At 40.8% G+C, this 288,358-nt stretch overlaps 3 protein-coding genes and 5 non-coding genes across 13 annotated transcripts; 5 read left to right on the top strand and 3 right to left on the bottom strand.

Annotated features, from left to right (window-relative positions):
* The first annotated feature begins 38,574 nt into the window (after positions 1 to 38,574).
* On the top strand, positions 38,575 to 58,900 carry STRAP (serine/threonine kinase receptor associated protein). 2 transcript variants are annotated; one of them, XM_015094916.3, is made up of 10 exons: positions 38,575 to 38,995; positions 39,732 to 39,867; positions 47,653 to 47,734; positions 48,549 to 48,621; positions 50,787 to 50,883; positions 51,447 to 51,584; positions 55,192 to 55,328; positions 57,062 to 57,211; positions 57,575 to 57,637; positions 58,328 to 58,900. In XM_015094916.3, exons 1-10 carry the CDS (start codon positions 38,884 to 38,886, stop codon positions 58,387 to 58,389), a joined length of 1,050 nt encoding a protein of 349 aa, XP_014950402.1. In that variant the 5' UTR covers positions 38,575 to 38,883; the 3' UTR covers positions 58,390 to 58,900. The 2 variants fall into 2 exon arrangements, with proteins under 2 accessions (XP_014950402.1, XP_014950403.1); XM_015094917.3 differs by having other exon boundaries at positions 57,572 to 57,637.
* Positions 50,305 to 50,488, top strand: LOC114114234 (small nucleolar RNA SNORA23). The gene has a single exon (XR_003589064.1). It is a non-coding gene; the product is annotated as a small nucleolar RNA SNORA23 (small nucleolar RNA).
* TRNAC-ACA (transfer RNA cysteine (anticodon ACA)) lies at positions 55,448 to 55,519 on the top strand. Its single transcript has one exon. It is a non-coding gene; the product is annotated as a tRNA-Cys (tRNA).
* Positions 58,901 to 59,444: 544 nt separating the features above from the next.
* On the bottom strand, positions 59,445 to 59,516 carry TRNAW-CCA (transfer RNA tryptophan (anticodon CCA)). Its single transcript has one exon. It is a non-coding gene; the product is annotated as a tRNA-Trp (tRNA).
* An 11,432-nt stretch (positions 59,517 to 70,948) lies between these two features.
* On the top strand, positions 70,949 to 198,489 carry DERA (deoxyribose-phosphate aldolase). Of its 5 annotated transcripts, XM_060413361.1 has the most exons (10): positions 70,949 to 71,083; positions 103,466 to 103,516; positions 111,207 to 111,304; positions 112,789 to 112,936; positions 114,812 to 114,907; positions 118,742 to 118,876; positions 136,567 to 136,695; positions 181,744 to 181,856; positions 186,782 to 186,931; positions 189,789 to 198,489. In XM_060413361.1, exons 1-10 carry the CDS (start codon positions 70,954 to 70,956, stop codon positions 189,843 to 189,845), a joined length of 1,107 nt encoding a protein of 368 aa, XP_060269344.1. In that variant the 5' UTR covers positions 70,949 to 70,953; the 3' UTR covers positions 189,846 to 198,489. The 5 variants fall into 5 exon arrangements, with proteins under 5 accessions (XP_060269344.1, XP_004006869.4, XP_060269346.1 ...); XM_004006820.6 differs by lacking the exon at positions 103,466 to 103,516; XM_060413362.1 differs by lacking the exons at positions 70,949 to 71,083; positions 103,466 to 103,516 and adding an exon at positions 75,458 to 75,735.
* On the bottom strand, positions 100,443 to 100,546 carry LOC114114155 (U6 spliceosomal RNA). The gene has a single exon (XR_003588994.2). It is a non-coding gene; the product is annotated as a U6 spliceosomal RNA (small nuclear RNA).
* On the top strand, positions 135,175 to 135,247 carry TRNAW-CCA (transfer RNA tryptophan (anticodon CCA)). The gene has a single exon. It is a non-coding gene; the product is annotated as a tRNA-Trp (tRNA).
* Positions 164,632 to 165,852, bottom strand: LOC101115056 (TATA box-binding protein-associated factor RNA polymerase I subunit D). The gene has a single exon (XM_027967838.2). It carries the CDS (start codon positions 165,670 to 165,672, stop codon positions 164,851 to 164,853), a length of 822 nt encoding a protein of 273 aa, XP_027823639.1. The 5' UTR covers positions 165,673 to 165,852; the 3' UTR covers positions 164,632 to 164,850.
* Positions 198,490 to 288,358: the final 89,869 nt, after the last annotated feature.

The raw sequence follows: 288,358 nt of genomic DNA, 5'->3' as shown, positions 1-288,358 counted from the left end.
CAGCCCTCATGTTCTAGCTACATTTAAAGTGAATTTGGGAGGCTCCATTCCCCTTTGCTGTCTGACCTAGAAATAGACACTTCAAAAGACAATTAGTCTGTTTTCTGGCACAAGGCATAAGGCTGGGTTCCCCACCCCCATGCCTACTTTTCCTGCTGTGCTTCTTTGAGATCACATTACTTATAGCCTTGAGTGTTGAAAAGGGAAGATCAGACCCATTTATTTAATGTCACGATCAATATTGATCCCAGGCCTATCTACTGGAATAGACTCTTGGTAGGCAGTGCTTACTGTGGCTCTTAGGAGTTCAGGGAGAATTTATGAGCTCAATTCTTTTTTCAGTTAGAAAGGATGCACATTCAAGATGCACTAAAATAGCAGAAAAGAAGTGTAGTGCCCTACTTTATGAGCACAAGATGAGCTTGTATTTACTAGACAAAGAATTTATAGCTGGGAGAAGTAGATTTCAGCTTATGAGAATTTCTAACTGTCTACTTATACCAATAGCTCATTGTACAAAATTGGTTTCTGAGAGACTCTGAAAAATGATAAGGTCATAAACAATTGGGTAATAACATTCAATTACTAGCTTTCTCAACAAATACTATTGCCTGATGATTTAGTGCAATTGTAATTTACAAATAGCCACTTAAAATACATTCTTCCATTACATACAATGAAATATAACTTTTTAGATAGGTTATTACAATAGAAAGTAGCTGTCTATAAACCATGGTTGCTATTGAAAGATTTGTTGTAGGAATCTAAAGAAAATGGGGACTGGAAAGTACTTTTTCAACTCGCATAATTGTAAGACAAGATGAAGCATTTTATACTTTATGACATCTTTTAATTAGATGAGAAATTAATACCCTGTTTTGTTGTCTCTGGTTTTCATTTGCAATTACATGTAAGGCTAGTCACAAGTTTTTGAAGTTCTAAAGTATTGAAAGAGTCATAGTAGGGCTTTCTGTTTAAAACAAATGAGACAAAAAACTGGACAATTGAACCCTATCTTAACATCCTACAGTGTGACAAGGAGTATGTCCCTTCACATTATGGCATTTTTATGTTGCAAATAGATCTTTTAACCCCCATTACCCTAAGGTCTACTGTCACAAACTAAGAGTGATGATTATCTCATAAAGATTAGATAGAGTCAATGCTTACAACCCTCTCCCTAACGTAAATCCCTATTCTGCTCTCTCATTGTCTTGCAAAGAGGTTAGGGTCAGTTCTAATGGTAAACTAGTGTTCAAAATATTTCCCATCCCTGATAGTTAGGGACTTAGGAAAGGTCATGTATACACTGCTATATTGAAAATCGATAACCAACAAAGATCTATTGTACAGCACATGGAACTGCTTGGCGTTATGTGCCAGCCTAGATGGGAGTGGGGTTTAGGGGAGAATGGATACATATATGTGTATGGCTGAGTCCCTTCACTGTTCACCTGAAACTAACACAGCATTGTTAATCAGCTATACCCCAATACAAAATGCTTTGGGTGTTTAAAAAGAAAATTTCCATTGTGTATATGTACCACAGCTTTCTTATCCATTCATCTGCTGATGGACATCTAGGTTGTTTCCATGTCCTGGCTATTATAAACAGTGCTGCGATGAACATTGGGGTACATGTGTCTCTTTCAATTCTGGTTTCCTCGGTGTGTATGCCCAGCTGTGGGATTTCTGGGTCATAAGGCAGTTCTATTTGCAATTTTTTAAGGAATCTCCACACTGTTCTCCATAGTGGCTGTACTAGAGTGAAGTAAGCCAGAAAGAAAAACACCAATACAGTATACTAACACATATATATGGAATTTAGAAAGATGGCAATGATGACCCTGTATGCAAGACAGCAAAAGAGATACAGATGTGTAGAGTGGACTTTTGGACTCAGAGGGAGAGGGAGAGGGTGGGATGATTTGGGAGAATGGCATTGAAACATGTATACTATCATGTAAGAAATGAATCATCAGTCTATGTCCGATGCAGGATACAGGATGCTTGGGGCTGGTGCACGGGGATGACCCAGAGAGATGTTATGGGGAGGGATGTGGGAGGGGGGTTCATGTTTGGGAACGCATGTACACCCATGGTGGATTCATGTCAATGTATGGCAAAACCAATACAGTATTGTAAAGAGAAATAAAGTAAAAATAAAAATTAAAAAAAAATTGTTTCCATCCCTGAATGGGTGTTTCATTAATTTTTGCCTTTCCAAATTCTACTCATAACCCAAAGCTTCTTTAGCAAGCCCTCTCTAACCCATCCTACCTCCTTTGAGATCTGATATCACTTATACTCATATACTCATCTATCTAATTTTAATGCAATCCTATGCCATCTTACAGTATGTCTGTCTAATATGTATGAGCTTTGTTTCCCTGGCAACACTGTAAGCCACAGAACAGAAACCGAGGTGTATCTCATTTTGGTTCCTGTATAGAGGTTGGTGTAGAGCTGAGCACAGAACTGGTGCTACTCAATTTAATTCAGTAAGTTTGATTCATGTTCCCTTGAACATACAGACTGTGTAAATTCCCAGGATGTAAGGTTCTATGATCAGTGATCACCCCCGCATACATCTCTTGACTCAATGCTACAAACTATATAGATAGACAGATAGATGATAGAGAGATAGATATCCACATAATTTTTATAACCACCAACACTCACCAGATTTAATCCCCCCTTTAACCATAGTTTACCACTCAACCTCATTTAAGAACAAGACACACATAATTAAAATATGTTAAAGGAAATTTATCTTAAAATTCAATTCCTTCAAGAGACTTATTAATAGTTTGGGAATAAAAAGTGTTTAAGAAAGCATAATCAGCATCATAATACTGTGACTACAGAATGAATGTGGACCACTTCACCAAATGCATGAAAAGAAGTAAAACTGAAAAGACTGGATAAGGATCAACCAAAGTCCTTATATCAAGAAAAATACTGGGGCTTCCCTGGTGGCTCAGTGGTAAACAATCCACCTACTAATGCGGGAGACATGGGTTCAATGTCTGGGTCGGGAAGATCTACATGCCATGGTACAACTAAGCCATGCACCACAAATATTCAGCCTGAGCTCTAGAGACCAGGAGCTGCAACTACTGAAGCCTGCATGCCCTAGAGCCCATGCCCTGCAACAAGAGAAGCCGCTGCAGTAAGAAGATCTTGCACTGCAAATAGAGAAGCCCCTACTCCCCGAAACTAGCGAAAAGCCCAAGCACCAACGAAGACCCAACACAGCCAAAAATAAATAAATACATAAATATTTTAAAATGTGTGAAGTTACATAATGTTTCAAAAAATTTTTTTTAATTTTTATTTTTACTTCATTTTACTTTACAATACTTTATTGGTTTTGCCATACATTGACATGAATCAAAAAAGAAAAATATATGGGTTTCAGTATAGATTTAGATAAATTCATGAATGAAAGATTCAGCATAAATCATCCAATGGGAGAAAAGGAATATAAAATAATGTCCACTGCTTACTGAGCACTTACTGTATATCAGGCTCCACTGTAAATGATGTCACCTTAATCTTCATAAAAGACCCTTGGGTGCAGGAGTACTCTCATGCTCATTTAGTAGAGGAGGAAACTGAGGCATGGAGAGGTAAAGTTGCACAGTTAATCCACGACGGAACTGGGATTCAAACCCAGAAAGTTAATATGAGATATGGAGTTTGAAATAGAATACCCATTTAACCCTGGCTGGATATCTGGTGGCAGCTACTGTACATTTAACAAGGTCCTGTTCTTTAAAAACTTGGAGACCTCTTTGATCTGAACTTCTTCCACAACTGCTCTGAGCACAGACTTTTTGTGGCAGACACAGCATAAGGTGACCCTCGGTGAATCACACACCCTTGTATAACGTCTTCCCTCCGACTGCAGCATGGAAACTTTAACTTGCTCTAAGTAGAAGAACATGGATACGACAGCCTGGATGGGAGGGCGGTTTGAGGAAGAATGGATACATGTATATGCATGGCTGAGTCCCTTTGCTGTCCACCTGAAACTATTACAACATTGTCAATTGGCTATAACCCAATACAAAATTTAAAAAAAATTTAATAAAGAACTCCAAGAAGCAGAAAATAAAGAAAGAATACAGCAAAGAAAATAGGATAACACTTTTATAGTTAGATTACATCATATAAGATTCTGTGTTAGCAGACTGGACAATGATACTCTTACTGGTCTTCAAGAAGCAAACAGCCATGTCATAAGCTGCCTATTGAGATACATGGTTCTATGGCAGGGCATTGTTGGGGTACCACTAGGACAGCCAACAGCCAACAAAACTCCAAAGTCCTCAACCACAGAGCTGGTAAAGAATCTGCCTGCAATGCAAGAAACCTGGGTTTGATCCCTGGCTTGGGAAGATCGCCTGGAGAAGGGAAAGGCAACCCACTCCAGTATTCTGGCTTGGAGAATTCCATGGACTATATAGTCCACGGGGTCGCAAAGAGTCGGACTCAACTGAGTGACTTTCACTTCAGTTCACTTCAACCACACAGTTACAAGCACATGAATTCTGCCAACAAGCTGAATCATCTTGGAAGCACATTCTCCCCCAGGCAAGCCTTCAGATGAGAAAGCAGCCTAGCTGATATTTTGATTACAGAATTGTGCAACTGAGGAGCAAGATTCTATGATTGTCCTCTATACCCCTACCCCCTAGGGTGCACATATCTTCCCCTAGTCAATCTAACATGAATCTAGGTGCTATCGTGAAGGGATTTTGCAGATGCAGTTATGATCTGAAATCAGATGACCTTAAAGTAGGGAAGTTATCCAAGTCTGGCCTAAACTAAGTGATCCAGTAAGAGGGACTAGACATTTGAAGAGTGAGGCACATTCAACACAATGGAGATTCTCCATTGGCTTTGAGGATGGAGGGGGGCATGGAGCAAAGAATGTAGGAGGTCTCTATGAGCTAAGAGAAGCTCCCCACTAACAGCCAGCAAAGAAAGGCAAGCCTTATTCACAGAACTAAATACCTGGAAAAATAATCCTGATGTCCAGGTGAGAACAGAGCAAGGCTGATACCTTGATTTTAGCTACTAGAGACTCTGAACATTCAGGTGCACTGTGCCCATACTGCCCAGATTCCTACACAGCAATGAACTAGTAAATGGGTGGAGTTTGTGGTGACTTGCTTGATTTGTTACACAGTAACACATAACAGATACATGTGTCATATTTAGAGTTGACATAAATTGAATTCATAAATGAATTTCATTAAATGAAATTGAGTCATTTCAATTAAACAGCCAGTTCCCTGGTGGCTCAGACAGTAAAGAATCCACCTGCAATGCGGGAGACATGGGTTTGATCTCTGGGTGTGGCAGATCCCCTGGAGAAGGGAACGGCTACCCATTCCAGTGGAAAGAGGAACCTGACAGGCTATAGTCCATGGGGTTGCAAAGAGCTGGACACACAACTGAATGACTCTCATTTTCACAATGCCTGGAATATAGAAAATGGTAAGCATCTGTGGGGACTTTTTCTCCTAATGAGCTCTGAAATAGAGAATTTTTTCTATCACTGTCAAAGTGACCAGTACTATTATTACTGAAAAGTGGGAGGTCTGGCTGCTCACTGCCCAAAAGCCAATAAACAGGCCAGGTTGGTGAAAAGGAAAGTTTGCTTTATTTCAGATGCCAGCAGCTGTGAGACAGGGCAGACATGTCCAAAAGCCAACTCCCTGCTCCCTTCTTCCCTCAATAGGCAGAGCTGGGGGAGCGAGGCTACATGTAGAAGCTGCACAGTCATCTTCGAACTGGTCAGTGGTCTGACCAGTGTCACTCTGGTTGTTTTAGGTACAGTTAATATTTAGTTCTAGGGTCCATTGTTTCCCATTTCTTTGAGGTCAGTTCTCACAATTGCGGCAGCTTATGTCGTGGGTACAGTCTGATCATCACGTAGTTAACTTCTTCCACCTAATGTTTTAGTATCTATACGAGCTCACAGGATCTGGCTCAGAATATTATCTATAGCCCTTGAGAAGGAACTAAAGGACCTTGACTATGCTTAATTAGTACATAATTATTATTTCATCTCCTTTGACTGCTTTCCTTTGTATCCACACATTCTCATTTCTTGGATTAAACTTATTCTTTGACTAATGTTTTCCACCACAGACAAAAGGCAGGCAGAGGACATGGGGGGGAAGGACCATAGGGTCCTGTTCTGTTTCACTGTTTGTAAGGAAAAACATTCACCATTCAGAACAAATGAAAAATACTGTGTAATCGTCCGTGGAAACACAGTGCAGCCAAACTCTCCTTTGGACATCTATGATTATCCAGGAATCAGAACAAAGAGAACAAAAGTCACTAAACTTTACCTGTTGGGGCTTCCCTGGTGGCTCAATGGTTAAAAAAAAAAAAAAAAAATCCTGCCAAGGTAGGAGACACAGATTCAATCCCTGAGTCAGAAAGATGCCCTGGAGAAAGAAATGGCAACCCACTCCAGTATTCTTGTCTGGGAAATTCCACAGACAGAGGAGCCTGGTGGGCTATAGTCCGTGGGATCACAAAAGAGCCAGACAAAACTTAGTGACTGAATGAGAACAATAACAACAACCTTTACCTGCACATCTCAGGACCGGAACACAAAGAATTCCAGTTATTATCCTGGTTCTTAAAAGTAGAACTTCAATATTTCCTGTTTCAAATTATTCCACAACTTATTATCTCTCCGACTTTCCAGCTTTCCACCATAAAGTCCTAGGATACTGAGATCATGGGGAAAGTTTCAATAAATTGTCTCCTGTCTCCCGACTGAATCATAAAACTTGGCAACTGTGAATTTGTTTGTCATCGATATGAGATGATCTCTGTGTTGAGAATTCAAGTGCTTAAATTCTGGCCTATGTGTCATAGGTAATTTGAGTATTGGTTCCAAGGTCTTGGGATACGTTCCAACATAAGTGTGTGTTGTCTGAAATTTAGAAATTCTCCTGCAGTTGAAAGCTTCTCACTTTCTGCTTTAGGAGAAGTTACCAAATCAGTTCTATCTGAGCTTATGTGGCCCAGAGGTGGTTTCATATCACTGGTAAAAATCAGTGATTCTCACTTACATGTTTATTTAGACCCCCACAAAGATAAATTTATCCTTTAAAAAATAAAGTAAATTTCTTGAGACAGTGAGCTGTTTTATGTTGGTTGTGAATTTATTATACTTATTTTTTTTCTTTTGTTTCTGAAGCATGTGGAATCTTGTTCCCTGATCAGGAATCGAACCCAAGTTCTCCGCACTGGTAGTGTGGAGTACTAGCCACTGGACCACCAGGGAAGCCCCCACATTTGCTTCTGAATGGAAAAAAGTTCAAAATTCAGCTAAAATGTTTTCTTTTCTTTCTTTCTTTCTACTTTAAATTTTACCTAAATTTCCTATCCAAACCTCTAGTCCTGCCTTAGAAAGACCTCTTTGTTATTTCTTACAGTAAAGATAATGTACTGCTTTAGAGAGGTAGAGAGTTACTATTTTTTTTAAAGGGGCATGGCATCTTTTGCCCATGAAAGTATTATTATCACAGATTCTGACTGGCACTTGGGAATTTACAAGTTCAATTTGGTAAAGCTTTATACTGAAGCTCACCAAATAGACTGGTTCACAATTTGATACAAAAAATACTGGAAAGGTGCTACCCTTTGAGGATTCTGGAATGCCGGAGATGTTCTTACTACATGCTGAAAAATAATCTCCTGTTAGGATGACTTAGTGGTCTATCAGGTATTTTTTAAAATGTTACACGTGTGTCTGTGTTAATCGCTCAGTTATGTCCAACTCTTTGCGACCCCATGGACTGTAGCCCACCAGACTCCTCTGTTCATGGGATTCTCCAGGTAGGGATACTGGAGTGGGTTGCCATTCCCTTCTCCAGGGGATCTTCCCAACCCGGGGATCGAACCTGGGTCTCCTGCACTGCAGGCAGATTCTTCACCACTATGCCACCTGGGCAGCCCTCTAAGTGTTATATTTGGGGTAAAAAAGATGAGATGAGCTCTGTAAGATCAGTAAATCACATGAAACACCAGGCCAAGAAGGCTTTACTTATGGGGAAAAATATAGAGGATTTTGGAAGCACTCTTCTACACAGAATATTAAGAGATCCTGAAAGCTGGAAAAAAACTATTGGAAGGAAAGAATGACAGCCTGAGATATGGAAAGATAAAGCACAGTTAAGTATAGTAGAATAAACAGCTCTCTCTCAGCTCTCCAGCTCTCTCTTGAATCGCATTTCTTCAATTTATGTATAACCCTCATTGTTTCCATATATCTCAGGTCCCAAAGTGGAATTCGTTTTCTTCCCTAAAACACTGCTCAGTAGATGGCACCACCACCAAATACCTAAGACTCTTCCTGGACTCCCTCTCCTGGCCTGTGTACAGCTAAATGAGCAAGTCCCTCTGCTTGAAGCTTTCAGATATGACTCTTGCATTTGCTTTGTTCCCCAACTTCGGCTTTAGAACCAGCCCTAGCCGTGGCATGTCTGAGATGTTGCAACAGCCTCCTCCTAGCTGGTCTTCCCTGTCCCCATGGCCACATGTCTATCCCTCCCCCACACTCCCAGCTAACTCTCATGGCCTGCTGGAATGATCTTTCTAAAAGTCTCATCTTTCCATTTCCTTGAATGATTTCCCAGTGGTCTAAAGAATACAGTCCAAACTCTCCAATGTGATGTAGGAAGTGTTTGTGATTCGGCTTCTGCTAGTTCAGCTGAATTTCTGATGGTTCCTCCCTATACAGAACATACTATCCCCACAAGGATATTCTCCCCAGGTGCTCTTCTCAGCCCGTGATTCCCCTTTTTCCTTTATCTGTCTGATTGGCCTCTACTTTTCCTTCTATTTCAGCTGATGGCCCATTCAGTTAATCTCATTTCTTTCTTTCATCCATGAGCAAATGACTGTGAAGATATAAAGCTGGAGCAACACACAGCCAACCCTCAAGAATCCTACTCCAGTGGGATTCAGTAGAGACCCAGTAGCAGGTTGACAGGGCCACATGCACTGAGAAATGCCAGGCGCTGTGCTGTGGGGGTTCAGAAGAGGGGAAAAAACAACAAAGTCTGTGCATTTGCATCCTCTTGCCATCTTTCTTAGGAAGAATTTAAAAACCACAGACCGCAGGCTGATCCAATATAGTGTTTCAGTTATTCCCCAAACATTTCGTATTTAAATTTATTCCTCAAAAAAGCCATAGCTGAATGCAACAAGGGTTTTGCAATAATATCATGTACAAGTGAATGTGTTTATTTCCTTTTCTTTAAAACTGTTCTTTGCAAGGTACTAATATTCAACAAACACTTCAAGTATAAACATGATACTGAAGTTCGATCAGCTGTGTTTTGCTTTATCTTTCGTTCTTGTTCATAATGATTTCTTCCTAAATGTACTTCAGCTATCTGTATAATAATTCAGCCACATTTACTTTATTGTGGCTTGGTTTTAATTATGGTACTTGTTGAAATTCTGTAGTGGCATTCGCTTTGCTGTATTATGTGATTTCCAATTACAAGTAAAATTGCTGGGTGGCTGCCTGCTATCTGCCAGTATGCCATGACACCAAAATATTTCTTTTGAAATTTGCATTTTCCATTTTTCAGGGCTAAGAGTTCTACATACCCAGAATTGATGCCTTCCTGCTAGATCATAGTATTTGTATTTGCATGAACCAGATAATACATTTCTCCTCACAAAATCAATTTTGATATGTTTGATAATGTATACTTATTCCCACATCCTATAACAAAAATTCCATTGTAAACTGGAGGCATAGTTCATTTACCAGGAAATGTCAGCAAACAGAGCACTTCCAGTTAAGGGATTTGGAGAAAGATCTGCAAAGGAAGTAACAATTGAGCTGGGTTGTGATGGATGGTTTTGAAGCAAGACGGGACTGAGAAAGTAAAACCAAGTCTAGGAGGAAAATTCATGGAGATGGGAAAGTTCAGAGTATAATTGTGGTTCTTCTGTAACTCAGAAAGACTACAACCATTGTGTACACAATGAATCTTAGAAGGAAAAATTGAAAAACTAGATCATGGAGCCAGATCATGAAGGCCCTGAATGAGAGGCTGCATGCCAAGTCGCTTCAGTCATGTCTGACTCTCCACGACCCCATGGACTGCCAGGCTCCTCTGTCCATGGGATTCTCCAAGCAAGAATACTGGGGTGGGTTGTCATTTTCTGCTCCAGGGGATGTTCCTAAGCCAGGGATCAAACCTGGGTCTCTTAGATCTACCTGCATTGGCAGCGGGGTTCTTTACCACTAGCACCACCAGAAGAGGTGACGGGTATAGAAGTTCAATTGATAAGAAATTGGGAGACATTGAAGGGGCTTTGTTTTGATTGAACTTTAATTGAACTATAACATGCTGTAAGTTTGAGGTATACAATGTATTGGCTTGATAATTCACATATTGCAATATGATTACCACTGTCATGTTAGTTAAAACTGTTATCATATCAAAATACTAATTTTCTGTGTGTGCTGAAAATAGTAAAAGATTTAGCCTCTTGGCAACTCTGAAATTTATAATATTGTTGACTGTAACCATTATTTTGTGAGTTAGCTCTCCAGGATTTATTTACCTACTTCTTTTAGGTTTTTACACTTTAACATCTCCCTAGGGACTTCCCTGGAAGTCCAGTGGTTAAGATTTTGCCTTCCAATATAGGAGATATGAGTTTTATCCCTGTCAGAGAGCTGAGATCCCACATGCCTTGCGACCAAAAAACCAAAACATAAAACAGAAGAGATGTTGTAACAAATTCAATAAAGACTTTAAAAATGGTCTACATTTAAAAAAAAAATCTTAACAAACAAAAACATATCCCTATCCCTGGATCCTGGTAACCATCATTCTACTCTCTGTTTTTACAAGTGCAATTTTTTTCCTGTGCCACATATCAGAGAGATCATACAGGTTTCTCTGTCTGACTTACTTCACTTATTATAGTGTACACAAGGTCCATCCATGTGGTTTCACTTGGTAGATTTCCTTCTTTTTCGTGACTGGTCAATATTCCACTGGGCATATGGATCACATCTTCTTTATCCATTTTATCTGTTGATAGACAGGTTGCTTCCATATCTTGGCTCTTGAAATAATGGTGCAGTCAACATGAGTGTGCAGCTATCTCTGAAAAGTTTTTATTTTCAGAATAGAAATAGTGCAATGGCTGCCCTTCAAAGAGACTGACCTGGCAGCAGCACTTTAAAGGGATTAGAGAGGAGAGCTGGGAGGTGGGGGACACCCGTAGAGAGGCCAGCCGTGCACATAATGTACCATAAATGTGATGAAGGTCTAAACCTGAGAACTAACACTGGGGGCCTACAGAGGAATAAAAAGAGAAAGGAAAATGGTATAGGCACTGGATCGACAGAATTCATTAGTTATTTGGATCTGGAAGGCAAACCAAAGAAGAGGTAAGATGTGCTTTGGTACTTGGGAGAATGGTGGTATGAATTAGGACAGAATCAAGCGTTCATTTTGAAATGCACTGAAGCACTGAACTTGAGGCATCAGCAGGCCGTTCACATGGAGCTTTCCAGGAGGCACTTCACAATTTAGGAGCAGAAACCAGGAAAGAGACTGGGTTTGGAGAGGCTGACTTAGTGGTTGTGGCAGTCACCAAAGTGAGAAATGTGCCTGACAAACGCCGTACTTCAGAGAAAGGAATTAACTGAAGGTCTCAGCTCTTAGACTGGACATTCACCTTAGTTTTTGAGCTGAGGACATGCATCTCACAGATGGCTTCCAGTGGCAATACTAAGGCAGACCAGCCGGAGAAGAAAAAGCATTCCCTGCAAATTGGTGCAGCTGCTATGGAACACAGTAGGGAGGTTCCTTAAAAACCTAAGAATAGGGTTTCCAGATGACCCAGCAATCCCACTGTTGGGCATATATCTGGAAAAGATGAAAACTCTAATTTGAAAAGATACATGTACTCCAATGTTCAGAGCAGCACTATTTACAATAGCCAAGACAAGGAAGCAACCTAAATGTCCATCAACAGATGACTGGATAAAGAAGATGTGGTACAGATACACGGAATATTACTGTCATAAAGAGAATGAAATATTGCCAACTGCAGCAACATGGATGGACTTAGTATCATACTGACTGAAGTAAGCCAGACACACAAATATTACATGATATCACTTACATGTGGAATCTAAAAAATAATACAAGTGAACTTATTTACAAAACAGAAACAGACTCATAGACTTAGAAAACAAACCTATGGTTACTAAAGGGCAAAGAGGAGCAGAGGGATAAATTAAGAGTACAGGATTAAGATACACACCACCATTCATAAAATAAACAACAAGGAGCTACTTTTAGCACAGGGAACTATATTCAATATCTTGTAATAACCCATAATGGAAAAGAATTGGAAAAATATGTATATATGTAAAACTGAATCACTTTGCTGTGCTCCATAGCAAACACAATATTATAAATGAACTATACTTCAGTTTAAAAAAATAATGAGAGAAAGGAAGGCAAAGAAACATACTGTCAGCCAAATTGGCTCAAGTGGAAGCGAAAGTCACTCAGTCGTGTCCGACTCTTTGTGACCCCATGGACTATATACAGTCCATGGAATTCTCCAGGCCAGAATACTGGAGTGGGTAGCTGTTCCCTTTTCCAGGGGATCCTCCCAAGCCAGGGATTGAACCTAGATCTCTTGCATTGAGGGCGGATTTTTACCAGCTGAACCACAAGGCAAGGCCAAGAATACTGGCGTGGGTAGCCTATCTCTTCTCCAGCAGATCTTCCTGACCTAGGAATTGAAACAGGGTCTCCTGCATTGCAGGCAGATTCTTTGGCTCAAGGACACGCTGATAGCCACTGAACCTTCCACTGATTGTTCGGCAATCTACAAGGTACCACCCAACCATCCTTCTTTACAGTCCTCTCCCCCTCACTTAGGAGCAGACTTGCATCAAGGTCTGACCTGTCTCCCAAGCATATCTGAACTCTCCCCAATGTTTTTTAGCACAAGCATTTCATATAAGCCATAAAATCTTTCCCCATTTAATGCTGTCTTGGCATCTGCTTCTCAGAGCATCTAGATTAACTTAGAGAAATAGATGATATATACTCCAAAAGCCATGTTGTACAACTGGCACTGATGATTAAAATAGTGATCTTAGGACTTCCCTCGTGGTCTCGTGGTTAAGACTCCATCTTTCCAACGCAGGAAGCCTGGGTTCAATCCCTGGTTGAGGAAGTTCCACATGCACAGTGTGGCAAAATAAATGATCTTAAATTTTCTAAGATCTTGAATCATTAAAGCAATATTAAAGTGAATTTAATTCATAAATTATAAAATTATATATATTAGATAATACCTTTAAATGAGGATGTTATGCATTTATATTTAAAATATTACTTTAAATGGAAAGGGGGAGTCATTATAAGAAGTTTATATTAACCTCAAATAAATATTCCAGAGTTACAAGTCTTTGAGTTAGAGTCACAGATGAGTGATCTTTGAAGCACTGCAAAACCCCAGGTAATTAATATCTTTTATTTCCCAACTACTCAGAAAGATGGAGATCCATTTATGTTGTCCTCTGACACCTTTTTGCTGCTTTTTAAAACTTTTGAACAACATTACTGCTTTTAACATTTAAAAAAATCTGATACGTATTTTACAAATATGATGGATAAATACTAAATACAAACATTCAAAACATCTGACTAACCAGCCACTCTAGTGTATTACAGTAAGTTCAGCAAACACTGAAAGCCTTTTTGATTGTAGGAAGGACATAATCTATAGTTTCTCTTATGCCACTATTTCCAAAAAAAATCTATGCTCATTAAGAAGGTATGACTTAGAATCGATCAAAACAAGTGATTTAATCAATATAATAATTAGGCTAGGAACTGGATCATTCAAGCAACTATGGTTTTCAGTTTATTGAGTATTCTAAAGGCCAGTGTAAATAGAGAATTGTTGCTTTGGTTACTAGAATGGTAGTGTATCTCTTTAGATGTCATAATTTAACTGTGAAGAAAATGTTGTATGAATAAGCCTTTACTCCAAGGACTTGTGTTTCTTCACATCCTTAGGAATTGCTCTGTGGTTTAGAAACCAAGCATATTGTTAATTCTATCTCTATTGAATGCCTTTTGACTCAGGAGACTAACAAACAATGTTGGCAGGAACATCAGTCAATCTTCTGAAAGGTAGCCAATGAATTTGGAGTTCTTTTGGCCAGACAAGTCATGGGATCACAGCCCAGTCCTGAGCTAAGTTTAAGGACAATAAGATTAGTTCTGATATCTAGAAAAATAATGGAACATATGGGAAAATGCTAGACTTAGAAAAAACTAACATTCTCCGATTTTTCTTTACAGTTAAAATTAATGGAAAGTTAGCATTGGCTAGAAAGGTTGTAGAAACGTATACATGCACAATTAAAGGGCTGGATGATTACTTGGGAAGTGTGGATCATGTAAAATTTTGCTATGAAAAAAGACCAAATACAAGTCTTTCTTGACTGTGCATGAGTTTGCATCCAAATAAAACCACAAATTGAAAATACAGTAAGTCAAAAATGCATTTAATGTATCAAAACTACGAACATTGTAGCTTAGCCTAGACTACCTCAAATGTGCCCAGAACACTTACATTAGTCTACAGTTAGGCAAAATCATCTATCACGAAGCCCATTTTATAACAGAGTATCAAATGCCTCATGTAACTTATTGCACATGCATGCTTAGTCACTGTGTGTGTGTGTGTGTGTGTGTGTGTGTGTGTGTGTGTGTGTTGGACTGTAGCCCGCCAGGCTTCTCTGTCCATGGGATTCTCCAGTCAAGAATACTGGAGTGGGGTGCTGGTTCCTCCTCCAGGAATCATATACCCCAATACAAATTAAAAGTTTTTAAAAAGAGAGAGATAGTATGAAATTGCTCTTATGTATTAAAATATCAAGTCATTATATACCACATCATATATTGATAGTATAATAATATATTATTATACATAATATGAGATATATTAATATGTACTGTATATTACATATTATGTATTATACAATATATAATCATTACATTTATAAGATAATAGCACATATTATACATATAAACTCAAAAGGTTTGGAAAAATTACAGATGCCTTCTGTTCAAAATTTGATACCATCTTATCTTTAACTCAGCAACACTAACTAGACTATAACAGAATCCAACTTTTAGGATCATCCATCATCTATCACAGGCAGACAAATCAACATGTGACATTTCTACATCTCCAGGGTCAAAAAGTATTACTGTTTAATAAATGACAAGAGAAAGAGGTAAATATGTGCCAGTGTAATTTTCTTATTTCCTTCCAAATACAAATGATTCATATATAAATTGCCATCTTGTTTTCCCAAGAAAGCATAGCCCAGGTCTAAAGCTCACACATCAGGTTTCCAGTAAGAGTCCCAATTCCAATCCACCAGCATCTTACTCAGGTTATGGATCTTTCACAGATTTTATGGCTTTGCAGACTTACTGTTTGTAGCTTGATGGTCTGCAGAAAGAATTTTAAAAGTGATTAACTTCTCTTTTTGGTCTACATATATGTATTTACTTTGAACACCAATATCAGGTGAAATAAGTAAAATTAAAAATAATAAATTAAATATATAAAAATAAATTAAATTTTATTTATTAAATAAAAATAAATTAAAAAATAAAATTAGAAAACAGTAAACCAAGATATTCATGGTGCACTTATCCTAATAACTTGTGCATTCTTCAGTTTAGGTAGCTATCAACTTTCCCTCATTATCTGAAATGTTTTTATCATGTTCAGGTATTTTGGGAATGATACTATGACTCAGAATTATGTGGTAAGAAATGTTCAGATGATACACAAAATGAAATAAATAAGTTAGAGAAAAACATAGCTAACCAACTGATTATCATTTAGGTGGATAGTATCTATATAAGAAAAAGTTCTATACTTAGATGAACCAGATTGAAACCCCATTTCATGTATTTATTGTAAAATGAGGCTGACTAATAGAATCTACCTTTTAGGGTTAATGCGATTAAGTATGAGAATTCTTGTAAATCCCATTAGCATCAGGGCTGACACATAGACAAGACTTGATGACTATGAGCCACTTTGTTATTAGCAATCTCAGCTGTCACCTCATCTTTGAAGGTCATCTCCTAAATCTTCCAAATACTTTAATGACAATTAGCCCTCTCCTTCTGTACTACTTTGCAATTTTGTTTACATCTCTCTTATAGCACTTCTACTATGAATTATGATAATTAATACATACTATGCCTGCCTTCCTCATTAGATATTAGGTTACAAATGGCAAAGACCACTTCTTCTTCATCTTTATATTTTAATCTCAGTACCCTTTCTCCAAGACCTAATACCAGATTTATATATACTCTGGACTTAAAAGATTTTTTTTTTAATTAAAAAATTTTTTTCTTATCTTTTTTTACTTACATTTTTTTATTGTTTACAAACCCTTGGGTCGAAGGCTGACTTTCAATAGATGGCAGCCGGGGAGCTGCTCTGCTACGTTGGAAACCCTGACCAAGAAGCACGTCGTCTACAAATGGTTTAGCACCATCTTCCCCACGAACATGCCTTGCATGATGGGTGAGGGGCCAGCCGCGTTCTCGGCACCACACCATCAGTCCTGGCGCAGCAGGGCGCTAAAGAGTTGTTTTGGTTTTTTTTGATGTGGACTATTTTTTAAAAGTCTTCATTGAATTTGCTACAATGTCATTTCTGTTTTATGTTTTTTGGTTTTTTGGCTGTGAGGTATGAGGGATCTTAGCTTCTGATGGATTGAACCTGAACACCCCGCACTGGAAGGCAAATCTAAACCCCTGGACCTCCAGGGAAGTCCCTACACGCTGGACTTCAAGTGACTTATTATATGACAGATTCTTCATCACCTTTGGGTCTCACTTCAAATGTCAACCTCTCTGTACACGGATTCCAAGAGTGCCTCCCCAGCCCTACCCACCCCCCACTAAAGTAACTCTGTTACATCACCTTGTTTATTTCTTTCACAGTCCTTATCATCTGGGAAAAGAATGTAATTCACATTCGTACTTGTGTGTTGTGCGGCTCTCCTGACTGAATGTAAGCGCCATGATTGGGAGCCCTTGTTTACCAACATGTCTTTAGCCCCAGGACAGTTCAGTGTCAATTTAGGTTCTCAGAAAATACTTCTTCAGTGAACCGTCCTATGGCCCAGGTATGATAGTGGCAGTTGAAGTGATGTGTTCTCAGTGTCCCTGGTTTAAAGAGCTCGTAAAGGTGGTGACGACCTTTGAATGTTTAACAAAGTGAGGTTCAGGAATGATTGTGATAAGATGGCAGTCCCTGCCTCACTTCCTCTGCCTTTGCCATTCCAGTTCCCTCTGTCTGCTCACAGGGAGCCCCACCTACAGGCTTAAGCCCCAAAGGATTCCCAAACCAGTCATGGTGCGAGGAAGGAAAGTCTGAAACAGCTGTGAGAGCCACAACTAAAGAGCTAGTGAGGGGCTTCCCTGGGCGCTCAGTGGTGAAGAATCTGCCTGCCAATGAAGCAGGTTCTATCTGGTCCAGGAAGAGCCTCGATGGGATGGTCTGCCAAATAATAACTCCCCAGGCAAGCACTGTCTCTTAGGATAAGTAATGGAAGACCTTGGCTCACTAGAAAACAGGGACTTTGAGCCATTTAAATGATGCGAATTCAAAGTTTTGAATTGCTTTCACTATATGCAGTAGATGAAGATGGCCTTCCACTTGGCTCATTCCTAGATTGGTGTTAGGGTCTCGTGAGTGACCTGGGGCCTTGAGAACTAATCCAAAAGGTCTGGTAGGATCTTTGGTAGAAATAGGGTTGGAGCCTGTTCGTCATTACAGAGCAAGGGCTTTTTCTTCTTTTTCAGACTGAAAACTACAGGAGTCTTCACCAATTCCATGGAGTGTTGCATATATTATGGCTTGGAAAGAAAATAAATCCTTTGTGGCAGAAATTTGTGAACTTGGCTTTAAAGATATTGCATGAGCTATTCCATAGTACACAATTATCAACTCAGCTTCTCATTTACTAAAAAATAGTATCACTTGGACCAGAAACTTGACTCTGGAGCTTCCAGGTTGGTGACCACGTGGAGATGCTGGAAGAGTGACACGCCTGCCCAGAGAGGGCAGAGAAGCTCTGCATCCCTTCCCACATACCTTGCCCTGTGCATCTCTTTTATCTGGCTATTCTTGAGTTATATCCTTTTATAATAAACCAGGAGTAATCTAAAATACAAGACACATAGAGATAACATTACATGAAGACAGAGGCAGGGACTGGCTTGATGCATATATAGCCAAGGGACACCAAGAATTGCTGGCAACACCAGAAACTAAGGAAAAAAACAAAAAGCAAGCAAGCAATAGAGAAAGAAACTCTTTCCTAGAAACTTGAGAGAGATCATGGACCCGCCAAGACCTTGATTTTGGTTGTCTGGCCTCCAGAACTGTGAGAGAATAAATTTCTGTTGTTCTAAGCTACCCAGTTTGTGGTACTTTGTTTTGGTAGCCTATTTACAGATTAACCAAATGGTAACAAATTTTCCTTCTGAGCAAAGCATTTACTGCATAGGGAAATACGCCCCCAAACAATTTGATTTCCAGAGGGTTTATTGTAGTGGCTAGGTTGTTGTTTACTGAAGAGGGATGGAAAGGCTTTCCAGTTGTGATGGATTCCTGTGACAGATTAAAGAAGGGTGAGTGTTCTTCTGTGAAAATTATAGAAATAAGCAGGAAAAGAGGAGAGTTCAATGTTCATTATATAATGCTGGGTGTAAAGTAAGAAGAGAATTGATTTATTTGCTTTCCAGAGATAATTTGATGAGTCAGGATTTAAAGTTATATTGTTTTTTCTGACAAAAGCTAGATCCCTGTGTGCTCAATTGTATTCCATTGGAATTACAAAGTTTTGCTGTAAGATGAAGATTTAGCAGGGCCAGTGACTGATAAAACCATAGGAAAGTAGGTTTTAGAAAAATGAAAACCAGCCTCCAGAAAGTTGCTGGAATAACAGTGGTCAAAGAATAAGGGAAGCTGGATTTTACACAGCAGAACAGGCACATGTAACACATGTGAATATGTCTCTTTCTGTGGCTGTGCAGCTTGCAGGATCTTAGTTCCCCATCAGGGACTGAACCTGTGCCCCCTGCAGTGGAAATCTGGAGTCCTGACCACTGGACCACCAGGGAATTCCTAATATGTCTTCTTTGAATTGTATTTTATTTTATTTTTGACTGCACTGGGTCTTTGGTGGTGGTGTGGACCTCCTCCAGTTGCGGTGCTCAGGTTTCTCACTGCGGTGGCTTCTCTTAAAGTGGAGCACGGGCTCTAGAGCTTGGGCTCAGAAGCTGTGGTGCACGAGCCTAGTTGCTACATGGCATATGGGATCATCCCTGACCAGGGATCGAACCCATATCCCCTGCACTGGCAGGCGGATTCTCAAACACTGGACCCCAGGGAAGTCCCTAATATGGCTTTATTATAAAACAAAACTTGACTCTCACAGACTCCATCAAATCCATCAGCATATTTTCTCAGCATCTCCTTCAAAACACGTCTAGACCCTGACCATCCTTTCTCACCCTCGCTGCTCCCAATCTAGTACAAGTTTCCATCCTCTGTCCTGGGGGTTATTGCAATATTCCTGCAAATTTGTGGCCTCCCATTACCTCAGATCTTCTTATCCTTTCACTCAGAACTCTCTGGTTGGCTACTCATTTCCCTCTAAGTAATAGCAAAAGTCTTACCAATGCTCATGAAGACCCACATGACCACCCCCATGCCCCTGCTGCTGGAGATGGAAATGGCAACCCACTCCAGTATTCTTCCCTGGAGAATCCCATGGACGGAGGAGCCTGGCGGGCTACAGTCCCGCAACTGTAGGGGTCACAATGAGTCAAACACGACTGAGCAACTTCACTCATCACCATATGCCACATCATACATGTTATTTGATTAGTTTGCCCTCCACTCTGAAGACTCTGCATCTGCAGATTTGACCAGACTTGGATCAAAAATATTTGCAAAATAAAATTCAGTAAAGTTTCAAAAAGTGAAACATATTTGCATTGCAACAGCAACTATTTACATAGCATTTACACTGTATTGGTAACTATTTATATAGCATTTACATTGTATTAGGTATTATAACCTAAAGATGATTTAGGAAATATGGGAAATATGCTTAGATTACCACACTAGTTTATATAAAGGACTTGAGGATCGGCAGATTTTGTAGTTGTGGTGGGTCTTGGAACTAATCCCCTGCTCAGACCAAGGGACCACATATTTACCTACTCACTGCCAGTGCATTGAAAGTAAAATATTTGTATATTTTATTTACTGCTCTACCCCTAATCTCTAAGACAGTCCCTAGAGTACAGTGGCACTAAACAGATATTTTTTGATACATTTCAGTCTGCATTTTTCTGAAGGCTTCATTAGACTCTAAGTAAAGGCTATTTTTTAAAAAAAATTGTAATATAATTGCTTTACATGCAACTATATTGCTTTAAAATGTGTTATTTTCTTTTGTACAACAAGGCAAATCAACTGTAAGTACACGTGTATCCTCTCCCTTGAGCCTCCCTCCCACCTCATCCTCATCCCACCCTTCTAGGTCATCAGAGAGCACCAGGCTGAGCTCCTTGTGCTACACGGCAGCCTCCTAATAGCTGTCTGTTTTATACATGGTAGTGTATATGGGAGAAGGCAATGGCACCCCACTTCAGTACTCTTGCCTGGAAAATCCCATGGACCAAGGAGCCCGGTGGGCTGCAGTCCATGGGGTCGCGAAGAGTTGGACACGACTGAGCGACTTCACTTTCACTTTTCATTTTCATGCATTGGAGAAGGAAATGGCAACCCACTCCAGTGTTCTTGCTTGGAGAATCCCAGGGACGGTGGAGTCTGTGGGGTCGCACAGAGTCAGACACGACTGAGGCGACTTAGCAGCAGCAGCAGCAGCAGTGTATATATGTCAGTCTCAATTTCCCAGTTCATCCCACCCTCCCCTTACCCATGTCCGCATGTCTGCTCTCATTCCTGCCCTGCAAATAGGCTCATCTGTACCGTTTTGCTAGATTTCACATATGTGTTAATATACGATATTTGTTTTCCTCTTTCTGACTTACTTTGCTCTGTATGCTATCTCCATGCTCCACATATGTTCTTTGAATGAATCAATATAAAACATTTTGAAAGAAATTTAAAGCTCCATTTATTAAGAAATTCACTTTGCACTTACATCAAATAGCAATTAATAGGCACAGATGGTGTTATTTTTAGATTTGTTTGTTTGACTAAAAGAGGAAAGTAATTGAAAGAAACCAATATTCGCCTTGAATATTGACTTCTCTTCTTTTTTTTCTCAACTTCTTATTTTAAAATTCAAATTATGTTCTGAAATGTCCTAAAGGATTGAAGCAGGCATTTTCTGTTCCATGGATACTGAATCCATATTTCTTAGGTTAATGCAAAACTGAGGCTCCCTGTTCGCTTATTTTAATTTTCTTTTTTTTTCTCCATTTCTATATGCAGAGGATAAAGGGAAACATTCATCTGCACAGAATGGCATGGCACGCAGAAGTGATGAGGGCTGCACTCCAAGAGGATTAAGCACACAAAGAAGATAATTAACTTGCTGAGGCCCTACAGAAAATTGTGGAATGGTAAGAACGGCATTCAGAGTTTCTGCTATCCTAAGAAAGATTGATTCAAATAGCTACAGTACATGCCTCAGAGTTCATTTGTAAGCCCCAAGTGTTCATAGAAATGAAGAAGAATATTTAACCTTAAACATCAGGCAAAGAAAATAAAATGTTGATAATTTACAAATTTACAATTTGCTTTTATATATAGGCTGACATCCAGTTCAAGACCAAAACAGACTATATTTTTGTTACTGCTTTAAAATCATTCGGCATAGCAATAAAATGCTACATAATAAAATTTCACTAGGGAAAGTGATGAAAGTGCAGAGATCCTAGACTTCTCTAAATACAAACCCATATATACATATATATGTAGGTGGTTAGAACAGACACTGATAAGATACTTTCTTGGGTGGGAAAATTACGAGCAATTTTAATTTTCCTTATTTGAGCGTTTGTTGTTTAGTCACTAAGTCGTGTCCAACACTATTGTGACTGCATGGACTGTAGCCCACCAGGCTCCTCTGTCTATGGGATTTCCAAGGCAAGAATACTGGAGTGGGTTGCCATTTCCTTTTCCAGGGGATCTTTCCGACCCAGGGATCAAAGCCACATCTTCTGCGCTGGCAGTGGGTTCTTTACCACTGAGCCATGAGGGAAGCCCAACTGAGGTCTTAGAGTCTTTCAAAAATTTTATGAAGAACGTGTATTTTTTCATCAGAAAAAAATTATGAAAATTATAATATGCCTATGTATTATTTCTAATATATATAATGGTCAGCCCTTAAATTTAGACATAAGAAATGCACTTCACGTGTTTGAAAGCAAAGCGCCCCATTGATTGGGCAGAAAAACATCTCCAAGTTTACCAAATTTGATGATTCCCTGACTGCTATTTATCGTAACTTGACAATGTAATGCCAGGCACGTAAGTCATCATCTAAGAAAAGAAAATCAGACAGCAGAACCATTTTTGATGAGCAGTTGGACTTTGGAAAGGAAGGCCTAGGGAAAGAAAAACTGGAGAGAATTTGAGATTCCTTTGATGCCTGTAATATCTTACATGCAAGCAGCAGCGAGAAATGGGCACTAGTTAATTTTTTAAATTTAAATTTTATTTTTAATTGGAGGATCATTACAATATTGTGATAGTTTCTGCCATACATCGACATGAATCAGCCACAGGTATATGTATGTCTCCTGCCTCTTGATCCTCCCTTTCTCCACCCTCCCCATCTCACCCCTCTAGGTTGTCACAGAGCACCGGATTTGGGTTCCCTGTGTCATACAGCAAATTCCCACTGGTTATCTATGTTAAACACAGTTATGTATAAGTTTAAATGCTATTGCTTCCAATTATCCCAACTCTCTTTCCCCCACTGTGTCCAAAAGTCTGGCCTTATGTCTCCATCTCCTTTGTTTTCCTATAATAGTTTATGATTTAAATCTTTCCTAAGAACTTGTGGTTGTTGTGCTTTAGTCATTCATGTCCGACTAGAGCCCGCCAGGCTCCTCTGTCCATGGAATTCTCCAGGCAAGAATACTTGAGTGGGTTGCCATTTCCTTCACTAGGGATATTCTCAACCCAGGGATCGAACCCACATCTCTTGCATCTCCTGTATTGGCAGGCAGCTTTCTTTACCCGAGACACCAGGGAAGATGGCCTAAGGAACTACTATCCTCTAAAATCTTGGGAATATTCATTAATATTACTCAATACATTATTTCAGACAAGATTTAAAATCATTTGACACAGATTTCTACCTTCAGGACATTTCACACTGGAATAGGCATTCTCCTTCCACACTCTTGCTTTGGGAAGCTTCATTCAGTTTGCCCCAGCTCAGGTCTCTTCCAAGGCAGAAAGAAGGTGGCAGTCTCTTCGCCTTGAATAATATCAGCTAGACTAAGTCATTCCTCTGGGGATCATCTGCAAGCCTAAAGGTATAAATCAACAATAAAAACAAAAGGATTCCAAGGATAAAGAGAATTTCCACCACCTTTTAAGTAGAGATGGGGATGACTGCAGTGGAAATGGTTGGGACAATACCAATAAGTGGGAGATGTTCTTAAGGAAATTGACTTAAATCTTAGATGATTTACAACCACAAATCTCTTAGTTTACATTGAAATATAAGTATAAACAATATAATATGTGAGTTTTAAAACAAAAATATATATGTAAGCCACACAGTCCCTTCAAAGGGTCTTCAGCATTATAAATGGGAAATTATATGGGAAGAGATTGCCATCTAGTGGATAAAGGAAAAATATACTATTGTGTAGGAGGTGGGCAGGGTTAAAACTCTTTATGCAAATATTAGCATTTCTCATGACTTTATTAATCAAACACTTCTTTATTAATTTAAGAATCATGTATGTTTAGATATTTGGATATATATAGTGTTTTAAAACATATAAATGATTTTACCAATAAATTTTTATGTTTTTCAATTTAAAATTGTAATATATGCCATTGCAGAAAATTTGAGCTACAGAAAAGTATAGAGAAGAAATCTATAATTCTGCTGCCTAGAGATAACACAGTTACCATTTTAATGAATTTCTTTCAACCCGTTTTCTATGCATTCATAACTTTTCATATAATTGACATCTCAGAGAGTAACGTTTGAAGAGTGCTTTAAAACACTAAAGTTACATTATGTGTTTTTAACCATGTGATTTAAACTTGCTATTGTCTGAGTGAGCTTCCTTTCCTGGAGGAAATAAAATATGCATTCCATGGAAAAGTAAGAGAATATCCTATGTTCAGGAAATTGCAGTGGCTTAATACTGTTGGAAAATGAAGTTAGAAGTCAAAGCTCAGTGAGAGTGTTAAGGAGAAGATGAACAGGAGATGGAACAGTATTGGAAACCAGGCTCAGGAGAACCATGGGTATGCCAGATGGATACATTGTCTGCTGATAGGGGTAACTATTGAGGAATTTGGGGTAACAGTGATATAATTGGATTTGGATGGCACACAATTATAAATAATAATAATAATATGATACTAATACAGAAGGCAGACTAAAATAATGGTTCTCCACACTGGCTGAAGTTTAGAACTACCTAGGCACCCCACTCCAGTACTCTTGCCTCGAAAATCCCATGGACAGAGGAGCCTGGTAGGCTACAGTCCATGGCGTCGCTAAGAGTTAGACATGACTGAGCGACTTCACTTTCACTTTTCACTTTCATGCATTGGAGAAGGAAATGGCAACCCACTCCAGTGTTTTTGCCTGGAGAATCCCAGGGACGGAGGAGCCTGATGGGCTGCCGTCTATGGGGTTGCACAGAGTCAGACACGACTGACGCTACTTAGCAGCAGCAGCAGGAGGAAGCTTTAAAAATATGGATCACCAGCTCCAGTCCAAACCAATTAAATCAAGATCCTCAAGAATGAGATCTTTTAAGTAGTTTCCCAGATGGTATTATTATACACCTTGGGGTGAGAATCACTAAACTAAAGAGAGATGAAACTAGAGACAGAAAACCACTAAGAAGGGGGTTGCATTTGATCATGTGAAAAATTATATGTGCCTCAACTAGGACTAGTGACAGTATGAGCACGGAGAAGTCGTGTAAGTGGCAGAATCGGCACAAGTTGGTAATTAATTGAACACAAAGTATGAGAAACAAAAAAAAATCAAAGATTATCCTCAATACTTCTCAATACTCTATAATGGCTATACTCAGTAATGGCTATATAGGAAAAATAAATTTATAAAAAGTGGAAAAGATTATTCTCGAATGGTGTCTTGGTAGATGTCGTGAGGAAATACAGCAAATTGGGCATGTGTTTGGGAATCAGAACATGTGTAAGAAGCTACAGTTTTCCTTTAGATTCATCACCGAGGACACAAACAAACTAGACACATTTTCTGTTTGCCCTGTTGTGAATCTTTGGGCCAGAAAACGTCTCTCAGCTCCACATCACCCTCTGATTCTCTCCTTTGGTGACCTTTGGTGTTAGTTGGATCTGACTCCTTGTGACCCTATGGGCTATAGCCTGCTAGGCTCCTCTGTCCATGAGATTCTCCAGGCAAGAATACTACAGTGGGTTGCCATGCCCTCCTCCAGGGGATCTTCCCAACCCAGGGATCGAACCTGCATCTCCTACGTTAAAGGAGGATTCTTTACATCTGAACCATCAGAGATGCCCAGGGGACCTTGGGACCCAGACTACAAACCACATCTTTGCTCTTCCAAACCAGGCTCTTCCAGCAGGGGGCGCGAGAGGAACACCATGACTCTGGAGAAGAGGGATTTACTCCTCCCTGTTCGCCCTCTGGTGGCTTCCTGATTGGCAGGGGTGCCACGGAATATCACAGTAGGCCAGACCTTTTCACCCCTGTAGCCAGCAGGCCTTTTTGTAGCAGCCACTGAATCCAATTCGCAATTTTTTCAACACGCAGAGAAAGAGCCTCATCCCTCTGCTCGGTTCCTACTCCAGACATCAGTGGCCAGCTGTCTGATGTCCCCTCCTCAGAGGCCCGGATTTCAACATCCCAGGGCCCCTTCTCTACGTTTGTACGATTTTCTCTGTTCCCTTTGCTCTTTCAGGCCTAGGGATGGTATCTGCTTCCTGGAAGTTGCGATTTCCATGATTTCTTCAAGTTCTATTTTTAATCATTTAGTGATTAATATCTTTCTATCTGGCTTCCCTGGTGGCTCAGAGAAGCCGCCTGCCAATCTAGGAGACACGAGTTCAGTCCCCAGTTGGAGAAGATCCTCTGGAGAAGGCAATGGCACCCCACTCCAGTACTCTTGCCTCGAAAATCCCATGGACAGAGGAGCCTGGTAGGCTGCAGTCCATGGGGTCACTAACAGTTAGACACAACTGAGCAACTTCACTTTCATGCATTGGAGAAGGAAATGGCAACCCACTCCAGTGTTCTTGCCTAGAGAATCCCAGGGACGGAGGAGCCTGGTGGGCTGCCATCTATGGGGTCACACAGAGTCAGACATGACTGAAGTGACTTAGCAGCAGCAGCAGCAGCAGGCTATGGTCCACGGGGTTGCAAAAATCAGACACAAACTGAAGCAACTTAGCACATCTTTAAATCTGTATGTCTACTCCTTATGTTTTTTCCACTCAGATAATGTGTGGTTTCTGTCTCCTGGCTTGACCCTATAGGGCCAGTTGGGATGAAAAAGTGCATCCTCCGCCCTCATTTGCTTGATCCTCTTTCCACATTTCCAGATAAAATAAATATTGAGCCATTTCAGTGGCTGTTTTTTATAGAAGAGTTAAATAAGCATTTAACTTATAAAGTACATGGTATAAGAAGCTAGAAGTTATAACTTTATCTAATTCTTTCTCTTGTACCCATGAAATGAAAAATGTGTGTTTGTGTGTGTGTTAGTCATTCATTCGTGTCCAACTCTTTGCAACCCCATGGACTGTAGCCCGCCAGGCTTCTCTGTCCATGGAATTCTCTAGGCAAGAATACTAGAGTGGGTTGCCATTCCCTTCTCCAGGCGATCTTCCCCACTCAGGGACTGAACCCAGGCCTCCTGCATTACAGGCAGATTCTTTACTGTCTGAGCCAGCAGGGAAGCTGTGGCTTCCGTGAAATGAAAGTATCTCCTGCCATATCAATAAACAAGAAATGTCACAACCATCAACAATTTCTGGCCTCCAAATGTGAATGACTGCTCCCTAAACTGTGAGCCAACAGATGTTGCTACCCCACCATCCAAGGTGACTGCTGAGGATCTGAGGTGAGTGGAAATGCAACAAGCAGCCATCTACACTCCTTAAGGTGAACAAGGAAACAGGATTTGGCCCCAGATGGGATTAGTCCATGGGGTCGCATAGAGTCGGACACGACTGAGCGACTTCACTTTCCCTTTCATGCACTGGAGAAGGAAATGGCAACCCACTCCAGTGTTCTTGCCTGGAGAATCCCAGGGACGGGGGAGCCTGGTGGGCTGCCGTCTATGCGGTTGCACAGAGTCGGACACGACTGAAAGGACTTAGCAGCAGCAGCAGCAGCAGCAGCAGCTGAGGTGCATATGAAAGGAATGAATTCAGTGAGCCTAGAGGCTTGCATCTTCCCATACATAAAATGCTAAATTCTTTAACTTGATATCTGATCTGACTGATAACTTGCCTGATCTGTTGTTGCAAACATGTAGACAGCCTGACTCTCCTTCCCGCCTCCTTGGAGCAGTTTTCTCAGAGCTACTGAGATGCTACCCCCTCCCCGGGCCCAGAGGAGTCCTAAACACTCCCACCAAATAAAATAACTCTCTACTTTCAGGTTGTGACTGTATTTTTTAGTTGACATATCACACAAGTGAGGGGAAGACAGAGAGCCCTCAGCATTTAAGCCTTCAGGTGGTTGTCCTTCGTTTCTGGATTCTGTCTCCCCAAACTCTAACCCTCTTCCTGCAGACCTTTCTCTGGCTTGCACCACTGAGGGTTTCGACCTATCTTCTCAGGGAAATTCAACTTCCCCCTAGTTGAGAAAAGTGAAGTTGCTCAGTCATGTCCAACTCTGCGACCCCATGGACTTGTAGCCCCTCAGGCCCCTCTGTCCATGGAATTTTACAGGAAAGAATACCTTCTCCAGGGATCTTCCCGACCCAGGGATTGAACTCAGGTCTCCCACATTGCAGGCAGACTCTTTACTGTCTGAGCATCAGGGAATCCCCTAGTTGAGAAAGGGGCCACATTATTGTGTGTGGTTAAACTACACAGGTTTTGTTCACAAGGTGATGAGGTTTTCCTTGGCCTGAGGTTTCCCAAAGGAACAGAAGAGTTTGCCAGGGGCCCTGCAGGGGTTCTAGGGGGTAAAAGGGGTGAATGCTCTGATTCCAGACTGGTCTCTTTATCAATGGGTGCAGCTGCCATTTTCCACCCGATTTACAAAAGAACGAAGGCAGCTCACTTCCATGAGTAGTTTTCTTCCCAAGAAAACACAATCTAGCATCCTGATGTGACTTTAGAGTCTACTCTTTCGTGAAAAAATAACCTTTGATTTTCTGGCTATGGATCTTCTGGCTTTTTTCCTAGGTATGCCCATATTACTAGAACCATCATTCTAGTTTGGAATTGCTTTGTCTGAATAGTAAAGGGAAAATGGTGCCAGCTTTGAAACTGTTTACCACACTGGGACGTGAATCCAGGTGGCTGGGACTCAAACCCAGCCAAAATCCACAGTACCTGGTTTCAGGGCCTAATGAAGTTCAGGTTCTTGATGTCTCATTGCAGAAAGAATTCACTGAGGGACAAAGTGATAGGTAAGAAGTGAATTTATTCAGATTCAGAGAGACACACACTCCACAGACAGAGCACAGGCCATTGCAGAGGGCAAGGATGGCTGCAAAATGTGGCATGGTTAGTTTTTATAGGCTGGATAATTTCATATGCTAATGAGTGGGAGGACTATTCCAACTATTTTGGGGAAGGGTCAGAGATTTCCAGGATTTGGGCCATCGCCCACTCTTTGGTCTTTTAAAAGTGCCTTGGAACTGTCCTGGCACCTCTGGGTGTGTCATTTCACTTGCTGATTGCGGATCAAGGTCTAGTCTTATCTGCCATCTTAGTCCCGTTTGATTCTAACTGGCCTATGTTATGTCCTTGGGCTGTGTCATTCTTTCAAAAGTTGTGCCCTGCCCCTTTCCTTCCTGTCACAGTTCCAAATGGATTCTTCTGAACAATGTAATATCTCGATGGACGTGAGTCTGAGTGAACTCCGGGAGATGGTGATGAACAGGGAGGCGTGGCGTGCTGCGATTCATGGGGTCGCAAAGAGTAGAACACGACTGAGCGACTGAACTAACTGATACAAAATATGGGATGTTGTTCAGCAATAAAAAAAATGAAATCCTGCTATCAGCAATAACATAAGTGGACCCTGAGGGTGTTATGCTAAGTGAAACTAATAAGACAGATAAAGATGCCATATGATTTCTCTTAAATGTGGAATATAAATTTTTAAAGAAGCTCATAGATATTGAGCACAGATTGAAAGTTGCCAGAGGCAGGGGTGGCGGGGGCGGAGGGGTGGGGGGAATGAAATGTGTTAGGAGGTCAAAAGACACAAAATTTCACTTAAAAACTAAATAAGTGGATGCAATGTACAGCAAGGCAACTAGAGTTCATAATACTGTATTGCATATTTTAAAGTTGCTAAGCTGAAAATGTCTCACCACAAGAAAAAAAAATTGTAACTATGTATGGTAAGTGATGTTCACTAGACTTATTATTTTGATTGTTTACAATATATACAAACAGCAAGTCATTAGGTTGTACACCTGGAACTAATTTAATGTTATATGTCAAGCATACCTTAATACCTTATTAAAAAAAATTAACAGCCTAAAATGCCACAGGTTTGTTATCTCGCAGTTTCTGTGTTGCCATCTAGCATGGTTTAACTGGGGCTTCTGTTTAGCATATTATAAGACCCAAATAAAGGTGATGGTCAGCTGTGTCATCTGGAAGCTCAATTAGGGGGATATTCACCTTCAAGCTTTGCTGAAATTATTCTTTTCTGGCTGATCTGCAGTGCAGCTTTGCATTGATTAGATTTCTGTCCACATGGACTATTTTGCTCCTTATTTCTATTCTAAGCATTGTGCCATTGACACAGTGTTTATTATGACATCAAAATATCTGTGATAGCTAAGGCTTCCCTGGTGGTCCAGTGGCTAAGAATCCACCTTGCAATGCAGGGGATCCCACTGGTTCGATTCCTGGTTTAGGAAGATTCCACATGCCTTGGGGCAACTAAGCCCCTGAACTACAGCTACTGAGTCTGTGCTCTGGAGCCCTCAGGCTGCTGCAACTACCAAAGCCTGCGTGCCACAGAGTCTGTGCAACAACGGAAGCCACTACAGAAAGAAGCCCACGCATGCCAAGTCACTTTAGTTGTGTCTGACTCTTTGTGACCCTATGGACTGTAGCCCGCCAGGCTTCTCTGACCGTAGGATTCTCCAGGTAAGGATACTGGAGTGGGTTGACATTTCCTCCTCTAGGGGATCTTCCCAACCCAGGGATCGAACCTGCGTCTCTTTTGTCTCCTGCATTGGCAGGCGGGTTCTTACCACTAGCACCACCTGGGAAGCCCAATAAGAAGCCCAGTGCACCACAACAAGAGGAAGTCCCAGCGCAGCAACAAAGACCCAGCACAGCCAAAAATAAATACATATTAAAAAGTAATCTGTGATATCTAGTTAGAGAAGTCTTTTTTCCTTGTTTTTTCTTCTTCTGGGGTGTGTCAGGGAGTTTTGGTCTTTTGCCATTCTATATAACTATTAACATAAGCACGTTAAGCTTTAATTTGAACAACTGAGGCAACTGCGTTTGAAATTGCACTGAATCTGTCTATCACTTTGGTGATGTATTCATTTGCTAGAGCTTCTATAACAGAATACCACAGACTGGGTGGCTTAAACAACAGGAATTTATTTCTCACTGTTCTGGAAGCTAGAAGTGTACAATCAAGGTGTTGCTGCTTGGAAATTCCCTGGTGGGGTGCAGGGATTAGGACTCTGGGCTTCCACTGCAGGGGGCATGGGTTCCAGGAACTCTGATCTTGCAAGCTGTGTGGCCCCCAAATAAACAACAAAAAAAAGGTGTTGCAGGTTTGGTTTCCTCTGTGACTGCTCTCCTCTGCTTGCAGATGGCTGCTTTCTCCCTGTGTCCTCCTGTAGTCACCCCATGGTCTGTGTTGTCGTGTCCTCTTCTAGTAAGTCACCAGTTATATTGCACTAGATCCCACCCGTATGATCTCATTTTGCCTTTATTATCTCTTCAAAGGTCCTGTCTCCAAATACACTCACATTCTGAGCTACTGGTGGCTAGTGATCGAACATCTGATTTTGGGGGCAGTACATTTAGCCCCCAACAGGGGAGCACTGATGTTTTCCCAATATTGAATCTTCCCATCCATGAACAATACAGCCAACTCTCTATTTTTGTATTTTTAATGTCTTTTAAAAAATTTATCATGCTCCCCAAAAGCCCTGAAAAGTAATTGAATATTCTCACTTTACTTCACCAGACCTCTCTTTTTTCCTTCTGTGCTTTGGTTTGTGTCTTAGACGGTTGACATTTTTGGAGTTCATCAGAGGGCTCCCTTGCCTTCTGGCCTCTGTAAAGTTTTTGCCCATGGGAAGTATGGGTAGGAGATCTGAGTACATACACATCCCTGCCTTCTTGCCTACTTCATTGCTGATGGTTGGCTGCAGCTGTATTCCTCTCTGGAGCCTTGCAGCTCTTTTTTTTTTTTTTTTTTTTAAATATTTATTTATTTGGCTGTACCTGTTTTAGTTGCAGCACACAGGATCTACTAGTTACAGCATTTCAACTCTTAGTTGTGGCATGTGTAGTTACTCACCAGGGATCAAACCTAGGCCCTTGGACTGGGAGCATGGAGTCTTAGCCGCTGGGCCACCAGGAAAGTCCAGCCTTGCAGCTCTTGACTGTCACCTTCTCCTGTAGCCAGAGTGCTATGAAATTAGGTTCAGGTAACTGCTCCTTTTCAGTTGCCCATTCAGACCTATAATTAGTACCCCATTTTCTCTTTTGAGTTTCTCCACCACTCTGTTGCTTGCTTTTGATCCTGACCACTTAATAAATGATCTATTCATTAAACTCTCCTCTGGGAGTTAAATTTTCCTGCTGGGAAAAATACTTTGTCAGATTTATTCTCAAGTACTTTTTATCTCTTGATGCTATTTTATTATTTTATAGCATAGTTTAAAATTACATTTCCTGTTTGTTGTATAGAAATAGGAATGCAATTGCTTTCGCTGTATATTTTCTTTAAACCTGGCAAACTTGCTAAACTCTAATTCAAATGATTTATACTGTCTTTAAAAATACCTAAATATAAAAAAGTACAGATTTTTCTTTATATATAATCTGCAAAATAATCTTTAAATAATCCCAGATTTGTAATTTTCTTTGCAACATCTATGCCTTTTAGGTTATAGAAACATCTAGTTCAATGCTGTATTGGAGTGATAGTCGTACTCATTCTTATCTCATACCTAACCTAATAGGAAACACTGTAAGTTTTTCATTATGTGTGATATTTCTTTCAGATATTCTATCAGGTTTAGAAGGTTCCCTTCTAGTTCTGGTATATAACAGCTTTTATGAATGAATGCACATTAAATTTTATCTAAAGTTTTCTGCACAATATAATGAAATATCGATATCATTTTTTTCGGTCTTTTACTGTGGTTTGTTTTTGTTGTTTAGTCTCTCAGTCATGTCTGACCCTTTGCAAATCCATGGACTGCAGCACGCCAGGTTCCCTGTCCTTCACCGTCTCCCGGAGTTTGCTCGATTCATGTTCATCGAGTCAGTGATGCCATCCAACCATCTCATCCTCTGTCATTCCCTCTCCTCCTGCCTTTGATCTTTCCCAGGACCAGGGGCTTTTCCAACGTGTCAGTCCTTTCCATCAGGTGGCCACAGTATTGGTGCTTCAGCTTCAGCATTGGTCCTTCCAGTGAATATTCAAGGTTGATTTCCTTCAGGATTGACTGGTTTGTTCTCCTTGCAGTCCAAAGGACTCTCAAGAGTCTTCTCCAACAGCACAGTTCGAAGGCATCAGTTCTTCAGCACTCATCCTTTTTTATTGTCCAACTCTCACATCCATATATGACTACTGGAAAAACCATAGCTTCGACTATACAGACCTTTGTTGGCCAAGAAATGTCTCTGCTTTTTAATATGCTGTGTATGTTTGCCATTGCTTTTCTTCCAGTAAGCAAGCATCTTTCAATTTCATGGCTGCAGTCATCGTCTACAGTGATTTTGAAGACCAGGAAAATAAAATCTGTCGCTATTTCTGTTGTTTCCCCATTTATTTGCCATGAAGTGACAGGACCAGATGCCATGATCTTCATTTTCTGAATGTGAGTTTTAAGCCAGGTTTTTTCCCTTGTTCAGGGGATATTCCCGACCCAGGGATAGAACCCAGGTCTCCTGCATTTCAGGCAGATTCTTTACCATCTAAACCACCAGGGAAGTCTTTAATGTGTTCAGTTCACTTCAGTCGCTCAGTCGTGTCCAACTCTTTGTGACCCCACACAACACCATGAACTGCAGCACGTCAGGCCTCCCTGTCCATCACCAACTCCTGAAGTCCACCCAAACCCATGTCGATTGAGTCAGTGAGGCCATCCAACCATCTCACCCTCTGTTGTCCCCTTCTCCTCCTGCCCTCAATCTTTCCCAGCATCAGCGTCTTTTCAAATGAGTCAGCTCTTCACATCAAAGTATTGGAGTTTCAGCTTCAACATCAGTCCTTCCAATGAACATTCGGGACTGATTTTCTTTAGGATGGACTGGTTGGATCTCCTTGCAGTCCAAGGGACTCTCAAGAGTCTTCTCCAACACCACAGTTCAAAAGCATCAATTCTTCTGCAGTCAGCTTTCTTTATATTGATCTCTCACATCCATACATGACCACAGGAAAAACCATAGCCTTGACTAGGTGGACCTTTGTTGACAAAGTAATGTCTCTGCTTTTTAGTATGCTGTCTAGGTTGGTCATAACTTTCCTTCCAAGGAGTAAAGTGTCTTTTAATTTCATGGCTGCAATAACCATCTGCAGTGATTTTGGAGCCCAGAAAAATAGTCAGCCACTGTTTCTCCATCTATTTGCCATGAAGTGATGGGACTGGCTGCCATGATCTTAGTTTTCTGAATGTTGAGCTTTAAGCCAACTTTTTCACTCTCCTCTTTCACTTTCATCAAGAGGCTCTTTAGTTCTTTTTCACTTTCTGCCACAAGGGTGGTGCCATCTGTATATCTGAGGTTATTGATATTTCTCCTGGCAATCTTGATTCCAGCTTGTGCTTCATCCAGCCCAGTGTTTCTCATGATGTACTCTGCATGTAAGTTAAATAAGCAGAGTGACAATATACAGCCTTGATGTACTCCTTTTCCTATTTGGAAGCAGTCTGTTGTTCCATGTCCAGTTCTAATTTTTGCTTCCTGACCTGCATACAGGTTTCTCAAGAGGCAGGTCAGGTGGTCTGGTATTCCCATCTCTTTCAGAATTTTCCACAGTTTACTGTGATCCACACAGTCAAAGGCTTTGGCATAGTCAATAAAGCAGAAATAGATATTTTCCTGGAACTCTTTTGCTTTTTCGATTATTTGGTGGATGTGGTTAATTATAATAATTGCAGTAGTCTGTCATCTAATATTAAACTGATTTTTAAATCCATGGAACTGATCACAATACAATATACTCTTAGAACTCAGAATACAAATGAGGAGGAATTATACCTTTTGTTTTAGATAAAAGGCAGTTTTCAGTTGTAGGCTTACCTTCACACAATGAGCTACAGATGGACATATATTAACATTTTACTGGACTAGTTTTTCTAACTGGAGTTGTGTTTTATATTTATCTCTATCAGTAATACAGAAATTTAATAAATAATCATTTTTCCAGCATTCACTAAATGCCATTCACTCTAATTGGAAAGGAAACCTGAAAAAGAGGTGATATATGTACTTGCTGCTGTTTAGTTGCTAAGCTAAGTCCGACTTTTTGTGACCCCCATAGACTGTAACCTGCCAGGCTCCTCTGTCCATAGGATTTCCCAGGCAAGAATACTGCAGCGAGTTGCCATTTCCTTCTCTAGGGGATCTTCCCAACCCAGAGACTGAACCCTAGTCTACTGCCTGGCAGGTGGGCTCTTTACCACTGAGCCACCTGGGATGCCCCCAATATGTGTATAAGTATAGCTGACTTGGGGCTTCCTAGATGGTTCAAGCAGAGAAGGCAATGGCACCCCACTCCAGTACTCTTGCCTGGAAAATCCCATGGACAAAGGAGCCTGGAAGGCTGCAGTCCATGGGGTTGCTGAGGGTCGGACACGACTGAGCAACTTCACTTCTACTTTTCACTTTCATGCATTGGAGAAGGAAATGGCAACCCACTCCAGTGTTCTTGCCTGGAGAATCCTAGGGACGGGGGAGCCTGGGGGGCTGCCGTCTGTGGGGTCGCACAGAGTCGGACACGACTGAAGTGACTTAGCAGTAGCAGCAGCAGATGGTTCAAGTGGTAAAGAATCTGCATGCCAATGCAGAAGATGCAAGAGATACAGGTTTGATCCCTGGGGCAGGAAGATTCCCTGGAATAGGAAGTGGCAAGCACTCCAGTATTCTAGAGCAGGAAGTTGCAGTATTCTTGCCTGGGCAATTCCATGGACAAGGAACCTGGTGGGCTACAGTCCACGGGATGGCAAAGAGTCAGACAGGACTGAGGATGGCTCATTCACTTTGCTGTACAGCAAAAACTAACACAACATTGTAAAGCAAATATACAGCAAAAACAATTTTAAACATAAAATAAATGCTATTCACTTTCCGGGCACTACAGTATAAAGATGACAAAGCCATTAAGGAGCTCATAATTTAAACGTGAAAGGAGTGTGTGTACCTGTGTGTTCGACCACAGGGTGAGTTGGCACAGAGAGAAGGAAAGATAACTGAAAACATACACAGTAAGTGCTGTCGTATCGATGAATGAACAAAAGGCTGAAGAAATAGAAAAGGGAAGCATTTCAAGTCTCCATTCAAGTTATCAGCGTGACTCCTGCATGAAGATACATATTTACCAAAAAAAGATGATGCAGAAGGAACCATTCAGACATTTGGGCTGATTAAATATATGTTGATATGTGCCAAGACATCATGGCCTTGAGAATAAATCAGTGAAGTGGCCACAAAAATCTCTGGTGTTTCGGTTGACATTCTAACCAATTTCAAAGGAAAGAAACAACTTGCACAGGGAAGGACATTTCCTGCTCATAACAGACTTTGTATGAGCAATCCTTTAAGTTACCCTTGTCACACCATGCAGGGATAAAAGTGCGCAGCCTGCAGAAGAAAACACCAGTGCTTCTATTATACTTAGTTTATAGATTCTAGCATTTCTAGTTTTGCCTATGAACTAACATGTATGTAACTTTCATGGGAATACCAGACCACCTGACCTGCCTCTTGAGAAATCTATATGCAGGGCAGGAAGCAACAGTTAGAACTGGACATGGAACAACAGACTGCTTCCAAATAGGAAAAGGAGTATGTCAAGGCTGTATATTGTCACTCTGCTTATTTAACTTACATGCAGAGTACATCATGAGAAACGATGGGCTGGAAGAAGCACAAGCTGGAATCAAGATTGCCGGGAGAAATATCAATAACCTCAGATACACAGATGACACCACCCTTATGGCAGAAAGTGAAAAAGAACTAAAGAGCCTCTTGCTGAAAGTGAAAGAGGAGAGTGAAAAAGTTGGCTTAAAGCTCAACATTCAGAAAACTAAGATCATGGCACCTGGTCCCATGACTTCATGGCAAATAGATGGGGAAACAGTGGAAACAGTGGCAGATTTTATTTTTCTGGGCTCCAAAATCACTGCAGATGGTTATTGCAGCCATGAAATTAAAAGACACTTTACTCCTTGGAAGGAAAGTTATGACTAACCTAGACAGCATACTAAAAAGCAGAGACATTACTTTGTCAACAAAGGTCCACCTAGTCAAGGCTATGGTTTTTCCTGTGGTCATGTATGGATGTGAGAGATCGACTATAAAGAAAGCTGAGCGCTGAAGAATTGATGCTTTTGAACTGTGGTGTTGGAGAAGACTCTTGAGAGTTCCTTGAACTTCAAGGAGATCCAACCAGTCCATCATAAAGGAGATCGGTCCTAAGTGTTCATTGGAAGGACTGATGTTGAAGCTGAAACTCCAACACTTTGGCCACCTGATGTGAAGAACTGACTCATTAAAAAAGCCCTGATGATGGGAAAGATTGAAGGCAGGAGGAAAAGGGAACGACAGAGGATGAGATGGTTGGATGGCATCACCGAGTCAATGGACATGAGTTTGTGTAAACTCCGGGAGTTGGTGATGGACAGGGAGGCCTGGTGTGCTGCAGTCCATGGGGCTGGAAAGAGTTGCACACGACTGAGCAACTGAACTGAACTTACAAATTATTATCCGTATACTGGGAATGGGAACTCAAGCTTTACTGGTGTATTTCATCAAAGAATTTGAGGATCACTGTTCTAGAGTCCTTCGAAGGCCTCAAAAGAAAAAGTAATTGGAAATTAATTGTATTCAAAGTCACAGGACTTCCCTGGTGGCTCAGACGGTAAAGCGTCTGTCTACAATGTGGGAGACCCGGGCTCGATCCCTGGGTTGGGAAGATCCCCTGGCGAAGGAAATGACATAGGAGCCTGGTAGGCTACAGTCCATGGGGTCGAACGAGAGTCGAACACGACTGAGCGACTTCACTTTCACTTAAAGTCACAGAGCCCGTTCAAAATACTAGCAATGGAGAAATGTTACGTGGCTGGGGAACGTACTTAAGGGCCCTGGAGACAATCCCGGAGGAGGTTTCTTATATAACTGTTAGGAATGAAAAAAAGTTCCTACTGTTTGCAGGTTTGGGTCATCGCCGGAAACAACTAGAGGTAGATGTTCACACACCCAGCACAGTTCAACCGCCTGAACGGCTTGGTGCACAACCCACAGAGGCCGCCAGGTTCAAGTGAGCAGTACCCGCTTTCGCACCTGGCAACTCTGCCCAGAAACTCCATGGCCACTGCCGTTCTGGAGTGAGAGCTCAGAGATCCGCGCCCCCACTTTGAACCAGAGCCAAAAGCTCCGCCAGAAGCCGTGCGTACAGGCGGGGGCCAGCGTCAGGCGTCCACCGTACGTGCTCTCGCGCCGGCGCGCTGCCGTCTTCGCGCCTGTATGCAGCTTCTGCGGGGCGAATCCGCCTTCCCGCTACTTCGTCACTTCCGGCGGACGCTCAGCGTCTTTCGTGTCGTCACTTCCTGTCGGTACCGGTGTGGACGGTACGGGTCGTGGCCGCCCGTTCTCCGCTTCTCCCCTTCCCCTACTCTCCTCCCTCCTTCCCTTTCCCTCCCTCGGCGGCGGTCGGTCTCCCGTCGCGGACTCCCTGACCCGTCCCTAACCCCTTCCTGACCTTGGGGCCACCGGATTGGCCTTTTTCTGTGCCTTGGCCCAGCGTCAGTATCGGGGCGGGGGCCTTGAAGAGCCGGAGGCGCTGCCACAGAGGAGAGAAAAGACTAGACGACCCCTCGGCTCTGCAGCGCGATCTCTCGGCTCGCCGCCGCCATGGCGATGAGGCAGACGCCGCTCACCTGCTCCGGCCACACGCGGCCTGTGGTGGATCTGGCCTTCAGTGGCATCACGCCTTATGGCTATTTTCTAATCAGCGCTTGCAAAGGTGAGCGGGGCCGCTAGTCGGGCCCCTGATGACTGAGGTCGGGCGGAAAGCGAACGAGGTTGGCATCCCCATTGCGGAACGAACTGCGGCTCTCGCAGCGTTTGAGGTTAGGGCCCCACGGCGGGCTGATGGGGAGAGGAGTAGTTGTTAGGACTTCCGCAGCTGACGCCGAGAGGCTTTGCTAAGTAATGCCCCTAAAGAAGGCTTCTCGTTTTACCTTTATTGCTATTTTTGGAAAAGCTGAACTGTGCGCGTGCCTAAACGTCCCGGCCAACAAACAGTGTAAATATCTCTCAAGGATTTGGCAGAATGCAGCAACTAGGCCAGGCCTTACTTTACGAAGACTTAGCGTTCCTGTTATCTTATTGAATAGTCTCTTCTCGTATGGAATTTTTCACTTCCGTTTTCCACCTTTCAAGTGGAAGCTGTGTGTGTGGGTGTGTGATCGAAGCTGAGATTTGTGTTAAGAAGTTTGTCCAAAATAAGACTCAAATCTAGATTGTTTTGACGCAGGTCAATCTTCACCTAGTTACAGATGCTTCCCAGAGAGAATGTGCAGCTGGGTTTCTCATTGAATTTATTTCTGAACAATCCTTAGTGACCCCAGTGAGTGAGAATAGTTCAGACAACAAAAACAGTTTCCACTTTGTTTTTCAATATGATCGTTTTATGTTTGAGTCTTAGATTTTAAGTCCTCCGAACTTCTAAGTCGCATGTCTTCTTCAATATTTTTTAGATGGTAAGCCTATGCTTCGCCAGGGAGATACAGGAGACTGGATTGGAACATTTTTGGGTCATAAGGGTGCCGTTTGGGGCGCAACATTGAATAAAGATGCCACCAAGGCAGCGACAGCCGCTGCAGATTTCACAGCGTAAGTGCAGCCAGAAATGGCCACCTTCGGAGTTCTCTGTGGATTGTGCTCTGAAATGATCAAAACGTTGTTAAAGGTTACTCGTGAAATTCTTACTGCCTACCATATGGAACACCCCGTGTTTGATCGCACCAGAATTCCAGCCTGATCCTACTTGCTTCTTTCTCTTAAATGGTTCTCAGACTGTTCACAGAGACTCAAATGACTTCATTTTGTGTAGGGGTGAAATCTAAATTGTTGATTTTCCCCTTGCATCTAGATTATCGTCATCTTTGTTGACTGCACTAGCAGAATGTCTGCTGATGCCGTTATTTCTTATGCCACTGCCATCTTAGTTCAGGTCCCTACCACTAGTCGTTTCTCATCTGTTCATCCTCCCTGGTGCTATCAGTTTTCCTGAACACAAATATCAGGTCACTTCTCTAGCTAATGCTTTTCCTGTCTTAACTCTGGTTTGTCAGAGATCCATGACCTTGGGCATACATTATTAGAAGCTTTTAAAATACTCATATAAGTATGGGTCTGGGTGGGGGTGGGGGGGCTGTAAAGTCCCCAACAACAGTTTATTTCCTTGCTAGAAGTTCTTCTAGGTGATTCTGATGTGCAGCCTTTAATCATCGGCCTAAAGGTTAAATTTCAGTTGTTGCCTCTTTACACTTTGGCCCATCCTAGTTCACCATCATCATCTGCCCTGCACACCCCGTGCCCCACAGTCTGGTTATACTCATTGTTGACAGAAGGGACCTTACTTACTCTGATTTTTGGCTTTGCATATATTATTAAGCTGACTTGCCAATGACCCACTTTCCTGTCTGCTCATGTGTGTCATGTCCTACATAACCTTGGTACCTCTACTTCCTAATGTTTATGACTTAGCAGACACTTAAATGTTTAAAGGAAGGCAATGTCAAGGGTTATTGTACATGTGTAGACTGTTAGAGTTGAGAGTCTTGAGAGTGAAAGAGGTTTTTAAAAATTGGTTTTTTTAAACAGAATTTTACACTAAAGAGCAATTGTGAATGTGTTTGTTGTGCCTTTGTATTAAGCAAATTAAACATACTAGGTTTATTATGAAAAATAAAGGCAGATTGATTGAGGTGGTGCATACATGACTGTATTTGTTGAAACTTGTAGAGCTCTGTGCCGTGGAGTGAGTTTTACAATACATAATTTTTTTTTAATAGAATTTTTAAATAAACAGAGGGAGATACAATCCCATGCTGATGTGGGATTAAATTTGAGATGATAGATCAGTAAGAAAAATTAAAATGTCAGTTTGAACTTTTTTCTTTGCCTTCAAAGAATAGATGTTGTTATGTTTATGCATAACCATTGTAAGGGTTTGTGCTCTGCCCTATTGTGAGTCTATGCAATTCTGATAAAATAAGGAACTGCTTGGTTTTATGTAAATCCTTTAATGTCAAATGTTGGTTTAGAGGTCGGCATGCATGCTTATAATGTGACAGACTCCTTTGTTAATTATGGGATGTGAAAAATAGGAAGTAAAAGTGCTTCTCATACAAGGAAGATTTGTGGAGGACTGGAAGGTGAGGGTGGAGAAGGCAGTGGCAACCCACTCCAGTACTCTTGCCTGGAAAATCCCATGGACGAAGGAGCCTGGTAGGCTGCAGTCCATGGGGTCACTAAGAGTTGGGCGCGACTGAATGACTTCACTTTCACTTTTCACTTCATGCATTGGAGAAGGAAATCGCAAACTACTCCACTGTTCTTGCCTGGAAAATCCCATGGACGAAGGAGCCTGGTAGGCTGCAGTCCATGGGGTCACTAAGAGTTGGGCGCGACTGAATGACTTCACTTTCACTTTTCACTTCATGCATTGGAGAAGGAAATCGCAAACTACTCCAATGTTCTTGCCTGGAGAATCCCAGGGACAGGGGAGCCTGGTGGGCTGCCGTCTGTGGGGTCGCACAGAGTCGGACACGACTGAAGTGACTTAGCAGCAGCAGCAGGAAGGTGAGGGTGTCCCTTCCCTCTTTTTACTCACACTGTTGGCTGTGTTAAAACTTCTGCCTCTTATAGTACTTATTGACTTACTTGTTGCTTCTTGAGGCCATGGGCCATGGCTTATATTTTTTTGTATACCTGGCTTGTTCAGCACTTTGTCAAACAAATAACTTAAGGAAGTTTCTGAAACAGAAGGACTAAGAATGGATGAATTACAGATCTTGGTTTTGTTTCTGGGACATGTGTCTCCTATGAGTTCAACCTATTTTTTTCCCCTTCGATTTCTCCAAAGTTTATTTTTTGCTGAGTCCATTAGGAACATTGTCACTGGGAGAGAATGTCATTGGTTTCATAACAGAGATAGAAAACTGGAATTAACAACTCTGCGACCCCAGGGACTGTAGCCTGCCAGGTTCTCCTGTCCATGGAATTCTCCAGACAAGAATACTGGAGTGGGTTGCCATTTCCTTCTCCAGGAGATTTCAGATATTTGTTAGGTGGATTTTTAAAATGTCATTATTGAAACTAGGTCCTCGGTTTGCTAAGTTAATAGTTAATAAAGTGATATTTTAAATTTGATTAGGTAAAATGTAACAAAATCTTAGACACTACAGACATTAGCATTAAAATAGATGATCTTTTAAATTGCATTTCTGGAGAGATTCGTTTCTGTTAATCTCAGTTATGTGTTATCTGGCTCAAACATGAGTGCTAATGACATGAGCAAAATGCTCTGTCTTGCCTGATGGACAGTCTTGCTCTGATCTGAGGCTTGTACAGAAGCTTGTTAGGAATGATACCCATCTCTGTAAAATCTATGAAGACCTGATGTACATTTGCAAATTGTAATGCCAGCCCTTAGGAAAAGAAACGAAGTGCATTAGATAGAAATTACTGCTCATGTGATAATTACTCTGAAATGGAGAGAGAAAAAGGTGTGAAAAATATGGCACTTTAAATATTTAACAGAGCTCTGAAAAGAGTAGTCAGGATTTTATCTTGCTGCTAGAAGCACAGTTATCTTTGTTTTTAGGTCACTAACAGCATTAATAACCCAAGTCATACATTTGAGGACGTTTCTCTGTATAGGTATTCAGTGTTGTTTTGGGGCTTTCTTAACATTTCAGGTCTTAGTGTCTGTGTTTACACGGGGTTATTAAAAACATGAATGCTGGGGCCAGATTGTGTTTGAACCCTGGCTCCATCCTTTAGTAGCTCTGTGATCTTGTGAACTTTATTTAACCTCTCTTTTTCGCAGTTTCATCATCTGTAAAAGTGAGAATAGCAATAGTGCCTACCTCTCGTCATGAATGGACTTCCCTTGTGGCTCAGCTGGTAAAGAATCTGCTCGCAATGTGGGAAACCTGGGTTCAGTCCCTGGATTGGGAAGATCCCCTGGGGAAGGGAAAGACTACTCACTCAAGTGTTCTGGCCTGGAGAATTTCATGGACTGTGTAGTCCATGGGATCGCAAAGAGTCAGACACAACTGAGCAACTTTCATTCGTCGTGAATATTAAATGAGTTGATATGTTTATATTTAGAATATTACCTGAAGTCTAGTAGCTATGTAAATGTTAACATGTGTAAGATAACACTGATAGCTACCACCCCAATAGACCAAAGTCATGTGTTCTTTTGGAACATCTGTGGCTAAAGCCAGGAAACCTTTGGGTTTCATGCAAGGAAGTTCTAGTAGATCTAAAGAGCAAGAAGGAATACTTTTGGTTTTTTTCCCTCTCGGTTCAAGCTTTCAGATGCCATGATGTAGTGGGAAAGATGTAAGCATTTGCATTAAGCAGGCCTGAATTCAGGCTTCCCTAGTGACTTAGTGGAACCTGCCTGCCAGTGCAGGAGACGTAGATTCCATCCCAGGGTCAGGAAGATCCCCTGGAGAAGGAAATGGCTACCCACTCCAGTATTCTTACCTGGGAAATCCCATGGACAGAGGATCCTGGTAGGTTACAGTCCATGGGGTTGCAAAAGAGTCAGACACAACTTCGCAACTAAATAACAAGGCCTGAGTTCATGTGCTAGCCGTACTTTGTATTTTCCATTTGATCATGAGATGTTTCTTAAACCTCTTGTTTCATATTTGTCAAATGAATGTAAGCCAAGCGTGGTTTGGGGGCAAATCAGAGAGATTTTTTTCACTTACATGCCTGAATCTAGCCTTGTGTTGCATAGCAGGTGCTTGGTTAGTGGGAACTGAGACTTAACCCTCATTTGCTGTATGTCTGTCTGTGAAGTGTGGGGATGTGTGCATCCTTTCTTCTCATTTAATGACCTGTATGGGCTCTGCCGTTACGGATCTTGACCCAATAAAGAAGAGCTCCTTAGTGTAATTTTAGGTGTCATGTTTATCTAAAGGAGAATTTTGTCCGTTTTTCTTATAGACAAAGTATATTCAGCAGGGCTGGTCCGTGAGTCAGTTTGGAATGTTGTCTTGAAGTAATTTGGGCAGGCAAGTCAGCTGAAACTATCCCTGAAACACCATTCTCTTTATATCTTTTAATTCGTCTTTTAATTCATAGAGCTAATGTTACCACCACATCTCCTGATCCTCTTCTTTTTTTTTTCCTCTTGTAAAAAGCCAATAGGAAGAGCTAAATTTTCTCTGAGTAAGGTTCTCAATAAATCAAAGGTGCTTGTGTCTCCTTTTTGATGGCTTGGCCATCATGTTAAGACAGGCAGTCATTTTCCCGAAATAGCTTAATTTTTTGTTAAGGCCTTAAAGAAATATGTTAAGCAGCCCCTCTTTTGAGACTGGTAACTCCCTTCTCAGAATATGAAAAGTATTGAACAGATAGCATTGATCATATGCAAAAAACTGAGGACATAAGAGGTATCACTAGTTTAGGGAGATGGCAGGTACATCTTAAGTTGTACAGAAATGAATGCTACAGGATTAGCTGTTGAGAGGGTATTGTTAGTGATGTTTCATTAACCATCTTCCTTAATGGACCCTTCCTGCCATTTCTCTCAGGGAGCTCTATGGAGGATGTCCTTTCCCCTGCTTTGATTTGATCCCTGTAGCCAGCTAGTTATAACGTTTCTTTCCTGGAGTTTAGGTTATTCCAGATTCCTTTTAGGATTCTAAGCTGTTTTTAGGACTCTTATTGGGAATAATGGAAATGTGCCAAAGTTAGTACAGGTGACTAGAACATGTTCTATTGGAGAGGGTGGCACTCGATTTTACTAGTGTATCTAAGTGGGAGGAAAGCGAGTGTAGATATATTGGCCCTCTGGATGGTGCTAGTGCAGTCGCTCCAGTTCTTGCCTCTGCAACAACGAATGGACATGATCTAAGCAGAATAATTAGATTTTGGGGAGTTTGGGGAAGATGATTGAATATCCTTGAAATTAGTATCTCTAAGGACATCACCCAGAGTTTCTTTGAGACTCGAGAGTATGTGAATAGGATAGAGATTTCAAATATATTTGATATTTTCTTCACTTTTGATGTGCTTAGTCGCTCAGTCATGTCCAACTCTTTGCGACCCCATGGACTATAGCCTGCCAGATTCCTCTGTCCCTGGGGATTCTCCAGGCAAGAATATTGGAGTGGGTTGCCAGAACCTTCTCCAGGAGATCTTCCCGACCCAGGGATTGAACCTAGGTCTCCTGCGTTGCAGATGGATTCTTTACCGTCTGAGCCACCTCGGAAGCCCTATGATACCTTCTATTATTATAGCAGTCTAATCTGTGTGAACTCTTCACCGATTTCCCTGTGATTAAGCGTAAACATGTGGACAAAACTAAAAGTAAAGTAAAATTAAACAGTATAAGCTGAGTTCTGTGGAAGAACAGGAAGGAATGGTTGACAGAAGTGAGAAAAATAGAAAGTTTAGTGAAAAAATAGCATTAGTGGTAAACCCTGAGGATGAGTAGAACTGTGATAGCTGAGAATGTAAAGTTTGTTGTTGTAGCTCAGTCGCTAAGTCGTGTCCAACTCTTGTTGCAATCCCTTTGTCCATGGGATTTCCCAGGCAAGAATACTGGAGTGGCCTTTCTGACCCAGGGATTGAGCCCTCGTCTCCTGCATTGGCAAGCGGCTTCATTACCACTGAACCACCAGGGAAGCCTAAGATTATAAAAATACAGACTAAGTAAAACGCTATGAGCAAAGACAGAGGAGCCATGGCTTGTGTGAGGGATTGTTTATAATCTGATGTGACTAGATTCAGAGAAATAATGCAAAATGAGGTTGGGAAAGTAGGGTTGGACCAGAGAGTTGAATTGGAAATGGGAGAGGGTGGAATAGGTTTCCTGTGCAAAGAGAAATTAGTCTTTGAGAGTTTAGTAGCAATGCCACTCACAGTTGACATTGTCTCTCTGAGCATACTGTTACACTTCTCTACAATGTTTCCATTTTTCCCCTGGTGTGTTTCTCCATGCTCTTTAAGGCTACTGGTTTTGATGCTTAGATTTTCTGGACTTCCTGACATAAATGGTGGTGTGGTTTTTGTTTGTGTCTCTATAGCCGTGTGTGTTTGTATTTTATTTTATCTATTTATTTTTTAAATTTATTTGACTGCGTTGGTCTGGGTCCTAGTTGAGGCACTCCGGACCTTCATTATGTCATGCAGTGTCTTTCATTGTGGCTCTCTGACTTAGTTGCTCCCCGCCTTTTGGGATCTTAATTCCCTGACCAGGGGTGGAGTTCATGTCACCTGCATTGCCAGGCAGATTCTTAACCATTGGGCCACCAGGAAAGTCCCTTAATTATATTTCTTAAACATATTATTGTATATATACATATATGTATATATATATATTCCCCCCCGCCCCCCCCCGCCTCAGCTAAAGCTAACACTACTGAAGCAAGAACTTTGGGGTCTTTTTTTTTTTTTTCCTCCCTTTTGTCTCCCTTTTGAGTCTTGAGTAACATACTTGATACGTTTATTCTGTGTTTAATGAGTGAAGAAAAAAATACTCCTTGCTTTCTCTGTTTTTCTTTTGTTTTCTCTGTTTTATTGTTCACTTTATTCCTAAAAATAAATGTCAATTACATTAGAATGGAATTATTAGAATAATTATTATGGAGCATAGCTTGTTCCTCATAACAATTTCTTTTTCCCATGTGGAAGGTTTTGTTTATTTTTCATTCACCTCTTCTGATCTAAATGAGTTTTTTCTTCTTTATTGTTCAAGCTTTTTTATTTGGGAGAACTTCTTAACAGTATTTCTTTGAACTATTATTTAATCATTATCCCCCAGCATACACATACGTACATATGTGTGTATAGACACACAATCACACATATACTTTGGGTTGGGATGGGTTTGTTGGAAAACCTATAATTGAGAGATTTGAAAACTTATAATTAAAATCCTCAACATTAGCATTATGTAATCAAAGGCTGATACTTTGTGTGGAGGTTAATTGGACTAGGATTTGAAAATTAAGTCAACTTTGAGGTAGAGATGGGAGAGTATTTTTTTCTCTACTGTCTTGATTTAAAATTTTATGTAATCTCTTTTTCCTGTAAAAAATTTTAAAGTATTTATTGTTTTTCATCTCTTGTTTCTTGTGTATATGAGAATATAGATGAAAAAAATTGGAAAGGTGAAACTGAATTTATTAAAATGTTTGCAGTCGTGTTATAAGAATATTATGGCTACAGGCTAAAAGGAAAGTAAGGATTTATGGTTCATGGATCTTATTTACTTAAATTTGATCTTTTCCATTGTCAAAATTATATTGCTGTATCATTTTTACCTTATAATACATTTATATAACATCTCAAATAACTTGTTTGGTAACTAATTATCAAAATTACCATATGTTTGTCTTTTACTTTTTTATGTTTTACTTTTAGCAAAGTATGGGATGCTGTCTCAGGAGATGAACTGATGACCCTGGCTCATAAACACATTGTGAAGACGGTGGATTTTACGCAGGTATTAGAAAGTGGAATTTGTTTTAGGGAGTTAAATTGCTGTTATTATAGAATATGTCTGTGGTTTTAAATCTGATTGGCTTGTATTTAGTTCCTGTTTGGTTTTGTGGGGGAGTATTTTGTATATGCTGATTACATTTGATTTGACTTTAGATTAAACTATATACCTTTACAGTTGACTCTTGAATAAAACAGTTTGAACTGTAGGGTCCACTTAACATGAATTTTCTTCAGTGGTAAATACTGCAGTGTTACACAGTCCACAGTTGGTTGAATCTTTGGACGTGGAGGAACTGAGTGTTGGGGGGGAACCACATATATAGAGGACTGACTGTAACTGATAACGTGGATCTTCCACTGTGTGGAGGGTGGTGCCTTAATCCCTGAGTTGTTTAAGTCAACTGTATTTTTTCTTGGTTGATCCTATGAGATTTTTAAGAACCCTGGAACTCTTGTATCAACAGTAGCAACAAACATCTAAAAAACCCAAGTAATGTTTCCCAGTGACTTAGAAGGGAGAGGATAAATTTGAGATTGTCACAGTCATACTGCTCAGTAGGCAGCGGGATCAGAGCCAACTGAGAGAAGCCATGTGGTTGGTGGTGTGACATTTGAACTGGGAAGCTTACAGGATTTGGCAATTATGAGAAAGATAAATGCTCTATAGTATTTTCTCAGGAATAATTGATCTGTGTGCATCTCTTTGTGATATCTGTGAGCTTTATTTGCATTTTATGTAGTATTGAAGAAGCTGCAAAGAGGTATAACTATTAAAGTAGTTAATCTAATACCTGTCTACTTGTATGTGTTTTCAGGATAGTAATTACTTGTTAACCGGGGGACAGGATAAACTGTTACGCATATATGACTTGAACAAACCTGAAGCAGGTAATTTTAATTCATATGTATTTGTGGTTTTGTTTTCTTTTAATTTAAATAACTTTTCCTGATTAAAGGAATTCATGTTCAGTACTCAAATTAGGAAAATGTAGTCACAAAGAAAAATTTTAATCCACCACCCAGTCCGTCCCCCACCCCCATCATGTGGCATCTTTTATTCCCTGACCAGGGATCAAACCCACACCCCCTGTATTGGAAGCTTGACCACTGGACCACCAGGAAAGTCTCATCATCCAGTATTATTAATTAATGACTTTCTTTCTCGGTTCATGTTTTTCCAGTCTTTCTTCTTTTTTATTGCAGATTTTTTTAAATAGATTTTTTTTACACTATTAAAAAGAAAAGTTTATCCTGATAAATGTTTATTATGACACTAAGTCTTAAAAGGTACATAACAGTGTTAACTACCTTTTGGTTAGAAGGAGTGGTTATTATCTGTAGAAGGTGAGAAGGGTAAGAATTTTCAATGTAAATATACATACTTAGATTTTTGAACCACATGGGTATATCAGCTATTCAGATGAATGTTTAAAATCTGTGGTAATTTTTTCATGTCTTTGAATACTCTGTTCATTCTTTCTATTGACTGTATGACTTTTCCATTCTATGGATAGGCAAACTAACCAATCTCCTATTATGGCCTACTTGGGCTATTTACAAATTTTCAAGATTAAAAGCAGTGTTATGCTAAACATCCTTATAGTTGCAGATATTTCACAATTGTTTCTGTAGCATATCTACATAGAAATAGAATTGTTGGGACAAAAAGGAGATATATTTGGAAGCCATTAATAGATACTACCAAAGAGGCCACCAGTGAAGTATAAAAATGTACCTATATAGCCAGCCTGTTCTAGCAAACACTGATAACTGGCTTTATCTTTGCCAGATTAATAGAAAAATTCTTATTAATGTGAACTTGAAAAATAATTCATGAGGTGAAAATAGTCAAATACCATTTAAATTTACTTTTGTGGACTAATAAGCACCTGTTCATTCTATTACTGGGTTTAAAATTTATTCTCATTTGTCATTTGCTTTTACATTTTGTTAGTAAGTTTTGTGTTATACACATTTTTAATAATTGGATGGTGAAATCTGTCATTTCCTCTATAAATTCTCTCAGTGCACAGAAGTTGTAAGAGATACATTTTCTTCCCTAGTCCAGATCTTCACCTCCATTTTGCAGTATTTCAGTGCTTTCCTAGTCACATGCTGCATATTTTAAAAGCTACCAAAATATGAGAAAAAGTTTTATTTATTATATATTAATTGGGTTCTTAAATTTTGTGTTGTGGGCACAGTTTATTCGTAAGTCAGTAAGCTTTAGAAGCTTATAACAAAGTGAAAGCTACATTGGAAGTTAAGCAGTTATCCTCGAGATGCCTCTTCTAAAGGTATTTCTAAGGTGAGGAAACAAACTGCGTTTATGTTTATTCTCCTTTGGTACCTGGGAATTAATAACTTTATGCTGAAACATAGCAGACTACTCTGACCTCACCAAATCAGTGTACCTTCTGATTCAGCAAGATAGTTGAAGGCTCAGGCAGATGGCTTTTGTCTTTTCCCTTTCTCAAAGCTGCCTTTTGAAAGTGACTCTTCCACTGTCTTGCATTAGTAAGAAGAGCGTTTCCCCGTCAGATGCCAGATTAGAAACTTCAGGGGACGGCTGCGATAATGTGTGCATGGTTATCGTCTGTGTCTGATAGCAGGGTCTGTCTGTGTTTTGCATTGAGTTCTTGCTATCCACACAAACATCATGTAGCCGAAGAGTAAGCGGGGATCATAGTACTGGTCTAGTGTGGTCTCTTTGGACCTGTCCACCACTGGCCAGCCTCCAAATTCCCACACACAAAACTTTGGGGATAGAGATTGTTGCTTCAGGGAGTTTAATGTAAGATACCTGTAGTAACTTTTTCTTTTAAGTGATGGTGCAGGGCGGGGTGAGCAACTTTAAATGTTCGATTGTTAAACTCTGAGGTATAAGTAACTATTGTTAATCCCAGTTTACCAGTGAAGAAATGTAGCCTTCAAAAGGTTAAGTGGTTTGCCCAAAGTTAAAGTTGTATTGAATGGTATTGCCTGCAACATCTGCTTTTACCCAGACATAGCAGGTGTATTAACAATTGTCTTTTAAATTGTCTTATCTGAAGAACCTAAGGAAATCAGCGGTCACACCTCTGGTATTAAAAAGGCTTTGTGGTGCAGTGAGGATAAACAGATCCTTTCAGCAGATGATAAAACTGTTCGGTGAGTAATTTTTCTTTAATAATTTTAAGTTTGAAAACATGTTTGACCTTGGAGCTTATAGTTAAGTTTTCTGTAACTATCATGTAGGAAGAATTGTGTCTGAACATTACAACTGTGGCTGCATCTGGGTCACATATTTTTGGAGCTGTCTGTTATAAACATAGAGTGGGATTCACAAGACTTAATTAAAACTATTGACATCTTTATAAGCAGGTGCTCTTAACCTGGGTGAGTGGACTGGCTGGCCATAGGGTATTAGAGTGTAAGAACCATTATTTAGAGCAGTGCTGAAATTGATTAGATTAGGAGATGATCTTAATAGCATAATTATTTGGGAAATATATTTAAAGTATTCGTTTGACTTTACGAACAAGCTACCAAATAATTTGATGTTTTGTGCGAAAGCCACATTTCTCAGTATCATCTATAATTTGTGAGTTGGAGTGGAGGTTGTTTTACTGCAGTTGTGGTTATTTTTTCATTGGTTAATCTGCGGGTGTAATTTAAGCTGTAAATATTTTTCTTACATGAGTAAATACTACCTTCTTCTCTTTTTTATGCAGCCTTTGGGATCATGCTACTATGACGGAAGTGAAATCTCTAAATTTTAATATGTCCGTTAGCAGTATGGAATACATTCCTGAGGGAGAGATTTTGGTAATAACTTATGGACGATCTATTGCTTTCCATAGTGCAGTAAGGTATGTCTGAGAAGTATCTTCATTATCTTTTCTGATAACAAAGGGGCAGTTCAGTGTACTTAACATTTGCAAGGCATGTACTAAGGTATTTAATTATTTTAAAGGCAAATCTTGGCCTATATGATATAATATGGAAGAAGATTGTTTCCATACCTAATAATAGTGAGTTTTTTGAAAATTTGGTAGACTTTAATCAGAAGAATTAATCAGATTAATTTCCAGGTGTTTGGGACATTTATTGGTAAAATTTAACAATTTTTAATGTATATTTTTCTTTGAAGATCCCTAGACTGATGCTGTAATTTATATTGTTCATTACTCTAAAACCTCTGTGATCTTGATTCTGCCATTTCACTTTAAAATTTCAGAAAAATTAGTGATTTTTCTTTCTGTTTCCAAGTAGGGCATAGATTTAATGAGTTCTTTAAAAGCAGACTTAATTTTATGATTATAAATATATTAAATGCTTATGTTGGAAATTTAGAAAATAAAACTTTAAAAAACTTGGGTATAATCCTATAGCCATAGAACCAGAAAGTTGCTGGTAGCTGTGTCTTTTGCTAGTCTTTTTTTCTTTGAGGGCTGTGTGTGTGTTTGTATGTGTTTTTTTCTTTAGTTACAAGGATCCGTATAATTTTCATTTTTTTATTCTAAGATATTCTTAGCCATTAAAATTCTTTGGAAACATTTTTACTAGGTGTATAATTATAGAGTCTGAGTGAGTGAGAGAGTCACTCAGTCGTGTCTGACTCTTTGCAACCCCATGGACTATATAGTCCATGGAATTCTCCAGGCCAGAATACTGGAGTGGGTAGCTGTTCCCTTCTCCAGGGGATCTTCCCAGCCCAGGAATCAAACCCGGGTCTCCCACGTTGCAGTCGGATTCTTTACCATCTGAACCACCAGGGAGGCATTATAGAGTCTACCATGTCACACATGAGTTCCCCTGTTTTAACTCTGAAGTGAGATTTATGATCACATCTCTTGCATGTTTCTTCGCAAGAGAATCCTGTCGGTAGAGTTGTCAGTGCAGAGGTCAGGAGTGTCATGGCTGGCGCAGTCTGCAGCCTGCGTGCAGCTTTGTCACCTTCCCCTGCCTGCCCATCCCGGCCCTGGACAGGTGCCTTCCACATGCTGCACTGCTCTCGGGTGGGTAAAATCACAGAGAAACAGGAGGGGATAACAACAGAACATGGTGTTTGAATAGGGATCAACAATTTTTCACCGGAATCTTCAGGAGATGTTTAGTCTGCCTGAAGTTGAAACAAGGTTGAACAGACAAGATGAGCAGGTGCTTTGGAAAGTGTGAAAACTACTAGTGAGCTCTGTTCTCCTCTCTCAGGAGAAGTAAGTGAAATTAGTGAAGCTCTTGCAGAAAAGCCAGGACTTGTCAACAGATCTTGTTAATGAAGATGATGGCCACACTGAGTAGCTCTTCAGAATTAAATGAACTGATGGTTGAAGAAGCATGTGAGAAATACAGAAAATCTATTGAGAAGTAAAAATGGAACCCCTGAATAAACTAGTTTAAGCAAACAAAACAGAGGGTAGGCATGTGTTTAAAGTTCTTAGTGTACATACCACATATTTGATTTCAATAAAGAATGTACCACATTATATTCTGACCAGCAGTCCTGACCTTTTCTCTGTAAAGGGCCACTTGCAGAGCTGAGCTTCATTGAATGGCTGAAGAAATGAGAAGACAATCAAGATGGAGATGAGCAGTTAAGAATGCTAGAGAGTTCACACACACACACACACACACACACACACACACACACACACACACACAGTGAATTGATAATGGACTATTATTGCCCCAAACCATTAAATTGTGCAGCTGAGTTCATTGGTTGCTTCTGGACTTGGGCAGCGTGCAGCCCTGCTGTAGAACCTTGCCTGAAATGGTAGTGGTGGAGGTTTGCTGGCCTATTAAATATTCTGCCATTTAAGCCAGAAAGTTGCTATTCAGTGGTCCTGCGTAAGTCATGACTAACTTTCATTTTCATGCTTTGTAGTGTGTGATGATGGGAGTAGGATGGCAGCATTTCCGAGCTGAAATGCTCTAATGTTTTGTGTTGGAAGCCTTTCAGGATTTTTAGGGTTAGCTTGGAAAAGGGTTAGCCGATGCCCAAACTCATTGATGTTCAAGGGAAGTTGCTGTTATGCATGGATTTTTATTACGTGGCTATAGTCTCAGATTTAGTTATTATCTTATAGCCTGATAGTTAAAAACTGAGCCATTTTGAGCAGTTTCATATTTCACAGCATTAAAGCTTTTTCCTTTGCAGAAAGTTGAAAGTTCTCAGCAGCTGAAAATAATGTACAAATAATCCTTTATATTAGTTAATTGCTTGCTGTAAAAACTTCTTCTGTTTACCAAGTAATGCATGTTTGTCCTGGAAAAATTAAACAATGCAGAATTAAATTTTTTTTTTGTTTTCAAAGTAAGAATCCTAGTACATTAGCCATACGGTTTTCGTTAACCAACCTAGTCATTTCCAGGAAGGCATTCACCGCACAAAATGGATATCCCTCTATCGAATGGGCTGTATATTTTGCGTATGAATTTCGCTTGGGCATAGTAGCCTTCTGTGTTTTTTTTTCCCCCCCTAATATTATTTAGATATGTTTTTGTTTGGTGTTTTTCCTCTTTTAAAAATTATAGTTGACTTATAAGATTTAATTTCTGCTTTACAGCAAACTGATTCAGTCATACATATACATTCTTTTTTATAGTCTTTTCCATTAAAGATTTATCACAGGATATTGAGTATATTTCCCTCTGCTCTACAGTAGGGCCTAGTTCACCCATTCTCTATATAATAATTTGCATCTGCTAACTCCAGACTCCCACTCTATCCCTACCGCATCCCCCACCCCCCTTGGCAACCACGAGTCCATTCTGTCTGTGGGTCTGTTTTGTAGATAAGATCATGTGTCATCTTTTAGGTTCCACATATGTGATATCTTAACGGCATTTGTCTTTCTCTTTCTGACTTACTTCACTTAGCATAATAATCTCTAGTTCCACCTATGTTGCTGCAAGTGACATTATTCATTTTTATGGTTGAGTATATTATGTACCACATCTTCATTATCCATCCACCTGTCGGTGACCATTTACTTTCCAAGTCTTGGCTGTTGTAAACAGTGATGCTATGAACATAGGGAAGCCTGTATCTTTTTGAATTATAGTTTTGTGTGGATACATACCCAGGAGTGGGATTGCTGGATCATAATGGCAACTGTATTTTTAGCTTTTTGAGGAACCTCCATACTGTTTTCCATAATGGCTGTACCAACCTACATTCCCACCAGCAGTGTATAAGGGTTCCCTTATTTCCACACCTAGAGGGGTTTGTTTGTTTTTTAGCAGCACTTTGTTGTTCAGTCACTGCGTCGTGTCTGACTCTTTTCGACCCTATGGACTGTAGCCTGCCACGCTCCTCTGACCTCCTCACATATGTCAGTATGTTTGAATAAATGGATATGGTATTATTCCTTAAGTTTTAGAATTTAGGAACATTTTAAATGTAACATTATTTCCTCATATTATTTATGAAATATTTCAAACTTATAAATATTGTTTAATTTTTTTTTCTAGTTTGGACCCAATTAAATCCTTTGAAGCTCCTGCAACCATCAATTCTGCATCTCTTCATCCTGAGAAAGAATTTCTTGTTGCAGGTGGTGAAGATTTTAAACTTTATAAGTATGATTATAATAGTGGAGAAGAATTAGGTAAGTTGTCTTTTTTTTTTTCTCTTAAGATTATATAGGTACCTTGATCAAAGGTTAGGTTTCAGTGATTAACACCTCAGTTAGCCAATTTTTTTAGCTCCTACTTGGTTTCTAGTTCTTCCCTTGTGGTTCAGTCGGTAAAGCGTCTGCCTACAATGCAGGAGACCCGGGTTCGATCCCTGGGTTGGGAAGATCCTCTGGAGAAGGAAATGTCAACCCACTCCAGTACTCTTGCCTGGAAAATCCCACGGATGGAGGAGCATGGTAAAGAGGGGTCGCAAAGAGTCGGACACGACTGAGTGACTTCACTTCACTTCACTTCACTTCGCTCACTTGGTTTCTAGCTATCCTGCTTTACAGTCCAATGAATTTAAGCTTGTTAGAATTGTACACAGAGAATAAAACACAGTTTTGTTTTGTTTCTTTGGGAAAACTGATGGATTGTGTTGGGTAAATGGAACCTCAGTGAATACACTAAATAGAATCTATTTTAATTGTTCAGTGTTCATAATTTATTGGTTGAATATTAAGTGACTTAAATAGAGATTCTTTCCTGTTTTTATTTAATGTCACTTTTCAAGTTTTAGAATGTTTGGCCACATGTTTTATTCTCTGAAGAAGAGAAATTATTTGCTGGGTATCTGAGGTTGCAATTGGTGAATATAGGACCTTGGACGCAGACATTCTTATTTCAAAATCTCAAATTCTTTCTACTCTTATGATAATTTTTTATATTCATGATATCACAGTTGTGATATTCCCTGAGAGAAGCTTGTGCATGAATGTCTTTGAGTTGAGAGGACATGGAGACAGAATAAGAACATTGGTCTAATAAACAGTTTCAAAAACTGGTAAGGTGATGAGGTGTTAGAAAGTAAGTGAGAAAAGCTCGGAAATAAGGATATGCCTTAAACAGAACAACACCACTACTAATGTGTACATTTTCTCATTAAACTCTATATAGGATCGGTATTGATCCTTTATCTTCATACTCTGATCGAATGACGAGTGGACTACAGCTCGTCTGCTAGGAGAGTATGAGAGGCAGAGTGTGTAAAAGAGCTCCATCTGGTGGTTCTCTGTAGTCATAGTAAGAATTGCTTCCTTGGTAAATAGTGAGTTTAGGATTTGAAAATGGGGATTGAATTGGTAGACTTTAGACTTGCTTTCTGTAGACTTGAAGGTGGGGTGTCATTTACCTCCCTTTCTTTTTCTTTTTCTTTTTTTTTTTTTTTTTTTGGTTTATTTTAAGAGATTTCTAGATGTCTTTTTAAAATTTGTTTTTGGCTGTGCTGTGTGCAGCCTTTTCATCTAGTTGTGACAAACAGGGGCTCTTCTCTGGTTGCGGTGCTTGGGCTTCTCATACTGATCTCTCTCCTTGCAGAATACAATCTCAGTAGTTGTGGATTGTGGGCCCTAGGGCTTTGGCTTAGTAATTGAGACATGCAGCTTAGTTGCCCCGCTGCATGTGGAATCTTCCCAGACCAGGCATCAAACTCATATCCTCTGCTTTTCGCGGGCAGGATTCTTAAGCACTGGACCATCACGGAAGTCTCCTTTATCTTTATTGGAACATGAAGTCTTGTTTTTTTGTTTTGTTTTGTTTATGATGAGAACGACTTTAGTTTTAATTCTTTGACTTTGCCCTCAGGAATTTCACATCTTCTCTAGTGTATCAATACTTAATGTCCTGTTTAAGTATTAAATTATCTAATACGCCTTCTCTTTCTCAGAATCCTACAAAGGACACTTTGGTCCTATTCACTGTGTGAGGTTTAGTCCTGATGGAGAACTCTATGCCAGTGGTTCTGAAGATGGAACATTGAGACTATGGCAAACTGTGGTAGGAAAAACATATGGCCTTTGGAAATGTGTGCTTCCTGGTAAGAATTTTTATTCATAATTTTGTATCATTTTTCATTATTGATTCTGTCTCTGTTTCTATCTTCTTTAGAATAAGGTTTAAGCAAAGAGTAGCCTGATGAATAAATCATCCATTAATCTCTGAATACTACTACTTATTGATCCTTACTAGTAAAGTAGACATGTTTTTAATAAAAATGCTGTTATTGATCCCAGGTAGTTACAGTTTGGATCTAAAAGTCTGAATCTGAAAGATATACTATTTTAGAATTACAGTTATTAAAAAAAGGTGTTTTGGTGTACTCTTCTTGTTGTTAAAATACTAGAACTTGCTCATGATGTTGTAATTCATGTAATCATCATTGCTTTTCTTTTCATAGAAGAAGATAGTGGTGAGCTGGCAAAGCCCAAGATCAATTTTCCAGAGACAGCGGAAGAGGAGCTAGGTAAATACTAACAGTTAACTTCTGTAGGGTCCTGGAGGAAGTATTAGTTAACTCATTGGCAAAATCTATTCAATGTAAGCATATACTTAAATAATTGAAAGTTTAAATATATGTATATTTATATATACATATAAATACATAAAAGATAAATCATTTTAAATACCTACTGCATGGTACTAGCCACGGAGATGTAGCATGGAGATGACTGATATGGTTACTCTTAAAGAACTTAGAGTTTGACTTAGGATGCTAAAATAAACTGTTGCAGTTGTAATTTTTACTTAACACTTGTTAAGCACCAAGTGCTCTTGCCCAAATATAGAATTATAAATTGTAATGTGCTCTGATCAAATATAATATTGATTTAAATTCAAATCAATAAAAGGGAGCCAGATCTTCAAAAATTTGACTTTAATTCAGTGTCTACTAGACAGTTGAAGTCACTGAAAATGTAGCCCCAAAGAGAGCCCGCCTAGAGCGGAAGAGCTCGCTGGGAAGTGGTCAGGTCTTTCCTTATTGCTTCTTAGTGGCCTGGGCTCCTCACTCGTGGCGTGTGTACTGTTCTCTTCTGCTTCCCCTCACCAGCACGCTTGAAAAACTTTTGATTCATTCCTTAATCTCACAGAAATATAGAGTGACTTCTTTCCTTCCTTAAGTCGACTAATGTGACTTCCTGTTTTTGAATTGTAGAAGAAATTGCTTCAGAGAATTCAGATTCCATCTATAGTTCAACTCCCGAAGTGAAGGCCTGAGCATCAGGCAAATGCCACAGACAGTACATAACTTACGGACTAAAACAAGCAGAGAAAAGCGTCAGCCTCCAGAGTTACTCTCTGCTTACAGCGACATGAGCAGTAAATAATGAGGAATATGAATTAGCTCCAGTGCTGGAACTAACCTACTTGGTGATACCTATGAGTGAGAACACAAGAGTATCAGCTAAAGGCAGGTGGGGTTATGCTCTTATAATGTGATGGTCTGTTGTCTTTTTAATGAGTATGTGTAAGCCAACATCCAATTTCTCTTATTACAATTAGATTTCTTGTAGCTGTTTATGTTATTATGAAGAGGGAAAGTATATTGGCCTATTTTTCTGACTTTTCCCTTAAAAGCAGAAAGCTGGGTTTGTTTGTTTTTTTTTTGCTTTAGTTATAAAGAAGAGGGAATACATGATAAAGTAACAGTTTGATTTCTCTTTTATTGTACACTGCTTCTGAACATCTAATTGTTTTTAGTTGTCTCAATAAAATGGCTCTAAAACAATGCTGTGTGTGTTTATTGGGGAAATTGATAGATTTGAGTAGTTGGGATGTTTTGGCTGTGCCAGGTCTTGGCTGTGGCACTTGGGATCATTTTTTCAGTTGCAAATGCAGGCTCCTAGTTGCAGCATGTGGGATCTAGTTTCCTGACCAGGGATTGAACCCGGGCCCCCTGCACTGGGAGTGTGGAGTCTTAGCCACTGGACCCCTGGGGAAGTCCCCATAGATTGTAGTTTTATAAATGGAAATGGCCAGAAAGTTTTTCTATATCATGTCAAGAGACCACCCAGGTAAAGAATCTGTAGTGGACAGAAATTGTTTCCTGATTTTGAAATTTAGTTACTTGCACTGGATTTTTGAAGTCTTCATGTGCTTTGGTAGAGTTTTATATACCTTTCTCCCTCCTAAGGTGAAGGTGAAGGTGAAGTCGCTCAGTCGTGTCCAACTCTTTGCGACCCCATGGACTGTAGCTTACCAGGCTCCTCCATCCATGGGATTCTCCAGGCAAGAATACTGGAGTGGGTTGCCATTTCCTTCTCCAGGAGATCTTCCCTACCCAGGGATCGAACCCAGGTCTCCAGCATTGGAGGCAGACGCTTTAACCTCTGAGCCACCAGGGAATCTCCCTCCTAGACAGAAATGCTTGAACTGCCTTTAAAGAAAACTTTCAGAAAAAAGAAAAAATGACTTATTTAAATGATAGTTACTTGTTATAAGAAAAAAAAAGTTCAGAATTAGCAGCAAGATAGCAGAAAAATCACACAAAATCCCACTAACCCCTAAAATCTGTTAAAATTGATCATTGCACATTAGTATACCTTTGTGTGTATATACACAGGTAGAAGAGATTTTATAAGAAGGGGGGAATAATTGTAGTCTTGCACTGTTTGTTTCACTACCATTTTAGGTTCAGGTGATAGTCCAAAAGCCGTTTTACCAGCCTTCTAATAAAATGGATCAACTGAGTTTAGATTTGTGATACATTTTATTTTTTAATGGTATGGGCGGACTACTGAACTTATTTGGAAATACTTAAGACAAATGAAGAATATCTGCCAAATTGCTTTTCTCTCCTTGTTTATCTTGTGAATGATCCTTGATAACTTTCCTTAAAAAAAATAACCAACCCCAAAATAAGTCTTTGAGGATTTCTGGTAACTGGAAGAAAGCACAGTAGGCTGTGACTGCCTTAGAGGTCCGAGAGAGGTGTATTGCGGAAAGTCAACTGATGGTCCACACAGGGTTGCCTGGGTGGAGGAGATGGGGGGAGGGTGTATTTTCTTGTCAGCTTGCCACATGCCTGGTCCTTTGCAACAGCAGTATTCTAAGTGTACCACAGATTCTAATCATACTGTAAATAAAGCTGAGCTTTATATGCACCAGATTGGAATTTTGAAATTGCCTGGTAATTTGTGAAGTTCATGACCAAAGAGAATTTCTTCTACTTAGGTTTCCTAAAGGTCTAAAGACCCTACATAGATGTGTACTTATACCATCCCCGGGTGGCAGACAGCTTGAAATCTCTAAAAGTATAAGCATGGAAGCAGCCTAAGGTGTCCATCGACAGATGAATAGATCAAGAAAAAGTAGCTGTGCATACATGCAATGGAATACTACTCAGCCATAAGAAGGAATGCATTTGATTCAGTGCTAGTGAAGTGGGTGACTCTAGAGCCTGTTATATACAGAGTGAAGTAAGAAAAACATCGTATATTAATGCATATATATGGAAACTAGAAAAATGGTACTGATGAACCTATTTGCAGGGCAAGAACAGAGACCAGACAGAACAAATTTGCGGACGCTATAGGGGAAGGAGAGGGTGGGATGAACTGACTGAGTAGTGTGGAAACGTATATTACCATATGTAAAGTAGATAGCTAGCAGGAAGTTACTGTATAGTTCAGGGAGCTCAGCTCTCATGTCCGTGCTCTGATGACCTAGAGGGGTGGAATGGGAAGGTGGGAGGGAGGGGATATATGTATACTTGTGACTGACTAATGTTGTACGGCAGAAACCAACACAACATTGTAAAGCCAATATCCTCCAGTTAAAAGTTTTAAGTTGAATTTCGAGCCCGGGAACTCTGTCATACCATAGCTTATACTTATCTAATTACAGTGTTCATGTTGGTCAGATCTCTGGTTGATTGTATTGTATTAACTGCCAAGTTCGTAGGTTATTAGATTCTGATCATCCAGCTGAGTCATTTTAGGTTTTGGCTTTTGCCAGATTAGTAGAGTTGATCATTAGCTACTTTTGTTTTAACAACAGAGGATATGTTTTTAGGGACTTGACTAGTTTAGCTCTGAGAGGTAACCTTGTTTTTCTTGGTGGCCTTGCACATGCTAAGTATACAAACCACTTGACAAGCTGTAGGAACAGCCAGTGTTTGGTATCCGTTGTGTCTTAATTTTCTGCTGCTGCTGTAACAAACATCACAGGTTTTTGGCTTGAATCAACACAAACTCACCTGACAGTTGAGGCTGTCAGAAGGTTGAAATGAGTCTCACTGAGCTGGTGTTGTCAGGTGTTGGCAGAACTGCATTCCTTCTGGTAGAAGAGAATCTTTGCTTACTTTTTCCAGCTTCCAGAGGCCCCCGGCATTGCTTGGTTCATGGTCCCTTCCTCCATTGTCAAAGCCAACAATGCAGCATCTTCAAATCTCTGCGTCTCCTGCAACCCTCTTTCATGTCAAAGACATTGGTGATTACATTGGGCTCATTTCAGTTCAAGATTCTTAATCCCGGCTGCAAAGTCCCTTTTGGCATGTAAGAAACATTAGAAAGTTCCAGAGGTTAGGTTATGGACATCTTTAGTGGGCCATTACTCTGCTTACTGCACCAAATGGTAGAAGCCTGTAGTAGAATTTATTTTAGCAAAAAGTTCAAGTTTGCATATTAAAATTGTATCTGTCAAAGCCTCCAGTGTCCTGTGTGTTTCTGACTCAGTGGTTACTTTCTGTTTTGATCTTAATGAGAGCTTTGCTGCTGCTGTTTAGTCGCTATGGTCCTATTTAGTCATGTCAGACTCTTTGTTGACCCCATGGGCTGTAGCCTTCCAGGCTCCTCTGTCCATGGAATTTCCCAGGCAAGAATACTGGAATGGGTTGCCACTTCCTTCTCCAGGGGATTTTTCCGACTCAGGGATTGAACCCGCATCTCCTGCATTGGCAGGCAGATTCTTTACCACTGAGCCACCTGGGAAGCCCCCATAACTAAACCTTTAGCAACATTCAGTTGTCTTACTTCCTTGTTTTTGAAGGTTTTTTTTTTTTTTTTTAGGATTTTGTGAAACTTCTATCACACTTCTGATTTTCCTTACATCTTTTTGACTGCTTCTATATCTGCCAGCTCCTCCTTTTATGCTTAACCTCAGGTTTGGTCTGTACTTTCTAGCTCTGGTCTCTGAAGAGAAGATGTAGTATTCAGTATCTTCCGAAATCTTTCAAATTCCTATATCCCGCCTATGGTCTAGAGTGCCAGAATTTAATATCACAGTTGCTGCTCCATCGTAACCATTAGTAAGCATCTCAGGTTTACCTGTGGAAAACAAATAATTTCTCAACCACACCTATTTCCCCTCAACTTGTTACCCATTCCACTCATGGGCACTGCCTGATACTTCTTCAAGCTGAAAGACATAAAGTCCTTGAGTCTGTTAGTTCTTGTATAAGTCCTGTGGGCTCTTCTGAGTCTGTACTTGGCCTTATCTCCACCGCTACCACCCTAGGCCAGGCTATTCTATGTGGACTGTTCTAGCGCCTAACTGTCCCCCCCCCCTTTTTTTTTTAACTGTTCCTCTTTTATCCCTACTCCCTCACCTCGCCCTCATCCTATCTGTCCTCTACACAGGAAAGCTAATTACTTGAGGATTTGAAGAGGCTGAGTGACTGTCTTGTTTAAATACATAGTATCTTCCTATTATACCATATTTTTACTATTTTCTGACTGCTCCCATCTGTGATTTCACTTTTTCCCTTGCTTGTACTTGCTTTAGCCATAGTGGCTTCATTTCTCAACACCCCCCCCCCTCCTTTTTTTTCAAGATTTTTGTTTTTGATGTTGGATCATTTTTAAAGTCTTTATCGGATATGTTACAATATTGCTTCTGCTTTATGTTTTGATTTTTTGACCACAAGGCATGTGGAAGCTTAGCTCCCCAATCACGAATTAGACCTGCACCCCCTGCAGGTGGAATATTAACTACTGGACCACCAGGAAAGTTCCTCACAAGGCCTTTGACTTGGCTTGCTTGCTATTTCTGCTACTCAGGCCACTCATTTAAATATTTGCATGGCTGGCCCTTGTGATTCAGGTGTCAAGTCCTAATCACTTGCGATTTTGTCCTATTTAATCTTCCTGCTATCTGAAATACGCTTGTCTATTTTTTTGTCTTCACCAATACTGCTTTGCTTAGAAAGGTGGCTGGTATATTGGAAGTGCTCTCATAGAAGTCGAAATAAGTCCCTAAACAAGCATCAAATCACACCAAGGCAGGGAGACAATTTTTCACCTGTCCTCCATGGAGCAGATCTTTCTATCCACCGAAAGTCGGATATGGCAGACACCTACCCAAAGCACATGCTTCTCCAGTGAATTCACGTATAGCTTCAGCTGACCTAAGATTCAGTCACCTACAAGGATTTCAGCTCGTGTGATAAGAGTCTCTCCATCTCCACTCTGATTCCCATTCCATTCTTCCTCTGCAGCTTCCTCTCCACATCCTAATCTCATTATAGCTCAAATCCTGCCTAATTTTTAATAATTTACCCTATGCATCATTGCTTCTCAGTTTTAGTGTCATTTAGAGGTTTTTTCCTAAGAAACCAGGACTGAGTACAGTCAATTCTCAAGAATATTTCATGGCAGTCAATAAAGTTAAACACATTCTTCTTCTTCTTTTTTTTTTTTTTTGCCACACAGTATGTGTTATCTTAGTTCTCTGACCAGGGCGGGAACCTGAGCCTGTTGCACTGGAAACTCAGAGTCTTACCCACTGGATTGCCAGGGTAGTCCCAACACATTCATTTTAATGGCTATGAAATAATTTACAGATTACACTTTTTAATAGTTCAAATTCAGTGGAATTATTAACTTAGCTGCCTGTTCCTCTTTGAGACCAAGGTGGAGACAAATGGATGTAACTTTTCAGGACAGAGCAACAATAAAATGGAGACTTGAAAATGCAGACCAAGGGAAAATACTTCTTTAGTAGGAACCTTATGTTCTACACCTGAATATTTTCAGACAGTGGTTCTGTTGGATTACTATATGTTACTGCACCCTAGGGGGGATTCCTGAAGGAAAAGAATTACTGGAAAACAAACATTCTCAGATAGGCCCAGCTTTGCTGAGCTATAAGAATGCACATTGCCAGTGTGACATAGTATCACCTAGACAAGTGTGAGTTTAAAATCAATAGAGTTCCTGAAGAAACAAATGAGACATCTTACAAATTTACTTGAGTAAACAAGGCCAAAGTATGCATCTAAATGATAGCTAATGGACAGTAACAGTACTTTATAGGCTGAACCACTTTATGTAATTAATGAGAGAATGGAACTTGGTCAAGTGGAAAATAAGTGGTTTAAGTTTACAGATGTGTGTGGAAATAGTATTTATTAAATGCCTTATGTTAAATTTTCCACTTAGTTTTAAAATGTTACTGTTTAATTTCTCCAATAAACCCATGAGATAGGTAATATCTCCAATATGCATATGGGAAACTTCATTTCAGAGGTTAAATGACTTGTCTAATGAGTTTGGCTTCAGAGAAATAGTAGGAACAGTAAGTATGTGCCTGTGAGTTATACTGCCTGGGTTTGAATCATCTAGCACTTACAGACTAATCTCTTTGAGCCTCAGTTTCTTTATAAAAGGAGATGACAGTTTTCACACATAGATTTGCCTAGGGGGGGAAGAGATCAAATAATTGATGGAGAGGGCTTAACTTGTAGGAAGCACTTAATATAACCTAGTGGGTACATGCTCAGTTTCTCAGTGGTGTCTGACTCTTTGTGACCCCGTGGACTGTAGCCCTAGACAGGCTACAGAGGACAGGCTCCTCTGTCCATGGCATTTCCCAGCCAAGAATACTGGGGTGAGTTGCCATTTCCTCCTCCAGGGGATTTTCCTGACCCAAGGATCAAACCTATCTCTCCTGCATTGGTAGCAGGATTCTTTACCACTGTGCCACCTGGGAAGCCCCAATATTATATATTTATTCTATCAGCGATCCCTCCCAGCTTTGGGATTTGTTGGAAAAATAGATGAAAAAGATGGGGAGTGGGTGTCAATGACAAGATAACATGGTCTGCTGCTAATTTTGCCAAGTGAGTCTGTTAAAACATCACCTACCACCACTATCATCATGAAAGAAAGGACGTTTCGAAATGCTAGTTGGTAGTGAAGGGCAGAGTCTCAGAATAAAGGGCTGTTCCTTAAACTGAATAAATTTAGCTTCATAAAAAAGACAATATAATCCTTTTTTTATTTTCCCCATGCCATACTGCTTGTGGGATCTTAGTTCTCTGACCAAAGATTGAATCTTGGCCCTCAGCAGTGACAGTACGGAGTCCTAACCACTGGACCACCCAGGAATTTCTTCTTATTTCACTATGAAGTAGAAATTAGAAGCTCTAGAAGTCGCTCTACAGCTCTGAAAATTTCAATTCTAATATTAATACTCTTTCCCAACCTTCCCTGTTTCTATGGTTTCCCCCATCTGATTTAGAAATACTATTGACAATCCAGTCTAAGTGAATTTTTACCTAAGGAACATGTGAATGCCTGCTCTAAGAAATCATAGAGACTGCAGTTGAATGCTGGACTTATTGACACAGTGGGCACTCTAAGAAAGTAGCACAAAGAGTAATAAATAATCATTCATCTAACAAATATTCTACTAGGCCTGGGTGTGTGACTAAGCAAACACAACTAGTTCATGCCCTTTGACCTTTAACATTTGGATTACTCCTATCTCCCAGTCAGGTAGGTTCTAAAGGTTCCAAGATAGACAGAACATATTCTTAGAGCTTTAATTTTAATTGAAGGAGTCAGGGGTGGGAGGGTGGGAGAAAAGTAATTTATCTGACAACTCGAAATTTTTATTAAAAAACATACCTGGATTTCCCTGGTGGTCCAATAATTGGAGTTTGCCTACCAATGCAGGGGACATGGGTTTGATTCTTGGTCTCAGAAGACCCCACACACCTCGGGGCAACTAAGCCCATGCACCACATCTACCGAGCCTGTGCTCTAGAGCCCATGCTCTGGAATGAAAGAAGCCCCTGCAACTAGACAGGAGCCCCCACCCACTTGCTGCAATTAGAGAAAGTTTGCACTCAGCAACAGAGACCCGGAGGAGCAAAAAAAAAAAAAAAAAGAAAAATCCAGTAGTCACAAAAAGGAATGGCATGCAAAATTTGCATGGGTAAAAAGAATACAATAAAGACAGTTTCACCCTTGTGAAAGACAGTTTGGGCCAGAGCTCCAGATTAGCATGCACGGTTTACTCTGTGCCTCTAGGCTGGTGATTCTTTGCACTTAGCTTGTGTAAACATCATCTGAGGGAATTTTTTTAAAAATACAGATTTCATGATCCTAGAGATTATGATTCAGTAAGACTGTGGTGAAGCCTAGAATCTGCTTTAGGAAAAATCTTTTGGGAGAGTCCAGCATAGCAGTGGTGGCCCATGGATCTGAGAGGACTTACCTTAAGGATGGATACTACTTCAGTTTCAGAAGGCAAAAAGGTAGAACTGAAATCCACACAGTGAAATTTAGCAGCATTTCCTCATTAGAAAAAAAAACATGTAAGAATTAAAAGATTTTAAAATTAAAAAAAAAAAACAACAACAAAAAACCCAAAAAACCCTGCACTTCCCTGGTGGCTCAGTGGTAAAGAATCCACCTGCCAATGCAGAAGACATGGGTTTGATCCCTGATCTGGGAATATCCCACATGCCTCAGAGCAACTAAATGTGAGAGCTGAAACTACTGAGCCCACTTGCAACAGCTCAAGCCTGTGCATCCTAGAGCCCGTGCTCCACAACAAGAGAAGTCACTGCAATGAGAACCCCGAGCACTGCACGCAGAGAGTAGCCCCCACTCTGCAACTAGAGAAAAGCCGTGCAGCAGTGAAAACCCAAAACAGCCAAAAGTAAATAAACACAAAATTTTTAAAACCTCGCTTTTTGCATTGTATCCCCACTGTCTCTGAATGCTGCCAATTTAAGATACAGTCAAACTGTATAGATTAATTCCAGGTTCAGTTCAGCTCAGTTCAGTTCAGTTGCTTAGTCGTGTCCGACTCTTTGTGATCCCATGGACTGCAGCACCCTAGGCTTCCCTGCCCTTATTCAACTTATTTAACTTATATGCAGAGTACATCATGCAAAATGCCAGGCTGCATGAAGCACAAGCTGGAATCAAGATTGCTGGGAGAAATATCAATAACCTCAGATACCAGATGACACCAACCTTATGGCAGAAAATGAAGAAGAACTAAAGAGCCCCTTGATGAAAGTGAAAGAGGAGAGTCAAAAAGTTGGCTTAAAATGCTACATTCAGAAAACTAAGATCATGGCATCCGGTCCCATCACTTCATGGCAAACAGATGGGGAAACAATGGAAACAGTGACAGACTTTATTTTGGGGGGTTCCAAAATCACTGCAGATGGTGCCTGAAGCCATGAAATTAAAAGACACTTGCTCCTTGAAAGAAAAGCTATGACCAACCTAGACAGCATATTAAAAAGCAGAGACATTACTTCACTGACAATGGTCCGTCTAGTCAAAGTTATGGTTTTACCAGTAGTCATGTATGGATGTGAGAGTTGGACTATAAGGAAAGCTGCGTGATGAATAATTGATGCTTTTGAACTGTGGTGTTGGAGAAGACTCTTGAGAATCCCTTGGACTGCAAGGAGATCCAACCAGTCCATCCTAAAGGAAATCAATCAGTCCTGAATATTCGTTGGCAAGACTGATGCTGAAGCTGAAGCTCCAATACTTTGGCCACCTGATGTGAAGAACCGACTCATTTGAAAAGACCCTGGTGGTGGGAAAGATTGAGGGCAGGAGGAGAAGGGGACGACAGAGGATGAGATGGTTGGATGACATCACTGACTCAATGGACATGAGTTTGAGTAAACTCCGGGCGATGATGATGGACAGGGAAGCCTAGCATGCTGCAGTCCATAGGGTCGCAAAGAGTAGGACACAACTGTGCGACTGAACTGAACTGATGATTACAAGTGATCTTGTATTTATCATGGGTCCAGTGGCCTTGGCTGATGTTGGTGTTCTGTAAAACTGTATTATATTCTACTGGGGAGCGCGGTGGTCTAGCTTTGAGTGCTAGGCTAGCTCCGGGCTTTCAGGGTGAAGATAAAAATAGGTAAAATACTCTTACACAGGACTTACCTAGTGGTCCAGTGGTTAAGAATCTGCCTGCCAATGTAAGAGACATGTGTTTGATCCCTGGTCAGGGAAGATCCCATATGCCATGGAGCAGCTAAGCCCATGCACCACAAATACCGAAGGCTGTGTGCTGCAGCTACTGAAGCCTGCGTGCATAATGCCTGTACTCTGCAACAAGAGAAGGCAGTGCAATGAGAAGTGCGCACATCAGAAAGAAGAGTAGCTCCTGCTTGCTACAACTAGAGAAAGTCCATGCACAGCAACGAAGTCCTCAGTTCAGTTCAGTTCAGTTGGTCAGTTGTGTCTGACTCTTTGCAACCCCATGAACCACAGCACGCCAGGCTTCCCTGTTCATTGCCAGCTCTTGGAGTTTACTCAAACTCATGTCCATTGAGTCGGCGATGCAATCCAACCATCTCATCCTCTGTTGTCCCCTTCTCCTCGTGCCCTCAATCTTTCCCACCATCAGGGTCTTTTCAAAAGAGTCGGTTCTTCACATCAGGTGGCCAAAGTATTGGAGCTTCAGCTTCAACGTCAGTCCTTCCAATGAACACTCAGAACTGATCTCCCTTAGGATGGACTGGTTGGATCTCCTTGCAGTCCAAGGGATTCTCAAGAGTCTTCTCCAACACCGTACTTCAAAAGCATCAATTATTCCGCACTCAGCTTCCTTTACAGTCCAACCCTCACATCCATACATGACTACTGGTAAAACCATAACTTTGACTAGATGGACCTTTGCCAGTGAAGTAATGTCTCTGCTTTTTAATATGCTGTCTAGGTTGGCCATAGCTTTTCTTTCAAGGAGCAAGTGTCTTTTAATTTCATGGCTTCAGTCACCATCTGCAGTGATTTTGGAGCCCCCCAAAATAAAGTCTGTCACTGTTTCCCCATTTATTTGCCATGAAGTGATGGGACTGGCTGCCACGATCTTAGTTTTCTGAATGTAGCATTTTAAGCCAACTTTTTCACTCTCCTCTTTCACTTTCATCAAGAGGCTCTTTAGTTCTTCTTCACTTTCTGCCATAAGGGTGGTGTCATCTGCATATCTGAGGTTATTGATATTTCTCCCAGGAATCTAGATTCCAGCTTGTGCTTCCTCCAGCCCAGCGTTTCTCATGATGTACTCTGCATATAAGTTAAATAAGCAGGGTGACAATATATAGTTCTACGGCAACCAAAAAATGAAATAAATAAAAGATTTAAAAAATGCTCTTTTATGTCTGCATGGGATGTAGGCACATCGAAAATGTTCAGCAATGGCTTTGGGCTGACAAGGATGAGAGGCAGTTCCATGTAGAGGGAAAAGACTGGAATTACTTTTCCTATGAAGCCTATAGTTACTGTGTGGAGCTGACAATAACATTAACAGTTTCCACTTGTTGAGCCCCTACTATGTGCCATAATGTGTATTGCATTACTGCTTTACACACATACAACTTTGCAAGTTAAATCTGTTTTGATCATCTGTATTTTACAGGAAGTAACATTCTTAGAATCAGCTAGTCATTAGATGGAATTGCTGGTGTATTAAGGAATTGGACCCATTTGAAGTCTGCTCACTTTCCACTGGTCTTGCTGGTTGACTCAGCAAAGAATCTGCCTGCCAATGCAGGCAACGCAAGAGACGTGGGTGGGGAAGATTCCCTGGAAAAGGCAATGGCAACCCACTCCAATATTATTGCCTGGAAAATTCCATGGACAGAGGAGCCTGGCTGGCTACAACACATGAGGTCGGAGAGAGTCGGACAGGAGGGAGCACACATGCAGTTTCCACTACGCCAGGATCTCTCTGTTCATAACTTTGATGTCTCTACGTACAACAATGGAGAATATAGTACATGCTTGGCGGGATTGTTCTGAGACTCCACTGCTATCATTTCTCTGAAAGTACCTAGACTAGTAACTGGCTCATGGTAAACAAACTGTAACTAAGTTTTCCCTTTTTCATCAGAGTGGAGCTGTCTCTGATGGTGAGTACGGAGCTGATCAATAGCCTGTGCTGAGTTACTCCAGTTAACTTAACCCTCCAGGTCATAAAAAAGTCAGGCTGAAAAAATTCACAGAATCAGAGCTTTAGAGCTCCAAGATGTCAAGGTGCTTTCTTACAGATGAGGAAAACGAAGCTAAAAAAGGCAGTTATGGCCAGAGTCACACTTAACTGCTTTCAGAGCAAATCTGAGGCCCATTCCTAAGCCCCCTGGTTTTTCAGACCACAGAGCTGCTTCTCTTCAGGAAGCCTAGGTTAGAAGTCACAGGACTTGGGGGACTCTGGCGTGCAGGTTGGTGGCCCTTAAAAAGTTCGGGAACCACGGATGCCCTTTCAGGTGTTTGGCCGCAGAGCTCTGCTAACAGTAACTGGGAAGAACTTCTCCCGTCTTGTTTTGTAATCCGGGAAAAGTTTCAAAATGCTTTTTGTTCAGTGCAGTCGGTAACTGAAGTATTTGACGACGAGTTCTCGCAGCATGATTTGCGGGAGTTAGTACTGGAGTTTTGGGCCTAGCGGAGAGGACAGAGTGGGGGTAGGCGGTGCGATTTTCTCTTCAGTCAAGGGAGTCACGTTCCAGCCATCCCGGGCTGTTCAGTGGTCCCGCCCCTAGATGGGCGTGGCCTGGCGGAAGAGGGGCGTGGTATGGCGACGCAGGGGAGGGGCGAAGCAGGAGCTGGAGGAAGGAGGAAGGGCAGTACAGAGGCGGGCTCCGGGAGCCAGCTGTGCTGCGGCCTCTTCGACATGTCGGCGCACCAGCAGGGCACGGAGCTCGGTAAGGGCCCGCAATCGCTCCCTCTCCTTTCCATTGGTCTCGATCCCTTGCTTCCTCCAGCCTTGCGGCGCTCGGTGCCCTGGCCAGGGATCCCGGAGGCGAGTGCTAGACCGGTCGGGTGGCGCAGGCGCGGGGGCAGCAATCCAGGAGATTGAACCCTTGGGCACGTGGACCCTGCAAGTCTTGACTCACGAGCCTTATATTTATAAGCGGTGGAAGAAATCGAAAGGGATTCGACTTTGGCCTTTCAGCTCATTCGTTCACCTGGTTGCAAAGAACAACAGCAGTAACCAAAAAACCCAAAGACCCGCAAACAAACCAGATGAAAACCTCCGTTCCGTATTAAAATTACCTTGCGCTATTTAATGCTGGCTTTCCATGGGTTATTGTTGGCACAGCTCTATGTCCAGAGTGGTCGTACTGTTGAAAAAGTTGTCAGGTCTCTGGACTATGTGCTGTATGCTAAGTCACTTCAGTCGTGTCCGACTCTGTAACACTACTGAGTGTAGGCTCCTGTGTCCATGGGATTCTCCAGACAAGAGTACTGGAGTGGGTTGCTATTGCCTCCTCCTGGGGATCTTCCCTACCCGGCATCGAACCTGCATCTCATGTTTTCTTGCATTGTGAGGCGGGTTCTTTACCACTAGCGCCACCTGGCACTATATAGTCCGTTCTTGGATTATATAACTTAATGGAAATTGTATGATTTTAGAGGTACAATGATTTCTAAAAATGCTTGGATTATTTTGCCATTTATTTCATTTCATTGATATTATCAAATATTTCTGGCAAGAAAACCTAGTTTTGATTTTCCTGAATGTGAAAAATTTGTAATTCAGACATAGCAAAACCATGATGGAGCCAAAGGTTAGGGATCTTAGTTTAAGTATGATCGCTTGCTTATCTGTATTCAGAATCTTCACTTTAGCTGTGTGACTTTGGACAAATAACTTACTCTGCTTAAATTTCTTAATCTGTTAAATGATTATAATAGTAGTACTTGTCTCATAAAGTGATTTGGGGATTAAATGAGAGGGTGTTAACTGACACATTGTGAGCACCTAGTAAACTATTGTATACCATATACTTACTATTATACACTGTTTGTGTGGAGAAGGAAATGGTGACCCCCTCCAGTATTCTTGCCTGGAGAATTCCATGGACAGAGGAACCTGGTGGGCTACAGTCCATGGGGTTGTAAAGAGTCGGAAACGACTAAGTGACTTACACACGCACACATACTATTTGTGAGTACCTAGTAAGCGAGAAGGCAATGGCACCCCACTCCAGTACTCCTGCCTGGAAAATCCCATGGATGGAGGAGCCTGGTGGGCTGCAGTCCATGGGGTCGCTAAGAGTCAGACACGACTGAGCGACTTCACTCTCATTTTTCACTTTCATGCATTGGAGAAGGAAATGGCAACCTACTCCAGGGTTCTTGCCTGGAGAATCCCAGGGACGGGGGAGCCTGGTGGACCGCCGTCTATGGGGTCGCACAGAGTCAGACACGACTGAAAAGACTTAGCAACAGCAGTAAACGATTATACACCACATATATAGTAAGTATAAGGTATATAATAGTTTACTAGGTACGAACAAAAAGTATATAATAGTACTCACAATATGCCAAGTAAGTATACAATAGTATAAGGAAAATTCTATTTTTAGGGGCCAATTTTGTGAAAATTAGGTACTTTCTCTCTTAAAGTGATTGTTCTCATTAAACAGCTTGGATTTCATGAGATGGTTCAGAACTTTTGTCAAACGGTAGAAGCTTGTCTTTATGAAGGCAGGTGATTTCCTCACCACACTGAGTCACCTTTACTCACTGCCCTTTAGTAGGTTATATTTTAAACTCTAGTTGTATCTTTGAAATGTGGACTTTAGTGAAAAAAGGAGTTTCCTAGATTGAAAGATCCAGAGAGATGATGGATGGAGGATAAGAGTGGGCATAGGCCTTAGTCACCTTGGTATCTTCAGGGTATGGCTGTGACTCTGTTTACCATTTGATGCACTATTGTTTCACCAAAACATAGAAGTTTTTCTTTCAAGAAGCACAATTAAACCATTTTTTTGCTTTTTTTTCCTTGAGTTATAACTGACATAGAAAATTTTAATTTTATTTGCAAGAATTAGAATCATGTCCATTTCTTGTTGAAAAATAACAGTATAGACAAAAGAAAAACAATTGCTGCATAGAAACTATAGAAAAATTGATTTTTGTAAACAAAAACCAATTGCTATGTAGAATAATAGTACATGTAATTTTTATGCAGCTATTTAAATGATCATAGTTTTGTTTTATTCTCTTTGTTTAAATAACATCAGATATATTTCTTGGGTGTTTTTCCTTCACTGGTATTAATCATTAATCCAGACAGAGATTTAGTCTAAAATGCTAAAATAAATTATTTGAAATATTTATGTAGTGGGAAAAAATCATTCAGTATTAATTTATGCAGTATATTACTTAGTGCCTTAGTCTTTTGAAATAAACACTAACGTTTTTTAAAGAAATGAACTTTTAATCCTTTATTGGGTTGGGAAGATCCACTGGAGAAGGGATAGGCTGCTTACTCCAGTATTCTTGGGCTTCCCTTGTGGCTCAGCTGGTAAAGAATCCGCCTGCAATGTGGGAGACCTGGGTTTGATCCCTGGATCGGGAAGATCCCCTGGAGAAGGGAAAGGCTATGCACTCCAGTATTCTGGCCTGGAGAATTCCATGGACTGTATAGTCCAAGGGGTTGGAAAGAGTTGGGCACGACTGTGTGACTTTCACTTCACACCTTGATTATAATTAGATTATAGATTGACCTATGGTTCTCAAACCTGAGTGCATTTCAGAACCACTGGAATGGTTTGGCCTCATGTCCAGAGCTTCTGATTCATTGAGATCTCAATTTGTATTTCTAATGAGCTGTCACCTAATGTTAACGCTGTAGGCCCAGGAGCCACACTCAAGAAAGCAAGGACCTTGGCCAAAGCTACAGGCTGCTCAAAAGCTAGACCAGCTCTAAGGTTCTTTTTCCTTTTGATTCCAAACTAGTCAAGCCTTCTTCATAGGAAAACATAACTGTCACCTACCCACTTACAGCCAACACTGCTCAAAGAAAAAGAGATAGTCTATCTAACTATAATCTTTATATTTCTGTGGTACACCTTTGGCCCTTTGTTATTGTTATTCTTTTGTTGCTAAGTCATCTCCAACTCTTTGTGACTCCATGAACTGTAGCCCACCAGGCTCCTCTGTCCATGGGATTCTCCAGGCAAGAGCACTGGAGTGGGCTGCCATGCCCTCTTCCAGGGGATCCTCCTGACCCAGGGATCGACCCACGTCTCCAGCATCTCCTGCATTGGCAGGTGGGTTCTTTACCTCTAGAGCCACATGGAAGTTTGAGTGATGTTCTACTTTCTTTTTTTCTGAATATCATTAAAATTCAGTTTTGTTAATTCTGTCTTCAAAGAGATCTCAAGAGGCTTATGAAGTATGTTGGCAATGTGGCTTCCTTCCAAATGTGATATTCTTTGGGGACATCTGGAAAGTGGGAGTGTTGTATTAGGTGACTTCGAAGGATCTCTCTGCTGTCTGCTGGTATATCTGCAAGCTCTTGTGTATGTGCTTGTATGCTGAATCATGTCCAGCTCTTTGCAACCCTGTGGACTATAGCCCGCCAGGCTCCTCTGTCCATGGAATTCTCCAGGCAAGAGTACTGGAGTGGGTTGCCATTCCCTTCTCCAGGGGATCTTCCTGACCCAGGGATCGAACCTGCATCTTCTGCATTGCAGGAAGACTTTTACTTGCTGACCTATTGGGGAAGCCAAGCTCTTGTGTACAGAAAGGCAATTTTCAAAGATTTCTGAAAAACAGAAAAAAAAAAAAAGAAAAAAACTCCTTGAAAACTGATTTTTAGCTGAGACAAGATGGGGACAATTGTATGAATTTCCTGTTTTGCAGTAAAAAAAATTGTTTTAGGCATATATTTATAATTGAAATGATCAGGAGCCAAGATTACTGAGAAAACTGTTTTGCTCTGTAGAAACATTTTTTGTAATTCAAGTCAGAACAGACAAGGCAATTTGTTTGCTTAAAATACAGATAAAGGAGATCAGCTTTGGATTAGTTGCTAAACCAAAAAGCAAGATGGAATTTTGTATTTTATGAAATACATTTATTCATCCAAAAGTCATTATTGAGTAGCAGTTGTGAGCTGGTTGACATTACCTGGGCTCTAGGGATACAACATGGACAAAGGGAGTCCCTGCCTTCACAGAACTAGGTCCGATGGCTAGCTGCATTGAGCCAAGCTGCAGTTAAAATAAGTGCAAATGTGATATACTGTTACTTTCCATTTATTTTTGTCTTTTAAAGAAATTAGATAGTTGTGCCTAAACTGTACCTTAAATGAGTTACCATAACAGAGAAGACTCTTGAGAGCCCCTTGAACTTCAAGGAGATCAAACCAGTCAATCCTAAAGGAAATCAACCTTGAATATTCATTGGAAGGACTGATGCTAAAACTGATGTTCCAGTACTTTGGCCACCTGATATGAAGAGCCAGCTGATTAGAAAAGACCCTGGTGCTGGGAAGGATTGAGGGCTGAGGAGAAGGGGATGACAGAGGATGAGATATGGTGTCATCAACTCAATGGAGGTGAGTTTGAGCAAACTCTGGGAGACAGTGTCGGACAGGAAAGCCTGGAGTGCTGCAGTTTATGGGATCACAAAGGTTTGGACACCCTTATGGCAGAAAGTGAAGAGGAACTAAAAGCCTCTTGATGAAAGTGAAAGAGGAGAGTGAAAAAGTTGGCCTAAAGCTCAACATTCAGAAAACGAAGATCATGGCAAGCCAGTCCCATCACTTCATGGGAAATAGATGGGGAAACAGTGGAAACAGTGTCGGACTTTATTTTTTTGGGCTCCAAAATCACTGCAGATGGTGATTGCAGCCATGAAGTTAAAAGACGCTTACTCCTTGGAAGGAAAGTTATAACCAATCTAGATAGCATATTCAAAAGCAGAGACATTACTTTGCCAACATAGGTTTGTCTAGTCAAGGCTATGGGTTTTCCAGTGGTCATGTATGGATGTGAGAGTTGGACTGTGAAGAAAGCTGAGCACCCAAGAATTGATGTTTTGAACTGTGGTGTTGGAGAAGACTCTTGAGAGTCCTTTGGACTGCAAGGAGATCCAAGCAGTCCATTCTGAAGGAGATCAACCCTGGGATTTCTTTGGAAGGAATGATGCTAAAGCTGAAGCTCCAGTACTTTGGCCACCTCATGCGAATAGTTGACTCATTGGAAAAGACTCTGATGCTGGGGAGGGATTGGGGGCAGAAGGAGAAGGGGACGACAGAGGATGAGATGGTTGGATGGCATCACCGACTTGATGGACGTGAGTCTGAGTGAACTCCGGGAGTTGGTGATGGACAGGGAGGCCTGGCGTGCTGCGATTCATAGGGTTGCCGACTGAGCGACTGCACTGAATGGAACTGAGTGACTGAACAACAGCAACAACAACAAGGGCAGTTTCCTCAAAGACTGCAACAACACTGTGGTCCTCAAATTGAAAACTTTTAACATAAATTTATTATTATCATCCAACCCACAAACTTCAAGTTTAGCCAGTTGTCCAAATAATGTTTGTTTAGTTCAAAAAAATTCATTTTAATATCATGTGTTGCCTCGAATCGTCATGCCTCTTTAGTTGTCTTCAAGCTGAAATGATTGCTTAGTGTTTTGTTGACTTTCGCAGTACAGAGGCCAGTTGTTTTATAGAATGTTCCTCTGTTTCTTTTTGCCGTGTTTGTTTTGTGGTTAGATTTAGATTATGTATCCTTGGCAGGAATTTCACAGGAATGATGCTGTGTACTTCTCATTGCATCCTGTTAAGTAGCCCATGATATTGATTTGTCTCATTATTGATGTTCAGTTTGATCATTCGATTAAGGTGTTGTCTCCTAGGCTTCGCCACTGTAAAGTTACTTTAACCTTCCTAATTCATGTCTTTTGTATTGTGGTACTTTGAAACTAAGTATCCTGTTTCTCTGCAAGTTTTCTATTTGTTTATGTTTGTTTATATTAGTATACATTTGAGGTTTCCTATTTTTTTTCAAATGGGTTGTAGTTTTTACTATTATTATTTAATATTGAAATTGTTGAGGTTTTGCTAATGGGATTCTGTTCATGCTAGCTCCTCTCTCTTTTTAACGTGTCTCATTATTTTTGAAGTACTTCAGTCTTTTTTGGCTTAACAAGGTGTTCCAGGCTTCTCTTATATTGGATTGGCTAAAAAGTTTGTTCTGATTTTTCCATAACATCTTATGGGAAAGCCCAAATGAACTTTTTAGCCAACCCAATACTTCCCCTGGTGACTCAGATGGTAAAGAATCTGCCTGAAATGTAGGATGCCCGGGTTCAATTCCTGGGTTGGGAAGATTGCCCAGAGAAGGGCATGGCAACCCACTCCAGTATTCTTGCCTGGAGATTCCGTGGACAGGGGAGCCTGGTGGGTTACATACAGTTCATGGGGTTGCAAACAGTCAGACACTACTGAGTGACTACAGTTTCACTTTCAATACTTTCCCTGTCCCAGCACTAGAGTCAGCTCTTTCTCCAAGGAATGTTTTTTTCAGTGGATAATGGTGTTTAGAAGCCATGATCTGGGCAGTAGGTATGGAAACTGGCGTGTCCCTGCTCCTAAGCCCCTCACTTGGTAGAGTTAGACAGTGTACACACACACACACACACATTTACTTATATGACTACCTACTTATCATCTATCTATATCGCTCTGTATAGTGAAAACCATGAATTCATACCGATTCTTCCAATTCCAGACCACCATCACAGATTTATTCAGTTTTTCTTCCTTTGCATGTTTGAAACCCTTTACATGCTGGGTTGTACATACTCCATGCCCAGTAGACATTCTTCTTGACTTTCTCAAGTTCCGACCCCCTGCACCGGGCACCTGCATCCAGCCTGTACTCCAACTGCTGCATGAGGCTGCTGCCCACGTCGGTACCCCCCAGCAGGTGGTTCTCTGGCTCAATGACTCTCCCTGCTTCCCAGGGTGGGGGTAGGGTTTAGGACAGTTGTTAGGAGAGGACGGGGACCAGAATACATTTAAAAAATTTATTCTTATTTATTATAAACTTATACACATTAAAAAAAAAGAGAGCGAAGTAGAGTTCCTGCTGTTCCTGGCACTTGTTCCTTGTTGCTCATGATAATGGCTGGGCTGCCAAAATGAGCGTAGCCTGGTCTCTGCTTTCCTGAAGCTCACAGTCAACTAAAGGAGACTGTCATGTATAGAAAATGATCACAGGATAATACAGGTGGCCATATTGTTGTTGTTAGTGTTTAGTCACTCAGCTGTGTCTGACTCTTTGCGACCCTGTGGTCTGCAGCACACCAGGCTTTCCCGTCCTTTACCGTCTCCTGGAGTTTGTTCAAACTCATGCCATATAGAAGTAATCAAATTAGAAAGTTACAGAGGAATTTATAGGTAGTCCAGAGCAGGTTTTTGGAAAGGATGTGTTTGACAGGGAGTAGTTTCTGCAAAGGAACTGACCCAAAACAGCCTGGCATGTTTGATTAACTATAGGAACCCAATTTTCAGATTTCTAGTGCAATCTTCTCATTCTATAATGACTAACCATACTATTTTAGTGAAGAAAGAAGAAAAAAGTCCTTCATATTCTATGTATGAAATTCATACACAGAGTCAATATGTAATTATGTACACTTGTAGGTTTTTGAAAAAATATTTTGTTTATTTGTTTAGGCTGTGCTGGGTCTTAGTTTCGGCATATGGACTCAATGTGGGATGTGAATCTAGTTCCCTGACCAGGGACTGAACTCAGGTCCCCTGTATTGGGAGCTCAGAATGTTACCCACTGTACCACCAAAGAATTTCCATACTTTTAGATTTTAAATGGGATCTCCTTTTCTGAACTTGAACTTTGATTTTATATTAAAAGTCTTTTACCCTTTGCTTATAAGCATGAGTGATAAGGCTATCTTTTATTATTCTGATACTATTTTGATAAATGCTTCCCACGTGGCTCAGTGGTAAAGAATCTGCCTGCCAATATAAGCGACGCAAAACATGTGGGTTCGACACCCGGATTGGAAAGATCCCCTGGAGGAGGAAATGGCAACCCACTCCAGGATTCTGGCCTGAAAAATCTCATGGACAGAGGAACCTGGTGGGCTCAGTCCATGGGGTCACAAAGAGTCGGACACGACTGAGGAAGCACGTGTGATGCATGATTTTAGTAAATGGAAAGCGCTATAAAGGAATCATTTGTGTCTGTGGTATAATTAAATAAATGATCAACAGTCCTGCATGGTGCCTGCTAAGTTAAAAAAAAAAAAAAAAAGCATCTGAGCTCTGTGGGTTTTAATTGTTAGAAGGGAAGACAGACTTCAAGCGCTCATGTGAAACAGGATGCCTCTGCCAGGAAAGAAAGACTAGTCAGCGAGACAGTGCAGAGAGCCCCAGAGGATGCGGTTTAGACGTGTCACTAGAAATTGTTTAAGTGGAGAGCGTCGGCCCTTTTAAAACACTGCCTGCCACTGGAGGATTGGGTCACCTTGAAATGTGTTCATCTTTGAGTTAAAGGCATGAAAAGGCACTTTGAAATTTTCCAGTTAACTTTGGTGTGTGTCGTGTGCGTGTCTGCAGTTGTATCTCTCCTCCACCCGCCTCAGCCATTCACAGGCAGCTCCCTGGAAACCAGCGTAGTCGCATGAGAAGGATAAGTGTTTCATCTCCATTCCAGCAAACCATACAGACTTTTTTAAAGTGTGGAGACACTCCAGGCTGCGAGTTCTGACTCTCTTTGTAGAGTCAGGCCTTCCTCCCCTAAAGCGGAGTCTGAGATAAGAGCAGCCTCCAGTAGTCCCTTCCTAAAGAGGTGCCACTTAGCTGGTGCTTTGGTTCTCTTGGACTGTTAATAATGTTGAGATTGTGGCCTTTAATGTTGGGTGGAAATAATCCAAATTAACTGCTCTTGTAATCTTGGTTCAGATAAGCTTTTCAACTGAGCACCTAGTGGACCCAACTCCTGCCCCATGGCCACAAGGTAGGGTGTGTGTGTATGTGTGTGTATGTGTGTGCATGTGTGTGTGAATGTGTGGTTTCGTTCAGTGTCTGGCACATTTCGGGTAGAGAGACTGTTTATCTCTGTTGTAGAAAAGAAGAGACTGTTTATCTCTGTTGTAGAAAAGTCGTGTCTGACTCTTTGCGACCCCATGGACTGTAGCCTACCAGGCTCTTCCGTCCATGGGATTTTCCAGGCAAAAATACTGGAGTGGGTTGCCATTTCCTTCTCCAGGGGATCTTCCCAACCCAGGGATTGAACCCGGGTCTCCTGCATTGTAGGCAGACGTTTTACAATCTGAGCCACCAGGGAAGTCCCTCTAATGTAGAGATCTATGTATAAACATTACCTAGGAATGGTCAATGGCAACCCACTCCAGTACTCTTGCCTGGAAAATCCCATGGATGGAGGAGCCTGGTAGGCTGCAGTCCATGGGGTCGCTAAGAGTCGGACACGACTGAGCGACTTCACTTTCACTTTTCACTTTTCACTTTCATGCATTGGAGAAGGAAATGGCAACCCACTCCAGTGTTCTTGCCTGGAGAATCCCAGGGACAGGGGAGCCTGGTGGGCTGCTGTCTATAGGGTCGCACAGAGTCGGACACGACTGAAGCAATTTAGCAGCAGCAGCAGCAGCAGCAGCAGGAATAGTCAAACACTGTTTTCTAGGAAAATAAACAGAGTCCACTTTTATAAGGCTCCTTTTTTTTTTTTTTTAAACATGTCACAGTTTCCTAGCAGGAAGGCATCTTAGGTATCAGTTTAACATCCCTGTGTTACAGACGAGCAAATGGTGAACTAAGGAAGTTAAACCTGTGGGCACATGACTGTTGCAGGTGGTACTGGACATGAAGCGCTCTCTCGTTGCTGATTTATTCCAGTACCTCCCTCCTCGTTAGTCAGACAGAGAAGGGAAAATATTGTATGAGCTGCCTTACATGCAGAATCTAAAAGGAAATGATACAAAGGAACTTATAAAACAGACTCACAGACTTAGAGAATGAACTTACAGTTGGTTGCTGGGGGGAAGGGATAGTTAGGGAGTTGGGGATGGATATGTACACACTACTGTATTTAAAATGGTTAGCCAACAAGGACCTTACTGTATAGTACAGGGAACTCGGCTCAGTGTTATGTGGCATCCTGGAGGGGAGTTCAGGGGGAGATTGGATATATGTATATGTATGGCTGAGTTGCTTTGCTGTTCACCTAAAACTATCACAATATTGTTAATTGGCTGTACTCCAATATGGGCTTCCATAGTGACTGAGTAGTAGAGAATCTGCCTGCCAATGCAGGAGATGCAGGTTTGATCCCTGGGTTGGAAAGATCCCCTGGAGAAGGAAATGGCAATGCATTCCAGTATTCTTGGCTGGGAAATCCCTTGAACAGAGGAACCTGGTGAGCTACAGTCCATGGGGTCGCAAAGAGTCAGACTTAGTGGCTAAACAACAACCCTCCAATATAAAATAAAAAGTTTAAAAGAGGCAGATTCCTGACCTCCACAGTAGCTTTAACTATCCATATGAGAAGAGAAGCCCAGGAACTTGCGTTTTCACAAGCTCCCCAGAAGGTTCTTAGGAACACTGCAGATTCAGAACCCTGCAGTAAGACAGAGTGACCTAGACTAATTGGAGTTTCAGAGAACCTTCAGTGACTATTCAGTTGGCCTGTATCCACAGGTTCTGCATCTGTGAAGGGCTGGTGGTACTGTGCCATTTTCTGTAAGATGTTTGAGCATCCACAGATTTTGATATCCTCAAGACTCCCGGAACCAATCCTGTGGATACCAAGGGATGACTAGGTTATTTTTTGATAAATCCTTTTTATGTCACTTTTGCCTTAATATAAATCTCTTTATATGTCATAGTTTTTTGTTTTTTTTTTTTAATCTTTGGTTAGCTAAGTTCCTGTAAGCAAATTTGGGGAGAATTTATCCTTTTATTTTCTGGTTGAAATATGTTGCATGATGTCTAAAGCAAATTGTGAAGGCAGTATTGGAAGCATCAGGAGTGTAGGACAGTTAAATGGGTGTATTTATCTGAAAAGTGCATTATATCTGAAATGGAGCACATTTTATTGAAATAATGCCTCTGGCTAATAGAAAAATGTGATCAAACAGTGGTCTTTGTGATGATTTTGGAAACTGACCTGAGAGCATATTCTTCATGATCTCAGAGACTGGAGGGGACAGACCCTGAAGATCTAATACCCAAAGACATGGTGTTGTCTACCACAAAGAGTAATTTAGTTAACTTTCTGGTGGGAAAATGAATATATTCATATTTTGTTGGAGATTACAAATTAAGTTTGTATTGTGGACTCAGGGAGGAAGGGTACAATCCTCTTTACACTTGTATTTGGTAAAGTAGCTCCAGCTCTGTGTATTTTGGCATTTTTGAGGGGAAATTGTTTTATTTTCTTCAGTATTTATGGAGAAATTTAAATACTTCTGATAATTTTTTGAAAGAAAGCAACATATTTCAGTCTTCCGTGTCTTTATAAGCAGAGTTTATTTTCCTTTTGCAAAAAGTGTTGATTCTTCAGGAAGTAATCATTATTATACTCTCAAATCCTTCCATCCAGCACAACTATGTTGAGTACCTGGTGTGTATTCAGCATTGTCTTTGTGAAAGAGACCAGGGCCATACAAGTTGGGATGCCCCGCCCTTGAGAAACCTGTCATCAGACTTTAAAATTGGGAAAGTGCAAAGCTTCACTCTGGCCAAGGAGAGCAGACTTGGCTCCTCCTTGGGATGTGCAGTTGCCCTGTTTCAAACCATGAACCCGTCAACAGGGTATTCATTACTGACCTTTGGGTAATCATTTAAAAGTACTGTGGGAAATCTCTTGGGTGAGACAAACGAAGATCTCGCATGGGTTTTTATCAGTGGCAACACCTCATGGATCTGGCTCCAGGAAGAAGTCACAATTTCAGTCTGCAGAGGAAAATTGATTGACTGGTTATTGTATTACACTAGTCATCACATAAAATAGAGAAGTTGCGGAAGTTAGTTTAATATGCACAGTCCAGGCAATAAGCACTGGTGCTAATATGGAAGATGTCTTAGAAACAAAGCAGAGTTCTCTCTGCTTCTGAAAGAGAGTGCAATTGTTTTGATGCTGACAGTAGTACTTTTACAAGCCAAGTAAACTCAGGCAGCCTACACAGTGAATGTCCAGGGATCTGTGCTTGGCTGTGTATGCTTCACCAGGTTTATGGATTGTGGTTTTCCTGGAAAGCACACAGAATTAGGTCCTTACTCTGGCAGCATCTGGCTATGTGACCTTGGTTCCCTAGTCCCCTATGTGGCTAGGGGACTCCAGGGCACTGGCTTGTACTTTACAAGTTGGTGGAAAGGATGCATGGCAGCGTACATTTTTCTATTGTAGCAGTGGTGCCACTGTTGGGGGGGCATTGATAATGGGGAGAGTATGCATGCATGGTGGTTTTTTGTTTGTTGTTGTTTAGTTGCTAAGTTGTTTCTGACTGTTTGCAACCCCATGGACTGTAACCTGCCAGGCTCCTCTGTCCATGAGATTACCCAGGCAGTAATACTGGAGTGGGTTGCCATTTCCTTCTCCAGGGGATTCTCCCAACCCAGGAACTGAACTCGAGTCTCCTGCATTTGATAGGTGGATACTTCACCATCAGGGAAACCCAGTGGGGCAATCAGGAGGTGATAAATAGGTTTACCAACTAGAGTACATCATGAGAAATGCTGAGCTGGAAGAAGCACACGCTGGAATCAAGATTGCCAGGAGAAATATCAAAAACCCAGATATGCAGATGACACCACCATTATGGTAGAAGTGAAGAGGAACTAAAAAGCCTCTTGATGAAAGTGAAAGAGGAGAGTGAAAAAGTTGTCCTAAAGTTCAACATTCAGAAAATGAAGATCACGGCATCTGGTCCCGTCACTTCATGGGAAATAGATGGGGAAACAGTGGAAACGGTGTCAGACTTTATTTTTTTGGGCTCCAAAATCACTGCAGATGATGATTTCAGCCATGAAATTAAAAGACGCTTACTCCTGGAAGGAAAGTTATGACCAACCTAGATAGCATATTCAAAAGCAGAGATATTACTTTGCCAACATAGGTCCGTCTAGTTAAGGCTATGGTTTTTCCTGTGGTCATGTATGCATGTGAGTGTTGGACTGTGAAGAAAGCTGAGTGCCAAAAAATTGATGGTTTTGAACTGTGGTGTTGGAGAAGACTCTTGAGAGTCCCTTGGACTGCAAGGAAATCCAACCAGTCCATCCTAAAGGATATCTGTCCTGGGTGTTCGCTGGAAGGACTGATGTTGGAGCTGAAACTCCAGCACTTTGGCCACCTCATGCGAAGAGTTGACTCATTGGGAAAGCCCCTGATGCTGGGAGGGATTGGGGGCATGAGGAGAAGGGGACGACAGAGGATGAGATGGCTGGATGACATCACTGACTCGATGGACATGGGTTTGGGTGAACTCTGGGAGTTGGTGATGGACAGGGAGGCCTGGCGTGCTGCGATTCATGGGGTCACAAAGAGTCGGACACGACTGAGCGACTGAACTGAGCTGAATTCTTTCAAAGCTGGAAATAAAAATGTCTGTTAACATCTGTTAAAGTGAAAGTGGTCTGTTAGTCGTGTCTGACTCTTTGCGACCCCATGGACTGTAACCTACCAGGTTCCTCCTTCCATGGAGTTTTCCAGGCAAAAGTACTGCAGTGGATTGCCATTTCCTTCTCCAGGGATCTTCCCGACCCAGGAATCGAACCCGGATCTCCTGAATTGCAGGCAGACGCTTTACCCTCTGAGCCACCAGGGAAGCCCTACATCTGTTAAAATTTCATGCCCAATAATTGAATTAATAAATATACTTTATGCTCTAAAGATTCTATATGCAGCATCCTAGAAATAACTGAGTTTGGGATCATAGAGACCTGTTTAAATCTTAGTCCTGACGTGCTGTGTGACCTTGGACAAGTAATTTAATCTCTGGGCTTCAGCTTCTTTGGTGGCTCAGATGGTAAAGAATCTGCCTGTGATGCAGGAGACTGAGGTTTGGTCCTGCTTGGGGTAGATCCCCTGGTCCTCCAGGGGAATGGCTACCCACTCCAGTATTCTTGCCTACAGAATTCCACAGACAGAGGAGCCTGGTGGGCTACAGTCCATGGGGTTACAGAGAACTGGACATGACTGAGCGACTGACACTTTCACTTTACCCTCTTTCAGTTTCCTCATCTGTAGAATGGACCAAATGCCTTTGTGGCAGAATTAGTATGAATATTCAAAGAGAAATATAGTTAAATCACCCTTAACTTGATTAGCGGTAGCCATTAGTCCAGTGATCTTCTGAAAATATGGCTTTTGTTATTAATTCACCTCCTCCTCTAAAGCCTTGCTTCATTTCCTTTGCTGTTTACCACTCATCTCCCAAAGTCCTTTGCCTTTGCTTATGGCACCGACCGATTTCTGTCTTGTGTTTGCGTTTTGTAGTGATGCTCTGTTATTATTATTTTTGGCCATGCCTCATGGCTTGTGGTATCCTAGTTCCTTGACTAGGGACTGAATCCCCACCCACTACAGTGGCAGCTCAGAGTCCTAATCACTGAATTACCAGAGAATTCCCTGTTGCGATGCTTTATTAACATCCCTCATATTACTTGTTGTTGTTCATTTACTCAGTCATGTCCAACTCTTTGCAACTCCATGAACTGCAGCATTCCAGGCTTCCCTGTCCTTCATTATCTCCCAGAGTTTGTTCAAACTCATGTCCATTGAGTTGGTAATGCCATCCAACCATCTCATCCTCTGTCATTCCCTTCTACCTTCTTGTTCTGTGCTCAGTCTTTCCCAGCGTCAGGGTCTTTTCTAACGAGTTGGCTCCTGGTATCAGAGTACTGGCCAGAGTAAAGACCCTGGGGAAGATTGAAGGCAGGACGAGAAGGGAACGACAGAGGACGAGATGGTTGGATGGCATCACTGACTTGATGAATGTGAGTTTGAGCAAGGTCTGGGAGATGGTGAAGGACAGTGAAGCCTGGTGTGCTGCAGTCCGTGGGATCCCAAAGAGTCGTACACGACTGAGTGATTGAACAACAAAAAACTGGATCTTCCACTTCAGCATCCGTCCCTCCAATTCAGGGTTGGATCCTGGATCTTTAACCTCTGGGTAATCGAGAGTCAGCTCATGTTAGCGATTTTCCTTATGAGGCAAGGGAAATTTTGACTCTGGGGCACCTGCCTCTTGCTGCAAGTTCTCCTTACCCTTGCAGTATATGGAGGGTGCCTCTCCCATTGTATAAAAGCTGTCTGGGAAATCTCCAGTGATGAAAAACCTACCTTGCAATTTGGGGGAACTGGTTGATCCCTAGTTGGGGAACTAAGATCCCACATGCCACGGGCCAGCTAAGTCTGCACACTGCAACTAAGACCCTATGCAGCCAAAAATAAGAGTTCCTTTTTTAAAAAAATGTTGTCTGGAATAAGAACAGAAAATTCCCTCCTCACCAATGAGTGAGTGATCGATGATGTAGAGAGCTCCTTTTCCCCTGAAAAGGTAACTTTAATAAGTACCCAGGAGTGACCCTTTCATTGTGCAGTTTGTAATATTTAACCAGGGGGAATATTGGGTGGCTGGTGAGGAACCTTCTCGCTATTCCCTGCCATTTTGACTTCTGTCCACTCTGTGTTTGGTACAGTTGACTGTACAGAAGATCTCTCAGGCTTCCAGTCTTCCGTAGCTGTTAGATCCTCCCCTGCAGAAGGGAGCAGCCTTGTTTGTAAAACTTGGACCCAGCTCCTGTGGAGAGCTGGCTCAGTCATGTGACTGCCTCAGGAGCTTCCGGTTCTGGTGCGGCAGTGGGGGTGGCAGTGGGGGGGCCTGTGTTCCCGGGGGTACACCCTGAGGGGGACTGCTTCCCCGATGTTTCCCAGCGACGAGCATGGCCTCGGAGATGCTCTTCTAGAGCTGATTCAGCTGAACTTCCAAGCTGGCACATCAGATCCCTTCTCGTTTAAAGTAGGCGTAATTTCAAGTTTTTGGTGATATGTCCCAGAGTGTCTGGTAAAAGCAGCATCCTTGTTAAAATCGTGTGCCATCAGAGAAGCTCTTCCTGAGGAGAAACTGTGGAAGGCGATCAGCTGCTGCTGCAGGAGGCAGAGTTTTGATTATGCACCAGGAGGTTGGAGTCGCCTAACTTCGGTTTTGAGCAGCGATCCCCAGGCAGTGTTGACAGTCACTGTGTTTCATCGCGTGGTGGGAGTTGCTGTTTGTTTGGGAGGCGGTGGCATCAGCTCCAGCCATGCCTGCTTACCGGCAGGGTGTTTTAGCCCGTGTTAGACGCCTACTGTTTAAGGGGTACAGCTATATCCCAGGCTCCTTCTGCATGTGTGTAGATATATGTATTTACACACAGATAAAGGCATTCCTGGAGAGCAGGAGACTGTGGTATGTAGGGCTATGGAAAGCATTTGATATTTTCTGTAAATCAGAGGATATTGAGAGGATTCTGTAAATCAGGTGATATAAGGCATGCATGGTACATAGAGTAGCTATGCAATGAATGTTTCTTTTCTCAATTTTTCTTTCAAAACTTCATTCACGTCACTTTCAAAGGATGACATCCCAGTTTGAGAATTTGGGTATGTAGTTGTAACCCACTTAGGTTAAATTTTTCTGCAAATAAATGTATATGTTGGGATGGTTACTTACTTATGTATAAAGCCTCTTTTTTTTGGAAGGAGATTGGCCTTTGAAGTCAGACTGCCTGGGATTCGAGTCCTGATTCTTCTACCTATGATTTTTGAGTTTTCACAGCTAAAAATATGTGGGGAATAAAAGCTGGGTCACAGACTGAAGATTAAATGAGGTATTATGTGTAGGGCAGCTGGCATGGTGCCTGGAATGTGGTGAGCTATGGTAAGGGTTACTTAGCCTTCTCTTTACAAGAGATGTAACAGAAATGTTGAAAGGTTTTGACCTTAATGCTCAAAAATAACTGGTTGTGAACATGAGCATTGCCGATTGGAATATAACATGGGGTTGTGAGGGAGAGGTTCAAAGGATCTAGGGCACCTGGAGGCCTATGCTGGCATCTAATGTTGAAAGAAGGTATGTAGTCAATAATGCCAGCTCTCTGTGGCTCCATGGACTATAGCCAGGCTCCTCTGGTCATGGGATTCTCCAGGCAAGAATACTGGAGTGGGGTGCCATTTCCTATCTCAGGGGATCTTCCCAACCTCCTGTCTCCTGCGTCTCCTGCTTTGGCAGGCAGATTCTTTACCGCTAGCACCACCTGGGAAGTCCTTTCTAGTGACTTGCTTCTCTTCCTTTAGAAATGTATTATAGGTAGTTATCATTTGGAGGTCCTCCTGCCCCCCACCCCAGAAGGGAATTTATCCATCCCAAGTTCTTTTATTTTTCTAATTTTTGAGGGGTGATCAGCATCTTTGAAAATTGTTAAATAACCAGACTACAGAGTAAGTGTTTATTGGCTAAGTATCATTGATGTCATCAAGTAACTGTTTTAGGCAAGTAATCCCAGACAAGTCAGTTCAGTCCAGTTTACTTCAGTCTCTTAGTCGTGTCCGACTTTTTGTGACCCAATGGACTGCAGCACCCCAGGCTTCCCTGTCCATCACCACCTCCCAGAGCTTGCTCAAACTCATGTCCATTGGGTCTCATCCTCTGTCTTTCCTTCCTCCTCCTGCCTTCAATCTTTCCCAGCATCAGGATCTTTTCCAGTGAGTCATTTCTTCACATCAGGTGGCCAAAGTATTGGAGCTTCAGCTTCAGCATCAGTCTTTTCAGTGATATTCAGGACTGATTTCTTGGAGAGTTCCTTGCAGACCAAGGGACTCTCAAGAGTCTTCTCCAACACCACAGTTCAGAAGCATCAGTTCTTTGGTGCTCAGCTTTCTTTGTGGTCTGACTCTTACATCCATACATGACTACTGGAAAAACCGTAGCTTTGACTAGACCAACATTTGTCAGCAAAGTAATGTCTCTGCTTTTTAATATGCCATTTAGGTTTGTCATAGATTTTCTTCCAAGGAGCAAGCATCTTTTAATTTCATGGCTGCAGTCACCATCTACAGTGATTTTGGAGCCCAAGAAAATAAAATCTGTCTCTGTTTCCATTGTTTTCCCATCTATTTGCTGTGAAGTGATGGGACCGGATGCCATGATCTTAGTTTTTTGAATGTAGAGTTTGAAGCCAGCTTTTTCACTCTCCTCTTTCACTTTCATCAAGAGGCTCTTTAGTTCCTCTTCGATTTCTGCTGCAAGCGCTCATCTGCTATTTTTGTTTTGGTAAAAGAGGATATTGGTTTCAAAATCAAAATACACAAAGTTTAGTAGCAAAATTGTGGTGATTCTCCTTAGGACATTTAAAAAGTATTTGCCTGAAAGGTGAAGTGTCAGGAATAATATGAACTCACAAACTTTAGGAAATAAGTTTATGCCCCTCTTAAAACGTGTTCTTCATAACTTACTACATCTTACCTTAGAGACAAAACATAAAAGTAAATGTTCCTATACACAACTGTGTATACAGCAGATAACAAATGAGGACCTACTGAATAGCACAGGTAACTCTACTCAGTGCTCTGGTGTGACCAAAGTGAAAGTGAAAGGCGCTCAGTCGTGTCTGACTCTTTGCGACCCTATGGACTATACACTCCATGGAATTCTCTAGGCCAGAATCCTGGAGTGCATAGCCCTTCACTTCTCCAGGGGACCTTCCCAACCTGGGTTGGATCCCCCTCAACCCAGGGATTGAACCCAGGTCTCCCACATTGCAGGCAGATTCTTTACCAGCTGAGCCACAAGGGAAGCCCAAGGATACCAGAGTGGGTAGCCTCTCCTATCTCCAGCGGATCTTCCCAACCCAGGAATTGAACCAGGGTCTCCTGCATTGCAGGTGGATTCTTTACCAACTGAGCTATCAGAGAAGCCCTATAGTGACCTAAATGGGAAGGACATCCAAAAAAGAGGGGATATATGTATACGTATAGCTGATTCACTTTGCTGTACAGCAGAAACTAGCACAATATTATAAAGCAACTATGTTGTTTAGTCACAAAGTCATGTCCGACTCTTCTTTGACCCCATCGGGTGTAGCCCTTCAGGCTCCTCAGTTCATGGGATTCTCCAGGGAAGAATATTGGACTGGGTTGCTATTTCCTACTCCAGGGCATCTTTCCAACCCTAGGATTGAACCCATGTCTCCTGAATTGGCAGGCGAATCCTTTACCACTGAGCCACCTGGGAAGTCCCAAAGCAACTCTATTGTAATAAAAATTAAAAAAGAAAAAGTAAATCTTCCTGGGTGAGCTTGTGTATTGCCTTACATTGACAAGTAAGTGTGACGTGTGTTATGAGAACAGAAGGACAGGGCAGGAGTAATGGGGGAATTGGTTTCAGGAAAAATAAGTATAGGTTTTAAGTAACTGTTGAGTTCCATTAACGTATTTATTCTTTATTTTTGGAAGGGAGCTTAATATACTTGTTTAAACTGAAATGAAGTAACTTTTATTCCTGTTTTAAGTTCTGTTCTGCAGCCTTTAAATTATGCTTATACTTTGATAGGATTAGTTGTGTGTGAGTCTCTTGTAGCATTTAAGTATCCTTGCAGACTAACTTGTGTGACTGGCATGATATCCAGCAGAGGTACCGCTTTGTGAATAATGTTTTCTATTCTAAAATGCCAAAGGCCTTTTGAGACACTTTCAGATTTTAATTTAGGAAAGCCTGTCATCCAGTCTGTCATTGAGACGAAAGAGTTAAATAGGTTTTCTCTGAGGCTCTTAGCTCCTAGAACAATCGATCAACTCTTCTCAAAGGACTGAGAGATGGATCTTTACCCACCAGGGGGCCAGAGTTTTCCAGCTTCTTGATGAATTTCTCTGAGGTCTAATGATTCCTTTTGAACACTAGGCACACTTAAGGGCTTGGAGAAACTCTGATAAGTTTTCCCAAAGTTCATTGAATTGAAAGGCTAACAAAGTATTTGGACATACTTAAAACCAAATGTGGTTTAGTAAGCCTTATAGGGTGTCTTTATGAAAGGGTATAGGGTAAAATCAAGATCTTGGCAAGGAAATGTCTTGTAATATGGGAAATTCTGTCGATTAGCAAATTCATTTAAGATGCTAATTTGTCTAAAAAACATGTGCTTTCCAAATTCAGAAAGTCCATGTACCTTCCCAACTTGCTTTGCCTGGAAAGGGTGCAGATAGAGGCCGAAAACCAATGCTTGATTTAGGCTGATAGAATAAGTCTGTTTCATAAAGATGAAAAATAAGGTAGAGTGTCAAAGAAACTGTAAAGGACCTTTTGTCTTCTTGCTTCTTAGATTTTTTTTTTCCCTCCTATCCTTACAAAGCAAAGCGTAGGTGATATGATGAGATGTCAATTATCATGTAAATCCATATGTTAAGTCTAAGTCCAGAATGTGAGCCCTGGTGGTCTATAAGCATGGAGAAGCTTCATCTTTTAGGAATATAATGGTATACTTCCTAATAACGTTTCTGAAATAGAGGGAAAATGAAATATAGGAGTGCCTTGTTTTATTGCACTTTGTTGTACTTGGCAGAAGTTGTACTTTTTACAGACTGGAGGTTTTTGGCAACTTTGCATCGAGCAGATCTGCCCTCACCATTTTCCCCACAGCATTTGCTCATTTCTTATCTCTCTGTCACGGTTTGGTAACTTCTGCAGTATTTCAAACTTTTCCATTGTTATCATATTTGTTATGGTAATCTGTGATCAGAGATCTTTCATGTTACTCTTGTAATTGTTTGGGGGCACTATGAACCATGTTCAGAGCAAACTTCATCAATAATTGTTGACTGTGTTCTGACTGTTGCACCGATCTGCCATTCCCCCATCTCTCTCCATCTCCTCAGGCCTCCTTATTCCCTGAGAGTAAATAGTATTGAAATCAGCCCAATTAATTACTCTATGAATGTGTGTGCTAAATCACCTTAGTTGTGTCCTACTCTTTGTGACTCTGCCAAAAGGGGGGGGGGTGCTCCATGGGATCGCAAAGAGTCGGACATGACTTAGCAGCTAAAATAACAATCATAGTAACAAAGACAGGTGACGAAGCTGCAGAAGAAAAGTCTGAAGCTAAAGAAACTATCTCCTAAACATCAAAGTGCAAGGTGAAGCAGCAAGTGCTGACGTAGAAGCTGCAGCCTGAAGGTGGCTTCACTGAACAATAGATTTTCAACTTATAAATGATGTGAGAAGTGATGGTTGTCCTGGGGAAATTCTTCCCAGTATTTGTATCAGTAAAAAGCTCATTAGATGCTTTGGGGGGGCATGGATGGGGCTTATCAACCATAGCATGGTTCTGCTGGGCTGTTTCATTGAAAGACTCTCAATTGTTCAATAATTCGTGGTCTTCTCTTGGCCTGGTCCGTTTCTGTGGAGGTGAATCCTCCAATCTTTTTCCTGGTGGGAACATAAGCTAGATGGCTACTGTTCTCAAAGTGGAGGGGAAGCAAGCTGATGGTGGCTCTGGATATCAACCTTCACTGTTCCCTTCTATCTGCTCTACTATAATCTTGACGACAGAAATAGTACAAGGTGTTGGGGGAGCACGTTAGCAGGGGCACCTAATGTAAGTGGGGTGACAGGAAGGCCTCTCTGAGAATGTTTAAGCTGGTATCTGAAGGATGAGAAAGGAGCCAGCTGGGTGAGAATGAGGGGAGAGTATCCTAGGCAGCGTGCATGTGTGCTTGGTTGCTGAGTCATGTCTGACTTCCTGTGGCCCCATGCACTATAGCCCACCAGGCTCCTCTGTCCATGGGATTTCTCAGGGAAGAATACTGGAGTGGGTTGCCATTCCCTTCTCCAGAGGATCTTCCTGACCCAAGGATCAAACCCATGTCTCCTGCATTGCAGGCAGATTCTTTACCACTGAGCCGCCTGGGAAGCCCCGTTCTAGGCTGAAGGCTTCTAAATTTATTTGAGTAGTTGTGTCTTGTAAGGGGGACCATGTAAGTTGTCAGTTTGTTACAGTAGTTGATATAATCAGAAGAACAGCACCAGGGATGCAATACCAAAGGCACTCTTTCTTATGGTGGTTAGTTATATTAACTAATTAATGTACCTACTTGCTCCATCGTGTCTGACTCTTTGTGACCCCATGGACTGCAGCCTGCCAAGATCCTCTGTCCATGGAATTCTCTAGGAAAGAATACTGGAGTGGGTTGCCATGCCCTCCTCTAGGGGGTCTTCCCAATCCAGGGATGGAACCCAGGTCTCCCTTACTGCAGGCAGATTCTTTATCATCTGAACCACCAGGGAAGCCCAACTAATTAATACCATGTCCTTTTCAGATATGTAAGTAACAGCAATGAGGTTCAAAATGAAATGTTTGCTTAGGAATCCAGATTTAAACTTACTACATTGGATATGAGAAGTTGGACTCTGTGAGGAGTTGAATGATTACATTAGTTGCGAGTTTTTCTTGTTAGTTTGTCTGTTGCTTGTTGACTTCGTCTTCTGGATGTCACCTGAGATTTGTTGGTTCATTTCTGTAGTGGTAATACGACCGATTAGACTAGTTTTAAGCAGATACTGAAATTTAGATTAGCTGTTATGTATACCTAACTATTCAAACTAAGGGTTTGAAGAACTTTTGAAATGCTTTTAGAATCCTAGGGCAGATTATAATGATGCATCCCAGATTTAAAACTTGGATGTCTCCCCTTTTTGTATTGACTTAGATATAATTGTCTCAATCTATCAATCTTGGCCTTTCGTGGAATGTTCCCAGCCTGTCTTTCAGGCTTTGTTTCTGTTTCTCTCCGATATGTTTTCCTGATTTTTCAGAAAAGAAAAGAAGTTTACTTTTCCCTAAAAGATCATGGTATCTGGTCCCATCAATTCATGGGAAATAAGTGGGGAAACAGTGGAAACAGTATCAGACTTTATTTTTTGGGGCTCCAAAATCACTGCAGATGGTGATTGCAGCCTTGAAATTAAAAGACGCTTACTCCTTGGAAGGAAAGTTACGACCAACCTAGATAGCATATTCAAAAGCAAAGACATTACTTTGCCAACATAGGTCTGTCTAGTCAAGGCTATGGTTTTTCCAGTAGTTATGTATGGATGTGAGAGTTGGACTATAAAGAAAGCTGAGTGCCCAAGAATTGATGCTTTTGAACTGTGGTGTTGGAGAAGACTCTTGAGAGTCCCTTGGATTGCAAGAAGATCCAACCAGTCCATCCTAAAGGAGATCAGTCCTGGGTGTTCACTGGAAGAACTGATGTTGAAGCTGAAACTCCAATACTTTGGCCACCTCATGCGAAGAGTTGACTCATTGGGAAAGCCCCTGATGCTGGGAGGGATTGGAGGCAGGAGGAGAAGGGGACGACAGAGGATGAGATGGCTGGATGGCATCACCGACTCGATGGACATGGGTTTGGGTGAACTCTGGGAGTTGGTGATGGCAGGGAGGCCTGGCATGCTGCGATTCATGGGGTCGCAAGGAGTCGGACACGACTGAGCGACTGAACTAAACTGAAACTACATTTGAATTGAATTCTTCTAGGTTCTCACTTAGACTGCAATTCTTTGCCTTCTCAGCTGCCCCACCCTCCCCTTATCTCTTCCCTTTCACAGCTGTTGGGGTGATTCTTTCAGCATGGCATTTTTTTAGTTCCTGCACCAGCAGACTCTCACTTTCTCTCTTTTTTAAAGAGGGATTTTTTTTTTTTTTTTTTCAGTTTGGCTGCACCTTGTGGCATGTGGAACCTTAGTTCCCTGACTAGGGCGCAAACCTGTGCCCCCTGCATCAGAACTTGAAGTCTTAACCACTAGATGGCCTGGGAAGTGCAGATCCTCACTTTCTCTTAAACTTTCATAGCACTGTGTCCCTTGTTTACTCATTAAAAAGGTAGAATAAGACCTAAGGTCCTATTTCTACTCTTATTTTCACATCTTTTGGTTGCAACATAGCTATAATTTTGGCCAACTCAGTAATTTTGGCATCTAGTGTGATGTGCTGTGCTGTGCTAAGTCTCTTCAGTCGTGTCCGACTCTTTGTGATCCCATGGACTGCAACCCACCAGGCTCCTCTGTCCATGGGATCCTCCAGGCAGGAATACTGGAGTGGGTTGCCATGCCCTCCTCCAGCGGAGCTTCTTGACCCAGGGATCGAACCCTCGTCTCGTACATCTCCTGCATTGGCAGGCAAGTTCTTTACCATTAGTGCCAACTGGGAAGTCCACCTAGTGTGATAGGGCTTACTAAATCTGTTTCTAGCTGATTTGAATGCAGATTCCTTTTTATTTCCCCTGTGATCTATCTTCAAGTTTTCGCAGTCATGTATTAGAGAATATATGTAAATGTTCCAAGTTATCCTCGTTCTAAACATCTTCAGAATGTCCCCATTTTATTTGTATCTTCATTTGACATTATCATTTGATATCAAAGGCAAAAGAGCCTACCCATTTGGCCCTATTTCTTTTTCCCATTTAACCATTTCTTTTAACTATTTTAAACTAAATTTTATTTTTTTCCCTCCCAGATTTTGAGAAAGTAAGTGTTCATTATGAGGCTTCCCAGGTGATGCTAGTGGTAAAGAACCTGCCTGCCAACAACCCACTCCAATATTTTTGCCTGGGAAATCCAATGGACAGAGGAGCCTGATGGGCTATAGGACTTGGGGTCACAAAGAGCTGGACACAACTAAAGTGACTTGGGATTGGCCCTGGTGGTTCAGATAGTAAAGAATCTGCCTGCAATGTGGGAGACCTGGGTTCAATTCCTGTGTCAGGAAATTCCTCTGGATAAGGAAATGGCAACCCACTCCAGTATTCTCGCCTGGAGAATCCCCGTGGGTAGAGGAGCCTGGTGGGCTTATAGTCCATGGGGTTGCAAAGAGTCAGACATGACTGAGCAACTAACACACAAAGTGCCTTAGCGTGCACACGTGTGTTCATTATACAGTTGCCGAAACTGGGCTATAGATCCTTCTCCCACCGCCCCTGGCCTTTCTATTATGTCTAACATACCAACTGATCAAATAAATTCATAGTAGTTCTCCAGTACGTCACATGTGGAGTCCTCTGGCTAAATTTCAAGATTCCCTGTGACTTCATAGCACCTTATCTATGCCGCTGTATCTTTACTCCCAAACAGAGCTTTTGGTCATTCTTAATTGTTCTGTGAACAAGCCATCACCATTCCCATATTTGGTCTTTATTCATATTACACCCAGTATGTGAAATGTCTTCCCTCTCCTTGACTTGTAGTTCATTTCTGCTAATCAGCACAGGTGGACTTGTTGGAATCTTCCTGGCTGTCCTGGTCTTCTCATAGTGATGGATTTGGAGCCAGAACCCAAGCTCCTGCCTTGTTCTGCACTGTCACGCCCTCTGTTTAGCATTCCTGCTCAGATCCATTGAATGATGGCTGTCACACCAAGCTGGCTGTTTCTTTCCTCCTTGTCAGCAATGGCTTTCTATCTTGGTGGGTAAGTTAATCACAGAAGACCTGCATCATCATACCAGCTGTACTATAAAAACATTGTGAGGTAGATAACAAGTGCCTGACACGGAGGCAATGGTCCCTAAACAGCCATCCATGGTTTTCCAGCTCCAGACCCAGTGATGCTCATATCATAGAACCAGAAGCTAGAATTCCTTTCTTGCAGGGCACTGCTGTGTCTCCAGAGCTGATACTCCTTACACTTCGGTTAATCTCTATCCTTGGCAATCTAGTACAAGGCCTCAGTAGATGGCCTGCGGGTTTGGTTGTGTTAACACTGTGCTGTTTAAGTTTTACAGTGCACTCACTCGGAACTCTAGTAAATTAAAAACGAAAAGGGCGGGGAACTATTGGATATTTTAACTGCCTCTTTCTTTGACTTCTTGGTTCAAGCCAATAGTATATTTCTCAAACAACTTTGATATGTAGACTGCTGAGGAAAGCTATATGGTCCCAACCTGGCAGGTTAAGAGTTCTTTGAACTAGTTAATGAAATGCTTCATACTGGGAACCTGGAGAAATATCAGCTTAGTTTCTGAAAAACCTTTTGATAATGCTTCCCTTAAGGGTTTAAGAAAAATGCCAACAGAGTAAAAAGTATTGCTTTTTTCATAGATTTCAACATATTTAAACAATAGCAAAAAGAGTACAAAGGAAAAACTGCTGTTCTTTGCCCAGGGAGGTCAGTCATTGGTTGATACCAGTTTTATTACGGCAAATAATACTGTTAGTACTAACAGAACTCTTTGGAGGAGAGCTTAGAAAGATAATTGATGGACATCAAGTTAAAGATATTTTGAAAAGTGAAAAATATGTTAGCTTTGTAAATACATTGAGGTGAATTTAAAAACATGGGCACCCACTGCTATGATATTTTAACCTGTAGAGTTTCACTGTAATTTTTAAAAACAAATGTTGTTGATATATGTTTAGGATGCTGTGGTGGAAGTACCGTGGAATGTGCAGCCTATAAGAAACAGAAATTTATTTCTCATAGTTTGGGAAGCTGAGAAGTCCAAGATCAAGGTGCTGGCAAATTTGATGTTGGATGAGAACCGGTCTCCTCATTGGTGGCTGTGTCTTCACTATAAACTCACATGGCAAAGGGTCAGGGGATCTCTCTAGGACCTCTTTTATAAGGGCAGTGATCCTATTTGTGATGGCTCCATCTCATGACCTGGTCACCTCCTAAGGCCTAACTTCTGAATACAATTACTTTGGTGATTAGGTTTCAACATATGAATTAGGATTGGGGAAGGGTAAAGCGTGCAGACTGGGTGCTACTGCTAAGTCACTGCAGTCACTCTTTGCAACACCATGGACTGTAGTCCGCCAGGCTTCTCTGTCCATGGGATTCTCCAGGCAGAATGTTCTAATCCTAAATGTTTTTACATACCTATATAAGTGTGTTTCAGTGTAATGTGATTTACACATTTGTATTAGTAGAAGGTTAAATATTTACATTTTAAAAAATGTAGTGTATGCTATACACCACTTTTATTTATTATATTGTAAATATTTATTTATTTCTTTATTTGGTTGTGCTGCAGAGCACAGCATATAGGATCTTAGTTCCCCCACCAGGGACGGATGGAGCTTCGTGCACTGGAAGCTCAGAGTCTTAACCACTGGACTGCCAGGGAAGTCCCAGATACTTAGATTTTAAAGTTTGGGAAGGAAAAAACATAACTCTTAGTCTGCTATTTTATAGTTGTGAATCAGTTTCTTATTACAAGCTTTTCATATTGGTTTCTGTATTTTCTGTATGTTAATTATTGCTACAAAATAAATTGCTGTTTGATGATGCTAGGTTATGAGAACTGTGGATTGACCCAGCTTCTAGATTTATCTGATTATTTCCTCATGATGTCGTTTAACTTACTTCTGTATGTTCTATATTTTAAGTTGGAAGTTATATCTTATATTAGTCTACTACTAGAACCAGTAGTAGGTAGATGGATAGACAGATAGATACATACCTAGCCATACACACGTGTGTGTGTGTGTGTGTGTGTGTGTGTGTGTGTGTAGCCTTTTATTCTATTCAGGTCTTTCTTCATTAGATTGGATGAAGTCCACCCACCTTGGGGAGGGCAATATGCTTTACTCCATCCACCAATTTAGGCTTTGACCCCATCCGTTAAACAGCCTCGCAAGACACACGCAGAAATAATGTTTAATCACATATCTGGGCACCTTGAGGCCCAGTGAAGTTGATGCATAAAATTAACCATCACAGATCTAAGACTTGATTTGTTCTTTGTTCAGTCACTAAGTGTGTCTGTTCTTTGCGACTGCATGGACTGCACCGTGCCAGGCTTCCCTGTCCTTCACCGTCTCCCAGAGTTTGCTCAGACTCCTGTGCATCGAGTCTGTGATGCCATCCAATCATCCATCCTCTGTCACCTCTTCTGCTCCTGCCCTCAGTCTTTCCAGCATCAGAGTCTTTTCCAATGAGCTGGCTCCTCACATCAGGTGGCCACAGTATTGGAGCTTCAGCTTCAGCACCAGTCCTTCCAATGAATATTCAGGGTTGATTTCCTTTAGGATTGACTGGTTTGATCTCCTTGCTGTCCAAGGGACTCTCAAAAATCTTCTCTAGCACCACAGTTTGAAAGCATCAGTTCTTTGGTGCTCAGCCTTCTTTGTGGTCCAACTCTCACATTTTTTAAAAAACCTGTAAAAAATTCATTGTAAAAGAGTATATATTCACATGCACAAATAAGAATGTATTTTTATTTTAGCACTATAGTGTAAGTTGAATAACTACTCAGCTTTAGTTTCTTAGTTGTATAAGTCTCTGATATCATGCCATTGGTAGTTTTTTGAAGAGTAGTTTGTTTTTTTTTTAATTTTAATTTTTACTTTATTTTACGTTACAGTACTATATTGGTTTTGCCATACATTGACATGAACCCACCATGGGTGTACATGCGTTCCCAAACGTGAACCCCCCTCCCACCTCCCTCCCCATAACATCTCTCTGGGTCATCCCCGTGCACCATCCCCAGGCATCCTGTATCCTGCATCGGACATAGACTGGCGATTCATTTCTTACATGATAGTATACATGTTTCAATGCCATTCTCCCAAATCATCCCACCCTCTCCCTCTCCCGCAGAGTCCAAAAGTCTGCTCTATACATCTGTGTCTCTTTTGCTGTCTCGCATACAGGGTCATCATTACCATCTTTCTAAATTCCATATATATGTGTTTTTCTTTCTAGCTTACTTCACTCTATAACCCCTCCAGTTTCATCCACCTCATTAGAACTGATTCAAATGTATTCTTTTTAATGGCTGAGTAATACTCCATTGCGTATATGTACCACAGCTTTCTTAACCATTCATCTGCTGATGGACATCTAGGTTGCTTCCATGTCCTGGCTATTATAAACAGTGCTGCGATGAACATTGGGGTACATGTGTCTCTTTCAATTCTGGTTTCCTCAGTGTGTATGCCCAGCAGTGGGATTGCTGGGTCATAAGGCAGTTCTATTCGTAATTTTTTAAGGAATCTCCATACTGTTCTCCATAGTGGCTGTACTAGTTTGCATTCCCACCAACAGTGTAGGAGGGTTCCCTTTTCTCCACACCCTCTCCAGCATTTATTGCTTACAGACTTTTGGATCACAGCCATTCTGACTGGTGTGAAGTGGTACCTCATTGTGGTTTTGATTTGCATTTGTCTAATAATGAGTGATGTTGAGCATCTTTTCATGTGTTTGTTAGCCATCCGTATGTCTTCTTTGGAGAAATGTAAAAATATGGAACGCTTCACGAATTTGCGTGTCATCCTTGTGCAGGGGCCATGATAATCTCTGTATCGTTCCAATTTTAGTATATGTGCTGCCGAAGCAAGCACTGAAGAGTAGTTTTTTAAAATTTCTTAAAGTATTAAAATGTCCAGCAATTTTTTCAGACTTTCATTTTATGTTTCTTAAATTTGAGATCCTTGACACAATCAGTTGATTTTTCTGTGTGGAACATAATATTTTTAATTGAGAAAATATTTACAAATGCTTGGTACTTGGTACACTTACAACAGATTGTATAAATGGAGACCATTCTCAATTCTCATTTTTTAAATATTGAAATATGTAAATATTTTAGTACAAATGCTTTAACAGTTAATGTATTTTGCTCCATTTCCCTGATAGCTCAGTTGATAAACAACCTGCCTGGAGTACAGGAGACTCTGGTTCGATTCCTGGCTGGGGAAAACCCCATGGAGAAGGGAAAGGCTACCCACTCTAATATTCTGGCCTGGAGAATTCCATGGACTGTATAGTCCATGGAGTCGAAAAGAGTTGGGCACGACTGAGTGACTTTCACTTTTCATAAGACAAATCTTGTCGAAAAAGAAGTCTTGATTTTCTTTGAATGTTTTACTAAATTCATATACTATAAAATCACAGGCTGTCTCAATATCATTTTTGTGGTATTGTGATTTATAATAAGAAATATATATTTGGTGTTCATCTATTCTTCTTGGCACAGAGCTCCTAAACTCTTTGGATTTCCTGTGATGAGAGCTGTAAAAGTGTCTTATTACATTAATGGGACTTTCCTGGTGGCTCAGATGGTAAAGAATCCCCCTGCAATGTGAGACCTGGGTTCAATCCCTGGGTTATTTAATGAGGTGAGTTTTGGGCCTCAGCTAAGTATCAGGGCTGGTGCTTGGAGAACCAACCACTGGTTGATGCTTGGAGAACCAACCACTGGTTAGAGAGTTGGAACTTTATTTATTTATTTATTTGCCTTTTTATTTTGTATTGGAGTATAGCCCATTGGGGTATGACTATGTGCATCCCAGGTGGCGCTAGTGGTAAAGAACCCTCCTGCCAGTGCAGGTAGACATAAGAGACCTGGGTTTGATCTCTGAGTCAGGAAGGTCCCCTGGAGAAGGAAATGGCAGCCTGCTACAGTATTCTTACCTGGAGAATCCCATGGACAGAGGAGCCTGGCAGGCTGCAGTCTATGGGGTCACACGGAGTTGGACACAACTAAAATGACTTAGCATATACGCATCAAGGCACCTGGTAGATTCAGTGTCTGCTGAGAGGTCATAGCCAATTAGCAAACAATGTTTTGATAGTTTCAGGTGACCAGAGAAGGGACTCAGCCACACATATACATGTATCCATTCTCCCCCATGGGAGTTGGAACTTTCTGTCTCACTCCCCCAGCTGACCTCCAGGTTAGGGAGAAGGGCTGGAGGTTGAGTTCAGTCATCTATGAGCAGTGATTTAATCAGGCATGCCTATGTAGTGAAGTCTCCATAAAATCCCGAAAGGATGGGGTTTGGAGAGTTTCTGGGTGGGAAACATGTGGTGATTCAGGGTGATTCAGGATCCCTTGGAGAGTACTTGGAAGCTCTTTGCCCTTTCTTGAACCTTTCCCTTTGCATCGTTTTCATGTTTTCATCTGGCTGTTTCTGAGTTACATCCTCCTATAATAAACTGATAATCTAGTAAGCAAAATATTTCTCTGAGTCTTCTGAACCGCTCTAGCAGATCAATCAAATTCAGGTTAATTGGAACCTCCAATGGTAAGTTGGAAGCTTGTGTGATAACCTACCTGGACTTGCACCTGGGGTCTAAAGTGGAGTGGGGTGGGGTTGGGGGTTGGACAGTCTTGTGGGACTGAGCGCTTAACCTGGGGAATCTGATGAAAATACCTCTGGATAGATAGTGTCATAATTTAGATGAATTGTAGGATAATTCATCCTACATTGGTGTCTTAAGCATTGCATGGTGGTATAAAAAAACTGCTTCTCCCCACATTGGAATTAGGTGTAGAACCCCCATTTAAATTCTTTCCAGTACAGAATATCAGTGTATTCAGTTTAATGTTGGAACTTGTGGTAGCCAGTCTCCAAAGAGGGACCAGGTCTCTGAAATCGATGTCTTTGTATTGTCCTCCACTGCACTGATTCACACTCTCCCTGAGACTCCCTGTAACCAAACAGAAGTGATTAACAGCTGTGGTATGATTGGGGAGCCTTGAGCAGCTCTCTGGGAAGTTCAGCTGCCCTGCTGGAAATGGTTGGTAAAGAAGGGGATGTTCTGGACCTACATGGAGGTGCCCTGGCAGAGGCCAGGCTCCTGCCACTCCCTCTGAGGCACAGGACTTGGGAGTGCAGTCCCATCACCATCTCGTTGTGGTCACAAATTGCTGATCTCAAGTGAGAGCAGCAACAGAACCGCCCTGCTCAGCCCAGTCAACCAATAGTGTGAGGAGAAATCATAAAAGAATTGCTGTTTTTAGGCATGACATTTTGAGGTAGTTTGTTACACAGTGATAGGTATGCATGCTAAGGGACTTCAGTCGTGTTTGGCTATTTGCGACCTCATGGACTGTAGCCTGCCAGGCTCCTCTGTCCATGGGATTCTCCAGGCAAGAATACATTCCCTTCTCCAACGGATCTTCCCAACCCAGGGATTGAACCTTAGTCTCTTACATCTCTTGTGTTGGCAGGCGAGTTCTTTGCCACTAGTGCCACCTGAGAAGCACTTACACAATGATTGATAATAATCAAATCAGGTAGGTTGAGATATTCCCAAGTACAATTTTAGAATTTAAAAATTAAGCCTATACAGGGGTTGAAATCTCATTTAATTTGTTCAAGCCCTCTCGTTTGCAGAGGGATAAATTTCCGGGTCGTCTTCTTTGTGATATTTGCAAACAATTGTCAACAAATAATTGTAGTTCACTATGTTTCAAAAACTGGAGGCTTTGCATGTTTTATTTACATAATAGGGTTTTTTTTTTTTAATTTTAGTTTTGGCTGCACTGGGTCTTCGTTGCTGTGCAAGGACTTTCCCTAGTTGCAGTGAGTGGGGGCTACTCTGTAGTTGTGGTGTACAGTCTCCTTGTTGTGGTGGCTTCTCATGTTGCAGCGCAGGGGCTTTAGGGCAGGTAGGCTCAGTCAGTAGTTGTGGCACATGGGATCTTCCTATATCAGGGATTGAACACCTGACCCCTATACTGGCAGGCAGATTCTTAACCACTGGACCACCAGGGAAGTGCATACTTAGTTGTTGTTCAGTTTCTATGTCTGACCCTTTGTGACCCCGTGAATTGCAGCACGCCAGGCTTCCCTGACCTTCACTATCTCCCAGAGTTTGCTCAAACTCATCTATTAAGTCAGTGATGCCATCCAAGCATCTCATCCTCTGTCGCACACCCTTCCTCCCCAGCGCCCACCCCCTACCCTGTTTTGCTTGCTCTCAATCTTTCCCAGCATCAGAATCTTTTCCAGTGAGTCAGCTCTTCCCATCAGGTGGCCAAAGTACTAGCGTTTCAGCTTTAGCATCAGTCCTTTCAATGAATATTCAGGGTTGATTTCCTTTAGGATTGACTGATTTTATCTCCTTGCTGTCCACAGGACTCTCAGGAATCTTCTCCAGTGGGTGTTTTTTTTTTTTTTTTTAAGACTTTTCAACTGATTTTCAAAAAAAAAAAAAGCCAATATTTAAAAGTCTTATTTATAAAATAGTTCATGACTGACATATGTCAGCTTAGATTGATTGACAAAATTGTTCTTCCTCTTCAAAGAGTCATACGTTCCTAACATTCAACTGATGATAACCAGTAAAAAGATAGTGCACAGTGCCAGGAAGAAGTATTTATTTTTAATTAAACATCAATTTTCTCACAAAGATCAGATAGTTCATTTATTCTGTGTATATGTAAAATATTTAAAATTTGACAGTGATAGATTGCACTTTGATTGTTAGACTGTGGGAAAACTTATGTGGATGAAATTATAAATTATGTATCTATCACAACCAAATCCAAGTGTTTTTCTGCTTCCTCAGTTTCTTAATAAGAACATTGTTTCTATTTTGATGCTATATTCCAACAAAATTTGCATCCGTGGTATCTCTGCAAAATCAAATAATTGATCTGTTCACTGCTAACTTGTTTAAATTTATAGTGGTGGTCACATAATGTTAGGTGTTTTACCTTCAACAAAATAGACTTTAAATATTTTTCTTGAATTTAATGTTAGATTTTTTAAAAAATGAGCCAACATTTGAATTAATTTAGCTGATTTTTCTCTTTAAAACACCCATGACTGATATAAAATGGCGTTTTCTAGTTGTTTGTAAAATTCTTCTGCTTCTGGAGCCAACAAATTAATAAATACTGCTGCCTTAAACATACACTAGAAATTTGGGATGTAAAAACAAGCACTATATAGAATACTCATTTTATCTAAATGAGAAGTCATGCTTCATAGTTTTATATGACTGTATCTGCTGAGGCTATATGAAATTGCCATCATTAAGCACAGGCTTCTTAACATAACTGCTAATATTTTAAATAGATATGAATCCTTTTAAGCAGATTTGGGTCTTGGAATCAGTGATATTTTTGTAGAGATATTTTGACATGTGATAAACTTTGAAACCTGTATGCAGGTCAGGAAGCAACAGTTAGAACTGGACATGGAACAACAGACTGCTTCCAAATAGGAAAAGGAGTATGTCAAGGTTGTATATTGTCACCCTGCTCATTTAACTTTTATGCAAAGTACATCATGAGAAATGCTGGACTGGAAGAAGCGCAAGCTGGAATCAAGATTGCTGGGAGAAATATCAATAACCTCAGATATGCAGATGCCACCACCCTTACGGCAGAAAGTAAAGAACTAAAGAGTCTCTTGATGAAAGTGAAAGAGGAGAGCGAAAAAGTTGGCTTAAAGCTCAACTTTCAGAAAACGAAGATCATGGCATCCAGTCCCATTACTTCATGGGAAATAGATGGGGAAACAGTGGAAACAGTGTCAGACTTTATTTTTAGGGGTTCCAAAATCACTGCAGATGGTGACTGCAGCCATGAAATTAAAAGACACTTATTCCTTGGAAGGGAAGTTATGACCAACCTAGACAGCATATTAAAAAGCAGAGATATTTTGTTGACCTTTGTCAACAAAGGTCCATCTAGTCAAGGCTATGGTTTTTCCAGTGGTCATGTATGGATGTGAGAGTTGGACTATAAAGAAAGCTGAGTGCTGAAGAGTTGATGCTTTTGAAGTATGGTGTTGGAGAAAACTCTTGAGAGTCCCTTGGACTGCAAGGAGATCCAACCAGTCCGTCGAAAAGGAGATGAATCCTGAATGTTCATTGGAAGGACTGATGTTGAAGCTGAAACTCCAATACTTTGGCCACCTGATGTGAAGAGCTGACTCATTTGAAAATACCCTGATGCTGGGAAAGATTGGGGGCAGGAGGAGAAGGGGACGAAAGAGGATGAGATGGCTGGATGGCATCACTGACTCAATGGACATGGGTTTGGGTGAACTTTGGGAGTTGGTGATGGACAGGGAGGCCTGGTGTACTGTGGTTCATGGAGTCGCAAAGAGTGGGACATGACTGAGTGACTGAACTGAACTGAACTGAAATGTTGAGAAGCATTTTGTGCAAACTACAGATCATGAACTTTTCTGAGAAATGGAAATTCAGAATTTAATTTTTCAAAACCTTTATTTATTTGGCCACTCTGGGTCTTAGATTCAGCACACAGGATCTTTGATCGCTCGTTGTGGCATATGAAATCTAATACCCTGATCAGGAATCAAAGCCTGCCCCCTGCATTGATAGTGTGGAGTCTTAGTCACTGGACCACCACAGAAGTTCCTAATTTTTCACTAAACATACTATTTTGAGCTTATTGTTGCTGATAGATTTTTTTTTTTAAATAAAAAAGCCTAATCCCAAATACATAGTGTATGGGAGTTTGATCCTTGGGTCAGGAAGATTCCCTGGAGAAGGAAATGGCAACCCACTCCAATATTCTTGCCTGGAGAATTCCATGAACAGCACCACCAAGGAAGCCCTATTGGTATCATACGGTTCATATAGTAATAAGGTTCTGTCTGGTGACATTTGGTGCTAAGGTTTTTGGTGACCTTTTCTATGGAAGCAGTAAAAGTGGCATCTGACCTTATCATGTCTGCCTGGCATCTTGTAGTCGTGTCAGGTTGGCTTTGTGGAAGAGCTCTGTGGCTGAGGATTGGTCATTAAAGTATTGGTGTGGTGAAATGCCCCAGAGACACATTACATGTGTTAATGCCTGGGCTACAGCAGCAGTCATCTTACTGGTCTACCTACTCTAGTCTCCCTCCCTTTCTTCCTAACCTGCACACTGCTGTCAGTGCCTCTTAATTCCAAAGAGTTAAGTATATTTTGCTTTTACTATTCAATAAGGTAATGCATGCTCTTTGTAAAAGTTTTAAGTAAAAAAAAAGTTTTAAGTATTATGTAACTATAAAGCATGGGAAAGTAAAAATCTTACGTGATTCTACCTCTGAAGACAAACATTGTCATCAATTTGGTCTCAGTTCAGTTCAGTTCAGTCGCTCAGTCATGTCCGCCTCTTTGCAACCCCATGAATTGCAGCACACCAGGCCTCCCTCTCCATCACCATCTCCCGGAGTTCACTCAGACTCACGTCCATCAAGTCCGTGATGCCATCCAGCCATCTCATCCTGGGTCGTCCCCTTCTCCTCCTGCCCCCAATCCCTCCCAGCATCAGAGTTTTTTCCAATGAGTCAACTCTTCACATGAGGTGGCCAAAGTACTGGAGCTTCAGCTTTAGCATCGTTCCTTCCAAAGAAATCCCAGGGCTGATCTCCTTCAGAATGGACTGGTTGGATGTCCTTGCAGTCCAAGGGACTCTCAAGAGTCTTCTCCAACACCACAGTTCAAAAACATCAATTCTTCGGTGCTCAGCCTTCTTCATAGTCCAACTCTAACATCCATACATAACCACTGGAAAAACCATAGCCTTGACTAGATGGACCTTAGTCGGCAAAGTAATGTCTCTGCTTTTGAATATACTATCTAGGTTGGTCATAACTTTTCTTCCAAGGAGTAAGCGTCTTTTAATTTCATGGCTGCAATCACCATCTGCAGTGATTTTGGAGCCCCCCAAAATAAAGTCTGACACTGTTTCCACTGTTTCCCCATCTATTTCCCATGAAGTGATGGGACCGGATGCCACGATCTTCGTTTTCTGAATGTTGAGCTTTAAGCCAACTTTTTCGCTCTCCTCTTTCACTTTCATCAAGAGGCTTTTAGCTCCTTTTCACTTTCTGCCATAAGGGTAGTGTCATCTGCATATCTGAGGTTATTGATATTTCTCCCAGCAATCTTGATTCCAGCTTGTGTTTCTTCCAGTCCAGCATTTCTCATGATGTACTCTGCATAGAAGTTAAATAAGCAGGGTGACAATATACAGCTTTGACATACTCCGTTTCCTATTTGGAAGCAGTCTGTTGTTCCATGTCCAGTTCTAACTGTTGCTTCCTGACCTGCATACAGATTTCTCAAGAGGCAGGTCAGGTGGTCTGGTATTCCTGTCTCTTTCAGAATTTTCCACAGTTTATTGTGATCCACACAGTCAAAGGCTTTGGCATAATCAATTTGGTCTATATTCTATTATTTTTTTGCACATATACCAACAGAAATATATTTTATATTTTTGGATATTAGATTAGGTTTTCAAATGAAGACTCATTCCAGACCCCACCTGTTAGAAATGATGAAGCTCCTAGCACAGTCTCTGTCTTATATCTTTACTGTGTAGAAACTGGGCAAGGCTGAGTCTTCTCACTAATATAAACTGAATATTTTCTGAGCTTGACTGGATAAGCTATATATTGACATCCAAGGCTTTAAAAAAAAAAAAAAGCTAACAGTTTCCAAGGTTAAGGTTGAAAGACTAGACACGATGAAGTTGATACTTCAGTTGTTCAGTGTCGAAGGTAAAAAAATAAATTTACTGCGATGTGGTCGGCTCAGTGAGCACCTATTTCTGTGCTTGGCATTTGTGAGTGATTCCTAGCAAGTTGCAAATTAGAACTGAAGATAAACAACACAGGAAAAATAGACATCTGGGAGCCTACAATAGGAAGAGGTACTCTGTGATAGATGATAGGATTAAAAATATACTATGGAAGTGCATCTCAAGAACCGACTGTTTGGGGACAACCACTAAGGCACAGATTTAGTGGTACAATTTTAGGTATAAAAACCCAGAAAGAATGAGAAGTGAAAACATAGGAAATTTAATCTTTCTTACTTTTCCAAATTTGAGAAAATCTAATGAAATATCACCATGTATTTTTCTCCATTAGGAGCAAAGATAGAATCAAAATACAATATAAACCTCCTTTTGTGGAGTTATCATTTGGTATTACACTTTTTAGGAATATTGGGAAGAAGTTCAGGAACAGTCATGAACATAAGAGGAAGTGGTGGAAAGGTGAAGTGTCGATTTTCAAGGAAAATGATGTCTGTCTCCACAGAGACTTAAGTAAGAAAGACAATAATGATTTTTTAAAAAATGAAAAGAGTGTTTAAGAACAAATTTATAATTGAAAGAAGGGCCTGAAAGCCCCTGAAATGGCATACTAAGAGGAGCACTGGGATTTTCTCCATGGAAGAGTTTTCTGAAAAGAGTTATCACCTTCCAATTATGGCTTTACGCCTATTCTCCCCAAAGACACGTGCTTGAAACCCCTCCTGGCCCCCTAAGAGAAACTTCTATGGTCCTGATGAGACTGTGTGCCTTAGAATCACTTCTCCGAGAAAGGAGATGCTAAAGGGTACTCGAATAAAATATTAAAAATTATGAAGGACATAACAAAGGCCAATCAGTCCTTTCTTTTCCCCAGACCCCATAATAGGAGAACAAGGGTTATCTGATGAAATTAAAGAGTAGCAAATTAAATGCTAATAAAATGGGATAGTCACTTATATAATTCATTATCATGGGAGGTCACAGAGGCAAATTCAGTGGCTGGATTAACTGTGGGGCTGGCTGATTTTATGACCACTAAAGATATTTTTAACAGTGGAGGCTGATATTGTGAGAGAAGTGATCCTATTACATTCTCCCAGAGATGGCTTGCAAGGACCTCTAGCAAGTGGTGTCTGAGACATGTGAGAGCCAGCCTCGTGGGTTCTGATCTTTGGTGGGAAATTGTAGTAAAAATTAGTTTTTAATTAAGGGGAGTGTCCTCAGGTATTTTATTCATGTTTCAGTCCTAACTTCTCTCCTAGAGATCCAAAAGTCCTTTAATGAGAAGCAAATGGATACAAAGTATTGTTACGCAAGATGGGGAATTCCTGAAGATCCTTTTATCTTTTGTCCAGCAGAGTGACTATGGTTAACAGTGCTGTGTTGTATACTTGAAATGTGCTATGAGAGTAGGTCTTAAATGCTCTCAGCATACATGAAAAGCAAAAAGAATATGGTAAATGTGTGAAGTAATAGGTAATGTTCATTAGCCTGACTGTGGTGATTCTTTCACAGTGTATATGTTTATCAAAACATACACCTTACATATATGCAGATCTTATTTGTCAAGCTGTGTGTGTGCTCAGTTGCTCAGTTGAGTCTGACTGTAACCCCATGGGCTGTAGCCCTTCAGGCTCCTCTGTCCATGGGATTTCTCAGGCCAGGATACTAGAGTGGGTTGCCATTTCCTCCTGTAGGAGATCTTTCCGACCCAGGGATCGAGTGCTCGTTTCCTGTCTCCTGCATTGGCAGGCAGATTTTTTACCCCTGAACCTCCAGGGAAGCCCTACAGATAGGAGAGAGCATTTCAAAACAAGCAACAGACATGTCTCCCAGAATTTTGTTGTTGTTTTTGTTTTTGGCTGTGCTGGGTCTTAGTTGCGGCTTCAGGATCTAGTTCCCTGACCAGGGATCGAACTCCTAGCCCTCTGCACGCAGAGCGTGGAGTCTTAACTACTGGACCATCAGGAAGTCTCTCTCCCAGAATTTTGAGCATTGTTTTTTCTTTTCCCTCTTCTGACTTTTTTTAATTTTAATGCTCTAATTTCTAATACACTTTGAGAAATTCTCCTTTGAGGAAAGAATGGGGATATCCTATCAGCATCTAATAGATATTAATCTTATCAGTGAGGGGATATTGATCAAGGATTCCTTTAAGCCCCAGTGTTAATTCATTTATATGTTTATTAACCCTTCATTCTCCTGGACTGGGCACTCCCAGATAACTCTCTGCCGGCAGAAATGAAGCCTGTGACATGAATAACACAATGTAATTGTCTTATGTTTTCCTCCACCATTAGGCGTATCTGTGTAATGAATCAGTACAGGTTCTCCTAGTTCCAAATGTATTTGATTTTGCACAGAGTAGGGCTTCTCATAGCCGGGCTTCCTTCAAGAAAGTTATTTATAGTTGAGTGGAAAAGAAATATAACTTTTTAAAAAAAGTTTTGGGCTTCCCTGGTGGTCCAATGATTAAGACTACGCTTCCAATGCAGGGGATGTGGGTTCGATCCCTGGTCGGGGATCCAAGATCCCACATGCTATGAGATGCAGCCAAAATAATAAAATAAATAAATAAAATTTAAAAAAATAAAAAAGTAAATAAAAGTTTTGATACTGATAAGTCTTTCCTTTTGAGGACTATGTAAAAAACAAGTGAATGTATTTAATAAAATCTTCAAGTTTTAAATTGTTGTTCTTTTTGCTTCTAGACCTTAGCTGGATCTCCAAAATACAAGTGAATAAACCAGCAGTGCTAAGACGTGCAGAACAAATCCAGGCTCGTAGACCCGTGAAAAAGGAGTGGCAGGTAAGGGCTTTTCTTGAAAAACTCTTTCCCTTACTTTATAGGCCTGATCTCTTCCCTCGAGGCCACAAGACTGAATTTCACTCAAGCGGCATCTCAACTTAAAAGATTGCAGCTGTCCATGACTTATTTTAATAATTCATATATGATGAAGATGGGTTGGAGAAAGATAACATGCTTATCCAAACAGGTTAAAATCTTATCATTCTTGAGTGGCAAAGCTGCAAATGAATATGAGGCATTTTTGTTTTCATGAGTGAATTAAATGGCATATTTTCTCAACATACTTATTCAGTTTCTTAGACACACCTTTGGTTGTCTTCTATTTTAATTTTAAAACCGTGGCACCTAAGCCTGGTGGGTCCATTGCTGGAGGCCCTGAGGTTATGAGAGTTGATCTTCTTTGATCATCATGTCTACTGTATGATTAGTTTTCCCAAATTATCTTTCAAAATTTGAAAAATGGTGTTTTATAGAGTACTGGTGGTCAGCATATTCTTTAGTATGTACTAACCAAAGACATGCTATGCATCTCAGGATGGAAAGGAATTCAGAGTTCATTCCACAAGTGAGGCAAAATATCGGGATTGAATCCTTTAGTGTGACAGGTTGCATTTTGCTCATCCTTAGAAATGATCTGATTGAAAAGATAAAAGGAATTTATTTGAATGAGTTGTGAAATGTGAATATTATTTTAAAATTGAAATTGGATTAAACTGGAAAAAAAAAAAAAAAGAAAGTAGAGACCCTTTATTGTGTCTCATTCCAGGTCCCAGGGCTGGAGGTCTAATACAAGATGGAAACTTTTGTTCCCGAGTTCTCCCTTATCAGGGTAGAACCTTCCCAGGTTGCTCAATGGTAAAGAACCTACCTACCAATGCAGGGCATGCAGAGACGTGGGTTCCATCCCTGAGTCAGGAACATCCTCTAGAGAAGGAAATGGCAACCCACCTCTGAGTCTCTTTGTATTGAGATGCAAAAGTCACATGTGGGGAGACTTGTTCTTTAGAAATTTCCATTTGGGGTATCTGTGGAAGAAAAAAAGTTTATAAGCAATTTTTTCCCCTTTTATTTTACTCTATGTAACGTTCATCTTTTTGGTTAAGCTTGAACACATCAGAATGTATGCCTCAGAATAGCATAGACAGGAGATTTTATTTTATTTAAAGCAGTTTGTTTTTAAAGATTTTTTTGCTGTGGACTTTTTTTTTTTTTTTTTTTTTTTTTTTAACCTTGTTACAGTGTTGCCTTTTTTTTTTTTTTTTTAAATGCTTTGGTTTTTTGACCCCAAGGCATATGGGATCTCAGCTCTCCTACCAGGGATTGAACTAGAACCCCTTCTTCCCTTAGAAGGTGAAGTTTTAACCACCAGACTACCAGGGAAGTCCCTAGACATGAGATTTTAGCACCCTTATGTACCTAATGGTTTTGGATTGGAGATTAATTATTATTTTTTTAAACCTTGTTTTTACTTTTCTTCAAACCAGGCTGCATGGCTCCTGAAGGCTGTTACCTGTATAGATCTTACCACACTCTCAGGTGATGACACAGCTTCCAACGTTCAAAGGCTGTGTTATAAAGCCAAGTATCCAATCCGGGAAGACCTCTTAAAAGCTTTAAATATGCATGATAAAGGTAATGTGTACCATCTGTCTGGTGTTTACCTTTTTTACAGTAGCAATCACTGAATCTAAGAAGACTTAAGATTTGGATGCTGAAATGATAGTAACAATAAAATCTGTGATAGAATTGTTTATGCAGAGTAATAATAATTGAGATTCTTCTCTGAAAAACAGCAGAGTGAGAATCTGAGTCTCATTTTTAGGTCAATTCTTTCCCACCATGGATTAAAAGTTGCAAGTTTTGAGTTTCTTTATTTTTTGTTCCAGTTCTTCAGTTTTGGAAATTTTCTGTCTAGTGACTCAAATACTATGATTCTGATTCCCTAGCCACGTGTGTAAAAGCCAGTCTCATTACTTAATAATCACATCTCATACATAAAGTATTTTCTGTGAGTAAATGAAATACTTTTGAGAATAAAATACAAATGGGAAATATTGCCAGCTTGTATATTGGGTTAGATCTTTTGAAAAAAAAGTTATATTCAATCTCTTCATGTACATGAAAGAAAAGACTTTCTTAAGTTGCCATAAGTTTAGAACCTCAACATTTTAGAAATGGAGGAGACTTTGAGAGTGAATGCCCTTGTTTCTAAATGTGAAAACTGAGACCTGGAGGGTGAGAGGACAGTGTGCCTCATTTCTCAATGGGCTAGCTTTAGGAGCCAGATCTAAACCATGAAGGGATCTTTCATGGATCCTAGGTGCCTGTCTCTAATGAATGCAACTAATGCTGCATTGACCCAATGCAGGCATTTTTTCACAAATAGTTTGTGTTAATAGATAACTTATAGACCTAAACAGCTGCATAGCATTTAGAAAGTATTTAGTATGTTTCTTTTACACTAATAATAAAACACCTACCATTTATAACACTTAAAAGCAGCAGCTTTATATGAGTCTTATGCTACTGTTTTATAGTGTCTCTTTGATTTTTTAATTTAAGAGCTTATTCCTCAAACTGAGGGCTCCAGATCCAGATTTTATTATTTTCCGCAAAAGAGAGAATAGGATTAGTGACATGTCATTTTGCAGCGCAGGCATACCTTGTTTCATTGCACTTGGCAGACAGTGTTTTACATATTGAAGGCTTGCAGCAACCCTGCATTGAGCAAGTCTGTTGGCATTGTTTCTCCAACAGCATTCACTGACTTCTTGTCTCTGTCACATTTTGATAATTGTCTCAGTAATGCACACTTTTTCGTTATTGTAATACTCTTTATGGTCATCTGGGATCAGTGATCTTTGACATTACCATTGTAATTATTTGGCATTATGTTTTTAAAAAGTACGTACCTTAATTTTAAATTAAGGTACATACTTTTTAAAGATAATGCTTTTGCACACTTAATATTGACTACAATATAGGGTAACCGTAACTTTTATATGTACCAGGAAACCAAAAAATTCCTGTCACTCATTTTATTGCAATACTTTATTTCGGTGCTCTGAAACTGAACCTGCACTATGTCCAAGGTCTGCCTGTACTATCTTGCAAGGTTCACTCCTATTTTTCTTCATCTACTGTCCTGTGTGAACCCTGTAAAAACTTAGATTTTGTTATCTACATGAAATAAAACACTTTCATTGATTCAAAGCCACTAAGTTTACCATTTAGGATATGTTTTCAACAAATGGTACTATAGTAACCTCCAGGAACAATGTATTAAAAATTTTTATTCTCTAAGGATGAGAAAATGATCCATGTTGTCAAGAACTAGAAGGGAATGTGGAAAGTAACAGCCTTTTAATTTGTTGCGATGTCGTAGGAGGATTATTTTTTTCTCTGGTTTTGATTTCTGCCAATGTTGAAGTATAAATAATAATTAAAAGCATATTGTGTGACTTGAACTTCACATGAAGTAGGCCGTTATGCCTCCTTTCTCCATAGGCATCACTACAGCTGCTGTTTGTGTTTATCCTGCCCGCGTGTGTGATGCAGTGAAAGCTCTAAAGGCTGCAGGCTGTGACATCCCAGTGGCATCAGGTAAAGTCTGTGGTTTCTGTTGTCCTTTTTTCAGTATGTTTCCCTTCAACTGAGACACCTTGAGGTATTGCCTATATAGTTATTTTATTTTATTTATCTTGACTGTACTTTACCTTTCTCTAGTTGGCCGTGAGCGGGAGCTCCTCTCTAGTTGCGGTGTGCAGGCTTCCCACTGCAGCGGCTTCTCTTGTCGCAGAGCACGGGCTCTAGGCGTGTGGGTTTCAGTAGTTGTGGCGTGTGGGCTCAGTAGTTCGGTGCATGGGTTCAGTTGCCTGAGGCATGTGGGATCTTGGTTCCTACACCAGGGGCAAACTCATGTCCTCTGCATTGCAAGGCGGATTCTTAACCACTGGGCCACCAGGGAAGTCCCTGTCTATATGATTTTATGCTGCTGTACTGTGCTCAGTCATTTCCAACTCTCTGCGACCCCAGGGACTGTAATCCACCAGGCACTCTGTCCATTGGCTTTTCCAGGCAAAAATACTAGAGTGGGTTGCCTTTTCCTTCTCCAGGGGATCTTCCCAACCCAGGGATCTAACCTGACTCTCCTGCGTCTTCTCCATTGGCAGGCAGATTCTTTACCTACTGAGCCACTTGGGAAATCCCATATAGTTTTATATTATAATTTTAACCAGTCTTGTCTATTTAATTGATTGTATTTATTCATTCTTTTCATATCTGTCCATTGCCTGTTGAGTAGCAATCAGTCAGTTCAGTCACTCAGTTGTGTCCAACTCTTTGCGACCCCATGAATCACAGCACGCCAGGCCTCCCTGTCCATCACCATCTCCCGGAGTTCACTCAGACTCACGTCCATCGAGTCCGTGATGCCATCCAGCCATCTCATCCTCTGTCATCCCCTTCTCCTCCTGCCCCCAATCCCTCCCAGCATCAGAGTCTTTTCCAATGAGTCAACTCTTCTCATGAGGTGGCCAAAGTACTGGAGCTTCAGCTTCAGCATCATTCCCTCCAAAGAAATCCCAGGGCTGATCTCCTTCAGAATGGACTGGTTGGATGTCCTTGCAGTCCAAGGGACTCTCAAGAGTCTTCTCCAATACCACAGTTCAAAAGCATCAATTCTTCGGCACTCAACTTTCTTCATAGTCCAACTCTCGCATCCATACATGACCACTGGAAAAACCATAGCCTTGACTAGATGGACAGACATGATATTAATTCCTAAGACTACAGAGCCGTGGGCTTTCCCAGTGACTCAGCGGTAAGAGCCTGCCAGTGCAGGAGATGCAGGTTCGACCTTAAAGGAAATTCAGTTGTTAAGGAGGAATCGTCAAGTTAAAAAGAAAAAAAAAAAACATAATGTAGGACATACTATTTTTTTGTCAAATATAATAATAAAACTATGCAGAAGATACAGTTGTAACTCTGAGTGCAGAGTGATTTATTCTGCAGAGGATGGTGACAAGGAGGAGTTGAGAGAGTGGATAAGCTAGGGAGTGTGTTTCCCAGGTGGCGCTAGCAGTAAAGAACCCGCCTGCAAATGCAGGAGATGCAAGAGAAGCTGGTTCAATCCCTGGGTCAGGAAGATCCCCTGGAGGAGGGCATGGCAACCCGCTCCAGTATTCTTGCCAGGAGAATCCAATGAACAGAGAAGCCTGGCCAGCTATAGTTCATAGGGTCACAAAGAGTCAGACACGACTGAAGCGACTTAGCAGCCATGCAGGCTAAGGAGTGGCATTTCCAGCAGAGGAGCTGGCATGTGTAAAGGTGCAGAAGTGCATTCAGGGAGCTGAAATGAGTTTGCAGGTGTTGATTCCTAAGGTAGGACAAAGGGAGAGCTGGGGAGTTGAAGCTGGAGAGGTAGATGGGGGCCAGACCCCATGGGGAAACCTTACCAGGCTGTGGCATTTGGCTTTTATTTTGTTGATGGGGAAGATACCAAGAGATGTTAAGTAGAGAATGCCATGATCTACTTCATAATATAATAAGTTAGGGGATGGTAGTGGATAAATTAAAGGGGATTGAAATGGAGTTAGACTGATCATAGTCCTTGTGGTCTGAGATGACAAGAGCCACCCCCAAACCTGAACAATAAAAGAGGGTATGTTCAAGAGTTATTGACTTAAAGAAAGACGCAGTAGGAGAACAAGGCATGAGGGAGGGAAAAGTCCTCCTGAATGCTTCCCTGTGTGTGTGTGTGTGTTTGCAAATGGACAGATAGATATTAAATTAGATTCTCCTTTTAAAAGATGTTAGAGGGATATCCTAGTGGTTTAAAGAAGGAAGCTGAGAAGATCATTAATTTATTTTGTTAGGGATACATCAAGAGAAACAAAGTACACAGTATTTGTATATTAATATAGCTATTCGTGAAGATTCCTGAAGTATTTGGCAGCTTCACCTTAATCAGCCTTAATTTTTCATTCAGTTCAGTTCAGTTGCTCAGTTGTGTCTGACTCTTTGTGACCCCATGGACTGCAACACACCAGGCTTCCCTGTCGTCACCAACTCACGGTGCTTGCTCAAACTCACGTCCATCGAGTTGGTGATGCCATCCAACCATCTCATCTTCTGTTGTTCCCTTCTCCTACCTTCAGTCTTTCCCAGCATCAAGGTCTTTTCCAATGAGTTAGCTCTTCACATCAGGTGGCCAGAGTATTGGAGTTTCAGCATCAGCATCAGTCCTTCCACTGAGTATTCAGGACTGATCTCCTTCAGAATGGACTGGTTGGATCTCCTTGCAGTCCAAGGGACTCTCAAAAGTCTTCTCCGACACCACAGTTCAAAAGCATCAATTCTTCAGTGCTCAGCTTTCTTTATAATCCAACTCTCACATCCATATATGACTACTGGAAAAACCATAGCTTTGACTAGATGGACCTTTGTCAGTAAGGTAATACTTCTGCTTTTTAATATTTTTCATTAGACTTAATCAGTTCAGCTTTTCCTTTACACAACAGGGAAACATAATTTCCTCTAAGGTAGCAGACCCAAGGAATTTAATAAGGTCAAGGAAACATGAATGGTTACCTTTAGACACAAGAATGAAATCGGTGATAAACATATTAAAAATGTTGATACTTTCTCCAAAAGTGTCATTGTGTTTCTGTTTTCCTTCTGTTCAATATGGGAGACCTGTGTTCAATCCCTGGGTTAGGAAGATCCCCTGGGAAAGGGAAAGGCTACCCACTCCAGTATCCTGGCCTGGAGAATTCCATGGACTACACAGTCCATGGTGTCACAAAGAGTTGGACACAGTGGAGTGACTTTCACTTTCACTTTCATACTTGGGCTAAATCTTCCTGACTCACCGCTGCTCCAGTTGCTGCTCTAGTTTTGTGGACTAATTAGGTGCTTTTCCATCATGCAGTATTTCTTCTTTATTCTCATCTGCTTGACTGTTCATTTGAAGATGGGCAGTGGATGGAACGTGTATTTCTATTTGGTTACAACAGCTATAAATATGAATGAGTAAGTCATAACAGTGATAGCCAACTTGGTCAAGACTAGGATCCAGGATTAATTAGTGTCCATCCACAGGGCTACTGCTACTACTTTATGAGTATCACTGTGATGATGACATATCTTCTTAATCACTATTTTCCTAAAGCTCCCCCATTAACATCTCTGCCAGCAGCTCAATTTCAGATCTTCCAAAAGATATACTACTAGTATTTATCCTAACGTCAGTGCTATATAGGATCGCATTCAGTTTCTTCACAGTTCACTTTGCAAGGTATGCATGAAGTTCTAAAGTGTCGTTATACTTTGGTCTGAACAGTGATTTTTTTTTTTTTGGTCTGAAATTCTTTGTTGAGATACCGACCAACTGAAATTTGTCTCCCTCCCTCTTTTCCTTGCTTCATTCTCTGCTAGTGGCCACTGGCTTTCCAGCTGGACAGACTCATTTGAAAACACGATTAGAAGAGATCAGATTGGCCGTGGAAGATGGAGCTACGGAAATTGATGTGGTGATTAACAGGACCTTGGTGCTAACAGGCCAGTGGAAAGGTAAGGGCACGTGCTTACCCAAGGGACTCAAGTCATTCCCCGGTCATCCAGATGGCGAGGACCTGAAAAGAGGCAGCGTGGTTTGGAAGTCACTGTTCTAGACTACAAGTCACTAGATCAGAGGGTGAATGGAGGAGAAAACACGACTAAGACTGCTCATCCTTGTTGCTTATAACTCTGGGCAGATGCCCACCTGCATGAACTTTTTAGATCCCTTTTAAGCAATCAGTTATTTCCAAGCAGTGAATTAGTAACTTTTGCTCTCTTCTCTGCTGTTTTGTTACTCAGTACAAAAATCACCTCAGCAAGTATTTTATGCAGAGTTTATTTTAATATGCTGGAGGAAGCTTCCCTTTTTTATGCTAATCTTTGTGGATTTTGAGGATGTGGGGTTATTGATTAGTTGAGAAGTCTATGTTTACTCCTGTTCTTGAATGTAGCTCCTTTGGATTTGGTCATGTATTCACCTTTAAGATTTGTGATTTACTATCAAGTCAATTACAATAAGACATTGCCCAGTCCAGTAACAAGCTGTTTCTTTTTTTGATAGATTGATTTTGCTTCTACATTAAATATATTTTATATACTTAGAGTTTTTTTTTTAAGTTAACAGACTATTTTTTAGAGCGGTTTTAAGTTACAGGAAAATTGAGCAGAAAGTATGCAATTCCCATATACCTGTGCACACCCCACTGCATACAGTTTCCCGTATCATTAACATCTTATATTATTGCAGTGTATATGTAAAAATTGCTGAAGCTGAGCTAATAATATTGATACATTACTTAATCAAAGGAGGTAGGATGTGCTTAATCATGTCGACTTTTCTGACCCCATGGACTGTAGCCCGCCAGGTTTTTCCAGACAAGAATACTGGAGTGGGGGTTGCCATTTCCTACTCCACAGAGATTGTTGATAGCTAAAATAAGTACAATTCTGTATTTTTTAAAAAAAATCATTGTAATATGTAGCTTAATTGGAAATTTTTAATGAAATCATAGGATAAAACCAGAATAATGTATTGTCTCTTTAGCTATGTAGCTATCAAATAAATGGCATATTTTATTCTAATTACAAAGGGTAATTTGTAATTAATTGAAATTAATTCTCACTGTTAATTAACCAGTAATAAAGGAAGTAGGTGTTCTACTTAATCTCCTCCCCTACAAATAACCCTTAATAACACTGCATCGCACAACTTTCCAAGCCATTTCCCCTTCATATATACATATGCAACACCTACCGTTTTGTAAAGTTTAAAATAAATATTTTTTTACAAAGTGAAAAAGTTAGAATTAAAAATAGGATCATGCTTAATGTATTTTCCCTTAACCTAACAATTGGACTTGCCAATATCTCACAGGTATCTCTAGACTCTATCCATCAATCCATCTAGCTCATCTTCTGTAAATTCTAATTCCATTGTTTATTCACTAAAAAATGCTTTTGGTTAGGCAGCAACAAAGATTCAGTCAGTGGTTTAAATGCTCAAGGATTTACTCTGTCATGTAATATCTGTGTTCATGCATAGTCGCTTAGTCCTGTCTGCCTCTTTTGTGACCTCGTGGACTGTAGCCCACCAGGCTCCTCTGTCCATGGGATTCTCCAGGCAAGAATACTGGAGTGGGTTGCCATGCCCTCTCCAGGGGATCTTCCTGACCCCAGGATCGAACCCATGTCTGCTGCATCTCCTACGTTGCCAGGCAGATTCTTTACCACTGAGCTACTTGGAAGCCCCCTCACGTAAAGTCTAGGCATAGGTATTTCAGGAGTATTGTGGCAGTCCCTCAGAGTTCTCAGAGGCCTGAGCTTCTTTTACCTTCGGCTTCCCAAGATCATAGCATCTGATCTCAGCTTCAAGACCACTCCATTGTTTACAATGGCTTTTAAAGCTCCGGCCCTTATACTTGTCTCCCAGAAGACAGGAAATAGGGGCTTGTCCTGTCTTTAGATCTCACACACCATCTTTGCTTACACCTCATGGCCCTGAATCGAGTTCTGTGGTCAGGCTTGGCTGCAAGTGAAGCTGGAAAATGTTGGCTTGGAGTATTCACTATGTTTCCGTTCATTCTTTATACGTTGGATGGTGCACATTTCTGTGCCTCGGTGGAAAGGAGTGAGGGAAATACTGGTTCAGAAAGAGACTGTGCCACATGAGCTAAATAGAATGTGATCTTAAGAAACTTGACAGCAAAAGGGGACTTCCCTGGTGGCCCAGTGGCTAAGACTCTACATTCCCAATGCAGGTGGCCCGAGTTTGATCCCTGATCAGGGAACTACATCCCACAGGCCGTAACTAAGCAATTGCACCGCAGCTACTAAGGCCGTGCACTCTAGAGTCCTCACGCCACAACTACAGAATCCAGTGCATTGCAACCAGAGAAGTCCCCGTGTTGCAGTGAAGACTGAGCCAGAATAAATAAATTAATTTTTTTTAAGTTGAGGCAAAGCAACAATAGCAACATTTAAATAAAAATATTTATGAAGTCAAAAGGCACAGTGATCTGGACCATGAGCTATGGGGCAGGTTGTCTCAGAGATTTCTGTAGCCCCTGGGGAGCATCACTGTATTCCAGGAGAATCCAGCCACTGGTACAGCAGTCCTGAGTGAAAGTGGAAGTTACTCAGTTGTGTCTGACTCTGCGACCCCATGGACTATACAGTCATGGAATTCTCTAGGCCAGAATACTGGAGTGGGTAGCCTTTCCCTTCTCCAGGGGATCTTCCCGACCCAGGGATCTTTCCAATCCAGTTCTCCTGCATTGTAGGCAGAAACCCACAGCACTTCTGAAGTGTCTAGGAAAAAAGGTCAGGTTGTTCCCATTATCTGAGGTCAGTTTGTTCCCATTATCTGAAACTCCCATCTGTACCCACCAACAGTTTTAAATCCTTACCAGGTTTCAGTACTTTTTTTTCAGATTCTTTGTTCTTTATATGTTTGTCTGTTTTGGCTCTGCTGGGTAACTGTTGCTTTTTTGTGGGCTTTTCCCTAGTGCAGCGAGCAGGGGCTGCTCTTCCTTGCATTCATGGGCTTCTCACGGCAGTGGCTTCTCTTGTTGTGGAGCATGGGCTTAATTGCCCTGAGGCATGTAGGATCTTCCTGGATCAGGGATTGAACCTATGTCCTCTGCACTGTCAGGCAAATTCTTAACCAGTGGACCACCAGGGAAGTCCAGGTTTCAATCCTTGACAGTGCACAAATATCTTTTTGTGCTTTCGATTTTTGTTCCTTGTCTTATGGGTCATGTGTGCCCTGGGCATTTACAACCATCCTTAAATGGCTTATTTTAAGTAGATGTCCTTACGTCCCTATATGTTAATTCTGCTTGTCTGCTGCTTGTAACAGATTTCAGTTCAGATTTAAAGCTAGAGTAGGAAGAAAATGAGTAAGCTTTATGTGCTAAGTTGCATTAGTTATCTCTGACTCTTTGCAGCCCTGTAGACTGTAGCCCTCCAGGTTCCTCTCTCCATGGGATTCCTAGAGTGGGTTGCCATTTTCTCCTCTAGGGGATCTTCCTGACCCAAGGACTGAACCCACGTCTCTTACATCTCCTACAAAACTACTAGCGCAAATTTAGAAATAAACTCTGTGTCATTTAGTTGGATTAAAAAACTGTATGCTCTTTATCTTTTATTAAGTAATTATAGACATAGAAGTATAGACTGTATTATAACTTGTGCTCCTGTCTTTAGAATACTACTAATTGGAAAATCAAATACAATAGGAGATGAGATTTGATGTAATTGGCTTTCCTTTAATGAAGCAGGAATGGTTGTTTTTAAGAACTGATAATTTCCCAATAACAGACATTCATGTAAAATATAATAACATATCTTTGTCCCAGACCGTACTTTTCTATTAACTCTTTCTGTGGTGTTAATAACCTCTTGACCCCAAACAAATTGAAAAAGACCATTGAATACTAGAAATTTAATTCTAACTGGAAGCCTGCAAACATCTTGGCCCTTTTTCACTGCAATATTTTATCTTAATTTCAGTTCCAAATTTGATTACATGTTGTGTTTTTCAGTGTCATGTTTTAATATTAGCTGTTTTCTAAAATATGAGCCTATCATCGATTTCCTGGAATTTGCTGATGGAGGCGTCTATGAGGGTGTTAGACATTCCAGTCTAGGTCCCTCTTCTCTTTGCACTAAGGTGTGGAGGACACTGGTTAAAAACCAACAGAAAGAATCCTGTTTTTAAAACCTGGCCATTAGTATCTCTTCACCATTTCTCATGGTCACAGGGGGATATGAACTCAGAGGGGAGATATGAGAAGGACTTGTTATTCCTCTGCTTGGATTCATTTTGGTGGTCATTTAAAATCTACCTCCTCAGGACTTCCCCAGTGGTGCAGTAGTTAAGACTTCGCCTTTCAATGCAGGGGGTGTGGGTTCAATCCCTGGCCAGGGAGTAAAGATCCCAAATACATCGTGGCCAAAAAACCAAAACATAAATACTGCAACTAATTCAATAAATACTTTAAAAAATGGCCCATGTCAGAAAATTAAATAAAATCTACTTCCTCAGACTTTTAACTTTTCCACCCACCTTGCATGCATGCTAAGTCACTTCAGTCGTGTCCAACTCTGTTCGACTCTGTGGACTGTAGTCCAACAGGCTTCATCTGTCCATGGGATTCTTACTGGAGTGGGTGCCATTTCCTTCTCCAGGGGATCTTCCCAACTCAGCAATCGAACCCATGTCTCTTACATCTTCTGCCTTGGCAGGCAGGTTTTTTATCTCTAGTGCCACCTGAGAAGCCCTCCACCACCTTGAGGCTCCTTAAGACTTGGCAAATTACCTTCTTACTACTTCTCAGAGAAAATACATCTGTTAGGCAGGAACTTCCTCAAGGTCCTTGCATCCAATCTGCTCCCCTTTTCCTTCTCCTCTTCTTCATCCTGTGTCCATTTCCCCAGCTGCTTCTCAGAGCTCTCTCCTCCCATCAGCATCCTAGCAGACATCCAAAAGTTATTATGATTAAAAAATCAAAAGCCCACAGGCTCCATTCCTGCTCATCCCCAGCTGAGTCTCCCTTTCATGGCTGAAATTCTTACAAGAGTTATGTTTACTTGTTCCCTTGAATCTGTTTTTCCCAAGATACCAGTGGCCTCTTATTTTGCTGTCCCTGGGGATACTCTTTGGTCATTTAGTTTTGTGGCCCAGAAACAGTTGACACAAGGGACAGTTTCTTCCTGGAAACACTCTCTTGTCATGGCTTTGATGATCCCACTGTCTTCAGGTTTTCCTTCGTGTTTCTGATGCTTCCTGTGTCTTGTTGCAAGCTCCTCCATCTCCCCTGTCTTCACTGAAGTGTTTGTGGTCCTTGGGCTCTGTCCCAGCGAACTCAATTTCTCAGGCTTTGCACACTGTTTTCTGGGAACCTCCTGTCCACAATGATTTTGGCCATTACCTGTGCTGAGGACTAAACCTCCAGAGTGTGGGACCTGAGTCTGTGACTTGGGAACCTGCATTCCATTTTCCCACTAAAATTATTCCCCATGAAATGATGCTTTTTGTTGATTAGTTTCCCTTGGACTGCAAGGAGATCCAACCAGTCCATCCTAAAGGAGATCAGTCCTGGGTGTTCATTGGAAGGACTGATGTTGAAGCTGAAACTCCAGGAGTTTGGCCACCTGATACGAAGAGCTGACTCATTTGAAAAGACCCTGATACTGGGAAAGATTGAAGGTGGGAGGAGAAGGGGACAACAGAGGATGAGATGGTTGGATGGCATCACCGACTCAATGGACATGGGTTTGGGTGGACTCTGGGAGTGGGTGATGGACAGGGAGACCCGGTGTGCTGTGATTCACGGGGTCGCGAAGAGTCGGACACGACTGAGTGACTGAACTGAACTGAACTGACTGATTAGTTTCACTTAAGCAAATGTTCAAAGTCAGTGAATCTGGGCTTCCCTGGTGGCTCAGTGGTAAAGAATCCACCCTCCAAAGCAGGAGACATCGGTTTGATCCCTGATCCGGGAAGATTCTATACCATGGAGCAACTAAGCCCATGGACTACAACTACTGAGCCTGTGTGCCCTAGAACCCACGCTTTGCAACAGGAGAAGCCACCGCAGTGAGAAGCCCTCGCACTACAACTAGAGAGTAGCTGCTGCTTGCCATGACTAGGGAAAAGCCAGTGTAGCGACTAAGACCCAGCACAGCCTAAAAGGAATCAGTGAATCTTCACCATAGCAGAGAATCCAGCCATTTTAGAAATCCATGAAAAATATTTTCATTTCCCTGACTTTATTTGTTTGTTCTATTAAACACAGCTTATTTTTGTCTAGGTCATTCATGGCAGTTGTATCAGTGATTACAGGCACCTCATTTGATTTGGCTTTGCTCTATTGCACTTCACAGATTTTTACAAACTGAAGGTTTGGGGCAACCTTGAGTTGAACAAGTCTGTAGGCACTGTTTTCCCAACAGCATTGGTTCGCTTCATGTCTCTGGGTCACATTTTGGAAATTCTTACATTATTTCAAACTTTTTCATTATTATTATTATTATATGATGGTGATCTATGACCAGTAGTCTGATGTTACTATTACACAAGGATTGTGACTTGCTGAAGGCTCAGATGATGGTTAGCATTTTTTAGCAGTAAAGTATTTCTTCCTTTAAGGTATGTACACTGTTTTGTTTAGATATAATGCTACTGTACACCTAATACACTACAGTGTAGTAGAAGCATAAACTTTGCATGCACTGGGAAACCAAAAATTTCACATGACTCATTTTATTCCATTACTTGGCTTATTGCGCTGGTTTGAAACTGGACCAAAGTATCACTGAGGTCAGCCTGTGTATTATTCTGGAACACAGTGATGCTCTCAGGTGCTGAAGTCTGGGAGATGACTTGCCCTATAGCTAATGGTCCCATAGCTGATGATCCCATAGCTGATGGTTCCATAGCTAATGGTCCAGGCTGCTGTGCTTTTCTTTAGACTTCATATATCTTTTTGCTGAAACATCTTTGCTATTGTTGTTGTGCCTGGTCCTTTGTTCTTAGGCTTTTTACTGTCAGCTCGTTTCACTGTCCTTCCCTCACTCCTTTCCATCTGGGCAGAGAAATGGACACCATCTAACTTGTTGCCTGGGACAGTAGTTCTGACAGGGTAGGGTGTGGAATGTCTTGCTGGTTCTCAGACATTATCAGGTGATTTGCCTCACCTCCCTGTCTCACAGAATCCAAGACATTCCCCCAATTATGTGTACTGTCAGAATTGGGGGCTGGATTTAGGGAGGAGTAGGGTCTACACTGAAAGTCACTCCAGATCATTTGGATTCCACATCCCCCCCCGCAGCCATCCCATATATGCCTAAGGAAAAGCACTAACTTGGAGCAGCTTTTTTTTTAACACGCTTCTAGTTCTTGATTCTATATAGTTTAGGATGCGTGCCCAGTTGTATCTGACTCTCTGCAACCCTTATGGACTGTAGCCTTCCAGGATCCTCTCTCCATGGGATTCTCCAGGTAAGAATACTGTAGTGGGTTGCCATTTCCTCCTCCAGGGGATCTTCCTGCGTCTCTTGCATCTCTTGCATTGGCAGATGGGTTCTTTATCACTGGCACCACTTGGGAATTAGGTGCCACATAATTGAAGCATTGTTGAATTTGCATATTCATTAATTAATACAAATCATATTTCCCATGTGTTTATTGTTTATTAAGCCTAGTTCTGCAGTTGGCTGTAAACAGGAGGCTTAAGGAACAGGGTTACTCTGTTGAGTTTAGCCAGAAAGACATCTACTTCTGTGCTCTTGGGAGGCTAGTTCTCCTCTCCCTGGGAAGACTGTGCCTTAGGTGAAGAGAGTAGTTGTCCTGCGCTGGACCAAGAGAGAGGTGGGGTCAGCCGGCCAGATGAGCCAACCATCATTGGAGTCACAGTCAGACCCAGAAAGTACCCAGGACAAATATACTGTGGAGTAAGAAGGGTAGGGGGGTGCTTCCCAGGTGGCGCTAGTGGTAAAGAACCCACCTGCCATTGCAGGAGATATAAGAGACAAGAAGTCTGATCCCTGAGTTGGGCAGATCCTCCGGAGGGGGGCACAGCAACCTACTCAGTATGCTTGCCTGGAGATTCCCATGGACAGGGAAGTGATTCATAGCATTGTAAAGAGTAGGACACAACTGAAGCAACTTAGCATGCATGCAAGCAAGAAGGTGGGGGATTGCTCCAGGAGACTGGAAATCTTACTGTCTTTGCAAGGTCTTTGCGTTAGACAAATCCTGGTTGGAATCCTGGTGCTATTGTTAGTGGCTGTTTGCTCTTAGATAAGTCACTTAGCCTCTCTGTACCTTCTGTTCCTTTTCTGTAAAACAGGCATAGTGACATCTGCTTCATGGGGTTATATTAGTAATAGAGATTAAATTAGATGATATCCATAAATTGGTCATCCTCTTGCTTGGTCCAGATGAATCTCTCCATGCCCACTGTGGTTTCTTCTCTCTCCCCCTCCTCCTGATGAAGGTAGTGTGTTGCCAAGGGAAATAATGACATAGCAGAGGCATCCAGTTGATGAAGAAGAATTCTAAAGATGTAGGTTTTAGTATTTATCATTTAGGTAATTTACACCTGGTCTGTGAGCACTTCTCTTCTAACTGCCTCCCTCCATTTAAAAAAGCTACCAGGGACTTCCCTGGTGGTCCAGTGGTTAAGATTGTGCTTCCAAGCTTCCAGTACCGGGGATGCTAGTTCAATCCCTGGTTGGGAAGCTAAGATCCCACATGCTGTCCAGTGTGGCCAAAAAATAAAATAATAAATTAAGTTACTAGTGAGGGGATAAGACATAAGGGTTTTCTATGGGTGTTTCCAGCTATAACCGCCTGTGATTCTGTATTTGGTGTTGTTCCTTGTCTGCGTATATTATTCCCATGATAAGTCCTTGTAATACGGTATTTTTTAATGATGATATTGAGGTTGACACCTCAGTTGCATTCCTTAAACAGTTTTTTGAAGAACGAATTCACCAGAAGAGGTTCATCACATCATAAATCTTATTGAGCAGGTTTTGAAAATTAAATGCATTCCATGCTCTGTAAATATACAGAGGTTTTCAATTTTTTAAAACTTTTTTATGACCACTCTGCTGCATATATTTACCTAATATATTACCAGTGATATGGAAAGACTATCAGATTCAAGCATCTTCCAGGACCTAGAGCTGGTGTTGCTAGTTTTTGGAAACCCATTCCACACTGAAGCACGAGCAGGTAGTGGGGGTTTAGCCACTAAGTCGTATCTGACTCTTGAGACCCCATGGACTATAGCCCGCCAGGCTCCTCTGTCCATGGGATTCCCCAGGCATGAATACCGGAGGGGATTGCCATTTCCTTCTCCAAGAGATCTTCCTGGCCCGGGGACAGAACCGGCATCTCCTGCATTGAAGGTGGATTCTTTACCTACTGAGCCACCAGGAGCTCCCTGGTGATGCCAAACATGGCCGCATCTGGGACATTTTTCCAGCATTATGTATTCAGAATCACATCTGGAATTATCGTTTGTCTTCTGTATCCACAGCCTCACATACCTTTTACCCTGTTCAGTTCCAGGGTAAGTTGTTTGATTTTTGCAGTTGTTTGACTATTTTTTTCTTTTACTTATTTATTTATTCATCTGCATTGTCTTGGTGGCAGTACGTGGGATCTTTGTTGAGGTGCACAGTCTGTCTAGTTATGGCGTGTGTACTTACTTGCCCCAAGCCATGTGGGATCTTAATCTTAGTTCCCCAACCAGGAATCACACCCTCATTCCTTACATTGCAAGGCAGATTCTTAACCACTGGACCACCAGGGAAGTCCCTGCCCTGTTCGGTTCTTCAGCTCTCCTAAACTTGGTTTATGGAGTATATGCCTTGAGATCCTGAAGAGCTTTAGGATGATACAATTTATTTTTCTTATTTGCTTAGTTTTACAAAAGAAGGGTGGTAGAAAGAATATCTCCTAAAAGAAATTAGGCTTTTTCTTTATTTTGTAGAGCTGTTAATCATAATATCTTATGAGAAAAGCAATCTCTAAATCTATAGACACATTTTTGGGGAGGAATCACATAATCTATAACCTGGGCTTTCTGTTTTGAGGGTTGTTTATAACAGAAACCTTCTGGAGATACTTACGACTGCTGTATGCTTTTATGGGTTTTGTTTTTATGCTATGATTCTTCAAAACTTCAAATACTATTGACAAAAATGTGTGTGTTTTATCTCTTGTAGGTGGTTATTTTATTACCTAGTGTTTTAGCTCATCTCTGTTTTAGTCTTTCAAGATTAATTAGTTGTCTTAGTGGATGAAAACTGTTCTTGAACATTTTGTGACTTTCTTAGATTAGAAGGTTGCCATGTAATTTTATATTAAGTGTTTTACTGTACATATAATTATCTTAAGAGTGATTTTCAGGCCACTCTTGCAGTGTTGAACATCTTTCTGGTACTCAAAAAATAATTGCTTAGATATGTTCGTTAACAATTATTTTTAAGTGCCTTTGAATAGCACGAAATATAAAGGGAAATCTACTTTATGGCTTTTAGATGGGCTATATAATCTTTAAACACTTGGGTTCTTAACTTCAATCATAATTTCTATACATGAAAGCTTGACTAACAGTTTTCTATGTCTGTGTGCTTTTGTGTTCAGCCTCTCAGTCGTGTCCAATTCTTGGCAACCCCATGGGCTGTAGCCCGCCAGGCTTCTCTGTCCGTGGGATTTCCCAGGCAAAAATACTGCAGTATTGGCAGAAATGGCAGTTTCCTCTTCCAGGGGATTTTCCCAACCCAGGGTTCGAACCTGTGTCTCCTGCATTGGCAGGCAGATTCCTTACCACTGAGCCATCTGGCTAGCCCTTTTCTAAGTCTACAGTGGTACTTTTTCCAGAAAGCTTAACAGGTTGCCAGCAGCCTCAAGATGAAGAATCTGTTTTCCTTTTACGTAGGAGCTGGAGAGGAAGAAGAGACTTTTAGATAGAGAAAAGTTGAATTCTTGAGATGCAAGTTCCTGCTGGCACAGGGAGCCAGCGATCACCTTGTTTTGGATGCTCTTTAAAACCAATGCAGCGTGACCTCCTCCGTCCCCTTGGGTCAGCGTCCAGGCCTTTCCCAGAGTGGCTGGATTATCTAAATCCTGCCAGGGACCACTCCACTGGCTCAGCCCCACTTGTTTTTCCCACTGGCAGGGACAAACAGAAGGTCAGGTTATGACCTCCATGTCTTCTCCTCAGCGTAGCATCAGTAGGAGGGACAAGGGGGGACAGACAGGAGACCAGGCGTCTGCTGGTTGTGCCGTTATATTGATTAAGCATCTGCAATGTAATCCATCTTGGGTTTCTAGTACACCCACTTTTGCTACTCCTGAAAACCTCATTATAAGTCAAAACATTTATTATCAGGTTTCTTAATGTGACATCACTCTGCCAGCCACTGCTCTGGTGTGTGTGTTTTGTTAAATTTTGCATTATTCTGACTAATTTGCAGTCGTGGTGTTTGAATTCCATTTTCATTTGTCAGTCATCTTTTATAATAGCTTTCCAAATTATTATTTTTCTGATACGTGCAAGAATTGTTCTTTTTTTTTAAATGGGGAATTTTCAGTTTCTGTAATGTTTGAATTTTTAACAGTGAATGGGTATTCTGAGAATGTGAGCAGAAAAATTAATAAATGCTTTAGGGAACAAGGCCATGATATATGCAGAGACTTAACCATAAAGGGGTTTACTGAAGTATTGTTTATAAGAGCAAATAATCTGAAACTTTGACTATCCAGTAATAGGTGGTCGAATACATTGTTTATGACCATGCAACGGAAGATTGTGCAGCCATTAAAAATGTGCTACAGACATGAATTTATTAATTTGGAAAGATCTATGATATATCAAAGGGAAGAAAAGCAGGTTATGAAATAATATATACCATATATAATCACACATTTTTTTCTAAAAAAAACCCAGTAGAATAGTTGATAGTTTCAAAAGCCCTCCCATGAGAAAACTACCTGGATACTAAATAAACTACAACTGTATAACAAACATATCTTTTTTAACTGTTATTTTTGAATAATTTACAACTTACAGAAAGGTTACAAAAATAGCACACAAAATTCCCATTTATTCCCAGTTATAAAATTCTATCCCATTTAAATTTTTGCCTTCCCTCTTTCTCTTTCTGTCTCTCTATACGTGTATGCAGAGAGAAAGTTAAATAGATATAGATATATTTTTCCTGAATTATTTGAGATTAAGTTGCTGACCTATTGATACATTACTATTAAGTACTTCAGTGTGTATTTCCTAAAAACATATGAAGCCACAGTAAACCATCAAAATCAGGAAATTAACATGAATGTCATTAATGTTACCATTAGGTCTCCTGCACCTTCTGCACTGGCAGGCAGAGTCTTTACCACTGAGCCACCTGGGAAGCCCGCGTGTCTCTTTAGGCTTCTTCAGTCTGGAACAGTCCTCAATCTTTTCTCGTGTTTGAAGAACTGAGGTCTATTTTGTAAAGCGTACCTCAGTCTGGGTGGGTTACATGGTTTCTCATGATTGGATTCACATTAGGTGTTTTTGGTAGGCCCACCCCTGAAGTTTTGTTCTGTTCTTCTCAATGTCCTCTGCTTTCAGGAGTCCCGAAATGTTGATCTGTTCCATTATTGACGGTGTTAGGCTTTTACTTGGCTAAGATGGTTTCTGCCAAGCTTCTCCATTGTAAAATTAATAAATATTTTGTATTTTAGTAAGTATTTTATGAATGGAGATATGGTTAATATCCTGTTCTTCATCTAACTTTTACTCAGTGGTTTTAAGTGTTCATTGGTAATTCTTCTGTTATACTCTGATAGTTGGAAATGGTGATTTTTTTCTGATTCCATCATTTCTTTTATACTCATTAGTTAGCATTACCTTCTCCCTCTGTTTCTTCCTCTCTTCAAGAACTCATAGATGCCTGTTTTGTTTTTTTTTTTTCCCCAGCTGGTTATAATCCATTACTATGATTATTTATTCTGGTACTCAAATTGTCCCAGATTTGGCAGATGGGAGCTGCTTCAAACTAGCTCCTCTGCCCTTTTGACATGTTTTTGTTATTCTTTAAGACCTTCTTTACATTTATTTAAAAGATATTTTGGGCTGATTTTTAGCTTTCTCTGCCCCAGGCTTGGAATCAGTCACTTTCTCAAGGAGCTTTGCTTGTTTTCATTGAAGGTTGGTGTTTAGGAACGAAGATCTGGGTGCTACAGGGTGCTCATTGCTACAAGGTTGCTGCTGTTTCCATGCCTTCTCAGGGGACAGATCTACGAAATACATAAATGTATACAACGCACACCTATAAACATGCATACAGCTCTGTCTATCTATCCGTGATGTTAGGAAAGATTGAGGGCAAGAGGTGAAGGGAGAGACAGAGGATGAGATAGTTAGATGGCATAACTGACTCAACATGAGTTTGAGCAAACTCCAGGAGATAGAGAACAGGGAAGTCTGGTATGCTGCAGGCTATGGGGTCACAGAGTCGGACACAACTGGGCGACTGAACACCACAGTAGTAAGTTAGACATCTCTTCTCGTGCCCCAAAGAGGTTGTATCTTACATTCTTTAGGAAATGTGGATCATAGTGTCCTCTGCTTTTTGTTTGTTTATTTATGACTACACTGGGTCTTCATTGTTGCACACGGGCTTTCTCTAGTTGCGATGAGTCGGGGGCTATCCTTTGGTGCTGCGCGCAGTCTTCTCATATAAATCGAGGCAGTCAGAGCACCCACACTATTGTCCATTATACCATACTTGCCAGTGTCTATGTGTTATACTGGAGTCATAGGTTGAAGACTAATAAACCAATTCTGATGATCCCATGGACTGCAGCCCACCAGGCTCTTCTGTCCATGGAATTCTCCAGGCAAGAATACTGGAGTGGGCTGCCATGTCCGTCTTCAAGGGATCTTGCCACCCCAGAGATCGAACCTGGGTCTTCCACATTGCAGGCAGATTCCTTCCTGTCTGAGCCACAAGGGAAGCCCCATGGCAAGCTGAAAAGGGGTTTATTATTTATTATTAGGAGGATCTGGGGTAGCTTACTGAATCAGTGGGAAGCTGAGAAGCAGGCTTGGAGCACAAGCAGGACCATGAAGACTGGAGAGCAGAGAATAAGCCAGATGAGTAACAGAAAGAGTCTGCTTACGAGACCAGTGCTGTTGCTCTTGCCAGTGGCCAGCGTGGGTACCCTGCTGGCTGGTGACCGCTGTGGACTCTCGGATCTACTGCCATTGCTGACGTTGCGTTACTGATGAAAATCTCTAACTGTCCTTCATCTTTGCATCACTCAGTAAAATTCAAAGGATTATGTAGAAGCATTCCTTTGATGGAGCCCAGACCTCATTTTGGGCTTCCCAGGTGGTGCTTGTGGTGAAGAATCTGCCTGTCAGTGCAGGAGACAGAAGAGGCTCGGGTTTAGTCCCTGACTCAGGGACATCTCTAGAGGAGGGCATGGCAGCCCACTCCAGTATTCTTGCCTGGAGAATCCCATGGACAGAGCAGCATGGTGGGCTACAGTCCATAGGGTTGCAAAGAGCTGGACATGACTAAAGTGACTTAGCACAGCACACACAGAGTACATTCTAAAAAGACCAGGTTTGGTATGCTTTCTGATTTAATTGTCCTGGTAGACTCTGGGCAGAATGGTAACAGAAACAAATAACAACTTTCCCAGTGTTGAAAGGTGTAAGATACTTTTTCAGTTAACCTTGATCCTGTTATCTGATGAGACAGGTCAGTAACATAATTTAAAGAGTTGGTAATTAAAGAATTAGAAGGCACTGGTTGCATATTAGTTAAATCCAGTGAAACTCAGAGTTACCATTTTTGGTTCATTCTGTTTGGGTCATGGATTAAAAAGCATGAATTCCAGGTGGCTGATAATTGAGTCATAAAATACATCTGGGTTTTCTGGTTAATTTTAACTGTAGGTGAAGAACTTCAGTGGGTATTAAAGGGTAATATATTTTAGAAAATGGCTGGTGATTTTGCTTATAAATATGCTCAGGACCAATGTTTTAAGAATTTTGTTATACAGGCCAAAGTTCCCTTTCACAAATGCTGTAACAAAATATTTTCAAGTCCTATCTGATGGCTCACTGAACATAAGCACTAATCCATGTAACAAAATTTCAGTGTAGTACAAAAAGTTGGGTCAGGTATGAACCAAGATTTGACTTTTATCAACAGCACTTAGTAGAAATTCATTTTACTAGAATTCTGAACTTAAAAATAATGATTAAACTTTTTGAATGCTTACAATAAGCCAGGCAATGCACAAAGTTTTTTGTGTGTGTATACCTATCTATCTGTATATATCTTATCTTTTAATCCTCAAGTAACCTATCAAATAAATATTGTTATTGATACTTTAAGGCTAGAACTGAGGCTGGGAGAAATAACTTGCCTAAGGTCACACAGAAAGTGTTGGAGTTGAGTGTTAAATCCACCTTTGTTTGACCCTTGAGATTGCTCATTGTACTAGGAAGAAAAATCCTTAATTAGATCACAACTTAACTCCAGATTATCATTCTTGAATTTTTAGCTCAAGAGGTTTCCTTGTCACTAGTTCTTAGAGGACAGCTTTCTATTTTCAAGAACTGTTTTTCCATCCAAGATTCGCTCTCTGAGTTAAAAGAATATAGATGGCTACTGCCGCATAGTCTTTTGCTGTTTATCCTGTTCTTGCGTGTTGTTGTATTGGATGTGTGGGTGATATGATTTCCTCGTGGTTTAGGTGCGGCATGCAGGGTTAGGTGGGCAGTGTGGCATCTCGGGTCATTTCTGAAACAACTACTGACTGTTAGGAATTTGTAAAAATATTCTGCCCTTTCTTGAAAAAAAAAAAAAACGTGGGTACCCCTCGGAGGCAACAAACATTGTACTTTTCCATGTGTCTTGTAGTAGAATCCTTCGCGCTTCAAGTTAAGTTTGGGTTTTCTAAAATTGAGAAGACAAGTTTTCTTCCATCTTTATCTTTCATGGTTTGGGGACTTGCCTGGTGGTCCAGTGGTTAGGATTCCATGCTTCCACTGCAGGGTTCCATCCCTGGTTGGGGAACTAAGATCCTGCATGGTGTCTGGCATGGCGCATATCCCCCCTCAAAAATAAAAACACCAAAAACTTGAGTGGTTTGACTTAGTTTTCTGACTCAAGACTGATTTTTAGTCTTTTATAAGTACTTTAGAAAACCTGTGAATGATACAACTGTCATTTTAGCATTAAAAATGCTTCTCGTAACCCTAATGTTTATTATTACCCTAATCCTGATGGCTCAGAGGTTAAAGCGTCTGCCTCCAATGCAGGAGACCCAGGTTCGATCCCTGGGTTGGGAAGATCCCCTGGAGAAGGAAGTGGCAACCCACTCCAGTATTCTTGCCTGGAGAATCCCATGGAGGGAGGAGCCTGGTGGGCTGCAGTCCACGGGATCACAAAGAGTCGGACACGACTGAGTGACTTTATTTACTTACTTAATCCTGATAGTGTAGCAATAACTGAAGTTCAGAAAATGAGATGTAGCCAACCTGATGCAGGTTAAGAGCTTGGTGTTATTGGCAATAGACAGTCTTAAATAATTTTTCAGAATTTTAATACTCATTATACTGTACTGATTTTGCTTGCTAATATTCTGTTACTTTGAATATGAAATGTTTCCCCCTCAATTTAATTTTATTGAGTATAATGGGCTTTGAGGGTATATATGTGTATGTGTGTATAAAATAAATATATATATATATTTTCAATTCAGGTGCTTTATGAATGCTATATGGCGCTCTAGAAGGCAAATGTGGTACTGGGGTCAGAGGTTAATAGATTCAAAGCTGCATCTCTGAATTCGTCCACGGCTGAATTTGTATACATACACCCATCACTCCCTGTCTAGGCTGAATGCTTTTTAGTCTGATATATTGGTGGCGCTAGTGGTAAAGAACCTGCCTGCCAATGCAGAAGATGTAAGAGATGCAGATTTGATCCCTGGATTGGGATGATCCCCTGGAGGAAGGCACGACAACCCACTCTAGTATTCTTGCCTGGAGAATCCCATGGACAGAGGAGCCTGGCAGGCTATGGTCCATAGGGTTGCAGAGTCAGACATGACTGAAGCGACTTAGCACACACGTATGCATAGACAAATACCCTGACACAGAGTGGGGCAAACTGTTATGTCTTTATTTTCATTAGCAGAGCTCTCAGGAAAGGCCTGCTTTATATTCCAACAAGAGAACTTATTATGTGTGAATGGGAGAATTCAAAAGGACTGGAGGATTTTTTTTTCTTTAGTTTGCAAAGTGATACACTCCTGTATATATGGTAGATGAATTTCTTTTTTTCTCCTAAGTAACCATCCTACAAAAGCAGTAGAAATTATTTGTAATTTGCATGTCTTTATAATGATACTTTAAAAGCTCTGTGGGTTGGGACCTGGGGCCAGGGCATAGAAAGTCTTTCATGGTAGCAAACGAAGGAGTTCCTTAGAACAGGAGGGGAACTGCAACAGAATGCTTGAGGCAATATTAAATTGGGGTGATTTTTTAGAAAGTGACAAATGGTTTATGTTTCCTAAATCTGAGATGGGTTCTACCAGTTCTAAATGGCTGCCAAGTAATGTTATCACTTGCCGGCTTTGTAACGGCCTCAATTATTTCCTTCCTCAGCCCTGTATGATGAGATTCGTCAGTTTCGCAAGGCCTGTGGGGAGGCTCACCTCAAAACCATCTTAGCCACGGGAGAACTTGGATCTCTCACCAACGTCTATAAAGCCAGTATGATAGCCATGATGGCAGGTAAGCGTTTTATATTGAAATGATGGTATATATTGAATGGATGCTTTTAAGAGAAATTGGTAAGTCGAAGCATTTGGCTATTAACTGAAAGTGCTAACCACCTGCGGAGAAGGCAATGGCAACCCACTCCAGTACTCTTGCCTGGCAAATCCCATGGATGGAGGAGCCAGGTGGGCTGCAGTCCATGGGGTCGCTAAGAGTCGGACATGACTGAGTGACTTCACTTTCACTTTTCACTTTCATGCATTGGAGAAGGAAATGGCAACACACTCCAGTGTTCTTGCCTGGAGAGTCCCAGGGACGGGGGAGCCTGCCGGGCTGCCGTCTGTGGGGTTGCAGAGTTGGACACGACTGAAGTGACTTAGCAGCAGCAGCAGCTAACCACTTGAAGGGTTTTTTTTTTTTTTTTTTTTTCCCTGTGGGAGGGGTCAGCTATTTTATGAATACACGTGCAGTGGGAAATGGTCACAAACTTGGCTTTCTTCCACGTTTTTGGGTGGCGTTTCATCACTGCATTATCCTTGTAAGGCAGTAGATGGCTCTCTTGTTAGTGAATTGCCTTCTGTGTTAAGTCTTTGATTATTCATTCATCAACATATGTTAGACAGGAATTTCTTTAACTCTGACTTATTCCTCTCTGTGAATTTAAGTGTTTGATTTTTTTCAGAGATCCATATCCGTCCTGTCTAAGGCAGCCTGAGCTTTTGTCTGTGTTTTATTTTTTCTTCTTAAATTGAGGGCAGTGTCATTGGTTTTGTTTTTGTTTTTTTGGAATGTAGTTTGACTCAGTCTTTGTTTTCACAGACAGCAGGTCTAGCTATTCATACACACAAGCTTGACACTGTTTGCTTTTTCTCACCTTCATAGGAATCAGTGAATCAGTCTTGAGAGTTCTGTTTTTCGCCGTATTTCATGCATTCTTTCCATCCTGTGTGCTGCTATCTTAGGCCACTGTCATTCCCCACATGGATCACTTCAACGGTCTTCTAACTAGTTTTCCAGTCTCTGCTTCTGTCCCCTTTCAATCTGTTCTCCACACTGTTGCCAGAATGATCTCTCAGGAATGCTAATTGGGTTGTGGTACCGCTTGTTTAAAATCCTTCGGTGGCGGCCCTTCGTTTTCAAGATACAATATAAATTCCTTCAGCTTGGCTTTGATAAAGGTCTTTCCCAAGACCCTGCCTGAGCCTCCGCGGTCTCCTTTTCATATGCGAGGCTCCGTGAGTTACCTGCCGTGCCCTGCAGGTGGCGCAGGATCTTCTGTTGTGCACAGACTGTAGCTCTGGCTCAGGGGCTCAGTAGTTGCGGCATCATGCTGGCTTTCTCAGAGAAGGCAATGGCACCCCACTCCAGTACTCTTGCCTGGAAAATACCATGGATGGAGGAGCCTGGTAGGCTGCAGTCCATGGGGTTGCTAGGAGTCGGACACGACTGAGCGACTTCACTTTCACTTTTCACTTTCATGCATTGGAGAAGGAAATGGCAACTCACTCCAGTATTCTTGCCTGGAGTATCGCAGGGATGGGGGAGCCTGGTGGGCTGCTGTCTGTGGGGTCACACAGAGTCAGACACGACTGAAGGGACTTAGCAGCAGCAGCAGCAGCAGCTGGCTTTCTGGTTGTGGCACATGGGCTCCAGAGTGCTCCCTCTGGGCTTAGTTGCTTTGCAGCATGTGAGATCTTAGTTCCCCAACCAGGGATCAGACCCTCATCCCCTGCATTGCAATGTGGATTATTAACCACTGGACCACCAGGGAAATCCTTCCCATGGAGGTTTATTGAAACCTCTGTCAGATAACTTGCTATACCAAGACGGAGTGTTGCATCTTTAGCTGCCCTACTAGTGGCTCCATGTTTGGATGAATATATGTGGCTTCTCGCTTCTTAAATTTGGGCCTCTATCACAGTCAGTCTCTAGATTTTTCTACTCATGTACTTTTTATTAAAGACTCTCTCAGACCTAGCGTGGTTCCCTGGAATTGTACTGAAATTCAGCCAACCAGGCATTAATGAAGCTGTTGCTCTGGTTTGCTGCTGTATCCAAAAGATCTCTGCTCTGCTTATTTTATTTAAACTGAAATATCTGAAAACCTAAGGATAGGGAAGAATGGAACATTGTAACGAATGGGTCATCAGTTATATTGGCATTCCAAAGGTCCCCAATGATAGAAGATGCTGGAACCCTCAGGAGCCTGGGGAAAGCCCATTGGAGTCTTAGGTAGACAGGTAGCCTCCCTTTTCATGCTCTTAGAAACAGGACCAGGGAGTTAACCCAGAATGGCGTGATCCAGGTCACAGTGAAAGTGTATTCATTCTGGGTAAGCAAGCCAACCCTGTACCTGTTGCTTAAAATAGGAACATTATTAGGTCCTCATGCTTAGACACGTCTGTTCTACCCTCCACCCCACCCTTTGCATCCACAGACAGAAATGTGACTGGAAACATGCCGTCACTTGTCTCTTCCTGTTGGCTCGTATCCCAGTCCATCTTGTTTATCTCCTTTAGTTTTTCATCTGATCAGTGTTTGATACTGTGAGTGATAGAACTTGCATTTGTACTTCAAAATTATGTTCCTTCACCTTCACACCAGCCCTGTAGCTGATGAAGAAACTTAAGATGGAGGGACCTGCCCAAGGTCCCAAAGCTAACTGGTCATATAAGTCATTATTTGAACCCAAGTGTTCTGGCCTCAGGTGTATCTGTCTCCCAAGGCACTGTGCCAGACCTTATCCTGAATTAAAGGCACAGTCTTTGTGAGATGTGTGTGAAAGCATCTAGCAGTTCCTGACCCACAGCTTTTGCTTCTCGTTCTATTACAGAGGCATATAATAGAAATGAAGTAGTTTTTGAAAAAAAAAAATTTTTAATTTAAATTTTATTTTTTTACTTTCAGTACTGTATTGGTTTTGCCATACGTTGACATGAATCCACCACAGGTGTACATGAGTTCCCAACCCTGAACCCCCCCTCCCACCACCCTCCCCATATCATCTCTCTGGGTCATCCCAGTGTACCAGCCCCAAGCATCCTGTATCCTGTATCAAACCTAGACTAGTGATTCGTTTCTTACATGATAGTGTACATGTTTCAGTGCCATTCTCCCAAATCATCCCACCCTCTCCCTCTCCTGCAGAGTCCAAAAGTCACCAATACAGTATACTGACACATATATATGGAATTTAGAAAGATGGTAATGATAACCCTATATGCAAGACAGCAAAAGAGACACAGATGTAAAGAAAAATTTTTTAAATGAAATTTGTGGACTGCCTTCACATTTCATCCTGTTTCTGTATTATCTAAAAACTTTTTTTTTTCTTCAAAATCATCTTCGTTGAAGTAAATTTTTATTCAATAAAGTTCAAGTATTAACATGTATGATATGATGAGTTTTGACAATTTGTATATTCCATCTTCCCAGAAACAGCATTTGTTCCCCTTTGACGTCAGTTATGCTCTTTTTAACCTTCTGCTCCAGGTGCAATAACTGGTCTGATTTTATCACCATGGATTAGCTTTGCCAGTTTTAGAACATTATACTTACACAGTATGTACTCTTCCTTTTTTTTCACCTACATGCCCTGAGGTGTAATACTTGTGAGATCCATTCACGTCATTCTGTGTATAAGAAGTTTGCTTGCTTGTTCTTCATTGTACAAATATAGGAGTTGCTGAATTTATTGATATAAGGTGTTTAGAATATTCTCTTACTAGTCTGATGTCTGTAGGGTCCATAGTTATATCTCCTTTTTTATTCCCAATATCAACCATTTTTGTTTTCTTTCCTTTTATTGTTATTGTTCTTTGTTTTGTTTTGGTAGAAACTATAGTCTTGCTAGGGATCTGTCAATTTTATTAATCTTTTCAAAGAACCAATATTTTGCTCTTTTTGCTTTATCATTCAGTTAAAAATGTTTTCTAATTTTTCTAGTTGTTTAGAATATTATTGGAGTGTTATTTAGTATGAAATGTTTAATTTCCAAATATTTTATGTTTCTATGGATATCATTATTACTGACTTAAAATTTAAAATTCTTTTATGCTCAGAGAATATCAATTTTAAAAATCTTTTGCCTTTTGTAATTAATGAGATTTATTTTATACCCCATTTTATGGTATATTTAAGTATCTGCTTCAAGTGCACTGAAAAAAGTGTCGTTTATTTGCCAGTGTTAGTCATCATGTTCTGTGAATGTCAATTAATCAACTTGGTTGGTCACATCTTTTAGATCTGATTTTGTTTGGTTTTATTTTGGTCTACTTGTTCTATTAATTTATTAATATCAAAGATTTCTGATCACTGATCACCATAACAAATATAATAGTAATGAACATTTTTGAAACATTTCAAGAATCAGCAAAATATAGCACAGAGACTTGAAATGGTACTGATAGACTTACCTGATGAAGGGTTGCTGCAAACCTTCAATTTATAGCAAATGCAATATCTGTAAAGTGTAATAATGCAAAGCACAATAAAATGAGGCATACCTATATTCCTCTTTACATTCCATAGGTCACAAATATAAAAACCTTACAGCAGTTCCATTTACACCCTGATTAGTCCCCAGAATTATTTACTATTCTTCTTCTTCTACCTGTTTATAAACCCCTCTGCAAAGTGATGTGATTTTTAATAGATATTTGTCTTTTAAGGAAATTAAAAGAAGAAACCTAGGTAAAACCAGTCTTCTGCATGTCATTTCTTTATCTCTTATTCTTCCTGTAGTCTGCTGGTGATTAGTTCTCTCAGATTTTGTTCATTGAAACATGTCTTTTTTCACCTCCATGTTTCAAGGGTGGTTTGCTGAATATAGAGTTTTAGGTTACAGCTTAATTTCTATTTCAGTACTTAACCTTATCATTCCATTTCTTGGAACTCTGTTTCTTCCTGTTTTCCTGTAATGTTTCATTTTACTCTGGCTATGGCCACCAATATTTCTCTTTATTTTTCACTAATTTGACTATGATGTGCCTAAGTGTGGTTTTCTTCATATTCGTCCTTCCTTGGAGTTTATTGAGCTTCTTGGATTTGTAGGTTGTTGTTTTAGACATTTAAAAAAATATTTTTCCAAATATATTTTCTTCCCCAGTCTTTTTTTCCTTCTGGGACCCAGGTTCCTGAGTGTTAGATATTGTCTGCAGCTTACTGGGCCCTGTTAACTTCAGTTTTAATCTCCCCTCCAACCCTCAGCCCCCTTTTTCTGAATGGCTAATATACATGGATCTTTCTTCAAGTTCATTGACCCTTATTTTCTACCTTAAATTTACTTTTATGCCCATCCACTGAAATTTGTGTTGATGAACATTTTTAGTTTTAGAATCCATTTGTTATTTTTCAGAATTTTAATTTTTCTACTCTTTTCCATTTTTTAAAATTCATTGAGATCATATTTTCTTTAAAATTCTTAAACATATTTGTAATAGCTGATTAAAAGTCCTTATTGTATATCTGAATTACCTTAAGGTCTTTATCTTGAGCTGCCAGTTTCCCAATGCCTAAAAATAGTTGCCTTATATATTTTGTTCAGTTACACAGTTATTTGTATAACAATTTATAGCAGGAGGCCAAGTCTGTTAACATTTATTCTATCATGTCTGGAATTCTTCATGGCTTTTGTTTTCCCATTGATTTAGCATCAAATATCTTGAAAGGAGTTTGTCATTTACATTCATAATAATTTTTATCTTATAATTTTGATAGCCATTTCTATTATTATAAACCCAGTTCTCTAAAGAGAGAGAGGTAAAAATATATATAACTATGTTAGTCTGGTGTTATACATCACTGTAAGTAAACGCTTGGTTATCCAGAGTGTGTTTACATTTTTGGTCAACTAAGTGATTAGTAGCCTAGTTTTTGGCTTAATCTAGGGCTTCCCTGGTAGCTCAGTTGGTAAAGAATCTGCCTGCAGTGTAGGAGACCCAGGTTTGATCCCTGGGTTGGGAAGATGCCCTGGAGAAGGAAATGGTAAACCACTCCAGTATCCTTGCCTGGAAAATTCCATGGACAGAGGAGCCTGGGTTGCAGTCCATGGGTTGCAAAGAGTTGGGCATGACTGAGGAACTAACGCTGAGGAATCTTTCAGAATGTTTTAGGGGAAGGAGCCATGGTCATGGGAGTTAGAAGACTTGGACTCTTGTCCTGTCTTACAGAATCTGTGACCCTTGAACAAATAAATTCATTTAATTATCAGTTCAGATGAAGTAATGCATGTGATTTTGGTGTAGCTGTGTGTGCTAAGTCACTTCAGTCCTGTCCAACTCTTTGCGACCCCACAGATGGTAGCCCGCCAAGCTCCTTTGTCCTTGTGATTCTCCAGGTAAGAGTCCTTCTCTGGAGGATCTTCCCAACCCAGGGATCTAACTCGCATCTCTTGAGGCTCCTACATTGCAGATGTATTCTTGGCCACTAAGCCACCAGGGAAGCCCTGGTATAGCTGTAGGAGATAAAAGAAACTGACCTGGACTCTATTCTGTACTGATCCTAAAGCTTATTGTATTAATGACTGACTGACTGAAGTCGCTCAGTCATGTCCGACTCTTTGCGACCCCATAGACTGTAGCCTACCGGGCTCCTCTGTCCATGGGATTCTCCAGGCAATAGTACTGGAGTGGATTGCCATTTCCTTCTCCAGGGATTATATTAATAGAATGGTTTAATGAATCTTACATATGAACTTGTTTTGCCAGCTTTTGACTCTGTCCTAAAAAAAAAAGTTATAAAAAAAAATCTGATTCATTGAGAATCATAATTAGATGTGTCATTTTTTTAATGGTATACTTTTTAGATATCGTTGTCATTGTTTCTAATTCTTTCATGATGAAAGCTGTAGCAGCCACCTCAGCTCTTCAGCCATGTATGAGATCACTTATTCAGCACCCACAGTGATCCACAAAGATCCAAGAACCAAAAAAAAAAAAAAAAAATTTTTTTTGAATAGATGAAATATATGTGATATAATCTATAAGTGTGACAGGTACTCTTTAAGAGTTTTATTTATATTTAATCTTTACAATAACTCTGCGAGGTAGGTATTCTTCTATGGTAAAATAAGAATTAAATTAAATCAGTTAAAAGGGTATCTTTATTTAGGGACTTCCCTGGTGCTCCAGTGGCTCAAATGCTGCACTCCCAATGCAGGGGGCCTGGATTCAATCCCTAGTCAGGGAACTAGATCCCACATGCCCCAAATAAAGATCCTGCATGCTGCAACAAAGAAATGAATAAAAGCAAACAAATAAATAAGACCCCTATATTTAACAGAGAAAAAAGGTTATCTGTCCTGCTATTTTGTATGGTCATTACTGCTATTTGTAAATATCCCAGGTATTTCTGTCTCCTTACATCATTTCCTCTGTCTGTTGTAGCCTTCTCCCCTCCTGATAGCCGTTTTTAAAGATTTAAGTGAAATTGTCATACTCTGTCAGATTTCTCTATGATCTTTTAAAGGCAAAACTAATTGTTCATACTGTCCTCCTCCTTGGATAATTATAAATACCAGTAGCATTTGTCATATAGTATCATCATCAGTTGTTTTACCTGTTAGGGGTATGTGTGTGTGCATATATATATATATATATATATATATATAGTTATATATACATAGTGTGTGTGTGTGTGTGTGTGTGTGTGTGTGTATAAAACTATGAACCTCCTTGAGGCCAAAGAGGTTCTTATCTTACTTATCTGTATTCTTCTGTGATTGCTACCATGTCTGACATCTAAGAAAGCCTAAGGAAATATTGTGGAATATACAAATGAATCAATGAGAAAGATAAGATAAAGAAAAGTGAAAACAGGCAAAATGAAATTAGATTAGATTAGATCTAGATTCCTCTTTCCTGGTGTGTCACAACTTTGTAGAGTTTGGACATGTTGTTTTGAGAGCAAATTTCTACTTTAATTGAACAAAAAGTTAGAAAAAATATACCTTTGGCAAGGAGATTATATATACAAAGTATGGCTTGAGCAATCCAAGCAGTGTGGTATGATGTCTAAAGGGTTTCTTAGGATTCTCAGATAGTTCCAGAGGCAAGGAAAGGAGCAAGGAAAAACGTTTTGCCTTTACTTTTTCATCAGTGAAATGGATCCTGGGACTTCCCTGGTGGTCCATTGATTAATAATCCACCTTGCAGTGCAGGGGACTTGGGTTCAATCCCCGGTTAGGAAACTAAGATCCCGAATGCCAAGGGACAACTAAGCGCTTCACAACTACTGAGCCCTTGAGCTGCAACTGGAGAGTCTGTTCACTGCGATGAAGGTCTCACATGATGCAACAAAGATCCTGTGTGTTGCAGCCAAGACCCGAGGCTGCCAAATAAATAAATAAAGTAATTAATTAAAATAAAATATTTCAAAGAAGAGAGAAAATCGATCTTACTTTTACATTAGTGGAAATGTGGTGAGAGAAATACAAAAAAAGAAGACGGTGAAGTAGGAGTAAACAGTTTGAAGGGAATATAATCAGGGAAGAGAAACGAGCACCATATTTTTTTCATCAAACAATCCAAGAACAAGGTGATAGGAAGTAAGATAGAAAGGGAAACATGCTTATAGAAAAGAGAAGTCGAAAGCAGGTCATCTACTGCTCAGGGATTTCCGCCCAGCAAATGCACACATTAAGAATAAAGCCAGATTGTAGGCACGTGGCTTTATCTTTCAGTAGCCTGGACTGTTCACACACACGCAACAGCTAACAAGCTCTGCTCTGAAGTTATGCTAGACCTTATCTTTGGAAATAATGCAGGCATGATAAATAAGGCTGGAGTAGAAAAGCACTAAAAGATGCAATCATAATGTCATCAGGTTTGAATTGCTGATGAAGATCTGTGGAAAGAGTACAAACATAAAAATATGGGGCTTGAGAAAAGCAGACCTTGAAGGGAATGCGAAATGAGTTTTGAACTTGGCTGGGATTTTGTAACGTATAGGAAATCAAAAATGAAAAAAGTAGGAACCAGGGGAGGGAATACTCAAAATGCAACCCAATAAGATCAAAGTAATACAGAAACAATGAGATGAAGCTGAGAAAAAGAGAAGAAAATAGAAGGGAAGCCATTAAATAAATAAAAAAGAGAGAAAACAGTGGGAAATTTGCTGTGACTGAAGGAAACCAAAACCCTAAAAAAAAAAAAAATGCTGCGATTAATAGCAAATTAACATCTAAGATTTTTTTAAAGTTAAAAAATTTTAAATATGAATCAATCCTAGTATAAATGACAGTATAGATTTATTTTTCTAAAGACTGTCATAAGTCACACTGAGTCCTTCATCTGAGGCTGCAAATCTTTGTATCCTGAAGGAGTATTGATCCAGATGGCACATCCAGACCCCTGTGGTGTTCCAGCCTGTTTTTTTTTTTTTTAATAAGATCTTGCCTTTCATAGGAAAAGCATTTAATTTATGAAAAAGTTTGCTTCAATTGAAAGTTTATCACTGTGGAAAGCATAAGAATATACATGTATTAGGTTAAAAAGTAAGGAATTTAAAGTGTAGAATTATTTACAGTTCCTTAAACCAGCCCTGAAAATTAAACCACTTATAGAGTAAAAACTAATTAACTTGCTATCTTATTTAAGGCCCCAAGCAAAAATTTCAGAACGTTTACCTTCGCCCACCCACACCCTCCCCATCCTTTGTTGAGTGTAAAATAAAAAACTCCACAGAAGAGAGGACTTCCCATGTTTGCTGGCCTCCCCACAGGGCAGGAACTCCTGATGGTTCATTTTGGTCCATGCATGTCATTTTTAAAAACAGGTTAAGTCTATTTAAGCATTTAAGCATAAAGCATTTTCTGTGTCTCCCCATGGCTAGACTTCTAAGGGAGGAGGGGCAGGGAAGGGATACCTTCTAAGCTTAGTTTTTTATGTGGTGTACACTAGTCTGTATAAAATTTTACTATGTGAAATTTAAAAAAAAGTAACCCACCTTATTCCAAAAGCATATAAACCACCTTTTACAGACCTGGCTTGCTAAGAGAAATCCCCTGGGCAGAAAGACTTGCACATAGCCAGTGCCTAGAAAATGCTTCTTTATGGGATAGGTCATCAGGTACAAGGACATCAAAATATACAATTGTAAACAACATATATAAAATTCATTTTTTAAAAGAGATCTGTATTTTTCTCAGCAGAAGAATTAGGGATTTTTTTTTTTCTTAGTGAAATTCTGGTTTATGACTTGGAGGTGAGACCCATAGGTAGTTGCTTGTGTCTCTGAGATTGTTATTCATTTGTCCTTATTTCCTAACATGTTGATTTTTGTTATTTGTCATATAGTATCTGTGCCAGTTACTCACCTATTAGCAAACTCATAAATGCTGTGGAATTGAAACCCTCGAATGGGCCCCTTAGTCCTCTGCACTGGGGAGATACTTGATATACATATTTGGGGTTTCCCTAGTGGCTCAGTGGTAAAGAATCTGTCTGCAGTGCAAGAGATGCGGGTTTGATCCCTGGGTCAGTTGGGAAGATCCCCTGGGGGAGGAAATGGCAGCCCACTCCAATATTCTTGCCTGGGAAATCCCATGGACAGAGGAGCCTGGCAGGCTTTAGTCCATGGAGTCATAAGAGGCAGACATGACTTAGCAGCTGAACCACCACCATATGTATTTGTTGAATTATTTCATGAACAAAGGCTAATAAATCTTGTGGAGTAGTTCACCAAATTCTTTTTGCAGTTGTCCTAAAGCGAAGTAGGGGAGGTACCTTATCAGCATTGAGTGGCTTGGAGACCTGAGGCTTGGAGGTTAAGTGACTAGAGTGAGGCCACACGTTGAGGACGGAGCAGAATTCTGAAGGACTCAACCCCAGATTCCATACTTCAGTCACTGCGCCATCCTGCTCTCTGTCCCACCATCAATCTAGATTATGAAAGATAAGTGTAAGCTATGTTTGACCTTTGGAGGCCCAGAAGTATTTCTCAAGTCCCTGAATGAGATTTATATGTTGAATGGTAATTTTCTATGGAGGACAAGAAAAATAAGACAATAGAGAGAGAATGTTTGGAGAAAAACTCTAGGGGGTGAGTGAGTGAGTTAGTCGCTCAGTCCTGTCTGACTCTTTTCGACCTCATGGACTGTAACCCACCAGGTTCTTCTGTCCATGGGATTATTCAGGCAAGAATACTTGAGTGGGTTGCCATTTTCTTCTCCAGAGGATCTTCCCAACCCAGGGATCAAACCTGGGTTTCCTGCATTGCAGGCAGATCCTTTACCATCTGAGCCACCAAGGAATCCCCTAAGGGGTGGTAGATGTGAAATACTCATGAAAGAGCCACATGAGGGCAAACCCAGAGCCCCACCCATGATAGACCCACAGCAAATCCTTATTGAAATGAAAGGGAAGATTGCAAGAGAACCCTGAACTCAAGTAGCTTCCACTGTATCTTCCTCCTCTGCTGATGGTCCCATGATGATGCACGTGCAGGGTCATGCATATCAATGGCCACTTGAGTTCTGTATGAGGTTCTAGCTTGTTTTTAGATTCTCCTCCTTGGGGTGCCCAGGGAGCAGCTCGCAGGCAGCAGTTGAAGTTGACCTTTTTCTTTTCCACCTGAGGAAGGATGAAGAAAGAGGTCAAGGCTAAGGGCCGTATGAGAATGAAGGAGCAGAGAGATACGATGAAAGGGTGTGAGGATGGAAATGGTACTGGAGCATGTGTAAGGATGGCCGAGCATGGGATGAGGGAAGTTGAGACATCCTCATGCAGAGTGATTGAAAGGAAAGGGGACATCTTATTTGGGAAGAATGTGAGCATTGGGGTTGTGGTGTTGTGTTCACATGCTTTTATGCACGCATATACACAACAAGTGGAGAAGACAATGGCACCCCACTCCAGTACTCTTGCCTGGAAAATCCCATGGACAGAGGAGCCTGGTAGGCTGCAGTCCATGGGGTCATGAAGAGTCGGACACAACTGAGCAACTTTACTTTCACTTTTCATTTTCACGCGTTGGAGAAGGAAATGGTAACCCACTCCAGTGTTCTTGCTTGGAGAAGCTCCATAGGTGGAGCCTGGTGGGCTGCCAACTATGGGGTCACATAGAGTCGGACACAACTGAAGTGACTTAGCAGCAGCAGCAGCAGCAGCAGCATACACAACAAGGCATGAAAATACATGACTGTTGTCTATTACCCAAGGATGGAGGACTGGCACCTTACTTTTAGAAGATATAGAAAGATGGATTTCAGCCCAGTATAAACCAAAGTTTTGATAAAGTCCAGGTTTTCTGGAATTTGCATGGCCACATCAGGAAGTAGGAGGTATTCAAAGGATCTGCTGGGACGACAGCCCACTGGAGCCAGTGTTAGATATATGATACTCAGTGACCATTGGGGTGCTTTCTGCTTTAGAGGTAAATATGATCCTGAAAGAAGAAACACTGTATATGATCCTTTGAATCTAAATGTTAAATATGGTCCTTTGGCTCTAAGTGTTAATTGTGATTCTTCAGGGTGGAGTCTGATACTAAAGGAGAAAAATATTTTACATGCCTGCACACAGACACACAGATTGTATATGTATGAAATTTCTGGGTAGACTTAAATCCAGGATAGACAGGGCCTGCAAATATGGGATTAATGGGAAAAGAGGGAGGGTATTGGTTTTCTAAACTGCACCCTAAGAAAGTACCAAGAACTGGGTACCTTAAAAAAAACGGATGTTTGTTTTCAAGGTCTGGGGGGCAGAAGTCTGAAATTAAGGCTGTGTCCACAAGCCCTCTCCTTCTGAAATCTGTAGCAGAGAATCCTTTCTTGCTAGAAAGCTTTTGTTGTTTGCTGGCAATACTTGGCATGCCTTGTGTGTGTGTGTTAGTCATTCAGTCGTATCCAACTCTTTGTGACCCTATGGACTATATATAGCCAGCCAGGCTCCTCTGTCCAAAGATTCCTCCAAGCAAGAATACTGGAGTGGGTAGCCATTCCCTTCTGCAGGGGATCTTCCTGACCCAAGGATCGAACCTGGGTCTCCTGTATTGCAGGTAAATTCTTTACTGTCTGAGCCACCAAAGAAGCCTTGGCTTATATTAACAGATGTGTTACTCTCATCTCTGCCTCCGTTGTCACATGGTCATCTTCCTGTGTATTTCTGTCTCTCCTCTTATAAGGACACCCATCATGTAATAGCCCAGCTTACATAGTAAGACTTTATTTTTACCTAACTGGTTGCAATTGAAATGACAGTATTTTCAAATAGGTCACTTTCTGAGGTTCTGGGGATTGGAACTTCACCATGCCTTTTTAGGGAGCACAATTGAACCCATAACCAAGAGAAGCGGCGTTTTGGCCCTATGGTTCTCTTGTTTCCTGTAAAGACCTGAAGAAGTTTCGAGAAAAATACATTGAGTCAAACCAGCAAACTTAAATTCAGGTACAAAAGATTGATTTTTCCCCTCTAAGCAGTGTTGGATGGCTTTGTGGATAGGGGAAATCTAGTAGATATTAAATATTTTTATCTGCAAAAAGCGTTTGGTAAGGTTCTCAATAGGAGATTAATGGCTAAAATAAAGAATGAAGCATTAGGAGATAAATTTGCTTATGAGCGAGAGGCAGAGACTAACAGTAGAAGGAAATACTTTTTAGATTGGAAAGGAGTGACATACAGCACTAGCCAGGAATCAGTTTTGGGACCTATGGGTTTTTCACTTTATTTTTATTGGACTTTGTAATAAAAATACAGATCTTCAAACAGTCCAAGACAGAGTGAGTAATACTACAAGCATCAGTAATCAAAAGTTATTCTCTATCATAAACTAAATGACTGATAATAAATACTGACATGAAACTACACAGTGTACCATAATATTATAAAATGGAGCAAGCGATTCTCCTGTGTTCTCTTTTCTTCTGCAAGGGTGAATATTTCTTTATTTGTTTTTCACAAAATTATTTGCAGGTTTCTCGGTTTACTTTATAAGCCAAATCAATGAAAAAATATTTTTTTAAACTTGAAAAGATGTGTTAACTAAGAGAAAAATTGGTCAAAGCAAGACAAAGGTTATATCGCCATCCTTAGAATAAAGAAATTAGGGACCCTGTGTGTTAAATTGCTCAGTGAGCTACTGAATAAAAAAGACTTCGGGAGTGAGGCGGCATCATTGAAATCATCAGCTTACTCTGTGGTCATGGCTTTAATGGAAGCATATGCAAAAAAGGCATTGTTAGAATGATAAAGCTAGGTATATGAGGGAGTGAAATATTATATAGTATGGGGACTTCTTTTCTTTTCCTTTTTAAAAGTTTTTTATTTTATTTTTATTATTATTTTTATTTTAAATTTTTATTTTTACTTTATTTTACTTTACAATACTTATTGGTTTTGCCATACATTGACATGAATCCACCATGGCTGTACATGCGATCCCAAACATGAACCCCCCTCCCACCTCCCTCCCCACAACATCCCTCTGGGTCATCCCCGTGCACCAGCCCCAAGCATGCTGTGTCCTGCATCGGACATAGACTGGTGATTCGATTCTTCCGATTATACAGAGTGAAGTAAAAGTTTTAATATAATGGCTCTAAAAAAACTGTAAAATTAAGTAATTGTACATGTAACTTTTGTCTTCCCAGGAACTAGTTAAGTATGTGGGAAGAATACTTTTCAAATTGGAACGTTGCCTGCAACTCCTTCTGTCTCGGTTACTAAAAGGTCTTTGCAGATTTCTGTCTGTTTTTTCTTGATTTGTACATCATCAGATAAGCCAAGAGGAATAGAGCAACTAAACGTTCAAAAATTAACTCATAAAAATTCCAAACGTTTTGAAAACTGGAAAGAACAGGAGAAACTTATAGGATATAGAGAAACATTTGTTCATCTCAAAGCTTTCATTTTCTTAGGTAAGAAAACCAAGATTCAGACAAGTCAGATTCATGAGGAAATTACCCCAGAACAAATGAGTCAAAACACAGTCTAGGTTTTCCACCCAGTTTGCAAATTAGAATTTCCTGAAGAGCTTCTTCCATAAACTGTTGAAAAGATCCTACCACCCAGAGATTTTGATTTTAACCATCTTGAGTGGGAGCATTTGAATGAGTACTTTAAAAAACTCCCTTTGTGTGTCTACTATGTAGGCAGGAATGAAAGCCTTTGATCTGGAATACAGGTTTCTTGATGATAAGACAAGAGTCCTTTCTACTCATCTTAGTAGTTTAGAAATTATTCAGGGAGAGAATTACAAACTCAAGGGGAAAAAACTTTAGCAAAAACAGTCCACAATGAACAAGCTGACTGTTCTGGTAGGTAGTTACCTTACAGAAGGCTCGTTGGGAACTCTGAACCTGTATTCCCGTAGAACAAGATCATGAATGGTTACTTGATCTCTGTGCCAGCCCTGAATTTAGCCAACAGAGTAACTGAAATTTCACACTGCAACAGCAGTTCTGTGGATCCTAACCAACACATAACAGTGCTTTATGAAAGGCCCTGAATTTGTATGTCTAATTAGGTCTCTATGAACATTTTTCATCTTTTTTGGCTGCCTTGATAATATTGAGGTCCCTCTTCCCTTCATCTGCAAGGTGTTAGATTTAGGACTTGAATGGGGACTCCCTGCCCAAGTCCGAGCTATGCCGGGGAGTGGAAGGAAATGAGAGAGTGAGGGGTGGTAAGGGATGGGGTGAAGATAGGGGCTGGAGGAGGGGCTGGTGGGGAAGGGAAGGGAAGGGTGAGATTTTCTGTCCTCCTAATACCTGGGGTATTTGTTTCCTTTGAACAGGCTCATCCAGCAGGTATTTTATGAGCATCTAATGTTTATCAGATGCTGTTCTGAGCATGGAGGTCCACAGTCCATGGGGTCGCAGGAGTCACACACAACTCTGCTATTAATAAAACAGCAACAACATTCTGGGCATTGGGAAAGGAGATAACAAGAGAGAGGGGAGAGAAAAATAAGGAGCAGCGCCTTCCCTTTAAATGCCGACAGCGTCTCTTAGTCTGGTGAGGAGATGAAAAAATGGGGTTTATGATTTGCCCTATTGGGAATGGTAGGAGCTGTGGGTACACTTACTCTGGAGCTTCAGGAACATGTCACCCTCTGAGGTCTCACAGAAGGATTCACAAAGCAAGTGACCTGCGTGGAGGAGTCATTAGGTGCAGAGGAGGAGGGACATCTCAGGCAAAGAAGCTCATGCCCTTTTATACCTGGAGCTGTGAAGAGCATGCCATGGTGAGAACACTGATATGATTAGGGTGGCAAGCCAGTGCATGAGGCCAGTAAGCAGCCTGAGGCTTATGGCTCTGCTATAGAATTTGCGTTCCTGTCTGCCAGTGTGGCAAGTTTTCAGCCTTGGCAGTTTATAGCCAGGAAGTGAGTGATCAACAAATTCCTTCATCCATTTCTTTCTCCACTATGTGCTAGGCACAGGGGATGAAGGTCAGTAAGATGCCCCTTCTCCAGACTCCCCGTCCTCCCTTCTTGCTCTCTGCAGTGGTAGAGTAGTGATCAGAATTTCACTTTCAGGGGAGTGAATTTGGGGGGAGACCAGGAACCTGGTAGGAGGCTGCTGTTGCAATCTAGTGACCAGGATAAGGATCTGAACCTGGGCACAGTGGTGGGGTTGGAGAGGAGTGGACAGCTGAGGGGGATACTAAAGGGGTGGAATGAACAGTATTTGATGACCGGTTGCCTGCTAAACAGGGGAGAAAGAAGACAAAACAGCTCATGATGGTGCAGTTGGTCAGGACAGGAAGTTCAGGGGAAGCAAGGCCCCCAAAAGGTGGGGCTTCCCAGATGGCACTGGTGGTAAAGAATCCACTTGCCAATGCAGGAGACATGAGACTCGGGTTCGATCTCTGGGTCAGCAAGGGCCCCTGGAGGAGGGCATGGTAACCCACTCCAGTATTTCTTGCCTGGGAGAATCCCCATGGACAGAGGAGCCTGGTGGGCTACAGTCCATAGGGCTTCAAGAGTTGGACACGTCTGAAGCAACGCAACCCACAGTGCAAGGCTTTTTTCAGCCCAGGAAGCTGAACCTCTGCCTCCTGTTACAAGGTCCTCCACCTGTTATCCATCAGGGTCCTTGGCTTTCCTCAGTCAATAGAAATTGACTAGAGGCCAGACAGGAAATTCAGGCAAGGCTTTACTGGGGTCTCTGCTGAAGTAGGGGGAAGGGAGGAGTGAAATCAAGTAACAGGTTGCCTGTTCCCTCTCTGAGTTGGGATGGGGTGGTTCCTTATATGGGGTGAGGGTACGGATGTGTCCAGAGGTCAGGCTGGAGGGGTGACTTAGGTGTTTTGCTCACCCCTTAGGTGCTGTTGTGTACAAGGGTACACGTGCAGTACCCTGCTTTTGCTCCCGGATCTTCAGAAGTGGCATTAGGGGTTTTCTGGTCTCTGTTATCTTTCATCCAGAACTTGTCCCAGCTGCACATGCACACAGTTATTTTTAGTCCCATACAGTTTCTTTGTATTTTGTGGCTCAAGGAGAGGTGTGTCCAGGTGCAGTTGTTATTATTTAGTCACTCAGTCATGTCCAGCTCTTTTGTGACCCCACAGACTGTAGCCCACCAGGCTCCTTTGTCCATAGGATTTCCTAGGCAAGAATTCTGGAGTGGGTTGCCATTTCCTTCTCCAGGGGATCTTCCTAACCCAGAGACTGAACCCATGTCTCCTACATAGGCAAGAGGATTATTTACCCCGGAGCCATCTGGAAAGTCTGTCCAGGTACAGGCATTCCAGCAAAGGGTCCCAGATCCTAGACCTGTCTCATAACCTCTTCGTTCGTCTCACCAGCTTGTTGCAGAAGCAATCCACCAGAGTCTCACCGCTTCTCCTTTACTCTTCTGCTCTTGTAACAAGGAGAAGAATTTTAAACGAAGTCTGAGTAAGGGTATGAAGATGAAAGAGAAGTTATTTTTATGTTTAGAAAACATTAGCAAGACAAGGCATGTAAAGCAGAACGAATACAGTTATTTCCGTGATTTGGGAGCAAAAAGGAAATTCATGCTTTTACTTGAATTATCTTGATGCTTTGGTTTCCTAGTGACCTAAGAATTCGTGTTATAGTATGCTTTTTGTAAAAAATTTATCATCAACTGTGACATCAAAAGTTAAGTTTCCTGTGTTACAAAGCTGCTAAATTGGGCAGGGGACAACGGAGGAGGCACTGAATAGTCAATGAAATGGGGAAGAATTTAGATCATCCGTGTCACACGAAGCCAGCAAAAGGCTGTTTGTAGAATGTTAGCTGCTATCACACTGGTTTTATATTAACATTCTAGTGAATAATTAAAATTTGCCTGTTTATTTTTTAATAAAAAGGAAAAGTGTATAAATTACCTCAGAGTTTATAATGTTATCTCTAGTCGCGTTCATGGATGTGGCAGTTTCTGAGTAGGACTGCAGATGAGATAACTTAGTTAAAAAGCAGATTTTCTTCTGCTTTCTCCCGTGTCCTCATCTCACAGCGTTCATTATTCTAATGCCATTCAAAAATATAAAATGGAAATCCTTAAAACTATCACTTGGAGACATTTTCATTAGAGATGGTATTTTCTAAATTGAGTGGTTATTAAATACATTTTTCTGCTGAAATTATTTTTGAAGTACATTTCTCACTTTCATCCTCTGTCCTTATGTAAGCCCACACCCAGGCGTGGCTGATAACTCAGTCTTCCCTCTTTGCTTTTTTTTCCCCCCCTCTTTGTTTTTTAACCATACAGACTCCCATGAGGTGATCAGTGTGCTTAGTTGCTCAGTCGTGTCTGACTCTGTGACCCTTTGGACTGTAGCCCACCAGGCTCCTCTGTCCATGGGATTTCCCAAGCAAGAGTACTGGAATGGGTTGTCATTTCTTTCTCCAGCGGATCTTCCTGACCCAGGGATTGAACCTGCATCTCCTGTGTCTCCTGCATTGCAGGAAGATTCTTTACCTGCTGAGCCATTGGGGAGGCCCCATGAGGTGATCAGGGACTCAATTATAATTGAATATAGTTTTCTGTTGAACCCACCCTTCTCCACTGTCGCTTTTTCTGGTTGTTCCTTCAGGACTAGACTGGAAAGATTCCAGATTTTTATTCAAGTAATTGACCCAGGGAAAAAGCACCTCCCACAGAGATGGGAAAGAGATTCAGGCTCAGAAACAAAGAAAAGGACACAGGCATTGCGAAGCCACCATCTGTGGTCTTGGGTGATGTCGCATTTGATTCTCTTAAGGATGTACGTTGTTCAAGTAATTCTACACCCAAAAGGGATTACTGAACCCCACCAATTTCCAGAGGTGGGGTGGTGGTCTGAATTTGTGTCTGTCTGTTAGTAGGTAGTAAGGGGGAAAATACAGCTGAGGAAAGACAGGAAGAAAGTCAATGGTATTAGAAGGAGAATCTTCCGAGGATGATGGAGTGATGCATAGGAGAGTTTTTGAAAATATTTATTTATTCATTTATTTCTGTGTGTACTTGGTCTTCTTGCTGTGCGGGCTTTCTCTAGTGTGGTGAGTGGGGGCCACCCTCTAGTCGTGGTGCGTGTGCTTCTCACTGAGGCGGCTTCTCTTGTTGCAGGCGAGAGGCTCTAGGCGGGCAGGCTTCACTAGTCGCAGAGTGAGGCTCAGTAGTTGGAGCTCTTGGTTTCCCCGCTGCATATGGGGTCTTCCCAGACCAGGGATCAAACCTATGTCCCCTGCATTGGCTGGTGGATTCGTAACCACTGGACCACCAGGAAAGTCTGACTAGGAGAATATTAACATGGAATGACGTGTCTCCTGTTCCCCAGGGTCAGAAATGGGGGAGAGGAAGCATTTGGCTGGAAACTCGATCAGAGTTCAGATGCTTTGGGAGCTTAGAAAGGAATTCCCAGTGTGGACTTATCAGACAAAGCGTCCCTTTCCTTAGTGCCCCAGATAGGTCCAATCAAATAAAAGTAGAATAATGGGCTTCCCTGGTGGCTCTGACAGTAGAGTCTGCCTGCAATGCAGGAGACCTGGGTTCAATTCCTGGGACGAGAAGATTCCCTGAAGAAGGGAATTGCTACCCACTCCAGTATTCTTGCCTGGAAAATCTGATGGACATAGGAGCTTGGTAGGCCACAGTTTGTGAGAAATGACTTAGCAACTAATGCTAATTGGTATTCTTGACTGAAGAATTCCATGGACAGAAGCAGTCCAACACTTACTTTCACTTTCAATAGTTACTAGGTACTTTATAACCAGAAGGTTATAAGCTCTGAACTTGCTAGAGAGATTCCAGATAGGTAAAGAAATACCAGGTAGGGGCCATTGGATGTAACCTTGATTTCATGCATGACCAGGAACCAGCAAGATCATTGGCAGAGGACATGGGGATACCCCTGCACTTCAGAGCCTGCTGCCCTCTGGGGGTATCCCTTTTCTCTCCTAGTCTTTCTTCCTTAGCTGGTCCCTGCCTGTAACTATGTCCTTGTCCTCTCCTGAAATTTCACCCTGTCTTGGGCAAGGGGTCAGTCCATTCCTCTCTTCTCTTCCTCTGCATCTCATGCTCTGCTTGGCCCGGGGCTGCTTTCCTGGCCGTGCCTTCCTTTCTCATCTCTTTGTTCGTCCCCTGCTTCATCCTGGGGAAGCACCCTGGAGAGTTGACTTTAGATTTGTCTGAAACATAAGTGACCTAACTTCAGTTTTTGAACCGTTCAAGACCCACTCGTGGGACTTCCCTGGCAATACAGTGGTCTGCCTTCCAATGCGAGGGATGTGGGTTTGATCCCTGGCGGAGGAACTAAGATCCCATACACTGCAGAGCAACTAATCCCATGTGCCACAACCAAAACCTAACATAGCCCAAAGTAATAATAATAGACGCATTCTTTATCACCTGTTCATGTGATGCCTTTTTTTAAATTTATTTTTTTATTGAAGGATAATTGCTTTACAGAATTTTGTTGTTTTCTGTCAAATCTCAACATGAATCAGCCATAGGTATACTTATATCTCCTCCCTTTTGAACCTTCCTCCCATTTCCCTCCCCATCCTCTAGGTTGATACAGAGCTCCTGTTTGAGTTTCCTGAGCCATACAGCAAATTCCCATTGGCTATTTTATGTATAGTAATGTAAGGTTCCATGTTACTCTTTCCATACTCTTTCCCTCTCCTCCCCTCTCCCCATGTCCATAAGTCTATTCTCTGTGTCTGTTTCTCCACTGATGCCCTGTAAATAAATTCTTCAGAACCATTTTTCTTGATTCCATATTTGTACATTAGAATATGATATTTATCTTTATCTTTCTGATTCACTTCACTCTGTATAATAGGTTCTAGGTTCATCCACCTCATCAGAACTGACTCAAATGCATTCCTTTTTATGGCTGAGTAATATTCCATTGTGTCTATGTACCACAACTTCTTTATCCATTCATCTGTTGATGGGCATCTGGGTTGCTTCCATGTTCTAGCTATTGTAAATCGTGCTGCATGTGATGTCTTTTTTAAATATACGTTCTCACATTGGTTTTGTAGGACTGCTGTGATAGTACCACACACTGAGTGACTTAAACAATAGAAATCTAGGCAGCCTGGATGGGAGGGCAGTTTAGGGGAGAATGGATACATGTATGTGTATGGCTGAGTCACTCTGCTGTGCACCTGCAATTCTCACAGCATTGTTAATGGGCTATATTCCAATATAAAATAAAAAGTAGAAAAAAAAAAAAGAACTCTATTTTGCAGTAGTTGTGTACAGGTGTGAGAAATGGACCATGAAGAAGGCTGAGCAATGAAGAATTGATGCTTTTAAATTGTGGTGTTGGAGAAGGCTCATTGAGAGTCTCTTGGACTGCAAGGAGATCTAACCAGTCACTCTTAAGAGAAATAAACCCTGAATATTCATTGGAAGGACTGATGCTGAAGCTCCAATATTTTGGCCACATGATGTGATGTGTAGACTCATTGGAAAAGACCCTGATGCTAGGAAAGACTGAAGGCAAAAGGTGGAACATGGGCTCTATGCACGTGGACTTCAACAGCTGTGGCTTGTAGGCTGAGCAGACGTGGCTCCTGGGCTCTACAGCATAGGCTGAATAGTTGTGGCACAGGAGTCTAGTTGCTTTGCGACATGTGGAATCTTTCCAGATCAGGGATCGAAGTCAGGGCGCCTGCATTGGCAGGTGGGTTCTTTACCGCTAGCCACCAGGGAAGCCCTCCAATTTTAGCTTGTCAAGACTTGACCTTTAGTTTCTTCCTCCATATTTTACTCTCTTGAGCTCCCAGTATTTTCTGTCTGTTGATAAAAATGGTTCCTTTCTCTCTGCTTCTTTGGTAACATCTTCAGACAGATTGGTTTATAGAGGTGTCATTTGCTAGTCCTCAGAAGTTCCTTCTCTACCAGAAATCTCTGATGTTCAGTGACTTTGCACTTTGAGCTTTTCCTAATAATTCCTACCAACTTTCTCAAATCACTGTTCGCTTCCTACTTTTCCTTGCACACTTTATTTAGCTGGACTTTGACTCCTGTCATCCAGTGTGGATGGAGAGTTAGGGGTCCAGATAGACATAGCTGGTAGTTCCTCAGGATCTCTGCCAGGCAGGGCAGAGCATGTGTAGGGGGCGATACTTTGTGTCTTTGGCTGCAGAGAGTGACTGCAGAGAGAGACATTAACAGATGTAGTATACCATTGAATTTCTGTCAGAAGAGTGAAAGCAAACAGTTACAGATAGCACGGAAGTGAACAGTGTTGGCTCAAATAAATAAGGAATTATTTTTCTCATAAAACGAGAAGTCTGGAGGTGTAGCCAGCTACTGCTGTTGGTTCATCATCATTGTCTAGATTGGTACCTCAGTTATTTGCTTGATGTTTCCCTCATGGTTGAAAGGTGGCTGCCAGAGCTCCAGTCATCACATTTACATTAAAAATTGGAAGAAAGCAATGTCAGTGCCACTTCATATTGAAGGAAATAGTTGAATTGGGCTACGTAGGATTTTGACAGGTGGAAAAGAAGGAGGGTATGAGGTTGATAAGGCAGAGGATGTTTTTGCAAAACAATAACGAGTCTGATTTAGAAGGCAGAAGTGTGTAGTGGTGAAAAGCCTGGACTTTGACTTAGAAAAAGCTGTGTTAAATTCCATTCGTGACACTTAATAAGTGTTATCCTAGGTTCCTCAATATCTATAACCCCTTGTTTCATCATTTGTAACTGGAAATAGTAAGAATAACCTGCCTTCCTAGCTATTGTGGAGATCAGATGAGAATAGGTACATAAAGCCAAGCACCTAGTGAGTTCCTAGCAAAATAAAAGACCCCTCTCCTCCTGTTGTTATATTATCATCATCGGAATTAGCTAGAGTCCAAGATACTCTAGGGTGGGCAGAAGAAGGGAGCAATGGAATATTTGGCTAAATTCAGACCCTGGAGAGTGGAAATTTTACGATTTTACTCTTTAAGCAGTTGAAGGTTGTGAAATGAAAAATGCCACCATCAAACCTGTCTTATCTGTTCATTCCATATTTCAACAATTTTTAGGGCTTCATACTTAAAACTTTTTGTGCTCTTTTGTTTCCATGTATGAAATATAAAAACCTGGGCCAAGTCAACCCAGAGAACCTTCTTCTTTCTCAAGAATAAATTGATGGTATTTGTGACAGCAGCACGAGTAAATAGATCGCTAGCATAAGCTGACACTGTTTGCTGTCTCTAACCCAGTTTTCTAAATGCCTTTTTCCCTTGTAGGTTATCATTGTGAATCCCATTTCCCGTTTTCGGTAATCAACTTAACAGCTGAAATTTTTTCTTCACTGGGGTTTTACATTTTAAAGTTACCTATATATTCACTTTGAATTTTGACATTTAATAACTCCCCTGAAATACCTGGGAGAAATTACATTTATGATAAAACATGTACTTCAGAGGGAGGGAATAAATGCCACACTCAAGGCAATTATATAGGCAGTATTAAAAACATTAAATATGTATTGAAATTTTAAAATATAGGTTTAAAAGGAATGTAAATGAAGACTTAACTTATACATATTAAGAAACTATTTCTATTCTGTTTGTGGGGGGAGGGAAATCTCCTAAAAAACCAGTGGCCTTAAATCAGACCTATTAGTTTTATAATAGGGAGTTCTGTGAGAGGCAGATAAAGCCTCTGTGTTAAGTGTGTAGTGTAAGCTATTTGTCTGAAATATACTTTCTTACTGTATGGGTATATACAATTTCTACTTGAGAATTTTGGAAAAGGAACATATAGCCCTTCTGCTATAAGGGAAATACAGGATATGAGCATCAGTTCAGTTCAGTCGCTCAGTCGTGTCCAACTCTTTGCGACCCCATGAATCGCAGCACGCCAGGCCTCCCTGTCCATCACCAACTCCCGGAGTTCACTCAGACTCACATCCATTGAGTCGGTGATGGTATCCAGCCATCTCATCCTCAGTCGTCCCCTTCACCTCCTGCCCCCAATCCCTCCCAGCATCAGAGTCTTTTCCAATGAATCAGCTCTTCATGTGAAGTGGCCAAAGTACTGGAGTTTCAGCTTTAGCATCATTCCTTCCTAAGAAATCCCAGGGCCGATCTCCTTTGGAATGGACTGGTTGGATCTCCTTGCAGATATGAGCATATATGTTTATTTATTCACTGGGAAGTCAGTGCCTTGAAAAAAAAAGTGACTTTCAAGGAGATCTTAGATGTTGTTGTTGTTCAGCTGATAAGTTGTGTCTGACTCTTTGCAACCCCATGAACTGCAGCACACCAGGCTTCCCTATCCTTCAGTATCTCCCAGGGTTTGCTCAAACTCATGTCCATTGAGTTGGTGATGCCGTCCAACCATGCCATCCTTCTGTTATCCCCTTCTTCCCTTGCCCTCAGTCGTTCCTGGTATCAGGGTCTTCTGAGTCAGCTCTTGGTATCAGGTATCCAAAGTATTGGAGCTACAGCTTCAGCATCAGTCCTTCCAATGAATATTCAGGGTTGATTTCCTTTAGGATGGACTGGTTTGACTTGATCTCCTTGCTGTCAAAGGGACTCTCAAGAGTCTTCTCCAGCACCACGGTTCGAAAGCATCTGTTCTTCAGTGCTCAGCCTTCTTTATGGTCCAACTCACATCCACACATACTACTGGAAAAACCATAGTTTTGACTATATGGACCTTTATTGGAAAAGTGATGTCTCTGCTTTTTTAATACACTGTCTAGGTTTGTCATAGCTATTCTTCCAAAGAGCAAGCATCTTTTAATTTCTTAGATGAGTTCTGATTAATACGTAAAATGGGTCCAGCGGGCAGGCACGTTGTCTTTACTGAGGACTTTTGCAGTCTGGGTCAGAACCTTTCTTCCTGCCCAGTTCACAGACTTCTTTTTCCTCCTCCTTCCTTGCCTTGTGTGTTTTTGGGAATTTGTGAATGACCCTAACACCCTGATGGTGCATGTTATTTGGCAGAAGTTTGCGGTGACCCGTCCCAGTGGTGCCCTTACCCACGGATGGGTAGGTGGGCTCGGTCACTTCTTCCTTTGCCGTGCTGTTTCTCTTTTGTTGAGGACTCGAGGTCTCTAGTGGTGGCTGAGGGAAAAGAAATAAAGATAAATGAAGGCGTGACTGGTTGCAAAATAGTGAGAATTTTAACTTCAAAATGATTTGCGAACGATCAAAGGGCAGCATTGTCTTTGTAAGTAGTTGGTAAGTGGTCACTGCATAACCCAGACAGCTGACCAGAGAGCTCCACATGTAAATACTTCCCATTCAGAGCTTTTCAAGGTTCACCCATCTCTGGATCTGCTATTGAGAAGCGTGTGAATCTCCAGGTACAGCAAAACAATCATCTAGAGATAAAAACACCCCTCAGGAAAATTAACACAACTTCTTTTATGAAAGACAGGTCACTGTAAAAAGTCACTCTACTTACTTATCATCAATTGGTGGGGGAAAAAAGATTTATGATGACATTGAGGTATGATAATCTCAAATATGTTCTGCATTGTTTTTTAGAAGCGTTGTGTTTAAAATTCATAGCACTTTCTAATCCTGATAAAGTAGCCTAATTTTCTCGCTCGCTTTTGTTCAGTAAAATGTATTTCTAAATCCATTTTAAGCAGCGATTTCTTCAATTTGAGTAATTTTCTCTCAAGTTAATAGATTCCACACAAGCATACCTGACTTTTAATGTTAATATACACTATATATTCCAAACTTGGTAGTGACAATAGAAAGCACAATCAGAAGGAAATTCAGTTGTTTAAAGCATATCTAGCTTGTTATTTTGTTAAAACTCTTCTTCATTTTACTCTTTTTTGCCAAAGTATAGTGATACCGAATCACATTTTACCCTTTATTGAGGTTTCGTCTGCCTCTTCCCTCCTAGAAAATGGGAAAGGAAAAAAAAAAAATTAGATATGTCATTTTAAGATAAGATGACTTTAAAACTACTATGTCAATAGAGGACATTTACTTACCATAATAAATCCCTACATCAGTAGGTTCAGCTCTAGGCAGTGGACCAAAAGGAAAGCATTTTGATTTTGAGACATTTGGCAATGTGGTACCTTGATGTATAGATTGATGTTTTCATTTTATATTGAGACTAAAACGCTTTACTGTTTTATCCAGACTGTTATACCTCCACAGTGACAATGCCTATGTGTATCTGGCATCTTCTTTTGATCATAAAGTACCAGCCTAATGTCATGAATCTCATTTTTTTTTTTCTTCCCAATGGTGCCACCAGTTTTCTGGAAAGGAGGGTACTGTGATAGAGACAGATACAGAAAAATTTTCAGAAACCAGACCAAGAGAAAGAGAAAACAGATGTAACTTACATAACTGAGTCATTGTTTTCTGTACTGGTGCAGAGCCAAAATAAAGGGAATCTTGTTTTGTACATTGCTGTGCTCCCCCCACCCCCCGCCTTTTTAAAAAGAATTTTCTTTATTTTGTTTTTGGCTGCACTGGGTCTTTGTTGCTAGGCTTTCTCTAGTTGGGGCGAGCAGGGGCTACTCACTAGTTGCAAGCTTCTTGTGGTCGCTTCTCTTGGTGTCAAGCACAGGCTCTAGGGCGCGCGGCCTTCAGTAGCTGCATCTCCCAGGCTCTCTACACAGGCTCAATAGTTGTGGCACATGGGGACTTGGTTGCTCCGGGGCATGGGGGATCTTTTCGGACCAGAGACTGCACCCATGTACCCTGCCTTACATGGCAGATTCTTAACTGCTGGACCAACAGGGAAGCCCCGTGTCCCCCTTTTTACAAGAGTACTACACATGGTTTTTTTTTTTTTCTTAGTTGCCAAGTTGTGTTTGACTCTTTGTGACCCCATAAACTGTAGACCCCCAGGCTCCTCTATCCATGGGATTTCCCAGGCAAAAATACTAGAGTGGGTTGCCATTTCCTTCTCCAGAGGATTTTCCTGACCTAGGGATCAAACCTGCGTCTCCTGCATTGCAGGCAGTCTCCTGCATTATAAGTGGATTCTTTACCAACTGAGCATGGTAAGTGCTCAGTAAATACTAGTTGGATGGGATTGGGATAAGGTTGGGATAGAGTGGTTGGACTGAGCATACAGCTGGGAGCATGTTATACATTGTCATCAGTTTGCAAGTGTAATTTTAGAGTTCCTCTTATATGTTTGAAAACCAAAAGCAAGACCAGTTCTGAATAGGATTAAGGGACTAGTCAGCTGGCCAGTTTCCTAGGGTGCGAATCCATAAATGGCACTGAATCACAGAACATTCAAGAAAGAAAAAAATGTATTTACTAGAATTTCTCTGTAATACATGCTTGGGATTGGGCCTATGACATTTTAGGGACATGCTCTTTTGTTCTCCAGACAGATCTTCTCTGCTTTCTAAGGAGGGTGTGCCCAGTTCATTACAGCGCTTTTGTTTGGCTGAGTGCAGTATTCAAATCAGGAGTTGCAGAGTCAAATTTTTTGGACAAGAGAGAATATAGTTAAGTGCTGTTGCCAAGGATCTTCTTATTCTACTTTAGGCAGGATTAAGCCTTTTTAGCTAAGTGAATTTATTTATTTATTTATTTATTTTTAGGCAAAAACAGTAGGGACTTTTATTATTTGTCAAGTCAATCTCTGCAGTAACAGCTTCAATTTTTTCTACATAATTTTTCTTATTACTTCAAGAGTTTCACAAATCTGTTTAAGTATTCTTTATTTTCTTACAGGGTTGTTTTTTTCCAAGGCTGGCAATATATAGACACTTATCTTCGCTTTTACTCTGTTTACCTTGTCTGGTATTTATAATCCTATCTCTCTTCAGGCCATTTTGTCCTCTGTCCAGTGTTTAGATTTTGATACTCTCTTTTTAAGCAAAGCAGTTTCTTCAGTATATTCCTCTTGATCCAAATATACATTCTTCTTCTTTGGAAATTCAGAGCTTATTATGAAATAACTATTCTCCACCAACTTAATATCACATTCATCATGTTCAAGGTTTGCTGCAATCTCCTCCTCTGCTGCTGACTCTTCAATAGGAGAGAGAGATCCATCATCATCCAAGTATCTGTATCTTCGACTATCAAGGTCTTCTTTTTCTAAATCTTCAGCAACATTCATCTGTTTCAAGGATTCCTTGAGGTAGTATTCATACTTCAGTTTTTCAAGGTAGTTAAAAAATCCTCTTGCCACTGCTTGCTCAAAGGTTAAGATTTTTCTCCAAGGTAATGGTTTTCTTCCATTTTTTGATTCTAAAAATGGGAAACCAGGTCTTTTGTCTTTAAATTGTTTCTCAGTAATTTGTGAGTATCTAGTGGTTCTCCTTCCTTTTGGTCTTCCCACTGATCTTCCTGTTGGCTTGTATTTCCTCTTTTTACGTTTATGTTTCTTATTTTTGAATCTTTCAAAAATAGCCTTTAAAGTCAGTGGTCTTGGCTCTATAGATGAGTCACTAGATGTCTCTGTTGCCTGTGTACTTTTGGGTATGTGAACGAATTTTCTGATAGTGTTTCTTTGCCTCCGTTTAGGTGGGACAGGAACACACTGAGTTTTAAATAAGCTGCTACCAGAGGAAGAGCTGTCACTTTGATTCTCAGTTTCCACAGCTAAATCAGATGCCGTTGTATAGTTAAGAGAATCCATTCTTGAACCAAGTCCCTCTCAAATTATCTTTTGCTTTCAATAGATTTCTGACCATATAAAATCTGGTAAATGTGGTGTAGTTTCCTGCACCGGCTCCGCACGGGCCTCTGCTGCGGACAGCAACCTACCCGACCATAGCACCCCGAAAGAAAGACTGGAGACAACCACCACCGCCGCCGCGGGAGGAAAGCTAGCTAAGTGAATTTAAAGCGACATTTAAAGGTTGTTAGTTTAAAAAGATATCAAATAGGAGCCTATATAAGGTGATTACAGGTTTTGATGTCTCATTGAAGCCCTAGGCAGGAGTGCTCTCTAACTGAGATAAATAATTAAAAAGAAATTAATAGCCATAGTAATAAAGTAAAATGAAACAGGTGAAAGTAATTATAAAAATATATATTATTTAACCCAATAAATCCATAATATTTCATTTCAGCATATAATCAGTATGAAAATTTTTACTGAGTTATTTTACAGTCTGTACTTTGTATTGCCTTCAAAGCACCATGTGTATTTTATATTTGTGGCACATCCCGGTTTGGACTTAATCACTTTTCCAGTGCTTAGTAGCCACACGGTTGAGTGACCACCATCTTTGACAGAGCAGTGCTAGTCTATGCACTGGGTAGTCCGTGATCCCGGGGCACATCATTGAGCTGGTCCTAAAAGGTCTTTTTATAAAAATCCCCTCTTGGCCTGCATGAAATTCTCAGTTTGGGTACCATTCTTAAAAAAAAATTTAAAGGAACAATAATGATAAGTGTATTGAAGTATTTTCCTTCAAACATAATGCTGTAGGTCATTTAATTCTTGAATATGAATGTTGCTCGTTTGTTGTGTTGTGTGTTAGTTGCTCAATCATGTTTGACTCCTTGTGACTCCATGGACTTTTGCCCACCAGGCTCCTCTGTCCATAGAATTCTCCAGGCAAGAATACTAGAGTGGATAGCCATTCCCTCCTCCAGGGGATCTTCCCGGCCCAGGGATCGAACCCTGGTCTCCTGCACTGCAGACAGATTCTTTACCATCTTAACCATCAAGCTCATCTATAGAGTGAAGCATTATCAGTAAACAACCACAGTTGAGATCAATGATCGCTAAACGTTATGTTATAATTATTAAGAAAGATGAGAGAGGAAACCTGGTTTACGGATGTCATACTTGGGAGCTGATGGAAAACCCCTTGCAGAGATTACTGGGAGTAGCCTTAAGACATGAGTTCAGGAAAAGGTTGAGGGTACAAGTGATTATAACTGATTAATAATTTTACCTAGAGTTAGTTGTACTAGTTTTCCTTTCTCTCCTGCTTTCCCCCTCATGAACAAACTTCATTTTTTCTTTTTCTGTTAAATTGAAATGTAATTCCTATAAGGTGAAATTCACTTTGAGAGGGTGCAGTTCAGGGGATGTTTAGTAAATTCATGAAGTTGTGCAACCACTCCCAGTGATTTCAGAACCTTTGTTTTAGTGACAAGTCTAGGGCTCATTTCCCCCTCACTCTACTTGCTTGGCAACTTTACTCAGAAGACAGAAAAGGAAGCAAAGAGGTCAGAACTGTGAGAGCATGATTTGAGGGGGCCCATTTCTGAACTGTTGACTGTACGTGGATACATCCTCAGGAGCATTAATAATTAATACAGTAGTAAAAGTCAGAGGAGGTTTAGAGCTCAGTTTAGAAGGCATTCTGCTGTATCCCATTGCCTATCTTGGCCCCAAATGGTGATGATATGACCTTGTAAACATTTGAGTTAAACAATCCTTTTATCAAATTGGAAAAGCAAAACTAAGCTAAATTATTTACAGTCGTTTGAAAAATTACACAGTTTAGATCCACTATAAAAAATAGATGTTTGCATTGATTGGTAACTCATCTCTAATGTTATTCCAGTTCTAAAACTCATTCCAAAGAATCTAAGTTTTAGAAACGAAAGGAAACTTTGGGCATATTAGACATAACTTGAGGACTCTTGTTTGTGTCATGCCGTTCTAACACATATCTTTGTATGGCTGGCCTAACTGTGTAGAATATTCTCCCAGGGTCATTACTGTCAATTATCAAGGATTATGTAGTCAGAGTTTCTACCTTGCATTTCCTTTGAATCATACTGTTTGGCATTGTTTTAAATGGCCGCATTTTAATTTTTATTGAGGGGAAGGCAACTGCAAGGAATATGGTTATCATGAACTAATCTTCTGCTTGGGGTATTTGAGATATTTTCTAACTCTGAGATTGTGATTGCTTTCTGATCGCCATTCTGCTCAAACATGCCTTATTGCTTAATTGTGTTGCTCTGTTGCTTTTCTCACATGATGGACTGGACCAAATGAGAAAGATTGAGTTGACCAAAAAGTTCATTTGGATTTTTCCATAACATCTTATAGCTACTCTTTGACATCCCATAAGATGTTATGGAAAAACCTGAATATTGGCCAACCCAGTATTTCCAGAGCTCATTCTTCAAATTGAAGGAAAGAACTAAGAGAGCTAGTGTTTCTATTTTTTTTCAATCTGGCTCTTTTCTCTTCCTTTGGCAAACATTTCCCCCACTTTTCATAAGATTAGCCAGTATCCCTGGATCCTATAAAGATGCCTTTGTGGTGTACTTGTCTCCAGACTGAGTATGAGCACCATGTTGATACACCTCCATAAGGGTCATCTGCTTCCAACCATCCTCTGGCCAGTTCTTCAACCATATGCTGAATCTTTTATGTCTCAGGCTTCCCTGGTGGCTTGGCTGGTAAAAAATCCGCCTGCAGTGTGGGAGACCTGGGTTTGATCCTTGAGTTGGTCAGATTCCCTGGAGAAGGAAACGGCTGCCCATTCCAGTATTCTGGCCTGGAGAATTCCATTGACTGTACAGTATATGGGATCACAGAGAGTCGGATGTGACTGACTGGCTTTCACTTTATGTCTCACCCCAAATTATTTTTAAGCCTACGTTGAGTGGAAGAATACAATATCTAAGAATATGGTTTTAATTGGGGGCTTCATATTTTTGTACAGTATTTTTTTTTTTTTTAGTGTCCCATTGCAGATTTCTAGTATAAATTAGTGTCATAATTACCATACAAAACTCTCTTGCTAACTTTAATCGGTGATTTCTTACAGAGCAGTAGAAAACATGGTGCTAATGAATAATGTGCCCAGAAGCTCTTATTATAGGGTTGGCATGAATTCCACTTAATGACAAGCTTTCTCAAGCAGCAGTTGATTTTAAATCCTATTTTTCATTAGTGAAGTATAAAATGTTAATCATACCTTCCATTGTGCTGTTCTTTTGTAGCCTGGTAGCATATATCTTCCATGTTCACCAAGACTCCCTTTAAGATACTACCAGTAACTTCCTATCTCATAAAAAAAGATTTGTTCAGGAAATAAAAATGTATGTTTCCCCATTGTTAGCTATATGTTTTTCTAATAATCACATCTGAAGCTTATTATGCAGTAATAGCCTTAAGATATTATTTTTTTAAATGTACTACTTTGGTCTTAATACTAGTTTTTAATCTCTTCTTGTTTCTATGAAGTCTGAATGAGATTTTCAAAATTGAATAATAATTTGATCCGTTAATCTTTTGAAGCTAGTAATTTTATTTTCCTCTCTTTGCAGTCTCTGAGGTTCGCAAATGAATAGAGCTTCATTACTGCAGTCTGCATTTAATAACCATTATCCATTATCTTGTAATTAAGACTCCCTGTAACGAATCATGAGGACAATGCAAAAATACATAGTACATTTCTTTAATGAACTGGAAAATGTTCATCTTGTTCTATTTAGTAATGAGTTGCTGAATAGTCATTAAATCCACTGGAGAATAGAGCTAGATGGATTTTGAAGACTGTCTTGAGTTTGTGGTTAATCTATTAGAATTAAAATTTCATCTTCTATTTTTATCAACAGCTGATTAGAAGTCATTCTGTTTGACCAAATTGATTAGAAGACCATATACAAGGGCAGCTGTTGTTTAATGAAAGTTTTTAATGAAACTGTACCATGGAGACTTGTAATTATAGGCCTTAGAAAAGCTTTGAGTTGCTTTAGACCATGCAAAAACTCTTGTGCTAGAGATTTCAAATTAGGAAAATAAAAAAATATAATTTAATATCATACTATAAATTTATTATTAATTTTAATTTCAACCAAGCACATTTGAATACTTGTCTTATTTAATGTGTTCCTTTTGACCCTTCAGGTCTTTCATCTCCTAGTTTAGTTATTTCACTGAAATTATGGGCACTGATGAAAGAATATTTATATGGATAGCTATTTTAATTGTGAGATATTTTCTTATAAGGTTTTTTGCCCCAACTGAGCAAAGGTGAGCTTGGTTAATGTTGGATTTACATGAGCTCTGAGGAGAACCTCTGGTGCTCTGTGGTGTCAGTAATTCCAAATCTAGCATTTATTTCTCTAAGGTAATTTTGGTTTAGCAGAGGGGCAAAGGAAGCAATATTAAAATAAGTAAAACAAAGTGTGTGCCTACTCACTCGCACTGGGAAATCCATTGTTCTTTTGACAGTTGTAAAATACAAAGGTACTTTCTAAGGTGTTTTGTGTAATTAAAGCTAGGTCATATTCCTGGACTTAAAGAAATAGCCAGTGGTGCCTGTACCTACCTGCTCTATGAATCTCTTATGTAGTCTCTGATTTTCAGTTGTCCTTCTCAGCCTATCCAAGCACCATATTTAGCATCTTAAACATTGATTTCAGATGATCAGACCTTATATTTCCTATGGGATTGTTATAGTCAGATTTTAGAATCCACATTGACACACATATCCCAAATATCACCATTCTGTACTTCTATGCTCCCTGTCCCTCACAGAGATTCCTTAGATGGATCCATTTATTACTGTTGGGATATGTCTTGAACTTTCTATGCTTTTGGTGTTTCTTCTAATGGTATTTTTCTTCCATCTGCTCTCTCATCTTCATATTATATCTCTCCTTCAAGGTCTCTCCCAAATTTTACCCATTCCATGAAGCCTTCTCTTATTTTTTCTAACTGTGAATCTGAACCTTTCCAATTCTTGTTGACTGTAATCTTATATCCAAAACATGCAAATACTGTATATGATTTGTATCTTCTTCCATATGTGACTTCCCAGACAATAAAGGCTTGCCTTAAAATTTAAGAACTTCTGGTTGACATGTGAAGATCTTGGATGCTTTCATAACTGTACTTGGAGTAAGAAAAAAAAATACTGAAAAAACTGAGAATCAATGACTTTTCTCAGACTTTTTCAGAAAATAAATGACTTTTCTCAAACATTAAAGAATTTAAGTCACAGGGCAAACTGCCCCCTTGAAATCTGTAGAGACTGGCAGATTCTAAGAGTCAGAGCAGAGATCTGCTTGCCTGTGAGAGTCAAACTGGTAGGAACACGTAAATGGCAATTTTGGCAAAGTGTTGGAGGCTGCATGTGGCCCCTACATTTTTATGGGTTTTCTCTCCAGGAACCCCAGATTCTCACAGTGAAGAGCCAAGAAAGATCTTCTCTTAGCCCTGAGAAGGAAAGAGGAAAATAATCATTGTGAAATATGCCCAGATCATTCTTCTTAACAAAGGTCCACTTTCCAAGGCAAAAGGCTTTGTTAGAGCCTCATCCTACTGGGGAGGGCATTTCACTCTAGTCTTCCTAAATCATCAAAGTCAGGGAGAAAAGCCAAGACACACTTATGAAGGTTACAGCGCAAGGACAAAGACCCACTTAAAGACTGAAATTTAATAATAAGATTATAAGATACTTCTTTTCTCCCATGCATTATCATTACAGTAATAGGGCTCCAGTAATCTAGTGGATTACAGCTGACAGAGCTAAAAGACATGTACTCTCCCTAAAGAGGAAGATTTAGGAAGACTGAAGTAAACATGAGAGACAAAAACAAGGATATTATAGGTTTCAAAAACTGTGATACCTTTGGCTACAGTAAACACAGCCTGACTGTTAGCCAGATTAACATAAAATCTCACACTGAAGTCCTCCTTATTCTCTGTTCTTATTGCCTGATGTCACATCTGGCATTCAACAGAAAATTACAAGAGATGCTAAAAGGCAAGAAAAAACACAATCTGTAGAGACAAACAAACATTTAACCAGAGTTTGGAGAAGGCAATGGCACCCCACTCCAGTACTCTTGCCTGGAAAATCCCATGGACAGAGGAGCCTGGTAGGCTGCAGTCCCTGGGGTCGCTACGAGTCGGACACGACTGAGCAACTTCACTTTCACTTTTCACTTTCATGCACTGGAGGAGGAAATGGCAACCCACTCCAGTATTCTTGCCTGGAGAATCCTAGGGACGGGGGAGCCTGTGGGCTGCTGTCTATGGGGTCGCACAGAGTCAGACACGACTGAAGTGACTTAGCAGCAGCAGATATGGCAGATATGTTAGAATTATCAGAAAGAGAAATTTAAAGTAACTGTGACTGACATGTTAATCTTAATGGGGAAAGTAGACAACATGAGGAATGGTAGGTAATGTAAACAGAGAGATAGAAACCCTAAGAAATACTCAAAAGAAAAAGCTAGAAATCAAAAACACTGAAACAGGAATGAAGAATACCTTGTCAGGAGGCTGGATAGAACTGTGGAAAGAGTCAGTGACTATGAAGAGATATCAAAAGAAACCTCTTAAACTGAAATACAAAGGAGAAAACGGGTGAAAACAAAAAAAGAACATCCAAAAACTGTGGGGTAATTTCAAAAGGTGTGGCACATGTAACTGGAATAGTTGAAGAAGAAAGAGAAAATTGAGCAGACAACATATTTGAAGTAATAGTGGCCAAGAATTTTCCAAAATTAATGATAGATACCAAACTATTGGGCTTCCCTGGTGGCTCAGAGGTTAAAGCATCTGCCTGCAATGCAGGAGACCTGGGTTTGATCCCTGGGTTAGGAAGATCCCCTGGAGAAGGAAATGGCAACCCACTCCAGTATTCTTACCTGGAGAATCCCATGGAGGGAGGAGCCTGGTGGGCTACAGTCCATGGGGTCACAAAGAGTTGGACACGACTGAGCTACTTCACTTTCTTACCAAAGTATAGATCCAGGAAGCTCACTCAGCAGAATAAATATCAGAAACAAGCAAACAAAAAACAGTATACTTAGATATGCATGTTCAGTTGCTCAGTTGTGTCTGTTTGCAACCCCGTGAACTGTATCCCACCCGGTTCCTCTGTCCATAGGATTTTCTAGGCAAGAATACTGGAGTGGGTTGCCATTTCCTTTTACATAGCTATGTGAAAGTGAAAGTAAATTTGCTTAGTCGTGTTCGACTCTTTGCGACCCCATGGACTGTAACCTACCAGGCTCCTCTGTCCATGGGATTTTCCAGGCAAGAATACTGGAGTGGGTTGCCATTTCCTTCTCCAGGAGATCTTCCTGACCCAGGGATTGAACTCGGGTCTCCCACAGTGTAGGCAGACGCTTTACCATCTGAGCCACCAGGGAAGTTCCTTTACATAGTATATATGTATATAATATTCACACTAAAGAAAACCAAAGACATATAGAAAATTTCATAAAAAGCCAGAGAAAAGAAAAAGGAAACAATTTCAATGGACTTCCATTGAAAACCATGTCAAAATAAACTGAAGTAAAGTACTGAAGGCAAAAAACTCCACCAATCTAAAACTCTATATTCAGTGAAATTGTCCATAAAAAGCAAAGGGCTTAGACATGTTAAAAACTGGGGGAAGTCATTGCCAGCAGATCTTCCCTATAAGAAATGTTAAAAATATTATTCTGGGAGTAGGAAATTATGTAAGTCAGAAACTCTGATTTACATTGAAAAAGAAAGAACATCAGAGAAAAAATAAGTGAAGGACAAAAATAAATTATTTTCTTTCTCAGTTGATCTAAAAGATAACTGTTTAAAGTAGTAACAGTGATAGTATACTGGGTGATTATACCATTCAGTTCAGTTCAGTTGCTCAGTTCAATTCAGTTCAGTCCCTCAGTTGTGTCCAACTCTTTGCGACCCCATGAATCGCAGCACGCCAGGCCTCCCTGTCCATCGAGTCGTGAGTCTCATCCAGCCATCTCATCCTCTGTCGTCCCCTTCTCCTCCTGCCCCCAATCCCTCCCAGCATCAGAGTCTTTGCCAATGTGTCAACTCTTCGCATGAGGTGGCCAAAGTACTGGAGTTTCAGCTTTAGCTTCATTCCTTCCAAAGAACACCCAGGGAGTTGTGTACAACTCTTTGCGACCCCATGGACTGCAGCACACCAGGCCTCCCTGTCCATCACCAACTCCTGGAGCTTACTCAAACTCATATCCGTTGAGTCGGTGATGCCATCCAACCATCTCATCTTCTGTCATCCCCTTCTCCTCCCGACTTCAATCTTTGCCAGCATCAGGGTCTTTTCAAATGAGTCAGCTCTTTGCATCAGGTGGCCAAAGTACTGGAGTTTCAGCTTCAACATCAGTCCTTCCAGTGAACACTCAGCACTGATCTCCTTTAGGATGGACTGGTTGGATCTCCTTGCAGTCCAAGGGACTCTCAAGAGTCTTCTCCAACACCACAGTTCAAAAGCATTGATTCTTTGGCACTCAGCTTTCTTTATAGTCCAACTCTCACATCTGTACATGACTACTGGAAAAACCATAGCCTGACTAGACAGACCTTTGATGGCAAAGTAATGTCTCTGCTTTTTAATATGCTGTCTGGGTTGTACCATATGTATAAATGAAAATGAACTACAGCGGTGTTATAGGGGATAGGAGGGAAAAATTAGGAATACTTGGTTGAAAAATAACTGTAGTACTTATAGCAATATATAGTTATTTGGAGGTAGATTTAGATTACTTAAAAATGTATATTGAAAGCTACAGGGCAACCACTAAAAAATATACAAAAGAAGTATAATTGATATGCTGAGAGGAGATAAAATGGAATCATATAAAATGTTCAGTTGAAGCCAGAGAAGGTAGGAAGAAGTGTACCAATAAAAATACAACACATAGAAAAGTTATAATTAATTATAACAATAAGACCCTATTGTATGTTGTTTGTAAGGAATCCACTTTAAATATAAAGACTTTAAAGGTTCAAACTAAAAAGTTGGAGGAACATATACCATGCTAACCTCTGAATAAGGGGTATTAATTTCAGACAAAAACTTCAGTAAAAGGAACATTTTTAGGGATAAGTAAGGACATTGCATAAAAATAAAGGGATCATTTCTCAAAGAAGACATCCTGAACAATCCTAAACACATATACATCTAAAAACAGAGCATCAAAATCTGAGGCAAAATCTGATAGAACTGAAAAGAGAAATAGACAAATCTATTATTATAACTGTACTTCATGACCTGTCTTTCAGTAGTGGATAGCTCAAGCTCAAGTATCAGCTAGGATGTAATTGACCTGAATAGCCGTATTAATCAAGTTGACATTTATAGAAAACTATCTAATAGTAGTAGAATACATATTTTCAAGTTCACATGGAACGTTCACCAAGCAAGGGACACATCCTGGTTCTTAAAGCACACTTAAATGAATTTAAAAGAATAAACAATAGAAAGTATGTTCTTGAACTATAGTGAAACTAAACTAGAAATCAATAGAAGAAAGATGGCTGAAAATTTCCCAAATAGTTGAAAATTAAGGTACTTCTAAATAACATTTGGTTTAAGACATTCTTAAAGGAAGTTTTTGAAATTTCTTTTTAATTAAATGAAAGTTAAAGTACAACTCATCAAAATTTGTAAAATGTTGCAAAAGCAGAGCTTAGAAGGAAATTTCTAACTGCATATGTTAGAAGAATGATCAAAAATCAATAATCTCAGCTTCTACCTTAGGACATACAAAGAGAAAGAACACCAATTTAAGCCTAAGGCAAGCAGAACAACAGAAATAAAATTTAGAACAGAAATGAAATTGAAAACAAAAACAATATAGAAAATTTGAAAACCCCAAAAGCTGGTACTTTGAAAAGATCAATCAAATTGATAAAACTCTAGCTAGAATAACCAAGAATCAAAGAGAGAATGCTAATATCAGAAACAAGAGATCATTACTATTCCTATCATCTTTAAAAAATAATAAAAGAATAGTATGAAGAACTCTTTGCCCACAGTTTGATAATACAGATGGCTTAGATCAATTTCTTGAGCAATATAAATAATCAAAACTCACACCGAGAGAAATAGTCTGAATAGATATATGGCTATTAGTGATGTTATTTTAATTTTATTTTATAAAATATTTTAATGATAGTATTACAAGATAATGAATTTTCTTCTTTAATAATATAATATTTGATAATTTATCTAATAATATTATATTTGATACTTTAATAAATTGTTGAATAAATATTTAGCAAATTATTAAAGAAAAATATTTAAAACCTTCCAAAAAGGAAAGCACTAGCTCTTGATGGTTTAACTGATGACTTGTGCAAAACATTTAAGGAAGAAAATAATACTAGTTCTCTACAATCTCGTCTAGAAAGTAGAAGAGAGAGCACTCACTCTGTGAGACTATCATTACCCAAATATCAGTTATGAGAAAGAAAAGCAATAGGTGAATATTAATATCACTCATGAACATAGATGTGAAAGTTGTCTACAATGTAGTAGCAAAAATGAGTCCAATATATAAAAAGAATAATATACCACAGCCAACTGGGATTTACTCCAGGTGTGCAAGACTGATTCAATGTAATATAATCTACCATAACAATAAGCTAAAAAAGAAAATAAAATTGTATACTAATATCGATTGGTACAGTTAAAGCATTTGATATATTCCGACACCTAATCCTAATAAAATCTCTCAGCAAATTAGGAATAGAGAGGAACCCCCTCAGCTTGATAAAACATATCTACAAACACACTTCAGCTAATATGCTGAGGAACTGGATGCTTTTTCCCTAAGACCCTTCTAAGAACAGGGATGGATGTTCTTTCTCAGCATTCCTACTCAACATTTTACTGTGAGTCCTAGTTGGTGCAATAAGACAAGAAAAGGAAAATCAATGTATAAAGATTGGAAAGTGTGGTAGGCTAATAAAGGCTCCCCAAAATAGATTTACATCCTCATCCCCAGAACCTGTGAACATTACCTTTTTTTGGTGGGGAGAGCCTTTGCAGATGTGTTTAAATTAAGGATTTTGAAATAACTTTACTATTCTGGCTTATCCAAGTGGGCTCAAAATGTCATCCTATATGCTCTGGGTTGGGAAGATCCCCTGTAGTAGAAAATGGCAACCACTCCAGTATTCTTGCCTGGAAAATTCCACAGACAGAAGAGCCTGGTGGGCTAAGCACCACAGGGTTGCAGAGAGCCAGACACGACTGAGCACTCACGCAGCCGCATGCCCTTATAAGAGAAAGGCGAAGTAATATTAAGCTCACATGCAGAAGGGGAGGCAATATGCAGATGGAGACAGAGCTTGCAAGGAATGGTGGAAGCTATAAGAAGTCAAAGAGGCCAGGAAGATGTTCTCGTGAGAACCTCCACAGGGAAGACAGCCCTGCTGCCTCCTTGATTTTGGACGTCTGGCCTCCAAAACAGTGAGAATAAATTTCGGTTGCTTTGTGCTACCTAGTTTGTTATAATTTGTCATAACAATCATGAGAAGTTAATACAAGAAGAAAGGTATAAAAGTGCCTTTCTGTGTAGATGACATGACTGTTTATGCAGAAAATCCCTCCAAAACAACGAACTCCTGAAGCTACTAAGTGAGTTTACCAAGGTTGCATGATATAAGTTTAATATACAAAGGTCTGTTTCTTTCCTATTTACTGTAATGGACAATTGGAATTTGAAATTTAAGAAAAACTGATTACAATAGTAATCCATAGTTGAAATAGGTGTAATCTAATCTAACAACATATGCCCTTGATTATAGGCATACTTGTTAGATTGCCAAAAATTGATACCAATCACTAATGAAGATACAGAGCAACAGGAACTCTTATTCATTACGGTTGGGGATGAAAAATGGTATAACTACTTTGCAGGAAAATTTAGCAGGTTTTTTCAAGGCTAAATATGGTCTTACTATAAAATCTAGCGATTGCTTTCCTTGTTATTTACTCAACTGATTTGAAAATTGCTTATGTGCACACAAAGACCTGTATATGAATGTTTATAGTAACTTTATTCATAATTGCCAAAGTGAAAACAACTAAGATATCCTTAGATAGATGAATGGCTAAACAAATGGTGAAACAACCATGCAATAGAATACTATTCATCAATAAAAAGAAGTGAACTATGAAGCCATAATCTATAACAATGGGAAGTGATTATTAATATGTACCCTTGATAGCCTCTCTTCTGAGATGAAGAATTTAGATGATATCCAATATTGGTTTTTTAAAAATAATTTTATTTATTTTTGGCTCTGCTGGGTCTTCATTGCTATGCATGCTTTTCTCTAGTTGCAGAGAGTGCAGGGCTGCTCTTTATTGTAGTTCATGGGCTTCTCATTGCAGTGGCTTCATAGGCTCTAGGGCATGCAGGCTTCAGTAGTTGCAGTTCCTAGGCTTGAGAGCACAGTCTCAACAATTGTGGTGCCCGGGCTTAGTGGCTCCTCAGCATGTGAGATCTTCCTGGAACAGGTATTGAACCTGTGTCTCCTGCACTGGCAGGTGGATTCTTCACCACTGAGCCACCAGGGAAGCCTTGTATCGAATATGGTACCCAAAGCCTTCTAGTGAATCAGAAGACACTGACACCTATTAGGAAAACACATCTTGGTATCAGTGTGAATCTTTGCTGATGTTCTTTTACATGTATTTCCTGGCTTTCATTTCTTCCCTCTGCTTGTTATTTCTGATATTGTAGGGGCCAGGTATTGGTTCTGTAGTCCCATTCATTCATTCACCCATCCATTCATTCATTCATCAGCTTAGCACATGCCTACTTCAAGGCCTTTGTACTTGCTGTTTCCCTCTTTGTGATGCTCTTTTCAAAGGTTCCTTTCATAGTTCTCTGGATTTCACTCATCAGAAATACTTTAATGATGACTGTTAAATTACAGCTGTCTCTCCCCACCTCCATCACTCTCTTGCTCATTACATTACTTTTCTTCATCACACTTACCTCCACCTGGCCTTCATTCATGCAGTCAGTCAGTTCAGTCGCTCAGTCGTGTCTGACTCTTTGCAACCCCATGGAATGCAGCACGCCAGGCCTCCCTGTCCATCACCAACTCCCGGAGTTCACTCAGACTCATGTCCATTGAGTCAGTGATGCCATCCAGCCATCTCATCCTCTGTCATCCCCTTCTCCTCCTGCCCTCAATCTTTCCCAGTATCAGGGTCTTTTCAAATAAGTCAGTTCTTCGCATCAGGTGGCCTTCATTATGTGTTTATTTATTTATTGTCTTTTTCTTCTCGAGAATCTAGTCACAAGGGCAGGAACTTTGTTTTGTGTACCGGTCTGTTCCCAGCAGGTAGGCAGAATGCAGCCCATAGTAAGCTCCCAGTAAATAATTCTTCAAGAATGCGGGCATGACAAGCACATCTCCATTTCTTCCAGTGGGCCTTCAGGTCCAAAGGAAAGAAAGTTTCTGATGACCTGATTGGGTAGAACAGAATTCTCATAGTTCTTACACAGATTGCAGCCCTACCTAGGTCCCTGCTCCATTTCGGTTTGTATAACATTGATAATTTTCCGAATCCTTTTATAGAGACTGTCTGTTTTGATTACTTTTATAACACTATGAGGCAAGTAAGGATTTCCAGACATATTTTATAAATGAGAAAGGTGAGGTAATGGAATTTGTAAGGTAAATGTCAGCCAGAGCTAGAAACCAGATCTCCTGACTTCTGGCTTATCAAGTGATTACGCGGGATTTATGCTGCATCTCCACCTGCTCCTTGAATGTATGCTTTTGAGGGAAAGAGCTTGAATGATTTGTATTTATATTTTCTGCTGTGCCTTTCACATTGTACTTACTCAAGGTGTGTCAATTTGAACTTCTCTGTCCACGGAATCTTCCTGGAAGTGTTTTGTGCCCTTAGAACTAGAGGGGGATGTTTTGGCCACTTCTTTCCTCTACTTTTGACCACCTTGATGGACCTTCGGAGAATCTCAGAGATTAGATTACAAATGATTTCACAGATTCCATGGGTGTGGGCCATAAATTGCCCAGGAATCATCTGGAAACCTAGTTTCTATTCAGATTGTGATTTAATTGGTTCAGTGTGGGATCCGAGGGTCTGCGTTTTTAACAGGCTCTCTGGTAGTGCCTGTGATGCTGAGCTGTGGTCCACAGAACAGTTTGAGGGTAGATTACCACATGGAGGATGGACCCTGTGTCTGACTGTGTCTGACTGTGTGACCCTCATTACGTTTTTTGGAGGCACTGTAGCACATGGGTTAAATTCTATTGCTTTTGTTAAAATTCTTCCTCCCTCACTTACTGTTTGACCTCAAGCAAGTTACTTTCCTTTCAGTTCAGTTCAGTCACTTAGCTGTGTCCGACTCTTTGCAGCCCCATGGACTGCAGCATGCCAGACCTCCCTGTCCATCACCAACTCCCAAAGTTTACTCAAACTCATGTCCACTGAGTCAGTGATGCCATCCAACCATCTCATCCTCTGTCATCCCCTTCTCCTCCCGCCTTCAATCTTTCCCAGCATCATTTCTTTGCATCAGGTGGCCAAAGTATTGGAATTTCAGCTTCAGCTTCAGTCCTTCCAATGAATATTCAGGACTGGTTGGATCCCCTTGAAGTCCAAGGGACTCTCAAGAGTCTTCTCCAACACCGCAGATCAAAAGCATCAATTCTTTGGCACTCAGCTTTCTTTATAGTCCAACTCTCACATCCATACATGACTCCTGAAAAAACCATAGCCTTGACTAAATGGACCTTTGTTGGTAAAGTAATGTCTCTGCTTTTTAATATGCTGTCTAGGTTGGTCATAACTTTTCTTCCAAAGAGTAAGCATCTTTTAATTTCATGGCTGCAGTCACCATTTCCTCCTTAAAAATAGGGATCATATTAGTATTTATTAGTACATATTAGTACGCATACAGTTATTGTGAGGATTGAGTCAATATTTGTAAATCACTGGAATGGTGCATAGTACCCAGAGTTCAGTAACTCTTAACTATTACTCTCCTCTCTCTGTCTCCTTGTGCTATTTTGTTAAACTACATCATTAGGTTGAAGATATATTTGAGAGACAGGAAGTTGTTTAAAATATTTGCAAGGTGAAAATATGTGGTGTCTTTCATGAAAGTCACAGTCTAGTTGGAAGACAGCTTTTGTTAAGAGACAGTGCAGTAGACATGAGCTAGTGATGATTCTCCTTGTATTGTCACAGCTGTTCTGCACACTTTCTACCGCACCTAAGAAAGAAGATGAGGGGAAAATGAGTAGGCCCTCCAGTTTTGTAGTAGTGTGATGATATATGATGCTAATGAGTGAGTGAGTGAGTGAAGCCGCTCAGTCGTGTCTGACTCTTTGTGACCCCATGGACTGTAGCCCACCAGGCTCCTCCCTCCATGGGATTCTCCAGGCAAGAGTACTGGAGTGGGTTGCCATTTCCTTCTCCAGGGGATCTTCCCAACCCAGGGATCGAACCCGGGTCTCCAGCATTCCTAAGCATAGGGCAAAAAATTGTTTCTATTTCTCTCAGTTTTCCATTAAATAAACCAACCTGGTTTTAGTTGATGATATGGAAATGTAGACGCAAGAGCCCCAGGGGTCTGGAAGAATCCATTTGATGCCTAATTTAATTAATTTTATGTAAGAGGAACTTGGGAGACTCAAGAGACGTGGGTTAGATCCCTGGGTCGGGAAGATCTCCTGGAGCAGGCAACGGCAACCCACTCCAGTATCCTTGCCTGGAGAATCCCGTGGACAGAGAAGGCTGGTGGGCTATGGTCCATGGGGTCACAAAGAATCAGACATGACTTAGCGGCTAAGCATACACACAAAGTAAGAGAAAAATAATTGATGAAAAATAAATTCCTCAGGGAAAAAAGGGTACACGACTTGCTCCTTCCGCTGACTCAAAAGTGGAAGAAAAAAAAAAAGTAAGTATTTTAATTAATAAATTTAAAAAATTGATATGGAGCTTTTCTTCCTCTTCTTTTTTAGGATCAGATTTTATTAAGACCTCTACAGGAAAAGAAACAGTAAATGCTACCTTTCCAGTAGCTATAGTTATGCTTCGGGCCATTAGAGATTTCTTCTGGAAAACTGGAAACAAGGTATTTTATTGCCAGCAAATCTTTCTTCCTTGGAGTAAAGATGATGTTATTTATCATACTAGTCACAGCCACGATAGCTGTCTTTATATGCAGATGCTGTGAATGCATTCACTTTATTAAGATAAACGTTTAATTTACCTTTCATGACAAAAGAATACATTCATGGGGAAAGAATGTGTGATTCATAGAAAAGTGAGGGTGAGTGAGGGAGTTAGTAGGTGTGATCAAGATGTAAACTCACTTTTCGTCCTTTTATTAACCGAAGACAATGTTATCACTGACAAGAGATTCCTAAATGGGTTCTTTAACGAACTAATTCTGCCACAACAGAGGCTTTCTGCTAAGGCGTTGGCCGGCGAAAACAGGTTAATGCAGAAATTAAACTTCCTTGAGGAATGGAAAGAATTGCAGAGTAACATTTATTGAATGATAAGCTGTGGTGGTGATATGAAAAGTATGCAATATAATGGGAAATAATCTTTTCCTGTCATTATTGAAGGACACACATAAATTGGTTTTTCTGTTGGGAAACCCCCGGTCCAGAAAAACTTATTACTTTTAATAATGTGAGGTGAAGAGAAAATTCTCGAGGAGATGAACTTATTAAACAAAATAATGAAATGCTGTGAAACAGCAGGGAAAAGGTAGCTAGACGTTATATAGCTCTTGAATTAAATATCCATTTTTGCGTTTTATGGCAGTCAGATGTGCTCTTTGGAAGACTGTTAAGCTGAGGAGGGTATATGCTCGCTTTTGCCAGCTTTTCAAAAAATAATACATATTTTTTGAAACATATGAATTTAAAAGGAAAAAATGTGTAGGAGGTGTTTTTTTAAAAAATGAGTTTGGATTTTCCTTTTCACTTCAAGTTGCTTGTTTAGCTGCAAATTATCTCAAAGGATTACTTTTTTTTTTACATCATGGGAGAGAAAGGTAATTTTTTTTTAAAATGAGACTTTGCCTTCACGAAAGGCATCTTTTAAAACCAATCTCTTGATGTCTGCTGAATAGAAACCAAAAAAAGAACTTTAATCCTTTGCCAGCTGGGATGTGATGACTTTATATGTGACTGTATTTCAGTTTATTTTGGAATCGGAGACCTTTCTTAGAAGGTACCTAGGTTTAAGAGGAGATGAACTCCTTCCAGAATTTTTCCTTCGGAATACCTTTATATCTTAAAAGATTACAAATAGGATAAATATCTACCGTGACCTACATAGGAAAGTTGACTTAACTTGAGTAACTTCTACTTGGTAGCCTTTCTGCAATGATCCAATTTTAAAAACAATTTTTTTTTTTTAAAAGAAAGACTGTAAATATGAGAACTCTAGCTTCGGGACCTTCAAATGACATCACGACCATTCACTAGACCTGGGGTTACTCTCAGCCAAAAAACATTCCAATAGATGCAGTTTTGTTTTTTTTTTTTTTGAAGAATTTTTTGATGTGGGCCATTTTTTAAAAGTCTGATTGAATGTGTTACAATATTGCTTCTGTTTTGTTTTGATTTTTTTTTTTTTTTTTTTTTTTTGGCTATGAGGCATATGGGATCTTAGCTCCCTGACCAGAGATTGAACCCTCAGCTCCTGCATTGGAAGGCAAAATCTTAACCACTGGACTGCCGGGGAAGTACTGATGTGAAGTTTTTTATACTTCCAAATGCCTGGGCCCTCACCCCCAGCAGCCCTGGGTCAGGGATAGTCCTCAGGCATCTCTACGTTCATAAACTCTGTGATATTGTTATTTTGTTGCTCAGGTGTATCCGACACTTTGCAACCCCATGGACTCTGTCCCACCAGGCGCCTCTGTCTGTGGGATTTCCCAGGCAAGAATACTGAAGTGGGTTACCATTTCCTTTGCCAGGTGATCTTCCTGGTTCAGAGATTGAACCCGTATCTCCTGCATTGGCAGGTGGATTTTTTACCATTGAGCTACACAGAGAAGTCCTCGTAAGCTCCACAGTCGGGGCTAAAATTCTCCATGGGGCACCCAGTCCTGTATTGTTTTTAACAAGCACTCATTGATTCACTCATTGAGCCCGTTATCTTGAAAGTGAACACGTCCCTTCCTGAAAGAACTCTTACATAAGAATTTCAATAAAAGTTTTAACAGCTCAATGATCTAGATCCTGGTAGAGAGGTAGGAACGGTTTGCTGTCTTTCATGACTTTGTTTTTAACTGTATTGCCCCTTTTCTTAGCCAATAAAAGTTCATCTTGGTTTTACTGAGAGGCGGGTAGAAGTCAGTTCATATTCATCTGGATCACACTTGACTTCACAAAGAAAGGACCCGTGTGTGTATCTGCAAATCAGGGGCATTTTCTCCGAGGGTTGACAAGCTATCCAGGCAACCCTTAGACGGTGAAGCTTCCACATCATTGATTTAAGAGATGTTTTAAAATGTAATGGGTTGCCTTCCAGACCATGATTAGTGTCACTCTTGAGAAGCAGAGGTTTGATATTTCATAACTGATTTCATTGTAGATTTATGTTTTCCATATTCTCTCCCTTAAAAAAAGACAGGATAAACTTATGCTGGAAACTCTGTTTCAAAGCATTGCCAAATAGACTTGCTGATACAGCAGAATTATATAGAAAAATCTGTGTGCAATACTGCCTAATTGACAGAAAATGCTCCTATGATTAACATGTATGCTAATATCAGCTCACTGATTTTTTCTTTTCTTTTTTGCCTTATCTCAATAAATAGATTCACTCCACTTACCTCTCCCACCCTCACCTCCCCTTACTCTTACAAGGTCACCTGGGCTCCAGAGTGATAGGTAGATGTGGTTAGAATCTCTGTGTGGCTGTTGCTTAGCTGTGTGACATGTGACCGAGGCAGGGAAACCAGTGCGGGGACTTCTGCCGATGTTCCTGTGAGGACTGATGGGGGTCTGAACTAAACCAGTGGAACCGAGTGTTGAGAGGAAAGCGTGTGTGTGTGTGGAGAGTTGAGAGGAAAGCGTGTGTGTGTGTGGAGAGTTGAGAGGAAAGCGTGTGTGTGTGGAGAGTTGAGAGGAAAGCGTGTGTGTGTGGAGAGTTGAGAGGAAAGCGTGTGTGTGTGGAGAGTAGAGAGGAAAGCGTGTGTGTGTGGAGAGTAGAGAGGAAAGCGTGTGTGTGTGGAGAGTAGAGAGGAAAGCGTGTGTGTGTGTGGAGAGTTGAGAGGAAAGTGTGTGTGTGTGTGGAGAGTTGAGAGGAAAGCGTGTGTGTGTGTGGAGAGTAGAGAGGAAAGCGTGTGTGTGTGTGGAGAGTTGAGAGGAAAGCGTGTGTGTGTGTGGAGAGTTGAGAGGAAAGCGTGTGTGTGTGTGGAGAGTAGAGAGGAAAGCATGTGTGTGTGTGGAGAGTTGAGAGGAAAGCGTGTGTGTGTGTGGAGAGGGATTCAGAGGGTGGGCTTGGTGAGACTTGACTGTTGGTCATTGGATGCTCTGTGGTGAGGAAAAGGGGGGAGGCCAGTTTAGCTAGAAGTTTCCAGCTAGGGTTTGTTGACCTAAAGCAAGTAGACTGCCAGCTATTTCTCCAGCCAAGATGGATTTACTGGGGATCAATGAACGTGGCGAGCCACATGCAACTCCCTGCAGGGCAAGGGAAGAAGGGGAAGAAGAATGCTTGAGAGGAAAAGGAAGATGGGAGGTGTAGTAAACAAGGAGTCGGGGACTGTTCACGCACTGAGTCCTTGCCAGGAAAGAAGAGTCTCTCTTCTTCCTGTTATCCAGGAGTAAGCGCCCCCAACTCTATTGAATTGACGTTTCCTTTTCTTTCTTTTTTTAAAAAATTTATTTGGCTGCATCGAGTCTTAGTTGCAGCATGGGGCAACTTTCCTTGTGGCGAATGGGCTCAGTAGTTGCAGAAATGCAGGATGTGGGGTCTTAGGATGAGGGATCTAAAGCATGTCCCCTGCGTTAGAGGGCAGATTTTTAATGACAGGACCACCAGGGAAGTCCCTAATTGAGGTTTCTGTTTATTCATTTTTTTATGGGCTGATAATGGACCATATACTTATTGTGTCCCTTCTCTGGCATTCTGTTAGCAACAACCACCCCTCCAACACTCCCCCTCACTGGTGCTCTCCAGCAGAGCAACCAAACTCGGGAGTGGTCAAATGTGTGAGCTTCAGTCCTTGGGCTTTGGGTATTTACTCTATTAGATAATCAAGTTCTTAAGAAAAGTATTTCTAGATAAGCAGGTTTTACTGTATATAGGACACATCTATCCCTTTCTAACGGACTCAGGGACATCATTTGTAAACATCAGATACTGGCTGAATTGTGCTATTGGTGGTCAGCTGCAGAGACTGCTGAAGTGTGAAGGGCCCCTACACTGTCTTTTTCTCCTGTGCTTATTTAGCTGTTTGGCTGTTTTATGCAGCTCAGTCTACTGACAACTTAAAAGTCCCTGTAGTTAAGTTGATTAAAATAAGTGTCACCTGTCCTTGGTGGTTGCTGTGGTTTGGTCAGTACAGCCTCACTGATTGTTTCTTCTCATTTTAAACCCACAAATGTATCTTTTGCAGTTCAGATTGAAGGGCCAAAAGGTGTACATTTCCCATGGCCTCCTGATAGAAATGGAGAATGAACAGGCTCCTGTGTTATGTTTTCCTGTTTATTGATACCTCTCTTGTTTATCCCAGGTTCATAGCTATCGTCTAGATGGTTAAGGCTTATGACTTTCCAGCAAGTGAAATGTTAATGAGGGTTATTAACTCTCATTAGTGTCTCCTTGGAAGCAGTGACATTCTTCCCATTAATCTTGGAAAAGTCATTTTGTCCTGTGAATGGGCTTGAGTCGGTGCTCTGAGTGCTGGGGGAAGTGAAATAGGATTTAGAAAAGAGAAAGGATGGAGACCCTATATTAATGCAAGACTGGTTTTTAAAGCAACACAGTAGCAACACTAAGCATTGTTCTCTTTCCCTTTTCCTCTTCCAGGTAGGCTTTAAACCGGCCGGAGGCATCCGCAGCGCGAAGGACTCCCTTGTGTGGCTCTCTCTCATAAAGGAGGAGCTGGGAGATGAGTGGATGAAGCCTGAACTCTTTCGAATAGGTGCCAGCACTCTACTTGCCGACATCGAGAGGCAGGTGAGGAGCAGCAGCCCGCTGTCCTTGGAACACCTGACAAGTGTTTTTAAGAAAGAAATAAAAAACCACTTGTTTAAAGAGGACTTACAGATGGACAGTGCACAAATGGAAAGGTGTTCAACATCACTAATCATTAGAGAACAGAGATCAAAGCTACAGCAAGGTATCACATCACACTGGTCAGAATCAGTTCAGTTCAGTTCAGTTCAGTTCAGTCGTTCAGTCGTGTCTGACTTTTTGAGACCCCATGGACTGCAGCACGCCAGGCCTCTCTGTCCATCACCAACTCCCAGAGTTTACTCAAACTCATGTCCATTGAGTCGGTGATGCCATCTAACCATCTCATCCTCCGTCGTCCCCTTTTCCTCCTGCCTTCAGTCTTTCCCAGCATCAGGATCTTTTCAAATGAGTCAGTTCTTCATATCAGGTGGCCAAAGTATTGGAGTTTCAGCTTCAACATCAGTCCTTCCAGTGAATATTCAGTACTGATCTCCTTTAGGATGGACTGGTTGGATCTCCTTGCACTTCCAAGGGACTCTCAAGAGTCTTCCAGCACCACAGATCAAAAGCATCAATTCTTTGGCTCTCGGCTTTCTTTAAAGTCCAACTCTCACATCTGTACATGACTACTGGAAAAACCATAGCCTTGACTGGATGGAACTTTGTTGGCAAAGTAATGTCTCTGCTTTTGAATATACTATCTAGGTTGGTCATAACTTTCCTTCCAAAGAGTAAGCGTCTTTTAATTTCATGGCTGCAGTCACTATTTGCAGTGATTATGAAGCCCCCCCGAATAAAGTCAGCCACTGTTTCCACTGTTTCCCCATCTATTTCCCATGAAGTGATGGGACCAGATGTTATGATCTTAGTTTTCTGAATGTTGAGCTTTAAGCCAACTTTTGCACTCTCCTCTTTCACTTTCATCAAGAGGCTTTGTAGTTCCTCTTCACTTCCTACCATAAAGGAGGTGTCATCTGCATATCTGAGGTTATTGATATTTCTCCTGGCAATCTTGATTCCAACTTGTGCTTCATCCAGCTCAGCATTTCTCATGATGTACTCTGCATGTAAGTTAAATAAGCAGGATGACAATATACAGCCTTGATGTCCTCCTTTTCCTATTTGGAACCAGTCTGTTCCATGTCCAGTTCTAACTGTTGCTTCCTGACCTGCATACAGATTTCTCAAGAGGCAGGTCAGGTGGTCTGGTATTTCCATCTCTTTCAGAATTTTCCACAATTTGTGGTGATCCACACAGTCAAAGGCTTTGGCGTAGTTAATAAAGCAGAAATAGAGGTTTTTCTGGAACTCTCTTGCTTTTTTGATGATCCAGTGGATGTTGGCAATTTGATCTCTGTTTCCTCTGCCTTTTCTAAAACCACCTTGAACATTTGGAAGTTCACGGTTCACGTATTGCTGAAGCCTGGCTTGGAGAATTTGGAGCATTACTTTACTAGCATGTGAGATGAGTGCAATTGTGCAGTAGTTTGAACATTCTTTGACCTTGTGTTTCTTTGGGATTAAAATGAAAACTGACCTTTTCCAATCCTGTGACCACTGCTGCATTTTCCAATTGTGCTGGCATATTGAGTGCAGCACTTTCACAGCATCATCTTTTAGGATTTGAAATAGTTCAACTGGAATTCCATCACCTCCACTAGCTTTGTTCATAGTGATGCTTCTTAAGGCCCACTTGACTTCACATTCCAGGATATGTAGCTCTAAGTGAGTGATCACACCATCGTGATTATCTGGGTCATGAAGATTTTTTTTTGTATAGTTCTGTGTATTCTTGCCATTATCAAAAATGGCCATCATCAAAAAATCTACAAATAAATGCTGGAGAGGGTGTGGAGTAAAGGGAACCCTCCTACACTGTTGGAGGGAATGTAAATTGGTATAGCCCCTGTGGAAAACACTGTGGAGGTTCCTTTAAAAAAAGTAAAAATAGAGCTACCATATTATCTAACAATCCCATTCCTGGTCATTATATCCAGAGAAAACACTAATTCAAAAACATACGTGCACACTGATGTTCATAGCAGCCCTATTTACAGTAGCCAGAGCATGGAAGCAACCGAAATGTCCACTGACAGAGGAATGGACAAAGAAGGGGTGTATGTGTGTGTGTGTGTGTGATATGCAATAGAATATTACTCAGCCATTAAAAAAGCATGAAATAATGCTTTTGAAGCAATGTGGATGGACTGGGAGATTATTATACTTGGTGAAGTAGGTCAGATAGAGAAGGACAAATATTTTATGAAATCACTTATATGTGGAATCTAAGAAAATAATATAAATGAACCTATTTACAAAAGAGAAATAGTCTTACAACTTAGAAAACAAACTTTATGGTTTCTAAAGGGGAAAGGGGAGGTGGGATAACTTACAAGCTTGGGATTAACAGATATACTACTATACATGAAATGGATTAGAAACTAGGATTTACTGTATAGCACAGGGAACTATATTCAATATCTTGTAATAACCTATAATGGAAACTAATCTGAAAAAAAAATATATGTGTGTGTGTGTATGTGTATATAAATCACTTTGTTGTGTGCTTGAAGCTAACACAGCATTGTAAGTCAATTTCAATTAAAAAAAAAAAGGCATTTATTGGACTGTGAGAACAAAGAGATGAAAACTCAGTTCATTGACCTCATCATACCCCACCTGCCTTCTTCCAAGCAAACTGCCACCTAAAGTAAGGTTGGAAGGAGATTCTGCTGAAGTACATAACAGTGGGGCTTCATAATGAAATATTAACTAAAATCATTATGTAGTAGCGTCATTATTAATTGATATGAATAGGAATATAATAACTGATGACTAAACTCTGCTTTCCCCACAGATTTACCATCATGTGACTGGAAGATATGCAGCCTACCATGACCTCCCCATGTCTTAGATCATCAACAAATTCCAAAACCGTCCTTTACAACAATGTGTAAAAATTATCTTTCTATGTGATTGCTAAAGTTATTTAATGAAAAAATGGGGGGATAGATGACTTTTTTTCCCCTCCCTTAAAATTTCCATTGAATTTAGCTTAAAGAATGAATGGAAAAAAACCAACTAATCTACACATAGTCCCCATTTCAGGCTTATCTGAAATGATCTGAATTACTAGATCTCCAGGGTTAATTTTACAAAGGTTTTCTCTTAAGAACTCGGAGTAAAATGTTAATGATAGCTTTGATAATGTTAAATTCTAACGGAGCAAATATTGACTTGCCCAAGAACCACTATGTGGCCAAAGAAAATGAAGCGCCCCGAACTTCTCTTGCTCTTCCAAACCACTTCAGGACTAATTTCTTAATCACTCAGCACGAGTTTCCTGCCATGATAATTTGTCTTTAATTTTCACAACAGATATGCTCTTTTACTAACTGTTTTGCTAATGAAATACCTGTCATTTTATATGAAACTATGGATATCATTGAATATTTTTAATGAAAAAAGTCCTATCGTCTATTAAAAAAACTTTAAATTGTAGTAATACATATTGAAAAGTTAATCTGTTAAACTTAAAAAGGGATTTTATCCATGACTTTCTAAGTCTCTCTAGTATAATCCTTGTGTCTTTATCTAGATAAAGCACCTGTGTACGTTATTAACAAGTACCACTTACGTCTTATATTCTGAAACTTTTTCCTGGTAGAGTGAATAGGAAAGAAACAGCAGACCCTGACATAGTACTTAGTATGTGTGAAGCTCCTTATGTATATCAATTTATTTTAGCCTTTATCTAATCTCTTGGTACAGTAAGGTTGGTATAGTAAGGTTTTGAATCCTCACAACAGTCAGTATTGATGTTATCATCCTTTTATACAGATGAGGGACTGAGGAACAGAGAGCTTAAGCAACTTGCCAAAGGTCACAGAGCTCAGAATTAGCAGAGGCAAGAATCAATCCCAGGCAGGCAGTATGGCTCCTGAGTCTGTGCTGTCACTGGAGGTACGTAAAACTGTCCCCTGGCCCTCAGAGACACATAGCCAGAGCGCCCAGTCAGCTGTGGGGAACAGTAATCTGCTTTGGGGGCTACTGGTTCGTTTACTCATTGTCTCTCTCAGCTCCCCTCCTCCCACCTTTGTAGAAATTAAGTTTTCTTAAATGGTGATTTTCATGGAAAGCATCTTCTTTTCCTCCCTAAACAAGTCTCCAGCTACTCATAAGTGGAAAACACTGGACTGGAAATCGGTCTTTGGTCTTTTCATCTGCTGAATTCTAACCCCGCCTCTTCCTCTTTCTAGCTTTGTGACCTTAGTCCTGTCTGTTCACATGCCTGAGCCTCAGTTTCTTCATCTGTAAGGTTAAAGGAGTTGGTGTAGGTGATATCAAGATTTGTTCAGACCTCAAATTATATTACCCTAAATATAATGATAACAGATCTGAGATAATGGTTTATGGCTATAAAGAGAAAACACTTTTGCAGCAACCTAAATTAGAATTTGCCTCTCAGAAGTCAATTAGGCACGTCACTCAAAGCACTTCTCCAACTGTGAATGAAATGATGAAAAATAAGAGTGGAGAAGAAATTCTGCTTTCCCCCACAGCTCAGCAGAGAGCAAACTTTTGACTTATGCCTCTGGATGTGGTCAGTGGCTCTGAATGCCGTTTCTACCGTTATAACATGCTGGTCCACAAGCCCACCAGCACAATGGCCAGTCACCTTTGGAGAAGAAACTTTTGCAGAAAAATAATTACATTCCCTCACCTTTGAAGCTATTCCAATTTCACAGGGGTTTCTGTTTTCCTCCCATTAAACCCAGCTGGTCATTTCAGTTGATCAAGTGAACAGGCATCATTATCTTCAATTCTAATTTATATGAGGTATCCACTGAAATTGACCTCTGCGGACAATTATAGATTCACATAGGAAATTAAGACTGGTGAGTCTCTCAAACTTATTAGAGGCTGATGAGCATGGCCTGATCTAAAGGTAAGCAATCATATATTTGGGAGGACAATTTATTATAGGGACTGTCAGCCCCTTCATCAGGAATGTCTGCCCCTTACCTGGCTCTTGAAATCAAATGTACCGCAGATGACTTCAATAGGAAAACACTAGTAAATGTGGATTGCCATGAAAACAGAAGAGGAAGAGATCATTTCTGAGGTGACCGTGATTTACTGCAAGCAGATTTGTGTACTTCGGGACACAGGGAGCAGATGCTTTATACAATCAGAAGATGAGTCGCTGTGTTCTGTATTTAAAGCTTGTAAGTTAATGAAAGCAACTCTTACCCCACCCTTACCCCTTCCTCTGTAAAAATTGTTGCAGTGGTTCAAGAAAGCAGAATTTAAGCCTGAAAGATATTTTTAAGCAAACAACCCGTCGTATCACTTAGGGGCTTAAGAAAACTTTAGAGAATATCTAGTTCTATGTTTTCATGAGAGAGAAAAAAGAAAAAAAACAACTCCAAGTGGGAAAGTCAGTATTGCAAGATGATGTAGAAAATCAGAACTGAGCCCAGAACCTATTAATAGATCCACCTCATGCCATGAGATACTTTACAAGACGTAGCCAGGGCTTTGGAATTAAACGTGTCTTACTTGTCCATACACTCTGCCATACCAAATGATTATGTTTGTCGTCATGTGAGTGTCAAACTTTTGAAAGATTCACATTTGTCTCTAGTTATCTAAATGGTGTAGAGAAGACCAACTCTCTAAACCTAAACCAAGTGATAACGTGGTTATTTTTCTCTTTAAAAATATTTTGACGTGGACCATTTTAAAGTCTTCACTGAATCTGCTACAGTATTGCTTCTGTTTTATGTTCCAGTTTTTTGTCTGTGAAGCATGTGGAATCTTAGCTCCCCAACCAGGTATTGAACCCACATCCCCTGCATTGGAAAGTGAAGTCTTTAACCACTGGACCACCAGGGAAGTCCCTAGCGTGGTTTGTTTAATCTGTTAGACTTTCAGAATTTTGAGTGATCTCAAGAACTGATGTGTTTTGGTTTTTTTTTTTTTTAAAGAAAGTTGAACATCGCTTTATTTTTGTTTGTTTTGCTTTTAAGAAAAAAAGAGGGGGCACTTGTTTAGCTTCTAGCCTGTCTGCAAATGAAGAGAAAATGACAGTGTAATCGCAAAACAGATTTGTAATTACAGTATCTTTGCCTCATTCTGGAGTATTTTAGCACTAATGGGAAATTTAGGCAAATTAGTTTGCATGAACTGTAGCTTCTTAGGAGACCCATGCAAAAGCAGAAACTGTTATAAATCTATCCGGAAGGCCATCATGACAGTGACACAATGGAGTCCCTGTCCTGATTGAGCAGAACAGTTACTGTGTCGTACCTATTATCTGTCTTAAACCAGATCTAGAGAGACTAAATCAGTTTCTTTGGAAAAGGCAATTTACACTTCTGGTACAGATGGAAACCAGCATTAATTTTTCTTCCTGAATCAATTGATCCTTTTTGGATACAACATGAGTAGAACCAGACTGCAGAGTTAGAAGACAGAATTTTTATAGATCCTACTTTCAAAGAAAATGAAAAGTTATCCTGTTTGGGCACTAGGAAAAAGGTATGAGGTGAAATCCATTTCTCCATTAGTTTTCCTGATTGGGCTCAAGAGTCTCGCTTCCCAAAGGAAAATGTCTATTTTATAACTGCCACCAAATGATCCTTTCCAGAAATGACCACAGGTAACATCTGGCTGATATATAAAATACGTAGTAAAAATAATCATTTTTAATTAACTAAACCCTGCTCAGGAGAGAGAGTCAGAGGAATATCCATCTGGTCAGTTCTTATTTAATAGGGCAAATGAGGATCAGAATGTTTAATCCAATATATACAGAATACTTAGTGACCTTAGCATGAACTGAACTTTTTTTAGGAAGAGGAATGGGGTAAAGAGGAGGGATAAGAATATCTAGAAAGGACAGACCTAAGTTTGACTTTCTATTTTAAGAAGTACATCTTGTATTATAAAACATAGGTAGAATATAAGAAACTCAGGTTTTGTGTCATTAATTTCTATAGTTCAGTGACAGGAAATGCATTTCAATTTAATTGAACAGTCAATGAGGTCATATTTTACTCCATAGCTTGAAAGGGATGATGAGTTTTTAAAAAGCATTAAATAAGGGTAAAAGGAACTGGGATTATTTAGCCTAAGGAGAAGACTGAAGAGTAATTGAGGTCTAACAGTCCCAGGAAAAGATTCCATATGGGATCTTGGTAACCAAGAGTCCTGGAAAGGATCATTTGGTGGTGGTTGTAAAAATATCTATTTTCCTTTGAGAAGCAAGACTCTTGAGCATGATGAGGAAAGCAAATGCAGAAATGGATTTCACCTCCTACATTTTTTTCTAGTGCTCCAAAGGGCGTAACTTTTCATTTCTCCTCAGTGAAGAAGTGAGTTTGTGCTGCATGTGAAGTTAAGTTAGTTCTAGAAAAGAATGCCTTTAATGCTCTGAAATGTGTAATTGAGAAGGTGCAACTTGCTATTCCATCCTCAGAATTTAATTCTCCTCTGATTGGAGTGGTTTCGTTGTGCTGCCAAAGAAGGTGGTTCTCAAACTTTAGCATAGAACACAAACACCAGGAGAGTTTATAACACAGAATTCTGGACCCATCCTGAGAAGTTCCGATTCAGTATAATTTTCATTTCCAAGAGATTTTCAAGTGATGTTGATGCTCTCATCCTGGAACCCATTTTGAGAACCACTGTACTCAGCACCTAGATTCCAATGTAAATGTATCCATTCAGCAGCAGACCTTCTTTATCACAAGATGCCAGGATAAATGTGCATTTTTTACTGCTTTTCATAGTGGAGAACAAAAGGGAGAATAGAGTAACATTATCTGTTAATCCTTTCACAGTAGGCAGTGAACTGGATCAAATTTTGGGCTTACAAGTAAGCTTTGGAGCCTAGCATAAACATTTTAGATGAGTGTAGAATCATCCACAAAATCTTGCAAAGGATTTCAGCAAGCCAAGATAGTAAGACTTGGTGGTATTTGAATTTACCTCTTTGGAATGCTTTAACTTTTGGTGATTCTTGGATAATTGTACTTAAAACCAAGATGTATTTTAACGGAATCCATTCTTTAATATTTGAAACAGATACCATGTTCTAGGAGAGGAAAATTTCACAGATTCTTATCATCTTAGTGTGAAGTTACTGTGTGTAGGTGACTGGGAGCCAATGAAAACATTAGGTTCTTGGTTTTCTTCAAGGCTAATAAGTGTTTTAAATTTGTTTTTGTTTTTATTTCCAAATATGTGTTCTGCTGGTACTATACATAGTCAAGCATGGTTCTTAGTTGCAAATAACAGAAATCCCTCCTACCTAGCTTAAGCAGAAAATAAATTTATTTTAAAATCATACTGGGTACCTTACAGCAGTAATCCCCAACCTTTTTGGCACCAGGGGGTGATTTCGTGGAAGACAATTTTTCCATTGTCCAGAGGTGGAGGGGATGGTTTCGGGATGATTCAAGTGCATTACATTTATTGTACACTTTACTTTTAATCTAATGCTGCCGCTGATGTGACTGAAGGTACTGCTCCACTGCCCAGAGGTTGGGGACCGCTGCCTTACAGAATATCTGGGAAGGCCAGATAGGCACAGAGACAGCAAGCTCTGAATAGCACCCAGAATCTTAAGATCTGCTCCATGGGTGACTTACTCTTAGCATCTCTGGGCACTTGAACCTAGAACCTCTGTCTTTGCCACCCCTGAAAGCTGAAATGCTCATTTATCCCAGTGACCAAAGATGCTCTCTTGAGCGTCAAACCCCTGTGTAGTTGTCTCTGGTTGTTGGAGCCTCAGTCACATTTCTTTCCTACCTATAAAGGAAGCTGGGCCAAAAGCTTTGACCTTTTGTGAGGAGGTGGCAAGATAGTATTCAGAAGGTGTTGGATGGTCACCAGTCATAACAGTTGTCCACAATAATATAACAAGTTGATGCTGGAGAGATGGTTTGTGGTCTTTCCTCTCAACTGTATTTTCACTTCTTTGTTTTTGTTTAGTCTCTATGTTCAACTCTTTCGCAACCCTATGGATGGTGGCCTGCCATGCTCCTCTGTCCATAGGACTTCCCAGGCAAGAATACTGCCATTTCCCTCTCCAGGGGGTCTTCCCAACCCAGGGATTGAACCCAAATCTCCTGCATTGGCAGGTGGATTCTTTACCACTGAACTACCAGGGAAGCTCCATTCACTTCTAGTCAGTCCCCAAAGCTAAACTCTGCAAAGTTGCCCCTTGTCTCTTGGGCCCAAGAAACAGTCTAGGGATAGCCTATGGTATCCTTTTTATACTTTCTCACCAGTGATACATGACAGTGTTTCTTCCCCGAAATACTGTAACTTACATTTCTTTAGGCAGCTGTCTATTGACTTCCTGCCATGAGTAATGGTAAAATTAGTGTTTTCCACTTTGTCCCAGAGTCATTTTTCATTCATATTTAGATTTTGAAATGTACTTATAGTTCTGTTATATGATTTATCAGCTTCAATCATCTTTCAATCCTCTGCTCTACCAGACGAGAAAATCATCAGGTTGACATTACTACCCACCATCTGTCCTCTTTCCCTTCAGACCTTGGCTATATTGTTTCTACATCATTAGGTTTATAACATTTAAATTCTATTCTGTGAGCATGATCTCCAGAAATTGTCTTCATTTTAGTCCTACAGTTTAATGAGGTCAATACTTAGGACCAGTATTCCATTTATCTGTTTGCTCTTCAAAGTTTGGCTTGTAGTAGTTTCTTGGGAAAGGGCTTAGGGAATGTTTCCTGAGGTTTGCAAGTTCAAAAATGTTCATTTTCATTATGCTTTGATGACTATTTGACTGCGTACGGTTCTTAAACCATGCGGTTTATATCCCCTAGGGCTTTGTACCACTGCGCCGATGTCTTCTGCCATTAAACACCACTGTAGAAAGTAACATTCTGACTCAAACTTTTAGCCTTAATGCACAAGTGTGTTTTTTTTTTCTTTCAATTCCAGTAACATTACTAAAACAGTGTTAAATGTTTTGTGTCAAATTTTCCTATAGTTCAGCATGCCCTCTCAGTCTGTAGGTTTATGATATATTTCTAGAAAGTTACTTTGAAGTATATCTTTAGCTTTTTTCCTATGTTGTTATATTTTACATCTTCATCAGGATACTAAGTTACTGCATGTGTTAAGACCTCTTTAATCTGTCCTGCCTTGCTACTATTTTTTTCTAATTCTTTTAAGTTTCTTTTTTTCTACTTTGAACTTTCCATTTCTTCTTTTTGTTTATTTCTGACACTCTTGTTTCTTTCCATGTTTTTGGCAAAATCTGGTTGCTGCCAGTGAATTGTTTCCTGGGTTCTTTCAAATCGTATTTCACTTCCCATTATCTTGCCACAGCTTCCCTAGCTCTTGTATATTTAATATGGGCTCTTTCTTTATAGATATGGTAGCTTTAGTTTGGTCTTTTTGTTTGTTTTCAAGTTTATGGCAGTATGCTTGGCCCAGTTTTTGTCTACTATATGGAAACATTTTTCCTGTTCTGCAATGAAAGATGTATTTATCTTCCATTATATCTATTTTTCCTTAATTTTCTTGTAGTAGCTTTGCATAGATGCTCATTTTTTTAATAAGATGAAGTTTTTTTTCTGGACAAGCTACTGACAAGAGATTTGTGTGAGAGCGATACCATGTCCAGGTTCTAGACCAATCAAGAATTCTTGCTGTTCACAGACACGTAAGTTCCTCATGATAAAAGATTGTATTTTTGAGTGAATTCTTTTGGCCTTAACTCTCCCTAGCCGCCAGAGATCACTGGCTCTGAGGCATCTCTCATTGCATTCTTGCTGTCTGACCCTGCCTTGATGACAGGCTGCTTCCTGCAAATAATGGGGGGTGCTATATGATTTTTTTAAGTTCTACCTCCCCTGCTCTTTTATGCCAAACTGGGTCCAGTAAAAACACCTGTTGCCAGTCTGTGTACTTATTCCAGTTGATCCATAGACGTTATGGGTCTTTCTTCTTAGGGTTTGCAACTTTCTTTGATCTGCTGCCTTTGAGGTCAAGGATTTAGAATTTGTATGAATATTACATTTGAATAGAAAGAGTTGTTCATTGTGTTTGGATGAATATAAATTCTGATGGACCTTGAAATCACTAGTAGAAACAGCAACTCTAAAATTGAAAGTGCTAAGAAATATGGATTGAAACTGTAGCACGGGCATCTGGCATTGTTCAATATCTCACCCTCATGTAAAACATCTTCCCCATCAGAATGTGCAGGAAAGTAATAAAACTGAACTTGGAAAGTGTCTGGCATGTAGAAGCTCTTTGCAAAGTTCTAGTTCTCTGGTACCATGATGGCACTACAAAAAAAACCCGACAAATCACACATGTAAAAATATACTACTTTGATAATACAGATCTAATCATTGTTTGAGTATAAACATGCTTTGTACCCTTGAAACTCATTACTAAACAGCATCAGAAGATTCAAAATCAGAAGCCTTGTCTCACTCCTATGACCTCCTGTAATGGCTGCTTTCTCTCATTCTTATAATAAAATTATTACCTTGTGTCTTTTAAAATTTCTCCTTTTATGGCAGGCAGATTGTGGTGGGAGGGAGAAATAAGAGGTGGGTAGGGGTCTAGGCCAGACCAGTATCTAGGAATTCTGCATCCCTGGATTCAACGAACTGTGGAGCAAAAATACTAAAAGAAAAAAATACCATACAGTTCCCAAAAACAAACTTAAATTTGCCCTGCCCTGGCAACTACAGGCATACCTTGTTTTATTGTACTTCACTTTATTATGCTTCACAGATAGTGGATGTTTTATTTTTTAAAATTTTTTGGCTGTACCAGGGGATTTCTTATTTCCCTGAACAGGGATCAAATCCATGCCCCTGTGGTACTGGACAACCAGGGAAGTCCTGACTGTGTGTGTGTTATAAATTGAAGGTTGTGCCAACCCTGTTTCAAACAAGTCTATCCACACCTTTTTTTTTTTTTTTTAATTCACAGAGAACAGTTCACTCTTTGAAGATGTACGACATCAGTACTTCAGTTTTCTTTTTTTATGTTATTTTTCTGACATGCACATGCTGTTTTATTTGTTTATTTCTGGCTGTGCTGGGTCTTTGTTGCTGCATGTGGGCTTTCTCTGGTTGTGGAGAGTAGGGGCTGCTCTCTGGTTGCGGCATGTGGGGCTTCTTACTGCAGTGGCTTCTCTCATTGCAGAGCACAGGCTGTGAGGCACGCAGGCTTCAGTAGTTTCAGCATGCAGGCTCCGTAGTTGTGGCTTATGGACTCTAGAGCCCAGGCTCGGGAGTTGTGGCACATGGGCTTACTTGCTTCAAAGTATCTGAGATCTTCTGGGACCAGGGATCGAACCTGTGTCCCCTGCATTGTCAGGGATATTCTTATCTGTTGTGCCACCCAGGAAGTCCCCGCACCATTTTTCTAACATTTGCTCACTTTGTGTCTCTGTGTTACATTTTGGTTATTATTGCCATATTTCAAAGCCTCCACTAGAAAAATATTATGACTCACTGAAGGCTTAGTTGATGGTTAGCACTGTTTAGCAATAAAGTATTTTTTAATTAAGGCAGATATGTTTTATTTTTACACAGAATGCTGTTGCACACCTAACAGATTACAGTCTAGTGTAAACGTAACTCACATGCATTGGGAAACCAAAAAGTGTGTGACCCATGTTACTGCAATGTTTGCTTGATGGTGGTGGTCTGAAGTGAACCCGCACTATCTGAGGTATGCCTGTATTTACAGAGCACCCTGGAGAAGGGAATGGCCACCCACTGCAGTAGTCTTGCCTAGAGAGTTCCATGGACAGAGGAGCCTGACAGGCTACAGTCCATAGGGTCACAGAAGAGTCAGACAGGGCTGAGCAACTTTCACTTCCTTCTTTTTTACATTGTGTTAGGTATTGTAACTAATTGAGAGATGATTTAAAGTGTATGGGCGTGAATATCCCTGGTGGGACAGTGGATAAGAATCCACATGCCAATGCAGGGGACACAAGTTCCATCCTTGATCCAGCAAGATCCCACATGCTGCAGAGCAACTAAGCCCACAGACTGCAACTACTGAAGCCTGGGCTCTGGAGCCCATGCTTGCAACAAGAGTCACCACAAGGTGAAACCTGTGCACCGCAACGAAGACCCAGTGCAGTCAAAATATGTAAATAGAAATAAAAGTACATGGGAGTGTGTATATGTTATACGCAACCACTATACTGTCTTATATAAGGAACTTGACCATCCTCGGATTTTGGTATCTGCAGTGATCTGGAAATGAGTCCCCCAGGAATGCTGAGGGATAGAGCAGAACGGGCAAATCTCTTACCTGGGAGTTTTGCAAGTCTGAGACTCCAGAGTGGAGAGAAATCTGAGTCAGTGAAAAAGCTCTAAATATGGTGGATAGAGGGAGCCAGGTTTTAAACTAGGAGATCGCAGAATAAGAAATTGGGGTATGGTGGCTAATAAGTCAAGCAGGGATGGTCTAGGACCAAAGTCTGGTTGGCCTGTGTATTCTCCCTTCATCACAGTGGCACATGGCCTGGAGCTTGTAAAGTGATGGGGACAGAGCAGACTGTCTTATATTCAGTCTATCTGTCAGCATTGTCACTCTGCTCATCCCGAGTGGGAACTCTGAGCAGTAGGACTATTGCAACCAGCTTTAAATCCCTTACAATATACAGCGAAGTTCTTTACAGAAAGTAGGTGCTCAGGATTTATTTGTTAAATTAATTTAAAAAATAACTATCACTGGATAAATACAGGGAAGGTAGGATTATAAAATAAGGCTGATCCATAGGATAAACAACAACAGAAAAATCAACACCATTAGGCAGACAGAACTACAGCTTTGCTAGTGACTGGAATTCCAAAGTACATGCATAATACATATTTTTAGAGGGAGTTTTTCATAGAGTAACCACACCTTGAGTTTAATGCATTTAAATTTTTTGGAACAATGATCCATTTTTACCAATGGTTTCTATAATTTCAGACTTAAAAACTGGCTGGATGAGTTGCAAATGTATGGAAAATGGTTTGCGAAAGCAATTTTTAATCATTAAGTTGTTTGTTTTGATGGGTAAAAAAGCACATATCTTTTTAGAGCAATGTTTATTTCATGTTTTGAGTGGCAGGAAAAATAATTGCATGTTTGAAATCTTTGAAATATGTTTTAATGCCTTCAAAATGACTTAAGAGCAAATGTGCCAAATTTACCTACTGCTTAAGCCTTTCCATGGTTGAAAGTTAGCTTTACTTTCCAAGCTTTGTGGAAGTATTTAATATGCTCTTCGATTGTGTCTTTTAAACAGCAGTCAGTGTCTGTACCTGGTGGACTGGTTCAAACATTTGACACACCCACAGCAAGATTTTGCAAAGAAGAGAGGGTATAATTTTGTAGATGCTTGATTCTTGATTCTACTCTAAAAAGAATGGATTTGAGTATTTTTAACATAAAAGAATTATGCAAACATGTTCTTATAGTAGGATTTCATTGATAAATTTAACAGGTATCTGCCTGATATATATGCTGAGCATGAGTTTTCAAAAAAGAGTAACTGCCTTTCTTATTTAAAACACTTTCATTTTAATGAGACAAGGTATTTAGAAGGATTTGGATAAATCTATAAAATTCAGAGATCACTCTCCAGCATTTTCTGAGTGCCTAATGTATATTTTAAGTTACTGGGAATTCATGAAATTGCAAAATTCTTTGAACACATATTTGCTAATACAGACTAGTAACTGGTAGTTGATTATACACTTTTAATATGTTGTAGGCACCATTCTAAAGTGCTTTATATGTATTAACTCTTTAATCCTCATAACATTCCTACAAGATAAGTACGATTATATTTATCGATTTGTAGATGAGTTAGTTGATGGAGACATAAAGAAATTAAGTGATTTGTTTTAAGGTCACACACAGAGTTGGAATTTGAGACCTGTTACTCTTTGGCTCTGGGTTTCCTAGGTGGCTCAGCAATAAAGGATCTACCTGCAGTGCAGGAGATGTATGTTTGATCCCTGGGTTGGGAACAGCCCCTGGGAAAAGAAATGACAACCCACTTCAGTATTTTTGCCTGGGAAATCCTATGACAGAGGAACCTGGCGGGCTATAGTTTGTGGGATTGCAAAAGAGTCAGACGTGACCTAGCGACTAAACAACAGCAAATCTTTGGGTCCAACATCTGTGTTTTTAACTATGATGATAGAGAATGTACCGGGCACTTTGGTAAAATGTAACCATTGTGTGACCAAAGTACTGGAGTTCCAGCTTTAGCATCATTCCTTCCAAAGATATTGCAGGGCTGATCTCTTTCAGAATCGATTGATTGGATCTCCTTGCAGTCCAAGGGACTCTCAAGAGTCTTCTCCAACACCACAGTTCAAAAGCATCAATTCTTCGGCACTCAGCCTTCTTCACAGTCCAACTCTCACATCCATACATGACACGGGAAAAACCATAGCCTTGACTAGATGGGCCTTTGTTGGCAAAGTAATGTCTCTGCTTTTGAATATGCTATCTAGGTTGGTCATAACTTTTCTTCCCAGAAGTAAGTGTCTTTTAATTTCATGGCTGTGGTCACCATCTGCAGTGATTTTGGAGCCCCCAAAAATAAAGTCTGGCACTGTTTCCACTGTTTCCCCATCTATTTCCCATGCAGTGATGGGACCGGATGCCATGATCTTCGTTTTCTGAATGTTGAGCTTTAAGCCAACTTTTTCACTCTCCACTCTGATGCTGGGAGGGATTAGGGGCAGGAGGAGAAGGGGACGACAGAGGATGAGATGGCTGGATGGCATCACTGACTCGATGGACATGAGTCTGAGTGAACTCCAGGAGTTGGTGATGGACAGGGAGGCCTGCGTGCTTCCATTCATGGGGTCGAAAGAGTCAGACATGACTGAGCAACTGAACTGAACTGAACTGAACCATTGTGTGATACTTCCAAGAAAAGGTAACTCACCAGAATTATAGAATTTCAGGGGATAAAAACAGACCCCCAAACGTCATTTAATCTAACCATTCAGCCAGTGGTAGTGCTCTCAAGCAGTGTACAGGCTGCCATGGGGATGGGGAGGAACAGCAATGCAGTGGAATCTCTGTAATGAGCTGTTCAGGGACAGAAACAGTGCCCTCCTTACAGGTTAAACATGTTATATCAGGCTTTTATTATATTTACTACTGGTTCTTAGATCTGGGATTTGGCCCATGTTATTTCCAAATCCTTATATAATGAGCTGTGTTGCTGCAGATTTCTACCATTATAGCTATAAATTTGAAACACACAAACACACAGAGGCTTCCATCCAAGTATAAAATTACTAGGGAAATGGGAAGGACAAAAAAATGAATTGGTAGGTTTGGGGGGTAGTAATTACTGGTGGCACTGAAGTGGCTAGATCTTGCTAGGTAATGATAGTAGTCTGGAACGATTTCAGGGGCATTGTAAAAGTCAAGAACAGATTCACGAGGGTCAAATGATGTAGACAGATTTCAGATGGTGTGATGATACTTGTAAATTACTCCATAGAAAAAGGGTGTCTGTGTGTTTTGTGTTTCCAAATTTGTCAATAAAATGAATGTAGGGGATAAAGGATGTTACTGTTTCTCCAAGTTTAAAAAAATTTTTAAATTGAATTTATTTTTGTTTATTTATTTATTGGCCACACTGTGTGGCATGTGAGACCTTAGTTCCCCCACCAGGGATCGAACCTGTACCCCCTGCATTGGCAGTGTGGAAGCCTAACCACTGACTCACCAGGGAAGTCGCCACTCCCCGCCAAGTTTTTGAAGGAAAAAATAGTACCTTATTTGTATTTGTATCTTTTGGGCCTTGCCTGTTATGATCTTCAAAACTTGTTGAATTTATATGTACCATATGTCATTTAAGCAGAATGGAGACTATGTCAGGAAGTTAAATAAAACTTCATACAATAGTTAATGTTTGAGTATGACTAGGGATTTTATGGGCTTCTGAGGTGGCTCAGTGGTAAAGAATCAGCCTGCCAGTGCAGGAGAGCCAAGAGACTCAGGTTTGATCCCTGGATTGGAAAGATCCCTTGGAAATGGCAACCGCTCCAGTGTTCTTATCTGGGAAATCCCACGGACAGAGGAACCTGGCAGGCTCTGACTTTAGACAGAGTCAGACACAACTGAACACACATGCATTGCATTCAAATAAGAATCTGGGGATTTGAATGCAGCTCCAGTCATTCCTGCTCCCTTCTTGGGAGTGAGCCTTTTCTCCATTCTCAGAACATAATAATGGAGCAGGGGCTGTATACGGGAAAACTGCCATTGTCCAGCCCTGTGTGTCTCTGGGTGGTGGGTCTGTTAAGTTCTGGGGTGGAAACTCAGGGAGCTCATAGTCACCATCTAGTAAACTGCATGCTTCAAAACCAGCCCCATTGATAAGAAAAGTGATCCTTAGTTCTCTGTTTGCTTTTTTGTTTTGTCTCTCAGTTTATTCAGAATTTGGATAAGGTTATAATTCATTGGGCTCGCTCAAATCCCAATATAGCCAGCAGTGACAGGCATTCTTGGATGAGAATAGTATATGTGAAAGCATATGGAACTGAAAATGCATGATGTCAAAATTATGTCTGGCTGCAAGAATGAGCACAACAGGGGATAATCAAGGAAAGTTGAGGGTTGAATGAAGAAAGTACTCATATGGCATGGTAATGAGTAAGCCTTTATCCTTTGGACGTTTGGTTCTAAAAGTATGCTCTGGAGACCCCTAGGTCTCTAAGAACATTTCAGGGGGAGTCCAAAACCACATTCATACTAGTACTAAGACATGTTTACTTTTTTCACACTCATTTTCTCATGAGTGTACAGGGGAGTTTTCCAGAAAGCACATGTGTGCAGTATTACGACAGATTGAGTGCCAAAGTAGATCTGAGACTTCAGCTTCTAGGCTAATAGAACACCTTTTTTTAAGCCAGTCATTAAAGAGATTTGCAAAAATGTACAGCAATACATGTGTCTTACTAGTGTTTTTTTTTTCTAATAGTTATCTTTGCCCCAATTAAGCTTTGCCAAGACTCTTGACACAGAAAAACTGTGAAATAATAAATAGGCGTTTTTTAAGACCAAAAAATTAGTCCATCTTTCAGAAAAATGTTATTTATGTTAGCATGTGATGGAGTTATCATTTATAGTGAATTGAATAAAAAATTAAAATTTTTATTTATATTGATGTATGATAATGTGTTAATTTATAATACAGCAAATATTAGTAAGTATAATTCGCATAAACAAAAGCTGTATAGGGCTCTTAATATTTCAAAGATCAAGTGTGAGAATATGTCCTCTGGATAGTGGAGAACATTTAGAGGTTTTGAAGTAGGGGATCAAGATGATCTGGTTCATATTAGATATTTAATTCTTCAGAAGTTGTAAGGAATGGCCTTGCCCAGCTTTGGTAAAGATGTGGGAAAGGAGCATTCCATGGGTAAGAAGATGAATTGGTATAGCCTTTAAATAGAGTTTTGGCAATATTTACCAAAAGACTAAATAAAGCATAGTTTTTGGCTGAGGAATTCCACTTTTAGGAATGTATTCTAAGGAAATAACTGAATACATGTTAAAGATATAAATACTGTCTATTTATACTTATTGTTGTATTATTTATAATCCTTAAAAGAAATAGAAAATGACCTGAATGTTCATGTTTTAGGCTCTGCCAGCTTTGAGAATCACTGCCTGGGCCAGACTGAGCCTTGATTCCCTCTTTTAATTATTTTTAATCTATTTATTTATTTTACTATTATCGGTTGTTTATTTTTGGCTGTGCTGGGTCGCCATTGCTGCGTGGGCTTTTCTCTAGCTGCGGCTAGCAAGGGCTACTCTCCAGTTGCGGTGCTTGGGTTTCTCTCTGCGGTGGCTTCTCACTGTGGTGGCTTCTCCTGTTGTGAAGCGTGGGCTAGAGGGTGCACAGGCTTCAGTAGCTGCCGCCTGTGGGCTCAGTAATTGTGGCTACTGGTCTCTAGAGCACAGGCTCGATACTTATGGCACAGGGACTTAGCCACTCTGTGGCATGTGGGATCTTCCTGGACCAGGGATTGAACCCTGGTCCCTTTCATTGACAGGCAGATTCTTCACCACTGAGCCACCAGGGAAGCCCGTTGCTTTTAATTATAATGAGATTGAAAGTTCAGCATTCCAAGAGTCAGAAGCTGATTGAAGGATTGCATGTGCCCTTGGTTTTTCATCAAATTCAGTACCCAGATAGTATTCTAAATTTACCTGCCTTGCAATCAGCCATCTCCCTCAAGGTGAAAGGCTTATAAATCCCAAGGGTCCAGACGTCCAAAGCAGGCTTTTACCCCAGAGGCTGAAAGTATGTAGCTGTGGTGGACAATCACCAGTGGCCACATAGCTCTACATAGGCAGATTTGACTGGGCTACCTTTCCTGAGATAAAATTCTAAGTCTGCAATAAAATTATTATACATCTTCCTGTAGCCAAATTAAGGATATAAAAATGTAAGTTTCTCATAAAACTTATGAAGATATAAATATATACTTTTTAAAAGTTCATAAAGTTCATAAAGTACACAGGTTCTAATCAAAGGATTCATAGAAGTGACTCATTTTCCATCAGTGCAAACATGCAGATTTCTTAGTTGTCAGAGCATAGTGATCCTTGGCAATATTAAATTTGTTCCCAGAAGAAGAAAAGAAAGCTTACATGATTGGCACTAGAAATTTCAAACCCATTTAGTATTTCTCTAAGAATCTCCAACAATAATCCAGCAATAGGAGATTCATAAGATTACAGTACATAAATATAATGGGCTACTAGTAACCTCAAGGATGAAGAAAGAAAGAATTTTATCTTTTATCTATAAGTAAGATTTTTTTTCCCTTTGTTTTCTTTCAGGGTTTTTTCTTTATCTTTGACTTTCTGTAGTTTGGAAATCATATGCTTAGGTGTAGTCTTTCTGGAATTTAACCTGCTTTGTGTTCTTGAAGCTTCCTGAATCTACAGTTTGGTGTCTGATAAGAATTTGAGGAAATCCTCAGTCATAGTTTGAAACATTTCTTCTGTTTGTCTTTTCCTGCGGCATTTCCATTATGATTTGGTATACTTTTTAGTTGTCCTGCAGTCCTTGAGTATTCTGTTCTTATTCAGACTTAATTCTTTCTGCATTTTAATTTTCGAGGATAATACTGATATGTTATTTAACTCACAGGTTCTTTATTCAGTCATGTCTGGTCTACTAGTAAGTCCATTAAAGGAATTCTTTATTTCTGTTACAGTTTTGATTTTTTTTTTTTTTAGTATACCTCTAAGCATTTCTTTTCTTTTTAAAAATATTTATATATTTATTTTTGTCTGTGCTAGGTCTTCATTAGAGAAGGAAATTGCAACCCATTCCAGTATTCTTGCCTGGGAAATCCCATAGGGAGAGAAGCCTGGTGGCTACAATCCATGGGGTCACAAAGAGTCGGACACAGCTTAGTGACCAAACAACAACAACAACATATTAGCCTTGAGAAAATTATTATAATCCTACTACCAGTGGTGCTAGTGGTGAAGAATCTGCCTGCCAGTGCAGGAGACATAAGAGACATGGGTTCACTCCCTGGTTGGGAAAGATCCCCTGAAGGAGGGCATGGCACCCCACTCCAGTATTCTTGCCTGGAGAATCCCATGGACAGAGGAGCCTGGCGGGCTACAGTGCATAGTATTGCAGAGTCAAACATGACTGAAGCGCCTTAGCAGGTCTTCACTGCTGCACCTGCTTTAGTTTCTCTAGCTTTGCTGAGTGAGGACTACTCTACTTTGTGTTGTACAGACTTCTCACTGTGATGGCCTCTCTTGCTGCAGAGCATGGGATCTAGGCACGTAGGCTTCAGTAGTTGTGGCAGGTGGGCTCAGTAGTTATGGCGCACGGGCTCAGTTGCTTCACTGCATGTGAGATCCTCCTGGACCAGGGATTGAACCCCTGTCCCCCGCATTCAGAGGCAAACTCTCAGCTACTAGACTGTCAGAGAAGCCCTACCTCTAGCATCTCATTTTTGTTCTTTCTTAGGATTTCCATCATGCTGCTTACGTTTCCATCACCTATCTGTTTTTGCAGGTTCTCTATCTATAGTACCCTAGCATATTAATCATAACTGTTTTAAATTCTTCATTTGAAAAATAAAAGATAGTGGCTTTGGCAATGAGGGGTGCTATAGTGTTGTGTATGAAAGTCCACTGGCTGGTTGCGTTTGTCAGAAAAATTACCTGGACTGTGGCCTCCAAGTGAGCTATTTGCAGTTTGGCCAGGTACCAGCGTGCACTGTTCCTTTTGATAAAAAGACTGGTTTTCACAGAGGTATGGGTTGGATTCAATTTGCTTCAGAAAAAGAACCTAGTACATGATAACAGGAAAACCATGTTATTCACGGAATAAAGCTCCATGTTCAAGCTCAAAAACCTAAAGTTTTGCAAAGGGATCAAACATCTGATGAAAAGAAAGATTTTTGAGACCATCACTGCCTATTATATAAAGTAAGCAAACTGAAAAAAAAAAAATCCCCATCTGATAATTCTAATATTTCTGCCTTGTCTGGTTCTGATGTTTGAGCTGTGTCTTCAAGGTGTACTTTTTGCATTTTGGTATGCCTTCTAACTTTTTCTTGAGAGCTAGATGTGCTGTAGTACCAGGTAAAGAGAACTGTAGTAAATAGACCTTTAGTTAATGTGGTGAAGTGTGGGATCAGGAGGAGCGTTCTATAGTCCTGTAGATGGGTCTCAGTCTTTCAGTAAGCCTCTGCCGCTGGACTGTGAACTTCACAAGTGTTTCTTAGGCTTTATTTCTCCCCTTTTAGAGGGCATAGGATGACTAGGGTGGGCTGGAGTAGGATACTTCCTTTCCCCAGTTCAGTTAGGCTCTGATGCTACCTGAGTGGATTAAACTCTTGACAAGCAGTTTCCCCTGAGGGCAAGTCTTGTTCAAAACAGGGTGCTCTAGGTTTCCCTGGTGGCTCAGTGGCAAAGAATTCACTTGCCAATGCAGGAGAAATGGGTTTGATCCTTGGTCTGGGATGACCCACGTGCAGCGGAGCAACTAAGCCTGTGCACCGCAGCTGTTGAGCCCAGGCTCTAGAGCCCAGGAGCCGCAACTCCTGAGCCTGCAAGCCACAAGCACTAGAGCCTGTGCTCTGCAACAAGAGAAGCCACTGCAACGAGGAGTCCACGCAGCACAACTGAGAGTAGCGCCTGCTTGCTGCAACCAGAGAAAAGCCCACACAGCAATGAAGACCCGAAACAGCCAAAAGTAAGTAAATAAAATTATATACGTTAAAAAAAAGAGAACTGTTATTAAAAAAAATTTGGGTGCTCTGAGGTATTTCAAAATGGTTCCTTTCCCCCTCCCCCTGCAGAAGCTAAAGAGGATTTGTCTCCAAAGTTTACTTTGGAAATCTCATTGAATACCTGGGTGTTCAGTTCAGTTCAGTTCGGTTCAGTCGCTCAGTCGTGTCCGACTATTTGCAACCCCATGAATCGCAGCACGCCAGGCCTCCCTGTCCATCACCAACTCCCGGAGTTCACCCAGACTCACGTCCATCAAGTCAGTGATGCCATCCAGCCATCTCATCCTCTGTCGTCCCCTTCTCCTCCTGCCCCCAATCCCTCCCAGCATCAGAGTCTTTTCCAATGAGTCAACTCTTCACATGAGGTGGCCAAAGGACTGGAGTTTCAGCTTTAGCATCATTACCTCCAAAGAAATCCCAGGGCTGATCTCCTTCAGAATGGACTTGTTGGATCTCCTTGCAGTGCAAGGGACTCTCAAGAGTCTTCTCCAACACCGCAGTTCAAAAGCATCAATTCTTCAGCACTCAGCATTCTTCACAGTCCAACTCTCACATCCATACATGACTACTGGAAAAACCATAGCCTTGACTAGACGGACCTTAGTCGGCAAAGTAATGTCTCTGCTTTTGAATATAATATCCTGATGTTGTTGGGGCCTCCCTATGATGAGTTCTTTTGGAGTTTTTATTTCTTGGGCTTATCTGCACTGGGACTCCAGCAATTCATTTATTACAATTCATATTTTCCTATCCTAGCACTGGTTCCCACGCTGGTTTCTTCTTGTGAGTCTTGACTCTCTGAAGCCACAACTTTGTATCCACCCAACTCTCCAGTCTTGAGGGGCAGCGATTTTCCCTGCGAACTTGTCTTATGAATCCAAGAAGAGTTGTTGACTTTCAGTATCTTCAGTTTTCCACCTCTTAAGAGGGAGTAGCAACTTCCAAGCTTCTATCATGTCAAACTGGAAATGGGAATATAAAGGATTAAAAAAAATAAGAAAGGCTGCATTAAAATTTATGATTCAAATTGCTGTTAGTAGATTTAAGGAAAACTGAAGACATCTGTATTAAGTTTATAGTGTATCTAACTGTTTTGCACAGATGTTAGTTTCCTGGTTTTGATAATGTACTACAGTTAATATAAGATGTTATCAGTGCAAGAAGCTTGATGGAGGGTTCCCAGGCACTCTGTACTATATTTTACAACTTCTTGAGAATCTCTAACCATTTAAAAATAGAGGCTTTTCTTAAGTAAATGAAACTAGAAAAAACATTTGCAACATAAGAAGGAAAAAAAAATCAAAGCCTCAATGTATAGAAAGCTTACCAATCAATAAAAAATACATCCTAGCAGAGAAGTAGGCAAAAGACATAAATAGGTACTTTGCAAATCATGGGTACCTAATTTATGAAAAGTTGTTTAGACTCACTCACAGCCGAGAAACAGCAGATAGAAGACATATCAGTTCAGTTCAGTTCAGTCGCTCAGTTGTGTCCAACTCTTTGCAACCCCATGAATCGCAGCACGCCAGGCCTCCCTGTCTGTCACCATCTCCTGGAGTTCACCCAGACTCATGTCCATCGAGTCCATGATGCCATCCAGCCATCTCATTCTCGGTCGTCCCCTTCTCCTCCTGCCCCCAATCCCTCCCAGCATCAGAGTCTTTTCCAATGAGTCAACTCTTCGCATGAGGTGGCCAAAGTACTGGAGCTTCAGCTTCAGCATCATTCCTTCCAAAGAAATCCCAGGGTTGATCTTCAGAATGGACTTGTTGGATCTCCTTGCAGTCCAAGGGACTCTCAAGAGTCTTTTCCAACACCACAGTTCAAAAGTATCAATTCTTCAGCGCTCAGCATTCTTCACAGTCCAGCTGTCACATCCATACATGACCACTGGAAAAACCATAGCCTTGACTAGATGGACCTTAGTCGGCAAAGTAATGTCTCTGCTTTTGAATATGCTATCTAGGTTGGTCATAACTGTTCTTCCCAGGAGTAAGCGTCTTTTAATTTCATGGCTGCAGTCACCATCTGCAGTGATTTTGGAGCCCCCCAAAATAAAGTCTGGCACTGTTTCTACTGTTTCCCCATCTATTTTCCATGAAGTGATGGGGCCAGATGCCATGATCTTCATTTTCTGAATGTTGAGCTTTAAGCCAACTTTTTCACTCTCCTCTTTCACTTTCATCAAGAGGCTTTTTAGCTCCTCTTCACTTTCTGCCATAAGGGTAGTGTCATCTGCATATCTGAGCTTATTGATATTTCTCCCGGCAATCTTGATTCAAGCTTGTGTTTCTTCCAGTCCAGCATTTCTCATGATGTAGTCTGCATATAAGTTAAATAAGCAAGGTGAAAATATACAGCCTTGATGTACTCCTTTTCCTATTTGGAACTAGTCTGTTGTTCCATGTCCAGTTCTAACTGTTGCTTCCTGACCTGCATACAGATTTCTCAAGAGGCAGGTCAGGTGGTCTGTATTTCCATCTCTTTCAGAATTTTCCACAGTTTATTGTGATCCACATAGCCAAAGTCTTTGGCATAGTCAATAAAGCAGAAAAAGATGTTTTCTGGAACTCTCTTGCTTTTTCCATGATCCAGCAGATGTTGGCAATTTGATCTCTGGTTCCTCTGCCTTTTCTAAAACCAGCCTGAACATCAGGGAGTTCACGGTTCACGTATTGCTGAAGCTTGGCTTGGAGAATTTTGAGCATTACTTTGCTAGCATGTGAGATAAGTGCAATTGTGTGGTAGTTTGAGCATTCTTTTGCATTGCCTTTCTTTGGGATTGGAATGAAAACTGACCTTTTCCAGTCCTGTGGCCACTGCTGCACAGGAAGGCCTAGAGGAGCTATCCCACGTTGAATGTCAGGAACAGTGGCTGTAAGGAGATACCCCTCGTCCAAGGTAAGGAGCAGCGGCTGTGCTTTGCTGGAGCAGCTGTGAAGAGTTACCCCACAGCCAAGGTAACAGAAACCCAAGTAAGATGGTAGGTGTTGCAAGAGGGCATCAGAGGGCAGACACACTGAAACCATACTCACAGAAGACATATCACTTTCTATTTATTATCCTGGTAATAATTAAGAATGAACATAATAATACCAATTACTGCCAAAACTGTCAGTAATTGGGTGCTCCATCTACTGGTTATAGAAGGGTAAATTGGCACAATTTCATAGGAAACCAATTTGATAACACATGAAGTAGCAAATAGTTGCAGTTTCATATAGAGGAGTTTATTTTTAGGAAAGCAGGATGTACACAAATATATCTATAGACATATTCATCAAGAATTATTTATAGTAAAAACCTTAAGGAACAATAATAGGAAAATGATTAAATAACTATAGCAGAATATCATTGTTGTAGAAGAATATTAAATGGCATGGGAAATTATTCCAAGTATCAAAAATCTAATTAAAAAACAATATGAAAGGATATGTACAATATGATGCCAATTCTGTTTCCAAAGGTTATATGTGAAGGAAAAAACACGGAAATAACAAAATAGCAATAATCAGATATCCCTGGGAAGTGGGGTCCTGTATGATTTATTTTCTTCTTTGTGATTGTCTTGGTTTTTCATCTTTTAATGTTGATCATGTATTGCTTTTATAAACAAAGCAATAAATAAAATAGATCTTAATAAAATCTGTCAGCCAAATTTATTAAACTCCCATTATTCTAGATTATACAGGAACAATACTCTTTAAAAATTTTTTTAATTTAATTTTATTTTGGCTGCACAGCATAGCATGTGGGATCTTAGTCCCCTGACCAGGGATTGAAACCACATGCCCTGCAGTAGAAGCACAGTCTTAACCACTGAACCACTAGGGAAATCCCAGTAATAATACTCTGTCATACTTGTAAAGCTAAAAATCTAAAGGATAAGCTAACATAAGATGGTGTGCGTGCCTGCTCAGTTATGTCCAACTCTTTGCAACCCCATAGACTGTAGCCTGTCCGGCTCCTCTGTTCAAACAAGAATTTTCCAAACAAGAATACTGGAGTAGGTTTCCATTTCCTATTCTAGTAGATATTCCCGACCCAGGGATTGAACCTGTGTTTCCTGCATTGCAGGCAGACTGTTTACCACTGAGCCACCTGGGAAGCCCCCAACGTAAGATGACAGAACACCTTAACATGTATATGACCCAGCAGAGCTATTACAGCCGAGCTAAGAGGAAGTCTGTGTAAGAATAGAATGTGAACTTGGCAGTCAGATCTAGCCTCAAGTCCTACCTGGCTTGACAGAAAACAAAATTCTGTAAAGCAATTATCCATCAATAAAAAAATAAGAAAGAGAAGATTGCTTTAAAAAGTTTTGTTTTCTCTTCTAAGAATGGGGTAGTAATACCGACATCATCTAAGCGATAACGACAAATTAAATAAGGTATGTAAATGCCTAGTACATAGAATATGTTGAATAGTTTTTAGTTTCCTTTCCTAAAAAGACCTTTGGTAATAAACATGTCCTTTTTGTCTTTGTAATATTCATTGTATACACGGACCGCAGCTTCATCCATTCATCTGTGGGTGGATATGTAGGTTGTTTCCATGTCCTGCTGCTGCTAAGTCGCTTCAGTCGTGTTCAACTCTGTGCGACCCCATAGATGGCAGCCTACCAGGCTCCCCTGTCCCTGGGATTCTCCAGGCAAGAACACTGGAGTGGGTTGCCATTTCCTTCTCCAATGCATGAAAGTGAAAAGTGAAAGGGAAGTCGCTCAGTCATGTCCGACTCTTAGCGACCCCGTGGACTGCAGCCCACCAGGCTCCTCCATCCATGGGATTTTCCAGGCAAGAGTACTAGAGTGGGGTGCCATTGCCTTCTCCGTTCCATGTCCTAGCTACTTTAAATAGTACTGTGATGAATGTTGGGGTGCATGTGTCTTTTTCAATTTTCTCAGGGCATATGCCCCATAGTGGGATTGCTGGATTATATGGTAGTTAATTCCTAGTTGTTTAAAAGGAATTTCCATGCCGTTCTCCATAGTGGCTATATCAATTTACATTCGTACCAACAATACAGGAGGGCTCCGTTTTCTCCACACCCTCTCCAGCATTTAGTGTTTGTAGATTTTTTGGTGATTGCTGTTTGGACCAGTGTGAGTTCTAGTGAGGTGGATGAACCTAGAATTTGTTATACAGAGTGAATTAAGTCAGAAAGAGAAAAATAAATATCATCTATTAACGCATATATAGAGAATCTAGAAAAATGGTACTGATGAACCTATTTGCAGGACAGGATAGAGACACAGACGTAGGAATAGACTTGTGGACGTAGAAGGGGCAAGAGAGGGTGGGACGAGTTGGGAGAGTAGCCTTGAAACGTATACATTATCGTATGTAAGTGTGTTAAGCCGCTCAGTTGTGTCCAATTCTTTTCAACCCATGGCCCATAGCACACCAGGTTCCTCTGTCCACTGAATTCTCCAGGCAAGCATACTGGAATGGATAGCCATTACCTACTCCAGGACCTGGGTCTCCTGCATTAAGGGCAGATTCTTTACCATCTGAGCCACCAAGGAAGTTGTAAATGTATGTACATTTTATCATATGTAAAATAGCTAATGAGAAGTTGATGTATAACATATGGAGCTCAATGCGGTCCTCTATGACAAGCAGTAGGGGTGGGATAGGATTGAGGGGAGAGAGTCAAGAGGGAGGGAACATAGTTATACTTAATGGCTGATGCATGTCGTTGTGTGGCAGAAGCCAACACGATATTTTAAAGCAATTTTCCTCCAATTAAAAAATAAATTGAAAAAAGAAACTTGTCTTGGAAAGTTTGTAAAGAGAAAAATTAAAACACAATGAAGAGATAAGAGGTCATAGGTTATCCAGACTGGAGTCAGATAGGGTGGGGTGCACATTGTTGGGGGCAGGAAGGAAAATAATAAAGACTGATATGGAAGAGAGCTACCTCCTCAGCTCAGTGAAGCTTCTCTGGTTAGGAGGGGAGGGATGAGAAGATTACAGTAGAAAAGAAAATGGGAAACTTGATGGAATGTTTGTTACTGTTCCACTGGAGTTAAGCTTCTTGAGGTTAGGCACCTGTCTATCTGGCTCACTTTTTTTCCTTCTACTTTTGTCAAAATATAGTTGACATACAGCACAGAGTGTAAGATAAACAGCATAATGATTTGACTTACATACATTATGAAATGATTTCCACAGTAAGTTTAGTGAATATCCATCATCTCACACAGGTACAAAATTAAAGAAATAGGAAAATTCTTTTTTCTTATAATGGGAAAACTTTCCCATATAAATACAGCAATGTTAGTCATGGGCATTACACCCCTAGTAGTTACTTATTGGAATTTTGCGCCTTTTAACCATCTTCATCCAATTCCTCCTCATCTCATCACCCACCTTTGAAGTGAAGTGAGGTCGCTCAGTCGTGTCCGACTCTTTGCAACCCCGTGGACTGTAGGCCACTAGACTCCTGCGTCCATGGGATTTCTTAGGCAAGAATCACCCACCTTTGGTAAGCACAAATCTGATCTCTTTTACTATGAGTTTGTTTTTGAAGAATAGTTGACCTGTGTAACACTGTGTTAGTTCCTGTTACAAAGCATAGTGATGTGATATTTCTGTATGTTTCCAAATGATTACTACAATGTCTAGTTACCTTGTGTCACTGTACAAAGATATTACATTCAGTTCAGTTCAGTCTCTTTGCCACCCTATGGACTGCAGCGCGCCAGACCTCCCTGTCTATCACCAAGTCCCAGAGTTTACTCAAACTCATGTCCATTGATAGTTGCGATTACATTCCCCAAAATGTATGTATGTATTTATGTATGTGATTATTTGTTACTGATTTCTTAAGTTCAAAAGATTTTAGTAACCCTGCATTTTCACTCCTTACCCACAAGCTTTACTGTGTTTGATGTCATATTTTGAAACTTTTGTTCTGTGTCTCTCTCAACTACTTACTGTGGATAAAGGTGATTTGACTACTTTGTCTTTTAACCCTCCTACTAGCTTTATATGGGCTTCCCTGGTGGCTCAGATGGTAAATAATCTGCCTGCGATTCGGGAGACCTGGGTTTGATCCCTGAGTCAGGAAGATCCCCTGGAGAAGAAAATGGCAACCTGCTCCAGTATTCTGGCCTGGAGAATTCCGTGGACTGTATAGTCCACGGGGTCCCAAAGAGTCAGACATGGCTGAGTGACTTTCCTTTTCGCTAGCTTTATACATGGCTGATTTACCTTTACTATATAGCTAGGTGTGTAGTTATCTCATGGTAGTTTCGTTTGCATTTCTCTGGTGACTAATGATATTAAGATTTTGTCAGATTTTTGCCTTCTGCACTAGTTTGATGTCCTCCTTCAAATATGAGTGACAGTATTGTAAATCAAACAGTTTGCTTATTGATTCACTTTTATTCCCACCCCTGTTAAAGTGTTCGTATATATACATCTTGAGGACATATGTAAATTTCTGTCTCTTCAAAGCATTTTCACTATTTTGCTGGATTTAGTACAAAGTACGGAGAAGGCAATGGCACCCCACTCCAATACTCTTGTCTGGAAAATCCCATGGATGGAGGAACCTGGTAGGCTGCAGTCCATGGGGTCACGAAGAGTCAGACTCGACTGAGTGACTTCACTTTCACTTTTCACTTTCATGCATTGGAGAAGGAAATGGTAACCCACTCCAGTGTTCTTGCCTGGAGAATCCCAGGGATGGCGGAGCCTGGTGGGCTGCCGTCTACGGGGTCTCACAGAGTCGGACACGACTGAAGCGACTTAGCGGCAGCAGTACAAAGTAACTTTTCTCTTGGTAAAATCCCCCAGATTATTTATATTATCAGCATGAAATGATGCTTTTCAGAACACTTATTGCCCCATATTTAGAGGCATTCCTTTCTTTAGGAGAGTTCAAAGCCTTTTGATGTTAATATTCATAGAATCTTGGTGAAATGGATGGGAAGCACTGGGAGAAAAAAATGAAATTCCAGAAGGCAAAGTGACTTAGCCCAAATCTCAAAGCGAACTGCTGTAATGCAAACTATAAGTTGAGTCAAAGTCATCAGATATGTCACCAGACCAACTGCAACCTGGCTAACCAGGGCACCTCTCCTCATGGAGTCAGACCGATAAAGGTTTCAAATGAAGTCAAATCACTTCATCTTCTGATATAAAGTTAGTATCATTTCCCCCCAAATCTTTCAGAACTAGAAAGTTATCATGAGCCTTGCCATGTAGAGTTCCCATCGATTTGCCAACTGATGGCTATAAAGAAAAACATAATCATTCTGCCCCACAGAGAAAGATGTGTGAAAATGCAGTAATGTAGGGGAAAAAAGTTTCATAGAACAATTCAGACATTTCCTGTCCTCTCGTACACACATAAATATTTTCAAGTAAGAAGACTGTGTTTTGAGGAAAAACAACAAAGAAAAGGATAGGACCTCTAGCAATAAAGAAATAAAACACACCAGTGTTCCAAGCTGGTTTTTCTGAACATACTGCATATTTAAAGAGTCACTCGGAAGGAGTATGTCTGATGTTTAGCAAATATGCCAGAATTCACACACCCAAGGATGGTGCTTTTTTTTTCCCCCTCAAAGTAGGCATCTTGGGATGTTTATACGCTTATTTCAGTGTCACTGCGTCACTGATAAAAACATTTTTGGAACTGCTATTTTGGAATTGACTTCAGAGCCTTAGGAACATTCTTTTGATTAGCTTCAGGATTCTGTGGCTCCGTAAGAAAGTAAGTTTCAAATACTCGCTCGCCATTTGACTACTTTAAGTCTCAGACTCCTTATTCTGCTCTTTTGTATATTTATTTATTTTTGGCTGTGCTGGGTCTTCCTTGCCTCATATGGGCTTTCTCAAGTTGCGATGTGCTGGCTTCTCATTGCAGTGCCTTCTCTTGTTGCAGAGTATAGGCTCTAGGTTCACCGGCTTCAGTAGTTGCAGCTCGTGATCTCTAGAGCACAGGCTCAATAGGGTTGTGGTGCATGGGCTTAGTTGCTCTGAGGCATGTGGGATCTTCCCGGACCAGGGATCAAACCCATGTCCCCTGCATTGGCAGGCAGATTCTTATCCACTGTAGCACCAGGGAAGTCCTCTCCTCTTTTCTTATACCTTATTCTCACCCAATTCTGATCGTCTTGTTTTTTGAATTTATTGCTTAATCTCTCATTTTCCTCTCCTTCTGTAAATCAGACATGATGGTGAGTTCACAATCTTAGGGGAAATCTTTACTTCTCTTCTGGACCATGCTCTTGTCTTGTCTTCTGCCTAAGGTGATATGGGCAGCTCTCGGTGGAAACCTTGGTCCAGCCTGACTCCAGAAACAATTCTCCTGCCCACTCCAAGGACAGGAGAAGGCAATGGCAACCCACTCCAGTACTCTTGCCTGGAAAATCCCATGGACGGAGGAGCCTGGTAGGCTGAAGTCCATGGGGTCGCACAGAGTTGGACACGACTGAAGTGACTTAGCAGCAGCAGCACTCCAAGGACAGATGACTACAGCAGCGGGAGGATGACCCACCAATGACCCAGTGACAGTGATCCAATTCATCTAAGAGCAAAATTAATTTGTTAAAATGGCCCACAGTGATTTGAACCAATGGCTGATACGTAGGGAATGACATGTCAGCTCAAGCTGCATAAGGAAAATAAAGGCTGAGAAGTGGCTGTAAAGTAGAGAGACTGGACTTGTCCTGAGGCTCAGAGTGCTGCACTCCATCCCTCCCCTTAGACTAGGGGATGCTGCCTGTATGGCAGCGTGGACTCATCTCTTGCTCCCATTACAGTTGGGTCAGCTTGGGCTCTGCTCCATGTCTTCTTCTCTTTGGGACCCATGCTGCTGGGCCTTGTCTCTTGATGGAGGAAAATGCAACCTAGTGGACCATACACACAAGCATCTGGGGGCACTGACTGTAGAGTTGGAATGAACACACTGTGTGCCATAGGTGGTTGAAGGGAAAACTAATTTATTATAGAGTAATTTTTTTATTTTGGAATTTTTATAGTATGTACTTTATTTTTATTCATTAAAATTTTTTAACTGGAGGATAATTGCTTTACAACGTTGTGTTAGTTTCTGCTGTACAACAATGTGAATCAACCATACATATATGTATACATGTGCATGCATGCATGTTAAGTCACTTCAGCTGTGTCTGATTCTTTAGGACCCCATGGACTTTAGCGCATGAGACTTCTCTGTCCATGGGATTCTCCAGGCAAGACTACTGCAGTGGGTTATGTATACATATACGTATACATTAGGCTTCCTCAATGGTTCAGTGAGTAAAGAATCTATCTGCAATGTGGGAGACACAGAAGACAGAGGCTCGATCTCTGGGTTGGGACGATCCTCTGGAGGAGTAGATGGCATCCCTACATGCAAACAAGCTCCACTCCAGCATTCTCATCTGAAAAATTCCATGGACAGAGGAGTCCATGGGGTCACAAAGAGTCAGACATGACAGCCACTAACCACAATTTTTTCTCTCCATACATATATCCCCTCCCTCTTGAGTCTCTCTCCCACCCCCACAACCCATCCCTATAGGTAGATTCATTTTTAAAAGCTAGACTTTTGTTGGTTATGTTTTAACTATCTTTGTTGGGAGGGAGGGCACTTATGTTCCTATCTCCAGCAACTCTGAAATATTTACCCTGTAGAAGGAAAAGTCATGTAACAGTAAATAAAAACTCCGACAATAAAAATGCATTAGTATTTTCTTTGGGATAGTACATTTTTATAGTGGCATTTATCAATTTATATTCCTCGTGGCATTTTACTTGAATTGATAGAAAGACAAATTGTATTTTCCAAGCACAGGAAAGCAGATTATCCCAAGTAGAGAAATGGGGAAACTGACTACATCTGTATGTTGGTTCATAATCTCAGGAACTCCCAGGGGGCAGATCTGAAACTGAACAAGGAGAGCCAGAAGAGAACAAAGGAAGAGGCAGACCACTCCAGGTGGGTAGGTGGCAGTTCTCAGGAGCAAGGAAACTTACATACCAGGCTTGTCTTGGATGGCTGCATGACGCATAGATCTCTGCCCCCACCCACCGAAATCTTAGGAATTTACATAGAGGCCTTACTGGGGTTCAGTCACATATACTATGCGGATGGTCTCAACACCACTTCACTCTCTCAAGGTTGCATGCTTTAAACAGCTTCAGCTCTAAGACTGGGTGCAGAATGGACGTTCCCAGGACAGGGAGGGGTGAGGAGCCTCTGATTGCCTGCGTCCACCTAGCTCCTGGGTCAACAGCCAGTCATGTTCTGTCCATGGCTTAGTCAACACTGTGATTACTGCTCATGCTCAAAGATGACCTCTTTGTGGGATTCTGGATACTTTTCCTTGCTGAGGTAGGTCAGACTGCAGTGCTTTATTTGCAGTATTTCCCATGCCAGCTTCACCTGAAGAAGCTGTGCGTATGCATGTGCTTTAAGTCACTTCAGTCATGTCCGACTCTATGCAACCCCATGGACGGTAGCTCACCAGGCTCCTCTGTCTATGGAATTCTCCAGGCAAGAATACTGGAGTGGGTTGTCATGCCCTCCTTCAGGGGATCTTCCTGACCCACATCTCTTATGTCTCCTGCATTGGCAGGCGAGTTCTTTCCCACTAGCATCACCTGGGAAGCCCAGAAGAAACTGACATAAGACCAAAAGACAACCATCGAATTACAGTAAGTCCCCTACATACAAATGATTTCCATTCTGAGAGCAAGTTTGTACAATTTTTTCGTTAAGTCTAACAAAGTTAGCCTAGGTACCCAAGTAGCACAACTGGCTATATAGTACCATACTGTAATAGGTTCAGAATACTTTTTGTACAAATAATACATTAAAAATACTAACACAAAAATTAAAAAAAAACATTTTAATCTTACAGTACAGTACCTCGAAAAGTACAATCGCTGGCATACAGAGGCTGGCATCAAGTGAACAGGCGAGAAATAGAGATACTGTACTACTGTACTCTGGGCTCAGTGGTAAAGAATTTTTCTGCCAGTGCAGGAGATGTGGGTTCGATCCCTGGCTCAGGAGGATCCCCTGGAGAAGGAAATGGCAACCCACTCCAGTATTCTCACCTGGAGAATCTCATGGACAGAGGAGCCTGGTGGGCTGCAGTCCAAAGGGACACAAAAGAGTCATACATGACTTATCGACTAAATGACAACAACTGCTAGTGTACTCTATACAGTGCTGTAAGGGACACAAACGCACAACCACTAGTAGAGAATGCATGCGTGCAACAATGTGTGCCAGCCATGAAATTAAAAGACGCTTACTCCTGAAGGAAAGTTATGACCAACCTAGACAACATATTAAAAAGCAGAGACATTACTTGGCCAACAAAGGTCTGTCTAGTCGAGGCTATGGTTTTTCCAGTAATCATGCGTGGATGTGACAGCTGGACTGTGAAGAAAGCTGACTGCAGAAGAATTGATGCTTTTGAACTGTGGTGTTGGAGAAGACTCTTGAGAGTCCCTTGGACTGCAAGGAGATCCAACCAGTCCATTCTGAAGGAGATCAGTCCTAGGTGTTCTTTGGAAGGAATGATGCTGAAGCTGAAACTCCAGTACTTTGGCCACCTTATGCGAAGAGTTGACTCATTGGAAAAGACTCTGATGCTGGGAGGGATTGGGGGCAGGAGGAAAAGGGGACGACAGAGGATGAGATGGCTGGATGGCATTACTGACTCGATGGACATGAGTTTGGGCGAACTCCGGGAGTTGGTGATGGACAGGGAGACCTGGCGTGCTGCGATTCATGGGGTTGCAAAGAGTTGGACACGACTGAGTGACTGAAATGAACTGAAGTGAACAATGTATGCCAGACACATGGACTAACTTACATGATTGGACGTGTGAACGCAGGTTCACATCTTTGAAAGCTTGAAACTTGAAGGTTCGTATGCAGGGGACTTACTGTAATAAAAACGCTAGGCTCCTAGTGCCAGGATTTTGGCTGATGCCTCAGAGAATCAGGTAGTTCTCCAGGCGTGTGTGGGAAAGAGGCAATCCTGAGAATGTATGGGGAGGGTAAGGCAGGCAGGGGAGCCCAGGCAGCAGGCCCCTTGTCTCCATCTGCCCAGACCCACATGGAGGGAGAGCATGGTGAAGGCAGGGAGTTGTACTGGATTCTGTTCTCTCTACACACTGAGCACTGAGCTCGGGGTTCCTGACATGCAGGGGAAAGGGAAGGAAAGGGCAGGATGTCAGGGCTCCATCATCGCAATCCTACAAAAGAAACAGATTGTAAAAGCCGCGAGAAGGATTTATGACTTCAGGGACCTTTGTGAGTCTTTTTATTAGCGTAGTATATCACTCCCCTCCCATCTTTGTGCTGACAACACTCCTTAGCCCTTCCCTAGATTTCTTGTCAAACTGGGCAACTATATAAAATGAACAGACCGGAGCTGCAGGAAGGGACTGATTGATTCCTGTGTGCGCCTGCACACGAAGAAGCAATTTTATTCTAAGAGGTTCTCTTATGTGGGCTTCCGGTGAGGGACTCTCAGATGGTTTCTGAAAACTCTGTGTTTTTAAAAGACTTTTATTTTTTCTTACAAGGGTCTTCCTAAGAGCATAAATCAAATTATAAAGAGAAACGTATGCTCTCCTAAACAGTTTTGAAAAGTAAAGTATGAGTCACTCAGTCGTGTCTGACTCTTTGTAACCCCATGGACTGTAGCTCACCAGGCTCCTCTGTCCACAGAATTCTCCAGGCAAGAATACTGGAGTTGGTTGACATTTCCTTCTCCAGGGGATCTTCCCAAGCCAGGGATCAAACATGGTTCTCCCGCACTGCAGACAGACTTTACCCACTGAGCCACCAGGGAAGCCTCAGTTATTTGAAAGTTTGGAGAGGACTCTGGTGGATATGCCGGGCCCAATACAGTCAGTGAATGGTTCAGGCCCTTTCAAGCCATCTATGCAGCTGGCTTTGCATTTCTGGGGCTTCTCTGGTGGCTCAGATGGTAAAGAATCTGCCTGTAGTGTGAGAGACCTGTGTTCAGTCTCTGGGTCAGGAATATCCCCTGGAGAAGGGAATGACTACCCACTCCAATATTCTTGCTTGGAATTCCATGAACAGAGGCTACAGTCCATGGGATCTCAAAGAGTTGGACACGACTGAGCAACTAATATTTTCACTATGACTGAGAAGTTCACAAGGGACAGACCGAATGTTTTCTCCTCTGTAAAGCCTTTCCTTTTTTAAATTGAAGTACAGTTGCTTTAGAGTATTGTGTTAGTTTCAGGTATACAGGAAAGTGACTGGGTTATACATATATATGTATATATTTTTATTTTGATTCTTTTCAAACTAAAATATGCATTATAGATTATTACAAGATATTCAATATAGTTTCCTGTGCTAGACATTAAATCCTTGTTGCTTATCTATTTTGTATATAGTAGTATCCATCTGTTAATCCCATATTTCCAGTTTATCATTCTCCCACCCTTTCCCCTTTAATAACCATTAGTTTGTTTCCCATGTCTGTGAGTCTGTTTTTGTTTTATAAACAAGTTCATTCGTACTGTTTTTTAGATTCATATGTAAGTGATATATTTGTCTTTCTCTGACTTCCTTCACTTAGTATGGTAATCTATAGGTCCATCCATGTTGCTGCAAAAGGCATCATTTCATTCTTTTTTATGGCTGAGTAATATTCCATCACATATACATTACATACTACATATCTTTTTTATCCATTCATCTGTTGATGGACTTTTAGGTTGCTTTCATGTCTTGGCTGTCGTAAATAGTGCTACAATGAAGCTTGAGGTGCATGTATCTTTTTCAATTAAAGCTTGTAAAGCCTTTCTTGACTTCTCTAAGTTTGACTAAATTTCTCTGTATTCCAACAACAAAACAACAAAATTAATAGTTGCAAAAAATGTAATGAGTGTTTATATGTTCTATAGTCATTATTCTACATGTTAACTCACTGATTTTTACAACAACCAGGTGAGGTCTGTGGATTTTTTTCTGAGACTCTGAACAGTTAAATGACCAGCCCAAGATCACACAGCTACAAAGAGGAAGAATATGGATTTTAACCTAGCTGTAGACTCCAGAGCACGTATTCTTTATTTCAAACAAGTTCTGGTTCAAAGGGAAAGAATAGCCTCTCAGGCTGTCAGTACTGCCACTTAGTCATAGACCTAATATTGCTGAAGCTGAAGCTCCGATACCTTGGCCACCTGATTCGAAGAGCTGAGTCATCAGAAAAGACCCTAATATTGGGAAAGATTGATGGCAAACAGAAAAAGGGGTATAGAGGGTGAGATGGTTAGATAACATCACCAACTCAATGGGCATGAACTTGACCAAACTTTGGGAGATAGTGGAGGATGGAGAAGCCTGGCATGGTGGAGGACAGGGAAGCCTGGCATGCTGCAGTCCATGAGGTCGCCAAGAGTTGGGTGTGACTTAGCAACTACACAGCAACAACAGACCTAAAATGCCTATTTTGTCCCTGCTTTGAATCTCACTGAACTCCCATGCCTGGTGGGTCCACTAGAATTCTGTGCTCATGGGAATCCTGACTGTTCTATGCTAATGGACTAGCAAGGCATTCACTTTATGTATGTCTCCTCTGCCCACGTGCACGCTCCATTGTCAGTTCGGACTTCACTTACAAAACCCAAGCTCAAAGAGAAAATTACTTGGAATTTCAAGTTAGTGACCACAAGGCATTAAACCAAGTGTGAGACCCTGTTGAGAACACAGTCCTGTGTAACTAGGCAAGGTTGTGTGTCCAAGAAGTCTTCCCTGCTTATGAGATAGTACTTCATGTTTTTGTTTTTCTGGCGAGATAGTGATGGTGGGACAGATGAAGTATACTTCAGCTCAAACCATCAGAAGTTGGAGGAGCCTGGATTTGAACTTTGATCTGTCTGTCTGATTCTAAAATTCACATTCCCAAGTGTTCAGTACTGCAATAAATCAGCTATTCAAATGGTCCCCAACCTTTTTGGCATCAGGGAACTGTTTTGTAGAAAACAATTTTTTCTCGGACAGTGGGGTGGGGGGATGGTTTCAGGATGATTCAAGCACATTCCATTTATTATGCTGCTGCTGATCTGACAGGAGGCAGAGCTCAGGCAGTAATGTGAGCAATGGGGAGCTCACATTAAATACAGATGAAGCCTCACCCACTCGCCCGCCGCTCACTTTCTGCTTTGCAACTAGGTACACACAGCCACAGACCATTACCAGTCCATGATTTGGGGGTTGGGGACCCCTGGTTATGCCGCTGCCTCCCATAACCATTAGCAGATTACAAAGAATGGATTATCAGTTGTGGCTTATAAAGAGTCCAAATTGCTTTCCATCTCTGTTCATTCTTCTGTGTAACAGTTGACCAAGTGCCTTACCGTTGCTGCTCTTTATATTTGTTTTAAACACCTTTCTCAACACCTTTGTTGATCACCACAATCTTAGGAGAGAGTTAGTCACTCTTTTTGTAGATGAGGAAATTGAGGCTCAAAAGCAGAAAGTGATGCTCCAAGGTCACTTTGTCAGTGGCAGAGCCGAATCTGGAGTTCTTTTTTTAACAAGTCTCCTTTTGAGCCAAAACTCAAACAGTAGGACTTGTGGTCAAGTGATAACAGAAGGAAGAATATTGGCTCATAAATCAAAATGAGGTTTTCGGATATCCTTTACATAACACGGAGCATGACCTAGTAGAAAGAACTTGTGAATTGAGGTCAGAGATGGACTTGAACACTGCCACCTATTGTGTAAATTTGGAAACTTCCACTTTTGAGCACCAAAACTCTCATATACAAAAAGAGACATTTATGTTGTTGTTGTTCAATCACCAAGTCATGTCCAACTCTTCGAGACCCCATGGACTGCAGCACACCAGACCTCCCTGCCCTCAACATCTCCTGAAGTTTGCCCAAGTTCATGTCCATTGTATCAGTGAAGCCATCCAGCCTTCTCATCCTCTGTTGCCCTCTTCTCTTTCTGCCTTCAATCTTTCCCAGCACCGGAATCTTTTCCAGTGAATCAGCTCTTTGCATCAGGTGGCCAAAGTAAGGAACTTCAGCTTCAGCATCAGTCCTTCCAAAGGGTATTCAGGGTTGATTTCCTTTGAGATTGACTGGTTGATCTCCTTACTGTCCAAGGGACTCTCAAGAGTCTTCTCCAGCACCACAGCTGGAAAACATCAATTCTTCGGCACTTGCCCTGAGGGACAGTTCTATCAAAGTGAGAAAAGTTGTGAAGCTCAGTAAATGTGAGTTTCCTGTTCTTACTGGTCATGACCTACTGGTTACATAGATAGTAGAGAACTCAATCTAACATTCTCTATTCCAGAGAGGCCAGGCTGTCTAAAGGCAAATTCAGAGTGAAGGAAACACCCAGAATCAAACTGTGTTCTATTCTTCACCTTCACACAATCTCTGCTGCTTCTTCATGTCACGATATTAGGCATGAAAAAGACACACCACCAGGTACTATGATTGACACATAAAAGATGTGCTAAATGTGTGAGGCCATGGATGTTCTGGTCTTTATATGATATCAATGCAGAAATTTCATTGTGAAGTCATTTGATGGTGTGAACTAATGGGTAATTTGGCCACACTTTACCAGACTTAAAATCATTATTAATTTCTTTAGTACTGTAATAACATTGATTTAGATGAACGTTTATAACATAGAAAGTATATAATATTTAGCAGTAATTAACATCTTTTAATTAGGAAGAATTGCCAAGTAGTTTTCTCTGTTGGCTCTGTTGTTGGCTAAAAGTGCTGCTGGATGCAAATTTAGCTTAATCACAAAGGGGACAGCTTGCGTTTTATGTTAAATTTGCCTTTAATGGATTAAAAATATTCTTTGGTATTATATTTTGTCATAAGAAGGCACATTTGAATCACCAGTGTTATAGAATGTGAGTAGTCCAAATGTCATAAATGTTATGAATAAAACCATTCACCTAGCGATGCTCACATAGGATAGATCAAAGTGAGTGTAGAAATTTGATATGTCTGTCCATATGCTCATCGAGTTGTGTAGGTCTTAGTACTGGCTTTGCTATTATTATTCCTCTAGAAGCACAACATAAAATTTCATCTTTTCACGTGCATTTATAGCAAATGTTACTCCTTGCTAACCAGAGAGGCATTTAGGAAATTGCTGGGTATGAAAATTGCTGACATTTTCTGAATTTCAAATGACAAATGAGATGTTCCTGTCAGTTTACTGTGTAACTCCATAGCATATGGTGCTTCTGCTGGTGGGTGTTATTTCAAAGTTTGCAGATCACACCACAAGAAAGTCCCTCTGGTGGGCTCCTGGAACACTTAGCAACTGTGAATCTGAAGTGACAGTACAGAGGGAAAAGACTTTAAAAAAACAGCTTTTTTTTTTTTTTTGACAGTGAGAAAGCAGTACAAAGTGAATGGTAAGTTAATACAGAGAGGTGGAGGGTAGAGTCACTTATCCAGCAAAAAAAAAAAAAAAAAAAAAAAACAAGAAAAAGCAGTTTTCTCCTTTATAGGACAAATGGAGAAGTTATCTAAATTCTTAAAAACAGTGTATAATGTCAGATTTCAGAGAAGAATAAGAATTAAGAGACTGACTAGAATTAAAATAATTGTCGACAGGAGAAGACTCTTGAGACTGCCTTGGACTGCAAGGAGATCAAACCAATCAATCCTAAATCCAAAAATCCTAAATCAGCCCTGAATATTCATTAGAAGGACTGATGCTGAAGCTGAAGCTCCAGTATTTTGGCGACCTGATGCGAGGACTTGACTCATTGGAAAAGACAGAGATGCTGGGAAAGATTGAGGGCAGGAGAAGGTGGCAACAGAGGATGAGATGATTGGATGGCATCATCGATTCAACGGACCTGAGCTTGAGCAAACTCCAGGAGACAGTGAAGGACAGGGAAGCCTGGTGTGCTGCAGTCCATAGGGTTGCAGATTTGGACACAACTTTAACCACTGGACAACAGCAACAACTACGTTATAGAGAAGCTTAGAAATGGAGAGGAGATTGTTCTGAGCAACAGAGAAGAGTGCCAGAATTACATTTACACCAGAAATTGCAAAATAACTTCGGATAATGAAGATTTGAAAAGAAGGCTCTATTATTCAAAATGGGGCAGCTTATTTAAAACCAGCTCTCAGCAGAGCCCTGTTCCTTTCATTGTAATCCACTTTAATAGGTCACTTTGTTTTGCTTTGTTCAATAATGCCTGCATTCCCGAGCGTTTCTGTACAGTGGTCAAGCTACCAGTCAATTAAATGGAAAAGCCAGTGAAATTAGTTGCTGGAAATAATTGACTGGTCAGTTCCATTTCAGTAGCTCCAACTGCCTTAAGGACCACTGCTCAAGGCTCATTTTTCTATTTGTTCCTCCTTGGAATCCAAAAACTTTCCATTGTTTATCAACCACCAAAATTTTATTTATGCCTTAAGAGTGCAGAGAAATGTTAATGACTTAAAATGATGTGTTTTTAAAAGAATTGACCCTCACATTCCTTTTATCCTGAAATCCTTCAATATTTTTGCCCCCAAATCTATGGAACAGTAGATTTTTCATATAGGAAAAAAGGAAATTATTCAGTTAAAAAAGGAGTGGCTGAATTGTATTGAATCTCATGGTCACTGATATAACAGGTGTTAGGAGTTGACCCATACGATAAGAGACTATAATAATAATGATAGGTAAAATGTGTTCTATTCTAAGCATGTCATGTGAATTGAATCACATAAACTTTCCAGGTGATGCTCGTGGTAAAGAATCTGACTGCCATTGCAGGAGATGCAAGAGACGTGGATTTGATCCCTGGGTCAGGAAGATGCCCTGGAGGAGGAAAGTGGCAGCCCATTCCAAAATTCTTGGATGGAAAATTCCATGGACAGAGGAGTCTGGCGGGCTACAGCCCATGGGGACACAAAAAGTTGGACATAACTGAAGTGATTGAGCACTCATGCACACATTCAGTAAGTTCAATTCAGTTGCTCAGTCGTGTCCAAATCTTTGTGACCCCATGGACTGCAGCACGCCAGGCTTCCCTGCCCATCACCACCTCCCGGAGCTTGCTCAAACTCATTTACATCAGGTTGGTGATGCCATCCAACCATCTCATCCTCTGTCATCCCCTTCTTCTCCTGCCTTCAGTCTTTCCCAGCATCAGGGTCTTTTCAAATGTGTCAGTTCTTCACATTAGGTGGCCAAAGTATTGAAGTTTCAGCTTCAGCATCTGTCCTTCCAATGAACATTCAGGACTGATTTGCTTTACAATTGACTGGTTTGATCCCCTTGCAGTCCAAGGGACTCACAAAGTCTTCTCCAAACCACAGTTGTAAAGCATCATTCTTTGGTGGCTCAGCTTTCTTTACAGGCCAACTCTCACATTCATATATAATACTGGAAAAACCATAGCTTTGACTAGGTGGACCTTTGTTGGCAAAGTAGTGTCTCTGCTTTTTAATATTTTGTCTAGGTTGGTCATAACTTTTCTTCCAAGGAACAATCATCTTTTAATTTCATGGAGTCAGTTATCATCTGCAATGATTTTGGAGCCCCCTCAAAATAGTCTTTCACTGTTTCCACTGTTTCCCCATCTATTTGCCATGAAGTGATGGGACCGGATGCCATGACCTTGTTTTCTGACTGTTGAGTTTTAAGCCAACTTTTTCACTCTCCTCTTTCACTTTCATCAAGAGGGTCTTTAGTTTTTCTTCGCTTTCTGCCATAAGGGTGGTGTCAACTGCATATCTGAGGTTATTGATATTTTTCTTGGCAATCTTGATTCTAGCTTGTGCTTCCTCCAGCCTAGCATTCCTCATGATGTACTCTGCATATAAGTTAAATAAGCAGGGTGACAATAAACAGCCTTGACGTATTCCTTTCCCAATTTGGAACCGGTCTGTGGTTCCATGTCCAGTTCTAACTGTTGCTTCCTGACCTGCCTCCAGATTTCTCAGGAGACAGGTCAAGTGGTCTGGTATTCTCATCTATTTAAGAATTTTCTACAGTTTGTGGTGATACATACATTCATAGGCTTTGGCATAGTAAATCAAGCAGAAATAGATGTTTTTCTGGAACTCTTGCTTTTTCAATGATCCAGTGGATGTTGGCAATTTGATCTCTGGTTCCTCTGCCTATTCTAAATCCAGCTTGAACATCTGGAAGTTCATGGCTCATGTATTGTTGAAGCCTGGCTTGGAGAATTTTGACTATTACTTTGCTAGCGTGTGAGATGAGTGCAATTGTGCAATAGTTTGAGCATTCTTTGGCATTGCCTTTCTTTGGAGTTGGAATGAAAACTGACCTTTTCCAGTCCTGTGGCCACTGCTCAGTTTTCCAAATTTGCTGACATATTGAGTGCAGCACTTTCACAGCATCATCTTTCAGGATTTGAAATAGCTCAACTGGAATTCCATCACCTCCACTAGATTTGTTCATAGTGATGATTCCTAAGGCCCACATGAGTTTACATTCCAGGATGTCTGGCCCTAGCTGAGTGATCACACCATCGTGGTTGTCTGGGTCGTGAAGATCTTTTTTGAACAGTTCTTCTGTGTATTCTTGCCACCTCTTCTTAATATCTTCTGTTTCTGTTGGGTCCATACCACTTCTGTCCTTTATTGTGCCCATCTCTGCATGAAATGTTCCCTAGTATCTCTAATTTTCCTGAAGAGATCTCTAGTCTTTCCCATTCTATTGTTCTCCTCTATTTCTTTGCATTGATCACTGAGGAAGGCTTTATCTCTCCTTGCTATTCTTTGGAACTCTGCATTCAAATGGATATATCTTTCCTTTTCTCCTTTGCTTTTCACTTCTCTTCTTTTCACAGCTATTTGTAAGGCCTCCTCAGACAACCATTTTGCCTTTTTGCATTTCTTTTTCTTGGGGATGGTCTTGATTCCTGTCTCCTGTATAATGTCACGAACCTCCATCCATAGTTCCTCAGGCAATCTCATAGTTCCTCAGGCACTCTGTCTTTAGATCTAATCCCTCAAGTCTATTTGTCACTTCCACTGTATAATCATAAGGGATTTGATTTGCATCATACCTGAATGGTCTAGTGGCTTTCCCTACTTTCTTCAATTTAAGTCTGTATTTGGCAATAAGAAGTTCATGATCTGAGCCTGTCAGCTCCTGGTCTTGTTTTTTTCTGACTGTATAGAGTTCTCCATCTTTGGCTGCAAAGAATATAATCAATCTGATGTTGTTGTTGGCCATCTGGTGACGTCCATGTGTAGAGTCTTCTCTTGTGTTGTTGGAAGTGGGTGTTTCCTGTGACCAGTGTGTTCTCTTGGCAAAAGTCTTTTAGCCTTTGCCCTGTTTCATTCTGTACTCCAAGGCCAAACTTTAATGTTACTCCAGGTGTTTTTTGACTTCCTACTTTCGCATTCCAGTCCCCTATAATGAAAAGGACAACTTTTTTGGGTGTTAGTTCTAAAAGGTCTTGTAGATCTTCAGAGAATCATTCAGCTTCAGCTTCTTCAGCATTACTGGTCAGGGCATAGATTTGGATTAATGTGATATTGAATGGTTTGCCTTGGAAGCAAACAGAGATCATTCTGTCTTTTTGAGATTGCATCCAAGTAATGCAAGATCCCCTGGAGAAGGAAATGGCAACCCACTCCAGTACTCTTGCCTGGAGAATCCCATGGAGGGAGGAGCCTGGTAGGCTACAGTTCATGGGGTCATAAAGAGTCGGACACGACTGAGCGACTTACCTTACCTTACTGCATTTTTGGATCCTTTTGTTGACTATGATGGCTACTCCATTTCTTCTAAGGGATTCTTGCCCACAGTGAAGATATAATGGTCATCTGAGTTAAATTCACCCATTCCAGTCCAATTTAGTTCGCTGATTCCTAAAATGTTGACATTCACTCTTGCCATCTCCTGTTTGACCACTTCCAATTGGCCCTGATTCATGAACCTAACATTCCAGGTTCCTATGCAATATTGCTGTTTGCAGCATCAGACTTTGCTCTGTCACCAGTCACACCCACAGCTGGGCACTGTTTTTGCTTTGACTCCATCTCTTCTTTCTTTCTGGTGTTATTTTTCCACTAATCTCCCGTAGCATATTGGGCACCTACCGACCTGGGGTTAGTTGAAGTTGAGAGTTCTATGAAGACCTACAAGACCTAGAACTAACACCCCAAAAAAGATGTCCTTCTCATTATAGGGGACTGGAATGCAAAAGAAGAAAGTCAAGAAACACCTGGAGTAATAGGCAAATTTGGTCTTGGAGTACAGAATGAAGCAGGGCAAGGCTAATAGAGTTCTGCCAAGAGAACACACTGGTCATAGCAAACACACTCTTCCAACAACACAAGAGAAGACTCTACACATGGACATTACTAGATGGTCAACACAGAAATCAGATTGATTATATTCTTTGCAGACAAAGATGGAGAAACTTTATACAATCAGCAAAAACAAGACCGGGAGATGATTGTGGCTCAGATCATGAACTCCTTATTGCCAAATTCAGACTTATATTGAAGAAAGTGCGGGAAACCACCAGACCATTCAGGTATGACCTAAATCAAATCCTTTTTGACTGTATAGTGGAAGTGAGAAATAGATTTAAGGGACTAGATATGATAGAGAGAGTGCTTGATGAACTATGGATGGAGGTCCATTACATTGTACAGGAGAGAGGAATCAAGACCATCCCCCCAAAAAATGAAATGTAAAAAAGCAAAATGGCTGTCTGAGGAGGCCTTACAAATAGCTGTGAAAAGAAGGGAAATGAAAAGCAAAGGAGAAAAGGAAAGATATGCCCATTTGAAGGCAGAGTTCCAAAGAATAGCAAGGAGAGATAAGAAAGCATTCCTCAGTGATCAATACAAAGAAATAGAGGGAAACAATAGAATGGGAAAGACTAGAGATCTGTTCAAGAAAATTAGAGATACCAAGAGAACATTTCATGCAGAGATGGGCTCAATGAAGGACAGAAATGGTATGCACCTTACAGAAGTAGAAGATATTAAGAAGAGGTGGCAAGAATACACAGAAGAACTGTACAAAAAGATCTTCACTACCCAGATAATCATGATGGTGTAATCACTCACCTAGAACCAGACATCCTGGAATGTGAAGTCAAGTGGGCCTTAGAAACAATCACTACGAATAAAGCTAGTGGAGGTGATGGAATTCCAGTTGAGCTATTTCAAATCCTGAAAGATGATGCTGTGAAAGTGCTCCACTCAATATGTTAGCAAATTTGGAAAACTCAGCAGTGGCCACAGGTCTGGAAGAGGTCAGTTTTCAATCCAATCCCAAAGAAAGGCAATGTTAAAGAATGCTCAGACTACTGCATACTTGCACTCAACTCACACACTAGCAAAGTAATGCTCAAAATTCTCTAAGCCAGGCTTCAGCAATTTATGAACTGTGAACCCCCCAGATGCTTAAGCTGGTTTTAGAAAAGGCAAAGAAACCAGAGATCAAATTGCCAGATGATCATCTGCTGGATCATCAAAAAAGCAAGAGAGTTCCAGGAAAACATCTATTTCTACTTTATTGACTATGCCAAAGCCTTTGACTATGTGAATCACAATAAACTATAGAAAATTCTGAAAGAGCTGGGAATACCAGACTACCTGACCTTCCTCTTGAGAAACCTGTATGAGGTTAGGAAGTAACAGTTAAAACTGGACATGGAACAACAGACTGCTTCCAAATAGGAAAAGGCATACATCAAGGCTGTATATTGTCACCCTGCTTGTTTAACTTCTATGCAGAGTACATCATGAGAAACGCTGGGCTGGAGGAAGCACAAGCTGGAACCAAGATTTCTGGGAGAAATATCAATAACCTCAGATATGCAGATGCCACCACCTTTTTGTCAGAAAGTGAAGAAGAACTAAAGAGCCTCTTGATGAAAGTGAAAGAAGACAGTGAAAAAGTTGTTTTCAAACTCAGTCTTTGGAAAACGAACATCATGGCATCTGGTCCTATCACTTCATGGTAAATAGATTGGGAAACAATGGTTGACTTTATTTTTCTGGGCTCCAAAATCACTGCAGATCGTGATTGAAGCCATGAAATTAAAAGACGCTTACTGCTTGGGAGCAAAGTTTTGACCAACCTAGACAGCATATTAAAAAACAGAGACATTACTTTGTCAACAAAGGTCCGTCTAGTCAAGGCTATGGTTTTTTCAGTAGTCATGTATGTATGTGAGAGTTGAACTATAAAGAAAGCTGAGTGCCAAAGAATTGATGCTTTTGAACTGTGGTGCTGGAGAAGACTCTTGAGAGTCCCTTGGACTGCAAGGAGATCCAACCAGTCCATCCTAAAGGAGATCAGTCTTGGCTGTTCATTGAAAGGACTGATGTTGAAGCTGAAACTCCAATACTTTGGCCACCTGATATGAAGAACTGACTCATTTGAAAAGACTCTGATGCTGGGAAACATTGAGGGCAGGAGGAGAAGGGGACGACAGAGGATGAGATGGTTAGATGGCATCACCGACTCAATGGACATGGGTTTGGGTGGACTCCGGGAGTTGGTGGTGGACAGGGAGGCCTGGTGGACTGTGGTTCATGGGGTCGAAAAGAGTTGGACACGGCTGAGCGACCCACCTGAAGTCAACTAAACTGACCCAGGGAGTTCATCTTTCAGTGTCCTTTTGCCTTTTCATACTGTTCATGGGGTTCTTAAGGCAAGAATACTGAAGTAAACATTATAGTAACTGTGGGTTCTGTATGTTGTAGGTTAAAAGCAATGGAAATTACATGTTCTTCCATAAATAGATGAATGCATGTTAACATGTGTGTCTCTCTTTTCATTTGCGGGAATACACAGTGGTGCTATGTGGTTAAAACAGGAATCACATTGACTGATACTGGCAGTACCCACCTGTGATGGCTAATTTGATGTCAGCTTGGCTGGGCAAAGGGGTGCTCATCATTTCTGGGTGCTTGTAGAGTGTTTCCAGGCAAGACTAGCATTTGAATTGGTAGACTGAAGTAAAGAGGAAATTCCTCGTCAGTGTGAGGGGGCATCATTCCATCCCCTGAGGGCCTGAGTTAAACAAAAAAAGTGGAGGAAGGGCACATTCACTCTGCTTGAGCCGAGACATTCATCTTTTCCTGCCCTTGGATATCAACATTCCTGATTCTGAAGCCTCTGCTTTAAATGTAATTATACCCTGAATTTCCTGGGTTTCCAGCTTTCAAAGAAGAGAGGTTAGGCCTCTGTATCACTTGAGCCAATTACTATAATCATTCACCCTCTCAGTCCATATGGAGAGAGATTTATATTAAATAATATGCTGTGCTTAGTAGCTCAGTTGTGTCCGACTCTTCGTGATCCCATGGACTATAGCCTGCCAGGTTCTTCTGTCCATAGGGATTCTCCAGGCAAGAATACTGGAGTGGGTTGCCATGCCCTCCTCATTAAATAATATATATATTATGATTCTCTCTGTATATGTATGTGTATGTGTGTGCTCAATCGTGTCTGACTCTTTGCGACCCCATGGACTGTAGCCAGCCAGGCTCCACTGTCCATGGGATTCTCCAGGCAAGAATACTGGAGTGGGGGTCATTCCTCCCCCCAGGGGAGCTTCCCAACTCAGGGATGGAACCTGCATCTCTTGTGCCTCCTGCATTGACAGCAATTCTTCACCCCTGAGCCACCCAAGAAGCCTCTCTCTATATATATGTATGTCCATATATCTATACCTATCTGTTTCAGGATTCTCTAGAAAAATAGCTTGGTTCTATTTTCTCTGAGATGCCTAACTAATAGACCTATCTAGAGGCTTATAATAGTACCTAGCTCAGGGAAAGAGCTCAGGGAATGTTAACACTAATTATCATTTTTACTATAATCATTGTACTGACTCCTTTCCTTTCTCATTGACATCATTTCTATCTCTTTGAGTTAGCACTAACCAAGCTTATTGTCTAGATTCTCTGGAAAGATGTTATTGATATGTAAGTTTGATTTACAGTAGCTGCCTGTGTTTCTTTTCTTAAAAGCAGTGGTTATTAGGCTCAACATATCTTATTTACTTGCAAGTCTTGCTTTTTTTCCCCCTCTGTTTCTTCAGGAAATATAGCAAAACACTTAAAGCTTGTGTATAAATTTGTTTTGTGTGACAATTTTCTATCATAAAAAATTGCTTATCAAAGACATTTTAATAAGTTTATAGAACTAGATTTACGTTTACTTTCCAACTGTTTACATTTTTAAAGGTCCTTAAATAAGTGAGGATATAGATATATCAAAATTGAGGAGATGGTGATTTGTAGTGTGCTTAGTGGCTCAGTCATGTCTGACTCTTTGCGACGGCATTAACTGTAGCCCTCCAGGCTCCTCTGTTCATGGGGATTCTCTAGGCAAGAATACTGGAGTGGGTTGCCATGCCTTCCTCTAGAGGATCTTCCCAACCCAGGGGTCAAATCCAGGTATCTGGTATTGTAGGCAGATTCTTTAATTATCTGAGCCATGACAAGAAATAGTAGATTGTACGTTACTTCTGGGCAAGGATATAATTTCTTCTTTCACTGTAACTTCTTCAGACTCCATAAATGTTGTCTGGACTAACTGACATTGATTCTACCCTAAATACATTAGAAATTGAACTTTTCCTTCAACATATAATTAGTGTGTTTCTTGAGATCGGCAGGATAAACAGACTGCTAGGTGTTTATAGCAATGCTATCATTTCATTTTTGAGAAAAGTTGTACAAATAGGAAGAGATGACAAGCCACAGTTTCATGCTGTGTGAATCTACGCAGGTATCAATTACTATGATGTCCCTATTAGTGAGGATACAATTGTGATTTGATGTCACAAAACATTACCCTTTCCTGACAGATATTATGAGCCAAACTGCTTTTTAAGAACCAGTCAGCCTGAAAATGACAGAAGTCCTGTATCCTCATCAGATTCCACATTGGGAAGCATTTCATCTTTCATCTGTCACACTTAGTCGATGTACATGACATCAGTTGCAAGGCCTACATTTGTAACAACAAGGTATCCAGGTGTTCTGTTGACATCAAAGCTCAGAGAGCGCAGGCTGTTGTGTTCTGGGAAAGGAAGCCACAGGGAGAGGGGAACCAGTTACTGTGTAGGTCATTTCAGTCTGATGTGAGACATGCAATAGTGCCAAGAGGCTGCTAAGTTCAATTGGAAAATATGGTCAATAGAAAGATGAACACGCGTGTGTGCATGCTGTGTTGCTTCAGTCATGTCCAACTCTGTGTGACCCTATGGAGTATAGCCTGCCAGGCTCCTCTGTCCATGGTATTTTCCAGGCAAGAATACTGGAAAGTGAAAGTGAGAGTGAAAGTCACTCAGTTGTGTCTGACTCTTTGCAATCCATGGACTGTGCTTGGAATTCTCCAGGCTAGAATACTGGAGTGGGTAGCCTTTCCCTTCTCCAGAGGATCTTCCCAAGCCAGGGATCAAGCCTGCATCTTTAACATCTTCTTTGTTGGCAGGCGAGTTCTTTACCACTGGTGCCATCTGGAAAGCCCAACTAAGAGATGACACTTACATAAATTGTCTCCGAGAATCAGCCATCTGAGCAGAATGGTTGCTGAGACTAAGAACTACCTTTGAGGGACTTTCTTTGTGGTCCAGTGGCTAAGCCTCTTCGCTCCCAATGCAGGGTGCCTGCGTTTGATCCTTGGTCAGGAAACTGGATCCCACATGCCACAGCTAGGACCTGGCGCAGCCAAATAAACAAATACTTTTTTTATTTTAAAGGACAACCTTGGAACACAAAGTACCCCAAACCACACATGACTGTTTCAGAAACCAATGTAGAGTGCCTTCTTGAGAGTCTGAAAAAGGCATCTCTTTTCGGTAGACAAATCAGAAAAAGGCCGCTTTCTAGTTGGATGTGCCAGTTATCAGTCCACAGCCTTTCAGCCACAGATCCACTCTTCTTTGCCTTGCCAATAATTCTGCCACATTTCTCTTTTGCACTAAATTAAGCCTGTCAATGTAGGGTGATGGAGGGACCTGGGAAAAGATGTCCCTCTTCCCGTTCCACTGTGTGCTCTCTTTCAGCAGTAAGGCACCTTGCAATTGGTGTCTCCCTTCAGTTTTCCATAGCATGGCTTTCCAGAAAGTCTGCTCTGGCTGCACCTCAACAAACTTCTCTGCCATCTCTGGGATCCATGCTTTCTCCAGTAAAACCTGTATGTTGGCCCCAGTGGACGAGGGTCTCTCTCCCTTTTAGGTTCATTCCTTACTTGAGTGCTTTGCCTCAGTCGTGGAGGTAATGGCTGATGCCCGTGTCAGTGATTCCTGTGTTGTTTCCACTTCTCTTTACCCTTGGAACCTGCCCTCTGTTACTCCCATCCCCTGTTGTATTTAATTATTCTGTGTATGAAACCTTCTTAGTCACTGTATGCATGGTTTCTATCTCCTGAATAGACACTTCCTAACACAATGGATGGATTAGAATGGTGACCCTTTGACAGGATTTAGTGAGTACCAAGGAAAGAGTGTGTCTTCTCTCCCATGGTAGCAGCAGGACCTTTCACTTGCTGGGTGAGCAAGGGCTGGACTTCAGTCCCCATTTGCTTCAGCACATTGGCAGGCCCCCTTGAGCTCTTGTACAGCCTGTATAACTGTTAGGAGTCATCCTTTGCTGGATCATTGAAACTCTATAAATTAAAACAGGCATTCCTCTCTGCAGTCAAGATACCCTCAGGCTAGTGGGTGCAGCAGACAAGTAAACAGACAATGGGAAGCAGAGAACAAATTTGTGCTTACCAAGGAGGGATGTGGGGGAGGGATGGACTAGGTAGTGGGTTAGCAGATATAAGTTATTATATAGAGAAGTGGGGCTTCCCAGGTGGTGTTAGGGGTGAAGAATCTGCCTGCCAGTGCAAGAGACACAGAGATGTGGGTTTGATCCCTGGGTCAGGAAGATCCCCTGGAGTAGGGAATGGCAACTCATTCCAGTATTCTTGCCTTGAAAATGCTATGGACAGAGGAGTCTGGCAGGCAACAGTCCATGGGGCCACAAAGAGACAGATATGACTGAGCAACTAAATACATACATAGAATGGATAAACAATAAGGCCCTACAGCCTAGCACAGGGAACTATATTCAGTATCCGTGATAAACCGTAATGAAAAAGAATGTTTAAAAAATGTGTATATATGTAACACAAACTGAATCACTTGGCTGTATAGCAGATTTTGACACAGCATTGTAAATCAACTATATTTCAGTTTAAAAAAAATCACATATCTGACAATTTCCATTAGGTTACACAAGTCAAATGCTTTTTTGATGCTTTTGAACTGTGGTGTTGGAGAAGACTATTGAGAGTTCCTTGGACTGCAAGGAGACCAAACCAGTCAATCCTAAAGGAAGTCAGTCCTGAATAGTCATTGGAGGGACTGATGCTGAAGCTGAAGCTCCAATACTTTGGCCATCTAATGCGAAGAACTGACTCGTTTGAAAAGACCCCGAGGCTGGGAAAGATTGAAGGCAGGAGGAGAAGGGGATGACAGAGGATGAGATGGTTGGATGGCATCATCGACTTGATGGACATGAGTTTGAGCAAGCTCCGGCAGTTGGTGATGGACAGGGAAGCCTGGTGTGCTGAAGTCCACAGGGTCGCAAAGAGTCAGACATGACTGAGAGACTAAACTGATACACAGGTCAAGTTTACTTAATTTAAGAGAAGATGGCAAAATTGTGAATATCAAGAGATAATATAATCACAGGCCATTGTAAAGACTGGCTACTACAGATACCCTACACTAAACCAGAGGGAGGGAAGGTCCTGCCAGAGAGAACACGAGAGGTGAGAATGGCACTTTGCTTTAGCAAGTGATGTAGAATAAAATAGTGTCCCAAGCACAGTTAATATTAGCATGTGCAGAGGAATGGGGAGGTGAAAGGTAATGGCAGATGTTGAACCATTGCTGTGTTATACAGTTCAGGGTTTTGAGGTAGGAAGGTGGCATTGGGCAAATGCAGTGAGAAATGATTGGATAAATTGTCAGAGGTAAAATCACAAAGGACCTGGCTCAGCATTTTGCTTGGAGGCTATGGGGAGCCGTGGACAGATTTTAATCAGGGTAATGATTTTTAATCCTTGTATCTGGAAAGCAAGCCACTCAGATTCAGTATACCTCTTGCAGGGTTAATTTCCAGCTCTTCTCCGAAGAACAGGCACCTTCTGTGTGGACCACCTGCCCTTTCCCCTGTTCTTGCTCTGGTTTTCTTGTTCTTAAGCACAACTGCAGCATAAGGGGACTAGCCAGGGTGAATTGAGAGGTTAAGTTCCTGGTTTCTACAACCTTACTGGGAAGCCTCCTTTACAGGCCTGACAGCTTGCTGGGTGCTAAAAGGACCATGGTAGAAAGCAGACTGATACTAACTTCAGCCAGTGACGATGCTGGAGTCAAGGGACATCAGTGCTCTGGAAGGCCATTTTATACAAGTGTCAGTGTGGCAGGCCAACTGGGGATTCTTCAGGCTTTTCAACTGTAATTATAAGCAAGGAAAAGAAAACTATCGATCTTAGCATTTTCAAAGATAAAAAACAGCAGTGTTTATATATATTTATATTACACAAATATTATATGTACTGTAGAAATATAGTATGTTTTAGGTATATCTATAATATCTAAGGGCTTCCCGGTGGCTTAGTTGGTAAAGACTCTGTCCCCAATGCAGAAGTTCAGTTCAGTTCAGTCGCTTAGTCGTGTCCGACTGTTTGCGACCCCATGAATCGCAGCACGCCAGGCCTCCCTGTCCATCACCAACTCCCGGAGTTCACTCAGACTCATGTCCATCGAGTTAGTGATGCCATCCAGCCATCTCATCCTCTGTCCTCCCCTCTCCTCCTGCCCCCAATCCCTCCCAGCATCAAAGTCTTTTCCAGTGAGTCAACTCTTCACAGGAGGTGGCCAAAGGACTGGAGTTTCAGCTTTAGCATCATTCCTTCCAAAGAAATCCCAGGGCTGATCTTCTTCAGAATGGACTGGCTGGATCTCCTTGCAGTCCAAGGGACTCTCAAGAGTCTTCTCCAACACCACAGTTCAAAAGCATCAATTCTTCAGTGCTCAAGACCCAGGTTCAATTCCTGGGTTGGGAAGATCCCCTGGAGAAGGAAGTGGCAACCCACACCAGTGTTCTTGCCTGGAAAATCCCATGGATAGAGGAGCCATGGGGGCGCAGGGGTCAGACACAATTTAGTGACTAATCCACCACCACCACTGTAACATCTAAAATATCTAGTGTAATTATAGATACACAATATAGCTTTATATTGTTTATATTTATTTTATATAATACTATATATAAATACATTAGGTCTGAGACCCTGGATTAGGAAACATTACATATCTTTTCCAGGAATAGAGGTAATTTATTGATGTTAATTTCCAATTTTCCATAGAAGAAGGAATAAGAGTAAGACAAAAAATTTAAATCCTTTTGTCATCCTTACCTTCATTTCTGTTGTCATAGTCTTCACTTGAAGTACCCTAGAGGTGTAAGCAAATTAGTTTACAAGAAACAGTTGCCTAACTTTAATCCCTTCTACTAACTCATTCATAAGCCTTGGCAATTTACTTTCCCTTCTTAAGACAATTGGCTCACCACATCATTAGTGAGTGAGTTTCCCTGGTGGCTTAGTGGTAAAGAATCTGCCTGCCAATGCTGGAGACTCAGGTTCAATCCCTGGTTCAGAAAGATCCCCTGGAGAAGGAAATTCTTGTCTGGAGAATCCCATGGACAGAGGGAGGCTGGTGGGCTGCAGCCCTTGGGATCACAAATGACTTAGGGACTAAAACAGCAACAACAATTGTTAGGGAGTAGCCAGCTCTTTGGTTGTTCAGTCATGTCAGACTTTTTGTGACTCTGTGGGCAGTAGCATGCCAGGCTTCCCTGTCCGTCACCATCTAGAGTTTGCTCAAACTCATGTCCACTGAGTCAGTGATGCCATCCAACTATCTCATCCTCTGTTGCCCCCTTCTCCTCCTGCCTTCAATCTTTCCCAGCATTGCAGTCTTTTCCAGTGAGTTGGCTCTTCACATCAGGTGGCCAAAGTATTGGATTTTCAGCTTTAGCATCAGTCCTTCCAATGAATAATCAGGTTGATTTCCACTAGGATTGACTGGTTGGATCTCCTTGCAGTCCAAGACACTCTCAAGAGTCTTCTCCAACACCACAGTTCAAAAGCATCAATTCTTTGGCACTCAGTCTTCTTTACGGTCCAAATCTCACACCCATACGTGACTACTGGAAAAACCATAGCTCTGATAATACAGACCTTTGTTGGCAAAGTAATGTCTCTGTTTTTTAATATGCTATCTAGGTTGGTCACAGCTTTTCTTCCGGGAGCAAGAGTCTTTTAATTTCATGGCTGCAGTCACCATTTGTGGTGATTTTGGAGCTCATGAAAGTAAAGCCTGTCACTATTTCCATTATTTCCCATCTATTTGCCATGAAGTGATGGGATCAGATACCATGATCTTAGTTTTCTGAATGCTGAGTTTTAAGCCAGCTTTTCATTCTCCTCTTTCACTTTCATCAAGAGGCTCTTTAGTTCTTCTTCACTTTCTGCCATAAGGGTGATGACATCTGCATATCTGAGGTTATTGATATTACTCTTGGCAATCTTGATCCCAGCTTGAGCTTCATCCAGCCTGGTGTTTTGCATGAGGTACTCTGTATATAACTTATATAAGTAGGGTGACAATATACAGCCTTGACATACTCCTTTCCCAATTTGGAACCAGTCTCTTGTTCCATGTCTGGTCCCAACTGTTGCTTCTTGACCTGCATACAGATTTCTCAGGAGGCAGGTAAGGTGGTCTGGTATTCCCATCTCTTCCATAATTTTCCATAGTTTGTTGTGATCCACACAGTCAAAGGCTTTGGAATAGTCAATGAAGCAGAAATAGATATTTTTCTAGAATTCCCTTGTTTTTTCTATGATCCGATAGATATTGGCAGTTTGATCTCTAGTTCCTCTGCCTTTTCTAGATCCAGCTTGTACACCTGGATGTTCTTGGAGTAGGCATGGTTTGTGCCTTTAAATATCTCTTTCAGATTGAAAAGATCCCATTTTATGAATTTCACTCTTATAAAGACACGCTCTTATTGTTGATATTAATGCTAATGGAAGAGTGAAATATGAATAGAGATACAGTAATTCCCAAACCATGTAATCAGTCTCTGAATAATTTAAAATTTGTGGACTACTAGATGCTGTGTTTTACTTGCTGTTGACAGAATTCAGATAACAAGAGGAAGTGTCATCAAAAACTCCTAATGAAGAGGAAGCCCATCTTGCTGATTCCGGTCTAATTTATTTTCCAGAAGCACCCTATCTGGACTAGTATAGCCCTTAGGAAAATATCATACACCTTTAAAATTCACTGTCCATTTAAAACAAAATATAGATAACTTTTAAGATAATCTGGGGTGTTTTATCCCTCCTTATTTAGCCCATTCTCCCCAGGATCTTGGTTCTTTGTACATTTTCTCAGTGCTCTGCTACTGACTTGCACTCATGGTTTGTGGAAGCCTAAGGACTAAAGAGCCTTTTTAGCAGCCAAGAAAGATGCAAACAGTTCTGGCCAACAGGGCAAAAATTCCAAACCATGAAGACACATGATGTTCACACAACAAGGGCAGGATAGAAGGAAAAATCTCCAGTGAACACTGAATTACCCTGTACTGTGCTGTGCTTAGTCACTCAGTTGTGTCCGACTCTTTGCAATCCTATGGACTGTAGCGCGCTAGGCTCCTCTGTCCATGGGATTCTCCAGACAAGAACACTGGAGTGAGTTTCCATGCCCTCATCCAGGGGATCCTCTCAACCCAGGAACTGAACCCAGATCTCCTGTGTTGCAGGCGGATTCTTTACTGACTGAGCCACCGGGGAATTACCCTGAAGTTCTTCAATTACAGCTATTTGACTTGACTATGGAAATCTCAACTGGTCCCTTATTTTGTTAGCAAATGAGACAGTTAACTTTATGTGTCACCTTGACTGAGTCCAGGGGTGCCCAGGTATTTGGTGAAACATTATTCTGGCTATTTCTATGAGGATATTTTTAGATGAAGTTAACAGATGATTGTTCATATTGCCTCAATGGACATGAGTTTGAGCAAACTCTGGGAGATAGTGAACAACAGGGAAGCCTGGCATGCTTCAGTCCATGAGGTCGCAAAGAGTTGGACACGACGGACTGACTGAACAACAAAACAGTTAAACTGGTAGACTGAGTAAAGCAGATTGCCTACCATTGTATGGATGTATCTCATTTAATTGTCTGAAGGCTTATATGGAACAAAAAGTCTGATTCTCCCCTAGTAAGAGAATTTCTCCTGCCTATGGGAAGAATTAACTGCCTTGGTAGAATATGCTTATTTGGATGGAGGGAGAACTTTTCTTTTTCTATCCCCATGAAAGTCCCTACTAATAAACCCTTATGGCAGAAAGTGAAGTAGAACTAAAGAGCCTCTTGATGAAAGTGAAAGAGGAGGGTGAAAAAGTTGGTTTAGAGCTCAACATTCAGGAAACTAAGATCATGACATCCAGTCCCATCACTTCATGGCAAATAGATGGGAAAACAGTGGAAACAGTGGCAGACTTTATTTTTTTGGGTTCCAAAATCACTACAGATAGTGACTGCAGTCATGAAATTTAAAGATGCTTACTCCTTGGAAGAAAAGTTATGACCAATCTAGATAGCACATTAAAAAGCAGAGACATTTATTTGCCAACAAAGGTCTGTTTAGTCAAGGCTATGGCTTTTCCAGTAGTCATGTATGGATGTGAGAATTGGACTATAAAGAAAGCTGAGCACGAAAGAATCAATGCTTTTGAACTGTGGTGTTGGAGAAGACTCTTGAGTGTCCCTTGACTGCAAGGAGATCCAACCAGTCCATCCTAAAGGAAATCAGTCCTAAATATTCATTGGAAGGACTGATGCTGAAGCTGAAGCTCCAATACTTTGGCCACCTGATGTGAAGAACTGACTCATGGAAAAGACCCTGATGCTGGGAAAGATTGAAAGCAGGAGGAGAAGGGGACGACAGAGGATGAGATGGTTGGATGGCATCACCAACTCAATGAATGTGAGTTTGAGTAAACTCTTGGAGTTGGTGATGGACAGGGAGGCCTGGTGTGCTGCAGTCCATGGGGTCACAAAGAGTCAGACACAACTGAGTGGTTGAACTGAACTGATAGAGGCTTTAAGTTTTCCTTCACTCTTCCTTCTATATCTTCTTGATATAATTCCAAAACTTCTAAGAATATACATTTCAAACAGTTATTTATAAATTTTGGGATCAGTCAGGGTCCATATAGGAAATCAGAAAGCACATTAGGTATTTCAATAGAGAGAGTTTAAGATAAAGAGTTGCTTAAGCAAATGATGGAAGAATGAAAAAGCAGAGGCTGAATATTTAAGTTACATGGAGATAGTAACTGTAGGAAGTAGCCACCTGAGAAACAAAGGGAAGAAGTTTGAGTCATCTAAATCTACAAGCTTAAGGAGGGGACCCTGCAGAGTTGGGATTCATATTGCTCAGTATGTGAAGCTGCGTAGCAGCATCTCGTACCTAGAAGTTTGAGGACTGGCTCCATGGATGAAGGACTCAGAAACTTAATGGAGCAGTTTCCCAGCTTTGCCTCTCAGGTATCATCTGGGAGTGATGAAGACAGCAATTCGCATATAAAAATCAAGCCCATATTCCACCTTTCTCTCTCTCTCCTTCTCTCTACTGGCTATGCCTAATAGGCAAATGATAAACATTTGCCAAGTCCTAGTCCTAGCATCTCATAATACAGAGGGATAGATTTACATTGCCCTGGGAGATGGTAGCTTAATAACCATTATGGGACTTCAGTGGTTAAAGAATTCACCTGCCAATGCAGGTAACAGAAGTTTGATCCCTTATCAGGGAAGATCCACGTACCTTGGGGCAACTAAGTCAATGTGCCACAACAACTAATGCCCGCATGCTCTAGAGCCCATGCTCTGCAACAAGAGAAGCAACTGCAATGAAAAGTCTGTGCACTACAGTGAGAGAGTAACCGTCCTTTGCTGCAGTTAGAGAAAGCCTCATTGGCAGTGAAGACCTGTAGCAGCCAAAAAAAACCTAAAAAACCATTATGAATGGAAAGATCTGAAAACAAGTTTTGGTGGAGAAGAAAACCTAAATAGATAGATTCTAGTGGAATTAGAGGGGACCATGAATGAAATTATAGGAGAGTATACAGCAGAATAGAAAGGCAACCTTGTAGCAATTTTGCATAGTATCAGCTTTGATGCCTCTAGGTAATAATAGTAACAAAGAAAGGTTAAGGCTAGTTCTAAATATTAATAAACCTGTAAGTAACAGAGCAATATATATTTATTTATATTTAAAATCTGTATTGCTTATCCAGCTATGCTAAGCATGGTGTAAAGAAAAAAATGGTTTGTATCATGTTGATATTTTATAATTTTCAGTGACTCTGATAAAAATGATTAAATTATTGCAGATATAAGAAACAACTAAATAGCAACATAATTTGAAACACTGAAGCATCATTACATTGGGAAATTATATAATATTCCAAATATTTAAAGAGTTCAAGTGACTCAGTCGTGTCTGACTCTTTGCGACCTCATGAAGTGCGGCACGCCAGGCCTCCCTGTCCATCACCATCTCCCGGAGTTCACTCAGACTCACGTCCATCGAGTCAGTGATGCCATCCAGCCATCTCATCCTCGGTCGTCCCCTTCTCCTCCTGCCCCCAATCCCTCCCAGCATCAGAGTCTTTTCCAATGAGTCAACTCTTCACATGAAGTGGCCAAAGAATTGGAGTTTCAGCTTTAGCATCAGTCCTTCCAAAGATCACCCAGGACTGATGTCCTTTAGAATGGACTGGTTGGATCTCTCCGCAGTCCAAGGGACTCTCAAGAGTCTTCTCCAACACCACAGTTCAAAAGCATCAATTCTTCAGTGCTCAGCTTTCTTCACAGTCCAACTCTCACATCCATACGTGACCACTGGAAAAACTATAGCCTTGACTAGACAGACTTTTGTTGGCAAAGCAAGTAAGTAAGTAAGTAAAGTCACTCAGTCGTGTCTGACTCTTTGTGACCCCGTGTACTGCAGCCCACCAGGCTCCTCAGTCCATGGGATTCTCCAGGCAAGAATACTGGAGTGGGTTGCCATTTCCTTCTCCAGGGGATCTTCCTGACCCAGGGATCAAACCCGGGTCTCCCACATTGGAGGCAGAAGCTTTAACCTCTGAGCCACCAGGGAAGCCCATTGGCAAAGTAATGTCTCTGCTTTTGAATATGCTATCTAGGTTGGTCATAACTTTCCTTCCAAGGAGTAAGCTTCTTTTAATTTCATGGCTGCAATCACCATCTGCAGTGATTTTGGAGCCCCCCAAAATAAAGTCAGCCACTGTTTCCACTGTTTCCCCTTCTATTTCCCATGAAGTGATGGGACTGGATGCCATGATCTTCATTTTCTGAATGTTGAGCTTTAAGCCAACTTTTTCACTCTCCTCTTTCACTTCTATCAAGAAGCTTTTTAGTTCCTCTTCACTTTCTGCCTAGCATTGGATAATTATAATGTGCCTGGCAGTGTTTTAAGTGCTTTACATGTATTGATGCACTCAGTTCTCACCATAAGCCTATTTCTCTTACCTTCCCCATTTTATAGATTAAAAAAGACTGTGACACAGAGAGAGGGTAAGTAACTTGACAATAATCACACAGCCCCAAGTGACAAAGCTAAGATTTTACTCCAGTATTCTGACTTTTAAGCATTTGAGTCTACACTGTTAATAAAATAATTTTTGGATTAAAAAAAAAATCTCTTCCAGTGATATTGTAAGCTTTAGTTTCCTTATCTATAAATAGGGATAATAATGTCTGTGTGGAAAAGGGGGCCACAGAGGATAAAATGGTTAGATGGATAAGGTGGCTGACTCAGTGGACATGAATTTAAGCAAACTCTGGGAGACAGTGGAGGACAGAGGAGTCTGTTGTGCTACAGTCCATGGTGCTGCAAAGAGTCAGACATGGCTTAGTGACTAAATAACAACAATAACAATGTCTGCAAGATGGGATTTTTGTAATGATTAGATAATACAACATTTGTTAAAAGCTCTAGTGTAGGGTTTATCATGTATAAAGTCCTTAATAAATGGCATTTATCATTTACACATCTGAATATCTTTATTGAGGTAGGTGAAATGTAATTCATCTGGGGGCTCACTTGATATTTTGGAGATAAACGAAAATATCTCTTGTAACCAAGATTCAGCAGCAAAGGAAGAGCTCATTCTGGCCACTAATACAGCCTAATAAACAATTAGGAGTTCTAGGAAGGAGAGCATGGATTTTTAAATGTACTTTTTAATAGATCATTATCTGAATAATAACCCTAACTTTTAAAATCTCAATTTCTTAAATAACAGGGAAGCAACAAAACAAAACAATTGCTAGCAGAGACCTTTTGGCCTGCCCTTCTAGCCCTACTCAATCTGCACTCAAGAGAGAAAATACCATTTGGGAATGTGAACAGTGATGGGCTCTAAGGTGACTTATTTTTCTGTTTGCTTTTTAAAAAGAGAGATGAGAGGATAATGTAGTTTTAATGGCTGAATTGTGTAATTATGGATAGAGGAAATATAATAATATGCTTCTGTAGCACGAAACAATAACTCTGATTCCTTCTCATTATTTTAAAAGTGAATGAACACGTATACACAAATGTTCTCGATGAAAGCCTAGTTTTGTAGGGTTATTTATAGAGGAGACCTTGTACATGTATCATTGTAAGTCTAGACTTCCATATTGGTGAAAACTAACTTGGACAGGATGCAAGAAACAAAAGAAAAGCAGGTAATATTTTGCTCTTGGGAGGTTTTAGGAAATTTCAAAACATGGCTAGAACCGCAATACCAAAGAATCTCAAGTTTGTAACCAAGGCAACTCTTCCCGCTCTGCATTCAGGCTTTCCTGTTGATTATCTATTGTAATGCCAATAATTGCAGCTGAGAGGAGTCTCTGTTTGTTGTGAGAGACAATTAGCACTTGAAATAAAATAACAGATCTAAATAAATTGGGGGACTCAACAGTATGACCTGATCTCTTAGGAGCAAGCAACAAGGAATAAGACTGACTCTTGTGTTTCCAGCAGCCTCCAGAGTAAAAGAGTCATCACTGAAAGTTATTTGAGGTTTCATTGGTGATTACTTCTGTTGTTATGGTTGAAAACCATTTGTTTCTTCTTAGATTCTGTTGGAAAATAGTTTAACAAATCCAAACCTGCAAGGAGGTGATACTGAATTTTCAATGATAGGCTTCTTCCAACAACTTGTCTCTACATGTCATGCTTTGTTAAAAGTATTTCCTCCAATTACTGTCACAATTACTCTTCACCGTTATATAGACTGTATTTTAAATTGCTGTTTATTTTCATTCAGATGTGAATGGAAAGCTTTGCAACTCCTAATCTACATCTTTGCCTCACCTGCAATTTTTGCTTTCACAATGAAAGTAATCATTAGTATTAAGACCATTTGCAGAAACTCTCAAAATCAGTGTTTTAAAGAACTCATGGACCCATGACTCTTAGAGACTTTGCAAAATCTCAATAAATCTTTAGTGTTTTGAGGACAAATAAGTTTCCCCTGATTCAACCTTAGTTGCTCTCAGAGTCTCATTTATTATTTGTTTAAACAAACACACTGGTCTCTTGCTTCCATAGGATGAGATTTCTGCTAGAATGACACTCCTAGCCTCTCCCTTCAGCTATCTGATTTGTGGGTTCAACAGAAGACACTGAAGGAGCTGGACTCAATCCCTTCTGAACTCAATCCCTTTTGGACTTTTCTTTTTCTGAGTAAATGTGTCCACAGGCTTCATGGATTCCCACCAGCCCTCTCCCAGGTGGAAAGGGCTCTGTTTCTAGGGGAAAGTGGCTTGCAGCTGTCAAATTATCCCAGCAAATAAGAAAAGAAGTCTTTTAAATTCAACAATAAAGGCAGATCTAAAGCCGCGTTCTCCCATCAGCTTTAGCAGTAATAAAGCTGTTGGTTTGATCACCATCTGTCTATCTCTTCTATCTTTAAATTGCTTCTGAATTCAACTGGGGAAGAGGGATATTATTTATTGGCTCCCCCAAACACCTAACATATGTCTTCCATATCAAGTGTAGTTGATAAATATTAGCTAATGACAAAGTCATAGAATGTAAATGCTACGAGAGCAGAACCTTTGTGTATGTCGTTCAGTGCTGTTTCTCTAGTACATAGAAGTTATTAAAAAATCTGTAGAGTGGCTGAAGTTACAGCTTCTTGAGTTCAGATCACAAAGATTCTTACATTTCAGAATAAAGAGTTTGGGATTTCATTTTTTTGTCACTGACACCCAAAAGATGGATGAACGATGGTCTCAATGTAAACAAAGGAACTAGAACTATGGCAGAATCACGGAATTATTTACAGGAGAGTGTGGCAGTGCGGTCTGCCCTGGATTGGAATTGGGGCTTATCTACAGCTTTTTCTCTGACCCAGGACCCCAGGACTGGGAAATCTCAAAGGATGGAAAAGGAACAAAGAGCACAGATATGGACCAGTGATAAAGGCTGGCCCTAAGGAACACACTAGGAACACTAGGGGGCTTCCCTAGTGGCTCAACTGTAAAGCATCTGTCTGCAATGCAGGAGAGCCGGGTTCGATCCCTGGGTTGGGAAGATCTCCTGGAGAAGGAAATGGCAGCCCACTCCAGTATTGTTGCCTAGAAAATCCCATGGACCGCAGAGCCTGGTAGGTTACTATCCATGGGGTCGCAAAGAGTCAGACACGACTGAGTGACTTCACTTCACTAAGGAAAACAAGGAAAGGATGTGAGGATGCAGAGAATGAATCCTAAAGTAGAGAGGGAGACTACACAGCACTGGGTATGAAGCCATGCAAGAAAATGTCTCTGAGCCACTGCTCCCAGGGATAGAAAATAGTGGTACAGGATACTGGTAAAGATGTTTCTAAAATAGGAAGCTGTTCTTTTTTAAATTATGTTTATTTATTAAAAGACCCTGAAGCTGGTAAAGATCGAGGGCACAAGGAGAAGAGGGCGACAGAAGATGAGATGGTTGGCTGGCATTACCGAGTCAATGGACATGAGTTTGAGCAAAGGAGATGGTGAAAGACAGGGAAGGAAGCCTAGCACGCTGCAGTCCGTGAGGTCCCAAAGAGTCGGACACGCCTGAGCTACTGAACAACAGCAACACCTTACTGATTTAGCTGTGCTGCGCCTTAGTTGCAGCACTCTTAGGTCTTCACTGAGGAACGAGGAGTCTTTAATTGCAGCGTGTGAACTCTCAGCTGTAGCATGTGGGATCTAGTTTCCTGATTAGGAGCTGCTCCCTTCCTGAATCTCAGCCACTGAACCACCAGGGAAGTCCCAGGAAGCCATTCTTGATGGCAGACAATGGACTTCAAAATCCATACTTGGATCCTGTTTGCCAAAGAGATAGGAACTGGCCATGAGAGCTGCAGCAGGACAGACTACTCTGAACCAGACACAAGTGAGGAAGGCGAGTACCTAAAACTACCTGTTCGAGGGGACGAGAGCCCGCCAGAAACTCAGAAAGAGGGCACGTAAGAGAACTACGTGCGCGGGTGCTACGTCGCTTCAGTCGTGTCCGACTCCCCGCGACCCCATGGACTGTAGCCCGCCAGGCTCCTCTGTACATGGGATTCTTCAGGCAATAGTACTGGCGTGAGTAGCCATTCCCTTCTTCAGGGGATCTTCCTGGGGATGGAAACTGCCGTTTCCCGCATTGACAAGTGGGTTCTTTACCACTAGTGCCACCTGGGAAGCCCAAGAGAACTATAAGCAGGTGCAAATGGAAAGACTTAAGAACTGATCCTCAGTTCAGTTCAGTCACTCTAGTCGTGTCCGACTCTTTGCAACCCCATGAATCACAGCACACCAGGCCTCCCTGTCCATCACCAACTCCTGGAGTTTACTCAGACTCACGTCCATTGAGTCAGTGATGCCATCTAGCCATCTCATCCTCTGTCATCCCCTTCTCCTCCTGCCCCCAATCCCTCCCAGCATCAGAGTCTTTTCCAATGAGTCAACTCTTTGCATAAGGTGGCCAAAGTACTGGAGTTTTAGCTTTAGCATCAGTCCTTCCAAAGAACACCCAGGACTGATCTCCTTTAGAATGGACTGGTTGAATCTCTTTGCAGTCCAAGGGACTCTCAAGAGTCTTCTCCAACACCACAGTTCAAAAGTGGCGCTCAGCCTTCTTCACAGTCGAGACCTCAAACCAAAAAAAAAAAAGACCAGCTCACACCACAAAAGTGTAGAAGAACTGGGACAACGCACAGAGAAGATTCGAGGTCAGAAGCTGTTCTTGTGCTTACACGAATTTCAGATTCCTACGAGGAACTGGTATGTCAACTCCACGGTATAGTATCTATAATTCGTTGTCCATAATTAGGTCCAAGAATAGCAAAATGTATATAGCTTTCATTCCTGTGTATGGATTCAGGCATTCCCCAGAAATCTCTTAATGAAGTCCTGAGGCTACCTTTTGGGTATGTTATATATAGGACTCACCTATTAGTTAATATCATGGTGCCTGGCATGGGTAAGAACGTATAAACAGAACTGCATCATTCTGTCCTGTAAAGCACGTTACTTAATCAAGAGTCCCTGCAGTTCTGTCTGAATGCAGGCTATGGAGTTAGAACACCTGGGTTTGAACTCTATTGAGCTACTTCCTAGCTAGCTGTGAAAGCTTGGGTCAGTCATTCCTCATTTGTAGCTTCAGTTTCCTTATCTGCATAAACGTACACATAGAGATTAGAAGAGTGTTTGCAGTATAGAGCTGAATCCAACAAGGTAAGTCAGGTACATTAAATAAGTGTTTATATAAAATGAATTGATTACTTGCTTAGATAAATTTCATGAGTTTTTTCACCATAGATAATTCACATAAAAACCTTTGCCCAGTGATGGCATATGATGGTGTTCATAGAAATGGTGAGATTTACTATTAATGGGTCCTAAACATGCGCTGAGTGCCTGCTGGGTACAGAGTGACTGCTGCATATGTGCTGAAAGTCCAGCCATTGCTATCTAACCATCCTTTATGTGGGTTGACCAAAAATTTGGTTCAGGGTTTTTCCATAACATTGTACAAAAACCCAAAACAAGCGTTTTGGCCAATCCGATATTTCATATTTAGTCTCACCTCTTTCAAAGCTGATAGTTTTCCTTTTCTTTACAGTAGCACTGATTTTTAAATAATATTTATTTGCTTGTTTATTTATTTTTGGCTGCTTTGGGTCTTGGTTGCTGCACTCAGGCTTTCTCTAGTTGCGGTGTGCGGACTTCTCCTTGGGGTGGCTCCTCTGGTTGTGGAGCACAGGCTCTAGGGCACACAGGCTTTAGCAGCTGCAGCACATGGGCTCAGTAGTTGCAGATCCCAAGCTCTAGAGTGCAAGCTCAGTAGGTTGTGGTGCACAGGCTTAGTTGCCTTGCAGCATGCGGGATCTTCCCAGATCAGGGATCAAACCTCTGTCCCCTGCCTTGGCAGGCAGATCCTTTACCACTGGACCATCAGGGAAGTCCAGTACTGATTATTTTTCTTCCGAAAATATAAGCAGTATATGTGTTTACCTCGTCCAGCCTACCTCTCCTCTTCCCTATAAAATTTTAGTAACAGGTGACTTGGTAAGCTTTGGACCTCCTACTCTTCTCATCCTAGGCTTATTCAAGGGTTCTTATTCCCACTGCCTCTTTCCTTCGCCTTTCTCTCCCTTCCTTGTTTCTTCATATATTTCTAAGTCTCTATTATGTACACTATATATTGCTAGAAGCATGTTCTCAAGCGTTTAGCATGTATATAAAGAGATAAGACATAAAAAGTTAAATATAAGACTTGAATGGTCATGCAAGACACTGCTGCAAGATATCTACCAAGGCTGTTTATGCTACGTGGTCACTGAATATTCATTATAGACCTAGTATATCGCACTGTTGATCAGTGTTGTTTGTCCCTTCTTGCACACATACATGAAGATGGCTTTATTCTATAAATCATGAAGATGTAGACATCATCTAATTCCAATGATGCTAGATGAATTTAAAATCTTAAGCAGGAAGAAGTTAGAGATCCAAATGACCACATAAAGAAAATTCAGTATCAGTCACATTTTTGGAGTTCGATACAGTTATTTAGAGTTTGATGCCATTATTTATAGGGGCTCCTGAAATCACCACCAAATTCATACAAGGGTATGGGTGTGCATAGAATGTGAACATAAATTTTGCCAACTAACTACATACAGAGAATTATTCCAAGTAATGATGTTTTGATAAATGGAGCTGTGGTATTTGGAAAATGTGAAATGAACAGATACTCATGTAGGAGGAAAAACGTGGAAAGCAATAATGCTAAATGGCCTGGGGTAATAATTGGTGGCAAATTCATATGAACATGTAATGTAAGGGGGCACAAAAAAGAAGGACAATATGATTTTGTGTGGACGGAGCCAAGAAATCACAGCATAGATCAAGGAAGACATAGGCCAGTCTGTTTTCATCTCCTTGGTGAAACATTTTTGGAATAATACACATAGTCTCAGGATTTCAGTGCAAGGAAGATATTAAAAAATAGGAGATTCCAATGTGGAAAGTACCAGTGATTATAAGGACCTGTCAGATTGATTTATGAGGTGTGACTGGCACAACACCACCTAAATCTGTGCATATATGTGAGCATCTTACAGAAAACAAATGATTATTAAAATAATTATATATATAAATGTATTTTGCAGTTCTGTTGTCAGAGATGAGCATTTGTTGGCTTAAGATCCCTGGCCTTGAAAAGGAGATTATTTTAAAATTTGTTATCAGACAGACCCTATCCAGGAAATAAAAATCTGTGTAATTCATATATAGTTGTCAAATTCAAGATTACTTGTAATAAGCTGAAGAAACTGTGGTTCTAAAATGGTTCTAGTGGCAATAGAAATGAAAAATAACCTTAGCTGATGGATAACTAGTAGCCGTTGATAGATTTATTCTTTTCCAATAACCCAAGTGTTAGATTTGAAATTTTATAAATATAGCACCTTAATGGGAGAAGTGATTATATAGTATCTGAAAGAGAAGGGGGCAGCAGAGGATGAGATGGTTAGATGGCAGCACTGACTCAAAGAACATGAATTTGAGCAAAGTCCAGAAGATAGTGGAGGACAGAGGAGCCTGGTGTGCTGCAGTCTACGAGGTCACAAAGAGTTGGACAAGATTTAGTGCCTGAACAACGACGACAAAGGGAGATGCAATTAATACTTTAGGAGAGGAGAGGCAACTAGAATGCAAAAAGAAATGAAAAGCAAGCAAAAAAGACTAAAGGATGAGATGTTTCTTAGGAAAGATGAGAGAGCTTGGGCTGATTTAATGGTCATCATGAAGGTGCTTAAAAATTACCTCGTTCATTAAAAAAGATATATTATAAGCCATAAATTACTAAAATTATATGAGTACCTAAGGAAAACATGAATGTTTTAAATATAGGATAAAAATAGTTCTTCTTGGAGCTACTATTTACTCAAAAGGCTGACTCTGCATATATCAGTGTTATGAAAGAAATCACTTTAAATTCCTTATGTAATCAACTGGCATTTTATAGTGAACTGCAAAAACCCAGCAAATGTGAAGAATTTTAGAATACCTGTTTCTCAGAAGTGATTGCCTTTTACATATAAATGTGCTTTAGAGTATATTCAGCTTGAGTTATTTTCTGTTTGGAAATAATTGTCTCTAAGTGGTATTAAAAAAGGAAAGTTATAGGCAAACACACAACTTGTAGAGCTAAGTATTTTGATGATTGTGGTTCCTCATATATTTATGCTTGAGTTTATGGGAATGTGTTTTGAAATTCATGTAGAGCACTGAAAAAAAGGTTATAGGACAAATGATTCAAATTGAGGTCAACCAAATCAAAACATCAATGTACCTCACAGTACATTTATTTTCAACATAGTCGCAAAATAACCTGCATGCTCACTAAAACAAGGCGTATACATTTAAAATTTTATTTTAGTCAGAATTAACATCTTTTGAAAAAGCCAGAGTTAGTTTCATGAGTTCAAAAACCTCCCATTGCCCATCACTGTTTTTTAATCCAATGAACAATTTTCAGCTTATAAGCAGCTCAATTATCTTTTTCAGCCTTCTCCACAATATAGATGACTCAGCCTGCTTTTCCTATTTCATTAACTCATGGCTTATAATTTAATAGTTGCTTACTTTGTGAAGTAAGTAGAATAATTTTACACCCCTTCCTCGTCATAATGAAATTCTTTCAAATTCTTTGAAGATACCACATGTGTTCCTTCTGAACTAGTTGTTACAGTTCAAATGCCTACAAAGGCCACATAGGTAATACAAGTAGATACGGCGGATTTGGAGGGGACCAGATACGTCGGGGAGGACCTGTTTGAGGGTCAGCCTCTGCAGGACTTTGAATGTTGATAGACTATAATAGTCAGCATGATTGCTGGCTTTTCCACTTCTTTAAGATGAGCCTGAAATCTAACTTATGTGAGATTTCCAACTTTTGAATGTGGGAATTGACTCAAAGAGAAAAAAAATGTACTATGTAAACTCTAAAAAAAAAAATAGAAGATTTCCAGACTGAATAAGGACCTTGAACTTTTATCTTTTTTTTTTTTTACTTTTTAATTTTTGCAGCATCTGAAATCTTTTTCATAACAAGGCAGATCTGGGATTAGTTTTTGTAGCCATGGCTGGCCCATCAAACTCTGAGCCCTTGATGTGGCTGTGCGAAGGTTCTTGGGGCCTTGGCAAAATGCCTGGATACCTCTTGGCCCTTTCAAGGACTGGAGAGATCATGGTCACAGGCCTTGGGAGAGAGGCCCCAGGGCCAGCTGGTCAAAGGAGAGGCGCTTGCCCCCAGCATTGAGGATGCGGTCCTGGGTGTGGCTGCCCGCCTGCACCCCCACAGAGCACACACCTGTGGTTTGGGTACCACCTGGACACACACATCATGTGTTAAAATCTCTACAACCACAGCTATTTTGCTCTCCTGGCCAGGATGCTTCATCTTCCGGGTCATCCAGAAAAGGAACGGAGGTGGCCGGTAGGTGGGACTCACGAGCAACCTCTTTAGTAGAACCTGGTTGAAGGTGGAGTCAGCTCCTCCAGCCAGAAGCCTGTGCAGCCTGACCAACAACCTTAGGGAGATGTCCTGGCTTTTGGGCTTATCTACAAAAATAATCTATAAACAATAAGAAAAATAGAGTGTTAGCTGTTTTTTGTTTTGTGTTTTTTGGCTGTGCTGGGTCTTCATTGCACTTGTGGGCTTCTCTAACAGTGGGCATGTAGGATCTCCCCAGACCAGGGATCGAACCCATGTCCCCTGCATTAGAAGGTGGATTCTTAACCACTGGACCACCAGGGATGCCCCCAAGCATGGAGTTCTATTTGAGCCAAACTGAGGGCTAACCCAGCCTCCGCTTTCCATATAACTCTGAGAAACTGACTTTCCAACACAGTTTTATGTCTCATCAGAACAAAGAACATTAAACAAGTCAGGGTTACATTTATTTTTTCAAGGCTTTTTTTTTTTTTTTAAAGAACACCATGTACACAGCGAGTGACCATGGCCTTGCCCTTGAGAAGGGAGTTTTATCATGGTGAAGGACCAGCACTGGCACCCTATGAAAAGGGGCATTTAATCTTTATTTTTATCATGGACATTTTTTACTTCTGGTCAACATGCCCTTTTTCTTTCATAGTTAAAGCAGATGTACAATGTATGTTTGATCGGCCACCAACAGGCTCTTAGTTAGCATAAAATTCAAGTTAACTCATGTATAAGCCAGAATGACTTCCTTGTATTTCAGCCTGTGAACGTGTCTTTTTATCACACCACTCATGTCAAACTTTTCTGTCCTTTTTGTGGGAACATCAATTCCCATGATGGCACCCCATCCTTGGCAAGATGCCAAAAGAGAGAAACGAACCATGGAGGGGGGAAAGCCTTCAGCCAGTGGCACCCTGGTCCTTGAATTTTTAGTTTTAACCGCTATGGCAAACTCTAAACCAACTAAACTCCCAACCCCCCCCCCCATTCAGTTTTCTGCCCTCGTATCTTTGTTTACACCAGTTCACGGGCCAGGACAGGTGGTGTCCTTTTTTAATCTGTCAGTGCACTCTGAAACTTCTCCTGATCCTCTTCTTTAAGAAATATCCTTTCTTTTCCTCCAGATCTCTTTTTTCCTCTAGATCCATGTAATATTAAACCCTTTCCTACCTGAAGTCTTCCTTGTCTTATTCATTTAAATATGTATTTTATTCTTATTGCTCACTGTATAAAGTCCTTGAAGGCAGAGATTATTTTACTATGCCTGACACTTAGGAGACATTCAGTAAATGCTTGTAGAATTGAAATGAAGGCTATGACTGATAGATGTCCTATTGGCAATGTTTTTCATGGAGACTCTTACTTGAGCTGAACCATGTAGAGTTAATATTTACAAGGCTAAAGTCTAGGGGAAAAAAAATCAGTTAAATCATGTTTCCTTAACAGATGGTGCATCTGTGTTTCCTAATGTAATATCCTGACTGTGTATAATTGTCATAATTAAGTAATAGTTGCCTGTACAATCTTTGGTTAAAAAAAAACTCTCTTCTATATGTGGACTTTAATATCCCAATCCTGATCAGTAAATGCTCCTGCATTTATCTCAGTGGGGGCTGTTTCTGGTAGATTTCCTTTTTTGACCCCCAGTCGATGAAGCCCTTCTTGGTTTCAGGTTGTGAAGGTAGGCAGTTTAGAGAAAACCAGGTCTATGTAGTTAATTCCTGAACATAATTTTTTGGCTTTCTGGTCACTCTTAGCTAGGTCTAATGCTTGAGTTAGCATCGCTTGAAACTCAGCAGACTTTGAGGAGTGTTGATGATCTTTTTTTCGCTCACTTGAGCACTGACTACACTTACCCATAGAAGAAGAAGAGTTAGAAATTGTTATCATTCATAGTTCTTTCTGTTTGATCTGTATAAACTGCACTGTTTTCAAGATAATTGGGTAGGTGGTGGAAAGATCTTTAAAACTGGCATCAAGAGACCAGCTGTTTGATCTTGAAAAGCAAGGAGGTTACCTGAGCACCCCAGGTCTAGTTTTCTCAAGTGTAAGATAAAAATTGATATGCCTGCCACTTACAGTAATCCTCATTTCAGGGTTAAATGAAATAATATATGTGCAGACAACTTTGTGGACATGCTTTCCAAGTGTTCACTGTTGTTTATTTGAAGAACTTATGCACTTGTTCCTTTGGTGGTAGATATCTAATTTCTTGGGAATACTTTTGGGTCCGCAAACAATGGTAGGACCAGATGGAGCCAAACCCATTGGTTTACACATTGTCTAAAACAGCTTCACTCAAGCATGGCGATGCTGAAGAGTGACAACAGAAACCTTAGGTCCCCGCTAAGTAAGAAATATTTAGCGTCTTGTTCTTTACAGAAAAAGTTTGCTTACTTCTGCATAGTTTTTTTTTTTTTTAAATGTGCAGGAGGTATTCAAACATTTGGCCTCAAGTCTGAACTTGAAGAACACCTCAACTAGACCTTCTCAGGTTTACTGTTTATTTTTCCTGTGGTCACAGGGCAGGAATGAAAATACCTGTGGGATTTGGGACCAGAACAATAATTACTTCTCAGTCTTATCTCTCACAACCAGAAGAAAGCATCTGCTTTTCTAATTCTGCAGAGAAGGGCAGAATTAAAACTCTCTGGGGACTTCTGCTGTATCCTGGCACAGAGAAGGAAGGGGCAAAGGCTGGACAGAATGTTTCCGGTGTAACTGAATGCAAACTTAACACAAATCAGATTAGCTGAGGGTGAAGCCTGGGCTTTAAAGTTTAAACCTAAATAGGTCTCAATGCTGTTCTTGAACCAATGAATATAAGCTGGCAGAAGTCCCGCTAATTCTTTGATTTGTTTAATAAAAGTCATTAAAAAAAATCAAATGGATCACTGGGCAGGAATTTGACCAGAGACACCTTCCAAGTGATAATTAGCTAGCCAATTTTTTCTTCAGTTTTATGTTGCCATAAATATTCATGACACATTCCCCATCAAATTGTAAGTTCTTCAGGAAACACTGTTATCAGTTTAAGAACATGAATCAGACTGATAAAGCTAATTGGTTAGGGTTCTTTTTTCTCCTTCATTTTAAATAAAGCTGTCGAAGTTTCCCAGGGTAATGAAGAGCTTTGTTGTTATGACAACTGCTTCTTCCTTTCCCTTTGAAGAAGCTTGTGGTGTGATAGGCAACACATCAGGAATAATTAAAACAAATGATAAGTGAGACACATCTGCTTAGAGGAATAAACCAGCACAAACTGAAACCATTTTACTGGTTTTCAATGACTATTTTCATGGCAGGAAATTCACATCATTTGAGCTGGTCATTTGTGCCAATTTCCATCATTTCTCATTCCAAAAATCTTGTCACTCAGGGAGGATTTAGTTATATACCCAAGACCTTTATGGCTCAGAACTTCTCACTGTCTGACGTAACACTTCTCCAAATAGTCTGAAACACTGGAAGTGATGATTTATCAGGGGCACACTCTAAAGTGATTCTGAATGTTCTCATGACTTACATATTCTGATTTTAAGAAAAGGGCAGTTGTAGTACTATGGCCTTAGCGCTTACTCCCTGGAACCAAACACATTCTTCACTTGTTGCTTTGTGCCAAGCCCTTTCACATTTCTTTCTCCTTAACCTTTATTCAGGGAACTTGTTAATCATGTTAATTTCACAGCAGAGGAATCCAATCCCCCCTAAATACACTCAAGGTAGCCTTGTTCGTTGTTCAGTCACAAATTAGGTGAGAATTCAAACTTAAGTATTTCCCAGTTGATCTTTTTGTTGTTGTTGTTTAGTCCCTAAGCAGTGTCTGACTCTTTCGTGACCCTATGGATGGCAGCCCGCCAGGCCCCTCTGTCCATGGGATTTCCCAGGCAAGAAAACTGGAGTGAGTTGCCACTTCCTTCTCCAGGAGATCTTCCCCACCCAGGGATCGAACCCACATCTCCTGTGTTGGCAGGCAGATTCTTTACCACTGAGCACTTGGGAAGATGCAAAAGCTGAAGGAAAATACTGATTTGAATAATTAAAATGTAATGTAGTTTTCTACTTAGTTGGGCTATTATTCCAATTCATTCTCATTTCTTTGTAAAACACTTAATCCAGCTAGCCTAATGCATTCCTCCACCAACTCCAGATTGTGAACCATTAGGGGTTATACATATTTTAGGGATAAAACACAGATTGTTTTCTTTTAAAAAATTAATGAGAGACTAGGATATAAAGTATCAGGGTTTCTTCACACATAATGAAGTTTGGTTTTATGAGAATTTTTTTTGTCAACTTATATCTTCTTGTGTATACTTGGTTGTAAGTCATGGTCTAAAAAGCTTAAAAGCCACCCCTCTAATACTGTCATTGCCTTCTAATTGTCTAATTTCATTTCATTCTTCTTTTTCTGCCTTTTTTGATGCCAATAGACATAAAAAGCACTGTTAAATGTTTGTCTTTAATAAATGATGACACGCAAATTCGTGAAGGGTTCCATATTTTTACCCTGGAGAAGGAAATGGCAATCCACTCCGGTACTATTGCCTGGAAAATCCTGTGGACAGAGAAGCCTGATAGGCTTCAGTCTGTGGAGTCGCAAAGAGTCAGACATGGCTGAGCAACTACACTTCACACACTTCCATATTTTTAAGAGAAACCCAAGTAAGATGGTAAGTGTTGCAAGAGGGCATCAGAGGGCAAACACACTGAAACTATAATCACAGAAAACTAGCCAATCTGATCACACAGACCACGGCCTTGTCTAACTCAATGAAACTAAGCCATGCTGTGTGGGGCCACCTGAGACTGGATGGGTCATGGTGGAGAGGTCTAACAGAATGTGGTCCACTGGAGAAGGGAATGGCAAACCACTTCAGTATTCTTGCCTTGAGAATCCCATGAACGGTATGAAAAGGCAAAATGATAGGATACTGAAAGGGGAACTCCTCGGGTCGGTAGGTGCCCAATATGCTACTGGAGATCAGTGGAAAAATAACTCCAGAAAGAATGAAGGGATGGAGCCAAAGCAAAAACAATACCCAGTTGTGGATGTGACTGGTGATAGAAGCAAGGTCCAATGCTGTAAAGCATTGGAAAAGACTCTGATGCTGGGAGGGATTGGGGGCAGGAGGAGAAGGGGATGACAGAGGATGAGATGGCTGGATGGCATCACCGACTCAACGGACATGAGTTTGAGTGAACTCCAGGAGTTGGTGATGGACAGGGAGGCCTGGCGTGCTGTGATTCACGGGGTTGCAGAGTCAAATATGACTGAGCGACTGAACTGAACTGCAAAGCAAAATCAGATTTGGCTACCTCTGTCTGAAATAGTTAAATAAAAAAAGAATGCTGTCCTTCTTATATGAAACTTAAGATTCTGTTTTGCCATCATGAGAGATAGGGAACTAAGACCTCAGTGAAAGAAAAAATGATGCTGCAGGCCTCTAAGTTAAACTGCCATGCATATATTCCAAGATTTTCTTCCATACATTCAGTGAACCTCTTCGGTTTTATTGTTGCTGCTATTCTTGGAAACACCATAAAGAATTGGGAAGGAAGTTATATGAGAATGATTATGAAAGTGGTGTAAACATAGGGTATACTTCTATAAAGTATTGCCAAAAATATTTAATCTGGATTCATGAAGCCTCCAGACCTAATCTGTAGAGTAGAGGAAATACAGGGGATAGAGGCACAAGTTAATTGACACCATAGAGAAGCAAATTCAGAGTGCAGGGTACTTTAAAGACAAATTTTCTTAAAAGAAAATGTCATGGACGAAAAAGAGTGGGGTTAGGTACTAGATTAAAAAAGACTAAAGAGATAGTTAGGGCTTCCCTAGTAGATCAGTTGGTAAAGAAATCACTAGCAATGCAGGAGACCCTGGTTCAATTCCTGGATCAGGAAAATCCCCTGGAGAAGGGATAGGCTATCCACTCCAGTGTTCTTGGCTTCCCTTGTGGCTCAGCTGCAAAGAATCTGCCTGCAATGTGGGAGAGTCCCTGGGTTGGAAAGATTCCCTGCAGAAAGGAAAGGCTACCCATTCCAGTATTCTGGCCTGGAGAATTCCACAGACTGTGTAGTCCATGGGGTTGCAAAGAGTTGGACACGACTGAGCAACTTTCACTTTCACTTTCAAAGAGATAGTTTACAACCAAACATACTAAGTGAGAACTGATTCGATATTGCATAGAAAATGAGTTTAGGAAAATAATTTTTGGTATAATTGAGGGAAATTAAATATGAATTCTAGGAGTTGGTGATGGACAGGGAGGCCTGGAGTGCTACAATTCATGGGGTTGCAAAGAGTGGGACACGACTGAGCAACTGAACTGAACTGAACTGAAATATAAACTGGATATTAAATATCATGGAATTATTATTAATGTTCTTAAGTGTGATTATATTATTGTTATGTAACAGAATGACTTTATGCTTAGGATTTGCATGATGAAGCTTTAAAAAATGTGATTCATATCCATATTCTGTAATTTACTTCTTAATAATTCATCTATCTATCTGTCTTATCTATCTATCCACCAATCCTCTATTTATCAAAAGAGAGATAGATTGAGCAAATGTGATCAAATATTTACAAGTAGTAAATCTAGGTTAATGATACATGACATTTTAAATATAATCATAACTTTTCTCTAGGAGTAAAAGGTTTTCAAAACAAGAAGTTGAGAGAACAAAAGTTACATATTGCATGAGTCCATTTCCATAAATTTCAAAAATAGGCAAAACTATTTTATGGTATTAGGCATCAGGATGTAGGTTGCCTGAAGGATTGAAGGGATTATGATTAGGAGGGGACAAGTGGATTGAGGTCTGAGACTATTCTAATTCTTAACTTGGGGAGTGATATGTGAGTATGTTCCCACTGAGACCAGATCACTGAGCTACATACTTATTACGCATGCACATTTTCCTTTTTTTTTTAATTGGAAGAAGATTACTTTAAAATGTTGTGTTGGTTTCTGCTGTACAATAATGCAAATCAGTCATAATTATACATATACTCTCTCTTGAGCCTCCCTCCCCTCCTCCACTCCATCCCTTTGTGCATATTTTATATATAGTTGTATTTAAAAAGACAGAGTAGATAATTAATATTTTAAAGTAGTTTGTTTTTGTTGGGTTGAAGGGATTGATTTTTCAAAGTGAGAAAAGGAAAAGTAAAAGCCTGTACTTATATCAAAAGCCATGTCTGAGCTTGAGCTAGACCTTCAGCAATCTCTTGAGTTTAGGGAAATGGGGGCTTAAGTTAATTTGTATAGTTTCTTCATGTGGCTAATTAAAAAATATTTTGCTGTTAAAATTGCTTACATACAAAATACATTATAGTAATTAAAAATGATTATTTCTTTAGATATTGAACTTGAAAGCCCAGCTATACTATATATGGTTATCATATCATTTTAAGTTCATTACTATAGAGTTGTGTTATAGCTCTTTCTGTAAGATTTTTACAGTAAGTTCCAAAATACTATATTTTTTATGATAAGAGAATGTGTACTCATCTTCTAAAGGTAATATTACTGCCAGATAGAATGAAATCTGGTTTATGGGCAAAAATGGGTGCTTCTCAATTGGTTTCTCTCTAAGTCCTTAACTTTGGATTAGGAAGAGAATGAATGGTTCTCCCCACTCTACTACTTCTCTTCTGTTATAGTTTCCTAGATGATGGTTGTAAACTCATTCACTTACTAGGGCATTTTCTGCTCAAAGGGGATTAAGTCCTACAGTGGTGTAAGATGGTCTTAACAGATAATACAGAGGATAAGGAAGGTCACTTCAAGTCAAGATGGTGAAGAAGCACATGTGTCTTCTCCATTCTCTCTCTTCTGCAGCTATAGAGCTTCCCTGTTGGCTCAGATGGTAAAGAATCTGCTTGCAATGTGGAAGGCCTGAGTTCAATTCCTGGGCTGGGAAGATCCCCTGGAGAAGGGAATGGCTACCCACTCCAGTGTTCTTGCATGGAGAATCCCATGGACAGAAGAGCCTGGTAGGCTACAGTCCATGGGGTTGCAAAGAGAAGGACACGACTGAGCGACTTTCACACACACATGACAGATAATATGGTGATTCTTGTGTATCAGAACACTATATGGAGAATAAAACCGTTCACTGTGACACGGGTACTGCTTATTTTTCTTCTGATATATTTATTTCTTCTTTCATTTATTTGTTCAACAGAGTCCTTCATTTAAACATACATTACATGAGGGTAGCAACTTCATCTGTCTTGTGCACTGCTGAGTCCCAAGTATCCAATACCAGGCACACGGGAGATGCTTAGAAACTATTTGTTGAAATAATGAGTAGATAAATGTGCTTTAAACAATTACATATATATTCAAAGTAGACATAGAACAGAGAGGAGAATCAGATGTTGAGACTTAATAAGAGCAAAACAGTGAACTCCTCAGTCTGTCTTAATGGATTTCAACTCAGAGTTTTACCTCCTCAAGTCTTATGTTAGTTCATGTATTGCTGCTGCCATAACAGGAAATCCCTAAGTCCTAGGGTTTTATGATATTAAACATTTAGTTTTTACTTAGCAACCAAGTTTGTGCTTGGTAGCAGCTGAAGTAGAGGAGCGAGGGGCGGTTATGATCTATCAGTCAGTACAGTTCAGTTGCTCAGTCATGTCCAACTCTTTCCGACCCCATGGACTGCAGCACGCCAGGCCTCCCTGTTCATCACCAACTCCCGGAGTTTAGCCAAACTCATGCCCATTGAATTGGCCTCTGTTGAGCCCTTCTCCTCCTGCCATCAATCTTTCCCAGCATCAAGGTCTTTTCAAATGAGTCAGCTCTACCCATCAGGTGACCAAAGTATTGGAGTTTCAGCTTCAACATCAGTCCCTTCAGTAAACACTAAGGACTGATCTCCTTTAGGATGGACTGGTTGGATCTCCTTGCAGTCCAAGGGACTCCCAAGAGTCTTCTCCAACACCACAGTTCAAAAGCATCGATTCTTCGGTGCTCAGCTTTCTTTACAGTCCAACTCTCACATCCATACATGACTACTGGGAAATAGCATAGCTTTGACTAGACAGACTTTTGTTGGCAAAGCAATGTCTCTGCTTTTTAATATGCTGTCTAGGTTGGTAATAACTTTCCTTCCAAGGAGTAAGCATCTTTCAATTTCATGGCTGCAATCACCATCTGCACTGGTTTTGGAGCCCCCCAAAATAAAGTCAGCCAACATATCCACTGTTTCCCATCTATCTGCCATGAAGTGATGGGACAAGATGCCATGATCTTCGTTTTCTGAATGTTGAGCTTTAAGGCAACTTTTCCACTCTCCTCTTTCATTTTCATCAGTTCAGTCAGTTCAGTTGCTCAGTCAAGTCCTACTCTTTGCAACCCCATGAAATACAGCACACCAGGCCTCCCTGTCCATCACCAACTCCGAGAGTTCACCCAAACTCATGACCATTGAGTCAGTGATGCCTTCCAGCCATTTCATCTTCTTTCATCCCTTTCTCCTCCTGCCCCCAATCCCTCCCAGCATGACAGTCTTTTCCAGTGAGTCAACTCTTCACATCAGGTGGCCAAAGTACTGGAGTTTCAGCTTTAGTATCATTCCTTCCAAAGAATACCCAGGACTGATCTCCTTTAGGATGGACTGGTTGGATCTCCTTGCAGTCCAAGGGACTCTCAAGAGTCTTCTCCAACACCACAGTTCAAAAGCATCAATTCTTTGGTGCTCAGCATTCTTCACAGTCCAACTCTCACATCCATACATGACCACTGGAAAAACCATAGCCTTGACTAGACAGTCCTTTGTTGGCACAGTAATGTCTCTGCTTTGGAATATGCTATCCAGGTTGGTCATAACTTTCCTTCCAAGGAGTAAGCATCTTTTAATTTCATGGCGGCAATCACCATTTTCAGTGATTTTAGAGCCCCCTCAAAATAAAGTCAGCCACTGTTTCCACTGTTTCCTCATCTATTTCCCATGGAGTGATGGGGCCAGATGACCTTCGTTTTCTGAATGTTGAGCTTTAAGCCAACTTTTTCACTCTCCTCTTTCACTTTCATCAAGAGGCTCTTTAGTTCTTCTTCACTTTCTGCCATAAAGGTGGTGTCATCTGCATATCTGAAGTTATTATTTCTTCTGGCAATCTTGATTCCAGCTTGTGCTTCATCCAGCTCAGCGTTTCTCATAATGTACTCGGCGTAGAAGTTAAATAAGCAGGGTTACAATATACAGCTTTGACGTACTCCGTTTCCTATTTGGAACCTGTCTGTTGTTCCATGTCCAGTTCTAACTGTGGCTTCCTGACCTGCATATAGGTTTCTCAAGAGGCAGATCTGGTGGTCTGGTATTCCCATCTCTTTCAGAATTTTCCACAGTTTCTTGTGATCCACACAGTCAAAGGCTTTGGCATAGTCAATAAAGCAGAAATATATGTTTTCTGGAACTCTCTTGCTTTTTCAATGATCCGGTGGATGTTGGCAATTTGATCTGTGGTTCCTCTGCTTTTTCTGAAACCAGCCTGAACATCTGGGAGTTCATGGTTCACGTATTGCTGAAGCCTGGCTTGGGGAATTTTGAGCATTACTTTACTAGCGTGTGAGACGAGTGCAACTGTGCAGTAGTTTGAGCATTTTTGGTATTGCCTTTCTTTGGGATTGGAATGAAAACTGGCCTTTTCCAGTCCTGTGGCCATTGCTCAGTTTTCCAAATTTGCTGACATATGGAGTGCAACACTTTCACTGCATCATCTTTTAGGATTTGAAATAGCTCAACTGGAATTTCATCACCTCCACCAGCTCCATTGCTGAAACCTGCCTTGGAAGTGAGAAATAGATTTAAGGGACTAGATCTGATAGATAGAGTGCCTGATGAACTATGGAAGGAAAAGGTTCATGACATTGTACAGGAAACAGGGATCAAGACCAACCCCAAGGAAAAGAAATGCAAAAAAGCGAAATGGCTGTCTGGGGAGGCCTTACAAATAGCTGTGAAAAGAAGAGAAGTGAAAAGCGAAGGAGAAAAGGGAAGATATAAGCATCTGAATGCAGAGTTCTAAAGAATAGCAAGGAGAGATAAGAAAGCCTTCTTCAGCGATCAAGCAAAGAAATAGGGGAAAACAACAGAATTGGAGAGACTAGAGATCTCTTCAAGAAAATTAGAGCTACCAAGGGAACATTTCATGCAAAGATGGGCTTGATAAAGGACAGAAATGGTATGGACCTAACAGAAGCAGAAGATACTAAGAAGAGGTGGCAAGAATACACAGAAGAATTGTACAAAAAAGATCTTCATGACCAAGATAATCACGATGGTGTGCTCACTCACCTAGAGCCAGACACCCTGGAATGTGAAATCAAGTGGGCGTTAGGAAGCATTGCTACAAACAAATCTACTGGAGGTGATGTTATTCCAGTTGAGCTATTTCAAATCCTGAAAGATGATGCTGTGAAAGTGCTGCACTCAATATGCCAGCAAATTTGGAAAACTCAGCAGTGGCCACAGGACTGGAAAAGGTCAGTTTTCATTCCAATCCCTAAGAAAGGCAATGCCAAAGAATGTTCAAACTACTACACAATTGCACTCATCTCACACCTAGTAAAATAATGTTTAAAATTCTGCAATCCAGGATTCAGTAATATGTGAACTGTGAACTTCCAGATGTCAAGCTGGTTCAGAAAAAGCAGAGGAACCACAGATCAAATTGCCAACATCAGCTGGATCATTGAAAAAGCAAGAGAGTTCAAGAAAAACATCTATTTCTGCTTTATTGACTATGCCAAAGCCTTTGTGTGGATCACAATAAGCTGTGGAAAATTCTGAAAGAGATGGGAATACCAGACCACCTGACCTGCCTCTTGAAAAACCTGTATGCAGGTCAGGAAGAAACAGTTAGAACTGGACATGGAACAACAGACAGGTTCCAAATAGGAAAAGGAGTACATCAAGGCTGTATATTGTCATCCTGTTTATTTACGTTACATGCAGAGTACATCATGAGAAACGCTGGGGTGGATGAAGCACAGAAGCAAGATTGCTGGGAGAAATATCAATAACCTCAGATATGTAGATGACACCCTTATGGCAGAAAGTGAAGAAGAACTAAAGAGCCTCTTGATGAAAGTGAAAGAGGAGAGTGAAAAAGTTGGCTTAAAGCTCAACATTCAGAAAATTAAGATCATGGCATCGGGTCTCATCACTTCATGGCAAATAGATGAGGAAACAGTGGAACGAACCAGTGGCTGACTTTATTTTGGTGGGCTCTAAAATAACTGCAGATGGTGATTGCAGCCATGAAATTAAGAGACGCTTACTCCTTGGAAGGAAAGTTATGACCAACCTAGATAGGAGCAGAGACATTACTTTGCCAACAAAGGTCTGTCTAGTCAAGGCTATGGTTTTTCCAGTGGTCATGTATAGATGTGAGAGTTGGACTGTGAAGAAAGCTGAAGAATTTATACTTTTGAACTGTGGTGTTGGAGAAGACTCTTGAGAGTCCCTTGGACTGCAAGGAGATCCAACCAGTCCATCCTAAAGGAGATCAGTCCGGGATGTTCTTTGGAAGGACTGATGCTAAAGCTGAAACTCCAGTACTTCGGCCACCTGATGTGAAGAGCTGACTCATTTGAAAAGACCCTGATGCTGGGAAAGATTGAAAGTGGGAAGAGAAGGGGACGACAGAGGATGAGTTGTTTGGATGGCATCACCAACTCGACGGACGTGGGTTTGGGTGGACTCCATGAGTTGGTGATGGACAGGGAGGCCTGGCGTGCTGCAGTTCATGAAGTTGCAAAGAGTCAGACACGACTGAGCAACTAAACTGAACTGACATGTTATTATCTTTTAGGGAACTTTACATAGTAAGAAAAAGTTTTTATATCATCCAACTAGTTTCTAATACATTACTTCAACTTTTGCATTTAAAAATTATTTTTCTTTCGTTTTGAAGTGTTTTATAAGACATAAAATCCTCGGTCAACTGTCTCACTTTTCCAGTGCCTTAAAGATGGCTGCTCCATTGTCTTCTCATCTGTCTTGTTTTCAAGGAGAAGTCTGTTATCCTCCTTATGTTTGTTCTTCTGTACATACTGTGCCTTTTTTCCTTTGACAGCTTTAAAACTTTATTTTCTTTTTACGATTGAGTTTAGGCATCCCAATTATGATGTTCCTTGGTGTAGTTTTCTTCATGGGTATTTGTTTGGGGTTTGTTGAGATTCTAGGACTTGTGCATTTATCATGCGTCATGATCATGCGTGCCTGCTCAGTTGTTTCCGACTCTGAAATTCATGGACTATAGACCACCAGGCTCCTCTGTCCATGGGATTCTCTAGGCCTGAATACTGGAGTCGGTTGCCATTTCCTCCTCCCAGATGCCTAATACATTAGTTCAGCTTTTGCATTTAAAAAATATTTTGCTTTCCAACCCAGGGTTCAAACCTACATCTCCTGCATTTTCTGCATTGCAGATGGATTCTTTACCTGCTGAGCCACCATGGTTTTCATCCAATATGAAAACAAAGTTGATCACCTACACTTATCTGCCCCATGTCTTTCATGGATACCAATTACATGTGTGTTAAGCCACCTGAAGATATTTCACAACTCATGGAAAATATGTTCATTTTCTTCCAATCTTTTTTTTTCTTTCTGTGTTTCTTTTTGGATAGTTTCTAGCTCTAGATCTGAAAATTCACTAATATGTTCATCTATAGCATCTGATCTTTGTTATCCCCGTACGGTGTATTTTTCATCTCAGGAATTGTAGTTTTCATGTCTAGAAGTTTGATTTGCATTTTTAAAATTTATTTTCATGTTTCTACTTAGACATGCTCAGTCTTTCATCTAGCAGTGACCATATGGAATACAATTGTCATAACTGTTTTAATATTCTTGTTTACTGCTAATCTTTTACCTGTGTCATTTCTGGGCAGAATTCTGTTATGGAATATAATTCCTTTATACTCAGGGACACCCACTGTAGATCCTCAGAGCTCTGTCTGCAGCTCTCACTTCTCTGGTTACCCTTCTATGTGAATTCTAGCTGCCTTGGCCTGCCTAGACTTCCAGCTCTGTTTGCTTAATGTACCTCAGGGTTCTTTGTGGGTTCTTGTCTCCTGTTCTACATCTTGGGAACTCTCCCTTGCTGGCAACCTGAGGCAGTGTTAAAGCTCATCTTATTTCCTTCTTGTCTCTTAGTGATGGTTGCCTTTAATTTTCTGATATCCAATTTCTTGAAAACCTCTTTTGAAACATATTTTGTCTTTTTTCCCGTTTGTTTCAGGCAGAGTGCTAAGTCTGGTCACTGTTATTCATCTTGGCTGGAAGTGGATACCTCTATGGTATTCTTTTAAAATTTTTTTTATTTTATATTCAAGTATAGTTGATTAACAATGTTGTATCAATTTCAGGTATACAGAAAAGTGAATCAGTTATACATGTACGTGTATCTGTTTTTCAAATGCAATTAGGTTATTACAGAATATTGAGCCAGAGTTCTCTGTGCTATACAGTAAGTCCTGTTGGTAATTGTTTTTAATATAGTCACGTGTACATGTCAATCCCAGACTCCCAAGAGCTTGGTAGACATCTTTGATTACCCATTTTTTTCATGATTTTTTGATGTGGACCAGTTTTAAGGTCCTTATTGAATTTGTTACTATATTTCTTCTGTTTTGTGGTTTGGTTTTTTGGCCACAAGGCATGTGGGACCTCAGTTTCCCAACTAGGGATCAAAGCTGCACCCCCTGCATGGGCAGGCAAAATCTTAACCACTGGATCACAGGGGAAGTCCATTGATTATCCCTTAGAATCTCACAGCCGCCACCACCACCACTACCACACACAAAAAAAGGCCCTGTCAGAGAATTGAATCATGGTGAAGAACATAAATTTCTTGTATACAGCTGATACTCAATAGGTATTGCACAGGTGAATGATTGAAGTACTGAAAGCGATACTTCAGGGAAGAAATACAGAGGAGGAGGAAAAACAGAATTGCATTTGCCGTCTTCATACCACACGTTGCCGGTGGGGATAACAGAAACAAAGCCTTCAGTTATGTCATCTGTCAGGAACTGTTGGTTCAGAAAGCAGCGGCGGCAGATGTAGATGCCAGCAAAGCGAATCACTGCTACTTAGCACAATGGGAACACTTCAGTTCTTCATGCTAATGTTACAGGAATAAAAGGAAATGCACCTAAGCAGATAACTTAGAAAAAAAAAAGTGGGGTGAAATTTAGCGTCTATAGTGTGAAATATCTTTGGATGGAGACGTGCAGTTGGTGAAATAATGTCATAGCACTTCAAAGACCAGTCTCTTGCTGTCCTGATCCCACCCTGAAATTTCTCTTTCCTCACCAATAAAAGGATGTATTGCATAAATGCCATGATGTTTGTGGAGCTCTCGGTGTATCCGTGTAGAACATTATCTTAGCCGTGTGTAACGAGGAATCCTGCAGTCTGAAAAAATGGGAGACTGCTGTGCCTGCCAGCATTACTATTATTTTCCAAGTAGAACTGGGGGCCATTTCAAGTTTGGAAAAAAACAAAACCAAACATGGGCTAAGCCAACCGAGTATAATGTAATTCTTGAAATATAAACTGTCCTGCATTTTCCTTTTAAATCCAGTTAAGTACCTGGAAAGCTTTTAAGGAGGGATTTTAATGACTTTAATGTAAAAAATGCACACAGAATCAGCATGTCTGAAAATTTTTTCTTTCTCCTTTAAACTGTTGAAGAAAGGACTATAGAGAGTTTTTGAGATTGAGATATGAGGCTTATTGACATCAAAATAATGTACCACAAGGCCAGTGTAGGCAAAGTAAATCTTGCTCTGTTTTTACCCCTTAGGAAGAAGCTTCCTGTCCACCCACTTTCAGAGCACAGCCCCTGTCCCTCAGTCAGCAACAAAGAGGATGAGCTAAGACCATGGTTTCTGTCTAGGGGACCATAAGCACTGACATCTCCCAAATGTATTTTTCAAGTCAAAATAATTACTTCTTTATAGTAACCTCTACATCATGAGAAAACTCTGTCTCTGCTATACAAAGGCAACATGAGCTACTTGCAAGCATCCTCTGTTGAATTCCAAAGTATCTTCCCCTTGTCAATGATTTGTTTTTGTGAAACTGTGCAATTGCATTGACCTCTCAACAGGCAAATATTCCTAGGAAAGGTGCTAGAGTGAAAATTTTTATCAAATCATCAGTATGAAAAGCCTGAGGATATTGGCAGAGGAAGAAATAATAGAAGGCATACAGAAAAAGAAGGCAGGACCCAAGGATGTACCTCTTGTTTTAGAATTTTGCTAAGGAGAGGTGATGTCATGGTTTGTTCATCCATTCATGTATTCAATAAACTTTTGCTAAATGTAAATGCATGATTTATTATTTTATATCCTTCCTCATACACCAAAGAATTTTTGTGTTTATGATACAAACTCAGTCCCCAGTGAGGATGTGACATAGACCCAAAGGCCACAGAAAAACAGGTTATAGTAACAAAAAGGCCAAGCTTAGTTCAAAGTATAATGTGCTATATAAATGAAGGTATCATAGATTATGACAGACATCATTCAGAGGAAAGGAGAACTCTAAAACGAAAAGAGATGGGGTTTGGTAAATAATTAGAAATGGACATGGCCCCAAGATTTCTGGTTTGAACAACTAAGAGTTATCATAACTGAGATGTAAAATGCAGGCAAAGGAACAAATTTGGGGGCAAAATAATGAGTTCAGTTTTGGAAATATTGAGTTTGTCTGTTCTGTAGGCAATGTCCTGTAGGTATATTGGTTGAATATCCTGGTCTAGAGGTAAGGAGAGGTGTATTTAAATTGGAGGTAGAGATTTTGGAGTTATCTGTTTCCATGTGGTGGTTCACAATATGAGTTGACAGACTTGATTGAAAAGAGGAACAATTTTAATGGGAAGCATAGGAAATGTGGAAAGACTGAATTGGAGGTAAGGGTAGAGAAAAGCAAGAAAGAAATCAAGGGACAGTGATGTGACAGAAACCAGGGGAGGAGAAAGCTTCATGGGTGTGGAGAGTGGTTGTCAATGGTGACAAAGGCTTTAGAGGGGTTATGAAGACCAATGTAGGACTTGGACAGGACAATTCAAAAAAATCCAATAATGTGATGGAAGTAGAAGCTAGACATTAGTGCATTAAAGAGTGAATACCATGGAAGTAACCTAAATGTCCATTAACAGATGAATGGATAAAGAAGATGGGGTACATGTATACAATGGATATTACTCAGCCATAAGAAAGAATGAAATAATGCCATCTGCAGTAGCACAGATGGACCTGGATCTTATCATACTAAGTGAAGTAAGTCAGAAAGAGAAAGACAAATGCCATATGATAACATTCAGGTGTGGAATCTAAAATATGATGCAAGTGAGCTTATTTACAAAACAGAAACAGACTCACAGACATAGAAAACAAACTTAAGGCTTCCAAAGGGGAAAAGGGTGGGGGAGGGATAAATTAGGAATTTGAGATTAGCAGATGCAGAATACTATATATAAAATAGATAAACAACAAGGTCCTACTGTATAGCACAGGGAACTATAATCAATATTCTATAATAAAACATAATAGAGATAGTATAAAAAAGAATATATATATATATATATATAACTGAATCACTTTGCTGTACTCCAGAAACTAATACAACAAGTCAATAATCAATAAAAACAAATAAATTAATTCATGATTCATTAAAAAAAGGAGTGAATATTAGGCTTTGCCTGACACTACTTTAAATGTAGTTGGTAAGTGTACCCTTTCTTTTTAAAAAAATATAAATTTATTTATTTTAATTGGAGGCTAATTACTTTACAATATTGTAGTGGTTTTTGCCATACATTGACATGAATCTGCCACGGGTGTACATGTGTTCCCCATCCTGAACCCCCTCCCACCTCCCTCCCCATCCCATCCCTCTAGGTCATCCCAGTAAGTGTACCCTTTCAAGGCAGGTTGGCTGTGAATACATTAAACCTCTTCAAAATGTGGTCTCTTTCTACATAGAAAACCCTAAAGACTCCACCAGAAAATTACTAGAGCTAATCAATGAATATAGTAAAGTGGCAGGATATAAAATCAACACACAGAAATCCCTTGCATTCCTATATACTAATAATGAGAAAATAGAAAGAGAAATTAATGAAACAATTCCATTCACCACTGCAACAAAAAGAATAAAATACTTAGGAATATATCTACCTAAAGAAACAAAATACCTATATAAAGAAAACTATAAAACACTGATGAAAGAAATCAAAGAGGACACTAATAGATGGAGAAATATACCACGTTCATGGATTGGAAGAATCAATATAGTGAAAATGAGTATACTACCCAAAACAACTATAGATTCAATGCAATGCCTATCAAGATACCAACGGTATTTATCACAGAGCTAGAACAAATAATTTCACAATTTGTGTGGAAATACAAAAACCTCGAATAGCCAAAGCAATCTTGAGAAAGAAGAATGAAACTGGAGGAATCAACCTGCCTGACTTCAGGCTCTACTACAAAGCCACAGTCATCAAGACAGTATGGTACTGGCACAAAGACAGAAATATAGATCAATGGAACAAAATAGAGAGCCCAGAGATAAATCCACGCACCTATGGATACCTTATCTTTGACAGCTCAGTTCAGTTCAGTTCAGTCGCTCAGTCGTGTCTGACTCTTTGTGACCCCATGAATCGCAGCACGCCGGGCCTCCCTGTCCATCACCAACTCTCGGAGTTCACTCAGATTCATGTCCATCGAGTCAGTGATGCCATCCAGCCATCTCATCCTCTGTTGTCCCCTTCTCCTCCTGTCCCCAATCCCTCCCAGCATCAAAGTCTTTTCCAATGAGTCAACTCTTCACATGAGGTGGCCAAAGTACTGGAGTTTCAGCTTTAGCATCATTCCCTCCAAAGAAATCCCAGGGCTGATCTCCTTCAGAATGGACTGGTTGGTCCTCCTTGCAGTCCAAGGGACTCTCGAGAGTCTTCTCCAACACCACAGTTCAAAAGCATCAATTCTTCGGTGCTCAACATTCTTCACAGTCCAACTCTCACATCCATACATGACCACTGGAAAAAACATAGACTCAACTAGATGGATCTTTGTTGGCAAAGTAATGTCTCTGCTTTTGAATATGCTATCTAGGTGGGTCATAACTTTTCTTCCAAGGAGTCAGCCTTTTTTAATTTCATGGCTGCAGTCACCATCTGCAGTGATTTTGGAGCCCCCCAAAATAAAGTCTGACGCTGTTTCCACTGTTTCCTCATCTATTTCCCATGAAGTGATGGGACTGGATGCCATGATCTTCGTTTTCTGAATGTTGAGCTTTAAGCCAACTTTTTCACTCTCCTCTTTCACTTTCAGCAAGAGGCTCTTTAGTTCTTCTTCACTTTCTGCCATAAGGGTGGTGTCATCTGCATATCTGAGGTTATTGATATTTCTCCTGGCAATCTTGATTCCAGCTTGTGTTTCTTCCAGCCCAGCGTTTCTCATGATGTACTCTGCATAGAAGTTAAATAAGCAGGGTGACAATATACAGCCTTGATGGACTCCTTTCCCTATTTGGAACCAGTCTGTTGTTCCATGTCCAGTTCTAACAGTTGGTTCCTAACCTGCACACAGGTTTCTCAAGAGGCAGGTCAGGTGGTCTGGTATTCCCATCTCTTGAAGAATTTTCCACAGTTTCTTGTGATCCACACAGTCAAAGGCTTTGGCATAGTCAATAAAGCAGAAATAGATGTTTTTCTGGAACTCTGTTGCTTTTTTGATGATCCAGTGGATGTTGGCTATTTGATCTCTGGTTCCTCTGCCTTTTCTAAAACCAGCTTGTATACTAATGCATATATATGGAATTTAGAAAGACGGTAACAATGTATGCAAGACAGCAAAAGAGACACAGATGTATAGAACAATCTTTTGGACTATGTGGGAGAGGGCGAGGGTGGGATGATTTGGGAGAATGCCGTTGAAACATGTATAATATCATATGTGAAACGAATTGCCAGTCCAGGTTCGATGCATGATACAGGATGCTCTGGGCTGGTGCACTGAGATGACCTAGAGGGATGATATGGGGAGGGAGGCGGGGGGGGGGGGGTCAGGATGGGTAACACATGTACACCCGTGGCAGATTCATGTCAATGTATGGCAAAACCAAGACAATATTGTAAAGTAATTAGCCTCCCATTAAAATAAATCAATTTATATTTTTAAAAAATGTGGTCTCTGGCCCAGAAATTGTATTTTGTTCCTGAGGAAATTATCTAAGATATGCACAAGAATGTGCATATCTCATATATGTGCATATCTCATATATGTGCATATATCAATACTGATCACAACATTATTTAAATGATACAAAATTGGGAATAACTTTAATGTTCAATTATAAGGCATTGGTTAAGTAATTTATGGTTCAGTCATATGATGGAAAAAGTTCTACCATTAAATTTATGTTGAAAGGAATATAGAGACATAAGAAATGCTTGCAACATGTATTTTCTAAGACTTCTGCATTGAGAATGTATTCAATTTTTAGTTTTGGGGAAAGTCATTAAACATACTATCTCTACCCAAAGCAAACCTGGCTATGAATACAGTGCAGAGATAAGGCAGTTAGTGGAGAGAATCATTCAAGGAATGGTTTTTCTTTTCTTCATCTTTCTCTCCCGCCTCTATTCTCTCTGTTCTTCTTTAGTTAATTAGAGACTCCTGGAACATGTTTATTTGCTCAGAGGGAGGATCAGCACTGAAAGACCTAAAATACTGGGGATTAGGGGTCCTAATCCCCACTGGTTCTCATAGTCCAGTGGTTAAGAATTCACCTTGCAATTCAGGGGTCATGGGTTTGATTCCTGATGAGGGAAATAAAATCCCACATGATGTGGGGCAACTAAGCTCACAAACTCTGGAGCCCATGTACCACAGCTAGAAAGTCCTCGCACCTCAACAATAGATCCCACATGACACAAGGAAGATCTCATGCTTCTAAGACCCAAGGCAGCCAAATATACAATTAAGTAAATAAATATTTGAAAAAATACTGCAGAGTAGTTGTGGAACAGGGAAGACTATGAGAGGAAGCAAGATTTATCTGAAATTGGAATAAAATTGGAGAATGAAGAGAGGATGGAGGAGGAGACAAATAAATGGGGATATATATGCCCAGATTGAAGAGGGACAGGGAGAGAACAACTGAGATACATCCACTCAACATGCTTTATTTTTTCTGTGAAAAAGAAAGCTAGGTCACCCATCTGCAGAATATAAGGAGCTCATGGGTGGCATCGAAGGCTTGAGAAGGGCTAAAATTTAGGAAGAGGATTGTTTGTAGGAAATGAGAAAGAACATGTCAGTCTTATGAATGAAAACTGATAACGCTAATATGTGCCTTGTTTCGTTTCATATCAATTTCATGATGAGACAAAAGGAGGAACAGAGTGTGCTGAGTGTGAGTGCATTAATGATAGGAAGTTACCTGTGAGTATGTGAATGTGTAAGGTTCTGCCTCTTCATCTCACCACAAGTATTAACATGTACTTATTGAATTCTCACAATCAAGGCGTGGAAGAGACTCCACAATGATGAGATATGGTGCCCATCCTTATGGAACTTACATCTGGTTGGGGAGATGAATCGCAGCCACTTCAAAAATTAACTGCATTACAAGGTAATTTTGCCAAAAGTGAGGAAAGTGGCATAAAGAAGCAGAGAAATGATTGATCACTTACAACTGGAGTAGTCAAGGAAGAGTTCCTATTATTTTTACATTCCCTTTGTGTATTTATTTATTTTTACTTTTTAATAGAGTAGACATTGCTATATTCGTCTTTAACTCCTGCCACACTTCTTGGTACATGCCAAGTCCTTAATAACCATTGCTGAATGAACAGATTAATGAATAAATAAACAAGTCAAGTAGCATTTGATTTACTTGAGGGGAGGCGGGGTTGAAATTCATTTCAGTAGGGTTATGGTAATATAAAAATGTAGAAGAAAGGAGAAAAGAAGAAATGGAAAATAAAACAGCATTTGCTGAGTATAGGCCGACACTGTTATATGCTTTTACCTACATTATAGACTCATTTAATGTAACAGTAACCCTGTAAGAGAGCTATAAATATCTTCATTTGAAAGGATGAAAAGTTTTAGGGAGATAAGGTGACTTGCTCAGGTAGTGAATAAATGTGTCAGTGCTGGGCCTAGAACCCCAGAACACGAGGCTGGTCCTAGGACAGTGAAGAGATGGGTTTGAAAAGAAGAGATGGATTTTCATATACTCCCTTGCAAGAACATGTCTTTCTCCAGCTTCACTACATCACTTGGTGTTCCTGTAGCCTTAAACTCTTGTAACTACTAGCTACATCCCAGTTCCTAGAGGTGGTAATGGCCTGAATTCCCATTGCCTGAGTCTTCACTCTGGCAAAAGGGCCCTGGGTGGTCAAGCCCCTGCCCTCTCTAGTCTCATTTCAGACCACTCTCTATTCGCCAACATCCACGCTCCAGGTTTCCTGAACTACACTAGCTCATTCACCCTTTTCGACCTTTCCTCATGCTAGTCTCTGTGTCCAAGGCCCTTCTTGCTTTGGTACCTGTTCATCTTTCAAAATCTAACTCCATGACCACTTCTTTTTCTGACTCAAAAGTAATGATGGTTGCATGAGCTGATACTTTTGTCTTCCTGAGCTTCCATCATATTCTTTGTTCTTTTCCTGAAAATGGCCATGTTCATGAATTCTTCTCTTTTCCTCTCCTTGTCTAAGGAGCCCACCTGGCCAAAGTGCAGTTTAGTATTTCTAGAGTCGAAGGTGGCCTCTTCAATATTGTGAAAGACAAGGGAAATTTGGCCACTTATCCCTAAGGCCAAGGCTCTGCAGTTTTGGACCTCCCCTAATTCCATCGGGTAAGGGAAAAAGAGAATTTAAGTTACGTATATGTATATATTGAGGGCTTCCCAGGTGGCGCTAGTAGTAAAGAACCTGCCTGCCAATGCAGGAGACATAAGGGACGTGCATTTGATCCCTGGGTTGGGAAGATCCCCTGGAGGAGGTCATGGCAACTGACTCCAGTATTCTTGCCTGGAGAATCTCATGGACAGAGGAGCTTGGTGGACTGCAGTCCACAGGGCCACAAAAGAGTCAGAAATCGATTCCTTCAATATACATAAAATTGAGCCCATAAAAGTGTTCCTTTTTATCAAGTTCTGGAAATCCTGGTGTATTTCCATCCTGTCCTGCCCCTACTTATTAATATAATTCTACCCATATTGGGCTTCCTTCATGGCTCAGATAATAAAGAATCTGCCTGCAATGGGAGACCTGGGTTCGATTCCTGGGTCAGGAAGATCCCCTGGAGGAGGGTGTGGCAACCCACTCCAGTATTCTTGCCTAGGAAATCCCCACACAGAGGAGTCTAGTGGGCTGCAGTCCTTGGGGTTGCAAAGAGTCAGACATGATCCGCTGAGCTGCTGGAGAAAAGTCGAGAGGCTCTCTTCAGGCTCTGCCCTGAGGTGGCGGCCAGTGTGGAGCTCTGTGGGCCTCCTCCAGAGCATTTGAACCTTGGAGCTGGGAGGAGAGTGCTGATGCCTCTTTCTCAGGAACAGCAGGAAACAACACATGTGTCTAGCTCCAGGGATTAATTAACACTGCTCTGAAATAAATCCCTTAGAAGGATTTTCCTTCTTTTTGACTGAAATCCATTTTCACACGTAGACTAATTTGCTATTAAATGAGCCTAAGGCTGGTCTCCTCACATAGTCCTCTCTGGAAGTCACTTATGATGCCAGAGCTAAAAACCACCCTTACTACTGCTATGACCAGGGAATGCAGAGGGTGTGGGCAGTGTGGTCTCTGCCATGGGATAGGCCTGGAGTTAAGTGTTCCTGGTGGTGGTGGTGGTAGGAGAGATTGGGGTTGATACACAGTTTAATCTGATTCCAGGGGCTTCCCTGGTGGTCTAGTCGTTGGGAGTCTGCCTGCCCATGAAGGGGACATGGGTTCGATCCCTGGTCCAGGAAGATCCTACAGGCCGCAGAGCAACTAAACCCGAAGGCCACAACTACTGAGCTCACGAGCCACAGCTACTGAAGCCCGTGTGCCAAGAGCCTGGTGCTCCACAAGAGAAGCCACCACAATGAGAAACCCGTGCACCACCACAAAGAACAGCCCCGGCTCACCACAACTAGTGAAGTCCATGTGCAGCAATGAAGACCCAGCACAGCCAAAAGTAAATAGATGAAGAAACCTTTAAAAATAAATCTGACTCCAGTTCACCAATGTTTAGAGATAGCCCAGTGGCATTCATCTGGACAGAAGACCAGAGGGGAAAAAGGATTGTTTTAGGAGCTCTTAGGAGAGACTCTGCTGATCCCATTTTCTGTAGTTAGATGGCAGCTGGAAGAGGGGAAGCAGCCACATATGCCTCCACAGTCATGAGAAGTTAGTTCCCCAGGATTCCCAGCTCTTCCACTCCTCCCCACCTTCCATCTCTCCCTCATGAGTGTGGAGAAGCTCCCTAAGAAGCCCCAGCCTACAGGTATCCTGCCATCTTGCTTTAGGGAAGAGGTATCCCAGAATAATTGTAGGTCACCTCTTGCACCTCATTTATACAAAATCATAGGAATGTTGACTTCTTATCAAAGAGAACAAGTATTGTCTTCTAACAAGTATGCTGGCCAGATCAAGATGGGAAACTAAGGATACTGTGAATGGAGAAGTGGGAAGGACAGGAAGTGGGAAGGTAGGGGAGGAAGCCATTGTCAGAAAGGATCAATGTTATTTATTTATTTATTTATTTTGAATTGGAGGGTAATTCCTTGACAATGTTGTGTTAGTTTCTGCCATATATTAACATGAATCAGCCATAGGCATACATATGTCCCCTCCTTCTTGAACCTCCCTCCCAACTCCCATCCTATCCCACCCCTCTAGGTTGTCACAGAGCACCGGGTTGAGCTCCCTGCATCATATAGCAAATTCCTACTGGTTATACATATGGTAATGTATATGTTTCCATGCTTCTCTCTCAATTTGTCCCACCCTCTCCTTCCTCCATTGTGCCCACACGTCTATTCTCTCTATCTGTGTCTCCATTGCAAGGATCACCATTATATCTTTTTTTGGTTTGTTTCTAGAAACAATTTTTTCAATAAATATTTTTCAGACTGTTTACTATTTTTCTTTTTAAATTGGAGGATAGTTAAATTACAATGTTGTATTAATTCCTGCTGTACTGCAAAGTGAATCATGGTGCTCAGTTGCTCAGTTGTGTCTGACTCTTTGTGATCCCATGGACTGTAGCCAGCCAGGCTTTTCTGCTCATGGGATTTTACAGGCAAGAATACTGGAGTGGGTTGCCATTCCTTTCTCCAGGGGATCTTCCTGACACAGGGATTGAAACCCAGGTCTCCTACATCTCCTGCATTAGCAGGCAGATTCTTTACCACTGTGCCACTTGGGAAGCCCACATATGGAAAGGTGAAAGATCAATGGAGAATTACATCCTAGCATATATGCATATCCTATGCATATACATTTATGCAAGAAAGTGAATAATATCAGATGACTACAGACACAGGTGGTGTGATTTTTTTGTCAGTTGTCCCAAAGAGTGGAATTTTATCATTATAAAGGTGTTAAGAATACTATCTTGAATTACTATCTAAAGTTCCTGCCTAATTCATCTGGCTACCATCTCAAATAAACATCAAGTCAAAGAAGCCGCTTAGCTCAGGAAAGTCATGTCTCAGACGAATCTTGTGGATTTCTCAAGAATGACAGAATTATCTTCTGTAGCATTCAACCCCAGAATGAAAGTCAAATGAAGGATTATCCTGAACAGATGCAGAGATCACTGTTAACGCAGCATTGAACAATACCCAAAAGGTGACTCTGTTCTATTAACCACTGTAGCTCTCCTGCTTAGCTTCTAGGACTTAGCACCCAGAAAGCATTCAACAAATACTTGAATGAGTGGATGAGAATGCTGTGATCCTAGGAATGTATTGCTAGTCTTCACTTAACCTGAAAGTCGGTATGCCAAGAATATTCTTTAAAGGTCAAGTTCCTAGATACCTTTAGAATGTTAAGGCAAAGCTATTCTTCTGAGTATGAGACTAACAGGCACTGAAGGGGCCAGATGAAATGCAAGTTTGTAGACACAAAGTATGCATGATCCACAGGTTGACCGAAGAGAAGTGAGATGGTTGATGACTCTCAGGTGGATGCCATGGCTCACTGCCCAGGGCTTCTTTAAAACAGAGACACTCCTGTTCTAGCACCTGGAGATATTGGTGATGACAGCTCTCATCTGAAGAATTCATTGGGAAAGATCCTGATGCTGGGAAAGATTGAGGGCAGGGGGAGTAGGTGGTGACAGAGGATGAGATGGTTGGATGACATCACCTACTCAATGGACATGAGTTTGAACAAACTCCTGGAGACAGTGAAGGACAGGGAAGCCTGGTGTGCTGCAGTCCATGGGGTGACAAAGAGTCAGACATGACTGAGCGAATCAACAACAACAACAACAACAGGGAATTACCCTTGAAGGAAGAGACAGTTACTTAGTTTAGCCAAGATGCTTCCCCAGGAGCAGCCCACATCCAATGACTGGTTATTGGGAAAGGGAGTGGTAAGTGGTGGAAGTGGCAGCGGGGGGAGTGAAGTCCCATGCCCGTTGCCTCAAGGTAACACAAGTCTGAATAGCTATTCCAGCTCCAGAGGCTTCTGGAAGATTGTCTATGGTCTGTGTTTTGCCTGCATCACAACTCCAGTCTTCCCTCTGCCCAGTTTTTCTTCCTTCACTCTCTCAAGATGGTGGTCCCTAAGGGAACTCTCTATAAACCTCATATATGCAGCTCTCGGTTTCAGGGTCATCCCACTGTGGAGATTGACCTGGCACATTCTATGTCACTATTTCTAGAGAGACAAGAGGTCATCCTTTTAAGAGCTAAAACATTCCAAGGAGCACTAGACCCAGGGCACGTGTGTATTCCAAAGTATTAAAGATGGTAACCAGAGAATTGGGGCTTCCCAGGTGGCACTAGTCGTAAAAAACTGGCCTGCAATGCAGGAGACAAAAGAGAGGTAGGTTTGATCCCTGGAGGAGGAAGACCCTCTGGGGTAGGAAATGGCAACCCACTCCAGTGTCCTTGCCTGAGAAATCCCATGGACAGAGGAGCCTGGCAGGCTACAGTTCATGGAGCTGCAAAGAGTCGGACACAACTGAGTGACTGAGCAGCAGCGACCATAGAATCAAGGAGGCCTATGTTAGCTTGAGTGGGTCAGAACAAGTGTCTTTGTACTCTCATATGGGGGAGGTCACTTCCTCACACCTGTGGGATGCAACTGTTGACTGCTCCATATCCATGTCGCTCAGCCCCGAAACATACCTTGAGTTTTGATTTTCTATTTCAGTTCTTCCGAATGTTATTCCCTTTTTGTTCCTGTTATTCCCAGCACTGAGTGTTAATTTGTTCATCCTTCTGAGAACTCTAATCCCAAAGGATAAGCAAATTCCCTTTGCAACCCAGGAAGAAAACAGGTCTTTGATTTTGTGTTGTCACTAAGTCAGTTCCCAAGATTAAAGCCAAATCTAGGTATTTGTTGAGACTTTCTTAGAATGTCTTCATTTTGTGTACATTTTCCAGCACTTGGCTGTTTATGATGATGTTAAGACATTTAAAAATGTTTTCAGCTTAATTTGAAGTTTAGCTAATATTTATTTAGCACGTATTATTTACTTGACATTTCTATTGTAAAATAAAACATGGATATAGAAAATCAAACAGAAAAGCAAAGAGTAATGAATTCTATGTTTGTTGTAACCCCTCCTCAGGTTTAGTTATAGAACTTTTCTGGGGTGCTACCCCAGCAGCCCCTCTGTATACTCTACCCCAATCTCAACTCTCCTCCTTTTCTCCAAAGTAACCACTGCTCATATTTTCTTTTTAAAAATATTTATTTATTTATTTGACTGTGCCAGATCTTAGCTGCGGCAAACTGTTTTCTTTTCATTGCACCATGTGGGATCTCAATTCTCCAGCCAGGGATTGAACTTGAGCCCCCTGCAGTAGAAGCAGTCTTAACCACTGGATCACCAGGGAAGTCCTTGTAGATTCTATAATAATCATTTCTTTGCATTTCTTTAGAGTTTTATAAAAAAAGTGCATCCTCAGACTCTATAATTTTGACTTGCCTGCTTTTAAAAATGTAAGTCTTTTAAGTTTCTTTGAATCTACAGTTTCCTCCTCCATCCCTTTCTTTCCCTCACATAAGTTGAAAAACTTGAGGCATGTGATCTTCTCTTTCTCATAGATTTTTCACTTTAACATTTTCTTCTTTCTTCTGTATTCCCTACAAATTGGCAGCTGGATCCACACTTTGCAAGACCCATGTTTGACCCCTTCTGCAAGTGAAGAGATTTGAATCCCCATTCTGTCCATTCAGATATCTTTATTGAGCCTCAAATTGTCCTGTATTTGGCTAGTGGGGGCCTCTTTAATCAGCTTCTGAGTCTTTTGTGAATTCTTTGCTATTGGGTGTGTCAAGGTTTTCTGGGCTCATCTTGTGCATTTCTGGCCCCAGATATGGAAATAGCTATTTCTCTAAGAAGCCTTGGGCATTTTTTCAGGGAAAATGGTATCTAAAAACCACAGTCTGTTTGTTGGGGATAATCATTATTTCAAGGCTTCTACAGTGAACATGTTACTTCATGATTTCAAACTAATAGTTGGCATTTAAATTTAGTAAGAGGGGGATTTTTACTTGATTTCTGTATTGCATCTCTATTTCCTTTCTTTCACACCAAAATTTTAGTTGTCAAGGGCTCAGGAAGTGATGGAATCGGAATGTTGCATCATTACTCAATTCTAATATTTTATACATGTGCTCAGTCGCTTCAGTCGTGTCTGACGTGGTGTGACCCTATGAACTGTAGCCCGCCAGGCTCCTCTGTCCATGGGATTCTCCAGCAAGAATGCTGGAGTGGATTGCCATTCCCTTCTCCAATTATATACACACATGATACTAATACTACCACTGGTAACATGATCATCTTAAAGAGATGGGAATACCAGACCACCTTACCTGCCTCCTGAGAGATCTGTATGCAGTTCAAGAAGCAACAGTTAGAACAGGACATGGAACAAAGGACTGGTTCAAAATTGGGAAAGGAGTATGTCAAGGCTGTATATTGTCACCCTGCTTATTAACTTTTATGCAGAGTATGTCATGTGAAATGCCAGGCTGGATAAAGCACAAGTTGTAATCAAGATTGGGAGAAATGTCAATAACTTCAGATATGCAGATGACACCACCCTTGTGATAGAAAGTGAAGAGGAACTAAAGAGACTCTTGATAAAGGTGAAAGAGAGTGAAAAAGCTGACTTAAAACTCAGCATTCAAAAAACAAAGATCATGGCAACTGGTCGTATCACTTCATGGCAAATAGATGGGGAAACAATGAAAAGAGTGACAGACTTTTATTTCCTTGGGCTCCAAAATCACTGCAGATGGTGACTGCCTCCATGAAATTAAAAGATGCTTGCTCCTTGGAAAAAAAACTGTGACAAACCTAGACCATGTATTAAAAAGCAGAGATATTACTTTGTTGACAAAGGTCCATCTAGCCAGAAGTATGATTTTTCCAGTAGTTGTGCATGGATGTGAGAGCTGGATAATACAGAAAGTTGAGTGCCAAAGAATTGATGCTTTTGAACTATGATGTTGGAGAAGACTCTTGAGAGTTCCTTGGGCTGCAAGGAAATCAAACCAGTAAATCCTAAAGGAAATCATTCCTGAATATTCATTGGAAGGATTCATGCTGAAGCAGAAGCTCCAACACTTTGGATACCTGATATGAAGAGCTGACTCCTTGGAAAAGACCCTGAGGTTGGGAAAGATTGACGGCAGGAGGAGAAGGGGATGACAGAGAACTGTATGGTTGGATGGCATCACTGACTCAATGGATATGGGTTTGAACAAGCTCCAAAAGTTGGTGATGGACAGGCAAGCCTGGTGTGCTTCAGTCCATGGGGTCGCAAAGAGTCTGGACATGACTAAGCAACTGAACAACAAAAATATGATCATTGAAAACAATTACCAATTTTTTGGTATACATTTTCCCCATCTCCATTAATTTTTACAGCCTGCCAATGCAGGAGACTCAAGAGATATGACTTTGATCCCTGGGTTGGGAAGATCCCCTGGAGTAGGAAATGGCAAACTCCAGTATTCTTGCCTGGGGAATCTCTTGGGCAAAGGAGCCTGACAAGCTGCTGTCCATGGGGTCACAAAGTCAAATAACACCGAGTGTGAGCATGTAATGACTATATCTATATTGTCTAAGCATATAGCTGTTAACACTATACTTTTCCATTTTAATGCTCATTTGCTCTTGGTTCTATGTGTGCATTCACGCTAAGTTGCTTCAGTCGTGTCCAACTCTTTGTGACCCTATGGACAGTATCGTGCCATGCTCTGCTGTTCATGGAACTCTCCAGGTGAGAATACTGGAGTGGGTTTCCGTGCCCTCCTCCAGGGGATCTTCCCAACCCAGGGACTGAACCCACCTCTTATATCTCCTGCATTGGCAGTTGAGTACTTTACTACTCTTGCAACCTGGGAAGCCCTAATTCTATAATAACTATATGTTTTATATATTTAGTTCTATCAGTCCTTGTGTCTATGTCTCTCTAGTGGTTTTGACTCTCTGAAACTCATTTATAGTGTATTCCTCAGGCAAGGCTCATAGCAATAATATTCCTTGAGTTTTTACATGTTGATAACAGTTTGTGTATGCTCGTGATGTCTGAAAGTCAGTTTTGCTGAATAAAAAATCCTTTTCTTTATATTTCCTCTAGACATTTCTTTTCTTGAGTATGTTAATTAAGTCACTCTACTTTTTTCCCTGTCATAAAG

This window comes from Ovis aries, chromosome 3, assembly GCF_016772045.2.
Source record: "Ovis aries strain OAR_USU_Benz2616 breed Rambouillet chromosome 3, ARS-UI_Ramb_v3.0, whole genome shotgun sequence".
Classification (NCBI taxonomy): Eukaryota; Metazoa; Chordata; class Mammalia; order Artiodactyla; family Bovidae; genus Ovis; species Ovis aries.
This window is presented reverse-complemented; position numbering and strand designations above follow the sequence as displayed.

Bases quoted from the DNA above. Each gene is read 5' to 3' on its own strand.
- STRAP (XM_015094917.3), top strand. From the start codon at position 38,884: ATGGCGATGAGGCAGACGCCGCTCACCTGCTCCGGCCACACGCGGCCT. The intron at 47,735-48,548 runs GTATTAGAAAGT...ATGTGTTTTCAG, and splicing joins AGACGGTGGATTTTACGCAG to GATAGTAATTACTTGTTAAC. The intron at 57,638-58,327 runs GTAAATACTAAC...TTTGAATTGTAG, and splicing joins GACAGCGGAAGAGGAGCTAG to AAGAAATTGCTTCAGAGAAT.
- DERA (XM_060413361.1), top strand. From the start codon at position 70,954: ATGGCGACGCAGGGGAGGGGCGAAGCAGGAGCTGGAGGAAGGAGGAAG. The intron at 71,084-103,465 runs GTAAGGGCCCGC...TTTTAATTTTAG, and splicing joins CCAGCAGGGCACGGAGCTCG to TTTTGGCTGCACTGGGTCTT. The intron at 186,932-189,788 runs GTGAGGAGCAGC...CTTTCCCCACAG, and splicing joins TTGCCGACATCGAGAGGCAG to ATTTACCATCATGTGACTGG.
- LOC101115056 (XM_027967838.2), bottom strand. From the start codon at position 165,672: ATGGATTCTCTTAACTATACAACGGCATCTGATTTAGCTGTGGAAACT.